The sequence below is a fragment of the Saimiri boliviensis genome, chromosome 21, assembly GCF_048565385.1.
Source record: "Saimiri boliviensis isolate mSaiBol1 chromosome 21, mSaiBol1.pri, whole genome shotgun sequence".
NCBI lineage: Eukaryota > Metazoa > Chordata > Mammalia > Primates > Cebidae > Saimiri > Saimiri boliviensis.
Window position 1 is genome coordinate 8,686,452 of NC_133469.1, and position 277,176 is coordinate 8,963,627.

Sequence of the window (277,176 nt, forward strand, 5' to 3'; positions counted from 1 at the left end):
CCACGAGGCGGAGGTTGCAGTGAGTCAAGATCATGCCACTGCACTCCAGCATGGGCAGCAAGAGCAAAACTCCATCTCAAAAAATATATATATTTTATTTACTTTTAACATTTTAGTAGCCAAGCCAACCTAAATGAAAGAGCATCTGTTGCTGCAGATCATCCCGTGTGCCCTCTCGCAGACATGACCACCTGGCACCCCAAGACTTCAGGCCTGGGACTGCAGCCCCTTTTTATGCTGAGGAGAGGCTGCAGGGCCTCCGCAGGGTTGTGCCCCAGCCAAGAGGGTTGCATCATACATTCCCCTGCATGGGAGGCAGGTGGGCTTGCTCTCCAGCAGACAGACAAACAGAAGTGGCCCCAGGGAACAGGTGAAGGTTCTGAAGCAAGAATTTATTCCAAGCACATACGTAGGCATGGACAGCTATCTCAGAGCCTACATCACTTGGCAAAGTCACACATTTCAAAGCAGATCACACAAGTCCTTCATGAACAGTCTCTCAACCCTAGTCCTTCTCTTACCACCTCTCTGGTCTGAGCTGGAGTAAGGGAGATGGTCTCCTAATTCCCACACAAAACAGAGGTACCTAAGGGCTGAGAGGAAATTACACAGCCTTATTTTTATTAGTATCTGTCAAGAAAAAAAAAAATCAAAATTCCCTCCTGTTCCAAGCCCACCTCCACCCCTGGGCCCTCAGGGACATGCATCTGTCCAGCGAGGGCCTGCTGCCAGAGCTGTTCTTGGAGCCTGGGCACCTGTGCACGGCCACCCCTCATGCCTGTGAGGCGCCACGGGCCCCTTCCTCCACCATGTGGGGATGAAAGGGCAGCTGGCATTTCTCCAACCTTCAGCTGTCAGCCTTGGGAACTTGGAAAAGATCAGCGATGTCCAGTAGGGCTTGGCGGATGTGGTTCCCAAAGCGCTGGGCATTCTGTGGGAGCCAAGAGCTCAGATGCACCTTCAGATATGCACCCACCCCTCTGTCCCCACAAGCAAGGACTCTTCCCCAGCCAAAGACACCTGTGTTCCTGGGCAGCCCCAGGTGGCACCCCTTCCTCAGGCCTGAGCTGGGACAGGAGACTCACCGTCTCTGAGCTTGAGAACTTGCTGGAGACATGGAAGAAGATCGTGTTCTCGCCTGCGATCATGTAGGAAACCCCATAGCCATCATCTGCTACCTAAGGGCAACAGGAAGTGTGAAGGAGAAGGCATAAACCAAACCCTGAAGATCTGAAAGCCAAGCTGATACTGTACTTGTTCTTCCCACAGGATATGCCGGAACAGGCCCCAGCCCTAAACACCGCATTTTTCCTGAGGACCACCCCCAGAAAATGGTGAAAACCAAAGAATGCTGCTCAGACCCCACCAAGGGATCTAGGGACCTCCCAGTTTCCCTCAGGGGGCTTATACTCTCCATCACTCCATTTCTCTCCAGAGTGTTTGTTTTCTAGCCTTCTGACAAACTAGCCCATGTGAAGGTTTCTGTTGGAGACAGCTGCACTCTCTTGGATAAGCAGACTTCAGATGCACCCAGGGCATTGCCTGGTGCCCTGGAAACCAGCCCCAGGCACGGTCATGCTCCAGCAAGAAGGTATTTGGGATGGGTGGGTCTCAGGTACCTGGCTGCCTGAGTCCATAGCTAACATTCTGCTGCTGTGCAGGTCTGGGGTTATGCTCTCCTCTAAGCAAGGTGCTCCTGCCTCTGGTCTGACTTCAGGGCCTGCAACTCTCCACTGAAACCCCCAGGGCCCTGGGGCTGCCCATCCACCCTCTTCAGGGGCACTCACAGGGCCAAAGCCACCTCCAGCACCCAGGTGGTTGGGGTGCTGTTCTGGATCGAACATGCGGATCTGTGACTGAGGGATCTGGCTGGTGGAGAGGCGCCAGGGTTCTGAGAGCACCTGCAACAGGGAGGCCGCAGCTGGTCAGAGGCTACATGCCCACAGCACCTGTCTGACCTGTGGTGTCTGTGACCAGCTCTGATCCAGGCACTGTTCTGCTGAGCTGCAAGAGTGGACATGAGTGCAGGAGCTCCCTGGCCACCGCCCCGTGGTCCCCTACACATCATGCCACATAACGCTCCTGTGACCTGCCCAGCCCTCCCTCTGCTCTGCCCCTCCCTATCCCCCTGAGCCTCACTAATCTCAGTAGTGCTGTCACCACCTGACAGATTATACATTTGTCTGTTCCCTGTCACAAGAACACCAACACCGTGAAGAGGCTGCTGCTCCTGCGCAGCCCCAGGACCGTAGGCCCAGGTTGGGTGTGGGCAGGAAAGCTAGCCCGGCCCTCCAGGGAGCTTCAGGGGAGCCAGACAGAAAACAGGCTGTGCCCCATCATGAGATGGCCCAGCCCCTGGGTATAGCAGGGCAGTAAGACAAAGGACACACCTGGCTAGGTGCAGTGGCTCATGCCTGTAATCCCAGCACTTTGGGAGGCCGAGGCAGGTGGATCACAAGGTCAGGAGTTTAAGACCAGCCTGACCGATATGGTGAAACCCCATTTCTTTTTTTTTTTTTTCTTTTGAGATGGAGTTTCGCTCTTGTTACCCAGGCTGGAGTGCAATGGTGTGATCTTGGCTCACCGCAACCTCCGCCTCCTGGGCTCAGGCAATTCTCCTGCCTCAGCCTCCTGAGTAGCTGGGATTACAGGCACGTGCCACCATGCCCAGCTAATTTTTTTGTATTTTTAGTAGAGATGGGGTTTCACTATGTTGACCAGGATGGTCTCGATCTCTTGACCTTGTGATCCACCCGCCTCGGCCTCCCAAAGAGCTGGGATTGAAACCCCATTTCTATAAAAATATAAAAATTAACTAGGTGTAGTCATGGGTGCCTGTAGTCTCAGCTACTCAGGAAGTTGAGGCAAGAGAATAACTTGAACCTGGGACATGGAGGTTGCAGTGAGCTGAGATCGCGCCATTGCACTCCAGCCTGGGTGACAGAGCAAGACTCTGCCTCAAAAAAAAAAAAAAAAAAAAAAGGACGTGCCCGTCAACAATGCTAACCTCAGCTAGGAAAGGAGAGCTGACTCCCAGGTACTTGGAGACCAAGTAAAGGCAGAAGAGGTGCCTGTCGATCCCTGCCCCTGTCATGGCCAGGCGGTACATATTCTGGTGCTTCTTAGAAGCTTTCTGGAAGAGATCGCGCAGGTCTGCTTTCTGCGGGGCAGAAGTAAAGGAGTGAAGAGTAGCTTTGATACACCAGGCAGATTGGAGGTAGAAGGGGCAACTCACCAGATAACTATGACCCCCATGTAGGGCAGAGGAGACTCACCATGTGGGACCCCTCCATCATGGCCTGCACAAAGGCTGTGGACTCGCTGGTACAGGAACGCACAGTCTCAGTCCGTCCCTCCCGGAACATTCTGGTCATTGAGGCCTCATAGGTCAGGCAGAACTTACCCCTGTCCTGGGGTATACAGAGGGGTGAATCTGGCAGGTGGACCCTGGTACCACCCTGCCCTCTCAGCAGCCCGAGGCGGGACTCCTACCCGGAAGTGAGCCAGCTGCAGTGCAATCTGCACAAAGGCGTCCGGGCTGGTCCGGCACCTCTTGATGAGGCCTTTGCCAAAGGGCAGAAACTGGAAGCAGTACAACTCCACATCATCTGCCAGTGCCTTGGCCACCTGGTACGAACTCTCGATGACTGCCTGGCACTGCCAAGACATGGGAAGGGTCAGCTGCAGGCAGGACTCTCCAAGCAGGACTCTAGGTCACATCCAGGAGGCACAAAGTTTAGCTGGTGGAGGAAGGGCACAGCCGGCCAAGACACGGGAAGGGTCAGCTGAGGGCAGGGCTCTCCAAGCAGGACTCTAGGTCACATCCAGGAGACATGAAGTTTAGCTGGTGGAGGAGAGGCACAGCTGGCCCCTACATCTTCAGGAGGAGGGTACACAATGGACAACCTGAGGGAGAATCAGCTGACAGAGGCTGGGCTGAGCTTTGTGGAGAAGAGGGAAATGCTGAAAGGAGCTTCAGGAGCCTGTGAGTGCCTCCTCCATGTCATGGCTTTCTCTAAACACAGATGGCCCCAGGGGCAGTGTGTGGTCTCTGTCCTCCTTGAAGCTGGTTTGGACCCCACAGGTATCCTGAGTCCTCCTGTGCCTTCCTCAGAGGGCTAGGCCAGGCAGTGGGGCCAGGAGTGGGGGAGGAGAAGGGGGACTCAGGCCTTGTTGGGGTTGTAGCTGCCTGCTGCTTTGTAGTCTCACACTTGCTCTGGGTGCTTCCTACCCACCTGTTTTGGAATGTCCCACTGCAGTCGCATAGGAGGTGCCAGAGCAGGGTTTGGTTTGCCCAGGCAATGCCCAGTCTCTGTGTAGCCCAGGTGGAAGCTGTCTGTGCCCAGGACAAACTACAGGGAGAAGATGAGAGTGAGAGGCCAGCCTCATCCCCTATGGCCTGCCCTGTAGGTTCCCTCTGCAAGGCTATTACCTCCCAGAGGTGTCCAATGATGGGAGCATCTGCCCATGCATGTTCTGCATTGAGACCCAACTGGCCATTCTTGAAGGAAATGAGAGTGAAGGATTTGTCAAACCACCTGCAGGAAGAGTAGACACATGAAGAACCAAAGCTTGGAATGTCCACAGGAGCCTGACCTGCAACCCTAACGTTTAACCCTAACTTAGATGTTACCTCTAACCCTAACCCTAATACTAACACAACCCTAATTTCTAGCCCTATTCATTTTTTTTTTTTTTTTTTTTTTTTTTTTTTTTTTTTTTAGATGGAGTTGTGCTCTGTCACTCAGGCCAGAGAGCAGTGGTGCGATCTTGGCTCCCTGCAACCTTCCGGGTTCAAGGGATTCTCCTGCCTCAGCCTCCTGACTAGCTGGGATTACAAGTGCCTGCCACCACACCCAGCTTCTAACCCTATTCTCTAACCCAAACCCTAACCTTTAATCTTAAGTGCTAATTCTACCTAACCACTAATCATAATCTTAACTCCTTTTTTTTAAGAGGGGGTCTTGCTATGTTGCCCAAGCTGGTCTTGAGTTCCTGGGCTCAAGTGATCCACCCGCCTTGGCCTCCCAAAGTGCTAGGATCACAGGTGTGTGCCACTGCACCCAGTCCATTACCCTAACTTCTTTTATCTTTAATCCTCTAACTGTAACCCTAATCTTTAACCCTAAGCTGTAACCTGTGGGGCTGGGGGTGTCCAACCTGTTGTAGCAGTTGCCATGTAGCAGGGCCTTGCCATAGAGGCTGAGGCTGGCCTCGTCTTCGGGGTCGTACCAGTAGGACTCCTCATCCAGGGCCACAAAGAAAGCAGCACGCTCAATGGCCTCCAAGGCAGCCTTGTTCTTTCCAGAGCTAAAGAAGGCCTGGCGTGCCTGTGCCCACTCCACCCTGTGGCATGGGGCACAGTAAGCAGTGGGCACATGGACTTGGGATGGAAGGTGCATCTGAGGGCCTGGCTGGGTCTGGAGATGGGAGGGTACCAGGCTGGACCTGCAGGTGGGCAGCAGTGCCAGGCTGGGCCTGGAGGTAGGGGGTGCCAGGCTGGGCTTGGAGGTGGGGATTCCAAGCTGGGCCCAGAGGTAGGGGGCACCAGGCTGGGCCCAGAGGTGGGGGTTCCAAGCTGGGCCGAGAGATGGGGGGGGGCGCCAGGCTGGGCCCAGAGGTGGAAGGTGCCAGGCTGGGCTTGGAGGTGGGGGTTCCAAGCTGGGCCCAGAGGTAGGGGGCACCAGGCTGGGCCCAGAGGTGGGGGTTCCAAGCTGGGCCAAGAGATGGGGGGCGCCAGGCTGGGCCCAGAGGTTGGGGGTGCCAGGCTAGGCCCAGAGGTGGGAGGTGCCAGGCTGGGCCCAGAGGTGGGGGGTGCCAGGCTAGGCTTGAAAGTAGGGGGTGCCAGGCTGGGCCCAGAAGTGGGGGATGCCCAACTTGCACACTTCAGGCTATCTTAGAGGGTGTCCCTTGCCTTGCACACTCCCACCTAACTGCCACCCTTCAGAGGCAGGTTACGCTGGCTGTCATGCTGTGATTACCACCAATGCCCCTCCCTGGTTGTACCTCTAGCCCCCAGTTCCAGGGTGGCAGGAAGGGCCACACTCCTCTCCGCATGGAGACCTGAACCTCAGGGTGAAGACAGTCCCTCCCCACAGGCCGATACCTTCCTCCTGCAGTGAGGGCTGCCAGCTTCTCCTCCCCAGGCTGAGGCGGGGAGGGGTCATCCAGGATTCTCTGGAACTGCATCTCCAGATCCCGAGGCTGGAGCAGACGGGAGCCCTCATAAAGCCACAGCTTGAAGAAGCGTCCCTTGTGGTAGACAGCCACATGCCGGCTGTCTGAGAGGTGTTGTAGCGTATCTGTGATAGAGGCCAGGGGCAAGCTGAGGTGGGCCATGGGAAGCAGCTCATGGCCCCAGCTACATCCTGAGAAAGGTCTACCTCCCATGCGCTAGGTGGCCCCTGCAGACTCTGCTTTGCTCAGCCTCTGCCTGGGCCTTTCTGCCCCCGGATGGGATCTGTGTGTCCTAAACCAGGATCCGTGCTGGGTGCTTCTGCTGCCTCTCATAACGCCAACAACAATCCTATAAAGTATTTCATAGAAGAGCAATCCGAAGCACTAGAAGGTTATGCACATGGCCTGAGGATACAGTGTCGGAAGCAGGGAAGGCTACTGCCTCTGCCAGACCCCTGGGTGTGCCCCTCCTCTCCTCCTCTGCCAGCTCCATGGCAGCCCCAGGCCTGTCCTAAGCTTTGTGTTGCAGCAGGACCCCCTTCCACATACACACAGTGAACCCCGGATTGTGGAGGGGGGGGCTCTGCTTTGGGCCCTGTGAGGTCCCAGCACCAGCAGCATGCCTGCAAATAATAGATGTCTAATCTAGTATCTGTCACAAATAGACTACTGTTCACAGTTTGAGGACCCTGAGACACTGGGGATGCTTGGTGATGAGCAAGTAGGAGGGCACCGAGCCAGATGGGCCATAGGTAGGAGGAAGCGGGCTCCATTACCTGTCTCCTTGCCCGGGATCCGAGTGGTGTTGAACATCCTCTCCATCTGGTAGGAGCACATGGGCACGATGCCCAGTGCCATCACCTAGGGGAAGGCCCAGCATGGCTCAGACTCAGGTCTCCTCTCCCATCCCACCTTCAACCCTGATGCACTCACAGGCTTGATTTCTTCACGGTCAAGTTTACGGCGATACATGATCATGGCATGGATGATGTTTCCCAGACGGGCCGCCTGCACGTCTGTATTCCTGATGAGCACAAGGTCCTACAGAGAAAGCAGAGCCCATAGGGTGGGTGTCACCTGGATCTTGCTGACCCAAGACCAATCTATCTGGGGGCCTGAGGTGTTCTGTCTCCCTCTTCCAGTATATCCTGCACATGCTGTCAGGGTGAACCTCCAGAAACGCACAACTGATCACAGCAACCCTCTGCTCCAGCTTCAGCCTGAGCTGCTTTTTTTATTCTTTATTTTTTAGAGTCAGGGTCTTGCTCTGTCACCCAGGCTGGAGTGCAACGGGGCAAGCATGTCTCATTGCAGCCTCAAATTCCTGGCCCTAAGTAATCCTCCTGCCTCAGCCTCCTGAGTTGCAGGGATGAGAGGCATGCACCACCACGCCTGGCTCTGAGCTGCCCTTTTATATCCTATTTTATGTGCTTGTGTTCTACTTATTTTGCTTTGATAAAGGGGTTCTACTGCTAAAAAGCAGTTTGAAACCTCCAGTATGGACAAGTTATGTGTAAGTTCCAGGAAGGATAGTTTATGGAGAAGAATTCCAGTAGACTCTCCTGAGTTAAGTGTGCTTTGGACAGTGGGAAAGGGGAGAAGAGGAGTGTCATGCAGCCCAGGTGGCTGCAAGACCCAGAGACTCGGAAGCGCCAGTTACATGGGGCAGAGGCAGACCGTGACCTCCTGAGCTCTAAGAGAAGGAGCCTGGCCTTCATTCTGCTGTCTGGCTCTGCAGAGGGACATAAAGCAAGACATGTTCTAGAAAATTCCCTGGTTATGGTATCAGGACAGCTAGGAATCCATGGCCAGGAGGCCAGTGAGGAAACCAGGGAAAGAGGTGACAGAGCCTGAGCTGGGCAGGGGCACTGACCCTGGGACTCTAAGAGAGGCAGTGACAGGCTGGGGGGTCTCCACTCTCCTTATTCTCAGGATCCCCGTCACCCCTAAGCTGCTTCTGGACTCTTCTAGGATCTCCTCTCCCTCTTCCCTTTCCCTCAGGCCTCACTCCTTAACCCCCACTTCCCCACGGAAACTGCTACCAGAGCTCTGGGCTGTCCTCCAGGTCCTTTGCCTTGGAGTGGGGACAGAGCTGAGGGGGCCCAGGGGCTCCAGTTCATACCATGACATAATAGTTGCTGTTCACCATGAGAGGGCTCCTGCCTCGAAGGTAAATGTACTCTTCCCACCAGTCACTCACCTGTGGGCAGGTGGAAGGTTAGAGCCGGGGCAGGGGCAGCCAGGACACATGGCAGGGACAACGAACCCAGGGGCACAAACTTACATAGTTAGTTGCCCACCATGACTTGAGCACCAGATATTTCTGCAGCCTGGGGGCAGTCTTCTCCTTGAATTCTTTAGCCAGCATCTCCATTCGGTAATATTCCTCATCATCCAACAAGGGCCGCACAGACTCTAGGTACTGTCCAGCCAGTTATCATTACCATGGGGCCAGCTGGCGAGGACTGCCTCTATCTTAATCTTCTTTCCACCTCTCCCTCCTCATCCAGCCCCATTATTCTCAAGCCCTTAAGGCCATTCTTTGCAAAGAACCTTATATTTGGAAACATCCCCTGAATCCAGCCTCCCCTGCCCACTGGGATGCCCAAGCAAGGTGCTCACCCGCTGAATTGTGGCTGACACCCTGGGCACAGGAAGCTTGGGCAGAGATGTCTGGAAGCTGTAGAGCATGGGGCGCCGGCTGGATAGAAGGCGGATACATATCTAGGGGTACAGGGCAGAGCGCTGGGGTGGGAGCCCGCGGAAAGAATGGAAACCAGCGAGCAATCCCCTGAGAACTTCAGAACCATCCCAGCCCCTCCAGGACAAACCCCACACCAGGCACCAGTGCCCTGTCTGCCTGTCCCCTCTAGCTCAGAACCCCGAAGGAGCCCGAAGAGTCTCAACCCAGGTGCCTGAACCCCTGCACTGGCGGCTGCTCACAGCCCAGATCCTGGTCAAGTGGCTGGTCTTGCCATGCATCTCAAACATCCACCCATGGTAGGAAAGCAGCAGCTTCAGAGTTTGGCGGAAGAAGAAGATGCCTGTTGCCCAGACGCCCGTGGAGAAGATGGCCATGCTGAGAAGTGCCTGGGTCTGCGGGGTCTGGTAGGGCCCACACCTATTGGAGAAGGGGCAAGGGCTGCAGAGGGTCCTCTTGAGGCCAGCCTCAGGTGGCTGTGAACTGTCTCAGGGAGACACCAAGACAAAGAACCTCCCTGGGCACACTTAAGTCTGACTGCACCAAAAAAGAGCTGATATAGGATTAAGACAATGGTTGTCATAAGGGAGGGCTTCCCTGTGACAGCCAATGGCTACTGTCCATATCTGCCCAGCTCAGGAACCTTAGCCTTGGGAGCTGGGTGCAGCCCTCCCTGGTGACACCTGAGCCCTTCCACCTTCACTCCTTACCCCCGAGGGAGGCATCTCTGGATGCAACCGACCAGCCCCAAGGAGATGTCCACGTTGCAGTAGGAGGAACCCACTGTTGCCATGACGATGACCAGCCAGCTGGTGGGGCTGCCAGGGTATACGCCCCTGAGGATGCCATTCTGTGGGCAGAAACAGGCACCCTTATGCAGCTGGAGGGCGTGAGGTTGGCCTGCCTGTGAAGTCTTGGGAATGGGCTCCTGGTCTTGGCCTGGAAGGCTTTCTTTCCTGCTGCCCCGCTGTGCTCTTTCCTCCTCCACACCCACGCCTGTAGCTCCCTGTGTCCCACCACATCTTGTGCACCTCTCTGGTGCCTGTACTTCCAGAACCTGTACCCGGCAGGACTGCCAGCCAAGGAGGCAGTGAGGGACCCAACAGAGAGGTTGACAGAGGACACCTGGGCTCTGCCTCCGCTCTGAGAGCTCCCTTCCGCACCTGCTGAGAGGAAGCGGCTGGGAGAAGCACCTGTGCGCACCTTGATGCGGATCAGGCGTTTCTTCCAGGAGTTGATCCCAGACAAGTAGATGTGTTTCAGGGCCTCCCGACTGAGCCGGAAGTCGACCCCTTCTGGGGTCACCGTGAACTGGAAGGCCACGGCCTGGTGCGCTTCCGCCATCCTGGGGGTTGGTCGGCACCTGGGACGGGAGCAGGTGGGTGCTCGGGCGCGCTCAGGCCGGCCCCGCCCCCAGCCGCGCCGAGGCCCCCCCACTCCAGCCAGTCCGCGATACCCCTCACCCCCCACCCTGCGACTAGCGGCTGTCCCCGGCCCGCGCCCCCGCGCCAGGCCAACCGCCGCCAAATCCTCGCGCCAGCCTTCCGGTGGGCACAGCCACTGTGGTGCAGGGCTTTGGACCTCGAAAGCTCCAGGAACCCCAAGGACGGTGAAGGGCAGGCTGGAGTAGGGGGCGTCAGCGAGGGCGCGGGCAGCGGAGAAGAAGCGCCCCTGGAAGCGGAGTCGGCCTGGACAGATGCAGGGTTCCAGCGTCCCCCTTTCCCCGCCCCGACCGCGTGGACCCAGCGCCGTCCTCGCCCCTGTGCCCCCTACTCACGGCTCGGGTTCACTCCTGTCCGTGCGTGGGGCTAGCCACTCTGGCCCGTGTCCCCACGTCCTTCAGACCTAGCCACCCCCGCCCCGCCCTCACCAGGAACCTGACACCTACCCCCAAATCGGGGTCGGGGTCAAACGCGGGACGGGAACCAGAACCCACCCACCTTCCGCGGTGGGAATTGCAGGGCGGGGCGGTGTTTCTGCGCGGTGAGGGTTGCTCAAAGGTCTGGGAGCCTGGAGGGCCCCAGAGAGTCTCGTGAGGATGGTGGCATTAGAGCTATAAATAGCCAAATGTAGGGAAAAGGTCACCAATGTGTCAGCTGCTGCCTGTTTTCAAATCGCTGGTGCTCCGGGCAGCCCCCACCTCAGGGTTGTCTTCACCCCCATCACTCTCCGGTCCTCCTCCCCAAGCCCGAGTATTTACTATTCTAAGCTGGAGCCAGAAGAGTGGGGAGCGATGGGGGACTCCAATCGGCCCCATGAACCCTCAACCACTTTCAAGCCCAGAATGCTGAAGACTGCAGCAGTCACTCTGTCCCTTTGTGTGTACTGCTTGGTTTGGTACTTTCTGCTGCTGCTCAGCAGTGCCAGGACAGGGTGTTAAGGAAGAAGCTTGTTTATTGTGTTACATACACAGGTCGGGGCTCTGGCCTGCCAGCCATGGGAACCTACTCAAACTCAAGAGGTGGGTTTCCTGAACCTCAGCTTCACTTGGGGGCTCAGCCCAGTCCCCAGGGCGTTCTGCTTGTTGCTCCTCCCTCCAAGGTCCTGCCCTGGAGGCTCCAGGAGTGGGAGGGTGGAGAGTCAGGATGAGGAGTGGACATTGGTCAGCTGCCTCTTCTGCTGGAAGTAGAACTGGAACCGAGACTGGGCATAGTCCTAGGGTGGTGAGAAGGTGTGGGACCAGCATTTATTTATTTTGAGACGGAGTCCTGCTCTGTTGCTCAGGTGGGAGTGCAATGGCATGATCTCAGCTCATCACAACCTCTGCCTCCTGGGTTCAAGCAATTATCTTGCCTTAGCCTCCCAAGTAGCTGGGATTACAGGCGACCGCTACCATGTCTGGCTAATTTTTTTGTATTATGAGTAGAGACAGGGTTTTGCCATGTTGGCCAGGCTGATCTCGAATTCCTGATGTCACGTGATCTGCTCGCCTTGGCCTCCCAAAGTGCTCGGATTACAGGCATGAGCCACCGCGCTCAGCCAGGACCAGCATTCTACACCCAACTCCGACCACCTGTAGCCACCCAGAACTTCCCAGGTCTCCTGGATGAGTGTGGCTGCTGCTGTTCCCCAGCCACTGAGCTAGCATTGCCATCCCCAGGGTCACTTACCAGGTAACCAAATTCTATGGTGGACATGGATGCTTGGAGGATGGACCACAGACCCCAGAAGAAATGGGACGCCAGAGCATACCTTCAGGGAGGGCAGGAAAATGACGCATTCAAGAGCACGTCTGGCACTGCTTGGATCCCCTCGCCCAGGCTGGCCAATCCCTAAAGTTTTAACTTCTCCCCCACTGTCCTAACCCCACTCTGCACAGGCACCTTACCTGCAGCTTGATAAATCTGCCTCTTCCCCAGTCCCCCGTTCCTCTGCTCTGCCCTACCCCACCCCATCCTTCCTTCCTCACCGATTGACTTCTACCAGCAAATCTTCTTCCAGTTTTCTCTGTTCCTCTTGGGAGAGGGTCTCACCTTTCTTTGCTTCTGCCAGGTAATGGCGAATAAAATGCAGCTACAATCAACAGCCAAGAGTCAGGAACTGTGGAGTATTTCCCAGGTAACATCCCTTCCGGCCATTTCTTCCAAGACTCTACCGCCCTCCTTCCTGCTCCCCATTCTCTGGCCCACATACCTGCTGTCCTTGAGTGGGGTAGTCTGTGGGCCTTGCTTTGTAGAAAGGCCATTCCTCATGAGTATAATCATAAACCCACTCACAAAAATGGTTCCCAATGTCAAAGCCCCTGGGAGAATAATGTGGACAGTCAGTTCCCAAATGCCCTGGGCAGCTGGCCTGTTTTCAAGCACCCTATGGGAAGAGATCTATAGGAAGCCATCCTTCCACCCTCACCTATAGTTGTAACTGCTGTACTCGAAGTCCACCAGCATGAGGCTGTCGGCATTTTCTGGCTCTGAGAGCAGCAAGATGTTCCCTGGGGGAATGGGGTGAGGTTCTGTTCACTCCAGAGCCCTCTGGCTCCTCCATGTTGGGTTGAAAGACTCAGAGGCCTTCTCCTACCTTCCTGGATGTCATTGTGGCAGAAGACGACTGGCGATGGGGTAGACTCTAGAAACTTCCTGCAGGGGTATGGGAGCATGGGTCCTGAAGAGGAGTGACTAGAGAAGGATCAGAGCCACACTAACAGTCCAGGCCCTGACCCCAGCCCTCAGCAAATACTGGAAGGGCAGACACTATTACCATTACGTGCATGGCACCACCTCCCTAGCCTTGTCCTGCCTGCTCACCTGAGGTTGCCCATCTCATCCTTCAGGCTGTACATCTCCAGCAGGTTCATCTCAGGGAGGCCAGTTGGGGGCAGGTCCTGGATCTGTTTTAGGTACCTGAAGCCCAAAGAATAGGACACACTAGCTCTGCTATTCTTTCCCACCCCTATCTACCCCTCAGGCCAGACTACTGTGCCCCTTTTCCTATCACTGTGTGACTTGTCTGGCGATCATTTCTTTTTTTTTTTTTTTTTTTTTTGGAGATAGAGTCTTGCTCTGTCACCCAGGCTGGAATGCAGTGGCGCGATATCAGCTTACTGCAACCTCCTCCTCCTAGGTTCAAGCAATTCCCCTGCCTCAGCCTCCTGAGTAGTTGGGACTGCAGGGCCACGCAGCCATGCCTGGTTAATTTTTTCTATTTTAGTAGAGACGGTTTCACTGTGTTGCTGAAGCTGGTCTGTAACTCCTGGGCTCAGGCAATCCACTGTCCTCAGCCTCCCAAAGTCCTGGGATTACAGGCATGAGACACTGTATGTGGCCTCTGGCAAGCATTTCAAGGCGTGTTCTGTGAGAGCCCATGCTAGACACTGGGACATTGAATCCGCTCAAGTGGAGGGCTGGATAGAGCCATGGACACATCCAGTCACAGGCCAGTGTGGTAACCACTAGCACGGAGGTTCAGTGCAGGTGTACAGGAGCCCCCTTGGGGCTCCTGACTCACCGCTCCATGGTCCCAAACAGCCAGTGGGGCTCCTTGGTGAAAGGCATCTCCATGCCATGGAACCGTGCCATCTTCGTGGCAATGGCTGCTGACAACACTGGCTCTCGAAGCTCTTGAGTTTTCAATGGCCGGCTCTGCACCCAGGAACCTATCAGGGTGGTGATGGGGCTGGGGCAGGAGGGGGAAGGGATGGGGCACTGTGGGGAGGTCAGGGTTTTGGGGGAAATTCCCTACTTGGGGGGAGGGATGTGAAGGCAGATATTGAGGTCTGGGGTAGGGTTAGGGGGTGGAGGTGCCTTGGGGAGGAGAGGGTAGGTCGGGCTCGTACTGGGATGTACTGTTCCAGCCGGCCCTCTGGAAAGACTCCGTACAGCTGGGGCCCCAGCGACCGCTCTGCAAGGATGGCGAACATCACACTTTCCAGCACCAGGGAGTCCACGCCCTGAAAAAAGATGGATAGCAAAGGGGCCGAGGCAAAGTGGCACAGGGACACACATGAGGGGCTTGCCTTCCTCCCACCAGAGCTGGGACTTCTGGTCCAATAGCCTGGAGGCTCTGGAGCACAGGCTTTAGTCCTAGTCTATTTTTATTTAGATGGGGGTCTCACTACGTTGTCAAGCTGCTCTCCAACCTGTGCGCAAGAGATCTTCCCGCCTCAGCCTCCCAAAGCGCTGAGACTACAGGCCCAGGCTTCAGTATAATGTTCAGTGCAATGAGGTGAGAGGCCGTGAGTCTCGGGGTCCTCAAACGCGCAATGGGGACACCACTACCCGCACCTTGTAAGCGACAGGCCCTAAAGCCACTGGCGCTGGGCGCTCACTCCCTCACCTGCAGGATGGCTCCGTAGAGCCGCAGCAGCACCTCCCGGGGCTCCTCGCCAACGCTGGGCAGGTGGTCAGGGAGCGAGCAGCGGAAGAGCAGGTTGCTGAGGCCTCCGCTGCAGACCCACAGCAGGAGCGCTCAGCGCGCGGGCGGCCCCACCTGCCGCGGCCCCGGCCCCCTCCCGGCCAGGCCGGCCCCGGCCCCACCCTAGGCCCGGACGCAAGAGGACGGCGAAAACATGGAGCGTCCTGAGGGCCCCGCGGCTGACCCCTGACCCCGATCCGCGCACCGGAGAGGCTGACCCCTGACCTCCCACCTCACGGGGTAAACCCTCAGCTCCTCGGGCTGCACTCGGCGCCAGGCCCCGCCCAAGTACTCCCGGCACCACTGGTAGGCTCGGTGCTCGGCGTCACGCGACAGCGACGAGGCGCGACGCCGTTTTGGTGTAGTGTCCTGGCACTTAGACTGCTGCAAGCCGTCTTTGGCCAGGCAGCCGCCAACAGCCCCGCCTCCGACCACAGCTGTCCCGTCGGCCGCCATGGCGCGGGCTCCACCGGGCCCAACGCCCAGCTTCGCTCCGCTCAGCTCCCTTCGGACGGGCTCGTCTCCTTCCGGCCGCGCTCGACTCCTCTTCCGGCCGGCCTGCGCTTCTCCAATCATACTCGGGTCTCTCCGGCTCTATTCGGCTCTTCGCTGTAGCGTTCGGCTCTCTCCGTGACCCTGGTCCGGGGGCTCTTTCCGAAGGCCGAATTCCGCACATCGCCACTGTACCGCGCCCCTATGGGCAAGGACCAATGGCCTTTCTCTGGGCGGGGCCGCCTTTTGGACGGCCTGAGCCAATCCGGGGCGCCAGGGGCCCATCAGGTGGCGGAGCGGCGCATGCGTGTGCAAGCCGCGGGCCGGGTACGGCGGCGACAGTAAGAGCTGCGCTTTGGCTCCCTGGGTGGCGGAGGGGCGGCGGCTCCGGCGCAAGGGCTCCCTGGCTGGGCCCACTCTCCCCGCCCCCGGGGCGCTCCGACGAGGAACAGCAGCCCAGCGCGGGTCCGTCCTGAGCGTGGGTAAGGCCTAGAGGAGGCGCGCGCTAGATGGGGCCGCACACCGCAGGCAGAGTGCGGGCTGCGGGCACCCAGTGGGTTCGCAGTAAACATTTGCTGAAGTAATGAGACCCTTGGGACAGTTCCGATGACTCCAGGTGCATAAATCCGCAGTCACACGCGGATCCCCTGGCCGGTGGAGCCACCTCTGAATGAGGAGGCTTTTGCTGCCCTGCTTGAGACGCGCGTCTCCATTCATGCCCCGCTCCACCTACCCTCCGTCTCCCCTCCAGGCCTGTAACCAATTACAGACTCAAACCCAAGAGCAGAAGGTGAAGACGCGTAGCTTGCAGCAGCCCCCTCGGCCTGCGCACCTCACATTGAGGGCGTCCCGATTTAAATGCGTGCCTCCTGCGTTTCTCCTTCTGCACCAGGCTGGAGCGGCGACCAGGAACGCTGGATCCACAGGGATCTCTGGCAATGGCATGGGGATCTGGTCGAACCATGGTGTTCTTTGGGGCATCTGACTATTGTTTGATAACCAGAAAGAAATAAAAAGTTGGTGATCACACGGTTAATGTCACTTGCTGCAGTGGAAAATCATCATTCTGTTTAAATCTGAGTCAGTTTTGAGACCTAGAGCCCCTTAATTGACAAGGAGGCTTGATTCCTCTCAGGATCTTACAATACCAGCATCTAAGTATATACCAAAAAATACGCCTCCAATCCTTCCCTAAAGGGAACTAGAGCCACTTTAAAAAGTAACACGGTCAGGCGCCATGGCTCACGCCTGTAATTCCAGAGTTTTGGGAGGCCAAAGCAGGTGAATCACTTGAGGTCAGAAATTTGAGACCAGCTTGGCCAACATGGCAAAATCCGTCTCCATTAAAAATACAAAATTAGCCAGGCGTGGTAGTGCACGCCTGTAATCCCAGCTACTGTGGAGGCTGAAGTGTGATAATTGCTTGAACCCGGGAGGCAAAGGTTGCAGCAAGCCACTGCGCTCCAGCCTGGGTGACAAGAGTGAGACTCTGTCTCAAAAAAAAAAAAAAAAAAAAAAAAGTAACTGATTCTTTCTGGGGCAGTGGGTAACACTTGTAATCCCTGTACTTTGGGAAGCTGAGATAGGAGGATTGTTTGAGCCCAGGAGTTTGAGATCAGCCTGGGCAACACAGCAAGAACCAGTCTTTACAAAAAATTAAGAGATTAGCTGGGCGTGGGGGCAGGTGCCTGTGGTTCCAGCTACTCTGGATGCTTAGATGGGAGGATCACTTAAGCCTGGGAGTTCGAGGCTGCAGTGAGTTGTGTTCACACCACTGCACTCCAGCCTGGGCAACACAGCTGGACCCTGTCTGAACAATAACAAAACACAAAAAAACTTTACTCTGGAAAAGGGACCATTTAGATCTCTTAAGGCCTGTTAGATACAGGGTTTGAGCTGACACTTACCAGGGCACCTGAGCATCATGGTCCTCTCATTAGGGTGCAGGCTTATGGAAATCAAGTGATAAGCAGCATCCTGACCCAAGTGCTGTGATTATTTCTCTGGTCTCAATGCATACTTGGGATGTTTGTACCTAGCAGAGGGCAGAGCTTATACATTGATTCCAGGCCTTTAGTACCATATGGTAAGGAAGATCAAAGTAGAAGTCTTTGAAACACCTCATCCTACTCAAACCTTTCCAAGATAGTAAGTCAAACAATACTGCATTCCAGGTGTAATTGCAGAAGTATTTTGTCCTCAAAGACTTATAAAGTGGTGGTCACCATTTCATCCCTTCAGTTAACCTGAATGGCTCCTGCTAAATCTAGGTGGATACAGGTAAATTAGGTCCTGCACAAACATAGCCAAGTAATATCGCTGATCACACAGCTGTGCGAGATGTGGTATCTTTATTGGAACTGTTTAACGCACCTCTTGCACTCAATAATGCAATTACTGACATGGTGAACATTCTTTTCAATTCCCAGTGGTGAAGAGGATTAAAAGTAGTTCACATTTATATGGGAAGAACAGCTAAACAAATTGTCTTGCTTCTTGCTGTTTTAACTCTCCTGTTCTGTGTCACAATAGTCCTTAGGTACCTTATCATGTAGATATTCCGTGTAACACTAATGACATCATACTAATTGGACCTGGTGAAGAAGGAAATGACAAGTGCTCTGGCCTTGTCAAACAGTGCATGTCAGAGGATGAGCAAGAAGCCCTCAGAAGTTCTGGAGCCTGCCATATCAGTGACATTTTCAGGGTGCAGCGTTTGAGGGCAAGCCAGGGACAAGTTATTCCTTGTCCTCAGCCCCTGGAGGGTTTCCTATTATGGTCCTTTAGGGTCACCCTGATACATCTTTCATCCTTGTAAGGAAGAAAGAGGCACAGCATTGATGCACCTCTGAATTTTGGAGTCAGCATGCACCACACTAAGGGATACCACTCTCATCCCTTTATTGGGTAATGGGAAAACTACCAGTTTTGAGTGGGGCCCAGAGAAAAAGAGGGTTCTGCCAAAGATTTGGATTGGGAGATGGGCTTCCCTGCTACTTAGATCCAGTGGGTTGTGGGGTCGTTTATTTGTGGTAGAAAGGACCCTATATGGCATCTCTGGGAAATTCCAATGGGAGAATTTCAGTGCACCCTCCTTGAGTTCCTGGGCAAGACCATGCCTTCTGCAGCAGAGAACTCACCAAGTGAAAACAGTATCAGGCACACTACCAGACCCAAGTACAGTAGAGACCGAGCACCTGACTGGGGGCATTGATGACCATGCAACAGAATCTGCCCAAGCCAGATATTCAGACCTACCAAGTCAGTAGGTCAGAGGCTCAGTAGCAATTCATTATACAGTGAAAAAGGTAGCCTTGGCCTTGGACCCAAGTGTGTCTAGTGGGTAACAGTCATTTACAGGAAGAGGTGGCAGTGGCCCCACATCTGCTTTGCACTGATATTTGTCTCTTAGTAGACAACAAAACAATTCTATTCTGGTTTATATATAGGTCAGTTTGATGTTTTGATATGAACTGAAAATGGACCACAGCTACACTACAGTCCCATTACGGTGACCCTAAAGGACGATAATAGGAAATCCTTCATGGGGCTGAGCTTCCAGTAGTACATATGAATATCCACTTTGTATGCAGGGAGTGGAGAGAGTAGTAGCCTAAGGGAGGGATGCATATGAACTTCTGGGTTGTGACGTCCTGCTGGCTGTTCAGGGACCTGAAAAGAGCAAGAGGGGAAGATTGGAGACACAGAGGTCTGGGGAAGATAGACCTACAGGAGTGGCCACAGAACATGTACATATTTATGCCTCATGTTAATACTCACTGCAGAGGAGCCACTGAACAGCAGGATGGATGGCGATGGATGTCGGGCAGCTGTGCCCTTGGCTACCCCTGTGCAGGCCCAGTGGAAGCATCATGCAGAAGGAGCGCAGGTTATTGTCACCAGCCCCTGCTGAGATTCCATCCCTAGAGCACACCAACTCATTACTTAGTGGCAAATTGGTTACAGCCATTCATCCTTGCTGGAGTTGATGCCTCTCTGGATATGGGTTTGTCTTCTGTATTCACTGTGTCCCAGGCCAGCATCACTATCCAAGAGCTTCAGGCATGCTCCATGTACCAACATGGGGTCATGGATAACATTGCCTCAGGCCAGGAAAGCCGTTTTATAATGAAAGAGGCATGGTAGTGTGTGGATTGCCATGGGATCTGCTGCTTCTCCAATATCCGAATATCCTGCATTATGTAAAAGCAGTTGGAGATTGGAAAGATGGAATGACTTCCTAAGGGCTTAGCTGAGGTCCTGGACAGTATCCTGAGGAGTTGGGATATATACACTGAATCAAAGCCTAATATATGGTGCTCTGCCCCCAGGAGAAACATTGTGTGGATCCAAGAACAAAGACACGGGTCCAAGAACCCAAGGGTAGGGGTTAGCCACTTCTCACCATCATTCCCGGTGACCCACATGTAGAATTTGTACATTCTGTCTCCACAGCCTTAGGGTCTGCTGGATTAGAGCCTTTTTTCCAGGTAGGGAATGCTTCCACGAGGGCACTCCTACTGGTTGCAGGAAGGATACCTCCACTGATCCTGAATCTGCACAACCACCAGGTTACTGTCAGCTCCTCATGCTGGTGGACCAGCAGGCCCTAAAGGAGGGGATACTTGATCCTGATAAATAGTGAGGATGTAGTGGGGCAAGCAGGAATTGGTCTGGTACTTAGAGGATTCATCTGGGTCTGTCTTGGTGCTTCCATGCCAAGTAATGACAATGAAAAGGTCTTTTCAGTAGCCATAGCCTCAAAGGGCTCAGACCGCTCAGGGTGGAAGTCTGGGCAGTGTCCCCAGGCAAGCCATTCAGGCAAGCTGGAATGCTGGAATGCTGGTAAGGGTGAGGCCAAGGAGGAGGTGGGTGCTGAAGATGTGTTACTTGGGAGAAGCTGTAGCAGTAGGGATTGTATTTGTTCTGCTAAGCCTCTTGTATGAAGGCATTTATAGGAGTTGTAACTAGTCTTTACCTTGAAGAATTGTGACAGAGTAGACTCAGTGTGGTAGCCGAGTAGACCTGAGGGGTGCAGGAGTTGATGTCTTGACTGATGCCCTCAGCCCACCTTTAACTGCAGTGGCACAGAAGTGCATCTCTGTGTCTCTATGTTTTTGCGCTACCTGCCCCAGGCCTTCTCTGACACCACAGACCCCTGAGCCGGTGGTGAGATTGTGCCACTGCACTTCAGCCTGGGCAACAGAGCTAAACTCCGTCTCAAGAAAAAAAAAATGCAGGGTTGGGGGAAATACATGCAGGAATGGACTATGAGGATATAAAGCCAAGAATGAATTGTAGGTTAGTACAAATTTATCAACATGTGTGCTCTTCAAAGAGAATCTGGACTCCATGTTTTGGCTGAAGCCTGGGGAGTAGCTATGACTGTGCCTGGTTGGCCCAGTGGTTATGAAAGAAGCCTGGGCTCGGGGGTCTACACTGATGGGAAGATGAGAATGTAGAGTGGACTTTAATGTGTGTGCCCTGACCCGGCTGCCACTCTCCTCTCCCTATCCCTTTATTAGATCATTATGTAATTTTAAAAAATAGGTTATATTATGAATTTATTTTCAAGATTATTAATAAAGAGGTACAATCAACAAAATGAAAAGGCAGCCCATGGAATGGGAGAAAGTATTTGCAAGTCATGTATCTGATAAGGAGTTAATATCCAAAATGTATAAGGAATACAAAACTCAATAGCAAAAAACAAAATAACCCAATTTAAAAATGTGCAAAGGACCTGAATAGACATTTCTCCAAAGAAGACATATAAATGGCCAACAAATGTTTGAAAGGGCACTCAATGTCACTAATCACGGAAATGCTGACATCACAATGAGATATCCCCACAATGTGCTACACCTTGCACCTGTTAGGTTGGCTAGTATAAAAAAGGCAAAAGATAAATGTTAGCGAGCACGTGGAGAAAAAGAACCCCTGTACACTGTTGTTGAGAAGGTAGATTGGTACAGCCATTATGGAATACAGTATGGGGGCTCCTAAAAAATTTAAAAATTAAAACAGAATACCATGCAATCCAGCAATTCCAATTCTGGATGTATATCCAGAGAAGTGAGTCAGCATCTTGAAGGATAGCTGCACCACTATGTTCATTTCATAGTGACAATATTCTTCACAATAGCCAAGATAGGAAACACCCTCGGTGTGCATCGGCGGTGAATGGATAAAGAAAATGTGTGTGTGTGTGTGTGTGTGTGTGCGTGCGTGTGTGTGTGCGTGCATACATCCAATGAAATATTCAGCCATAATAAGATGGAAATTATTTTATCTTATTTTAGATATGGAGTCTTGCTTTGCCGCCCAGACGGGAGTGCAGTTGCACGATCTCAGCTCAGTGCACCCTCCACCTCCCAAGTTCAAGTGCTTCTCCTGCTTCAGCCTGCCATGTAGCTGAGATTACAGGCATGCACCACCATGCCTGGCTAATTTTTGTGGTTTTTAGTAGAGACAGGGTTTCACCATGTTGGCCGAGCTGGTCTCGAACCCCTGACCTCAAGTGATCTGCCCGCCTTGGCCTCCCAAAGTGCAGGGATTACAGGTGTGAGCCATCACTTTTTTTTTTTTTTTTTTTGAGACACAGTCTCGCTCTGTCACCTAGGCTGGAGTGCAGTGGTGGCTCACTGCAACCTCGACCTCCCAGGTTCAAGCAATTCTCCTGCCTCAGCCTCTTGAGTAGGTGGATAACAGGCACGTGTCACCATGCTTGCCGAATTTTTATATTTTTGATAGAGACAGAGTTTCACCGTGTTGACCAGACTGGTCTCAAACTCCTGACCTCAAGTGATCCCCCTGCCTTAGCCTCCCAAAGTGCTGGAATTACAGGCGTGAGCCATTTCGCCGAGCCTGATCACCACTATTACAGTTTGGTACTACTTCCTTAAGTTGTGCTAAAGAGCCAGCAGTTTTACCAGCCATTGTAGCTCACTGCAACCTTGACCTCCTGGGCTCAAGCGATCCTTCAGCCTCCCAAGTAGCTGGGACTACAGGTGTGTGCCACCACTTGGCTAATTTGTGTGTGTGTGTGTGTGTGTGTGTGTGTGTGTGTAGATGGGGTCTCACTGTGTTGTCCTGGCTGGTCTTGAACTCCTAAAGTGCTGGAATTATAGGCATGAGCCACCACACCCAGTTCATTTATTTTTCTTTCTTTCCAGTCTATTACTTTTAGCCTATCTTGGTGTTTATATTTAACGTTCATTTCTTGAGGTAGCTTATAGTTTGTGTCTCACTTTTTAAATATATTTGATAATCTCTGCCTTTCTGAGTTTAGATCATTTCTATTTAATGTAATCGTTGGTATTATTGGGTTTAAATATACCATCTTGCTATTTCTTTTATTTGTCCTGTTTTACCTTTGTTCCATTTTCATTTCTTTTCTGCTTTCTGATGGATTGATCAAGTATGTTTTAGTATTCTGTTTTATCACCACTCATAGCTTATTAACTCTGTTTTTTTTGTAATTTTAAAAATGTTTTCTCTAGGATTTATATATGCATTTTAACTTGTCATAGTCTACCCTCACATAATGTTGTGGCATCTCACATCCAATGTAAAAGCCTCCTCACAGTAGGATGTTTTCATTTCTCCCTCCCACCCTCCGTATTGTTGTTGTTAAGTTTCACATATGCATGTGTTTTAGGGCTTGGAATGGTGGCTTATGCCTGTAATCCCAGCACTTCGGGAGGCCAAGTCTGGAAAATTCTTGAGCCCAGGAATTCGAGACCAATCTAGGCAACTTAGTGAGACCCTGTCTCTACAAAAAATTCAAAAATTAGCCAGAAATGGTGGTGTGCACCTGTAGTCCCAGCTACTTGGAAAGTGGGAGAATCACTTGAACACGGGAGGTTGAAGCTGCAGTGAGCCATGATCATGCCACTGCACTCCAGCCTGAGCAACACAGCGAGACCCTGTCTCTAAAGAAAAGAAGGAAAATATGTGCAAAACCTAAGAAACTATACAGAAGAGTCAAGCAGTTTAAAAAGAACCAAATGGAAGTTCTAAAAGGAAAGTTTTAATTTAGTTGAAATTTTAGTTGAATTTTAATTTCAACCAAATTAAAAACTTAGTATGCAGCTTTAACAGAAGATTATAAATAACTGAAGAGAGACTTCATGAGCTAAAAGATAATTATGAATAAAGTATACAGAATGCTGCCTGGAAAGACACAGATATGGAAAACCTGGAAGAAGGGTTAAGAGACACAAAGGCTAGAATAGGAAAAATCCAACATGAGTCTAATTAGAGTTTCTGAAGGGGAAGAGATGGAATGGAGCAGAGGAAATATTTGAAGAGTTGATGGCTATGGAATCTCTAAACTAATGAAAATCATATAATTGAGCAATTCATATAATTGTGAACCTCAGGCAGAAAAAAATACAAAATAAACCCACACCTAGATATACCACATTGAAATTTTAGAACACCAAAGACAAAGAAGTCCTAAATGCAGTTGGAGATGCGTGAAAAACGACTTTCAAGAGAATGACTGAGAGATGTCTTAGCAACAAGGAAAGCCAGACGAGGACAGTGGGGTGAGACCTTTGAGGTGATAATGAAAACAAGTGACCTTACCCAGAATTCTATATCCTGTAAAAATATTTTTTGGGAACCAGGACAAAATGAAGACATTTTCGGACAAACTGAGTTTACTACCAAAGATTCTCATTAAAGAAGCATTTAAAGGCTGGGCACTGTGGCTCATTCCTGTAATCCCAGCACTTTGGGAGGCTAAGGTGGGTAGATCACCTGAGGTCAGGACTTTGAGACCAGCCTGGCCAACATGGTGAAACCCCGTCTCTACTAAAAACAAAAATATTAGCCAGGTGTGGTGGTGCATGCCTGTAATCCCAGCTACTCAGGTGGCTGAGGCAGGAGAATCACTTGAACCGAGGAGGCGGAGCTTGCAGCCATTGCACTCCAGCGAGGGCAACAAGAGCGAAACTCCATCTCGAAAAGAAAAAAGAAAGAAAGAAAGAAACATTTAAAAGGTGTACCTCAGGCAAAAAGAAGTGGTAGTATCACAGGATGATCTGACATGGAAAAAGGAATGAAGAATGTAGAAAGAGGTAACATTTGGGTAAATATAAGTAAACATTGATGGTTTAAAGCAACAATAACAATTCCAATGGGTCTTGAAGAGAAAAATAATAGCCAGGCACAGTGGCTTACACCGTTAATCTCAGTGCTTTGGGAGGATGAAGCAGGAGGATTGCTTGAGCCTGGGAGGTCGAGGCTGCAGTGAGCCAAGATTATGCCACTGCACTCCATCCTTGATGACAAAAGCATCCTGATGTCTCAAAAACAAAAAAAGGAAAAATAAAGAATATTAAAATACATAATAATAAAATATAAGTTGAGACTGGAGTAAACAGTTAAATTCTGCTAGGGTCCTTGTGCTGTTCAGGAAAATGGTAAAATATTGATTAACTTCAGGCTTTGATAATTTAAGTGTGAGTGTTAAAATTAACAGGATGCCTTAGATTCTGTCAGAAGAATTAGCTGAGACAAGGATTCATATGCAAGTAGTTTGTTTGTTTGAAGATACAGGAAATACAGGTGGGTGCGTGAGAAAGTCAGGCAGGGAGAGAAGAAGTGCCATCCTCCCAGCTGCCTGGTCTCTCTATCCTGTGGCCTATGTAGCAAGATTGTACTTAGAACTTAGGTATTAGATCCAGAGGATAAAGACAGTTTTTGAGGCTGTACATGGTGGCTCATGCCTGTAATCCCAGCACATTGGGAGGCTGAGGCAGGTGAATCACTTGAGCCCAGGAGTTGGAGACCAGTCTGGACAACATGGTGAAACCTTGTCTCTACAAAAAAATACAAAAACTAGCCAGGCATGATGGCGAGTATCTGTAGTCCCAGCTACTCGGGAGGCTGAGGTAGAGGATGGCTTGAGCCCGGGAGGTGGAAGTTGCAGTGAGCCGAGATCACATCTCTGCACTCCAGTCTGGGTGACAGAGTGAGACCCTGTCTCAAAAAATAAAAAAATAATAAAAAAATTTGTTAATCAAATAAGGTAATTATGCTGGGAGTTCCAGGATGACAAGTTTGTGGGTATAAGAGGCCTGGTAAATCTCTGTTCAGAGTCTCCAACAACCTATCAGGAACTCTCTCTGTCAGGCAGAGCTGCGTCACCACCAACTTTAGTGCATCTCTGGGAGGAATTGGGGAAATCTGAGAAGCTGTGCTCACCAAACATTCTCTAACTTGATAGTTCCTGGAACACTTTCCTGGGAGTGTTCCCTTTGCACTCGGCACAGTAAATGGAAAGCTCTCCAAAATGTGTAGTCAGAGAGAGATTTGTCCAGGCAGTGCTGTCCTCCTTGGGGCTTTAACACTGCTGCAGTGCAGACTTTCATGAAAGTGTATAACCCTGTTCTTTATTCAGCTATTATAAGTGTCTTTGAGCATGTATGCTCTATGAAGGAGTCTAGTAAGACATTCAGGTTTCAGAGATTTAAAACATTTCCTGGTCAGGCATGGTGGCTTATGCCTGTAATCCCAGCACTCTGGGAGACAGAGGCAGGTGGATCACTTGAGTTCAGGAGTTCGAAACCAGCCTGGCCAACATGGTGAAACCCCATCTCTACTAAAACACAAAACTTAGCCTGGTGTGGTGGTGCACACCTGTAGTCTCAGCTATTTGGGAGGCTGAAGGGAGAGAATGGAAGCCTGGGAGGTGGAGATTGCAGTGAACTATGATTGCACCATTGCATTCCAGCCTGGGCAACAGAGTGAAACCCTGTCTCAAAAACAAACAAACAAACAAAAACATCCCAAATTCCTGATAGTAGCAATCTCTTAAAAAACTTCAACTCATGCTGGGCACGGTGGCTCATGGCTGTAATCCCAGCACTTTGGGAGGCCCAGGCGGGCAGATCACAAGGTCAAGAGATGGAGACCATCCTGGCCAACATGGTGAAATCCTGTCTCTACTAAAAATACAAAAATTAGCTGGGCGTGGTGGCATAGCTACCTGGGAGGCTGAGGCAGGAGAATTGCTTGAACCCAGGAGGTGGAGGTTGCCGAGTAAGCCGAGATCATGCCACTGAACTCCAGCCTGGGCAAGAGTGAGACTTGGTCTCAAACAAAACAAAAAAAACTTCAAATCTGACGCATGTTATAATCATCATCTGCACTGGTAGAAATCTGCTTTCTGAAAGGTATAATTATGTGTGAGATTTCTTTCTTAAACTAGAAGAAGGATTTTTAAAATTGTCACTTCCTTTAAGGCATAACAATGTTGTAAATGCCATGATTTTGGATGTCCTATACCATCAGGTGAGACTTACTATTTTCTTTAACATGGGTTATGCTTGTTTGCTGATGGAAATGATCTAGAAGAGAAGGACAAGTTGACAATTGAGAGGGTTAATGTCAGACAAACTGGAGTGGATGATGAGAAAAGTGTGAGGTTCAGTGAACTGGAGATTTGTAGTGGTTTCATGACACAGCTCCCAAGTTCTTTGAGAATCTTCCCATGGAGGGGTAGGGTCTGTGACCCCCCCTCTTGAGTCTGGGTAGGCTTGCAACTGCTTTGACCAATAGGCACGGCAGGAGTGATGCCATAGGACTTCCAAAGTTAGACCAGAAAAGGCCATGCCCTCCAAGGACCCTCACTGATGGGAACCAGCCATCATGTAAGAAACTCTACCCTTGGCTGGGCACCGTGGCTTATGCCTATAGTCCTAGCACTTTGGGAGGCCAAGGTGGGCGGATCACCTGAGATCAGGAGTTCAAGACCAGCCTGGCCCACATGGCAAAAACCCATTTCTACTAAAAATACAAAAAAATTAGCTGGGTGTTTTGGTGGGCACCTGTAGTCCCAGCTACTCCAGAGGCTGAAGTAGGAGAATCATTTGAACCCGGGAGGCAGAGGTTGCAGTGAGCCGAGATCACGCCACTGCACATTCCAGCCTGGGTGACAGAGTGAGATTCTGTCTCAAAGAAGAAGAAGAAGAAACTCTACTCTGAGACCACCATGCTGGAGGGCCCAGTGGCTGTGCTGGTGACAGCCACGGCAGAACTCCCAGCTCACACTCGGCATCCTCTGTCAACTTTTGAAATGAACCATCTCAGACCTCGAGCCCAGCTCGCTTCCAGCTTCCACCAAACCTCAAAAGAGGCCCAGGCAAGAACTTCCCATTGGAGTTCTTCCTGAATTTCCGCCCTCGAAACAAACAATTGTAAATAACAACTTAATTGTTTTAATTCACAAAATTTGAGTATAATTTGTTAAACAGTAATAGTCATTGAAGCACTTTTCTTGTGGAGTTAAAAAAGAAAAAAAAAGGAACAGGTGCAGTGGCTCATGCCTGTAATCCTGGCACTTTGGGAGGCTGAGGTGAGTGGATCGCTTGAGCTCAGGGTTTTTTTTTTGTTTTTGTTTTTTGTGCTTTTTTTGAGACGGAGTTTCGCTCTTGTTACCCAGGCTGGAGTGCAATGGCGTGATCTTGGCTCACCACAACCTCCGCCTCCTGGGTTCAGGCAATTCTCCTGCCTCAGCCTCCTGAGTAGCTGGGATTGCAGGCACGCACCACCATGCCCAGCTAATGTTTTTGGATTTTTTAGTAGAGACGGGGTTTCACCATGTTGACCAGGATGGTCTCGATCTCTTGACCTCGTGATCCACCCGCCTCGGCCTCCCAAAGTGCTGGGATTACAGGCTTGAGCCACTGTGCCCGGTGAGCTCAGGAGTTTGAGACTAGCCTTAGCAACATGACAAAACACTGTCTCTACAAAAATTGCAAAAATTATGGTACATACCTATAGTCCTAACTACTCTGGGGACTGAGGTGGGAGGATTGCTTGAACCCAGGAGGCAGGGGTTGCAGTGAGCTGAGATTGCACCACTACACTTCAGCCTGGGTGACAGAGCGAGACCCTGTCTCAAAAAATAATAATTTTTTTTAATGTGGGTATTGTAGTAATGCAGCAAGAGACCAAGAAAAGTAGGAGGTCGTGGTCAGAGACCTGTATGCATAGAATGAAGATTCAGGAAATGGTGACATTAGGACTTTCCCATGATTAAGGTAGGACTCTTAATTTTCATCTTTATTCAATATTTCTGTTTGCAGTTTTAACCGTTGGCATATTTATTTTGTATTTGTGATTTCTGTGCAATATAAGTTCAATAAAAGACTGATAGTTTTCATTTGTTTTCTAATCTCTAAGAAAGTTGTCAGAAAATGTTCTCTGACTTTTTAGAATTGCTGTGGTCAGGATTGTTGAAACTGTTGCTATTCCAACTCTCCCTTATTAGTCCAGTCAATTTTGTGCTTTGTACTGTCTATGCCATTCATGTACCATAGAGGGAAAAAAGGGTTAAAATAATCAGGTCACAACATCTTGATTTGTCATTGAAGGGGAAGGAGTCTGGAAGGGCGCTGACAATGGATGGTGGTCAGGAAGCAAAACCCAGGGCCCCTGGCCCCCAGGCAGGAGGGAGAGAAACGTCAAGGAGGGATTGATCAGCTCCCATGGACCTCTGTTTGTCCGTCCATACAATCATGCTCTGAGGAGCACACGAGGAAGATGTAAATTTGATAAAATGTGCAGGATGTAAGGAGCATAACCCCCCTCAGGAAAGAGATGCTGCCTTTTCACCGATGTATCCCTGAGTTGCACAGACCAGTCCTGAAGGACTGGAGGCCATGGCCCCGGTGTGAGGAGCAGGGGAAAGGTGAGCCTCAAATGATCACGAACAAACACCAGGGCCTGTGCCTGGGGCTTACACATGGCATGTGGTCCTCACAGCACCATTGCTCAGAGGAAGAACCCAAGATCTGGAGGGATTGAGTAACTTGCCCATGTTCAAAAAGTTGGTGGCAAAATGAAGATTGGCACCACTCTGTCAGGCTTTAAGGCCGACCATCTTCCATCTGTGCTCTGGGGGCAAGACAGAAGGTCCACAGATAAAATTGGGGACAGGATCCCCATCTCATGGTGTTTATGCTAATGGGATCTGGGAGTGGCCATCTGATTAGAGGGAGGAAAGGAATGGGAGAGGCTTGAGGAAGGGGTTAGGATCTAAGACGAAATTTGAGACTATAAGGCTTCAGGTCGCATGCTGTGTCTCACACCTGTAATCTCAGCACTCTGGGAGGCCATCACTTGGGCCCAGGAGTTTAAGACAAGCCTGAGTAACATAGTGAGACCCTATTTTTTTTTAAATTAAAAACAGCCAGGTGTGGTAGTGTGCACCTGTGGTCCTAGCTACTCAGGAGGCTGAAGTAGGGGGATTCCTTGAGCCCAGGAGTTTGAGGCTACAGTGAGCTAGGGACAACACCACTGCACTCCAGCCTGGGTGCAGAGTGAGACCCTGTCTCAAAAAGATAAAAGAAAAAAAAGATTTTTAAGATTGCTGCAATTCCAGATGAAGGTAGATCCTGGAGGCTGTTTGTGGGAGAAGTCACTACAGTTGAGCATCAAAGACTGTTGACAGATCAAAAGTCAAGGAACTGACTGACCAGAATATTGGATGGGTCATTTATGTGGATGTCCAGATTAACCCATTTGATGACAAGACTCAGGATGAAAACGAAGTCCAGAAAGTTGGGGTCAAACTCTTTGTGAATTCTGGGAAGAGAGTTGGAGTTTTATGGGAAAGGCAGGGGATGAGGAATAGGCCCAGACTCCTTGAACCTCAGAAATGGGGAATGTTCTTAGTGCTTCTAAAATGGAAAAGACAGTGTTATGGCAAAAACCTGATGCCCCAGACTGGGTGAGAGCATAAGTTCTCTCATTCATTCATTTACATGTTTGCTAAGCACTTACTGTGTGCCAGGCACTCTCTTCTCTCCAGTCACCCCAAGTCAAGGAGGCAAGCATAAACTAGTAAATGCTTTTCGTTTCTTTTTTTTTTTTTTTTGAGATGGGGTCTCATTCTGTCTCCCAGGCTGGAGTGCAGTGGTGTGATCTCAGCTCACTGCAACCTTAGCCTCCTGGGCTCAGTTAATTTTTTGTATTTTTGGTAGAGACATGTTTCCCAGGTTGGTCTCTAAACTCTTGAGCTCAAGGGACCCACCCACCTTGGCCTCCCAAAGTGCTGGGATTACAGGTGTGAGCCACTGTGCCCAGCTAAGTAAATGCCATTCTTAGAAAAATACTGTAATTGGGGCTGGGTGCGGTGGCTCAAGCCTGTAATCCCAGCACTTTGGGAGGCCAAGGCGGGTGGATCATGAGGTCAAGAGATCGAGACCATCCTGGTCAACATGGTGAAACCCCGTCTCTACTAAAAATACAAAAAAGTAGCTGGGCATGGTGGCGTGTGCCTGTAATCCCAGCTACTCAGGAGGCTGAGGCAGGAGAATTGCCTGAACCCAGGAGGCGGAGGTTGCGGTGAGCCGAGATCGCGCCATTGCACTCCAGCCTGGGTAACAAGAGCGAAACTCCGGCTCAAAAAAAAAAAAAGAAAGAAAGAAAGAAAAATACTGTAATTGGCATAAAATATAAAATATAATTGTGATGGGGTACCAAAGAGTGCATGCTCAGTCAGGCCCTGGCCATAGGTCTTTTTCTGAGCTGGAATGGCGATACCCCTTCTCAACTTGCATGAACTCCGTCCACCATGTAGTTTCTGGTGTTTGTCACTCAAGTTCATCCTTTCCTAGGAAATAATTTTCCAGGCCAGGCGCGGTGGCTCACGCCTGTCATCCCAGCATTTTGGGAGGCCAAGGTGTGTGGATCACGTGAGATCGGGAGTTCGAAACCATTGGCCAACATGGTGAAACACCGTCTTTACTAAAATACAAAAATTAGCCGGGTGTGGTAGTGGTTGCCTGTAATCCCAGCTACTGGGGAGGCTGAGGCAGGAGAAACGCTTGAACCTGGAAGGTGGAAGTTATAGTGAGTGGAGATAATGCCACTGCACTCCAGCCTGGGCGACAGACTCTGTCTCAAAAAAAAAAAAAAAAAAAAAAAGTGAAGAAATAATTTTCCACAGAACTAAGACATGAAGAAATCTTACAGCACATAACTTTTATCAAGGGAGAAAGGAATTGCACTCTTGTTGAAACTCCAGCCTCCTTCTTTAGCCAATATTTAGCCAGATGCTGGGGTTCACACCTGTAACCCCAGCACTTTGGAAGGCTAAGGCCAGAGGATCGTTCAGCCCAGGAGCTCGAGACCAACCTGGGCAACACAGAGAGACCAGGTCTCTATTTTAGAAAGGAAAAAAAAAAAAAAAAAAAAAAAAAACAGTGTTCTGCAGCCTCCCTAGTTCTGAGCCCTCAACCCTGATCTCCCGCCTCCTCCCACAGCCAACCGCTCGAGCTCAACTTCAGCCACGGCCCTCCCCACAGGGCTCCATCTCCAGCCAGAGCGGGTCAGCTCCCTACACAGGCCCAGCAAGACCGTACCCAAGAAAAAGTGCTTCCGATGGGCGGACGTGGCCTCGGGGTGATACCTTCTCCCAGTGCGGGTCGGTGCCTCCGGCTGCGCCGTCTCTACTGAGCGCTCCGAGTCCAGCTTGAGCCCCGCCGGCTTCAGCACCGTCAGCTCGACTCCGAATCGGCAGCCCCGTCAGCACCCCGCGGGGACAGCTCCGGTCAGCACCCGGCGGCGGACAGCTCCTCCCGCCTCCCGCCCCGCTCCGGCCGCGCCGAGTGAGGGTTCCTGGGGGTCCTGGGGCCGCCGCGGCCCCTCCCCGGAGGAAACAGCCCGCGGCGAACCGAGGCCTGCGGACCCCGGCGCTGCCTCCCCCGTCTCCGCCCCGCCCGCCAGCCCCTCCCCGGGAAGAACCCTCGTCGCACGCCCGGTCGGTCCTCACCAGCGCCCGGCCGCGCAGCCGCCGCCTCTCCGCCAACCAGCGCCCCCGGCCGCGTCCCTCCCCCGCCGCCCCCGCCGCCCTCCTCGCGCCGCCGCGGAGTCCGGGCGAGGTGCGCGGGGCGGGCGCCGCAGGGCGTGTCACGAGGTGAGCGGGGCGGGCCGAGCGCGGGCGCGGGGCGCGGCGAGGCTCCCGCACCCCCCGCCGCAGTCGCGGGCCTCTCCCGGAGAAGATGGCGGATCGCGCGGAGATGTTTTCCCTCTCCACCTTTCACTCGCTGTCGCCGCCGGGCTGCAGGTATCTCCTCGGCGCCCGGGCCTGCGGGCCCCCGCCCCCGCGCTCCCCGAGCCCGGCCCGGACCCCCGAACCCACCGCCCCAGCCCCCGCGCCGGCGCGCCCCGGCCCCCTGCGGTCCTTGAGCCTCGGCTCGGGCGCCCCACCCCCACCCGCGACCGCTCCCTCCATCTTCAGCGCGCGTCTCCGGCCTCAGTGACACCCCCGGCCCCGCCGGGATTCGGAGCCGCGCCTGGCCGGGGCGCTGACCTGTCAAGGGTGGAGGCCCCGGGCTGACCCTCTGCAGGGGAGGTTGCGGGCGGGACACGGGCACACCCTCCCGGTCCGGCGTGTCCCGGTGGCCTTGGCCTCCTTCAGGGGACGCCAGGACCTGGCCGGCCAGGCCGGGCCGGACCGGGCCGGGAGAGAGTGGCGCCCTGCGGGAAGGGACTGGGGTGGGGAGGATGCTATGTCTCTGGGTTTAGGCCCCACTCTGCTGGAGAGGAGGAGACAAACAGGCCAGACTCTCCTCCCAGAGCAGGCGCGACCCCTCCCCGTCTGCGGCCGCCGCAGTTTCAGCTCCCCCCTCCCCTGTTCTGCAAGACCCTGACCCCAGGGGCCAGGAGCTAGAGCGGAGGGAGGAGAGGCTGCTGGCTCTCCCGGAGGGGTGGCAGGGGTGGGGGCAGGGCTAGCTCCTCCAGGCAGGCCTGGCTCCGATGGGGGAGGGAAGCCACAGGAGAGCAGAGCTTAGGGGTCAAGATGATGGCAGACTGTGTTCCGGGAGTTGGGGGCTGTGGAGACCACTGGGCCCAGGAGCTGAGGCCTCCCTCTGCCCCATCCTCAGGACCAGTTACCAGGCAGGGCCCAGGGCTGGTGGTACTCTGACCCTGGTCTCCTTTCTAGGCCTCCCCAGGACATAAGCCTGGAAGAATTTGACGACGAAGATCTGTCTGAGATCACTGATGACTGTGGCCTGGGCCTCAGCTACGACTCAGACCACTGTGAGAAGGTGGGGGAATAGTTACGGGCACAGATCCAGCTCAAGGGAGGGCTTCATCAGGCTCTTCTTAGTTTTCACTTGGGGTTTTAGGGTGGGTGTGAGCTCAGCCTGGAACCAGGGAATCCTCTGATGGCTCCTCCCCATGTAACCCTTGGATTTCCTTGGTATCAACCTTTCTTATTCCAACACACTGCAGGCCTCCACGAAGGCCCTTCCCCAGCATTCTCCCCGACCCCATCAGTGGCCAGCCTGGGGCAGGGAGGTGCTCCTTTGCTTTGGGTGCCCTCTGTCTTCAGATCCCTCCCAGAAAGATCTAACCTCTGCCAGCTGCCATCACAACCTTGTACCCTCTGCAGCCCTGTCCCCCCTTCTGCGGCTTCCATCTGTCTGTCTCATGTCTCCCCCTGCTGAAATCTTTTCTCCCTCATCTGCTGCTGCTTCTTCTCCTTGTCTCTTCACATTTCTGTTTTCATTTATTCAAGAACGTTTCTGAGCAACTGCCATGTGGCAAGTGCTGGGGGCTTCCAGGTGCTGGGAGTAGAACAAGACAGCTGCCCTCCAAAGCTGTAACTTAGTAGGGGAGAAAGACTTGTAAGGGACAATGGCTGCCCATGTGTCAAGGGTGGCATTCCAACAGGGACATAAGTTCCATGAGGGGGAAGGGAACCCAATCCAGACTGAGGGAATCAGGGAGAATTTCCAGAGGAAATGTCAACCATGCCCTGAGGTTAGCAGAGCCAGGCAGATGGGGTAGGTAGGAGAGAAGGAAGGAGAAGAACTGCCAGCGTGGGGATTCACTGTGCCAGAGGCCCTAGGGTTGGTGCAAAGTTGTAAATCCTCGGAGTGCAGGCTGTCTCTCCATGTATGCATGTGTTTGATATTTACTGAGCATCCACTGAGCCCCAGGTCTTATTCTCGGGGGTGGGTGCACCAGAGCACATGGACATGACCCTGCCCTGGTGGGGCTGGCAACAGACCAAAAACCATACCCAGTAACTTTCAGTTGTGTTAAAATGCTGTGAAGGGAACACAGTGCTGGTGTTAAATGTGATGGGGTTTTGCAGTGAGATGAGTCTAAAAGGTGGGCTGGGGCTGCTCTAAGAATCCCTGTCATTCAGCTGCAGAGTTTGGGCCCTTCCCGAGAACTGGAGTGTTCCCAAGGCATCTTAAGCAGATTTTGAAAACATCGCTCTGAAGACGGAGGGGTGGAGTGAGCTGGAAGGGGCTCTCCTTTGACTGACTTTGACTCTGCTTTCCCTTCTGCTAGCACCTGGGCCTCTGGGCCGCTGCTGCCCTCTGGCCCAGTCCTGCTATCTCCCTCTGTCCTACAGGACAGCCTCTCCCTGGGGCGCTCGGAGCAGCTGCACCCCATCTGCTCCTTCCAGGATGACTTCCAGGAGTTTGAGATGATCGATGACAATGAAGAGGAGGACGACGAGGACGACGAAGAGGAGGAGGAGGATGAGGAGGGAGATGGGGAGGGCCAGGAGGTTGGAGACCCTGGCTCAGTGGCACCTGCCCCGGGGCCCCTTATCCCCTCCCCTTCCCTGGAGGAGCCCCAGAAGCACAGGCCCACCACGCTCCATCTGACCACACTGGGAGCCCAGGTGAGTGCCCTGACCAACAGCTCCCTGGAGCTCAGCCTGGGTTCAGAGCCCCTGGGACTCTTCAGCCAGCCCTGCTCACCCCTGGGACCTGGAGGCCCTTCTCAGGACCGTCGCCATATCCCTCCACCCCAGGACTCCCTGAACAACAATGGAGGCTTTGACCTGGTGCCTCCTGCCTCCTGGCAGGAGACAGTGCTGTGTTCACCCGCCCAGGAGGCCCTCAGAGGTGAGGGGTGGTGGGCCCGCTGGGCACCGGGAAGCGCGGAAGGAGGGGAGGGAGGATGGGCTGGCTGCTGGAAGAGGCCTGATCTTGGTGAGAGGGTGACCCCACCTCCCCGCCCAGCAGAGCTCCCGGGCCCCCTCCCTCCCACCGACGCAGGGCCTGGCGGGGCGCAGTCACCGGTGCGCCCGGGTTGCGACTGCGAAGGGAACCAGCCTGCGGAGCCCCCGGCGCCAGGGGGGACTTCGCCCTCCTCAGATCCCGGCATCGAGGCTGACCTGAGAAGCCGCTCGAGCGGGGGCCACGGGGGACGTCGCAGCAGCCAGGAGCTGTCCTCGCCGGGCTCCGACTCGGAGGACGCGGGCGGCGCGCGCCTGGGGCGCATGATCTCCTCCATCTCGGAGACCGAGCTGGAGCTGAGCAGCGACGGCGGGAGTAGCAGCAGTGGCCGCTCCTCGCACCTCACCAACTCCATCGAGGAGGCCTCGTCGCCTGCCTCGGAGCCCGAGCCGGAGCCGGAGCCCCTGCGCGAACCCCCGCGCCGCCCCGCCTTCCTGCCCGTGGGCCCCGATGACACCAACAGCGAGTACGAGTCGGGGTCGGAGTCGGAGCCGGACCTCAGCGAGGACGCGGACTCGCCCTGGCTGCTCAGCAACCTGGTGAGCCGCATGATCTCCGAGGGCTCCTCGCCCATTCGCTGCCCCAGCCAGTGCCTGTCTCCTGCGCAGCGCCCGACTGGGGAGCCCATGTCGCCGGCCGGCGGGGCCGCCCAGGACTCCCAGGACCCCGAGGCGGCCGCGGGGCCTGGCGGTGTGGAGCTGGTGGACATGGAGACGCTGTGTGCGCCGCCGCCGCCCGCACCCGCCGCGCCTCGGCCCGGCCCGGCGCAGCCTGGGCCCTGCCTGTTCCTCAGCAACCCCACGCGCGACACCATCACGCCGCTGTGGGCCGCGCCCGGCCGCGCCGCCCGCCCCGGCCGAGCCTGCTCCGCCGCCTGCTCCGAGGAGGAGGACGAAGAGGACGACGAAGATGAGGAGGAGACCGAGGACAGTGTGGGCCCCCCTGGGGGCAGGGGTACAGGCCCCTCGGCGCCGCGGGACGCCTCACTGGTGTACGATGCCGTCAAGTACACGCTGGTGGTGGATGAGCACACTCAGCTGGAGCTGGTGAGCCTGCGGCGCTGCGCCGGCCTGGGCCACGACAGCGAGGAGGACAGCGGCGGGGAGGCCAGTGAGGAGGAGGCAGGCGCTACACTGCTAGGTGGCGGTCAGGTCCCGGGGGACTCCTCGCCCGACAGCCCTGACCTCACTTTCTCCAAGAAGTTCCTCAATGTCTTCGTCAACAGCACGTCTAGGTCCTCCAGTGAGTGAGAGGCGGGTAAAAGGGGGGTGGCCCGAAGAACGTCTGCACTCCCTGGCCCTAGTCCCACAGGTGCCTCACAGTTCCCAGGGCCACCTGAGGGTCTGGCCGTGGTCAAGACCGGGCCACCTGAGGGTCTGGCCGTGGTCAGGGCTGGGCACACTCTCCCACCCAGAACATGGCAAGAGGTGGCCTGCTCTGCCTCAGTCCCTTCCCCCACCCAGGACACCCACAGCAGACTGCAGAGGGGAGGGGATTTGGCCTCTGCCCAAGGCCGGGCCTTTAAGCACCTTCCTTTTCCCGCCTCGCCTTGCTCTCTCTGTCTCCGTGTCATCACCCCCCCCCCCCGCCTTTCCTGCCGCATCTCTCAGGCACCGAGTCCTTTGGCCTTTTTTCCTGTCTGGTCAACGGCGAGGAGCGAGAGCAGACGCACCGGGCTGTGTTCAGGTACAGCCTCCCACCTTGCCGGTGGCGGCCCCGGCCTCAGTCCATGCCATCACAGGACACCAGCGGACATGACCCTCAGCCCTGCCCACCTCCCCAGTGACCTGTCTCCCAATGGCAGGTTCATCCCACGGCATCCAGACGAGTTGGAGCTGGATGTGGATGACCCTGTGTTGGTGGAGGCGGAGGAGGATGACTTCTGGTTCCGAGGCTTCAACATGCGCACAGGGGAGCGAGGGGTGTTCCCCGCCTTCTATGCCCATGCGGTGCCTGGCCCTGCCAAGGACCTGCTGGGTGAGGCCCCAACCCTGAGAGATGACTTGTCACCCTAGATGCTCTGCCCCTGCCTGACCTGGGCCCTCTGTGCCCCGCAGGGAGCAAGCGGAGCCCCTGCTGGGTGGAGCGCTTCGATGTGCAGTTCCTGGGCTCTGTGGAGGTGCCCTGTCACCAGGGAAATGGCATCCTGTGTGCAGCCATGCAGAAGGTCAGTGTGGAGGCCAGGCAAGTGCAGGCTGAGGGTCCACATGGTGGCCACACCAGCACCACAGGCTGGCACAGGGCCTCGACTTCCTACGGGGAGGGCAGCTTGCGGTGGGTGCTCCAGGCTCTGGTTCAGAGGCCTGAGCAGGTGAGTCCAGGACAGAGCTCAGCATTTCTCCCTCATCACCTCTGGGTCTCTGGGCTACGGACCTTCCAGGCACTGCTGTCAGCCCTTCCTCTTCCTGTCTGAAATGAGACCAGCTCTCACAGCCTCTTCCCTGAGAGTCATCTACTCAGTGGACATTTAGTGAGCACCTGCCCATCCACCAGTCCTGAGACTGAGGCTGGGGGGTGCAGGGAGCAGAGCAGACCAGCCCTGCATCTGAGAGCTCCAACTCGATCATGGGGCCAGGCAGTGAAGAGGCCAGGGTGGGTGGGGTCTGTGTTCCCGGCTCCTGAGCCAAGCGCAGCAGTCTGCCTAGAGGAGCAGAAGGAAGATGAAGCAAGCTGACTGCAGAGAGGCGACTGCTCCTCCTGAGCCTGAGGAGTGGCCAAAGCCACCCCCTTATGTCTTCCAGAATTGCATCTCAGGAGTCCTCAACATAAGTGTCCGTAAACATAAGCTAAAAGGAGCAGAGGCCTAGTCCCACCAAGGGGAAAGAAAGTGGCCCTTGTGGGCTCCTCAAGATCCTCTTCTCCCCCAACTTCTTCCTTAGATTGCCACTGCCCGGAAACTGACCGTCCACTTGCGCCCTCCTGCCTCCTGTGACCTTGAGATCTCTCTTCGGGGAGTCAAGCTGAGTCTGAGTGGAGGAGGCCCCGAGGTGGGGGTGTGGGGGACTGGGGTCGGGCTGGGGGGTAGGATAAGGCTGAGGAGTCTGACAGGGCCAGGCTGGCAGGGGCATCCAGCAGGTGGGAGGCAGGAGTGGCCCCAGGCCCCTTCTGACATGGGGGCTTCTGCCCTCCTCTGCTTTAGTTCCAGCGCTGCAGCCATTTCTTCCAGATGAAGAACATCTCATTCTGCGGCTGCCACCCCCGCAACAGCTGGTGAGAGCCTAACCATCCCCCAGAGTCCCCACAAACCCTGAGGGCTGCCCATACCCAACCCCAAGAACTCCACCTGCACCCACTTGGCTCTGTGAGCTGAGCCTGCAGTGAGGTCCACTCTGAGCTGGACTCGGGAGGCATAGGTCAGACGGGCTTGCATCTGGTCTGGGTGGAGAGAGACACACGGGCAAAGGACATGAGAAGCCTCTTTGGGTGTGGAGGATGCCTGAGTGGGCCCTGGGGAGCAGACCCCCAGAGATGGCCAAGTCCTCCTGGGGCTCAGGATGGCCAGCCTGGAAAAGCAGCAGGCGACAGGGATGGGGAAGTGACTCTTCCTGGTGGGGTCCAGCTGAGCCAAGGGTTGTGGGATGCAGTGGTGGGGCGATACGGGCTCTGAGGCCTGAGTAAGGGGAGTCGCTACAAGTGTCGGTGGAGACCTGGACCCTTTTGATTATGCCAAAGAGTTGTACTTACCCTGCTGGTGATGAGGCCATAGAACGCCCCAATGGAAGGAGGTGATGCAGTCAGTTTGACACTCTGGCTCTGGCCACTGTGCCACCTGATTTGATACAGGTGCTGCTGGTAGGGAACCTAGTGGCTGCTGAGGTTATACAGATTCTACATGTCCTGAGACCAAATGTGCAGATGCAAGAGGCACTGAAGGGGTGGCACAGGCAGGACCTAGGTTGACCGGCTGTAGAGGCCGACCTGGAAGAGACCAGGGTGACGTCTCCCTGGGGATGGCTGGACTGCAGTCCACACACCAAGAGGGGTTGCAGATCAAACACAGACACAGTGACACTGAGCCGCCGTTGGTCCCATGGGTCTGGAGTTCAGAAGGGACACATGGAGGGGAGATAGCAGGTTGGAGCAGGTAGATCACTGAGACATGAGGGGGATGGTCAGGCAGGGTGAGGGGACAAGAGGAGGGGAGGAGGGGGTGCCAGCACAGGAGCAGTGGGCCACGACGGGCTGCCGGCTTTCCTCCAGGCACAGGCCCCTGCCCTCTGTATCCCAGCACCTTAGAGGAAGGAGATCGGGGCGGGGGGAACCAGAGAGACGGAGCCAGTCAGAGGCTGGACAGGACTTGGTGGGAGTTGGAGGAAGCAGGCTCAAAGGCAGGCAGAATGCGGTGCTGCAGGACTGAGGCGGGGCACAGACATCAGGGCATCTTGGAGGCCGCATGGACTCTTGGTCAAGAGTGAGGGCACTGCCTGCTGGGATATGCAGAGGGCGGAGATGGTCTGATGGGCTCCATGTGGAGACCCTACTCAGTGGGGTGGAGAAGTGGGACACAGTGTGGGGGCTCAGGTCAGACAGCAGGGCCAGCTCTGGGGCCACTGGGACAGTGGGCACTGCCAAGAGAGGAAGAACAACCTGAATTTCTCTTCAGAAGGAAACTGTGGGTGAAGCTGAGGCCTCAGGCTGGACACGGACCCAGCTAGAATTCCCTGAGAGGAAGGTGGTCAGTGGAGTTTGGGGTTTGGGGTCGAGATGTGGAGTGGGATTGCGGTGAGACAGAGGAGCGGCTGCCCTGGCCCAGACCTTTAATATTGGTCACCCTAGGCCCTCTCCCCCACCCACCAGTCCCTCACCACGAGGAGGCACGGAGGAAACTGTGTGACGTGAATGGTTAACTCGTTTTGTCGTGGTGGTGGTGGCAGGTCAGGAGCGTGTGGGGTGTGCTGTGTTGAGATCAGGCAGGTGTTGGGACGTGTGATATTGGGATCACAGACTATAGCCTTTACTCCCAGGGCTGTCCAGCCTGGCTGTGTCCTGGGTGAGCACCCAACTCTCTCTGCCTAGCTCTCCATCAGGGCCCCACCTCAGAGGGCTGCTGTAAGGCTTCTGTGAGTTCATTGAAAGGACTGAGGGTGGTGCCTGAGTTAACACAGAAAGCCAGGTCTGCTGGTCAGCGCTTACTGCCTTGATGACTTGAACGCAGCATTTGAGCCGGTTCCTGTGCTCTGTCTGTGGGTGGCTTGCACACACTGTCCTGGCAACCAGACCATCATGTGGCTTCCCATCTGGCAGAACTTCAAAGCCCTGAAGCCATGGGGGAATGGACGGTCGCCCAATTTCACGGGTAGGGGTGATGGGGGTGTGTCCTGCTGCAGAACTCTGACCGCCTCCCCCTCTGGACCATGATTTTGTTAATGTCTGGGATGAGAAGACAGCATACGTGGAGGAGCTAGGCAGTGACTCCATGAGTAAGGCCAAGCGAGGAGGTACTTTCCAGTGGAAGTGAGGGAGAGACCGCAAGAGGGTTTTACAGACCAGGGGTAACTTTCAGCCCTGCCTCAGAACTGGGCAAGGGACTGTGAGTCTGCAGGACCCACAGGAGGAGGCCTGAGTTGGCAGGAGACATGGTCCAACAGCCGGGCGAGCCTTACTCTGTGGTCCTGGGGCAGGCCCTGAACAGGGCCACGGAGGGCCACAGCGCCAGCTCAGGGAAGGGAGATGTGTCCACAGAGTGGGCTGGACACCCTGGTCATCACAGAATCAACTCAGCACATGAACTCTTTGTAGGTGCCCAGCCCTGTGCTTGGGCTAAAACCAAAAAAAGATGACTTCAAATCTTGAAACTGTGCGACCCCCACACTCCTGTTGTCCCCTGCCCTCTCCCTAAGCCCTTTGTTCCTGCCTCTTCTGTCTGCATCATTTGTGGGGTGGCCAAGGCTGGGTCAGGACTCTGACGTGCCCTCCACACTGACTTGCCCGCAGCTATTTCGGCTTCATCACCAAACACCCGCTGCTGAGCCGCTTCGCCTGCCACGTCTTTGTCTCCCAGGAATCCATGAGGCCGGTGGCACAGAGCGTGGGGTGAGGGGGGCCCCAGGGTGTGGGTGGGGACGCAGAACAGGTGCAGGGGTGAGAATGGGGGATGTGGAGGGAAGCAGGCGGGGGCCGGCCTTGTAGGGGAGGTCTGGGGAAGAACTGGATGTGCTGTGTAGAGAGGGCAGTGGTGGGTGATGATTTGGGAGGGTTTCTGGGTGTGAGGTGAGGACAGGCGCCAGTTCCTGGGTGTGGGGTGAGGACATTCTGGCAGGGGTAGAATTGCTGGGCCAGGAGAGCTGAGGGTCAGACAAGAGAATGATGTGGCCATGCCCAGGTTGGGGGTTGTGGATGGCAGTGAGGGAGGAAGGAGGGAGAGCTCAGAGGCGTTGCAGAAGGTGGTGTCCCCGAGTGGCTGGTGGAGGACTGTCTTCCCCCAGCCGCGCCTTCCTGGAGTACTACCAGGAGCACCTGGCATATGCCTGCCCCACGGAGGACATCTACCTGGAGTAGCCCTCCCACTGCTCTCCGTCTCCTGCCCATCTGCTCCAGGCGCAGCTGGGGCTGAGGATGTCTCAAGAGGCCACCATGGCTTTGGCAAGGACTAGATTGGGGGGACGTGGGACCTTATGCTTTTGGGAGTCTGCGGGCTGGGAACTCTTGTCCTTGGTCCCCAGGGCACAGCTGTGGGGGCTGTGGGAAAGTGGAGCCCCTGTTCCCCCCGCTTTTCCTCAGATCTGTTCTTTCTCTGTGTCGTCCTCCTCCATCCCTCCCCAGCCTCCCTTTTCCCTCTCCTGGGTGTCTCTGCCCCTTTCTGTGCCTGCAAACCTTCCCCTCTATTCTTCACTTTGGGGTCAGAACTTCAGCGGTGTGGAGGAGGCGCAGCTCTAGGTGACGGGTAATGCCGGCTTCCAAGTGATGCCCTCTTGCCACCCCCCTGCGATTTATAAGGGAATTTTAATTTTTATAGTGATCTCAAGGGATCATCCCATCCTCAACCACAGGGACAAGACGGGCCCCCTCATGCCACCACCACCCCACACAGAGCTCAGGGGGAAGCAGGGAGGGGTTCCCAAAATAGTCCTGTGGAGGTTAGGAGTGGTTCTTGATGCTCACCTGAAGTCCCCAGATGCTGCTAGGAGGAGGGTGCCCCTCCTGGGCCCCCCATACTCCTCCGCTTGCCGCTGCTAGTGTACCCCTGCAGTCCAGCGTGCATCTGCCCCACGCACGCCCCACGCTGTGTACCTGGGCCCTGCCCATGGCCTCAATAAATTCTCTGCTTGGTGTGACACTGGCTCTTTCTAGGGGGTGCTGAGACATGGGGCCAGGCGCCCAGGGGCTGCCCATGGTGGTGGGACAGAGAGATTCCAGTGATGAGGTGGGGGGATCAGAGGAATCTCACCCTTTTAGTGCTTCCGGAAATTGTGCAGAAGGTCCCTGCAGTGCTGCTCTGGGGCCTCATTTGAGGTGCCATATCTAGAAGCACCCATGGGAATTCTCCCCAAATACTCTTGGCCACAGAGGAAGCTGAGGCTGCACAATGGTTATCCTTTCCACATGCACGGACTGGGGGCTAGCATGGCTCAGGTCAGTGTGTAGTGGAGGCATGAACTCCTTGAAAAACAATCTGGCTGGGCACGGTGGTTCATGCCTGTAACCCCAGCACTTTGGGAGGCTGAGGTGGGTGGATCACCTGAAGTCAGGAGTTTGAGACCAGCTTGTCCAACATGGTGAAACCCCCTCTTTACAAAAAAATACAAAAATTAGCCAGGTGTCGTGATGCACACCTGTCATCTCAGCTACTCAGGAGGCTTAGGCACAAGAATCCCTTGAACCTGGGAGGTGGAAGTTGCAGTGAGCTGAGATCGTGCCACTGTACTCCAGCTTGGGTGACAGAGGGAGACTCCATTTCAGAAAAAAGAAAAAGAAAAACAATCTACTTGGATCTTAAATTTGGTATTTAAAAAATTCTCCAGAGAAAGCCGGAAGAAAATAGGTGACTTTTCCACTATGCCCTTAGATGGCTGTAGATGCCCTCCTAGGCCCTCCTGGGTAAGCCCACCTCCCAGGCAGGGATCAACATGGCCTGGGTCCCTCTGTCTGAGCCCAGAATTTGTGCAGCACCAGCAAGACAACAGGTGAAGGCTCCTTAGTGAGCTAAGGGAAGTTTACACAAACTTACTAGATAAATATTAAAAAGCATGATCCGTAAAACACACATCCCTACAGAGCCAACAAACAGAAAAATAGCTGCAGTGTGAGGAAATGCATCATGATCCAGAGACTTAGCATCCGTGCAGCGCACAGACCTGAGACTCCAGAGAGATCCATGATGTGACCAGTGGCAGAGCAGAAACACAGAACGTGTATGAGAAAACCTTCCTATTAATTAAGATAAAGCTGTAAAGAGGCAGCTGGCCCCACTGGGTGTGTACGTTTGAAACTTGTGCCCCCTGTGCTAGGGGATTCAGGCCATGGCTCTGAGTTCCTTGTAGCTGCAGCCTGGAAACCGTTGCCACCCACCCACCTCCCTCTGCTCTTCCACTCAGGTGAGAATTCTCCAAGCCCTGCCCTCCGGCGCCACCGTCCCCGCCCCTGCCCAGCCTGGCCCCACCCCACAACATGTCTCCAGGTCCCGTGGTTAACCTTTTCCTCCAGCCGGCCCTTCGGACGGCTGTTGACTTACTCATGAGTCCTTTACCTCTCTGTCTGCCGCCTCTGCAGTTCTCCAGTCTCAGGGTCTCCTCTGAGCTTGGCCGCCCTCCAGGCCCCATCCCGGGCTTGGTCGTTCCTGGGGTCTCCCTCACTGGCTTCATCCCTCCCACAGATTCGAGGGTGTCTGTGCTCAGGGCCCTGGCAGCTGCCCCCTGTGCAGACCACTGGCGAGTCCCAGCTGATCTCCAGGGGCACTTCCTCAGCTGGTCACTGGGGTGTTGCTCTGCAGAATGAGCTGTGAGGGCTGCTGTGGCTGCCCACAGGGCGCCACTCACAGTCACTTCGGACTCACAGGAGCCCTCGCCCACCCCTGCATTCATGTATACTCTGTTTTATATTTTCTCCCAGTCAACTGAGCTGCAGGCCCTGGTCACTCCCAACTCTTCCCTCCTGTCACCCTTACCCTCACCCGTCACCTTGACATCTGTCCCTGGCTCCATTTCCCCCTCCTCTGCCTGGACCACATCACCCTGAGTTTCCTCCTGGATCTTTGTGCACAAACAGCCTGCTCTGGCCGCTGCCTCACTGCACCTGCAAATCCACTTGCACCCACACCCAGGCCAGGATTTTTAAACAGAGCCGGAGCAGATCCCCCTCTCTGGTCAGCTCCGAAGCAGGTCTCTGTTGAACCACAGCATGACCTGCCCCAACCCCTGCATCTACTTCCGCTCTGTGAGCCTCTGGGTTCCTGGGTGCACCTGCTGCCCTTTCCTAGGGGTGACCTCCTGTCCTTCTGGGCTCTCCCGGGCTCTGGCCTCGGGCTTTCTGAGGACTCACTCCTGGCTCCTTCCCTGGTAGCAGCTGCTGACAGCCCAGAGAGCAGCGGCGTGGCTGTTAACCTTAGGTCTTCCCAGGACCTGGCAGAACACCTGGTTCACCAGCAGGAGGCACTGCGTGACGCCTCCCGCTTCCACCAATCTAGGCCGAGGATGGCATCCTAAATAAAATGCGTTCTGCAGAAAAGTGTTTATTGCACTCTTGTTTGAAATAACATAAGCATAAAGATAATCTGAATATTAACCAATAGGATTAACTGATTAAGGCATATTTACCTATTGAAATATTGGCCAGATGTAAAAAGGAGTGTGCTTGCTGTTGGGGTGTGATGGCTCAAGCCTGTAATCACGGCACTTTGGGAGGCCAAGGCAGGCGGATCACGAGGCCAAGAGATCGAGACCATCCTGGCCTACGTGGTGAAACCCGGTGTCTACTAAAATACAAAAAATTAGCCAGGGGTGGTGGCAGGCACCTGTAGTCCCATCTACCTGGGAGGCTGAGGCAGGAGAATTGCTTGAAACCGGGAGGCAGAGGTTGCAGTGAGCTGAGATGGTGCCACTGCACTCCAGCCTGGTGACAGAAGGAGACTCTGTCTCAAAAAAAAAAAAAGTTTGCTTGCCAACATTTGTAATTATACTGAAAATATCTGTTATGCTATTAAGCAAAAATAAATTGCCAGGCACAGCAGCTCATGCTACTATGTAATCTCAGCACTTTAGTAGGCCGAGGCTGGCAGATCCTTTGAGTTCAGGAGTTCAAGAGCAGCCTGAGGAACACAGTGAAACTCCCATCTCTAAAAAAAAAATTATGTAGGTTTGGTGGCACACATCTGTAATCCCAGCTACTTGGGAGGCTGAGGTAGGAGTATAGCTTGAGTTCAGGAGGTTGACAGTGCAGTGAGCTGTGATCATGCCACTGCACTCCAGCTGGGAAGAGCAAGACCCCGTCTCAACAACAAAAAAAGGCAGAAGAAATCTATTGTTTACTGTAACCACCCTCATCACTTACCTGAGTTAGATCTCCTGGAGAACTTGCTGCAGTTTCTCCAACAGCACTTGCTGCGCCACCTTGTACTTTTACCTTAAGGAGATAGCTTCTTTCTTTAAACTGAATGAACCAACCTCTGCTACTTCCAGCTTTTCTTCTGCAGCTTCCTCACCTCTCTCAGCTTTCACAGAATCAAAGAGAATTAGGGCCTTGCTCTGGATTAGACTTTGGCTTAAGGAAATGTTTTGGCTGATTTGATCTTCTCTGCAGACCACCTAAACTTTCTCCATATCAGCAAATAGGCTGCTTTGCTTTCTGAACTCCCGTGTGCACTGCAGTAGCATTTACTTTCTTTCAACAACTTTTCCTTTGCATTCAAAACATGGCTAACTGGCTCAGGAGGCCTCACTTTCTATCTTAGCTTTCAAAATGCCTAAGCATCACCATCTCTAGTTTTTGATCTGAAATGAAAAATGTGTACCTCTTCCTTTCACTTGAACACTTAGAGACCATTGTAGGGTTATTAACTGACCTAATTTTAATGTTGTTGTGTCTCAGAGAATAGAGAGGCCTAATCAGAGAGAGAGAGAGATGGAGAAACGTGGGTCAGTGGAGCAGCTAGAACGCATGCAACACTGATTAAGTTTGTCATCTCACGCAGGCGCAGTCTGTGGCATCTCAAAACAATGATAGTAGTAGCTTCAAAGATCAGTGATCCAGCAAAGGACTGGACTTGCCAGCTCACACCAGGAGGTGTTTAGGGCCTTGTCTAGTCAGGGATGGCAAAGGAAAGGCAGGAAGTCACATTTTTCAGATGTGACTCTTCCCTCAGCAGGGAACAGACCCCAGAAGGTGGTGGGAGGGTAGGCACAGGTGGATCCCCAGGAAGTGGTCTCCAGTCCTCCACCCAACACTCTGCAGGTTACACTGAACCCAGCTGTGTCAGCACCCATGTCCTGGACTTGGCTCCATGATGACAGCAGGGACATGTCCAATTCCTCACATCCAATATACATTTGCTAGGATCAGGAGGGTGGGGTGTCAGTATTTAATTTCATTCTGTACCAATTAGCATTCTGGGGTCGCAATCAACCTATAGAAACTGACTTTGGGTAACTTAACCAAAGGGAAACTTATTGGGAGGATGTTGAAGACTCCCGGAGTTGAAAAGATGGCAGAACAAGGGGCACTAAATAGTGCCCAGCCCAATTCTGCTGTAGACATGTGAACTGACTGCCATCCCCCACCCTTGGTGGGGTTCTCACCATCTCAAGACCCACCTCCTGGAGTGGGGCAGACAGCTTGATTGACATTCCTGTGGGCACTACCTAGCAGAGGCCAGGAATCCCCACCTCCCTGAGGTGGGCAGGCTCTGGACGCCCAATGGCTAATGTGACCACTCGTTCTGTATTGTTACAGTATCTGCAAAACGACTGGGAAGTGCTTTCATTCTTGCTGTGGAATCCTGTATCCAGCCATACTCTCCTCCTTCCAGGGCTTGGGAGAGGGTTGGCTTCTATCACCCTTGGGGGTCTCTTTCCCTTGGATCCCTTTCTCCTGAACTTCCTGAAGAGGGTCCCAGCTCTCCCTCCTCCAGGGGCTGCCAAGGCAATGCTGTTTGTGTGCCACGTAACAGTGCCCACTGGACGTGGCTCGTGGCTGTGGGGCTGCATGGCTGCATCCACAAGGAAGGCTCTCTTTCTTCACACAAAGGAGCCAAGGAGGCTGGAGGGGGCATAAATAAATGCACTCCCCCCTTCATTACTACTGAACCCCTGCACCAGGCTCAGGGTTGCAAAGGGGAGAGGACACATCAGACACCTAAGAGGCAGTGTCCAAGGTGCAGCAGGAGGTGAGGTTAGAGTTGAATCAACACCTGGGGCCAAAATACATTATTTGCATGAATGTGGCATTTATCCGCCCTTCCATCCCCAAACTGATAGCATTGGCTACCTGGGACTGAGATGAGCGGACATTGCTTGAGTTTCTCCAATGAGTATGCATTACTTTCATAATTAAAAATATTCAGAGGGAAATTTAAACATTCTTCTGTTGAAACGTTCCCTGGACTCCCCCTTCTGGTCACTTGGGGGACAGGTGAGCACACGGGCAAGGAGGGGCCACAGGGAGGAGAAAGGGGAGGGGAGAAGGGTTTCCCTGCAGGAGCCGCTCCTCATCCTGTCATTCACACAGTCACTTGGGCTCCGGATATCTCCTCTTCCTTCCTAACGCACCTGAGGGGAAGCCACAGAATCAACTTGTTTGTTTGCTCTGCCCATTCCAAAACACACTTAGCCCCTTTGAGAGGACACTGGGCTCCCTGAGGAAGCTGCTCTGTGGGAATGGATGACTGCCAGCCTGGTGAATGGATTATCTTAGGCTCACAGGAAAGGGGCTGTTTTGTAAATCAACAGTAGCAGTGAAGTAAGGAAAGTGCAGGGACATTGTGGCAGGCTTTTGGGGCCACAGTAACAGTGTGTATGTCAGCACAAATATGCATGCATATGCAAGCTTGTGTGCATGTGCCTGTGCATGTGTGTATGCATAGCTTGTGTGCATGTGTGAGTGCCTGTGCGTGTATGTGTGTGAGTATGCATATTTCTGTTTGCATACACGTGTGCATACACATAAGTGTACATGCCTGTGTGAGGAGGGTGCATCCAGCTAAAACAGCTAAATGATTTAAAAAAACAAGCATTTCTGCACACAAACAAATCAGAGCAAAACCAAAAGAGGAACAGGGGAGTGGAAAAATCGGCTTCTCTTTCCAATGTTGGGTGCAGAGTGCATTTGAACACCCCTCCTCAGAGCTCGGGCAATGGGAGGCATCTCTGACTGGTTCATTTATCTTTCCACCCCCACCTCTAGGTTATGCGCTTATAAGACCAGGTACCCTTCCTTTGTAGCATTTATCATGGTTAGATTGTTATTGAAATAGAAAATACATAGGCCAAACGCAGTGTCTCACACCTATAATCCCAGCACTTTGGGAGGCCAAGGTGGGTGAATCACGAGGTCAGGAGTTTGAGACCAGCCTGGCCAACGTGATGAAACCCCGTCTCTATTAAAAATACAAAAAATTAGCCAGGCATGGTGGTGAGTGCCTGTAATCCCAGAACTCGGAGGCTGAGGCAGGAGAGTTGCTTGAACCCAGGAAGTGAAGGTTGCAGTGAGCTGAGATTGCGTCACTGCATCCAGCCTGGGTGACGGAGTGAGACTCCATCTCTGTCTCAAAAAAAAAAAGAAAGAAAGAAAGAAAGAAAATACACAATGACATCATAAAGTATGCACATTTTACGTGTGTGGCTTGATTGCTTGATTCGTATGCATGCATCATGTAATGCCCTCTCAAGATCTGGAATATTTATAGTACCCTCAGGTTTTCTGGTGTCCCTGGTCAGGCAATTCACACACCCTATCCTACCAGAGGTAGTGACTTCTATCACACTGAAATCTCAGGTGCATCTGACATCCTGGGATTAAGGTCATCTCCTTTGCTAGACTGTAAGCACGGCGAGTGCAGGGTGGGTATCCTTGGAGAACGCCATGACCCAGCATTGCATGGTGCTGGTGCATAAACACTGATTGGATTAACCCAGTTATGCACAATGCACACTACCCAAGTGAGAGGAAGTGGAGTAGCAGAGCTGGAGGAGGTCTCTGACAACTGTGTTTGGGTGTTAGTATTCATTTAGTTCTTGCTAGGGAGTTTGGTCTTTCCATGTGATAATGGGATCATACACCCAGTTCAGTTCCTCTCTGCCCTCACTGTGAATCACAGTGGCTTCTGGGGTCAATGCCACCACTCGGACCACAAGTGCATGAGGACCCTCCTTGTGCCAGCATCAGGGACTGCTGGGCACCCCAAGGAAACCACCACTCTATGGGTGTGACTCCAAGACAGCAGATTTGGGGTGTGGTCAATGCAGCCCCCAAAACAGATGAAAAGTGATGGAACAGTTGCACGAAGGGTCCCCAGCACAGTCTGACACCACAGGCTCACACAGGTACATGAGACCGCCACACAAACCATTCACAGGCCACATTCCAGCAAGGCTTTTGGTTGGAAAAAAAAGAACCCTCACTATCAGTGGCTTCAACAGGCAGGGTTTATTTTCTTGCACTTGGAGCTCTCCAGGTAGGCAGCTGGAGACGTTGGTTTAGTAGCTGCCCAGTGTCCAGTCAGGGCCTGTGGCTGCTTCGGCAAGGTCCTCACCCCCAGGGCTGCCCCAGTCTTTCACTACCAGGACTCCTGGTCGCAGGCTACTCCTGAACCAATCACTGGATTGACTGGGTCAGGCTGGTCACTGCCCTCCTGGGACATAAAGAGGCTACAACTTCAAGATCAAGGGGCCTTTGCCCAGCACTGAAAAATGTGGGCACCCATAGGGAAGGAGGTGACCGTTTAGTAGGCAACAAATGGCGTTTGCCATGGGGCGGTGTCTGGACACTGGATGGTGCTCCTCTCAGTTGGCCAACACTGAGGGAGCACCTGCTGTGTGACTGGCCATCTGGGCATGCACATAGGCCTGGCGTCAGTGTGCTATGCCATGCAGACACAGGCAGGTACTCAGATGGTCCCTCCCTGCAGAGAAGGCCAACAATGGAGGCAGAGCATTGCTGTTGGAGGGAACAGCCAGGCCAGCCCACTAAGACTGGGGTCGGGGGGGACAGGGGCAGGGGTGGAGGCCTCAAGGGCAAACTGGATCACTGTAAGGAGTTTGGATTTTGAGTATGAGAAGCCTGTGGAATTTTCAGCAGGAATAGATGCTCAAACCCAACCTCATGTTTTATTTATTTATTTACAGGCAGGGTCTCACTCTGTCTCCAAGGCTGGAGTACAATGATACGATTTATAGCTCACTATAGCCTCGACCTACTGGGCTGAAGTGATCCTCCCCTCTCAGCCTCCCAAATTTCCAGGACAACTGCCACCACGCCTGGCTAATTAAACAGATATTGTTGGCTGGGTATGGTGGCTCACGCCTGTAATCCCAGCACTTTGGGAAGCTGAGGTAGATGGATCTCCTGAGGTCAGGAGTTCAAGACCAGCCTGGCCAACATGGTAAAATCCTGTATCTACTAAATAAAAAAAAATTAGCTGGGTGTGGTGGCATGCACCTGTAGTCCCAGCTACTCAGGAGAATGAGGCAAGACAATTGCTGGAATCCAGGAGGCAGAGGTTGCAGTGAGCCAACAGCACGACATTGTACTCCAGCTTGGGCAATAGAGTGAGACTCTGTCTCAAAAAACAAAAAATTATTTTAGAGCTGGGGTCTCACTATGTTGCCCAGGCTGGTCTGAATTCTTGGTTTCAGGCAATCCTTTCACCTCAGCCCCACAAAGGACTGGGATTACAGGAGTGAGCCACCATGTCCAGCCTAACAGATGGTGTTTTTTTTTTTTTTTTTTTTGAGACGGAGTTTCGCTCTTGTTACCCAGGCTGGAGTGCAATGGCGCGATCCCGGCTCACCGCAACCTCCGCCTCCTGGGTTCAAGCAATTCTCCTGCCTCAGCCTCCTGAGTAGCTGGGATTACAGGCACGTGCCACCACGCCCAGCTAATTTTTTTGTATTTTTAGTAGAGACGGGGTTTCACCATGTTGACCAGGATGGTCTCGATCTCTTGACCTCGTGATCCACCCGCCTCAGCCTCCCAAAGTGCTGGGATTACAGGCTTGAGCCACCGCGCCCGGCCTTTTTTTTTTTTTTTTGAGACAGAGTTTCACTCTTGTTGTCCAGGCTTGAGTGCAATGGCACGAACTTGGCTCACCACAACCTCTGCCTCCTGGGTTCAAGCGATTCTTTGCCTTAGTCTCCTGAATAGCTGGGATTACAGGCATGCACCACCATACCCAGCTAATTTTGTATTTTTAGTAGAGACAGGGTTTCTCTGTGTTGGTCAGGCTGGTCTTAAACTCCTGACCTCAGGTGATCCGCCTGCCTCAGCCTCCCAGAGTGCTAGGATTACAAGCATGAGCCACCACATCTGGCCAACAGATGTTTTTAAGAGATCACTTTATCTGCTGGGTGGAGAATCATTCCTTGTGGGTCAAAAGGTGAAGGCAGGAGACAGAGGTGAGCACAGGTGAAATGCAGAGCCCTAGGACGGTGGGGGGCTAAGCAGGGCTGTCTCAGGGGCTGCTGCTCTGCCTTCCTAGGGACTCTGGGCCCCTTATCCCCACCTGGAGTGTGCAACTCATCACCTGGCTTCAGACAGGTTTCTGGTAAGAACCAAGGAGGTCTAGTGTGTGCGCCTCTAAGAACGCTTCTTCTTGGGGAAAATCCTGTCTCTCTCTCAGGCACTTTGCATCTTCTGAGTCTTTTGGCCACTGCACCCTCACACCCTCCCCACCCTATTCCTGGCACTTACAGGCACGTGGCGCTGCTCCCGTGAACAGATGTACCCATGTTTTCATGGCTGATGTGTGCATGTGTACAATGACCCATGCAGATCGCCAAAGTGCCAGGGCAGCTTCTAGAGCCATGACACCAGGGTTCAAATCCCAGCCCAACTTCTTTCTCGCTGAGCGATCTAGCTGGACTTGGATAAGTCTTGAACCTCTCTGGACCTCAGTTTCCTCATTTGTGCCACAGGGGAACAGCACCGATATCACAGCATTACCACAGGATTAGATGAACTGTCACACCTGCAAGTCTCAATTGCTGTTATTACATTATCAGGTACAAACACCTCCAGACACCTGCACCTCCCCCACAGGCTCACAGTCATGAGCCATCACATGGGCGAATGCAATGTATCCGGCCTCTAGTCCAGGCAGCCAGGGGGGCTGTGCCTCCACTGATAGGTTGGCCAACAGTGGGATGGGGACCAGGGGCCCTCAGCGATGGGGATCTGGGCAGTGGCAGCAGGCTGGGTGGGGAGTACAGCTGGGCTGGCAGCAGATTTGCAGGTTGGGGTCCTCACCCCGGGCCACCTGGCTGGGGCCGAAGGTCACAGAAGCATCTAACTGGGCCTTGAGCAGCTGAAGCTGCTTCATGGCCTGCAGCACCTCTGGGGTGGCCTTGGCCACACCCCCCAGCAGGTTGTAGTTTTCACCAGGGTCCTCAGACAAGTCGTAGAGCAGCGGGGGCTCATGAGCTGTCAGAGAGCTGGAGGCATGGCAGGCAGGGTCTGGAGTGGTCTCACTGTGAGCAGAGCCTGGGGAGGGGGCCAATTCTGAGCACAGGCAAGAGCGAGAGAAGGGGCCAGGGATCTGGGGCTCCTTAGAGGGGTCTGCAGGTCAGGGGAAGGGATCCATGGGGAGGGATTTACCCTGGGTGAAGAAATGAGCTTTGTATTTTCCATTCCGCACGGCAAAAACCCCATGGACCTCATCTGGGTAGGACGGGTAGAAGAAGAGAGACTGCCGAGGGCTCTGGGGACAGAGTCAGGGGTCATGCGGTGGGACAGGCCCCGAGCATCACACATACCCGGAGCTGCAAGACCTGGTGTGAGGCCCTGGATGTGGACCACTTCTCACCCACCCAAGAACCTGAAACGTGCCACCACTTGGATGCCACTTAATGCAGGAGGTACTGAGGCACGGACTCTCAGGCACTGCCCACACTCACCCCAGGACAGGGGCCGAGGAGCTGGGATCAGGGGTCACTGGTCTTACCTTGCCTGTGCCCAGCAGCAGGTCGCTGAGGTCAAAGCCATCCAAGGTGACATTGGGCAGTGGGGCCCCAGCCAGGGCTGCCAGGGTAGGCAGCAGGTCCAGGGAGCTGGACAGCTCGTGGGTCACGCCTGGGGGCAGGAGGCTGTTGGGTCACTCAGTTCACCATCAAGGTTAGGATGGTAGGGCCATGGTTCCCAAGGAGAAGGCCTGTGGACTGACCAGGAGTGATGTGACCTGGCCAGAAGGCCAAGGCAGGCTCTCGGACACCCCCCTCGTAGGTCGTCCCCTTTCCGCACCTCAGGAGGCCAGAGCAGCCGCCTCGGGACATTCGCATCGTCTCAGGTCTGGACACAGGAGGAGATCATGAGCCATGGAGCCACAGCCTCTGAGCCACCGAAGGTGACTAGTGGCCCCACATCTCTAAGTCACAAAACTTGCCCGGAAGTGCCCAGCATGAACCTGGGGCCTCCCAGGCCTACCAAAACCAGTTCTCTGTGCACTTGTGTCTCCTGACGCACTGTCGGTCCCAGCAATGTGGCCAGTATCTCCCGACACCACCTTACCCACTATGTTCTCGAACTGCAAGGCACCCGGGGTCCTGGCCTGTGACAGGTGGGAGCACTCCACCACCCTGCTGGCATACCCGTTGTCTGCCGTGAAGATGACCAGCGTCTCTTCAAGCAGTCCCAGGTCCCCTATGGCTGTCATCAGGGCCCCCACAGCTGCATCCAGCTCCATCAGTGAGTCCCCAAATGGCCCTCGGCCTGAACGCTCTGCAAAGCTCTGCCCACTGAACTGAGGGTAGTGGGTATGCTGGGGGCAAAGACTGGAGTTAGCACTGGGTAGGGGTCATGGGCAGCCGGGGCATGGGGCCAAGATCACTTACGTGAGAGGCGTAGTACAGGAAGAAGGGGCGATCCTGGCGCTGGGCGTCAGCCATGAGGTCATGGGCGAATGCAATGTATCGGGCCTCTAGTCCAGGCAGCCAGGGGGGCTGTGCCTCTACTGACAGGTTGGCCAACAGTGGGATGGGGACCAGGCCCTGGTCACAGCCGCCATCACAGGGTGTATCCGGAGGGAAGCAGGTCAGGTTCTGGCAGGGGCCCTAAGGGGGGGGGGGCACCTCCAGTGAGGACTAGGCTGGCAGATGCGGCGGAGGGAGCATGAAGGGCTGGGGACTTTGGGAGGTGGGTGGGTAGCTGAGGGTCCTGGGGATTCCTACCTGGTCGTGGGAGTATGGAATGCCTAGAAATCGATGGAAGCCCTGATGCGGGGGCAGGAAAGCCCCCTCAGGCCCCACCCCAAGGTGCCACTTGCCAGCCATTCCTGTGAGGTAGCCTTGGGCAGCCAGGACCTCGGCCAGGGTCACCTCCTCCAGGGGCAGACCCCCCCGGGAGCTGGGAACCAGGACTCCAGGGTACATGCCCATCCGAACCGGAAGCCGGCCGGTCAGGAGGGCGGCCCTGCAGGACAAGTTAGACAGAAATGTGGCCTTCCCCAGAGAGACGAGAGAGGGGGAAAGGGGGAGAGGGGGAGAGGGGGAGAGGGGGAGAGGGAGAGGGAGAGAGAGAGAGAGAGAGAGAGAGAGAGAGAGAGAGAGAGAAACGTTTTTCCCTCCCTCCTGCAATCCATTGCACATCTGGGAGGAACGGGATGGAGGGGCGGGGAAGGGGCACAGCCCCCTCCTTACCGAGAGGGTGTGCACAGAGATACAGGCACGTAGAAGTCCGTGAACCGCAGCCCCCCTGCTGCCAGCTGGTCCAGGTTGGGGGTGGTAGAGCTGGGGTGCCCATAGCAGCCCAAATCCCCATAGCCGAGGTCGTCAGCAAAGATCAGCACGATGTTGGGCGGGCGGGCGGCGGCTAGGCCAGCAGCCAGGGCCAGGAGGAGGGTCCGCGGTGCCCCCATGAACATGGGACCGAAGGGTCTGTCCCAAGAGAGGGAGGGCCCCTTGGCTCCAGCAGGCTCTTTCTGAGACCCCAGATCCAGGCACTGCCCTCCCCTGGGGCCTCAGACCCCAGTACTCCCCGACCCTGATGGCCGCTTCCTCAAGTTCCGGAGGACCGGGGCCGGACAGTGCCAGGGGACCGTGGGCTGGGACGTAACTCCCCAAGACCGTCCTCCGGGACCGGGACACCTCCAGATTCTCGAGAGGAGATTCGATCGTCTTCTGCCAGTGGTCCGGGCTGAGGGTCGGGGCATGAGTCACCTGACGCCGAGCAGCTGAGTCCGGGCCGGGTCCAGCGCAGCTCCGAGCCCGGGGGCCGGGTCCAGCGCAGCTCCGAGCCCGGGGGCCGGGTCCAGCGCAGCTCCGAGCCCGGGGGCCGGGTCCAGCGCAGCTCCGAGCCCGGGGGCCGGGTCCGGGACTGCGGCGCTTCCGCCTCGGCCCCGCCACGTGACCCGCGGTTCTCGCGAGGCGGGGCCGGGGGCGGCCCGGGGCGAGGGGCGTGGCCGCGCGTGCGCGCTCGAGTCCGCGGTCTACGCCTGAGGCGGTCTTGCAGCGTGCTTGAGCGGGTTCCGGGCGCTTCTGCGCCGTCGGCTCCGGCCGAGGCGTCGGGCTGCGCTGGGCTCGGCGCTGCGCAGTGTCCGGCGGCCTCTCGGTCCGGATCTTCTCCAGAGGAGGAGCAGCGCACCCCAGACCTGCGGTCCTGGGAGACTCGGGGGCCCCCCTTTGAGAGACCTGAGCGTGGACAGAAATGGCCACCCGGTGAATGAGCAAAGCGCAAGGAAAACCGTGCGGGTCCCCCGACTAGCAAAAGCTTTGACGTCCTTTCTCCTGCATAGGTGTGTCTGTGTGCATGTGAGCTGCGGTGTGGGTGCGGGGGCTTGTGTGCGTGTGTGTGTGGCGTTTGAGGGGTGTGTGGCGTTTGAGGGGGTCGTGTGGCGGTTTGAGGGGTGTGTGTGGCGTTTGAGGGCCGTGTGTGGCGTTTGAAGGGGGTGTGGCGTTTGAGGGGCGTGTGTGGCGTTTGAGGGGCGCGTGTGGCGTTTAGGGGCGTGTGTGGCGTTTGAGGGGGGTGTGGCGTTTGAGGGGGGTGTGTGGCGTTTGAGGGGTGTATATGTGGCGTTTGAGGGGGGTGTGGCGTTTGAGGGGCGGGTGTGGCGTTTGAGAGGCGTGTTTGGCGTTTGAGGGGTGTGGTGTTTGAGGGGTGTGGTGTTTGAGGTGTGTGTGGCGTTTGAGAGGTGTGTGGTGTTTGAGGGGTGTGTGGCGTTTGAGGGGTGTGGTGTTTGAGGGGTGTGTGGCGTTTGAGGGGTGTGGTGTTTGAGGGGTGTGTGGCGTTTGAGGGGTGTGGTGTTTGAGGGGTGTGGTGTTTGAGGGGTGTGGTGTTTGAGGGGTGTGGTGTTTGAGGGGTGTGGTGTTTGAGGTGTGTGTGGTGTTTGAGAGGTGTGTGGCGTTTGAGGGGTGTGTGGCGTTTGAGGGGTGTGTGGCGTTTGAGGGGTGTGGTGTTTGAGGTGTGTGTGGCGTTTGAGGGGTGTGGTGTTTGAGGTGTGTGTGGCGTTTGAGAGGCGTGTGTGGTGTTTGAGGGGTGTGGTGTTTGAGGGGTGTGTGGTGTTTGAGGTGTGTGTGGCGTTTGAGAGGCGTGTGTGGCGTTTGAGGGGTGTGGTGTTTGAGGGGTGTGTGGTGTTTGAGGGGTATATAATATTTGAGGTTTGTGTGTGTGAGGTGTGTGTGGGGGGTGTATGTGGTGTTTGAGAGGTATATTTGGGTGCTATTTGAGGGGGGTGTCTGTGTAGTGTTAGGTGTGGCATGCGTGTGTTTGTAGTGGTTGTGTGTGTGTGTGTGTGTCTGGTGTTTAAGGTAGGGTGTGTCTGTGGTGTGTGTGTGTGTGGTGTGTGTTTATGGTGGTTGAGGCATGCTGTGGTGGGGAATGTGTGTCTGGGGTCCAGTCTGGCCTGTCTCAGGGTTACGCTGCTGGGAAAAAACTCATCTGAAGGCAACATGATTGTGCCCTGGCTCCCTCATTGGACAGCCTTGGACTTAACCTTTTTGATCTTGAAGGAAACCAAAATATATCACTTTAAAATATATCTTCTTGACATGGCTGAAGACAGTTACTCAGAAGGACTGGAAATAGAATAACTAAAACGCTGTCTTTTGTCGGGGAGATTTGCATCTGTGGCGAGAAATCTATATTGATGTGGCCAGGCCTTGCCTGATGTAGGAAGAGTAACAGAGTCTAACACCTTTAAAGGCCTGAAGGGAACATTCACCATCTATTCTCTCCGAGGGCTGCTACCTGTGGGGTTTCATCTATAGAACAAGACCACCTTTGCTAGCCAGGCCTCCTCTCCTCTCCCTCCTGTAACCAGTCTTGCTGCTGTAACCTGATTTTCCACCATAACCTGTTTATGGCCATGCTTTGAGCCCCCGTTCTTTCTGAAATCTCAAGATGGTATATAAGCTTCTGAATCTCATTGGGAGGTTGGGGTCATCACTCTGGTTCTCACTGTGTGTGTGAATAAATCTGTATACCTTTTGTCTTATTAATCTGGCTTTTTTCAGTTGATTTTCTATGAACTCTCCAAGTGCAGACGGTTTTCTCTAGGCTCCTACAGTTTTGAAGTAGTCAGTAGGATAACTAAAGTCACTCTACTGGGAGCCTCTGTCAAGGGAACCCAGGATCCGACAAGCTGACAGAAGGGTAAGAAAGTTTTAGCAGCTAGGCTCCTGGCCTCTCTGTGGAATCTTGTCAAACCAATGGTAAAAATCACTGTTTATCTTGTTTTCCTTTTCTAAGTCTTTTTTTTTTTTTTTTTTTTAAGATGGAGTTTTACTCTTGTTGCCCAGACTGGAGTGTAATGGCGTGATCTTGGCTCACTGCAACCTCCTCCTCCCAGGTTCAAGCAATTCTGCCTCAGCCTCCCAAGTAGCTTGGATTAAAGGCAGGTACCACCATGCCTGGCTCATTTTTTAGTATTTTTAGTAGAGACAGGGTTTCTGCATGTTGGTCAGGCTGGTCTCAAACTCCAGACCTCAGGTGACCCGCCCACCTTGGCCTCCTGAAGTGCTGGGATTACAGGCACGAGCCACCGTGCCCAGCTCCTCTTCAAAGTCTTAATGAGAGAAATGTATTCATATTGTTTGATCGCTTTTTCCACAGAAATAGTTATCCTTCATCCTTGTCTTTCTGTGTTATTCTCTCATAAAGAGGGATGTCTTAGGGTAGAATACAGACCTAAAACCCCTCAAGCCCAGGGTTCGAGCTGGCCCTGCAAAACTGCAGGCTAGTCAGTTTTGCAGCTCTGATCAGATGCATCTAGTTAGACATACTTTGCTGTGGGTCCCTGAAATAAAAACTGGTTGAGATTCTCCCTCCTTGAAAGCTTGAGTTGTGACCAAGTGGGAGTGATGCAGGGCAGGCAAACCCCAAAGTGGAGCTTAGCCAGGGAGGGTTCTTGGCTTCGCCCAGGAAAGAATTCAAAGACAAGCCGGAGGTAGAAGAAAACAGCTTTATTGAACAGGTGGCATTACAGCTCTGTGATTGCTCCTGCAGAGCAGGGCTACTCCGTAGGCGGAGAGTAACAGCTTAGGGCAGTTTTGCAGTCACATTTATACCCACTTTTGATTGCATGAAGATTAAAGGGTGGTTTATGCAGAAATTTCTAGAGAAGGAGTAGTAATCATGGGGTCATTGCCATGGAAAGGGGTGGTAACTCCTGGGTGTTACCATGGCAATGGTAAGCTGACATGGCACAGTGGCGGGCATATCTGATTGAAACCTGCTTTTGCCCCAACCCTGTTTTAGTCCTCAACCTGGTCAACTGTCCAAGCTCCACCGCTGGAGTCGAGTCCTGCCACCTACCTCAGGAACACTCTCTTGGTCTCTGCTATTCAGAGGTAGTGATTGGCAGGTCACATCCTGTGGTCACTCTGAAAATGGTTGGGAACCCAAGACAGGTAAGATTTTAAGCAGCACAGTTTTTGTTTGGAATGTGTTAAGCTCTCAGTTTGTCTTAAGAAGTCCCTGCCAGGTGAGCTGCCAGAGCCCTTGCATTAGGAAGTGGTCAACTTTTGGGTTGGTAAAAAGTTTACTGTCAGGCCGGGCGCGGTGGCTCAAGCCTGTAATCCCAGCACTTTGGGAGGCCGAGGCGGGTGGATCAGGAGGTCAAAAGATCGAGACCATCCTGGTCAACATGGTGAAACCCTGTCTCTACTAAAAATACAAAAAAGTAGCTGGGCATGGTGATGCGTGCCTGTAATCTCAGCTACTCAGGAGGCTGAGGCAGGAGAATTGCCTGAACCCAGGAGGCGGAGGTTGCGGTGAGCCAAGATCACGCTATTGCACTCCAGCCTGGGTAACAAAAGTGAAACTCCATCTCAAAAAAAAAATTTACTGACAACAGTATAGGTTTGAAAAAGGAAAGTTTGGCTGGGCATCGTGGCTCTTGCGAGTAATCCCCAGCACTTTGGGAGGCCAAGGTGGGTGGATCACCTGAGGTCAGGAGTTTGAGACCAGCCTGGCCAACATGGAGAAACCCTATCTCTACTGAAATATAAAAATTAGACAGGTGTGGTGGCACTTGCCTGTGGTCCCAGCTACTCAGGAGGCTGAGGCAGGAGAATCGCTTGAACTTGGGAGGTGGAGGGTGCAGTGAACTGAGACAGAGCAAGACTCTGTCTCGAAAAAAGAAAAAAAAAAAAAAAGAAGTTTGCTAGGCACAGTGGCTCACACCTGTAATCCCAGCAGTTTGGGAGTCTGAGGCGGGTGGATCACCTGAGGTCAGGAGTTCAAGACCAGCTTGGCCAACATGATGAAACCCCATCTCTACTAAAAATACAAAAAAAAAAAAAAAAAAAATTAGCTGGGCATGGTGGCGGGAGACTATAATCCTAGCTACTTGGGAGGCTGAGGCAGGAGAATCGTTTGAACCTGGGAAGCAAAGGTTGCAGTGAGCTGAGATTGTGCCATTGCACTCCAGCCTGGGCAACAAGAGTGAAACTCCATTTGCGGGGGTGGGATGGGGGTTGGGGGGTGGGAGATGGACAACAAAAGTTTGTAAGTTCATTAGCAAGAACGCTATAGAAGAGTGCAGTGGGGTGCCTCATTGAGAGGACTGAGCGTGCTGGGTGGATTTTTACTTAGGGATATTTGTAGACCTTAAAGTGGGGGCATAACAGTAATTTGGACCATATTAGCCATGTAGATAAACGATTACATTTGTAGTAATTTTGTTGCCTTAATGTCAGCAAGAGTTGCACAATGAGTTTCTGCACGGCATTCCAGAGATGTATAGAAATTCTAGTTACAAATTTTTTTGGGGAAAAGAAATCTGGAACCAGATGCTTGCTTTAGATAACAGGGAAGTCTAGACACCTCTGATTTTCCCCAGATAAGGAGTTTTGCCTCTGATGCCTGTTTAATGGCTGCCAGGTGGTCTTTGCTCCCTCCTAAATTTCTCAGATAAGGAGTTTTTGTCTCTGGGGCCTGTTAAATGGTCACCAGGTGATTTTCACTCTCCTCAGTCCCATCGATAAAGGGCTATTGTTGTCTCAATCCTTGTTTCGTGGTCAGTCCTCAGAAAGTCCAGTGCCAGCAGGGACTACCCTGTGTCACAGGTTAATGAGTCTGTGACTGGCAGCCCCGTACAAATCTGTGGGTTACTGGAGGCACTGTATATATAAACACCATCCTTAACTGTCTGGCAGCAAGTCTTTTGCTATCTTTGCGTATTCCTGGAAGTGAATTAATTTTGGGGGCATCATTGGATCTTCCTCTTTTGTGTCCTCTCTAAATCTGGGAAATTGCCTTTTGAGCTTTCCATGAAGAAGCTTACTGGATTGAGTTGCTACCAGAATAAATACATCATTGGAAATTCTGATTGTCAATAGCCAAAAGATGAATCCTTTAAATTAGATCCCTAAATTTAAAAATATATATATATTTTAGAGGTCTCTTATTTTAAACAAATGCCTTATTTGTATTTGTGGGAAAGTTGAAGGAAAGACATAATAATGTTGTGGCTAGCCTTAAAAACCCTCTTCACAAAATTAAAAAGCAAAAATCTGACTTATAACAAGTTAAAATCCTTTGTATGCTCAAACCGCTTGCTTTGGATCCTTGCAGGATTCACAATGAAGACTGCTCCATCTTGGAAACTACTTAAAATTCTGTAGTTTCACTACCATGGCCTGAGTTCAATTCTCAATAGAGGAACCAGTCCCTTTTGGTTTGATATTTGTGTGACTTTTGACTTTCCCCCCCCGCCCCCCCAAGATGGAGTCTTGTTCTGTCACCAGGCCGGAGTGCAGTGGCATGATCTTGGCTCACTGCAACCTCTGTCTCCTGGATTTAAGCAGTTGTCCTGCCTCAGCCTCCAGAGTAGCTGGGATTACAGGCATGCGCAACTATGCCCAGCTAATTTTTTTTTTTCTTGTATTTTTAGTAGAGACGGAGTTTCACCATGTTGACCAGGCTGGTCTCGAACTCCTGACCTCATGATCTGCTTGCCTTCACCTCCCAAAGTGCTGGGATTACAGGTGTGAGCCACCGCACCCAGCCGACTTTTGACTTTCTGGGGTACTCATTTGTTATTAATCCTTCCCCCTTCCATGGACAGCTTTGGTTTCTTTTAACTGTCTTTGCGGTGGTTCTGGGTGTTGTAAGGACTGCTGTGTGCCTCTTTGAAGATGCCTATGTGTCCTTGTTAAGTCTGTAATTTTGGTTAAGGCTTATTGGTTTTGGTGAGTCAATTGGGAAAGTACCTTTGGTTAAAAAAAAAAAAGCTCAAAGCCATGGATATCAGCTGTTTGTCTCAGCTAAAATATGATCATAAGATATTTGAAAGGAATTTTTTTTTTTTTGAGATGGAGTTTTGCTCTTGTTGTTCGGGCTGGAGTGCAATGGCGTGATCTTGGCTCACCACGACCTCTACCTTCTGGGTTCAAGCGATGCTCCTTCCTCAGCCTCCTGAGTAGCTGGGATTACAGGCATGCACATTAGTTTTATTTGGTATGTAAACATTATACAGAAAGCATGGTCAAATAAGAAATAATGTTTAATTTTCCAGGTTGGAGTACAATGGTGTCATATCTGCTTACTGCAACCTCTGCCTCCTGGGTTCAAGTGATTCTCCTGCCTCAGCCTCCTAAGTAGCTGGGATTACAGGTATGTGCCACCATGCCTGGCTTATTTTTTGCATTTTTAGTAGAGACGATGTTTCTCCATGTTGGTCAGGCTGGCCTCGAGCTCCTGACCTCAGGTGCTCTGCCTGCCTCGGCCTCCTGAAATGCTGGGATGACAGGCGTGAACCAACGCACCTGGCAACTTTCTTTGAGTTCTATTTGAATAAAGGTGTTATTAATGTGTTCCAAAATGTTATGAAATTCCTAAAATTCTGCTATATCTTGCTATGTTATAAGTCATAAGTATTATGTTAAATTGTTGTATGTCACACAAAAAAACAAATTTCCTTGTCAGTTGCATCTTTAACTATCATTATTCCAAGTCATCTGTCACCCACAGTCAAATATTGTTTTATTTTGATTCTTTTTAAAAAGCAGCTTGTAATTAGCTACAGTTCAAGACTTGCTTCTCCCTCAAGGAAAGTCATGTAAAGTACCCTGACAAGTACTTTTGAATACAGGTTTCTGGTAACTTTGGAGATCATACCATTGGACTAAGTAAAAAAAACTTTCCAGGACTCTAATAAAAACACACACAGCCGGGCGCGGTGGCTCAAGCCTGTAATCCCAGCACTTTGGGAGGCCGAGGCGGGTGGATCACGAGGTCGAGAGATCGAGACCATCCTGGTCAACATGGTGAAACCCCATCTCTACTAAAAATACAAAAAATTAGCTGGGCATGGTGGCTCGTGCCTGTAATCCCAGCTACTCAGGAGGCTGAGGCAGGAGAATTGCCTGAACCCAGGAGGCGGAGGTTGCGGTGAGCCGAGATCGTGCCATTACACACTCCAGCCTGGGTAACAAGAGTGAAACTCCGTCTCAAAAAAAAAAAAAAAAAAACAAACACACAAACACTGATGGATTCATGAAGATTGACAACCTAGCATCAAGCAGAACAAGAGTTAATCACATGGACTGAACTGACACAGCACTAAAATTATTATAATTATTATTTGAGATGGAATCTCACTCTGTTGCCCAGGCTGGAGTGCAGGGGTGCTATCTTGGCTTACTGCAACCTCCGCCTCCTGGATTCAAGCAGTTTTCCTGCCTCAGCCTCCTGAGTAGCTGGGATTACAGGCACGCGCCACCATGCCCAGCTAATTTTTGTATTTTTAGTAGAGACGGGGTTCCACCATGTTGACCAGGATGGTCTCGATCTCTTGAGCTCGTGATCCACCCGCCTCGGCCTCCCAAAGTGCTGGGATTACAGGCTTGAGCCACCGCGCCCAGCCTGAGATTCCTTTTTTTTTTTTTGAGACGGAGTTTCGCTCTTGTTACCCAGGCTGGAGTGCAATGGCATGGTCTCGGCTCACCGCAACCTCTGCCTCCTGGGTTCAAGCAATTCTCCTGCCTCAGCCTCCTGAGTAGCTGGGATTACAGGCACGTGCCACCATGCCCAGCTAATTTTTTTGTATCTTTAGTAGAGACGGGGTTTCACCATGTTGACCAGGATGGTCTCGATCTCTTGACCTCGTGATCCACCCGCCTCAGCCTCCCAAAGTGCTGGGATTACAGGCTTGAGCCACCGCGCCCAGCAAGATTCCTTTTTTTAAAAAATTTATTATACTTTAAGTTCTGGGATACATGTGCAGATCATGCAGGTTTGCTACATAGGTATACATGTGCCATGGTGGTGGTTTGCTGCATCCATTTCCCTGTCATCTACATTAGGTATTTCTCCTAATGCTATCCTTCCCCAGTCCCCCCACCCTCTGCTATTCCTCCCCTAGCACCCCACTGCTCAGGCCCTGGTGTGTGATGTTCCCCTCCCTGTGTCCATGTGTTCTCATTGTTCAACACCAACTTGTGAGTGAGAACATGTGGTGTTTGGTTTTTCTATTCTTGTAGCAGTTTGCTGAGAATGATGGTGGTTTCCAGTTTCATCCATGTCCCTGAAAAGGAAATGAACTCATCCTTTTTATGGGTGCATAGTATTCCATGGTGTATATGTGCCACATTTCATTTTCTTTATCCAGTCTATCATTGATGGGCATTTGGGTTGGTTCCAAGTCTTTGCTATTGTGAACAGTGCCACAATAAACTGAGATTCCTTATGAAAAAGTTCTGGCAAAGCCAACTTTAAAAGATCCTGTATGGCCAGTCACTATTCTTACTGTACTTTATGCAAATAATCAGGCCAATTATAATAATAAGACTAAAACTTATTTTGCAAATCTGTTGGTCTTACTATGATTTATCTTGTAGAAAAGGGGGACTGGAGGGAGAAAAATTTGTGTTTTAGAAGAAAATTCTAGTACACCTGTTATTGGATTCTGGACTGACTGTTGTTTTTGAGTTGTTATCATTTGCCTATAGTTTGGACTGAATCTGCATTCTTTCCTAGCTCCAAGTCTCTAAACTAATACTTTCAAATTTTTCTCCCATTTTTCTGATTTAAAATCATCGGAAATTAAAACAGCTTTTCTTGAAGCCCTGCAACTGAAGCTAGAGGACTTAAAACCTTAAGGAGAAATCATCACAGGAACTTATATATAAACAGCCTTTGTTCCTTTTGATATATGGACTACTTAGAAAGTTCACTTGAACACCCCATTAGAACTATGATCCAGGAAAATCTGTCAAATTGCCATTGCAATCTGAAGATGCTCCAGATGCTTCGGATTGAGGCAAGCTGGAAAAGCTAGTCTATGGATGATTCCATATATTCACCTTTTTTTTTCCTTCTGTTTCCATAGAGTTGTCTCTTGTTAAAGATCTGTTTGTGTGAATTATATACAAAGTTCCAGCCCGTCTGCAGTGCCACAGTTTGGAATGGGACACAGCTGTTTAGCTGTTTAACGGAGCTGATCTAGTCTCAGGACCAAGAGACTCATTCAAGAAAATACAGCATGTTACATCTTTTTTTTTTTTTTTTTTTTTTTTGAGACGGAGTTTCGCTCTTGTTACCCAGGCTGGAGTGCAATGGCGCGATCTCGGCTCACCGCAACCTCCGCCTCCTGGGCTCAGGCAATTCTTCTGCCTCAGCCTCCTGAGTAGCTGGGATTACAGGCACGTGCCACCATGCCCAGCTAATTTTTTTGTATTTTTAGTAGAGGCGGGGTTTCACCATGTTGACCAGGATGGTCTCGATCTCTCGACCTTGTGATCCACCCGCCTTGGCCTCCCAAAGTGCTGGGATTACAGGCTTGAGCCACCGCGCCCGGCCACATCTTTTTTTTTTTTAGAGACAAGGTCTCACTAAGTTACCCAGGAAGTGGTATGATCACAGCTCTCTGCAGCCTTGACTTCCCGGGCCCAGGTCATCCTTCTGCATCAGCCTCCCAGGTAGGTAGGACCACAGGCACATACTACCATGCCTGGTTAATTTTTTTATTTTTTGTAGCAATAGGGTCTCCTTGCATTGACCAGGCTGGTCTGAACACCTGGGCTCAAGTGATCCTCCTGCTTCAGCCTCCCAAAGTGCTGAGATTACAGCTATAAGCCACGGTGCCCTGCTGGGATGACATTTAAATTTGTCCTTTTCTGCTTATCCCGATTTGTTTTTCGCCACCTTTGCCTATCTGTCATCTAACAATCTCTAACTCAAATTTCTTCAAAGCTATCAACTTTCCTTTTCCTATGGGAAACTTTCTGAAAGGAAAGTCTCAAAGTGGGGACTGAAGAAAACCAAAATATTTCACCCCAAAATGTATTTCCATGACCTGGCTCCATAGCCCACACCTATAATCCCAGCACTCTGGGAGGCCGTAGTGGGCAGATACCCGAGGTCAGGAGTTCAAGACCATCCTGGTCAACATGATGAGACCCCGTCTCTCCCCAAAATACAAAAATTAGCCAGGCATTATGGTGCACACTTGTAATCCCAGCTACACAGGAGGCTGAGGCAGGAGAATCGCTTGAACCCAGGAGACAGAGGTTGCAGTGAGCTGAGATTGCACCAGTGCAGTCCAGCCTGGGCAACAAAGTAAGACCCTGCCTCAAAACAAACCAAAAAGTATTTCCTTGACATGGCTGAAGACAGTTACTCAGAAGGACTGGAAATGGAATAGCTAAAAAGCTGTCTTTTGTCGGGGAGATTTGCATCTGTGGAGAGAATCTACACTGATGAGGCTAGGCCTTCTCTGAGGCCTTCCCTTGCCTGATGTAGAAGAGTAACAGAGTCTGACACCTTTAAAGGCCTGAAGGGAACATTCGCCATCTATTCTCTCTGAGGGCTGCTACCTGTGAGGTTTCATCTATAGAACAAGGCCACCTTTGCTAGCCAGGCCTCCTCTCCTCTCCCTCCCTTAACCGGTCTTGCTACTGTAACCTGATTTTCCACCATAACCTGTTTATGGCCATGCTTTGAGCCCCCGTTCTTTCTGAAATCTCAAGATGGTATATAAGCTTCTGAATCCCATTGGGAGGTTGGGGTCATCACTCTGGTTCTCATTGTGTGTGAATAAATCTGTATACCTTTTGTCTTATTAATCTGGCTTTTTTCAGTTGATTTTCTGTAAATCTTTATAGAGCAGAGGGGAAGTTTTCTTTCGGCCTCTACAGTCTCCAGTTTGTCAAATGGAAATGCCAAACGCACATCTGAATGTTGACCAAAAAGAAATTTTGCTGAGGCAAAATTAACATAAGTAGAGAATTTATTTGGGCCAAGCTTGAGGATTGCAACCTGGGAGCAGAGATTCAAGTTGCCCTGAATATACATCCTGATTGGCAACAGTTACAGTTTTTCAAAGGAAAAGAGGTGGCTAGGTGCTGTGGTTCACGCCTGTAATCCCAGCACTTTGGGAGGCCGAGGCAGCCAGATCACTTGAGGTCAGGAGTTCAAGACCAGCCTGGCCAACATGGCAAACCCTGTCTCTGCTAAGAATACAAAAATTAGCCAGGCCTGGTGGCTTGTATCTGTAATCTCAGCTACTTGGGAGGCTGAGGCAGAAGGATTGCTTGAACCTGGGAGGTGGAGGTTGCTGTGAGCCGAGATTGTGCCATTGCACTCCAGCCTGGACGACAGAGTGAGAGACTCTGTCTCAAAAACAAAAACAGGCTGGGCACAATGGCTCACAGCTGTAATCTCAGCACTTTGGAAGGCCGAGGCGGGTGGATAACGAGGCCAAGAGATTGAGACAATCCTGTCCAACATGGTGAAATCCCGTCTTTACTAAAAAATACAAAAAATTAGCTGGGCATGGTAGCGCATGCTTGTAGTCCCAGCTACTCGGGAGGCTGAGGCAAGAGAATTGTTTGAACCTAGGAGGTGGAGGTGGCAGTGAGCGGAGACCGCGCCACTGTACTCGAGCCAGGCACCTGGCAACAGAGTGAGACTCTTGTCTCAAACAAAAAACAAAAACGGATAACATTGGCTATACATTGTTCTTTTATTTTTTGAGACAGAGTCTCATTTTGTTGCCCAGGCTGGAGTGTTCACTGTACCCTCCACCTCAAGCAATTCTTGTGCCTCAGCCTCCTCAGTAGCTGGGATTACAGGCATGAGCTACTGCACTCGGCCTATATTGTTCTTTGTGTCACAAATTCCAAGAACATGGAGATAATGGGTGATGCAGCTGGTCTGGAACAAAGTGTCCTCAAACAATTGTCCCCAGCCGTGTTTGCAGAAGTACGGGATGATGACTGAGGCCCCACACTCATCTCTTTCAGCTGCACATCCCGAATAGTTCAGATTCTGCTCTAAGCTACCTCTTTTTTCATCAGTGTGAAAGCGAGCTCCAGTGGGGGCTTCAGTGTGTATTTTATTGTGTGTGGCTGTGGGCCCCGAAATTAGTGTAGTAACTGGGCCCTGCCAGGGCATCCCCTCTCCATAGTTCCTGCCCCGCACAGTTGTTCCCAGGACATCTCCCTCAGGGTGGTTCTCCCTAGTGTTACAGAAAAGGGGTCCCAATCCAGACCCCAAGAAAGGGTTCTTGGATCTTGTGGCACAGGAATGAATTCAGGTCAAGTCTGCAGTGCAAAGTGAAAGCAAGTTTATTAAGAAAGTAAAGTGGGTCAGGTGCCGTGGCTCACGCCTATAATCCCAGCACTTTGGGAAGTTGAGGCGGGCGGATCACCTGAGGTTGGCAGTTTGAGACCAGCTTAACATGGAAAAACCCCATCTCTACTAAAATTACAAAATTAGTTGGGCGTGGTGGCACATGCCTATAATCCCAGCTACTGTGGAGACTGAGGCAGGAGAATCACTTGAACCCGGGAGGTGGAGGTTGTAGTGAGCAGAGATCATGCCATTGCACTCCAGCTTGGGCAACAAAAGCAAAACTCCATCTCAGCAAAAAAAGGAAAGTAAAATGGTGAAAGGACAGCTGCTGATAAACAGGGTAGGACATTCCCAAAAGTAAGAGGAGGAACGGGACCACTCTAGGTACGATGCTTGTAAATGTGGGGAGATGTGCTCTGCTACAAGGGTTTGTGATAAAGGATAACTTTCGTTAATTACTATATTTTGCAAGAATCGATGTTATATCCTTAAAGCAAAATTAGGAATGCCTTTGTTCTGAAGTCTGGGTCCTTTTAGGAAACATGATTAATTTGTTCTCTTAGCCATAAATATCTAGAGGCTAGGAATGCCAGACTTTCTGAGAATGCCACCGAGCAAGTCTCAGCCTCATTTTCTTAGCCCGCACTCAAAATGTCGCTATGGTTGGAACACCTCTGACCCTAGGGTGGTTACCAGGACATCTCCCTCAGAGTGGCTCCTCCTAGGGTGGTTCCCCAGGGCAGCTCCTTAACCTTGGGTTTCCCCACAAGCTCAGGTTGCCCGTCGGGGACATGTGACCTCAGGAGGAGCAGGACCTGGTCTCCTGATGGGTAGCACTTTCCTGGTCACTGATCCTGGAGCCAGTGGGAAAGTGGACAGGGCTCTGGAAGGGCCTCTGGGGACCGGGGTGAGGTTTCAGGACTCGACTTCCACGGAGGCCCAGCTGTGTGTGGCATTTATCTGAGGAAACATGAAAGCTCCAAGACAGGAGGCCATGTGGGAGCAAAGTTTGAAGGGCAGGGACTCCCAGAGATGGGGTGGGAAGAGGATGGGCCTGAGGCTGCCGCTGACCTCGTGAGGAGCAGGAGGGGCCAGTCTCTGCCATTGAGACCTGGATGTCACATTCCAGTGTGGTTTCTGCGCCTGTGCATGGCGGGGCTGGGGGGGCGGGGGTGTGCTGCTGGCGCTTCCATCTGGAGCCAGAATAGAAAGCCGCTTGGTGGCCCAGAAATCTTTGAACCTGTAATTGGAGCTATCACAGCTGGTTGGCGCTGTGAATTGGAGTTTAAAAGGAAACAATCAAAAGCACTTTCTTCTCTTTCAACTGCAAGCCGGGAACTACCCCAGGACGTGCCTGTTCTTCCAGAGAAGAGCCTGCTTAGGGTTGTAGTGTGATGCAAATGGTGGCACCTTCCCCCTGGTTCTGGAGGCCGCTCAGTTGTGTGCCCACGTGACAGCTGCCTCAGCACAACCCTGACCTCCCGGCCTGGAGGATGGGAGGTGTGTGCTGCCAGCTATGTTTGTTCAAAGCCAAGCTCTGCAGGCCATCCTGCCTTTTGGAGATGTGAGCTCTTTTTCTGCATCGACAGAGCCCCAATTGGAGGCAGCCTGCTGGGGTTCGGGAAGTGGCTCTGGAAGCCTGGGGCATTGCTAATTTGGGACTAACGCCCACAGTCAGGAGAGGGCCTTGAAATGAGGGGCATGGGTCTTGTCTTTCTGCACTTTGGACAAGGGATGGAAGAAGCCTCTGCATGGTGAACGTAGGGAGTCAAGCTGCTTCAGCAGGAACTCGTGGCCTGAGTGGAGGAATTCTGCAGCAGTTCATGAGAGCTGCTGACAAGGGGATCCACCTTGGGCCCCCTGTGTAGCCTTCACCTTCCTCACCCCTGTGGGCCTGCTCCATCCTCATCCCTTCAATAACCACCCTGAGGCCCTGTGGTTGGTCCCAGCTGGGCAGATACATGACCTGGCCAAGGGGGTGGCAGGTACCACCTGGGAGGTTCTTGTGGAACCTACTGGAAGGGAGAGGAAGCAGGAGGTTCCCAGAAAGGGGGGCACAGTCTTGAGCATCTGAGAGAGGCATCCACTGCCCACAAGAACTCTGGCAGGTGTGAGGTGGCTGCTGTGTGGCACCAAAAGCTCCTCTGCTTGAGCAGACTGCAGCTCCTAAACCTCCGAAGCCCATCTGTGCACTTCCTGGTAAAATCCAGTTTTAGCAAGGACCTGCCACCCTCAATACCTGATCACCCTTTACGTAACCACCCAGTGGGTTCCCTTTGCCCGCTGCCTGCACAGAGCCGATTTATCAAGACAGGGGAATTGCGATTGAGAAAGAGTAATCACACAGAGCTGGCTGTATGGAAGACCAGAGTTTTATTACTCAAATCAGTCTCCCTGAGCATTCCGGGAGCTGAGTTTTTAAGGATAACGTGGTGAGTAGGGGAAGCCAGTCAATTGAGAGTGCTGATTGGTTGGGTCGGAGATGAAATCTGGGAAGCTGAACTGTCCTCTTGTGCTGAGTCAGTTCCTGGGTGGGGGCCATAAGATCAGATGAGCCAGGTTATGGATCTGGGTGGTGCCGGGTGATCCATCAAGTGCAGGGTCTGCAAAATGTCTCAAGCACTGTTCTTAGAGCAGTTTAGGGAGGGCCAGAATCTTGTAGCCTCCAGCTGCATGACTCTTACACCATAATTTCTAATCTTGTGGCTAATTTGTTAGTCTTGTAAAGGCAGACAAGTCTCCTAAATTCCTCCCAAAATTAGTTCAGCATATGCCCAGGAAGGAACAAGGACAGCTTAAAGGTTAGAAGCAAGATGGAGTTGGTTAGGTTAGATCTCCTTCACTGCCTCAGTCATAATTTTGCAAAGGTGGTTTCCATCTTACCTGGTCAGGTTCCTAACCCTCCACAACCTGCCAGGTGGTGTTGGTCACCCTGTCCTGTCCTAAGAAGAATCCTATTAGGTGGGTTTAACTAGAATCCTCTTCACACCTGATGTTTTCCCTTAGTACAGTCATATCCCCTGCCCCCACCTTGGCTATAAACTCTTGCTTACTCAGGTTGTATCTGAGGTTGAGTCCAATCTCTCTCCCCACTGCCAAGTCCCCTTCCAGTGGTCTCTATACCTATGGCAATGATCCTGAATGAAGTGTGCCTGACTGTGCTGTAACGTGTCATTGGGTCAGTTTTCTCTCTGATGTACTGTCCTTTAGCCCTCTGCCCCGGCTCGCTGAGGCCTCCTCCAGCTTCTGGCCACTGAGCTTGCTGTCACCCCAACCCGGAATCCTGCTCCCTTGACTCCTTCAGGCCACCACTGAAGGAGCCTGGCCCCCAAGCTCTGCTTCCATTCTTGTGCCCAGGCATGACCTTGTGAAAGGAAAATAAATCTCAGGGCTTCAAAATCATTAAGCTAAAGGGAAAAGTCAAGCTGGGAACTGCCGCAGGGCAAACCTGCCTCCCATTCTATTCAAAGTCACCCCTCTGCTCACTGAGATAGATGCATAGCTGATTTCCTTCTTTGGAGAGGCTAATCAGAAACTCAAAATAATGCAACCATGTGTCTCTTATCTATCTATGATCTGGAAGTCCCCTCCCTGCTTCGAGTTGTCTTGCCTTTTTGGACAGAACCAATGTTCATCTTACATATGTTGATTGATTTCTCCTGTCTCCCTACAAGGTATAAAACGAAATTGTGCTCTGACCACCTTGGGCACATGTCGTGAGGACCTCTGAGGCTGTGTCACAGGTACGTGTCCTCACCCTTGGCAAAATAAACTTTCTTTTTTTCTTTTCTTTTCTTTTTTTTTTTTGAGACAGTTTCGCTCGTTACCCAGGCTGGAGTGCAATGGCGCGCCTCCTGGCTTCAGGCAATTCTCCTGCCTCAGCCTCCTGAGTAGCTGGGATTACAGGCACGTGCCACCATGTCCAGCTAATTTTTTGTATTTTTAGTAGAGACGGGGTTTCACCATGTTGACCAGGATGGTCTCGATCTCTTGAGCTCGTGATCCACCCGCTTCGGCCTCCCAAAGTGCTGGGATTACAGGCTTGAGCCACCGCGCCCGGCCTAAACTTTCTAAATTAACTGCGACCGGTCTCAGATATTCGGGGTTCACATTTTGGTAACCACAGAGGGATTCTGAGTGGAGATTCCCCTAATCTTTGATAAATCTATCAGTGCTTGGTATCAGCATGCGCTAACTTTATGGCTTAAACCAACAGGACAATTTGCTGAGGTCTGGGAGCACCCCCTCCAGAGAATCCCTGATCTTAAAAAACTTGGTTAAGATCTAAAGTTTATATGCTGTACAACTCCCTCCCCTCCCCAACCCCGCTTTTTTTGGAGTTTTTCTTGCTTCCAACAGAAAGGCAAGATTCCCTGCTTCCATGATGATGAAAGGCAGCGACTCCTTTAGGGAGTTTGAGCTTGCTGCCAGCAGGGAAGATGATTTCGAGGTTTTTCCTGTTTCTACGATGGTAGAGAGCCATCTTCAGCCTGAAACCCATCCCTAGATAAGTAGCCGAATTGGGGTTTTGTCTTGGCTAATGTTTAACCATTAGCTGGTCTTAATTTCTCTTTACTATTAGACCCCTCAGTGATCATATTGTTGGGGTTTTTATTATTGTTGTTTGTTCTGGTCTTTCTCCCATCAGATTTGACCAACCCAACCTGACTTAGTCAAATCTGAGTGAGAGTTCCAAATTATGGATAACAGAGCCTGTCTAATTTGGGTAAAATTCCTTGCAGCTGCAAAAGAGGAGAAACCCAAAAAAAACCACAACAAAGACAACAAAACAAACAAAAAAAAACCACAAAACACCATGCCCTTGGTTTCTGTGTTTGCTTCCTGCTTTAAAGAAACAAATGTTCTTTCGTTTACTTTTCTTTCACTCTATACCTACTTACCCACTTTGCCATCTGCAGTACCAAAGATAGATTCTCTAGATGAGAAAGAGTCTAATGATGTGAACCCCTGTAAAGAATTCAGAACAAAGGCACCACTTACCTCTTTTGGGGTGTTCTGTTGTCTTTGTGGAGTTTCAAGAGTCATAGGCAGGCAGATTCTTCTTAGGTCTAAAGCTCTGTTTTCCTGTATTGCATGACCTGACCTTTTTGGCTTTGGAGGTACCAGAGATGACCTTGTACTGTGAGAGGATTTGACCTTGGCATGTGTAATTGTGGACAACAGCTACAAAGTTAGGAGTGGCTGAGCACAGTTTACAGGAAGTAGTCATGGCTGGTTTTTTTTCCTCCTAGGAAGCTGTTGTTTAATGATCTTAATTCTAGCTTGGAGATGTATCCTAAAGGGCCTTCTCTATTGCTTTTTCTCCCAAAATTCATCTTGATTTTGCTTGTCTATGTGCGTTTGAGTATGAAACTGAACTGTTGTTCTCATAGGTAGATGAGAGACTAAGTTTTCTCAACTTGGAAGAGAAAGGGCATTTTGTTCCTCCCAGCTGAAAGGTGCCCCTGGGTGACTGGGGGCCGCATGGGAGTGTCTGGGAGGTTGACCCCCATGATGTGCATTGTTCTACAGGGAAATCACCAACAAAAATTAATTTAAAAAAAGGCTCGCCGTGCGGTGAGCTCAAGCCTGTAATCCCAGGACTTTGGGAGGCCGAGGCGGGTGGATCACGAGGTCAAGAGATCAAGACCAACCTGGTCAACATGGTGAAACCCCGTCTCTACTAAAAATACAAAAAATTAGCTGGGCATGGTGGCACGTGCCTGTAATCCCAGCTACTCAGGAGGCTGAGGCAGGAGAATTGCCTGAACCCAGGAGGCGGAGGTTGCGGTGAGCTGAGATCGCACCATTGCACTCCAGCCTGGGTAACAAGAGCGAAACTCCGTCTCAAAAAAAAAAAAAGGCTCATCCAGGAAACACACTGTGTTTTGTGCCCTCTCAGAGGACATAGACCTCTGAAGAGAGAAACTGAGACACAAAAGAGGGTGGAGACAACTCAATGGTGACACACTGTGGAGTCCTGCCTGCAAGCAGCACACATTGATTTACCACACAAAAACCCTAGGCCATAGCTCAGTTCCTCCCTTTAAGAAAAAAAGTCGAGGCTGGGTACAGTGGCTGATGCCTGTAATCTCAGCAGTTTGGGAGGCTGAGGTGGGTGGAACACTTGAGGTCAGGAGTTTGAGGCCAGCTTGGACAACATGTGAACCCTATCTGTACAAAAACAAAACAAAACAAAAGCAAACAAAAAATGCAAACAAAAATCAGTTGGGTATGGTGATACATGCCTGTGGTCTCTGCTGCTTAGGAGGTTGAGGCAGAAGAATCACTTGAACCCGGGAGGCAGAGGTCACATTGAGCTGAGATTGTGCTCCTGCCCTCCAGTCTGGGTCACAGAGTGAGACTATGTCTCAAAAAAAAAAAAAAAAAAAGGTGGAAAACAATCTAAGAATGAGGAGAGAACAAGGAGAGCACTCCCCCTTTTGGCACTATTTGCCGGAGTTTATGTAAAATGGAAGAAATAATGTCTTTGTGCACATTTACATTAAGGGAAAAGAGCTCTAAGGCTGACCTGCAAACTGTTGAGTTCCTAGGTCCTCTCTTTCTCTACTTTCTTTCCTGCCTGCTTTAAAGCTGCTGTTACGTATTTATTTATGTTTGGAGACAGAGTCTCACTCTGCCACACAGGCTGAAGTGTAGGGTGCAATCTCACCTCACTACAACCTGTGTCTCCCGGGTTCAAGTGATTCTCCTGCCTCAGCCTCCCAAGTAGCTGGGATTACAGGCACTCGCCACCACACCTGTCCTGGGAGATGTCCTGCAGGACACCCCTCACCAAGACGTTAAGGGGCTTACTGTGAGGTGGGGAGGGAAGTGACAACACCCTTGGAAACTCAGAAGGCCACTGGGCATGAAGGGGACAAAGCTGCCAAGAAACCGAGTGAGGAGATCCTGGGGTGGCACAGGCCACATGGCCGGCCAAGCAGGCGAGGTGACTGTGCTGGGCAAGCAGAGTGGTGTGGCCTCACAGACCTTGGACTCCTTTGACAAGGAGTTTCCCTCCAGGACAAAAGCAGAGGGCAGCACAAGGGTGAAGGTGCGGCAGTGGTGGAAAAACCCTGGGTCTCAGGCCTGGGCTTGGTCACAGTCCAGGGGGGTTGAAGTTCCTCTTGCAATTCCTGGATATGAGTCATTCCCAGACCCTCTGCTAGAGGGACACATCTGACGGAAACACCCAAGGCTGCGGATGGCTTCCCCCAGTCTCCCCTGAAGGGAGGCAAAGCCCTCGGCAGGATGGCTGTGCACTGGAGGAAGGGATTGCTGGGCACTGGCTCTGAGGTGATGCCACTTCCCAGACACTGTGATGTCTCCACAGTCCCCTGATCAGAGGAGGGCTTTGGAAGTTAGGTGAGACATGCTTCTGGGTCACAGTCCATCTCACAATGGACACAGTGAGTGTGTGTGAATCTATCTTGTGTTAATTTTCCCAGCTGTCTTTTTTTCTTTTCTTTCTGAGTCAGTCTCACTCTGTCACCCAGGCTGGAATGCAGTGACACAGACTTGGCTCACCACAGCCTCCTGGGTAGCTGGGACTGTTGGCACGTACCACACCTAGCTAATTTTTCAATTTTTTGTAGAGCCTGTGTTGCTCAGGCTTGTCTCATACTCCTGAGCTTAAGCAATCTGCTCTCCTCAGCCTCCCAAGGTGCTGGGATTATAGGTGTGAGCCACTGTGCCCAGCCATCTCCCTAGTTCTCAAGTATATGATCTAAGTTCTGAGCAGCTGGCCAGCGTGCACAAGGTCATGATGACTCGGGGAAGGGCTCTTGAGGTGGGAAGCCCAAGGCAGGCTCCTGGAGCTCCCCTGCTTTATCAGTTGAGGCATCACCAACTGCTCTGCCACATAAAACTCCAAATCGCAGTGGCTTAATATAAAGATGTTTCTTTTTTTGAGACAGGGTCTCATTCTATCACCCAGGCTGGAGTGCAGTGGCATGATCACAGTTCACTGTAGCCTCTACCTCCTGGGCTTAAGCATTCCTCCCACCTCAGCCCCCCAAGTACCTGGGACTACAGGCACTCACCACTATGCCTAGCTAATTTGTGTATTTCTTGTAAAGATGGGGGTCTCTTTGTTGCCCAGGCTGGTCTTGAACTCCTGGCCTCAAGCAATCCTCCTACCTTGCTTGGCCTTCGAGTGCTGGGATCACAGGCTTGAACCACCACGCCCTAGTGGAACCACTGCTACTTTTGATGTGGATTTAAGGGCATCATGGAAGTCCATAACCAGCCAGCAGGAGGGTGAAGAGAAAGCATGCAGGTTTGTACAGGGTGTTTTTATGCACCAGGCTTAGGAGTGGCACACATCACTTCTACCCAAATCAATTCCAGAACTCAGTGACATGACCTAGATGCAAAAGGGACTGGAAAATATAGGCCTTGGCTGAGAAATGTGTTCTATCTTGAGCCAGTAGTTAGGACATCAGCTTTCTGACTCCTCAGTTTTGTCAACTACGGCAGAGAAAGCCACTCTCCAGGGGCACCTGTCGTATGGTGGTTATTTCAGGGAGATGTTTTTCTAGAAGCTTATACTAGACACTTCCCTTTGAGTCCTCCTAATGATCCTGTAGGCACCAATTCCCTGTATTAAATCCCTTTCTGCTCAAAGTGGCCATATGTGGGTCTGAAATCTATACCTGAACAGTCAGACATTGAAGAACTGCAAGGCCATGGTGTGAGAGGTCACTTGGAGGGATGTGGATAATGTCAGAACTCGGGGTGAGCAACCTGTGACCCAGGTGCCAAAATCCTCAGTGAATGATAGGATGTGCTTGACCAAGTGGGATCTATTGGCAGGCCTCACCTCAGGGTGTATGCATGCAAGATAAACATTTTAAAACGCAGAATGTCTTTCTGTTCATTTCTGCATTCGTTGATTATCCAGCATGCAATCATTTAGCATTTATGTGTCCTCAGTGTTGTGGCTGAATAAGAAAAGCAGATTCCCAACAATATAATCTAAAACCTGTCTATTGCACTGGATGCTGATTAAGATGTAGTAAGCCGCCTTTTTTTTTTTTTTTTTTTGAGACGGAGTCTCCCATTGTCATCTGGACTAGAGTGTGGAGGCACAATCTCAGCTCACTACAACCTCCGCCTCCTGAGTTCAAGCGATTCTCCTGCCTCAGCCTCCCAAGTAGCTGGGATCACAGGTCCCCACCACCATGCCTGGCTAATTTTTTTGTATTTTTAGTAGAGACAGTGTTTCACTATGTTGGCCAGGCTGATCTCAAATTTTTGACCTCATGATCCACCCACCTCAGCCTCCCAAAGTGCTAGGATTACAGCCATGAGCCACCGTGCCTGTTCATAAGCATTCTTCCATATACATCTCTGAGTTTGAAAATAAAATAAAGGCTATCCTGAGAGACATAAAATGAAGAAACCAACAGGGTAAATCAGTATGAAATCTGGGGCTTTCTCAATACCAGGAACTGAAAGCCTTGGGTTTTAAGGCTGCATAGGAGGCAAAGGACAGAGACTTGGGCCCATGTAATATAAGAAGATGCTCACATAAAATCAGGACTTTTGAAGACCCACAGTCTCAGTAAGAGGCTAGAAAGACGAGGAAAAAAATCTGCTTTCCAGGAAAGAGAAATGAATTTTTTTTTTCTTTTTTTTTTTTGAGACAGAGTTTCGCTCTTGTTACCCAGGCTGGAGTGCAATGGCGCGATCCCGGCTCACCGCAACCTCCGCCTCCTGGGTTCAGGCAATTCTCCTGCCTCAGCCTCCTGAGTAGCTGGGATTACAGGCACGTGCCACCATGCCCAGCTAATTTTTTGTATTTTTAGTAGAGACGGGGTTTCACCATGTTGACCAGGTTGGTCTCGATCTCTCGACCTTGTGATCCACCCGCCTCGGCCTTCCAAAGTGCTGGGATTACAGGCTTGAGCCACCGCGCCCGGCCTTTTTTTTTTTTTTTTTTTTTTAAAGACAGAGTCTCCCTCTATTGCCCAGGCTGAAGTGCAGTGGTAGGATCTTGGTTCACTGCAAACTCTGCCTCCCAGGTTGAAGTGATTCTTGTGCCTCAGCCTCCTGAGTAGCTGGGACTAAGGCATGCATCACACAGCCTGGCTAATATTTGTATTTTTAGGAGAGAGAGGGTTTCAGCATGTTGGCCAGGCTAGTCTTGAACTCTTGGCCTCAAGCAATCTGCCTGCCTTGGCCTCCCAAAGTGCTGAGATTACAGGTGTGAAACACCATGCCTAGCTGAGAAATGAAATAACCTTACCACTAGATAGAAATCAGTGACAATTTATATGTATAAATTTGCCTCCAAATGGGCATGGGGTTTAAATACAAAATATCTTGGTGGTTTGGAACTGAGTTGAAGTGGTTGCAGGTTGGCTGGACTAAAGCACTTGGCAGGAAGAAATGTTACATCACCTCTGAAGGAGAGTACTTTCAACTTAACTCCTCCAGGTTCCTACAGATTAAGATTGGTCAAACATGACATCACACTCTAAAAATCACAAAACATGTAAGAATGCTTAAAGTGTTTACAGAGGTAAATGATGCAAATGAAAACATTAACAAGAATTGAGGAAACTATCAGAAAGAACAGGAAATAAAGAACCTGGTAGATTTGAAAAGGAACAATATATATCTTTTAAAATGAGAAAAATAATTGAAATTAATTTTTTCCTTTTCCTCTTCTGAAAACATTTTTTCACCAATCTCATGTTTGAATGAGAACTATAATTCTGAGTTAATGGTTATTTATTTACTTATTTAGAGATGGAATCTTGGTCTGTCACGAGGCTGGAGTGCAGTGATGCGATCTTGGCTCATTGCAAACTCTGCCTCTTGGGTTCAAGCAATTCCCTTTCCTCAGCCTTCCAAGTAGCTGGGACTACAGGTATGCTCCATCATGCCTGGCTAATGTTTTGTATTTTACTAGAGACGGGTTTCACCATGTTGGCCATGATGGTCTTTTTTTTTTTTTTTTTTTTTGAGACGGAGTTTCGCTCTTGTTACCCAGGCTGGAGTGCAATGGCACGATATCTGCTCACTGCAACCTCCGCCTCCTAGGTTCAGGCAATTCTCCTGTCTCAGCCTCCTGAGTAGCTGGGATTACAGGCACTCACCACCATGCCCAGCTAATTTTTTGTATTTTTAGTAGAGACGGGGTTTCACCTTGTTGACCAAGATGGTCTCGATCTCTTGACCTTGTGATCCACCCGCCTTGGCCTCCCAAAGTGCTGGGATTACAGGCTTGAGCCACCACGCCCGGCCCCTAATCTTTTTTAAATTTCACACTTTAACATTTCATTAAGTATATTCACAATGTTGCAAAATCATTGTCACCATGTACAGAAATTTTTCATCATCCCAAACAGGAACTCTGTGCCCATTAAATAAGAACTACCGGCCGGGCACGGTGGCTCAAGCCTCTAATCCCAGCACTTTGGGAGGCCGAGGCGGGTGGATCACAAGGTCGAGAGATCGAGACCATCCTGGTCAACATGGTGAAACCCCGTCTCTACTAAAAATATAAAAAAATTAGCTGGGCATGGTGGCTCGTGCCTGTAATCCCAGCTACTCAGGAGGCTGAGGCAGGAGAATTGCCTGAACCCAGGAGGCGGAGGTTGCGGTGAGCCAAGATCGTGCCATTGCACTCCAGCCTGGGTAACAAGAGCGAAACTCCGTCTCAAAAAAAAAAAAAGCCGGGCGCGGTGGCTCAAGCCTGTAATCCCAGCACTTTGGGAGGCTGAGGCGGGTGGATCACGAGGTCAAGAGATCGAGACCATCCTGGTCAACATGGTGAAACCCCGTCTCTACTAAAAATACAAAAAATTAGCTGGGTGCGGTGGCGCGTGCCTGTAATCCCAGCTATTCAGGAGGCTGAGGCAGGAGAATTGCCTGAACCCAGGAGGCGGAGGTTGCGGTGAGCCGAGATCGCGCCATTGCACTCCAGCCTGGGTGAAAAGAGCGAAACTCCGTCTCAAAAAAAAAAAAAAAAAAAAAACCTACCTATGGTCTCCTACACTATCTTCTGCTAACCTCTGTTCTGCTTGTCTCCATGAATTTGCCTGTTCTTATACCTCATATAAGTGGGATCATATAATATTTGTCTTTTTGCGTCTGGCTTATTTTACTTCACATAAGGTTTTCAAGGTTCACCCATAAGGTCTAGCATTTTAAATAAAAGATACTGAGGAGTTCAGTATTCAAAAAGAAAAATTTCAGATCTCATGAAAAACATAAATCCTCAGATCCAGGAATTACGTCAAATCCCAAACAGTAAGTAAAACCAAAATGACATCTAGGCAGATCATGTTGAAACTGAATAATATTAAAGACAACAGGGTCTTAAAAGTAGCCAGAAAGACCAAATTACCCACAGAAAGAATGACAAGTTGATTAACAGCATTTGTTCTGATGGCAACAGTAGCATCCAGATGGCAACAGAATAGTAAATGTAAAACATGGAGTGTAAATCACTGTTATCTAGAACTGTATTCCCAGTGCAGCAGGTTGCTAGTCGCCTATTTTAATAACCATTCTGTCTTCTTCCTTATTAATATGGCCCTGGTAGCTGCCACCACATCTGGCAAATTTTTGTAATTTTATAGACATGGGAGTCCCACTTTGTTGCCCAGGTTCGTTTTAAACTCCTGAGCTCAAGAGATCCGCTCACCTTGGCTTCCCAAAGTGCTGGGATTACAGGTATGAACCACGTTGGCCAGCCAGTTCCACATTTCAATGTCAAAATAATATTTTAAATTTAACACTCTAAGAATATAGCAAAGACCAGCCATCCCTTCCAATGCTGTTTTGCTGCTACATATGGAGAACACACTCTAAGAGTACACTCCAAAATTTGAACTAGCTTTTGATGATGAAAAAATTTAGTGTTTACCATGTACTAGGCATGTGCTAAGCATTTTACACACACTTACCTCATCTAGCCCACACAATGGCCCAGGAGGCTCAGAACTGACCTGTGAGTCTCTGAAGGCAGCTACCTTGCATCCCAACCAGGCCTTCCATCTGGCCAGAATGATCGAGGAAATGAAACACTTTGTACTATTGTCCCCAGCTTAGCTGAGCATACTTGGAGATAGAGGAAGGCTAGGAAGCTTTCCAGGTCACCTGGGTATCTGGTGGCTGAGCTGGGCATTTGCTCCAAGTCCAGGTCTTGAACTTCTCTGGGAAATTTTTTGTTCCTTGAAACCAAACTGCAAGTAAAGTGAAAGTGCTATCAGATTTTAGGGACTAGAATTAGAAACTCAAACCCCTTCAGAACCTTCCCTGTCTCCCAAGTCTGTTTTTCTTTAAATGTGGCTTTCTTCTCAAGGCTGGCAGCTTGGTCGCCAGTAGCTCCTGAGTTCACATCTCTCCTCTACATCTGAAGAGTGGAACAAGTCTCCTCATTTTAAGAGACGTACAATCCCAGAGCAGGACTCACTGGCTCCGCTCAGGCAACATGCCCACCGGCTTCTCTGCTGACCAGCCACAGTGACCACAGACAAGTTAAGTTACCTGTTTGTTAGATGACAACAGTAACAGTGGCTCACCCAGCGACTTTGTGATGATTCAATGAACTAATATGTGTAATACACTTAGAATGGCATGTATGTGCTCAAAAACCTTAGTGAACAATCCATTTTCATAATTCTGACTGCACATTTTTTATTTAAACAGTTTTCATAAGTCTTTGTGGTAGTATCCAAGCAAAAAAGGTTTTTCTGTGAAACTGTCATTATTGCCAGCTTTGGAGTTTATATTACCCTTTGTGGTCCTGGCCACAAAGGCAAGACATTGACAAAAAGAAATGGGCTAGCAGTACTCCTCTGAAGGGACACATCTAGGTTATTTAGGGTTCTCACATAAATCCAGGCCCAACATGAGCTCATAACCCCTGGTCATAAAATTCTCACAGAAACAATTCACCAAGAGTCAGAATTAGTTGATGTCACAAAAAGCAGAATTAGACCATCAAACAGTTCACATAATGAAACTATTGACTAGACATTTTAAAAGAAATGTTTTTGAAATAATTAAAAACAAAGAAGAGGCTGGATGCAGTGGCTCATGCCTGTAATCCCAGCACTTTGGGAGGCTGAGGCAGGTGGACTGCTTGAGTGTAAGGAGTTTGAGACCAGCCTGGGCAACATGGGGAAACCCTGTCTTTATAAAAAAATTTTAAAAATTAGCTGGGTGTAGTGCGTACCTGTAATCCCAGCTACTTGGGAGGCTGACGCAGAAGAATCACTTAAACCCAGCAGGCAGAGGCTGTAGTGAGCCAAGATCACGACATTGCACTCTAGCCTGGGCAACAGAGTGAGACCCTATCTCAAGAATGAAGAATGAATGAATGAATGAATGAATAAAGTGTAAAGGATGCACTCTTAGGGAAAAGAAAATTAGAAGGAAAAGAAAACTAGAAGGAAAGAATGAGAGGCAAGAAGGCTGGGCACGGTGGCTCACGCATTTTGGGAGGCTGAGGCAGATTACTTGAGGTCAGGAGTCGAGAGCAGCCTGAACAAGTAGTGAAACCCTTTCTCTATTGAAAATCCAAAAATTAGCCGGGCACGGTGGCTCAAGCCTGTAATCCCAGCACTTTGGGAGGCTGAGGTGGGTGGATCACGAGGTTGAGAGATCGAGACCATCCTGGTCAACATGGTGAAACCCCGTCTCTACTAAAAATACAAAAAATTAGCTGGGCATGGTGGCGCGTGCCTGTAATCCCAGCTACTCAGGAGGCTGAGGCAGGAGAATTGCTTGAACCCAGGAGGCGGAGGTTGCGGTAAGCCGAGATCGCGCCATTGCACTCCAGCCTGGGTAACAAGAGCGAAACTCCGTCTCAGAAAAAAAAAAAAAAAAGAAAATCCAAAAATTAGCAGGGTGTGGTGGTGATGCCTGTAATCCCAGGTACTTGAGAGGCTGAGGCAAAATTGCTTGCACCCAAGAGTCAGAGGTTTCAGTGAGCTGAGATTGCACCACTGCACTTCAGCCTGGGCAACAAGAGTGAAACTCCCTAACAAGCAAACTGGTTAACATGTGACTAAGTCTAAACAAGCATTTATTTTTCTGTAGTGATAGTAATAACAGACATGACTAATTTGGAGATAAAAACAACAGGGACAAAACCCAGGATGAGAGAAGCAATTGGAGGTTAAGTATTCTAAATTCTTTTTGTTACACAGAAGGAATATAGAGACACTAATTAACTTTAGACCTTGTTAATTATGCATGTGGAAAGTTTATAAAAATGACAGAAAAAGAATGCATAAATTCCAAACCAATGGGAGTTGGAGGAAAGGGGAATAAAGAAAACTTGATAAATCCAATAGAGGCAGAAAGAAAAAAGAAGCATAGAGGAAAAAGTACAAACCAACAGCACAAAATAAGATGGCAAAAATCAGTTAAAGCATATCATTAATCACAACATACATACTATTATTATTATTATTATTATTATTTTTATTTTTTGAGACAGAGATTCACTCGTTACCCCGGCTGGAGTGCAATGGCGCGATCTCGGTTCGCCGCAACCTCTGCCTCCTGGGTTCAGGCAATTCTCCTTCCTCAGCCTCCAGAGTAGCTGGGATTACAGGCACGCGCCACCATGCCCAGCTGATTTTTTGTATTTTTAGTAGAGACGGGGTTTCACCATGTTGAGGATGGTCTTGATCTCTCGACCTTGTGATCCACCCGCCTCGGCCTCCCAAAGTGCTAGGATTACAGGCGTGAGCCACCGCGCCTGGCCACATACTATTAAAGATTGAAAATTGTCAGACCAGTTCTAAAAAAAAATCTAGCTGTATATGCTATTTGCCAGACGCACACTGAAGAATATAAAACAGAAAGGATAAAAGGAAAATGATGGAAAGAGATATATGAGGCCATGAAGAAGTGTGTTGTAGCTATCTTCACTGTTGGAAAAAATAAAATCAAGACAAAAAGCTTAACTACAGAGTGGTCTTATATAATGATAAAAGGATGAATTTATCAGGAAGCTGTAATAATTCTAAGCTTGTTAACATTTAATGACAAAGATAAAGTCTATAAAGCCAAAACTGGCAAAATTTAGAGACTGACAAAGCCACAGCCACAGCAGAGATTTGAACACATCTCTCGGTCATTAATAAATCGAGCAGACAACATATTAGAAAGTACAGCATATGTGAGTAAAATAAACAAGCTTGATCTAATGGAGATTATATATGAATAAATGAATATATGAATATGTATCATGGATATGAATTATTGATTCGTATATATGAATCAATATATATGAAATAGATGATAGCAACATTTATAAGAATAGATATACCTGTATCCAACAATTCCTACTGAATAAATAGGAAATGTTTACAAAAATGGACCATGTAGAAGGATAGAAAGAATTCACAGAACCCCAAAATACCAGTATTATGGATATACCTTCTCTGACCATAATGTAAAAAATACCAATAACCAAGGGCTAGTCTTTCCCCAACAACAAAAAAATGCATTTGAAAGTATATATATATTTTTTTAATTTTTATTTTATTTACTTATTTTTGAGAAGGAGTTTTGCTCTTATTGCCCAGGCTGGAGTACAATGGTGCGTTCTCAGCTCACTACAACCTCCGCCTCCCAGGTTAAAGCAATTCTCCTGCCTCAGCCTCCAGAGTAGCTGGGATTACAGGCATGCACCACCACACCTGGCTAATTTTTGTATTTTTAGTAGAGATGGGGTTTCACCATGTTGGCCAGAATGATCTCGAACTCCTGACCTCAGGTGATCCATCCACCTCAGCCTCCCAAAGTGCTGGGACTACAACTGTGAGCCACCACGCCTGGCACATTTAAAAATATAAATAAGCATACTTTTCAGCAATTCCCAAGCCAAAATATATAATTGATACTAGAAAACCAGAACAAAATGGCTAGGTGCAGTGGCTCATGCCTGTAGTCCCAGCACTTCGGGAGGCTGAGGCAGGTGGACTACCTGAGGTCAAGAGTTCAGGACCAGCCTGGCCAACATGGTGGAACCCCGGGCATCTTAGCGGGTGCCTATAATCTGAGCTACTCAGGAGGCTGTGACAGAATTGCTTGAAACAGGGAGGTGGAGGTTGCAGTGAGCCAAGATTGACCCACTGCACTCCAGCCTGGTGACAGATCAAGACTCTGTCTCAAAACAAGAAACCAGAAAAAGAAAAAGAATCCTAAGGAAATAAACATAAGAACAGAATACAATAGAAAACAGAGATGATCAAAAAATGAAAAGCTGATTCTTTATACATTTGTATTCCTAGAAAAATAAATAAGAATCAGGATAAAATGGAGCCTAAATACAACTATAGATAAATGTTCAATAACGAGAAGCAATAAAAACTCTACTCCCACTGGCCAGGCGCGGTGGCTCAAGCCTGTAATCCCAGCACCTTGGGAGGCCGAGGCGGGTGGATCACAAGGTCGAGAGATCGAGACCATCCTGGTCAACATGGTGAAACCCCATCTCTACTAAAAATACAAAAAACTAGCTGGGCATGGTGGCGCGTGCCTGTAATCCCAGCTACGCAGGAGGCTGAGGCAGGAGAATTGCCTGAGCCCAGGAGGCGGAGGTTGCGGTGAGCCGAGATCGCGCCACTGCACTCCAGCCTGGGTAACAAGAGTGAAAACTCAAAAAAAAAAAACAAAAAACAAACTCTACTCCCTGAAAACACACCGGATCCAGACAGTTTTATTATCAACGGATCATCCAAGGATGCCTGCCTTCCACAAGCTGGTCTGGAGTCTGGGACAGGAACTGCTCTGGGGAGGGGAAGTTGGGCTTGCATATGGAGGCTGGAGCACTGACCCAGTACACAGCAGGAGCACTGCCATGCATCAGGGCTGTGCCAGGGGCTTGGACACATCAGTGAACCAAACTGGCCAACGTCTCTCTCCACTGGGTGCCTACATTTTGGCAGGGAAAGAAAGACACTAAACCACAAATAAGTGAGAGTATGCCAGAAGGCCACAGAAGGAAGGCAGGGGACCAGAGGGAGGGAATGGAGCAGTGTGGAGCTGGGCAGGTCCACCTGAGAAAGGAAGGTGGAGGGGATGGCCTGAGAGCGGAGGGTCCTCTCCCCAACTAGGGTGTGGCAGCCAAGGGAGATGACGTTCCCCGGGAAGTCAAGTGCGACAGGACAGAAGGGTTAGCAGCACAGGGTCCTCATGTTGCTTTTGGGAATCTTATCCAGGGACATGGTCCTCACAGGGACCGAGGGCTGAGTGAGAGGGAGGGTAAGGAGTGGGTGAGAGGGGCGGGGGAGCGATGGTGGGAGGTCTGGATGGGACAGCTCTGAGTGCAGCTGAAGTGAGGCCAACAGCTCTGATAAGAGAGAAGCCAGTGGCTGGCAAACCCAGGCCCACCCGAGGTCCTGAAGGTGGGTGGGGGCATGAGCCCCCTTGCTGCAGAGTGTATTAGGACAGGAGGGCTTGGGCAGGGAGGGCCCTTGCAGTGGCCTCAGCCTGGGGGTAGCAGCAGGGCAGTGGGCTGTGGTCCATCCAGGGGTTGGTTTGCCCCCCACCCCTGTGTCCAGCACTATTCTGGGTGCTTTGCCCACATGAGCTCTCCCAGGCCTTGTGAGGCCTATTTGTGTCTAAATGTGTGTGGGGGCAGGTGGGGAAGAAGTGGGGATGGTGAGAAGGACGGATCTTTCCAGATCCTTTGGCCCTGTTGGAAGGAAGGGAAAGCTAGGGGCTGTGGTGTCCTGTAAAACCCCACCTTCCAGGTCAGAGAGAGGAGAGAAGAGGGGATAGGGCTGGGCCCAGGGTGGCCCTGCCTAGCAGGTGGGGTCTGGTGGGCCTGAGGGAGGGTGCTCAGGAAGCGTGGGAAGGCCCTGGGGATTATTCTCAACAAAATAAGGGGCAAAGACACCCCGTGTCCCTTGGCTTCCTCTCCAGGAACCCACCCAGAGGACGTCATGTGTGTAAGTGCTTGTGGGTATTGTTATTTTTGCTGTTTGCCGGGGTGGCGGTGGAGCTGGGGAGTGACTCAGGCTTGGACTCTGTTCACGATGTGAGCATCACGCGTGCCAGGCACTGTGCAGAACCCAGGCTCAGGGCAGCACTGGGCAGGCGCCCTAGGGTTGCCCTGGGCAGTGGGTCTTCAACCCAGTTGAGTCTGGGGACCATCAATCTGTTGGTTGCTTGTTGGCGAAGATGTGAGATTTTTCTCTTGCAAGGCTCAGTGGCCACAGCCCGTGCTGGCATGGGGTGGCTGGATTCACCTGGGCTGGCGGGTTGGCAGGAGGAGGCTGGCGGGCCCCAGAGGTCCAGCCTGGGGGTAGGGGAAGTGCCACCCAGGGGCTCTGGGTCCATCCAGCCAAGGACAGGCTTGTAGGGAGAGCCCAAAGGAGAGGGAGGAGGCACAAGGCTGTGGAAGACCTGGCCGTGGAGACAGGTGTGGCCCCATCCACCATGTTGCCCTGGCCAGAGTGGTGGTTGTGGTGGGAAGAATGGCAGGGAGGGTTAGGGTTAGGGCTGAAAGAGGGGTTGGGAGGGAGCTGGGGGCCTGGGTGACTAGGGAGGGGAGAGAGAGCGGCAGGAAGACAGTGGAGACACGAGGTGGGCCGGGAAGCACTAGCTTCCTCTCTCCAGGGCTGGGGCACAGGAAATCCAGCCCTGGTGCCTTCCAAGGTGCTTCCTGCAGATAAGGGAGCTTCGAGGGCCCCTTCCTGCTCCCTGCTCCCGGGACCCCCACCCCTCCCATCCTGCCCCCTCCCCTGGGAGACCCTCAGCTGCACCACTCAGGCCAGGCCAATGGCCTTGGGAGGGGCCTGGGAGGTCTGTGATGCTGGGACCACAGTTCCTGGGCAGGCAGTAACCGTCCAGGCGAGGGAAGAACGCGGGATGTAACCCACACAGTGCACTGGAGGCTCCACTCTGCCGGGTCAGTGGCGTCCTGGGGAGGCGGGAGGAGCAAGTCAGGCTGGTCCTAGGGAAGAGAGGCCCTACTTTGGGGTTGACCAGAAGCTGTTCTGAGAGCAGAGGGTTCATCAGAAACTCTGTATGGGGTCAGGGGTGCTCTGGGGTGGGCAGATGGTGGTCGAGGTGGATCTGTGGGGGAGTGTCAAGCCTTGTTCTGTGTGGGTCTGGGTATTTAGGATGGTCCAGGCTGTGAAGGGGAGGCGACGGAGGTTTTTCTGCGTGTATAGGGGCCGCAGCAGTTCAAGGTTATTCCTGGGAGGCTCAGGCAAAATCCGTTTTGTGGGTGATCTGGGGCTGCTCTTGGAGAGGCTGGGAATTAGGGGCTGCTTTTCTCTTTAGGTAGAGGGGTTCCTTAGGCTGGGCTCTTTGGTGAACATTCTCAAGCTCTGCCCTAAGGGGGCCAGCGGCTCTTCTCCTGGGATCTGGGGCTGCTGGGGGTGGGGGACGCCAGGCAAAGTGGGTTGGGAGAGTTCTGTGGGAGTCGGAGCTATTTCGATTTAGGGGCTGCTCTTGGGGGAACAGGGGCTCGCAGAGCTGGACAGTTCGGAGAGGCCGCTCAGGGCTGGGGGGCCTGGTGCGCCCCGATGGGGCGGCGGTGCCTGAGCTAGTTTCTTTACTGAGCTCCCCCCTCCTCCGCCCACTCATCACCCCCTCCCGCGTTGCCACGACAACGCGTAAAACTAAAATTCACTTCCCAGTCGCAGGTGGAGACTAGTAGCGCCCCCTCCCCTAGGCCCTTCCCCGTAGGTCGCGCCCCCATCCCGCCGTCGCTAAGGTGACGGGGAGGGGGCGACAAGCGAAGGGTCCAGGCTGGCCAGGGGGCCTTGGGGGGAAGTCAGAAGCAAACTCCCCAAACTCGGCTGGGGTGGAGGAGCCGCCAGGGCGTGGTCAAAAGGGTTAATTCGGAGGGCCTCTCGCTGCGGCGGTGGGAACGGCCCCGGACTCTCTCGTCCTGGAGGTCCCCAGCCTCCGACCCCCAGGCCTGGGGCAGGGGTGGTCCCCGCCATCTCCTCCGGGCCCGGAGCTGGGGGGTCGGTGGACTGAGGGGAGAAACCGCCGCCTCCGGAAATTAATTGTTTTTCTTTCCCCTTCTCCCCCTACCTCGGTCTTCCTGCCCCAACGCGGCCCCCACCCCAGCTCTGGGACCCCTTCCTCCGCCGCACCCTGCCTGGGGGTCCGGGGATGCCCGCCCGCTGCGGAAGGGCAGCGCGGCCCTCGCTGCTCAGCCACTCCCCCCACGCCGAGGCCTAGGACTCCCCCCGCCCCCCGGCACAGCCCCCCAGCCCCCCGCCCCGGGGCCTGGCCCCCGCCCTCCTCACGAGCCTCCCACCCCCGTCCGGGACCCCGCCAGCCGCCCCCCCACACTGGCCCCGAGCCCTCCCGGCCCCCGCCTCCGGCGCAGCCCCCTCGCCACCCCCGCTTCCCTCCCGTCTCAGGCCCCCTCCCCCCGCCGCCCCCGCCCCCGGGGAAGGCAGGCGCCGAGCTGAGCCGGGGCCGATGCAGCTGAGCCGCGCCGCCGCCGCCGCCGCCGCCGCCCCAGCGGAGCCCCCGGAGCCGCTGTCCCCCGCGCCGGCCCCGGCCCCGGCCCCCCCCGGCCCCCTCCCGCGCAGCGCGGCCGACGGGGCTCCGGCGGGGGGGAGGGGGGGGCCGGGGCGCCGCGCGGAGTCCCCGGGCGCTCCGTTCCCCGGCGCGAGAGGCCCCGGCCCGGGCCCCGGCGCGGGGATGGACGGCCCCGGGGCCAGCGCCGTGGTCGTGCGCGTCGGCATCCCGGACCTGCAGCAGACGGTGAGCCCCACCGCCCCGGGCCCGGCCGCGCCCCTGCGCTCCCCGCCCGGGATCCCCCCGCCCCCGTCCCGCCGGGCGCCTCTCGGCGCCTGGGACCCCCGGCCCACGGCTACTCACCCCTCCCCCGCCGCCTCCGCCGAGACCCTCCCCATCGCCAGGGCGGGGCCCGAGGAAGCCCGGCCCCCGGGGCGGGGCCTGGACCGCAGTTCGCGGAGGCGCGGGGTCCTGGGCGCCGGCTCCAGAACCCCGGACTCCTTCGGCGTGGGGGGGCCCGGGGCTCGGCACCCCGCGTGGAGCGGGCGGGGTGGGTGGCGCTGCCCGAGTCTGAGCTTACGAGCCCGCCCCGCTGCAGAAGTGCCTGCGCCTGGACCCGACCGCGCCCGTGTGGGCCGCCAAGCAGCGCGTGCTCTGCGCCCTCAACCACAGCCTCCAGGACGCGCTCAACTATGGGCTTTTCCAGCCGCCCTCCCGGGGCCGCGCGGGCAAGTTTCTGGACGAGGAGCGGCTCCTGCAGGACTACCCGCCTAACCTGGACACGCCCCTGCCCTACCTGGAGGTGAGCGGCGGCGCGAGGCGAGCGGAGCAGCGCGCAGAGTAGACCTCCAAGCTCCGTGGCATGACCAGGGAAGGGCATGGCGGTGGGCACAGGTGGGAGGGGCGAGGGTGGAGGCAGTGTGTGTGTGTGTGTGTGTGTGTGTGCAGTCAGGATGTACAGTGTGAGCGGTGTGCAGTGAGCGGGCACAGTGTGTGCAGTATGTACAGTGTGAGTGGGCAGTGTGTGCAGAAAGGATGTACAGTGAGCGCACGTGCAGTGTGTGCAGCGAGTGGCATGCAGTGAGCATGTGTAGTGAGCTGTCAATGCAGTGGGTGCACAACGCATGCAGTGAGCATGTACAGTGAATTCAGTGAGTGTACAGGGTGTGTGGTAAGTGGCATGCAATGGTACAGAGTGCAGTAAGTGGCGCATGGTGTGTACAGGGTGTGCGGTGAGTGGCATGCAGTGTGTGCAGTGTGTACAGGGTGTGTGGTGAGTGGCGCATAGTGTGTGCAGTGAATGTGTACAGGGTGTGCGGTGAGTGGCGCATGATGTGTGCAGTGAGTGTGTACAGGGTGTGCGGTGAGTGGCATGCAGTGAGTGTTTACAGGGTGTGCAGTGAGTGTGTACAGGGTGTGTGGTGAGTGGTGCATGGTGTGTGCAGTGAGTGTGTAGAGGGTGTGTGGTGAGTGGCATGCAGTGTGTGCAGTGTGTACAGGGTGTGCAGTGAGTGTGTACAGGGTGTGTGGTGAGTGGCACGCAGTGTGTGCAGTGTGTATAGCATATGCTCTGGCATGCAGTGTGCTGTGAGTGTGTACAGGGTGTGCGGTGAGTGGCGCATGGTGTGTGCAGTGAGTGTGTACAGGGTGTGAGTGGCACGCAGTGTGTGCAGTAAGTGTATAGGGTGTGCTCTGAGTGGTATGCAGTGTGCTGTGAGTGTGTACAGGGTGTGCGGTGAGTGGCGCATGGTGTGTGCAGTGAGTGTGTACAGGGTGTGTGGTGAGTGGCATGCAGTGTGTGCAGTGAGTGTGTACAGGGTGTGCAGTGAGTGGTGCATGCTGTGTGCAATGAGTGTGTACAGGGGGTGCGGTGAGTGGCACACAGTCTGCAGTGAGTGTATACAGTGTGTGGTGAGTGGCATGCAGTGTGTGCAGTGAGTGTGTACACTGCATGCAGTGAGCCATATATACAGCATTCAAGTTTGGGGCGGTGAGTATTGTGTGAGCAGCATTGTAATTGTGGCAAGCAGCATGTGCAGCACACAGTGAGAAGCGTGCACAGTGTGTATAGTGTGTGCAGTGTGCCACATATACAGTCAGATTGTGTATGTGTGCAGTTTGAACAGTGTGTGCATTGAGCAGCATATGTGGCTTCAGTGCATTGTTCTCCAGGGAGGAGTGTGAGCAGGAATGAGTGCCTGAGAGGGGTGTGGTGTGAGCAGGGTTGTCTGTGTGCATGTTTGTTCCTTTCTCCAAGCTGTGAAGTCTTGTGAAGGCCAACCTGTCTCCTCCTTTGCTCACCCATGCATGGTGTGAAGATGTATTGAGTGCCCCACCAGGCATGGGGACACAGACTGGTTCGGTCCTGTGGAAGGTCTTGGAGTTTGGCAGGGTGGAGGGGGTCACCCAACTGCAATGAGCATTGAATAAAGATTTTGGGTCCGGGCGCAGTGGCTCAAGCCTGTAATCCCAGCACTTTGGGAGGCCGAGGCGGGTGGATCACAGGGTCAAGAGATCGAGACCATCCTGGTCAACATGGTGAAACCCCGTCTCTACTAAAAATACAAAAAAGTAGCTGGGCATGGTGGCACATGCCTGTAATCCGAGCTACTCAGGAGGCTGAGGCAGGAGAATTGCCTGAACCCAGGAGGCGGAGGTTGCGGTGAGCCGAGATCGTGCCACTGCACTCCAGCCTGGGTAACAAGAGCGAAACTCAGTCTCAAAAAAAAAATAAATAAATAAAGATTTTGGGAGCTGAGCTCAAAATTGGGCCGGTCTTCATGACGGCATGGGAAAGTGGGGTCAGTTCTACCTGGAAAGTGGAGGGGGCTGTCTAGGAAGGTAAGCCTGGAGTGAGGCCTTCAGATAGGTGTGGAATTTTAGAGAATCCTGGGGATGGAAAGGAGACAGGACGCTGCAGGCTGCAGGCAGCTTGCATGTGCCTTCTACCACGCTGCATGATACCTGGGTGTGGTGGGTGCACGGCAGCTGTTACCTCTGTCCACCGTGGTAGTATGTGTGTCTGGGTTTGTGTGGCACTGGGTTGTGCTGCACTGATGGTATGTACAGAAGGGCAGTGAGGGGTGCATGTGGCCAGCATGAGTGGGACAGGGTTTGCGCCTGGACTCCCTTGCTTAGCTGGGATGGGGGTGTTTTCTCTACCTTTTGTTTATCTGAGCAGTTTCGATACAAGCGGCGAGTTTATGCCCAGAACCTCATCGATGATAAGCAGTTTGCAAAGCTTCACACAAAGGTAAAGGGTCATGGCGAGGGGGGTGCTCCTGAGGTTCTCTCCTGCCTCCCTGTGGCTGCTGCCCCCTACTCCAGCTTGGGGCTGACCACAGTTTCCCCAGCTTCAGCTCAGTCTATTTACCCTACCGTCAGGGCCCCAGAGACAGCGCTGGGAGTGGCTGGAGGGCTGGGCACAGATTCCAGGTACCATGGCTGGGAGAAGAGGTGGTCCAGTGGTGTGTTCCAGTTAGATCCGACTCTTACTGACCCCCTGGCTTAGCGGCTAGAGTGTCCTGTGAGAAGCTGGGTGGGAGAGAGAATGGACAAGCATCTGACGTGATGGCTGTCGGGACAAGGCACCCAGCACTGAGTGGTCAGCCAGTGCTGGGCGTTTGCAATGAGAACTCTTGTTAATCCTCTTCTGGAAGGACTGGCAGAACCTAATCTGGCACATGGGGACACAGAGTGCCAGATAAGCTAAGTCACTTGTTCACGACTTTGTAGACAGTGAAGCTGGGGCTGAACCCAGGTCTGTCTGATCCAGACCCAGTCCCCAAGCATACCTGTGAGATGTCTTTACTGCTGGGTACCACCTCCAGCTGGACCTGACCCCAAATGCTGTTGGGGGGCACCTTTCTACCACCTCTGAATGTTGGAGGGGCGGTGTGGGTGCCACAGCCCCTCCCCATGGGCTCCCACCCCAAGCTCATGGGCCAGTGGGCACTTGCTTAGGGGATACTTTATGGACGAGCTCTGGAGCTTAGGAGAGGGATCAGAACACCGTCACCCCTGTGCCCTGATGGTCCCGTCAGTGACCTTGGAGCCTCAGGCTTCTGTGCCAGACTTTTCTGCTGTCCCTGGGCAGGTGGTGGTCAATGCCTTGGCACTGTGGCTGGGCAGAGGCCACTGTGGAAAATTCCCCCTCTTCCTCTGCTGGCCCTCACTCGACCCTGTCTGCCTGGGTCCCTCCCCCATGACCACGTCTCCCTCCAGATCTCTCCACAGTGACCAACAAGACATGAATAACTCACTCTTCAGTGGGTCTCGTTTGCTTTCGGGATGAGCTTAAACTTCTCACACAGCCCCATGTTCCTGGCCTCCCTGGGTTCCATCCGGCCTTTCCCTCTCTCCTTGTAGTGAGCACTTCCTTCTCTTTCACTGCCTGGCCTACCTGAGGAGGTCACCTCCCAGGGCAGGGGTCCCTGTGGTGCCCTCCCCTATTTCTGATGTACATGGAGGGTTTATGGAAGGGCCTGGGTCTTTGACCAGGGGACCTGCCTTTTGTGTATGGTGTCTGTAGTGCCACCTGGGCAACTGTGGTCTTGTGGGGTGAGTGGATAAACTGGGTGAGTGAGTACAAGGCCATCAAAGTCATGTCACAGGAGGGGTCTCTGGGGTGGGGGTGTGCCATGGGGTGAGCTGGAGAGGAAGATGGGCTGGAGAAGGAGTAGGTCGTCTCAGGGTGCTGAGGATTCAGGGCTGCTGTGGGGCTGGTTCCTGCCTGGGTAGACTTCGGGCTCTTCCAGGCCAGGCAGGTTGGGGCAGCAGGGCCAGAGACACAGAGGCAGGGCAGTGACTGAGCCTGGTGTGAGGGACTTGCCTGGGGCACAACCAGGGTGACCTGGCCTTGGTGAGGGGCTACTTGGGTGCAGGCTGGTGGTCGTGGCTGGTTTGGCTCTCAGGATGCAAGGAAGGACTTTGAGCCGTGCATGGGTCCAGCCAAGTAGGAATTGGGGCCGTGGTGGGAGCGCAGGGCTGTGGGTGACAATGGTGATGTCAGGTGACAGGTCAGACTGGTAGGGATGTGGTGGGGGATGCCCGAAGGTGGCCCGAGGCTTGCAGGAGGAAGGCAGGCGATGGTCAGATGACAGAGGCCTCAGTGCCAGGCTGACTGGTGGCTGGTGTTCCAGGCGAACCTGAAGAAGTTCATGGACTATGTCCAGCTGCATAGCACGGACAAGGTGGCCCGCCTGCTGGACAAGGGGCTGGACCCCAACTTCCATGACCCTGACACAGGAGGTGAGGAGCAGAGTAGGGAGGGGCATGGCCTCTGAGTGGCTGGGAGCCTGACCCTCATCTGTCTCTGAATCCAGAGTGCCCCCTGAGCCTTGCAGCCCAGCTGGACAATGCCACGGACCTGCTGAAGGTGCTGAAGAACGGCGGTGCCCACCTGGACTTTCGCACTCGCGACGGGCTCACTGCTGTGCACTGTGCCACACGCCAGCGGAATGCGGCGGCATTGACGGTCAGTGAGGGTAGGCCCTGGCCTGAAGGGGCTGTCTCCTGGTGGTGGGGCTGGGGGCTGCTGTGCCTGGTGTGGATACTGAGGCTGCTCACCCTCAGACCCTGCTGGACCTGGGGGCTTCACCTGACTACAAGGACAGCCGCGGCTTGACACCCCTCTACCACAGCGCCCTGGGGGGTGGGGATGCCCTCTGCTGTGAGCTGCTTCTCCACGACCATGCTCAGCTGGGGATCACCGACGAGAATGGCTGGCAGGAGATCCACCAGGTGTGCAGGGAGCTGAGGTGGGGTCCCGACCTCTGTGTGTTGGGTGGGGGGTCCTGGGTTCTGTCTGTAGGGGTGGGGGCCCTAGCCTGTGGGTAACACCCCCCCAGGGGCACCAAGGAAACTATGCAGACCCCAGGCACAATTAGTGCCTGAAGTATAACTCACTGCTTACTTATGTCTAGCTTATAATCATACTTAGTCCTATATAGTTTTTCTGTATAATCTTATAACTTACTGCTTACTATTCTAGCTTATATATATCTAGCATACTTAGTTCTGTATGATATTTCTATATTACATAGGTGCTGTAGTCAGAGCTGTACTGACACATTTAGTGCTGATTTATAGAATCCTTCTATATAACCATATAGTAGTTTATAGTAGGATGAATGCCTAGAGCAGTCACAGAACAAAACAGCCAGACCAGGACGAGAACCAAAGACCCAGGCGGTGGCATCCCTGCCTGAAAGGGCATACGCCGTATGGCAGGCTTGGAGCAAGAGCCGCTCCTCCTGAGAAAGGAGCTTTAGTACCTTGCATCCAGTTCCTCTGGAAAGTAGGCCTCAGGCCTGAGATCCTGGAAGTAACCGCGGGAGAAGAACCCCTCTGGTGTGGCCAGTCACGGCAGCTGTACACCGTCAGTCTTGCCTCCCTTCTGTGCTAGCTCAAATCATCCTCCCATAAATATCTTAAGAGAAGAGCACACGTCTGTCAGCCCCCACTACATTGGCTTACAGTATCCTTCTATTAGAAATCCTTTGAAGTCTCCAGCCCCCAGATAAGAAGTGTTGCTCACGACACCTGTTGCACACAGCCCACCTCTTTGCCTCAGTGACCTAATGGGGGTGGATCCCTTTTCTGTACACGGACCTCTACTACTGTGCACGGCATGGCCCCCTACTGCACATGGCCCACCTCTCTGCCCAGGTGACATAATGGGGTGGCCCCCTCGCTTGTGTCTCATGTGATTATGTATGCCCAATTACTAAGCCTATAGATGATGACCTCACTTACGACCCTGCCGCCTGCCTGTACCTAATAAATACAGATGATTCTGGGCATTTGGGGCTCTCGCTGGTCTCTACTCAGAGGTGGCACGGCCCCCTAAGTCCAGCTGCTCTTCACCAGTTCTTCAGTGTCCTGTCTCTTTACTTCTCGGATCCTGCACCTCAGCACAGCATAAAGGACACCCCACGACCCTATGGGGCCAACAGTCTTACACTAGCCTCTGCCCAGGGACCCTGCAGCACCTTTCTCCTCCCCTAGGCCTGCCGCTTCGGGCACGTGCAGCACCTGGAGCACCTGCTGTTCTACGGGGCAGACATGGGGGCCCAGAACGCCTCAGGGAACACAGCCCTGCACATCTGTGCCCTCTACAACCAGGTGTGACTGCGTATGCTGCACATGTGTGCACCGGGGAGTGTAGATGTACTTGCCTGTGCTGGGGGGCGTATGTGTGTGTGCACACAGGTGATCTTGTACGGTGGTGGTGTTTGTGCTTGCCTGTGTGCCCTGTGTATACATGTGCTCCGGGTTCTGCAGAGTTGTGGTCACAGCACAGCCTCATAGGCCTACGTATGCACCTTTGTTCTCTGAACACGTGCTTCACCCATGTGCACATGTGTTCTGAATAGCCAGGTATGAATTGGATACATCTAGGCCCTCTGGGCCAGGTGATCCCTGGACATGTATACCTACCTGCTTGTCCCTGTGCCACTCAGGTATACATTGAGCATATAGGTGTGAGTCTGTGTGCGTGTGGGCCTGCGCCCTACATGCACCATGTGTGTGTTCCTGTGTGCACATGTGCTATTGTGCTCGGATGGTCTCTCCAGCCACCCAGCTGTGACCCCCTCTTGCCCCCATCAGGAGAGCTGTGCTCGTGTCCTGCTTTTCCGTGGAGCCAACAGGGATGTGCGCAACTACAACAGCCAGACGGCCTTCCAGGTACAGTGGGGGCTTACAGGAGCTCAAGGCTGCCCCCGAGATGTCTGTCTCTGGGGCGTGTGACTTGCCTTCTCTGAACCTTGCCCTAAGGTAGCACCCCCCCCAGGACTGCTGCAGGAGGAGGTGGGGGGGCAAGCCCAGCATGTGAGGAGGTGCTTGGTGCCGATGTTCCCTTCATCGCCCTGCCAGGGAGAGAGGAGGGTCGGAAGGGCTCTGGGGGCAGAGGGGTGGGGAGGATGAGAAGACTGGGATGGTCTGAAGACTCAGCCACCGAGAGACCAGTAGGGGTGCAGAAGCTGACGTGGAGAGGGGGTGTGGTCCCAGCTGCTGATGTAATTCAGGGGAGGTTTCCGAGCCCTTTCTCTGGCCAGGTCGGTTGGAACGGATGACCAGGTGGATGTGGTCTCAGTGACTTGGAGTTTGTTGGGAAGTCAGGGGAATATCGTGGGGGTTTGTCACCCAGGAAAGGAGCCAGAACTCTATTTTGAATAGGAGGGAGGTGCAGGAAGAGTAGTCAGGCTGCCGAGGTGTGTGGTCTTGGACAGCGAAGGCAGCAGTGGGCTGCCAGATGGGTTTGGGCACATCTGGAAGCAGATACTCCAGGGCCTGTTGGAAGACTGGAGGCAGGGTCATGGGAAGCAGGGATGAGCTTAGCCGCTTGGGCAGTGGTGGGGGCCTTGGCTGAGACTGGAAATGTGACGAACACGGCTGCATGTTGGGACAGACCAGTGTGACCATTTGCTTGGGACTGCTGGTTTTAGCTCCGAATTCCTCCTGTCTGTTAGCCCCTCGGTCCCAGGCAGATGGCGGATCACTCTAGTTATGGGGCATGCCTGTGGCATTCCAGTTACAGGAGTGTGTGTCAATAGAGGAGGAATGGGCTGGGGTCTCTGGGGCCCCCAACCAAGGAAGACTCCACACAGGAGCTCGAGAAGGAGCAGCTGCGGCTGGCTGGGGAGGCAAGGCTGGTACTGCCCAGCCCCCTCCCTGCCCCTCTACACCTTGACTCCCACTTTCCCTCAGGTGGCCATCATCGCAGGGAACTTTGAGCTTGCAGAGGTCATCAAGACGCACAAAGACTCGGATGTTGGTGAGTTCTGCCCACCTGGGTGTCCCTGTTGAATGATGTAGATTCATGTGGTTTTCTGGGGCCCAGCAGATGTGGGGGTCAGTGGTGATGTTAACAAAGGGGCCCCATGCCCCACATCTACTCTGTGTAGTCAGTGATCTCTGGGTGGTCACTGCAAGCATGAGGAACAGGCCAAGGGAAGGGCCTGTGTTGAGTGGACATTGGTTTTGGTCTGGGAGGGGAGCATGGTGAGGTTTGGGCTGTGGGCTGGGGCTAGCATTAGGCTTAGGGGGCAGCATAGGTTGGGAGTGGGGTTGAAGTTAGGGTCAGAGTCCCTGTTTCTCCTTAAATCCTAGGAAGGGCCAGCAGGAGACATGAGGCTGGTGGGTTTGACTTCACCCTGGAGCAGGAGTGAGTCTAGGTGGTCCATAGCAAGCTGTCAACATGCAAAGATCACAAACGACACGTAAAGAAAACAAAACAGTGATGGGAAAGCAGAATGGGGCTGGGAATAGGGCCATAGCCATCCTCAGGGTAATAGCTCTGGGCCCCCTGCTGCCTGCATGTAGAGGAAAGCCTTGTGTGTGTGCAACTCACGGTCCTGGAAGGAAAACCAGGAGACACACATGTGGCCTCAGCTGGGACACCTGAGCCTCTGGGAGGTCTGTAGTGGGTGTGGTGCTGGGCTGGGACCATCCTGTTGTGGCTGCCGGAGAGGGTAGGCTCCCCTCTGGGAGCATTGCTGCTGGCCAGAGGCTCCTTCCAGCCACGTGGTTGCACAGGAGCTCCCCTGCTGATCCCTCCATGTCCTGGGTGGGCCGGGCTTTTCTGCCTGTGCCCCTCTGGAACATGGACTCCCGGGATCCCCTTCCTGCCACGTGTGTTTACTTGCAGGTGTCCTCAACTTTTGTTTTTGTTTTAATTTGAAGTGACAGTGAGGCAGCAAATGTTTGGGACAGTTGTAAGGGTTGGAATCTCGCTTGGTTCTAATGTGAGGTTATGGTCAGGGCTGGAGTTGAATTTTGGACTGAGGTTAAGATTAAGATCAGGTTCATGCTTAAGGGCCCTTCTGCAGAGTTCCCCCCGAACATCCCCCTGTAAGGCTTGGTTTTGAGCCCTTCCACCCCAAGCAGTGTCAGGGCCACCTTAACAGTTGAACACCTGTTCAACTGTCTGCCAGCACCTGAGGCTGTGGCAGACCCTCAGTGCCACAGCTACTCTCATGGCCACTGTAGGGAAGTGTGTGTTGAGTAAGTAACTGGGCCAGTGGGATGGGTAGGGTCAGAGTCCAGGGTCAGGTCAGGGGAGAACTGTGGTAAGGTTTGGGGTTTGCATAAGGAGCAAGGGATAAGTTACTGCTGATTTGAGCTGGGGAATGTTTTGGAGGTGGCCCTTAGCCTTGGAGGAGCTTGGTTTGTGCATGTGTGAGGCCTTCTTTTCTGCCTGTAGTTGGCTAACCATGAGAAAGCTGTCTAGGACCTCTGCACCTCAGCTTCTCTTGAGTGAAACATGGTCTCTCTTTTTTTTTTTTTTTTTTTTTTTTGAGACGGAGTTTCGCTCTTGTTACCCAGGCTGGAGTGCAATGGCGCGATCTCGGCTCACCGCAACCTCCGCCTCCCGGGTTCAGGCAATTGTCCTGCCTCAGCCTCCTGAGTAGCTGGGATTACAGGCATGTGCCACCATGCCCAGCTAATTTTTTGTATTTTTAGTAGAGACGGGGTTTCACCATGTTGACCAGGATGGTCTCGATCTCTCGACCTTGTGATCCACCCGTCTCGGCCTCCCAAAGTGCTGGAATTACAGGCTTGAGCCACCGCGCCCGGCCTGAAACATGGTCTCTTATGGTCATTTGCATCCCCTTCTCCCTGTGGCCTCCTGTGGCATTTGATTCTGGGTGGGGCTGGACTCTGGCTGGTGGCCTTGGTTTAGTGGCTTGGAGGGAGAGTGGGAAGACCCCATCTGCCCCTCCTCTGTGTGCTGTGGACAGATACCCCAGGGCTCTTGGGGTCACCATGGTTGTGACTTCCTGGCCATCCAACCCAGGTGTGCTTGCTTGGTTGGGGTTAGATACACCGTCCCTGAGTGGTAAGGAACGGGCACCTGTGTCACTTTGTCCTGATGTGGTCATTGGCTCCAGGGGCCAACAAGACTCTTACCTGCTCAGCTGTCGCACACAGACACAAGAGGGGCAACATGTTTGTCGGGATTTCATACAAGCCCCTTATCTCAATTTGCCCTCTCAACAACTCCCCAAGGAGTGATTATTAGACTGTTTTACAGAGAAGGAAACTGAGGCAAAGGGGGGTTAATTCAGACCTGATTGATTCACAGTCTGCCCTTGTCACTGTCATGCCATCTGTACACGTTTGCTCCAAGGATGTGACAGTCATGGCTTGCCACATCCTACCCCCACTGGGGTCCCAGAGTGGGGCCTGTACACAGAAGAGGAGCTGGAAGGAAGTACTACCTTTTCTTGTGGGAAGGTCCCACCCAGTAGGATCTGGTAGACTGGGGCCTGTGTCCACCCTTCGTGGGACAGGATACCTTACCACCTCTTGACAGCCCTGCTTGCCCCCTCCAGACAGGCAGGCCGTGGGTGGGGTCCCTGGCTTGGGGGTGGAATTGGTATCCCACAGTGCTTTTGATGAGTCCCTTGGGGAAATGCTTCTCCAGGGTGGTATCATGCCTGTGAAAACACAGCTGTGCCTGGGGGTGTGTGCATTAGAGAGGGTAAGAGACAATGTGGACCTGAAGAGTGGCCCAATGTGACAAGAGGCAAGGAAGCAGAGATAATTCCCAGGCCAGAATGATTCAGTAGCATTTTGTATATTCACAGTGTTTTGCAGCCAAGTGTGTTGAATTCCAAAACATTTTCATCACCACAGAAGACGACCCTGGACACATTAAGCAATAATTCTGCATTAATTACCCTCTCCCTCCAACCCTGTCAGCCGTTAACACACTTTCTGTCTCTGTGGATTATGGATTTACCTATTCTTGATATTTCACATAAATGGAATCATATAATATGTGACACTCAGTGTCTGGCTTCTTTTGCTCAACCTGTTTTTGAGCTTCCTCCGCCTTGTAGGATATATCACTACTTCATTCCTTCTTATGGCGGAATACTATTTCATTGTTGGGATAAATGACATTTTGTTCATGCATTCATCTGTCAGTGGAAAGGTGGGTTGTTTCTACCTTTTACCATTTTGAACATTGCTGCTCTGAAAATGTGTGTACATGTATTTGTTTGAATACCTATTTTCAATATTTTAGGTATATACCTAGGAATGGAATTTTGGAGTCATATGATAATTCTGTGTTTAACTTTTTGAGGAATCGCCAAACTGTTTTCCACCATTTTGCATTCTCACCAGTGATTTATGAGGCTTCCAATTTCTTCACATCTTCACCAACAGTTGTTACTATTCTTTTTTTTTTTTTTTTTTGACTGTAGCCATTCTAGTAAGTGTGAAATAGTATTTCATTGTGGTTTTGACTTGTATTCCCCTAGTGACTAATGATGTTGTGCCTTGTTTCATGTGCTTACTGGCCATTTGTGTATCTTCTTTGGAGAAAAGTCAAGTCCTTTGTCCATTTTAAAATTAGGTGGTTTATTTTTGTTGTTGTTGAGTTGTAAGGGTTCTTTATACATTCTGAGAACTAAACTTGTATGAAATACGTGATTTTAAAATATTTTTTCTGTAGCATAGGAGATGCTTGTTCCTTTTTTTTTTTTTTTTGAGGCAGAGTCTTACCCTGTGACCCAGACTGGTGTGCAGTGACACAATCTCAGCTCCATCTCGGCTCCCTGCAGCCTCCACCTCCTGGGTTCTACCAGTTCTCTTGCCTCAGCCTCCCGAGTAGCTGTGACTACAGGCATGTGGAACCACACCCAGCTAATTTTTTGTATTTTTAGTAGAGACGGGGTTTCACCATGTTAACCAGGATGGTCTCAATCTCCTGACCTCCTGATCTGTCCACCTCGGCCTCCCAAAGTACTGGGATTACAGGCGTGAGCTACCACGCCCAGCCTCTTGTCACTTTTTGATGATGCCCTTTAATGTACAAGAATTTTTAATTTTGATAAATTCAATGTATCTATTTTTTTTCTTTTGTTGTTCATGCTTTTGGTGTCATAGCTAAGAGTCTGTTGGCCAAATCTAAGGTCACGAGGGTCTACCCTCTTTGTTTGCTTCTAAAAATATTATGGTTTTCACTCTTATATTTAGGTCACTGATCCATTTTAAGTTAACTTTTGTTAATGGTGTGAGGTAGGGTGCCATCTTCATTCTTTTGCATATGAATATCCAATTGTAGAGCACCATTTATTGAAGACACTATTCTTTTCCCATTGAATGGTCTTGGCACCCTTATTGAAAATCAGTTGATCCTAGATATGTGGGTTTATTTTGACTCTCAATTCTTTTTTTTTTTTTTTTTTTGAGATGGAGTCTTGCTGTGCCACCCAGGCTGGAGTGCAGTTGTGCGATCTTGGCTCACTACACCCTCTGTCTCGTGGGTTCAAGCGATTCTCCTGGCTCAGCTTCCCGAGTAGTTGGGATTGCAGGCGCATGCCATCACATGCGGCTAATTTTTATATTTTTAGTAGAGATGGGATTTCACCTTGTTGGCCAGGATGGTCTTGACCTTGTGATTCACCCACCTCGGCCTCCCAAAGTGCCAGGATTACAGGCATGAGTTACCGCACCAGCCTGGACTCTCAATTCTATCCCAGTGGTTTACATGTCTGTTCTTACGCCAATTCCACATGGTGTTTGTTTGTTTGTTTTTTTTTTTTTGAGACGGAGTTTCACTCTTGTTGCCCAGGCTGGAGTGCAATGGCGCGATCTCGGCTCACCGCAACCTCCGCCTCCCGGGTTCAGGCAATTCTCCTGCCTCAGCCTCCCGAGTAGCTGGGATGACAGGCACACGCCACCATGCCCAGCTAATTTTCAGTATTTTTAGTAGAGACGGGGTTTCACCATGTTGACCAGGATGGTCTCGATCTCTTGACCTCATGATCCACCCGCCTCAGCCTCCCAAAGTGCTGGGATTACAGGCTTGAGCCACCGCGCCCGGCGTTTTTTGTTTTTTGTTTTTTGTTTTTTGTTTTTCCAGATGGAGTTTCGCTCTTGTTACCCAGGCTGGAGTGCAATGGCATGGTCTCGGCTCACCGCAACCTCTGCCTCCTGGGTTCAGGCAAGTCTCCTGCCTCAGCCTCCTGAGTAGCTGGGATGACAGGCATGTGCCACCATGCCGAGCTAATTTTTTGTATTTTTAGTAGAGACGGGGTTTCACCATGTTGACCAGGATGGTCTCGATCTCTTGACCTCGTGATCCGCCCACCTCGGCCTCCCAAAGTGCTGGGATTACAGGCTTGAGCCACCTCGCCCGGCCACCACATGGTTTTGATTATTGAAGCTTTGTAGTAACTTTCTTTTTTTTTTTTTGAGACGGAGTTTCGCTCTTGTTACCCAGGCTGGAGTGCAATGGCACGATCTTGGCTCACCGCAACCTCCACCTCCTGGGTTCAGGCAATTCTCCTGCCTCAGCCTCCTGAGTAGCTGGGATTACAGGCATGCGCCACCATGTCTAGCTAATTTTTTGTATTTTTTTAGTAGAGACGGGGTTTCACCATGTTGACCAGGTTGGTCTCGATCTCTTGACCTCGTGATCCACCCGCCTCGGCCTCCAAAAGTGCTGGGATTACAGGCGTGAGCCACCGCGCCCGGCCCGAAGCTTTGTAGTAACTTTCTATTTTTTTTTTTGGAGATGGAGTTTTACTCTTGTCACACAGGGTGGAGTGCAATGGTGCCATCTTGGCTCACTGCAACCTCCACCTCCCAGGTTAAAGCGATTTTCCTGCCTCAGTCTTCTGAGTTGCTGGGATTACAGGTCTGCACCACCACGCGCAGCTAATTCTTGTATTATTAGTAGAGATGGGGTTTACCATGTTGGCCAGGCTGGTCTCAATCTCCTGACCTCAGGTAATCCACCCACCTCAGTCTCCCAAAGAGTCTGCGCCCGATGTTTTAGTAACTTGAATTCAGGAGGTTTGAGTGCTTCAACTTTGTTCTTTTTTGTTATTGTTTTGGCTAATCAGGGCCCCTTGCAATTCCATATAGATTTGAATATTGTTTTTCTATTTATGAAAAAAGGGACATTGGAATTTTACATTGTCAGTCACTCTGGGTGACATTAAATTTTTTTTTTTTTTTTTTTGAGACGGAGTTTCGCTCTTGTTACCCAGGCTCGAGTGCAATGGCGCAATCTTGGCTCACCACAACCTCCGCCTCCTGGGTTCAGGCAATTCTCCTGCCTCAGCCTCTTGAGTAGCTGGGATTACAGGCATGCGCCACCATGCCCAGCTAATTTTTTGTATTTTTAGTAGAGACAGGGTTTCACCATGTTGACCAGGATGGTCTCGATCTCTTGACCTCGTGATCCACCTGCCTCAGCCTCCCAAAGTGCTGGGATTACAGGTGTGAGCCGCCGTGCCCAGCGACATTAACATTTTAACACTATTGTCTTCCAATTAATGAACATGGGATGTCCTTTTTTTAATTTAGGTCATCTCTAAGCAGTGTTTTGCCATTTTCAGTATACAGATCTTTTTATTTCCTTAAATTTATTCTTGAGTATTTTCTTCTTTTGGATGCTATTATAAATGAAATTATTTTCTTAATTTCTTTTTTGGATTGTTCATTGCTCGTGTATAAAAACAAGTGATTTTTGTGTGCTGAGCTTGTGCCCTACAGCTTTGCCGAATTTGTTTATTAGCGCTAGTAGCTCTTTTGGTGTATTCTTTGGGATTTTCTATATATAGGATCATGCCATCTGCAAATAGAGATAGTTTTACTTCTTCCTTCCCAGTTTGGGTGCCTTTTTTAAATTTTATTTTTGTCGGTCTAGAACTTCCAGTACAACGTTGAATATCAGTAGTGAAAGCAGGCATCTTTGCTTTGTTCGTGATCTTAAGGGGAAAGCATTCCATCTTTTACCATTGCATGTGATGTTATCTATGCGTGTTTTTTTTTTTGTTTGTGTGTGTTTTTTTAAAACATGGAATGCTTCATGAATTTGCATTTCATCCTTGCGCATTTCATCCTTGCGCAGGGGCCATGCTGAACTTCTCTGTATCATTCCAAGTTTAGTGTATATGCTGCTGAAGCAAGCAGTATGGATTTTTAATAACTGTCCTTTGTCATGTTGAGGAAGTTACCAGTCTCTATTACTAGTTTTCTGAGTGTTTTTATAATGAAAGCATGTTGGATTATGGCAAATGCTTTTTCTGCATCAATTGAAATGATCGTTCTTTTTTTTTCCCTTTGTTCTATTAATGTGATGTATTATATTGATTACATTGGTTTGTAGATTTCTTTTCTTGTAATGCGCTTATCTGGATTTGGTATCAAGATAATATTGGCCTCATGAAATGAGCGAGTGTTCCTTCTTCTATTTTTTGGAAGAGTTTGAGAAGAATTTGTGTCAATGCTTTGAATTTCTGGTAGAGTGCACTAGTGATGCCATCTGGTGGTGGACTTTTCTTCGTTGGGAGGTTTGTGGTTACTGATTCAATCTCTGCTTATTATAGGTCTGTTTAAATTTTCTCTTTCTTCCTGAGTCAGTTTTGGTAATTTGTGTTTTTCTAGAAATTTGTCCACCTCGTCTGGCTTTCTAATTGTTGGCATATAATTGTTCATAGTTTATCTCATATTCCTTTTTAACTTCTGTAACACCGGTAGTAAGACCCCAGATTTCATTTGTGATTTTAGTTATTTCTGTCCATCTTTTTTTTTTTTTTTTTTTTTTTTTTGAGACGGAGTTTTGCTCTTGTTACCCAGGCGGGAGTGCAATGGCGCGATCTCGGCTCACTGCAACCTCCGCCTCCTGGGTTCAAGCAATTCTTCTGCCTCAGCCTCCCGAGTAGCTGGGACTACAGGTTTGCGCCACCACGCCCAGCTAATTTTTGTATTTTTAGTAGAGACGGGGTTTCACCATGTTGACCAGGATGGTCTCGATCTCTTGACCTCGTGATCCACCCGTCTCGGCCTCCCAAAGTGCTGGGATTACAGGAGTGAGCCACCGCGCCCGGCCTCCATCTTCTTTCCTTACTAGTCAGTCTAACTAAAGGTTGGTCAATTATGTTCGTATTGTCCAAGAGACAACCTTTTTTTTTTTTTTTTTTTTAATTCTCCACTGTTTTTCTATTTTGTTTATCTCTGCTTTAATGTTAACTGTCTGTCTCCTTCCTTCTGCTAGCTTTCCTTTGTTTTGCTAGTCTGGTTTGTTCTTTCTGTAGTTACTCCCTCCTTCTCTCCCTCCCTCCTTCCCTCCTTTCCTCCCTCCCTTCCTTCCCACTTCTTTCTCTAGTTTCTCTTCTTTTCTTTTCTTTTCCTTTTTTTTTTTTTTTTTTGGAGACGGAGTTTCACTCTTGTTGCCCAGGCTGGAGTGGGATGGTGCGACCTTGGCTCACCGCAGCCTTCACCTTCTGGGTTAAAGTGATTCTCCTGCCTCAGCTTCCTGAGTAGCTGGGATTACAGGCATGTGTGAGCACACCCGGCTAATTTTGTTTTTAGTAGAGATGAGGTTTCTCCATGTTGGTCAGGCTGGTCTCAAACTCCTGACCTCAGGTGATCTGCCCGCCTTGGCCTCCCAAAGTAATGGGATTACAGGCGTGAGCCACTGCAACTGGCCTCTTCTTTGCTTTCATTTGTTCATTCATACAGACAAGATCTCACTATGTTGCCCAGACTGGTCTTGAACTCCTGGGCTAAGTGATCCTTTTGCCTTGGCCTCCCAAAGTGCTGGGATTACAGGCATGAGGCACTGATCCTGGCCGTCTCTTGTTTATTAAGATGTATAATTAGGTTATTGATTTGAGATTGTTCTCCTTTTTTTTTTTTTTTTTTTTGAGACGGAGTTTCGCTCTTGTTACCCAGGCTGGAGTGCAATGGCGCGGTCTTGGCTCACCGCAACCTCCCTCTCCTGGGTTCAAGCAGTTCTCCTGCCTCAGCCTCCCGAGTAGCTGGGACTACAGGTGTGCACCACCATGCCCAGCTAATTTTTGTATTTTTAGTAGAGATGGGGTTTCACCATGTTGACCAGGATGGTCTCGATCTCTTGACCTCGTGATCCACCCGTCTCGGTGTCCCAAAGTACTGGGATTACAGGCGTGAGCCACCGCGCCCAGCCGAGACTGTTCTTTTTAAAAGTAAGTGTTAACAGCTATGCATTTCCCTTACCTTTGCTCCATATGTTATATTTTTGTTCTCATTTGTCTTAAAGCATTTTCTAATTTTCCTTATGATTTCTTTTCTTTTCTTCTTCTTTTTTTAAGAGATAGGCTGTCATTCTGTGGCCCAGGCTGAGTGCCCTGGCTTGTTCATAGCTCACTGTAGCCTCAGCCTCCTGGTTTCTAGTCATCCTCTGACCTCAGTTTCCTGAGTAACAGAAACTACAGGGTACACCACCATACCTGGCTATTTTTTTCTTTTTTTTTTTTTTTTTTTTTTTTTTTTTTTTTTTTTTTTTTTTTGAGACGGAGTTCCGCTCTTGTTACCCAGGCTGGAGTGCAATGGCGCAATCTCGGCTCACCGCAACCTCCGCCTCCTGGGTTCAGGCAATTCTCCTGCCTCAGCCTCCTGAGTAGCTGGGATTACAGGCACGCGTCACCATGCCCAGCTAATTTTTTGTATTTTTAGTAGAGACGGGGTTTCACCATGTTGACCAGGATGGTCTCGATCTCTCGACCTCGTGATCCACCCGCCTCGGCCTCCCAAAGTGCTGGGATTACAGGCTTGAGCCACCGCGCCCGGCCTCTTTTTTTTTTTTTTATAGAGATGGGGCTCTCACTATGTTGTCCAGGCAGGTCTCAAACTCCTGGCTTCAAGTGATCCTCCTGCCTTGACCTCTTAAAGTACTGGGATTACAGGCTTGAGCCACCATGCCTAGCCTGATTTCTTATTTGACACATTGGTTGTTTAGGAGTATGGTGTTTAACGTCCACATATTTGTGAATTTTCCAGTTTTCTTTCACGTCTCGATTTCTAGCTTCGTTTTATTGTGATTGAAAAAGATATTTTGTATGATTTCAGTATTTTAAAACTTTACTGAGACTTGTTTTGTGGCCATACAGTCTGTCCTAGAGAATGTTCCATGTGTACTTGAGAAGAATTCGTGACTATATTCTGCTCTTGTTGGGTGGCATGTTGTTGTGCATGTATCATTAGGTCTAATGGTTTCAGTCTTCTGTGTCCTAATTGATCTCCAGATGTTCTACCCATTATTGAAAGTAAGGTATTAAAGGCTTTTACTGGTATGTGGAACTGTCTATTTCTCTCTTAAATGGTGTTGTTTGTATCATATTTTGATGTTCTGTTGTTCGGTGTGTCCATGTTAATAATTGTTAATCAGCATATAATGTCCTTCTCTGTCTCTTGTTATAGTTTTTATCTTAAAGTCTATTTTGTATGACATTAATATAGCCACCCAGCTATCTTTTGGTTACTGTTTATGTGAGGTCTGTCTCTCTCTTTTTTTTTTTCTTTTTGAGATGGAGTCTTGCTCTGTTGCCCAGGCTGGAGTGCAATGGCACGGTCTTGACTCACTACAGCCTCCGCCTCCTGGGTTCAAGCAATTCTCCTGCCTCAGCCTCCTGAGTAGCTGAGATTACAGGTGCCTGCCACCATGCCCAGCTAATTTTTGTATTTTTAGCAGAGACGGGGTTTCACCATGCTTGCCAGGCTTGTCTCAAACTCCTGACCTCGTGATCTACTCGCCTTGGCCTCCCAAAGTGCTGGGATTACAGTTGTGAGCCACTGCCCCCGGCTGAGATCGCTTTTTTTATCCTTTCACTTTCAACCTGTTTGTGTCTTTGAATTTAAAGTGATTATTTTTTAAGTAGCATGTAGTTGGGCCATATTTTTTAATCACCATCTGCTTTTTTTTTTTTTTTTTTTTGAGACGGAGTTTCGCTCTTGTTACCCAGGCTGGAGTGCAATGGCGCGATCTCGGCTCACCGCAACCTTCGCCTCCTGGGTTCAGGCAATTCTCCTGCCTCAGCCTCCTGAGTAGCTGGGATTACAGGCACGCACCACCATGCCCAGCTATTTTTTTTGTATTTTTAGTAGAGATGGGGTTTCACCATGTTGACCAAGATGGTCTCGATCTCTTGACCTTGTGATCCACCCGCCTCGGCCTCCCAAAGTGCTGGGATTACAGGCTTGAGCCACTGCGCCCGGCCACCATCTGCTTTTTAAGTAAAATTCTATTGGAACACAAACTCACCTATTTGCTTATATGTTGTTTGTGGTGGTTTTCATGCCGTGGTGGCAGAGTTGAGTCATTACAACACAGACTATATAGCTTGCAAAGCTTTATGTCGTTACTGCCCAATTCTTTACAGAAAAGGTTTGCTGATCCCTGGTCTAAAATGTCTTTTATAGTTTCCCTGGTTATAGTTAACTGCAAATGGTCCTGTTCAGCGGTAGTCTGGTGATAATTGTCACATGTAGCCTGTTTCGTCTCTCCTGAAGCTTGTAAAATGCATTTCTTAGAGCATATCTCAGCATCCTCAAGGCCTCATTTGGCTGAGAGGAGAAGCAGGCTTCTACCTCCGAAGCTAGAGTGAGAGGCAGTTTGACTGGGATGTGGCCCCTCAGTGGTAGCTTCATTCGTAGTGTGGCCAATTCTTTTGGTTTCCCTGGAACCAAGGCAGTTCCTGGAATATAGGATTTAGTTTTAAAATTTGGAAAGGCTGGGCAAACTGGACAAGTTGGTCACCCAATTGCCTGTTCAGAGTCTTAACCATGCCTCCTTACCCCAGTACCATTCAGGGAAACTCCCAGCTATGCGAAGCGGCGGCGACTGGCTGGCCCCAGTGGCTTGGCATCCCCTCGGCCTCTGCAGCGCTCAGCCAGCGATATCAACCTGAAGGGGGAGGCGCAGCCAGCAGCTTCTCCTGGACCCTCGCTGAGAAGCCTCCCCCACCAGCTGCTGCTCCAGCGGCTGCAAGAGGAGAAAGATCGTGACCGGGATGCTGACCAGGAGAGCAACATCGGTGGCCCCTTAGCAGGCAGGGGCAGCCAGAGCAAGATCAGGTAGGAGGGAGCTGGGAGGCCCTGGAGGGGTGGGTAGGGTGGGGTCCTGGGACCCGAGCCAGGAGGAGCCAGAGCCAGGAGGCAGAGAGAGGCCTGGTGGTGCCTGGCACCTGTGTAGCAATGGGCTAGGCCTTCCTGGTTGGGTAAGGGAAGAAGGTATCTCTGTAGGCAGGGATAGGCAGATTTCTGCTCGGAGCTGGGCTTGCTGTGAGGACAGTGGGCAGTTGAGGGAGTGTGTTAGGTGTGGAGAGGGTATGTTCCCATGTGTGATTTAGAAAACACACTGCAGTATCAAGCATGGTTTGGAAGAGTCAGGGCTGGTGGCCTGTGATAAGGGGGTCAGGGATGGAGCTGCCATTCCAGGATAGCTCAAAACCTACAGGTAAGCCCCAGTCCTGCCCCCAGGGTGTATTCTTGGTTTTCCGCATCCCCAGCCCTGCTGCACCCACAGGACTCTGAGTCTTCTATTCTTTACATCCACCCTAAGTCCTGGGACCCTGAGAAGCCAGGGACGTTTGAGGTATCCTCAGAACTTAGAGTAGGAGGCCTGGCCTGGAGCCCACTGACCTCTATGGGCTGTGCACTGGGTGCTGAGGTGGGCACTGGCTCTCAGCCACTTTGTGCCTGGGCTTCTCATCAGTAAGTGGGACCAATCCTACCCAAGTCACTGTCTTTGGGAAGCCTTCCAGAATGCCCTGGGCAGGTGAGGCATCACCTGGCAGAGTCTAGCAGCTGCTGGTTGAAGCATTTGCCCTACCTGTGCCTCGAGGGCAGACACTGTCTTCTCTTGTTGCCTTTGGTTTCCTCAGAGCCAGGCACTGAGGAGGGTGTTTAGCAGACATTGTCGAATGAAAGGGTGACATAAACAGTACGTTGTCAGGATGGCTACTGGCCTTCATAATCCCGTCACTCTGTGCCTGCTGTTGGGCTGAGTGGCATTTGTATACTAGTTCCTTTAACCTTGATAACGTACATGTTCATGCTCTATTAATACCATGTTACAGATGAGCGTCCTGGTACTCAGGCGGGGTCCATAATGGGTCCAGGGTCACAGAGCTAGGGATCTGCTTAACTGGGCCCCAGGTAGATCCAGTCCCCAACTTTCTAAGCCTGAGTGCAGGGCTCAGGTGCAGCAGGCCCTGTTGAAGGCGCCCCTCCCTGTGCCGCTGCCTCCTCTCAGTGATGTCTGTGTCTGTCTCTGCCTGGAGCTACTGGACTCCCAAGGCTGGCTGTCCTGCCCTAAATCTCAGTTCTCCCCTGAAACTTTTGCATAGTCCTGTGGATTTTCTAAGGGTTGGATGGCCCAGTGGCTAAAGTAACACGTGCTGGATGTTTCCATCGTGCAGAAAGGCTGCCCCCAAGCTGGAGGTGCGCATCGCCACAGGCTCCTCTCTGCATTCATTTTTCGTGTGTGTTCATTCATGCTTTCAGCAGACACAAAACTAAGACCTGCTGAGTGAGGGGCTCCAGCTCACCTGCTTTGCAGAGATGGCAGAATTCTGTTTTTTTCTTCTTTGCAAACATTTATTAGGTGGCTGGTGCATCAGAGGTGCTGGGGGTCCTAACTGGGTCTCAGGAGGTTGACAGCTGAGGCCCCAGGCTGAGCAGCAGTTAGACGGGTAGCAATCCCCGTATTGGGCTGCCCGAGTGAGTGGATGAGGGTCTGCAGCTCTCGGGAGGGACTGAGGAAGGTCAGTGGCTGAGGAGGGAGAGGCTGTGGAGGAGGTCACCTCTGGGGGCGGCGAGGTCGGGCCCCGAGCCACGCGGGTGTCTGTCGGCGGCGACTCCGCAGCGCCCTCTGTCGGCCGAGCGGAGCCGTGCCCGACCCCCTGCAGCCGCCCCAGCAGCGCACGGGGCCCGACGGGGCGAGTTTGGGCTGAGAGTTAGACACTTCACAGCTGGCCCAGGGGTCGGGCTCAGCGTAGTGCAGGTGTTGGCAGCAGCGTGATGGACAGTCCACAGGAGGGGAAGGAAGGTGCCCCTGTGTGACCGGAGTCGCAAATTCCCCAGTCCCAGGGAGCCTGGCTCTTGGAGGAGCTTGTGGCTCTGGCTTGCCTTGGTGGTACTAGGGAGCCAGTGCAGCCTTCGGAGCAGAGCCACAGTGGAGGAGCGAGCGTCCAGGCTCTGCCCCAGTTGGGGAGTAGTCTGGAGTACTAGGGAGCCAGTGCAGCCTTTGGAGAAGAGTCCAGGCTCTGCCCCAGCTGGGGAACAGTCTGGGGAAGGGGCCTCACGCAGTGGGCGGGGGCAGAGGCCGGTATCCAGGACGAGGGGACACAGGCCTGGAGGGGGACTGGGCGCCCAGCGATGGCAGCGATCTGGGCCCTGGACGGGGGGGGGCGCCCCCTCCCCTTCTTCGCGGGTGCCTAAGCCCCCGCCCCATCCCCGCTCACCCCAGGCTGCCCCGTACCGCATCCGCATCCCGTCGGAACTCCCCCTCCCGGGGGTCGGCGGCGCGGGGAGGGCGCGAGGGCCGCCGCCGCCGCCCGCAGGGGGAGGAGCCCGGCCACGGAGGAGGCGGGGCGCGGGGCGGCCGCGGCATGGAGCGAGCCTGGCGCGCCCAGGAGCGCAGCCCCGCGGCCCCGGAGCCCTGAGCGGGCGCGGCTTGTGCGCTGGCGGGAGCGGGCCGGGCGCGGCGGCGCGGCCCATGGAGCGGCCCCGGGCCGGGCCCCCGGCGGGCAGGCGGGCGGCGGGCGGTGGGTGGCGGGCGCTGCGGCGGCGGCTGCGGTGAGGCCGGAGGCGGCGGGGCCGGGCCGTGCGCCATGGAGGCCCCGGGCGCCGGCTTCGCGTGCCCGCTGCCCCCCGGCATCGCGTCCGTCACCTACGTGTTCGTCTACAGCCCGAGCGGGCCTGGCGGCCCCGGCCCTGTGCCCGGCCCCGGCCCCGCGCCCCCCGCGCCCCCCGCGCCGCCGCCCCGGGGCCCGAAGCGGAAACTTTACAGCGCCGTCCCCGGCCGCAAGTTCATCGCTGTGAAGGCGCACAGCCCGCAGGGCGAAGGCGAGATCCCGCTGCACCGCGGCGAGGCCGTGAAGGGTGAGGGGCGCGGGGGGCGGGCCCGGCGCGGGTAGGGGGCGGCGCCGCGCCGCGCGGGCCGGCGGGGCAGGGGATGCCTCTGGGGTCTGCGCCGCTGCCGCCGCCGCCGCCGCCGCCGCCGCCGGGGCCCGTGTGGGGTCCCTGGCGTCACGGTGAAGGGCTCTGCCCGGGAAGATTCCTGCCGTGCAGGTCCCCGGCTGCTCTGTTGTTCCGGGCTCCCTGTGTCACCACAGAGGCAGGCGCCTCTCTCGCCATGGGCATTTCTGTGTCCCCGGGGGTCTCTGCCTGCAGGACTTTGTCCCACCACACAGCTTGGCCGGGTTCCCTGGCACTTCTGCAGCTTCTTCACTGGAGGCCCCCGTGATGTGGGGGACCCTTGCCGTCGTGGGGTGTCTGTGACCGTCATGTGGGTGTCTGTGTTATGCAGGCATCTGTCACTGGGGCTTCCTGTGTTCCGGGGCATCGCGTGCCATGACAAACCCCTCTCCTTATGGGAATCTCGAGTGCCATGACAGACCCCTCTCCTTATGGGGGTGTCGGCGTCATCACTGGGGTCGTAGCCTCAGGGCTGGCTGAGGTGGAAACAGCCCAGCTGGTGCATCACGTGGCCTCACCCACTGGCCACAGCACGATGACCCCGAGCTCTTGGCAGTGACCCCTGGGTGGGTGGTAGAGCCAGGATGGGGGTTGGTTCAAGGGGCTGGGGAAGCATGGCCAGCTGGCGGGCAGTGGTAGGAGCGTGGCCCTTGCCCTGCCTGTGCCCCTCCATGAGCGTGTTCATCTGTGTGTCCCCCACATGCCCACCGTGTACCCAGCCCATCTGTTCCTTTTTCTCTTCTGTGTGGATCCCAAAATCTTCCCAGGGAAAAAGCCGGGAGAAAGTGGGAAGGGAAGGAGGGAAAGGGCAGGGGGTGGGTGGGCAGAACCTGTGCCTGAGGAGGGGTGGGCGCCCAGCTCTGCTCCCCACTGACGGCCTGTCTGGCTTCTTCCTCCAGTGCTCAGCATTGGGGAGGGCGGTTTCTGGGAGGGAACCGTGAAAGGCCGCACGGGCTGGTTCCCGGCCGACTGCGTGGAGGAGGTGCAGATGAGGCAGCATGACACACGGCCTGGTGAGTGACCCCATGGCCCCTGAGCCGCTCCCAAGGGGATGACCTCTTCTGGTTTCCTTTTGGTCTCTCTTGGTGCTAAATCTACATGGATATTCACAGAGAAAAGACTAGAGGTAAACTCAAAAGAACACTCAAAGTAGACACAAACTTGGGTACATGACACAGACATGCGTGCACACACTCTGCGTAAACCTGGGAATGTGTGTGACCTGACCCTTCATGTGCCGTGGAGAGACAGGGGTCTTGCACTGGCAGGCGCACATGCGTGATGATGCCTCTGTCTGTGGGATCCCACACTGACTCCCAGTGACTGCCACGCCCTGCCAGTGCCATCCCTACAGAAACACCAGGTGTGTGGAATGCATGATTCCTGCGTAGCTGGCAGACATGTAAGGAGGTCAGTGTGAGAAAAAAGGCGTTTTTCCAAAGTGGACAGATTGTCCAAGTGGGCAGAGCAGGGAGGCCCAGAGCAGCCAAGAGGAAATGAGGCCAGTTGGGCCTGCAGGTGCCCTGGTGGGTGCCCTGGGGCAGAGATGGTCTGAGGGCAGCAGGTGAGGGAGGGGCTGGTCCTCAGCCTGTAGAGAGGATGTGAAGGTAAAGGCTGCAGTTTCTGGGGTTGGTGAGTGGCCTCTGTCCAGCCCTGCTGGCCACCTGGGCTTCCTGGAAGGATCCCTCTGGGTGCTGGAGTCCAAGGGGTACTGCTGGTAGAAGGCAGCATCTGATCCTTTGGTGGCCCCCAGGCTGGAGCTGGATGCATGTCTTGGGGTGCCCTTGCGAGGAACCCTCACGGGTCCCAGGAGGCTCCCAGATTGATGCATGTTGCTTCTGGCCTGGAGAGCTGGTGGGCCAAGCAAACCTCTCCTGAGTGATGGTCACTGGGAGTCATTGGTGGTGTGTCTGGATCAAGGATTCATGCATCCTCCCTCTGCACGTGAGAGGCCCAGCCCCAGGGTTACTCTGTCCCCATCGCTAGGATGAGTTTCCCAGCGACTCCACCCCTGTATGGCCTGGACCCCTGCCCTGTGCTGAGCTTAGCAGAGGCCCAGGGACGCAGGAGCTTGGCCACTGACCCTTTCCTGGGCAGGTGCCCTTTCCTCCTCCTTTGGCCTTGTCTTGCCTTCTTCTGACGACTCTCCTGGTGGGTTAGCGTGTGCAAGGGACCTGACCCCGTATTCTCAGCCCGTGGAGGGTGGATAGGGCAGGGTCCAGATGGGAAATGATTTCAGAGATTTGGGCCCTGGTTCAGACAGTGTGGGAGAGGGGAGGTGAAGGAGAGGTGGTGCGGGGGATCCACACCTGTGGTGGGAGCGGGTCTGGAGCTCCCCCGAATGGTGCTGGTGAGGAAGGTTCTGGTTTGAGGACCTTGTGGAGTGAGGAGCATCTGGACCTAAGTCTGAAGCTGAAGGGCCGGGAGGGAGGTTTAGGCTGGAGTCAGACTGGAGAGTATTTTTCAGGTGTTTATCATGTGCTGGGAGCCAGGATCACAGAGGTACAGCTGGAAGCCTTGTGGGAGCAGTGGCTGTGATGGGGGTCATGTGCGTGTGGGAGCTCCCTGGGTTGGCCTGAAGGAGTCAGAGGGCCTCAAAGCAGAAGCGTTGTCTGCGCTGAGTCCTCTCAGTGGTCAGTGGGTGGGCTGAGGGGATAGCCACGTGTGCAGGGTCCGTATGGCGCTCTGCAGCTGCGTGTGTCGGCATAGCCTGCTCTGACTGAGCACCTGGCACAGTTTTAGCACTTCCACACTTACAAGTCGTTGACTCATCCCAGCAGTCCTGAAAGGTGGGGCCACTTGTTATTATTCCATTTCTTGGGGGTCACATGGCCCTGTGGGGTGAGGTCTTGTTTGTGACATAGGCAACAAGTTCCGTGTGAATGAAGCACCTGCTGGGATGAGGGGCGAGGCTGGTGTGGGGACCATGAGGTGGTCAGGTGGCCGTGGGGTCACGGGACAGTGTGTCATCATGGTGGAGGGAGCCCAGCAGCAGCTGTCTGACTGTGCAGGCCGTGCAGGATCAAAGCCCAGGCTGGGCAGAGCAGGGAGGTGGAGAGGAGGAGTGGGCTGCTGTGGGGTCACAGAGCAGCCAGTGTGGGGTTAGGATCTGGGCTCCAGGCAGCAGCCATGGTGTGTGTGAGCCGGGGAGTGAGTGGGGAGGTCCATGAGTAGATGGGAGTATTTAGTGAGTGGGCAGAGGGAGAGGGACCTGTGGGGGCTGCCTATGAGGGGCAGGCAGTGGGAGCAGTGACAGCCCCCTCTGACCTCGGCTGCAGGCCCAGCTGGCCACTCTGCACAGAGCCCCTGCTCTGGGGCCCCGGGGCCGAGTTCTGCCAGAGGCGAGTGTACAGCTCAGGAACAGGGACCTTCCAACACGCCCATGTCCCCCCTTCCCCAAAAAATCTATTTCTGGGATTGGAGTAGGGACAGAAAAGGACTGAAGGGTCAGGGAGGGGCACAGGCCTATGCAGACAGGGTCTGGTGCCCAAGGTCCATGCCTGTTGGGGGATCAGGAGTTGCGTCCTGGTCACTTTGCGAGCAGAGAGCACCCTCCCACGGCACCTCCTGGCAGGCAGAGGGTGGAGCTGAGAGAGAGGGAATGGTGAGGTGAGGTCAGGTGTGTTCTGGGGGCCCAGCATGACCAGGGCCCTGTGCTGTCCTTCCCATTCCTCCTTCCCTTCATAGTAAGGTCAGCTCTAGGGCGGGTAGTAGGGGAGGGTTGGGTTGGGCATTTTATCTTCAGCTGTGTCTTTTATGTGTCTTATTAACAAAATTGGAAAAATGAATTTGTGTTATGTAATGCCTACAATTTGTTTGGTTGAAAAAATCTGAAAACAGGAGGCTAGTGAAGTGCAGGTCTCAGGGTTCTTCAGCAGGGAGCCACCACGAACACATCTGTGGCAGGTCGACGTGGAGAAGGGTGTGATGGAGGAAAGGAGGGGTCCGACGCCCCGCCTGAGCGGTGATGAGGCTTGGCCTGAGCTGGCCTCAGGTTTGGTGGGATGAGGGGTGCAGATGTGGCTAGGGAATGCCAGGATGATAAAATAATAGATGATCAGAACCAAAGGGATTCTCCGAGTTGGAGTTTTCTATTCTACATGGGGAGGCTTATAGGTAGGTGACTGTTGACTGACTGACAGTCATACAAGTTAGTAGCTGGGACCTGGAATCCAGCCCAGTACTTTTTTGATATCTGTGTCTTCCGATAGGAAATAGGTGCTCTTTTTCTCTTTCCATCTGGCCACTGCTCCATCGATGTTTCTAGCCGTCTATCCTTTGACTCACCCACCCATCCCACCATCATTTCTCACCCATTGACTCACCAGCCCACCCAGTGCACCCCCCCTTCCCTTCCTCCATCCATTCATCCATCCACTTCTCCGCCTGTCTACCCACCCAGTCGAACCCACCCATGCATCTGTCTGCTCTTTGACCTGTCCACCCATCATCTTCTCCTTCCCTTCCTCCATCTACCCATCCAGTGCCTTTTGATCCACCCTTCTGTCCGTCTATCTTAGATGCACCTGTCCACACATTACTCTCCTAGTGAGCATGCAGAACACCTGCGACATGCTAGGTGCTGGGCATCAGGATCACAGAGATAAAGAACATGTGGTCCTTACCCTCAGGGAGCTCACAGTTAGTTTGGGAAACAGGTCATTGCAACCTGCAGGTTCTCTTTCAGATCTCATTTCCTGCCACTCTCTCTAGCTCGCTCTGCTCCAGCTGCACAGGCTCTGAACTACCTCAGATACTGCAGGCTGATGGCTGCCGTGGGCTTCCCCCGACCACCCCCACTCTTGGGAAGGCCTTTGCCCACATGTCCGCAGGATGCTCCCCATCCTTGGCCTCTGCTCAGCCCCACCATGGGGGTGAGGCCTTTAGGTGTCTCTCCGCACTCCCTGGTCTGCTCGCTGATCTCTTCAGCATTTACCAGCACTCACATGCCACGACGTCTTTATCCTGTGTTTATCCTGTCTCCCTGAACAGATTATAAACCCCACAAGTGCAGACTTTATTCTCTTCTCTGCTGTATTTGCAGAGCTGGTGCACAGTAGGAGCTCAATAAATACTTGCTGAAGGAAAACATGGCTCTTGAGGAACGCTACCGAGAGAGGAGACAAGGAAGGTGCTGAGGGATGGAGGCGAGGCAGTGGCGGTGCTGCCGTGGGGCCTCTGTGGTCCCGGAGCATGAAGCTGTGGGGCTGGGAAGTTGGCAGGTGGGGCTCGCAGGCAGCTGGAGGAGCCCGTGGGAGCAGAGAGGTCATGGCTGGAGATGCGGCTCGAACCTTCAGGTCAGCGAGGGTGGAGTGATGGCTGGCTTGGTGCTGGCCTTGTGGGACTTTGAGACCAACAGGACAGTGGGGACTAAGCTCCGCAGGATGCACTGAGGTCAGGGCAGAAGACCCAGCCCCCACACCTGGCTCCCCTGCCCCACTCAGAGGCAGTCTGAAGCAGGGACCCCATGAGGTTGACATCAAGGAGCTGTTACGAAGAAGTTGGTGAAGACACAATGCTGCTTCCATGGCAGCGTATGTAGGCACATAGAACGGCATTTGTACATGAGTGTGGGTGACACGGACACAGTTGTGGACATGCACGTGCATGAACACACCTCACATGTGCATGTCACACAGACACTCATGAGTACGGCACTTTCACATACACAGACACGTGCATGGGCACAGCATCTACATGTGACCATAGGTCACACACACACCCACACACACACACACACACACACACACACAGAGGTGCACACCCCCCTCTGTCGCAGCCTTGGGGCTTGCTGACACTCTGGATGGCTCTGGCCTTGTCTGGACTCCCTGTGTTCAGCTGCTACTTAGAAAAGAGATGAGTTGCTTCCCCCTCTTGGACCCTGACCCACAGAGGTCAGAACTCCCTGCATCATCCCCTCAGCCTTCTTGCCTCAGGACCTCTGGACCCAAGATTCCAGGATTTGGGGCCCCTTACTTCCATCCGGACACAACCAGGCCAGTGGGGGGTGTGTGGACAGAGACTGGTGACCAGCATGGGTGAGGGAAGTTTAGGCAGGCCAGCTGGAGGCCACGACTATCCATCAGCTCCTGATACTCCCTCAGAAACCCGCGAGGACCGGACGAAGCGGCTCTTTCGGCACTACACAGTGGGCTCCTACGACAGCCTCACCTCACACAGGTACACGCAGGGACGCTGGCAGGGGCATGCAGACGGGACATGAAGTGTACAGGGAGGCCGGGGGTGAAGAGGTCAGAGGAGGCAAGGGAAGGTGCCCTGCCGACCTCTCTTCTGTGTGGCCCGTCTGTCCCAGGGTGACTGTAGGGTGGACTGTGTCTGGACGGCCAGCCCTGTGGCAGGGCTTACCTCACTCCTCCCTGCTTTCTTCCATCAGCGATTATGTCATTGATGACAAAGTGGCTGTCCTGCAGAAACGGGACCACGAGGGCTTTGGTTTTGTGCTCCGGGGAGCCAAAGGTAACAGGCAGGCAGGGGCTGCATGCTGCTCTGGGATGTCTTCAGCGTCTTGCCTCTGCCCCCCCTCCCACCGTCCCCTACACGCCCACCCTGCCTCGCTCTGTGCCTCCCTGTGTTTGGCCTTCGATGCTCCTCTGCTGCTGTCACGACTGTTGTTTGCAATGTCCCGGCCGAGGCGGCAGTTCCTTTCCTTTGCCGTCTTCCACTTTCTTTGCTGTGGAGTCTAACGGGGTGGGGCCTTTCTGGTGTGGGTGAAGGGGGTTTTGCAGAGGGTCACCTCCAGGATCCCTGGGCCGGCTCATCCCTGCGCTGTACACCCCCCTCCCCATGGCCCTCCACCAGCCCCGGGTCACTGCCCCCCACAGTCATCCCTTTCCTGTGCGGAGCCACCCAGAGGTTGCTGTGTGGCAGTCGCCCCCACCTGAACCTCGCTGGTGAAGTGCCTTCCTAATTGCCCCCCGCAGCAGAGACCCCCATCGAGGAGTTCACGCCCACACCAGCCTTCCCCGCGCTGCAGTATCTTGAGTCGGTGGACGTGGAGGGTGTGGCCTGGAGGGCCGGGCTGCGCACGGGAGACTTCCTCATTGAGGTGAGGCCGTCCTGGCCGGCCCTGCCCAGGGGGTGCTGACCCCTGATCCCTGTGGTGGACGCAGCTGCCTGTCTGTCCCAGGTCAACGGGGTGAACGTGGTGAAGGTTGGACACAAGCAGGTGGTGGCTCTGATCCGCCAGGGTGGCAACCGCCTCGTCATGAAGGTTGTGTCTGTGACAAGAAAGCCGGAAGAGGATGGGGCTCGGCGCAGAGGTGAGGGGTCACGCTTCAGGCCTCTGTGCCCAGACTTTCCCCTGACCTTAGACCTTTGACCTCAAGCCCACATTCCTCTTGCCATCCCTGACCCCAACTGCTGACATCAGATTCCTGAACCTCCATGAACCACCCACACGCGTGGGTTGGGGCCCCTCCCAAACACTGGTGTTAGACTGCCAGTCCCGTTCCCTGGCCTGAGGCCTTCGACCCCTGACCCCCGACCCCAGGCTGCCCCTCCTCAGATCCCCGCCCCCTCCTTCCCGGCGTTCTCCCAGCCCCTGGCGTGGCAGAGCCCTCCTTCCCTACACCGCCAGCAGCTGCCTGGAGGCCGGGGTTGCCATAGCAACTGTGAGGTTGACGCTGCCGCGCTGCTTATTGTCGGAGGGAAGGGGGAGGCGGCACCTGAGGGAAGAGGAAAAGCGTCTTCTCCCCGCGACGCCGCGGCACAGCCTGGGCCTGGGAGGCTTTGCCGGCCAGGCCCAGCCCAGGCCTGTGGCTTGGCTGACCACACCCTGGCCCCACTAAGGGCAGTGGCCACCCGGGCCTGGGGGGAGCCCTGGAGCAGCAGGAGCCCCACCCGAAAGGAGACCCCTCCCAGCCCCCACCCCATGGCTCTGGTGCCCCCTCACTTAGCCCTCGGAGCCTGCAGGGTGGGTGCTAAGGCCAGAGCCAGCTGGCACCGTGACCCCCACCAGCACCCTTGATTGCGTCCCAAGGCGCTGGCTCTGGGGGTTTCCAGGGCCCCTGAGGCCCTGACCTCCTGGGCCCCCCCCAACCCCCTGAGCTCCTTACGCCATGAAGAAGTTTGCGTCCAGCCGTAGCCTGAACAAGATCCTGGCACAGTGCGACTCATCCTCGCGGGAGTACGAGGAGATCCAGGCAGTGGAGCGCAAGTGGCACCTGCACCTGGCCACACCGCGCCGCCTGCTGCTGGACAGGAGGTCCAAGGCCTCCCTCTTCTTTGCAGCCCCACCGCCCCCCAAGAGGGCCCCTAGCACCACATTGACCCTGCGCTCCAAGTCCATGACAGCTGAGCTCGAGGAACTCGGTAAGTGGCAGGGGTGGAAGTGGACTCAGGTGGATGGGCCGGGAGGAGACACAGGTAGTATGGGAGGCCAGCGGGTGGAGCCAGAGGGGAGGAAGAACAGGTGGCTGTAGAAGCAGGTCAGAGGTCAGTGGGTGGGTGCTGGCGCCATGGGGACATTTGGCGCTTGTGGGGTGAGGAGGGGCATGGGATGTGGAAGGGGTGAGATGTGAGGGGCTGGGGATGGAGAGTGGGGTGTCCAGAACAGATGATGGGGAGCAGGGCCTGGCCCACCAGTATGTTTGCACGAGTGTGCATGTGTGTGCGTGTGCTGCCTCTGGTTCAAGTGAGGAAACAGCAGTAGTGAGGTGACCAGGGTCCGCTTCTGGCTCTGCCAGGCGCTTGCTGTGTCCGCTTTGTGCTTATTTTATCCACTTGGTGTCTGTGCACTCATTGGCCAGGTGGTCCTGCTGGTCCCACAGGCCCCAGGAACGCTGCTGGTGGGATGATGGGGCAGGGCCTAGATGGAGGCAGGAGGGTGCAGGAGTGTGCTGGGCTTCGATGGGGCACATCCTGGGCACAGCCCTGCTTGGCCATCAGCAGTCTCTTCATGGGCATGTCTTACATATGTGTCCGTTAACAATCTTATTGTGGGCATGTCCAGATATACTTGATCATGTCCTGACGTGACATTTGGTAGTGTCTTCATGGGCATGTCCCAGTACGTGACGATTACCCTTATTGTGGGTTTATGCTGTCATCATGGACATGTCCCACTGTACGTGACAGTTGACAGGGTCTTTCTTTCTGTGATATCTGGCTCTGGTCACAGAAGGAATCCCAACTCTGGTACTAAACTGAATTCTTAAGTCCTGGCCACAGGAAGGTATCTGATTGTGTTTCTAGGCTGAGCCCCATCCCTGGGTTCAGCCTTGGTTCTATCCCAGCCATAGACGGAACCCTTTCCCTGGCCCCCAGAATTATCCCTGACCTTACTCGTGGACCAAGCCCTGACCCTGTCCTGGCCACAGGCTGAGCCGCCCCATGCCACGCAGGTGTTCTTTCTTTCTTTATTTTTTAAATTTTCCTGCCAAATTCTTCAATATTGAAGCTGGTGCTCTTACATGCAGTTTAGTTCAATGTGGAAAATGGCTACCAACATACATTGGGCTGACGTGGTCAGAATTTTCTTCACCATAGCTATTCCAAATAAAATAAAACCAAAGTTTGGGAGGCCGAGGCGGGTGGATCACGAGGTCGAGAGATCGAGACCAACCTGGTCAACATGGTGAAACCCCGTCTCTACTAAAAATACAAAAAATTAGCTGGGCATGGTGGCGCGTGCCTGTAATCCCAGCTACTCAGGAGGCTGAGGCAGGAGAATTGCCTGAACCCAGGAGGCGGAGGTTGCGGTGGGCCGAGATCGCGCCATTGCACTCCAGCCTGGGCAACAAGAGCGAAACTCCGTCTTAAAAAAAAAAAAAAAAAACAAAGAAAAAATCCCATATAGATAATTCAAAATGAAGAGGGAAGAAACCAAAGCCAGGGGCTTCCATAGCTCATTATATAGAACCTAAGGGCAAGGGGTTGGTGTCCTGAGACCCCCACAAGCTAGGAGACATGGCTGGACCTGTGGGAAGTGGTAAGGTTAAAACCAAGCCCAACAGCTGAAATTAGCATACAAAGATCTAGAAATCAGAGAAGAATATGAAAAACAATAAAATAAATTGTCACAAAGATTAAAAGAACAGAACTCCTAATGAAAGAATAGGACAGAACAAACAAGCCAAAAAAAAGAATAAGCACATTTTACAAGGATTCTTAAAGAACTGTTATTGAAACAAAAAGTATAATCACTGAGATAAAAAAGAAAGCCATGGCTGGGATAAATAGTACACGAGACCCAGGTGAAGAAAGAAAGAGGGAGTTAGAAGATTAATCTGAGGTTACCCACAATATAGCATAGAAATTTAAGGAGATACAAAGTCTCAAAGAGCAGTTAAGAGAAACTTACAGAAAAAACCCGCATAGATAATTCAGTGGGACTATTGGGATAGTCCCAGCATCTACCTAATACAAGTCGTGGTAGCAAAAGTCCCGGAAGCAAAGAATGAAAAGAATAGAGAAGGGGCAATAGTTGAAGATTAGATGGCTTACGCATTTCCCAAAGTTGAACAAAGACATGACACTTCAGTTTAAAGAAATATAAGTCTCTTATAGCAAGGAAATAAAAACAAATCTGTGTCCAGATTGTTCACAGTAAAACTGCAGAACACAGTCAACAAGCAGAAATCTTTAAAACAATGAGAGAGGCTGGGCGCGGTGGCTCATGCCTGTAATCCCAGAACTTTGGAAGGCCAAGACAGGTGCATCACTTGAGTCCAGGAGTTTGAGACCAGCCTGGGCATCATGGAGAAACTCTTTCTCTACAAAAAATACAAAAATTGGACCGGGCGCGGTGGCTCAAGCCTGTAATCCCAGCACTTTGGGAGGCCGAGGCGGGTGGATCACGAGGTCGAGAGATCGAGACCATCCTGGTCAACATGGTGAAACCCTGTCTCTACTAAAAATACAAAAATTAGCTGGGCATGGTGGCGCGTGCCTGTAATCTCAGCTACTCGGGAGCCTGAGGCAGGATAATTGCTTGAACCCAGGAGGCGGAGGTTGCGGTGAGCCAATATCGTGCCATTGCACTCCAGCCTGAGAAACAAGAGCGAAACTCCGTCTCAAAAAAAAAAAAAAAAAATACAAAAATACAAAAATTATCCCAGCATGGTGGTGTGTGCCTGTGGTCTCAGCTACTTGGGAGGTTGAGGTGGGAGGTGGAGGTTGCAGTGAGCCGAGATTGTGCTACTGCACTCCAGCTGGGCGACAGAGTGAGACCCTGTCTCAAAACAAAGCAAAAGACGGTAAGAGAGAGACTGGCCGCTAGATGTCTTCCTTGGAGCAGTGGTTCAACTGACAACAGACTTCTCATCAGCAATAGCAGATGACAGTGGAGGATGGAAGAAGAGCCTGAAATTGAGTCCAAATTGTTTTCCACTAGAACTAGAATGCTATACCCCCCTAATCCTCCTCATTCAGGAGTCAGGCAGAGAGGCTAGCAGACTTCTGGCCCTCGGGTCATAAGGGTCCAAGATCAGCCAAGGGAGTGGGCCCGTCAGTTGAAGATCCAAACTGATCAATAAGCCAGCACCAGTAGGCAGCTGGGTCCCTGGATTCTCCTGCCAGAGGCTGTCACATGGCCATGGTCAGCTGAATGTTCAGAAGGGACTCTTCTTTTCAGTACCATGATGCTTTTGGACAGCCTGAGATCTGTAATCCCAGGACCCAGGCACTCTGCCCTGTGAAAATGAAAGCACTGCCCTTTGCTCTCTGGGCTTTTCTACTTGAAGAATCCAGTGAATGGAAGAAGCTCCTTTCCCCATCTCCCCTGGGCTGGGTGTTCCCTCTTCTGCAGCAAGCTTCAGGACAGGTTTCTGGAGTCACTCTATGGACCCTGGACTCCCAGAGCAGTTGCTCACAGCTTCAGGCCTTCATAATTTTCCAGGTTTTTTTCCTGAGCAGAGTCTGGGGATGAAGGGACAGCTTAGAACCGAGCCTCTACCCACACTTCTGGAGCCTGAGAAGCCACCCTGTCCCTAGAAGACAGCTGTCCTGGGAAGCCAGGCTGGCTTCCTTCTGGAAGTCCCCTGTAGAAATGTCTGATTTGAGGAAGCCATGCCAGCATCAGAGTTTCCCCAGGTACCTAAGGGACCATCCCACCATCCAGTGTTTTTGCTTTCAGAAGATAAAAATGAGGCCTGTTGGTCTTTACTGGCATGAGCACATGAGAACTGCCTCACACTGTCAAAAGCTATTAGAGCCCTGTAGGATCCATAGTCTATCAAGAAGGTACCTGAACACCTAGAAAGAAAAGAAAGTGAAGTGTCAGAGAAAGCAGGTGCAAGGTGGCGGCTCCTGTCCGGGTGGCTCTTTGCTGCTCAGAGGATGTGGGAGAGGCAGGGCCCTGTCTGAGGAAGGGAAGAGAAGGGGTATTCTCTGGGGGAATGGGGTGAGCAAAGGCTAGCGCCTGGAAAATGTAGAGATGGGAGTGAGAGGAAGGGGCAGGTAGGGACCCTCCTGAGATAAGTGGAGAGAGAAAGAGGGCAAGAGCACCCCTCCTCCCCTCCGCAATGGGGGCTCCTCGTGGTTGCCACGTGCAGTCTGCTCATCTTGAACCAGGGATGTGCTGGGGCCACAGGGCAATGGAGACCCAGGCCAGGGAAGGCCCAGGGGCATCCAAGCCTTTCCTGTGTATTCATGTTCCCGGGAGAAATCTGGATTTCCCTGTAATTTCTGGGCCCCTTTTTCTTTTGTGATGAGAACATCAGGGTAGGGGCCACATCCGGCATCTGTGTGAGTGGCCTTGTCCTGGAAAAGGTTTCTATGCCAAACACACTTGACCTGCCTTTTGTTTTAAGACCACCTTTGCACAGAATACACAGGTGACCACCTTGGTTTTCAGCGACAGCTGAACTTGGTTTTTTGGGGGTGGGGTTGCCTTTTAAACGGACGTTTGACCGAGCCGAGCATGACTGAGTTGTGCATGTCTGTGCATGTGTGCATGGTGAGTGAGCCTGCACTGGACACACGTGCATGCGTGCGTGCACACAAGGCCCCGCTTGTGGTGGTTTCCTCCTTGGGTTTCAAGGCATGTACCAACCGACTCCGCATTTGGGCAGGTTTGCTATTCGTGGTCTGATAAAGAGGTGTAGGTTGGGGGAAGATCTGGGAGGTCGTGGTTGTTGGGGAAGGTGGTGGTGACAGGGATGGGGTGGGGAAAGGAAATGGGTGTGGAGAATAGGGCCCAGTGCCAAGCCTGCCTCTTACTCCCTTTACTCTTTTTCTTGATTCCAAGCCTCCATTCGGAGAAGAAAAGGGGGTGAGTCATCTGCTTGTGTCCCCAGGGCCTTGGCTTTGCCTGACCCCTGTCTTGGGGAGTGCTGGTGTATGAGGAAGTTCCAGTGCAAGTCAGGGTGGCCTGGAAGCCTGGGCTGCACCTTCCTGTTGGCTTTCTCCCTGGGGATCTGGTAGGGGCTGAGAGAAGGACCTGGTAGGATGGATGGGGAGTTCCCAGGGGTGTGACCCTCTGGGACCGTGATGGCCTTGGGGGCTCAGGTGAGCCAGGGGCCTGGGAGCTATGCAGATGGCCTAGTGGAGGCAACCCGCAGGGAGGAGCTGGAGAGCCCCCGTGGGTGGAGGCCACTGCATGTGCCATGGCCGGAAAGCAGGAGGGAAAGGGCTCCGAGGGCTCTTGGGAGCAGGGAGACTGGGCTGTGTCAGCGTGCTCAGCCCAGCCTACATTGCTGCTTTCTGCTGGTCCTCTCAGGGCCTGTGCTTAGGCTGTGGGACCCACTCCCGTGCTGGTTGGTTGTAGGGCCAAGCCCAGAGCTGATGGTCCCTTCAGAGCAGGGGTCTGAGTCCCACAGCACTGGGGAGGGAGCTTGGAGCTCCCCTGCCCAACAGCCCCCCAGGCTGTTGACTTGAGCCTCCCGAACCCCCGTTCAGGCCTCCCTCTACCCTTTGGGCCTCCTCCCTGTGTGTCCTGTATGTTCAGCCTGGCTGCAGGGGAGTGAGCATTCAGGGACCTGGGCCTGGGTACTGAGGTCCAGTGTCTGGTGAGGTCCTGGGACCTGGCTTCTGGTGGCCTCTTGTGCCTCTTGGGTGGATGGGAATCAGGGCCCAGACAAGCTTGAGGTGGCTTGCTCGACCCAGGCCTGTGTATTCGCTCCATGTCTGTGTGCCTGATGCCTATCCCTCCCTCTCTTTGCACCCGCTGGGTTTTTCCTGGGTGAGGACACATCTGCCAGGCCGTTGGCCCAGCCCTCTTGAGGTCCCTTTGCTGCCTCTCACCCCAGTCCAGGCGAAGGGCTTCCCCAGCGTCTGCTTTGGTCTTACAAACAGGTGATAAGGTCGCTTCCAGTGACCTTTCCTGCATGCCTTTGGGGCAGACACACAGACTGTTTCTGCAATATTCTGGTGCTGTCCTCCAGCTCATTACTGGGGCTCCCAGAGTGCTGTGCTGCAGCCCATGTGCTGCCTCCAGTCGTGGAAGAAGTGATGGTTGATTGGTCCCCCCTTAGGCTGGGACCCTGTTGACCAGACAGCTGCCAACTCAGCTGTACCCTGCTGTGCACCCAGAGGGCCCTGGGAGTGAGTGGGTCCACTTGGCTCCTAACGGGCTTCATTTCCCTTAAGTATCTGAAATAATTTATTTAAGAATATATTCTCTAATACTGGTGGTGGGGGTGGGATTTATGTCAACCTCATCAGTTTGTAATTTGCAAAATTCTTGATTAATCCTTTCCCTTTTGAAAACACTTCTCACCTGGCTCCAGCACCATCGCCCGATGACCAGAAACAGCTGCCTCACTAAACATTATGTACGTCCCACTGTGGGTCTCTGGAATGGGTCTTCTGGACCTAGAGACACAGCTTCTCCTAGCCCGTGGCTCAGGTGCCACCGTGTCTCACGTGATGCTGTCCCGTGTGTGCCACCTGGAGTTTTCTCTCCATTCATGTCTTTACTTCTGCAGTTTCTGAGGAGTGTGGTGCTTAAGTCTGATCTCTTACTTCCTAGGTTAGTGATCTGGGGCAGTTTCTCTCTCTGAGCTTCAGTTTGCTCCTGGGTAGGATGAGGGTGGTGATAAAATCCTTGTGCAGTTGTGGGATGAGAGGAGAGGGTTCACATAAAGTCCTGTGTACTCTAAAAATCAAGAACTTTAAAAATGGTGGCGATGGCGACTTCAAGTTCCAAAAAGAAATCATTCACTTCATGACAAAAGCAAATGATAAATCCCCTCAAACCAGCAACCCCTGCTTTGTACCTGGGCGCTGTCACCTTGTGGCTCTGGGGGCTGTGCGCAGGCCCAGATTTCTGCAGTTGGAGCCTGTTTCGCTCATAAACTTTTGTATTGTTCAGGGCACAGGCTGGGCGCTGATGGAGCACAGAGAACAGTATTTGCTCTCTTCTGCAGACCCACAAGCTGTCTGGGGAGATGAGCCACACAGACATGAATTGTACTGAATATGTGCTCAGTGCCAGCACAGTTGTAAGCTTTTCTTATGTGCTAATTCTCACTAGAGACATGTGAAGCTAGTGCCGTTTTTATGCCTGTTTTATCAGATGAGGATATAGAGGTCACAGAGAGGTTAAGTCAGAACAGAGTCAGTGTACAGGGTGGGTCTGGTCTTGGCTGGGTACCGGACAGTCTTGGGGAGTTATTTACTTCCTTCCAGCAATTCTAAGCAGATTGCAGAGGTAGAATCAGCAGGTGCTGTGAACAGCCGCAGATTGGAGTTGGAAGGAGTAGGAGTTGTCCAGGCTGACCATTGAAATTCTCCAACAAGGGGCCAAGGCAAGAGTGAAAGGTGCCGAGACACTGTCAGACAGGGGTCTCTCCAGGGTTGGCAGAGGCCCGAAGAGTGGAGGAGGGCCAGGGCTTGGGTGGAGCCTGAGTGACAGGTGGGGTGTAGTGGGGCTGCTGAACGAGAGGGTGAGTGCAGCAGCCAGGTGGACAAGGTGGACAGGTGGACTGCTGCATGCCCCATGTGCGGGTCCTAAGTGGACCCACCGGGGGTAAGAGCTACCAACATCCTGGGGAAGCCGTCCAGCCAGAGCTCTGATGGTCCTTAGATACACGTATTAGTTTAACAGAGTTTCCAAAGTCACTTTGATAATCTAAAATGCCACTTTTCAACACGTTGATTGTACCTTAATAAAAACAACAACACTGAGAAAGTGTTTCTTTTATAATGAATTTGAAAGGAATGCTGCTGAGGCACCTTTCTCACGGTGTGGGTTGTTCAGACATCAGCCCAGTGGGGTCTTCCTAACCCTCCTTTGCGTCTCTGCCTCCCCACTGCTTTCTTAGGGAGTGGTAGAAGCCCTGCCGGTGGAGGAGGGGCCTTTCCAGCACTGTCCCCCACCTTCCTCCTCGTTTCTTGATACCTCCTACCCTGAGTGGGCCGCTTTTCTTCAGGGTGAAAGAAAAGGATTCTTTGGCCTGTTCTGCAATGAACCATTTTTTAGGTCCCTAGCCTGGGGCAGCAAGCTCCATTTTCTGAAGGTGCCCACCATCCAGCTGTTGATTCACTCATTCATTCAGTCTCGACTGAGCACCATCCACACATCTCTCGTGGAAACCTGCTTGTACCTCAGGGTCTGTCCTAGTGTGAACAGCTTCCCTTCTGGTGCGGTTCAGATTGCCAAGAGTGGCCCACAGGTGCTGAGGACAGTGACACAGGATGAAGGGAAAGAGAGGGAAATCCAGGGAGACTCTCAACAGTTTGTCTGTCTCCTGCCCTGGTCTCCCTCATGGTCAGAGTGGCCTTTCCTTGAGTGGGGTCCACAGGGTCACCTGGAGTCTCCTTGAGGATAGAGAGGCTGCCTGGGATGGGGTCTGAGTCCTGGGGTGAGGGCCCTGTCTTGGGGGTCCAGGGTAGGAGCTTCAGGAGGGAGGGGAGCAGCATCCTGTGTCAGCATCATGGATGGCCGGGCCTGGGGAGGAGGTGGCCCAGGCAGCTGAGACGGAGCCTCCTTGCTGTGCAGAGAAGCTGGACGAGATGCTGGCAGCCGCCACAGAGCCAACGCTGAGGCCAGACATCGCAGACGCGGACTCCAGAGCCGCCACAGTCAAACAGCGGCCCACCAGCCGGAGGATCACGCCTGCCGAGATCAGCGTAAGGACCACGGGTGGCTGGGAGCATTGGGATGGGCAGGCCTGGGGGTCAGACTGTCCTGGGCCCTCTTAACTGAAGTGAGAGCCCATCATGTGGCCCCCTCTCCAGAGGGGTGTGTGTACCCCATGGCCTCTCTCGGAGACACTTGGGGCTGTATCTACCCCCTAAATTGCCACAGCTCAGCACCTGCTGGGCTTGCTCTTATGGCTTTCAGTGCCTCTGGCTTCAGGCAGTCCCTGTGTCACGCCTGAGACCACCAAGATACCCCAGGCCCGCCGAGAACACCACAAAGCATGTCTTTATTCCCTGCCACTTCCCGACCTGGCACCTTCCAGGCTCCTCTCCCACCCTTACCCAGGCTCTGCCAGGGTCTGCACCCACCCTGCCCAACACTGTGTACACTGTGCCACCGTCTGTACTGTCCACACCTCCCAGGCTTCAATGGGCTGCTCCTTGAGGGCTTAGCCTGGACATGATGGCTGGGAACAGGCACCCACAGCACCAGCGCCACTGGAGTGAGTGCATGGGGTGTCTCACCTCTGGCTTAGGAGGAGGACTGGGGGCCCCCAGTGCCCTGGAACCTCCATATTCCCCCTCCCTGACCCCCACAGTCATTGTTTGAACGCCAGGGCCTCCCAGGCCCAGAGAAGCTGCCGGGCTCCTTGCGGAAGGGGATTCCACGGACCAAGTCTGTAGGTATGGCTGGGCTGTGGGGCTGCATGGGGCTGGGAGGAATGGGGCTGGGGCCTGGCGAGGTGGATTTGGGTTTGAAGGACCCTGCCTCTCCCTGCTGGTAACTGGGGTTTCCAGTTTCCCTCGGAGTTCTGCCTCTTCCTGGCCCTAGCCAAAGGATCTCTTATGCTGGTGATCATGTGGAAATTAGTCCTTCCCCAACCCAGAGAGCCCCTCCCCCAGCCGCCACTCCCTGTCCAGTGGGCACCCCCTGTTGCCTCTCATCCCTCTTGTGGGCAGCCTCACCCCTGTCTCCAGCTCAGCTGCCTCCATCCTGATTGCTCCCCTGTAGCCCAAGTGCATGTGAAGTTTCTGATCCTAAAACTCCCCTTCCCTGAACTTGCCTCTCCCCTGCCCCTCCATGTATTGCTCTCTCTTTCCCATTCACAGCCAGTTTTCCCCCAAAAGTCACCTCTACTTGCCGTCTCTCTCCCGCCCCCAACCTGCTTCTCAGCCTGCGGCAGACTCGCTCTCTCCATGCCCAAATTGAAACTGCTCCCACCAGGGTCACTGGTCGCCTCCAGGGCCTTTCTACCCGTGGACGCATGGCCAGCACTCCTCCTGCTGGCCTCAGCTGGCATTTGGTTTCTTTGCTCCTTCTTCCATGAAACGCTCCTCTCCAGAGTTTTAGGACCACACTTGGGTGGTTTTCCCGTCTTTTCTCAGGTGGCACCTGTTTCCACCCTGCCGCCCAGCCTCCCAGATATGGGACCTTTTCAAGGCTGTGTCTTCAGCTTCCTTCCCCTCTGTGCCTCATCATGTCCCAGCCACCGCCACACCCCACGCTCACTGTCTCCTTTCCTGACCCAGATGGGAACATGTCATTAGCTTGGCCACCATGCACCCCTCCAGGCATTCACTCCCTCGTCACCTGCACACCTGTGATCCATCCTTCCGCAGACCTGCCCACTTGCCCGTCCCTTGTCCACACAAACCCCAGGACACCCACCACCTGTTACACATCGGAGTAAACCTCTCAGCACTTAACTACGGGCTGGGCACTGAGCATTTAATACTTAGAATAACCATATTGAGATGAGACCACTAGCACCTCCATTTTACAGATGAGGAAACTGAAACAGGAGGGTAAACGACCTGCCCAAGATCACACAGCTGCCCTGCCTGTCATGTTCTGTGCACACTGCAGCCAACCAGCTGCCCAAACTGATTCCTCACCTGCCCCAGGACCCTGCCAATTGGTATTCACGTGAGGCCGATCCCCAGCCAAGTCTGGGGCATGATTGGGGAACGTGGCGTGTGCAGAGAGCTCAGTGGGCACATGGTGGGTACCAGGGCACATGGACCAATGGAGCCGACTGGGGAGCTCCAAGCACACCTGGCTGTGTGTGTCGGGGCAGGGGTACTTTTGAATTAAGATGTGCAAGATAAGTGGGAGTTTCTGGGGGATAATAGGGTGAACTGATGGAGCAGTGTGTAAAAGGCACATGGGTGTGTGACCTGGTCCCTCAGAGACTGCCAAGAGTTATTTCTGTAGATGGGATTGTGGGGAAGAAGGCTGGTGAGACTGCAGCTACTCTGGAGCTAAGAAGCACACTCCCCTGCTCTCTCTGGCTAAGCCCCGAGTGTCTTCTGTGGTTTCTTACCCTCTGACTCGTCAGGGTGGGTGGCCCTACAGCTCTGCCCTGCACAGACCTCATCACAGACCTCATCACCTTGCAGCTGGACCATGGCTTTGTTCTCATGACTGACTGCCCTGGCTCTGCCCTTGTCTGCTCCTCTGGCCAAATGAAGCTTTCTGCAAAGCAGCTATCACCCCGTATCTGTCCAGCTTGACCCTTTGAGTGCTCTTCATTGCGTCAGGGCCCTGGAGATCAGCCCCAGTGCTCTCCTGCTTCATTTGTGGACATTTGTCTCTGTCTCCCTTGACCTGGGTTTTCTGGCTCCTGCTGTTCCTAGGTCTGATCCTGCCCATCTAGGTCCATGCACCTGCCCTGCAGGCCTTGAGCCCCTCTCCTGGGACTGCCAGTTCTGCACTGGTTCCCCCTGTACCCTCTTGTGCTTGGTTGAATTGGGGGACAGGTGCTCCTTTTTGGTTCCCCTTGGCCTGCTGGGCCTCAGCTGCCAACATGCACATTGGCTGGGTTGTCAGACTCCCCAAGCCCCTGCCCTCTGCCTCCTTCCCTGGGTCTGTTGCCCTAGGCATATGATGCACCCCTTGAAACATCAGGATCTTGATCCATGAACATGGAGACCACCCATTACCCACCTCCAAGGACCACTCTGAGGCTCGCCCAGTAGGTGGCACTCACTGGCTGGGGACTGTGTGGCATACTGGGAGTGCTCAGCCACTGGGAGTGCTCAGCCACCGCCAGTGTTAGTAGATGTAGATGCTGCATCTTGAGGTTGGCACACAGTGGGTGCTCAAGAAATGCTCTCTGCTATTATTTAGGCAAAGAGGGTCTGCCTTTGCCCCCAAGGGGTCCCACCCCTTTCCAGCTGGTATCAGAACAGATTCCCCATTCCATGCTGAGGAAGGTGACTTTTCTTTACCCTAAGTCAGAACTTGGCATGTTATTAGCATTAAATTTCCCCTTTTTCCATCTTCGCACGTCACTCCCGCCTTCTACATCCTCAAGGTGCGCTAGTTCTGTGTTGCTCCATCTAACACACAGGCTTGTGGGTGTTCACTGCGTGTTCATACCCATTGCAGGGAATGCAGCAGGAGACCCGGACAAACTGGGCACAATGTCTGTGTCCAGCGGTTGGGGGTGGGGAGAAGGCAGACCTAAAAATTAGGATGATGATAACCTCGGCCACCTTCCCGGGATACTGCTGCAGTTCAGCCCTGTCCTGTAAAGGTTAAATCGCCCCTCAGTAGTTGCAGCTGTCCTTCTGAGATGAGGAAACTGAAGTTCTAGAGGTTAAGGAATGTCAGTACCTGGCAGAGCTAAAATTCAAGCTTAGATCTATATACAAAAGCCCACTGTTGCTACCTAGGCTACAAAGAGGTATACCCAGCAAGATGCAGTTGGCATTGGAGGCCTCATGAGCACTGCAGTGGATGGAGGAGGATTCCATCAGGAACAGGCAGTCTACATTGCAGTGAATTCATAAAAATGTTGACCAATCTCAGAGCAAGGCTGGGAACGACACCACCAGACCTGGGTGTGTCGATGTGGGACCATCGGTCTACTCCCTGTGGGTTGGGCCATCTAGCACCTGCAGCCTCACTGAACACGCCTGCAGCACATGTGTCCACATCATTATGTCCAGAGGGATGCTCAGGAGGTTGTGTCTGGACAGCAGGATCATGAGGGCCCTGAGCACTCCAGCCCTTGCACAGCATCCTAGCAGTGACGTCCAAGCAAGGCATGCAGAGGGAGGTTCATTTTAAGCCTGTTTTGATCATGAAAGAACTGAAAGCTCAAAGGGGCTTAGGGCCTGGTCAGGGGTCATGCAGCCAGTGGGGGTTAAAATGAAACGTGCTGGGTGCTGAGCCTACAGTTCCATTTTAATTCATCCATCCATTCTTCCCTCCACCCACTCACCCAACCTTGCTGATTTTCAGCCATGTGGGTCTCTGGGAGGAGCCTGTCAAGGCTTCTTCCACAGGGCACCTCCTTACTTGGGTATCCTCTTTCTCTGCCAGATGCATGGCTTCCGTAGCCACAGACCTGCTGCCCCTCATCCTGCCAGGGTGTCTTTCCTGCTCATTTCCGACCATCTTCCTCTCACCTCTGGTTGCCTCCAGGGCTGGCACCTCTGCAACGGCCTTGTTTAGTCTTGGGTGGGGAGCCCTGTACTGGCCCCTGTAAGCCCCTCGGCAGTTCTGTCCCCATGCCTTGCGGGGCTGTCCCTGCCTTCCTGGGATGTCTTCTCAGGGCCTATTTGATGCCCCTGGGTTTGGGCAGGTCTTGGCCCCAAGCCAGCTGGTCAGAGTTTGTGTTCTTCCTCGGGGGCCCCCTGCGGGGGCTCTCCTCCCTCCTGTCCTCTTCACAAGACCCCTCCCCGTGCAGTCCTGGGCCTGGGGCACAGAGCTTGGGCATCCAGGGACAAGCCCAGACTGGGGTCTTGCTTGAGCCCATACTCTGGGCTCCCTGTTTCTCTCCTGCCCTCCATTCTCTGCCCACCCTTGGCCCCCAATCCCATCTTCGCGAGCATTCTGGCGCCTCGCCGGGTTCTGCCGCGGGCGTCCGTTGTGTCCGGGACAGTGGCTGCCCTGGGGTGGAGTCCTCTGTGGGAGGGGGTGCCGGCGTCCCCAGGAGCCGTTCCGAAAGTAGCACCCCCCGCCCCAGCACCCCGGCTGGTCTCACCGGCCCTTCCGTCCGCAGGGGAGGACGAGAAGCTGGCGTCCTTGCTGGAAGGGCGCTTCCCGCGGAGCACGTCGATGCAAGACCCGGTGCTGCGCGAGAGTCGCGGCATCCCGCCCCCGCCGCAGACCGCGCCGCCGCCCCCGCCCGCGCCCTACTACTTCGACTCGGGCCCCCCCCCGGCCTTCTCGCCGCCGCCCCCGCCGGGCCGCGCCTACGACACGGTGCGCTCCAGCTTCAAGCCCGGCCTGGAGGCGCGCCTGGGCGCAGGGGCTGCCGGCCTGTACGAGCCGGGCGCGGCCCTCGGCCCGCTGCCATATCCCGAGCGGCAGAAGCGCGCGCGCTCCATGATCATTCTGCAGGACTCCGCGCCCGAGGCGAGCGACGTCCCCCGGCCCCCGCCCGCAGGCACCCCGCCCGAGCGCCCCAAGCGCCGGCCGCGGCCGCCCGGCCCCGACAGCCCCTACGCCAACCTGGGCGCCTTCAGCGCCAGCCTCTTCGCGCCGTCCAAGCCGCAGCGCCGCAAGAGCCCGCTGGTGAAGCAGCTGCAGGTGGAGGATGCGCAGGAGCGCGCGGCCCTGGCCGTGGGCAGCCCCGGGCCCGGCGGCGGCAGCTTCGCCCGCGAGCCCTCCCCTACCCACCGCGGTCCCCGACCTGGCGGCCTCGACTACGGCGCGGGCGACGGCCCGGGGCTCGCGTTCGGCGGCCCGGGCCCGGCCAAGGACCGGCGGCTGGAGGAGCGGCGCCGCTCCACTGTGTTCCTGTCCGTGGGCGCCATCGAGGGCAGCGCCGCCAGCGCGGACCTGCCGTCCCTGCAGCCCTCCCGCTCCATCGACGAGCGTCTCCTGGGCACCGGCCCCACCGCTGGCCGCGACTTGCTGCTGCCCTCCCCGGTGTCTGCTTTGAAGCCATTGGTCAGCGGCCCGACCCTCGGGCCCTCGGGCTCCACCTTCATCCACCCGCTCACCGGCAAACCCCTGGACCCCAGCTCACCCCTGGCCCTTGCCCTGGCTGCCCGAGAGCGGGCTCTGGCCTCCCAGGCGCCCTCCCGGTCCCCCACGCCCGTGCACAGCCCCGACGCCGACCGCCCTGGACCCCTGTTTGTGGATGTGCAGGCCCGGGATCCAGAGCGAGGGTCCCTGGCGTCGCCAGCCTTCTCCCCGCGAAGCCCGGCCTGGATTCCTGTGCCTGCTCGCAGGGAGGCAGAGAAGTCCCCCAGGGAGGAGCGGAAGTCACCCGAGGACAAGAAGTCCATGATCCTCAGCGTTCTGGACACATCCCTGCAGCGGCCAGCCGGCCTCATCGTTGTGCATGCCACCAGCAACGGGCAGGAGCCCAGCAGGCTGGGGGCCGAAGAGGAGCGCCCGGGCACCCCGGAGTTGGCCCCGGCCCCCATGCAGTCAGCGGCTGTGGCTGAGCCCCTGCCCAGCCCCCGGGCCCAGCCCCCTGGCGGCACCCCAGCAGACACTGGGCCAGGTCAGGGCAGCTCAGAGGAAGAGCCAGAGCTGGTGTTCGCTGTGAACCTGCCACCCGCCCAGCTGTCGTCTAGCGATGAGGAGACCAGGGAGGAGCTGGCCCGGATTGGGCTGGTGCCACCCCCCGAAGAGTTTGCCAACGGGGTCCTGCTGGCCACTCCACTCGCTGGCCCGGGCCCCTCGCCCACCACGGTGCCCAGCCCGGCCTCAGGGAAGCCCAGCAGTGAGCCACCCCCTGCCCCCGAGTCTGCAGCCGACTCCGGGGTGGAGGAGGCTGACACACGCAGCTCCAGCGACCCCCACCTGGAGACCACAAGCACCATCTCCACGGTGTCCAGCATGTCCACCTTGAGCTCAGAGAGCGGGGAACTCACCGACACCCACACCTCCTTCGCTGACGGACACACTTTTCTACTCGAGAAGCCACCAGTGCCTCCCAAGCCCAAGCTCAAGTCCCCGCTGGGGAAGGGGCCGGTGACCTTCAGGGACCCGCTGCTGAAGCAGTCCTCGGACAGCGAGCTCATGGCCCAGCAGCACCATGCCGCCTCTGCCGGGCTGGCCTCTGCCGCCGGGCCTGCCCGCCCTCGCTACCTCTTCCAGAGAAGGTCCAAGCTATGGGGGGACCCCGTGGAGAGCCGGGGGCCCCCTGGGCCTGAAGACGACAAACCAACTGTGATCAGTGAGCTCAGCTCCCGCCTGCAGCAGCTGAACAAAGACACGCGTTCCCTGGGGGAGGAACCAGTTGGTGGCCTGGGCGGCCTCCTGGACCCTGCCAAGAAGTCGCCCATCGCAGCAGCTCGGTGAGCAGGGCGGTGTTGGGAGGGATCTATGCCTTGTTTGTTGCCCCCTAACCCATCCTTCCTCTTGTCCGTTTTCTGGCTCTCCTGTTCTTCCTTGTTCTGTTCTGTTCCTTCTGTGGCAACCCCCAACCCAACCCACCCCTGCCATCCACCTCTGAATCCGGTCTTGCTTGGCCTGCCTGAGAGAGGTTTTTCTGGGTGTCTGACACATCAGGGCTGCTTCTCACTATGTCCCTGTAGGTGCCAGAAGTGGGAGCTGGGCTCCTGTCAGAGACCCAGGTTGGGGATGAGTGCCCCCATGGCCCTCCTGGACGCTCTTGGCCCCAGGGACTCCTGTGGGTTCTCTCTCTCACTCCTGCTGCAGGCTGCTTTTGCCATTAAGGGCTGTTTTGTGGTTTACTTTGGAGGTGGACCTCCCTCCCACCTTCTCGTTGGCCATGTGGCTGCCCCGTGTGGCTGATCACCCTCTGCCCTGGGGCCGCCTCCTGCCTTGCTTCCTTTGGAGGCTGGGAGCACACTGACTCCTTTTCTTTTGGGGATCTGCCACTAACTTCCTGTTTCCCATCCCAGAAACATTTGTCTCTTAGCACCACCTTAGAGTCCCTTAAACATGGATTCCCATGTGTCATTTCTAAAGTGTAGTAGGAAGATAGATGGAAGTCATGCTGTCTCCCTGCACACCATCTGCTCTCTTGCCTTCTACCTCCACTTCCCTGTCTGTCCTGCCCTTACCCAGGAGGATCTGAGCAGGTGCCTGGCTTGTTGCCGAGGCTGTCGCAGCTGCCAGAGCCCCGACTGATCCCATAGGTCTTTACTTGAGGGCATCACTCCCAAGGCTCCCTCCAGAGAGGAGCCCTTCAGGCCTGTGGGCTGCATGGATGCTGGTGTCAGAGCTGGTCATCCCCCACCAGACCCCTTGTCTGCCTTTTTCAAGCTGCTTTTACATTCTGTGCCCCTAGGTCTCCCCTCCCCTCTTTGGGTCTGGGGAGAGTATGTGGGTGCCATTCTTGCTGCCCGGAAGAGCAACCTTGTGGGCCCTTTACTGTCAGCCTTGGAGGGCAGAGTTCACAGCGTAGCAATGTGTTTAGAACTTAGGGACTCTGCAGGTCTTACTCACAAGGGCCTGGCCATTCTACCTTCTTTAGTTCAGGATTCAAAAGATAAGTGGGAGGTTGGGAAGCTCATGAGGGCCTCTCCTATGGTCCAGGGATGCTGCCTCCAGCTCCTGTCATCCTGGGGGATTGCTCTGGTGTCCTTTCCCCTTTTGGCCTCTTCCAACTCCCAGCCAAACTGGAAAGCCCTCTTCCCAGCAGCACAGTGTTGAAGGTGCCTGTAGAATGGGTGGAGACAGTAAGCATCCAACTGGAGTGAGCAGCCTGGTCCTAGGCCTCTGTGCAGGAGCAGACCCCTGCGGCTGGGTCTCCTGACGCACTCCTGACCAGCTGCCACCTTCCTTCTCTGCTTCTCCTGCCTCCACTCCTCTTTGCCTCTTGATCTTGATGAAAATCAAAGCCATTTAAAAAGTGCATAGCACAGTGCCTGGCCTGTTTCAGGCCCTCAATAAACGTTTGTTAAATGGACCAAAGAACAAAGCAAAATGCAAATGCTGTCTTTTGTGATTTGAGATCTAGGGAGGTGGCTTAGGACAAACCCACAGAAGGACGGACTCAGCGTCCAGACTCATCAGCTGTCTATCCCCCATGGTTGGGCTCAGGTGAGCCTAGGTCTCATCATCGACCCTGTTCTCTCCCAAGAGGCAGCTGCAGCAGTTGCAGGGCAGGATCAGGAGATTCCTCAGCTAGAACCTTCTGACACGTTCCCTTCTCTGAGTTAATCCTCCCACTGTGGTTTTTAGTGATCTGTCTTGATCAGGGTAAGGTTTTCTCATCCCTGGACTCTGGCTTTCACCAGGACGCTGTTTTTCTTTCTCAGATGTGGGATGGAGAAGAACAAGACCAGCAACCCTGACCCTTACGTGGTATCTGTTCTTTTACTCAGTAGTTCCTGCAAAATTCTGGCGTCTGATTGGATTCATGTGGGTCCTCTGCTTCTCCCTGACTGATCACTGGGGCCTGGGGACATAGGATTGTCATCGGCCAGGATTGAGTCCTGTGTTCTCCCAGGAGCCAGGGGGATGGGTCCACCCACCTAGCAAGCAGGTGCTGAGTGAGGGAAGGCGGCTGTCCAGATGGAGGTCCGGTGCTGTCCCTGGAGTAACCAGATGCTGGCCAGCCTTAAACAACTGATGTTGTTTCCCTGACACGGCCCTCACCAGCTTCAGCAACTCCCTTCCTTGCCAGTCACTGGCTTGGAGCCATCAGAAGGCCCTGATGTCAGCACTCAGCAGGTCACAGCTTAGTGCTGTTGTCTTGGGTCAGCCACTGAAGCTCTGTGAACGTCCATCCCTCCCCTGTGAAGTGTGTTTACAATGAGCCAACTGCACAGGCTGTCGTGAGGCTGCATGTGGCATCACCTGTGAAGCACCCAGCAGGCCCAGGCCTGGGGTCTGTGGACCCTCACTGGTATGAGCTGGCATTGTCCCTGCCGTCCCCGACACCTGGACACTCAGACACCTAGGCTCAGTCTGGGAAAATAGACCTGTTAGATGCAGCACTGGAGACAGTCCTGCCATATCAGTTCATCTTCACACCATTCTGTGAGCTGGACCATAACAGAATCCCCATGTTCCAGATAGTGAAGCTGAGGTGCCAGAGAGTTTCCCAGCAGACAGAACATGGTGGTCTGCCTGACTGTGAGCCCTGCTCTCTGACTGCCGTAATCTATTATCAAACCTCTTCTGATGATGTGCAGTGGGTTTTTGCCCAATAATCCCCCTCCACAGAAGTGGCAGGTGTGTGTATTACACAGCACAGACTCACCCCCCTTGTTTACTGGTTATGTGTGTCATAAGTAGCACCCAGTGCCACCCGAGTGGCCCACCTGCGTTGAGCCACCCCCTGACTTGCTTTTCCTTCTCGGTTTGCCTGTGTTACCTCCGTTCTGGCTCATTCTTGCTTCCACCTTCTTGTCCTCAGGCCTGGGCCAAACGACAGCCGTCTGAAAGGGCCCATCCTGGGCCCTTTACTTCTGGTGCTTCTGGCTGCAGGCAATGGGGTGGAGCACAGGACACTTGGTGATGTCTGAGCCCAACCCTGTTTCAGATCTGGTCCTTTGTGTGCCCACTGTGGCCGTTGTCGGCTCTTGTCCTGCAGCCTGTAGTGGCCGGAGTCTGATACTCACTCCTCACTTAGGGATAAAACTGCTGGTGGAACTGTCTTATAGGGAAATGTCTGAAGTGTGGGAAGTTCTGACGTCCAGGTATGGCTGCTTCCTTCGCAGGACCAGTCCTGGCAGAGGTGCTGGGTCACCCTCAGGGCCATACCCTGAGCCGTGTCTCCAGTCCCTCGTGTTCCTGCAGTGCTTGTCTCCTGGGCCCATCCTCCATCTCCCTGGCTGACACCACAAGGAAGGAAATGCCCCTTCCCACCCCCTCCTCCTCAGATGGCTCATTCCTGGTATTCTTTAGCCACAAGCTGTTCTGTGGCCTGAGAATTTGCTGGGCAAGTTAGTCCTGTATGTCATGGAACTAAAGCTCAGTAACCTGTGGAAAAATGATCAGCTCCGGGGCCACCTTTGATTTTCAGGGGAAGCTGGAGGATGTGGCACTTTCATGCTGCCTCTGGAAGGTCCAGGACCTTTGGCCCTCTGCATCCTTGACTCCAGACTGTCTGCCTGCTCTGTGTTCCCAGCTCCGAGTCTAGCCCTGCTGGACAGACCATTCATCTGCCCAGAGCCCCTCCTCTGTCTCTGGGCCCCACTGACTCTGAGGCTGCATTTGGGCATGATTTCAAACCTGACTCTGAGCCCCAAAATTGGCCATGGGTGCCCCAACTGTCTGAGGCTCACACTTGTCTCTGAGACCCTGGCTCCACATCTGGCTCTAAACTCAATTTTCTTTCCAGGCCCCATGCTTGGATCTGAATCCCATACGGGGTCTGAGGTCCGTAGCAATGCTCACTCCTGCTTTGGCTCTTAGCTTTACATCTGACTCTCCCATCTGGTTTTGTAGGTAAAGTTCATGGCAAAATAGCTTTGGAAACACAAGTTAAAGAGGTTCTTTGCTGCAGTACTTTGGTAAGCTCTGGTGCCTTTGATAAGCTGTGTGGAGGAGGGCACTGTGTGCCTTGGTCTCCAGACCTATTAGTCAGTTACTAGATCCCACAGGGAACCCATGTTCCTCAAAATGGTCAGGAAACCTTGCCCTGGTGGCTTGCTACAGACCCTGCCTGCTAATACATCTGTCAGTGATCTGGACAAAGCACTGTGTGCTTAGCTGATCACACACACCAGCAGGGCCTGCTCTTCTGAAACCCAGACTGAATGTGTCATGTACCTGCCAGTGGGGGCCCTTGCCGGCTACATGTGTTTGGGGCAGGTGTGCTCCCGGGATCCCTGAACCCTGTTTGGGGAGTAGGAAGGAGGTCCAGAGGAGGGGTCATAGGACACTGGGGCCATCAGGGCTGGCGCTAGGAATAGGCGGGGTATTGGGAGCAAGATGTGTTACCACAGAGGACGCACTGGAAGCTTCAGGGCCCATGTCTGGTTTTGTGCTCTTCTGAGAATTAGTTCCCTTAATGAAGCCCCCAGTTTGCAAAAGTCCACAGGCCTAGACTTGGCCCATGTGAGTGTAGTGGCAGAAGGCCTGAGGCAGTAGCCAGGGCCGGAGTGTGGACATTTTCCTTCCTGTTGGTCCCAGTAGGTTGAGTTGGGCATGCCTGGCAGGGACATGTCTTGCTGCTTTTGCGTGATGTTTTGTCAGTGCATCTTGTATGCCTGGCTTTGTGCTGGGTACCAGGAGTCAAGGAGAACTGTTAAGAAGTGGAGTTGGCCGGGCGCAGTGGCTCAAGCCTGTAATCCCAGCACTTTGGGAGGCTGAGGCGGGTGGATCACAAGGTCAAGAGATCGAGACCATCCTGGTCAACATGGTGAAACCCTGTCTCTACTAAAGATACAAAAAATTAGCTGGGCATGGTGGCATGTGCCTGTAATCCCAGCTACTCAGGAGGCTGAGGCAGGAGAATTGCTTGAACCCAGGAGGCGGAGGTTGCGGTGAGCCGAGATCGCACCATTGTACTCCAGCCTGGGTAACAAGAGCGAAAGTCCGTCCCCCTCAAAAAAATAAAAAAATAAAAAATAAAGAAGTGGAGTTAAGGGCCTGAGACCATGAACGGTCTGCATCCAGAAATCACTAGCGGTAAAGAGGAGGCCTGTGTTGGTGTTAGGAGTTGGTCATTGGCTGTAGTTTAAAAAGACAGAGGAGCTTATGGTGGCTCCCAGGCTCTGTGTGTGGCAAGGACAGTGTGCTGTTCACTGAGTTGGGGATGGAGGGACTCGTATGGATATCCCAATAGAGGTACTGAACTCATCAGAGACTGACTGAGTCTCACATGTAGCATTCCTGGGTGCACTGGCCATAGCAAAGGGTGTGAGAAAGTTTCTCCCTAGGAGAAACTGCCAACTAAGAAGAGGGGAGCTCTGAAAATCCCATCTAGTAAGGAAAAGGTCAAGGAAAGGTTGCTCAAAGGGAAACGGATGAACAGGTCAGCAGTGGGGTCTTGCTGACGGCCTGGGTAACTGCAGGGAGAGGGTTACCCCAGAGGATGCACCAGACGTTTCAGAGCCCATGTCTGCTTTTGGAGTGGTCTGGAGTGGGAAGAGTGTGGCAAGGCCAGATCTGTCTCACTGGCCGAGAGTCACTGGGAAACAGTGAGACAGTGCAGGATTCAAATACAGGTGGAAAGACATGGGGGTCATGGGGGCCTCAGCATGATCTGGACTCAGCCTCTTCAGGGCGGCTGCTGGAGGTGTTCATGGGTGATGGTGCCTGGTGAGGTATCGTGTTAGAGGGTGGGTGGCCTAGAAGCTCTGGGAGGCTGGCAGGTGCTGGGATGTGGCTGTTTGGTGGCCGGAACCTGGGCAGGGAGGTGGCCAGACAGCTGAGAGTGACAGTGGGTATGCAGAGATGCCATGCAGATATGGAAGTCAGACATGACACTGCTTGGGTTTTGTCCTGGGGATGGGGTGGGCAGTACCCTGTTCCCCAAGAGAAAGAGGGGAAGCAGACACCTGGGCTGTGGGTGACCCCAGGCCCCTCCCTCCTGTGCCCTGGGGCCTTTGGAGGGCACAGCCTTCCTTGGGTGTTTCTTCTTGGCCTGACATCTCTAGCATGCTTTGGGGAGTGGAAGCAATGTGGCTTGGCTCTCCCCAACTCACAGCCTGGTGGAGCCTGGCCCCGTGTCTCTTGCCTTCGGGCCCCTGGCTCCGTGACTGCCTCTGAAGCCAGCCTGCCCTCAGCCCAGGTCTTCAGCTCAGTCCCTGCCAGTACTACCCAGACAGGCACAACCCTGCTCTGCCCAGCTCGGACCTCCTGGAGCCCAGACCCTGCTCTGAGCCCCAGCTGAGCCTCCTGGCTGCGCTGCCTGCGCCTTCACTGCTGTGGTCCTGCAACTCATCAGTGTGCTTCAGTCACACCTGAGACTCCAGGTACACCTGATACCGCAACTCCATTGAAAGCTACGTCTTGGGGCAGGGCCAGGGCCAGGGCCAGGGCCAGGACCGGGGCAGGTGTCCATCCTGTGATGCAGGTTCCCAAGCCAGGGTCACTTGTCAGGGCTGGGGGTGGAGGCCAGGTGCATATTCCCAGTCCTGCTCCTCTCTGGGCATCCACAGTCAGGTCCCTCAAGAGTAAACCCCCTCCAGCAGTCACAACCACCTGGGCACCCACCCCCAGGGGACCCCCCGACCCAACACCACCTGGCACCTCCCCTCCAGAATCCCCCCCAACCCTGGCTGCCACCCCACCTTAGCCCACTGCACAGGTGGATCCATGGAGGCCAGGTCCGGTGGGAGCAAAGACAGCTTATTCTGGTGGTTGGTGCCTGTGCTGAGGCCCACCTCAAGTGTTTTTGAAGCCCCTTTCTGTTGGGGGGCACAGTGTGGCCTCTTCAGGAAGTTCTGCTCTGGATCTGAGCAGCTGGGAGAAGGCAGTAGGGACAGAGGCTGAGAAAAGGACAGAAATGAAGTCCAGTGGGGGAGAGAGAGCTCAGATCCCCACAGAGGGCTGACCTCCCACAGGTGGGAGGCGAAAGACAAAACCTGCTTTAAGGGGAGCCCCACGCCTGTGTGGGACAGGCACTGGTGATGCTGGATGGTGAGGACAGCCCAGAGGTGGGGGGTGGGGGAACTCAGCCTGGGCAGGGGCAGGGAGAGGGGGTGGGATGGCTGCTGGAGAGGGGATGGCCAGAGAGGATGTCAGGGGCTCAGCACCCCCAGGCACCAGGCACCTGCCGGGCACTGAAGCCACGCCTGTGGTTCACCTGCACTTGGAGACCCTCGCACAGGCGCTGATCCTCCGCCAGCACCTCCAGCTTTGTCCCTCCCACAGCAGCTGGGCCCTCTGCACCTGAGTTCCTCCCTCCACACCTGGCTGCCCATTGTGTGGTTGCAGCTGTGGGCCGCGTGGGCCTGGCTGGCTAACTCTCTCTCTCATTGCTCTCTCCTGCCCATCTGCATGTGGCTGCTCTGTCGAGCTGCGCCGTGGTCCCGAGCGCCGGCTGTGTAAGTGAGCATGCCCATCCCATGCCTCTTGCCAACCCCATGCTGTGCCTGTCTGTCTGGGTCTCTGCTCTGCGTGGCTGTGAGGGGCTCTGGTGCCACTGACAGCCCCTTGAGGCTTCCCCTGACACAGTGGGGACAGGGATGGGAACAGGCAGACATGGGAGTGGGTTTTCTCTGGAGTTGTCACCCCGGGTAGGCCTCCCACCACAGCAGAGCTGAGGAGGGACTAGAGCTCTAGGGTCCTGTCAGGTGAGGCTGGGAAGAGAGCTGCCATCGGTTCTCGCGCGGCGTGTTGCGTGTCTGCGTGTGTGTGCTGCCACTGCAGCCTGTCTAGCATGTGTGGGCACCCTTGCTGCTGCTGTGTGCCGTCTGTGCAGGAAGCTGCCTCTATGTTGTGGGTGCGCACGGCCTCACACCTGCCCTGCATGTGCTGCTGCTCCATATGGGCATGAGCCCTGCCTGGTGTCTGTCTCCTGTGTCACGGACCTGTTCAACTTTGTGCTGCTGCTGCCAGCCTTTCTCACGACTCAGCTGTTCCTGGATCTAGCCCAGGGTCCCCTGGGTCTCCTCATGAGAGCAGAGCTGTGGGGCGGGGTGAAGGGTACTGCCCAAGTCTTGCTGTCCAGGGCATCCGTGGATCCCGCCGTGCCCAGAGCGTATCTCGGAGGCTGGCAGGAGGGAGAAGCCAGCCCTTTGCCATGAGAGGCTGTCTTTTCTTTGGTGGGCTGCACTTGGAGCCTGGATGGAGTGGAGGAGGCCACCAGTCATTCCTCATATTCCAGCCAGCCACTAGCTCTGGTCCCAGGGGCCAAACAAAAGGGCTAGGGTAACCACAGGATTCCCACCCTTATTTCTTCCTCTGGCCGGGCTACTCCCGCCAGCCCTAGCCCCTTTCCTCCTGGACCCTGCCCGCTCCCCTCCGCCCATCCCCCCTTGGCTGTGCGCCCCTCACCTGGCGTGACCCCTCTCCCTCCGCAGGCTCTTCAGCAGCCTCGGTGAGCTGAGCTCCATTTCAGCGCAGCGCAGCCCCGGGGGCCCGGGCGGCGGGGCCTCCTACTCGGTGAGGCCCAGCGGCCGCTACCCCGTGGCGCGACGCGCCCCGAGCCCTGTGAAGCCCGCGTCGCTGGAGCGGGTGGAGGGGCTGGGGGCGGGCGCGGGGGGCGCAGGGCGGCCCTTCGGCCTCACGCCCCCCACCATCCTCAAGTCGTCCAGCCTCTCCATCCCGCACGAGCCCAAGGAGGTGCGCTTCGTGGTGCGCAGCGTGAGCGCACGCAGCCGCTCTCCCTCGCCGTCGCCGCTGCCCTCGCCCGCGTCCGGCCCCGGCCCCGGCGCCCCCGGCCCGCGCCGGCCCTTCCAGCAGAAGCCGCTGCAGCTCTGGAGCAAGTTCGACGTGGGCGACTGGCTGGAGAGCATCCACCTGGGCGAGCACCGCGACCGCTTCGAGGACCATGAGATCGAAGGCGCGCACCTCCCCGCGCTCACCAAGGACGACTTCGTGGAGCTGGGCGTCACGCGCGTGGGCCACCGCATGAACATCGAGCGCGCGCTCAGGCAGCTGGACGGCAGCTGACGCCCCACCCCTGCTCCCGCCCCGGCCGCGCCCTGCCGGCAGGGCCCTCCACCCCTACCCCGGGCCGCGGGCTCGGCCTGCCCCTTCCGACGGCGCCCGGGCCAGGAATGTTGCATGAATCGTCCTGTTTGCTGTTGCTCGGAGACTCGCCCTGTACATTGCTTAGTGCCCTCACCGGCCGCCCAGCCCACCCAGCACACAGTCAGGAAGGGCGTGGACCAGGGAGGCTGGGGCGGGAGGGGCCGGAGGTGGGGTGCTCGAGCCTGACCACCTCCTTCACAGCTCCTGGTGGCCATTCTCCCAGAGGGGGAACCTAGTCCAGCATGCGAGGTCAGGACCCGCCTTGGTGACTCGGGGGGAGGGGGGAGACATTGGGATTCTCGATGGGGGCCGAGGAGCCCCCCTGTTTTGCATATTTTAATCCACTTTATATTTGGAACGAGAAAAGGAACAAATATCTCTGTCCGTAATAGTTCCCTCCCCCTCCCTTCTACTTCCACTGGTCCCACTGCAGCCGCCCAGTCTTCCATCTCCGGCCCTCACTGCCACTGCCACCCCACACGGGGCAGGGGACGCTCCAGCTGGTCTGGGGTTGGCCAGGGCCCTAGTGGCCCGCCCTGGGGCCCCAGCTCGGCCCCTCCCCTCGCTGAGCTCTAGTGTGCCCCACCGACCCTTCAGGTGCTGCTCGTGGGGGGAGGGGCGGCAGGCCGCGGGTCCTGCTGTGTACCCGCGGGACCAGCCGGCCGATGTCGGCGGGGGGGTGGGGGGGTGAGGGCAGGGCCCTGCCGCTCCACCGCAGCCATCTTCCTCACAGGGTCTCTCCCCAAGGATGGGGCCAGCCTGGTCCCCATGCTCTTGGGCAACTACAGCAGAGAAGCCTCCCTGCCTTGGACCCCAAAGTCTCCTGTCCTGCTCTGTGTGTGTGGGTGAAACTGGGTGCGTCTGAGCATGTGGGAGCCATGTGTGTGCCTGATTCCCGAGTGGCCCCGGGGCCGCTCTGGACTAGTGTGGGGCTGTGGAGGCGTGCGCAGGGTGCATGCATGGGGTGTGCCTGTGAAAGCACCCTGTCTCCTCTTCCAAAGAAAGTCAGAGGCCATCCTGCACCTGGGGTCCTCCTGTTTGCCCAGCCTGTCCTTTCAGAGCACCCAGCCTGAGCGGGGTTCCCTGGTGAATCCCTGCTGCTTGGGAGGCCCCAAGGGCCCCTTGGAGGCAGCGCCCCCACCTTGGGCTTCTGAGGGGATCATTGGGGGACCCCTAGAGTCAGGCCACCACAGGCCCTGGGGAGAGTCAAAGACCCCCCCCCCCGAGGGTACCCAGCCCCCCACACTGTGACTCCTCACACTCAGCAATGACCTGTGGGGTGGGGGCCCTGGGACGTTTTTAAACCTAGGGTATGGAGTCTGGACTAAGCTCCATCCACGTCACTCACAAGTTTCTGTTTATATTTCTAGCTTTTTTTAATAAAATATAAAAAAAAGAAAACAGAAGTTTTCACAACCCAGGGGTCTGGCACGCCGGTCTGTGCCTGCCCGCCCCACCCTGGCCCACCGGCCCCACTCCCCGGGAGCAGAGTCACACCCACTCACCCTTCCGCCAACAGTCCAGGTCACACAGCAGCAGTCAGTGTAACAGACTGCCACATACACACTCGGTCTCACACTCACCTGTGGGTTTTGGTTCCGTTCAATTTGGGTTTTTAACTTTACAGGGTCAGTTCCGCTTCACCCTCCTTTTGTATGGAGTTCCATCCAGGGGGTTTCACCCCCTGCTCCAGTCCTGAGGCCTCCTGACCCTGACGTTGTGATACACCCCACAGAGATCTATGTTTCTTATATTATTATTATTGATAATTATTATAATATTATTATGTAATAAATTTATAAGAAATGAAACCATGTTTCAGTCGCCTGCTTGAGGGGATATTTGTCTTTGTCCCTCATACAGGCCACATAAACCTCCCCAGCTTCGACCACACGCCCGGGTGACTCCTGGATCCCCATCTTTGACCTCTGTGCCTAGGCACCTGGCGTCTTCCAGCATCTTCTCCGAGTCTGCTGGTACTCGGCCTGTGCCTTCTCCACCGAAGGCTTTTTCTCTGTTCACCAGCTCACTAACACCTCCTAGGCTGGAGGCCACGTGTCCTCTGTGACCCCTGCCGTATTTTAAACCTAGGGTTTGAGACCTGCTCCCTCCAGTGTCCAGTTGTGTTTAAATTATGCTGCTTTGATCTTGGAACCCCCTCACATCACTCCCAACTGTCCTACCCATGGCTGCTGACCAAATTCAGGCCTCGCTCCTTCCCTGCTGATTCATTGGTTTTCTGTTTCCATTTCTGCCTTCTGCTCACAAACAGCCTGTCTGTAAATGCAGCTGATGAATGGACCCTGTGGGCCAGTCCAGCCCAGCCAGTGCTGCCATGGCCCTGCCAGCATCCCCTGCTCCCTCCCCACCACACATGCTGCTTGCCAGTCTCACCCCACCTCTTGTAGTCTCTGAGCCACCATGACACGTTAGGGTTCTGTCTCACACGCCCTCCTCCTTCTGCCTCGATCACCCATTCTTCGCCTGCATCAAGCATACATAGCTTGGAGGGAGTTAGATGTTAGGCTCTGCATCCGCACAGCCCTGGTACTATCTCAAATTAGAGCACCCACCTTGGGTTGGGTGGCACCTGGTGGGGGTGGCCAGCCTACAGGAGGGTCAGAGGCCCCTCGCTGAGTCGAAGGAGGCGATGAGCTACATCTTGAAGGGAGAACAGTAAGGTGAGTGGGCAAAAGCGATCAAAGGGAGCCCTGAGAAAGTAGAGAGCACAGGACCCAGGGCTGGGAGAGGGCCAGGGGCTGCAGAGGTGTGACATCCCCAAGTGGGGAGAGTTGCTTTCAGGCGGGGTCGTGGTGTCAGAAGCTGGACACACCAGGTTGAGGTCTATGCATATGACAGAACGACCACTGCACACCTTAACTCTGAGGTTAACCCTAACCAGGGGTGGGGCCGGTGGCACTGTGGAGAAGCGGCACTAGCCCCAGACTCTTGAGTCCCTGTGGAGATCCAGGGCTCCATGTGAAGCCTGGGGAGCCCCACCCTCCCACTGCCACACACTCAGGACAAGACAGATTCGGGTCCCCCCACTGCCCCCACACTCAGACCTTTGCAGGGCCCCTTGCTTGACCTCCCGTGCAGCCCTTTCCTTACGATGGCCTGTTTCTAATCTGAAAATGAAATGAAACTTAGCAAATGTTGAACATTTGAAATTGTGTGGCCTCTGCTCTTCTGCATCCCCACCAGCCACCCTCAAGACCTGTGGACAACTTTGGGGCAGGGCCTGGACACGGGGGCTGCTTTTGTTTTGTTCTGAGACAAGATCTCACCCTGTTGTCCAGGCTGCAGTGCACTGGCAAGATAATGGCTCACTGTAGCCTTAACCTCCTGGAATCGAGCAATCCTCCTGCCTCAGCCTCCCAAGTAGCTGGGACCACAGATGTGGGCCACAACACCTGGCTAAGTTTTTAAATATTTTTGTAGAGACAGGGGCCTCACTTTGCCCCCCAGGCTGATCTAGAACTCCTGGCTTCAATCGATCCACCCTCCTCAGCCTTCCAAAGTGCTGGGATTACAGGTGTGAGCCACTGTGCCCAGCCTGAGGCTGCTTTTTAAGCTGTCATCATCCACAGCTTCAAAGGGCCTTCGTCCTTCTCCAAGGCACCATCCAGATCCTCACTTGCTCGCTAAAACCACTCCTGAGGCACCTGCTTCCCCTGGGTGAAGACTCCCCAAACCTACCCCTTTTCCGCCCTCAAGACTTCACTCCTTCAACCATTCTTACTCCCTCTGGGATCTTCTTGACTTCCTGGCTGGCTGGCTGGATGTGAGGATGGGCCTGGACATTGGGAATGAATGGACAAGATTTCTGCTCCTCATAGAGGGTGGTGGGGACAGGGTGGCAGAGTAAGGGATTGGGGGCTGAAGGGCATTGGAAATCAGGGTGAGAAAAACTGGGGTGGAGGTTGGATTGCCCAGGTAAATAAGGAATGGGGACAGAATTGCACACAGTTGGTGAAGGCAGTGGGCCCACTTCTTGAATTATTTTTGTCATTTCTTGAACTATACTTCCGAAACATTTTTCTGGTTTTTTTTTTTGTTGTTGTTGTTTTTTGTTTTTTGTTTTTTTTAATCAGGCACAACTTGATGCTTAGTTAAAATAAGTGAGGCCTCCTAACACTCAGTAGTGGAACTGAAACCTGTTAACACACAAGTCGGTGAAATAGGACCTCCTGACCTTGAGCTAGAGGAGGTGAGACTACATGACACAAAGGTCGAAAAAGAGAGACCTCGCACATTTGATAGAGGAAGAGAACCCTCCTGGCACTCAGACTGAGGAACACATCCTGTGACACTGAGGTGTGGGAGGTAAGAGCTCTTGATGCTCAGAGGACATACTCGAGTCCCTGAAACTGACATAGGGGAAAGAACTCCTTACACGCAGGTAGATGAGATCTCCTGACATGCAGGTAACAAAGATAAAAACCTCATGGGGGCCGGGCGCGGTGGCTCAAGCCTGTAATCCCAGCACTTTGGGAGGCCGAGGCGGGTGGATCACGAGGTCGAGAGATCGAGACCATCCTGGTCAACATGGTGAAACCCCGTCTCTACTAAAAATACAAAAAATTAGCTGGGCATGGTGGCGCGTGCCTGTAATCCCAGCTACTCAGGAGGCTGAGGCAGGAGAATTGCCTGAACCCAGGAGGCGGAGGTTGCGGTGGGCCGAGATCGCACCATTGCACTCCAGCCTGGGTAACAAGAGCAAAACTCCGTCTCAAAAAAAAAAAAAAAAAAACAACCTCATGGCACTGAGATACCTGATATTATTGAGACCTGCTTACATTCATTAAAAGGAAATAAAACCTCTTACTTAACAGGTAGGAAAATAATACATCTCAGTACTCAGGAAAGAAAGTGAAATCCTCCTGCCACTCAGATAGGGGAATAAGGCATTGTTACTCCCAGGTAAAGAAAAATGAGATGTCCTGGCCTAGCAATAGGAAAGACCTTCCGAGCTGCAAAGAAAGCAGATATTGGGACACCTCTGTTGAGAACATGTGCTCCTGACAACCAGGCATGTGAGTAGAGACCTCTGGACATTCCTACAGGGAAAGCAGGATGTCCTTGTCATCAGGCAAAAGACATGGGTGGGGAAGATAAGGCTTTGTGACATTCAAATAGGGGAGATAAGATATGCCTATTGACATGGTTTGGCTCTGTGTCCGACTCAAATCTCATCTTGTAGCTCCCATAATTCCCATGTATTGTGGGAGTGATCTGGTGGGGGATAATTGAATCGTGGAGATGAGTCTTTTCCATGCTATTCTTGTGATAATGAATGTCTCACAAGATACGATGGTTTTAAAAATGGGAGTTTCCCTGCACAAGCTCTCTTTCTTTGCCTGCTGCCATCCATGTAAGACATGACTTGCTTCTCCTCCTCTTCCTCCATGATTGTGAGGCCTCTCCAGCCATGTGGAACTGTAAGTCCATTAAACCTCTTTTTCTTCTCAGTCTGGGTATGTCTTTATCAGGAGTGTGAAAAGGGACTACTGCCCTTATACTCCAGTGAGGGAGACAAGACCACATAGCCACCTAGAGAGAAGAGTTGGAACCTCTAGACCTACATCCAAAGAGATGAAGTCTGACAGTCAGGTAGTGACAAGATCTTCTGACACTCAGATGGAGGAGATAAAGTATCATGACTCATACAGGGCATATAGGAGATAGGAGGTTTCATGAGTCTCAGGTAAGGGAGATGAGACCTCCAGAGAACCAGGAAGGGGTGACAATACCTCCAGACCTCAGGAGGTTGACATGAGAACTTTGGATACCCAGAATAGAGGAGATCTCATGATACTCTGGCAGAGGAGATGAAAGCTCCATGCCACTTAGACAGGGATATGAGACTATATTCAAGTAGAGGGTAGGGCGTACCCTGGCATTCGGGTGGGGGCAGTGAGAACTCCCAGTACTCCAGTATGGCAGTAGAAACTTCAGAATATTCATATAGGTAAAAGACAACCCGTTGACATTCAGGTAGAAGATGTGAGACCTCCTGATTTTCAGGTAGAGAAGATGCGACAAGGTGACACTTGGGTGGTGCAGATGAGAATTCTTAACCTGTAGGTGGGAGCAATTAGGACCTCTGGTGGTGCAGGGGGAAAAAAAGAGCTGTCACTTTCAAGGAAGGAGATTATTGCTCACTGATACTAGGTAAGATATATGAGACCTAAAGGACATTCATTTGAGGATACGTATGATATTGGTTAGAGAAAATAGAGAAATCAAGATCATCGGACAATCGGAAAACTCAATACTCGGGAAGAGGAGATGAGAGGTCCTGACACTCAGATTGGAGACATGGACCTTCTGACACCCACTTAGATGATGGGCAACCTACTGACCCTCAGGCAGTTGAGACCTTACACTCAGGTAGAAGAAGTAAGGCTGCCCTAGTGCAGGTAGCAATGTGACCTCCTGACATTTGCAGATGTGAAATGTTTTAACATTCAGCCGTTTGCAATGAGCATTTGTCACACTCTGGTAGGTGAGATGCTAGTTCCTGACAATCAGATAGGAAAAAAATGATGCTTCACGATCATCAGGTAGCTGTCATGAAAACTCTTGACATTCAAGTATAAGAGAAGACACCTTGCTCCACCTTGATCACAGAAAGGAGATCTGGAGACACTCAGATAGGAAACAGAAGACCTTACGATATTCAGCAATGGACAGGAAGGTGGGCTTTGCAGTTGTAAATTAGGGAAATTCAAAATGGCTCTTGGAAAAGTGTGCTGATAGCATGCACTTGCAATAGGAAAAGACAGTTTTCACCAACAACAATTAAGGACCAATGAATCTGCTGAGCCTGACTCCTCTGAACCACAAACATGTGGCACCATCTCATCACCGAAGGGCTGAGCCCCTCCTCCATCTGAGTCTGCAGTGGTTACAGCGTGTGTGAGAGACAGACCCCGAATATGCACAAAGCCAGAGCCTTGGATGACATGGGGATCTCACAAGAGTAACTGCGAATGGAGATCCTGGTCTTGGGACAGAGGGAGTGGGGCTGCACAGGAGTTCCCCATCATCCTGGCGGTGCGGGAACCTGTGCAGGAAGTCAGGAAGTCTCTTCAGCACAAACCAGTTAAGGCAAAGGGCTCTTACCTGGCCTGACTGCTGGGGGTGGGGGGTGGGGTGGGAGGTCACCCTGCTGATTGGCCATGCAGCCATGGAGCTTTGTGAGGTCACTGGACTTGCAGGTCGGGCAGGGCCAGGAGTATGTTCGAGATGCTGCCAACTGCCATTCTGCTGGTCTTGGCAGTGTCTGTGGTCGCTAAAGATAACGCCACGTGTGAGTAAGTGTCGGGGCACTTTGGTAGGGGAAGGATCTTCTGAGGAGTAGGTCTCACCCTGACTCCCTCTGTCTGGGGCTAGTGAAAGGGAGGCTTGGCTTGGGCCTTAGCAGTTCTCAGGGCTCACAGCTCTAGCCTGGACCATCTGCTCCCAGAATCATCAGCCTGGAGCCCCCAGACCCCTAGCTTTCATGGTTTCCTCCAAAGATGGACCTCTCAACACCTCAGGCTCTTTGTGCCTCTCCCACACCCCCAGGGATTGACCCCACTGCCTTGAAGACATGCAACCCTGATTTTAGGAGCCCTTGTCCTCCCACAGACAGCTGAGACGTCCTAACATGTGGTTGCCCCCAGGATATCATCTCTTCACACCTCTTGTATCCCTACCCCAAGTAGACCGTCTCACTCCAAGGAACCCCTACACAACGCCAACACCTCCCAAGCTATGTGTAGCTCTCACCTGTGACACAGTTCCTAGAGCCTCCACCTCTAGGCTCACACTGATCTCAGTGTACCCCCACACCTGTGGGCCACAGTATCTGCCCCGGGCTACCATCCGTTCTCCCATCGCTGTCAACCCAGTCCTGCAGCCTCAGGACCCCCTTCATCACTGGACTCTTCCCTGAGTCTCCCACCCAAGATCGGTTATAAAGACCTTAGGCCATTATACCCCTCTGTCCCTGCCTCCACACCCATACCTCTACCCTCCTGTTCTGCCCAGGGATGGGCCATCACTCAGGGCCCTGTATACAGCCTGTCCTGGCTTCCTGTGGCCTCCTCTTTCTCCATCTGTGACTGCACCCACAAGACATGAGAAATCATGGCCTCCAGAACCATTTCCTAGAGCCCGCGGCTTCCTGCAGAGCCCGCGGCTTCCTGCAGAGCCCCGGCTGCCGCCACTTTCCCAGAACCTGGAAGCTCTTCCCCACTTCTCCCAACCCCATGTCCCTGCCTCCGCTCAGCTGTGGAGTTACAAGGACGTGCTGTGCTCATGCCTGGTTTGAACTGTGCCTGGTCTCTCCCCAGGGGCCCCTGTGGGTTACGGTTCAGGCAGAACCCACACGGTGGTGTCCGCATCGTCGGCGGGCAGGCCGCGCAGCACGGGGCCTGGCCCTGGATGGTCAGCCTCCAGCTCTTCACGTACAACAGCTACAGGTACCACACGTGTGGTGGCACCTTGCTGAATTCACAGTGGGTGCTCACTGCTGCTCACTGCTTCAATGGCAAAACGTACGTGTCGGGATGTACAGAGGGAGGTCTTCAGAACGGCTCGTTAAGAGAGGGGCGTCCCCCCTGGGACTCTGGGTCAGGTGGCTGTGAGACTCTGGGGGCTGGTCCAGACCTTTGCTAAGGGAAGGCCCCGAGGGTCACTGTCACCAGGCTTTTGTCCAGCCGGTTGTGACCTGGCTTACCTTTGTGCCCACAGTAAAGTGTATGACTGGAGACTGGCTTTCGGAGCAAACGAAATTACATATGGGAACAATAAGCCAGTAAAGCCGCCTCTGCAAGAGAGATATGTGGAGAAAATCATCATTCATGAAAAATACAGCCCTATGACAGAGGGAAATGACATTGCTCTCTTGAAGATCACCCCTCCCGTTTCGTGCGGGCGCTTCATTGGGCCGGGCTGCCTGCCCCACTTTAAGGCAGGCCTCCCCAGAGGCCCCCAGATCTGCTGGGTGGCTGGCTGGGGATACATAGAAGAGAAAGGTGAGTATGGGAGAGCCTCCAGGAGGGAACGCTGACGGCCATTCTCCTGGTGGTCTTTGAGGTGCAGTGGTCACGTGTTGACACCCAGCCAAGTGACTTTCATTCTCCTCACAGTACTACAAGTAGAGCCTTCACTGTGGCCTTCGAGGTCACATGGTGGGTGACTTGTCTGGCTCTCTGTGGGAGGGCTGATGGCAGGTGCAGGCAGAACTGCAGCCTTGTTTAGAATGGGGTTGAGGCTGTGTCTGTATTTGGCACCGGGACCCAAGCTGCTGGATCCTGGAAACAGGGAGCAATCCTGAAACTGCCTTTGGAGAAGAGCTCCAGATAAGGTTACGTGACCGTATGACAGTGCCTCCCACCCTCTGGGCCTCAGTTCCCTCATGTGTAAATGGAAAGGATGGATCAGATGGTCTCAGGCTGACCATTTCCCAACACCTGCAAATCCAGGGCCCAGCCTTCCTGCTTCCAGGCTGTCTTTATCACCGTCAGCAGCAGCCTCTGGGCCCCTGCTCCCATCCTCGGGCAGTCATAGCACCAAATCCACCCTCTCCATCTGAGTTACTTGACGTTTCCTCTGTAGACTGGAAAGGGGACAGGTGGTGGGTGTGGCTTTCTGTGGGTCATAGGCATTCCGTTTTTTTTTGTTGTTGTTGTTGTTTTTTTTGAGACGGAGTTTCGCTCTTGTTACCCAGGCTGGAGTGCAATGGCGCCATCTCGGCCCACCGCAACCTCCGCCTCCTGGGTTCAGGCAATTCTCCTGCCTCAGCCTCCTGAGTAGCTGGGATTACAGGCACGTGCCACCATGCCCAGCTAATTTTTTGTATTTTTAGTAGAGACGGGGTTTCACCATGTTGACCAGGATGGTCTCGATCTCTTGACCTCGTGATCCGCCCGCCTCGGCCTCCCAAAGTGCTGGGATTACAGGCTTGAGCCACCGCGCCCGGCCTGGGTCATAGGCATTCTGAATTTCAGGCTCCCTGGAGTGTCCAGCAGGCCCCTCTCTGTCCTTAACGAAGCTGTCTCTCTCTTCACTGGCTCCCAGAAGATCTCTTGCCCATCCAACACTCCCTAACACACTTGACTCCAGATGAGTTCTAGGTGAGCAGGAGGAATTTCTTCCCTAGCAGACCAGGATCACGGAAGGCCCAGGTGTGACCTAGAATAAATTGTCATTACCCAGAGGTGTCTGGGTCAGAGGAATCTCAGATACCTCTCCCCACATACTTTGACACACTAGAGATACTGTTTGTCCTAGAAGCAACAGGCTGCCCCATTAAATGGCAGGAATGAGCAGCAAGGTTTTTGCCAGCAGGACAAGACCCAGCAGGACTTGATCTCTGCATGTGACCTATACTTCCAGCTTTCCATAGGTCAGAGTAGAGATGTAAAGATGTGACTGAAATTAAGTTACCTCTCAATTTCTTCTTTTTCTTGATAATGAATAGATTAGGCTTCTAAATTCAAGGCAATTCAGTCATTTGGGTTTAAAATGCCGCCTTTTTGGGGTAAGAAAAAACATCAATCATTTCAGGATTCTTCTTTTAACTCTTATTTCCTTCTCACAGGGAGTGGTCTAAGTTTCTGACAGGTTTGCCACCCCTCCTGTCCCTCAGGGAAGGGAGTCTCGTCCCAGCTGTCCTTGTTCTCACTGGCTTCAGTTGCTACGTGGCCATCCCCTTCTGGCCTGGTGACAGCCTCTATTCCAGCTGCTGATACCCATGGCTCTGCCTTGGCCTCTGTCCAGTCCCCTAGCCTGCCATGCTCTGTCCCTTGTCTGATCATGTCCACAGCTCTTGGGGTTTCCTGTGGTACTGGGAGGCTGATCTCAGGGTCCCCACTGCCAACCTCTGCTGTCCTTCTCTATTGCTCAGAAGCATTGCAGTCTCCTAGCTAGACTTTGGATGTCACGCAAAACCTTTTTTTATTCTGGAATTCCTATAAATTGAATGGGATAGTTCTGTTTCTGTTTTTTGTTTTGTTTTGCAAACACATCCTGTACCGATAAGTCCAAGTCTTTTTTTTTTTTTTTTTTTGAGACGGAGTTTCGCTCTTGTTACCCAGGCTGGAGTGCAATGGCGCGATCTCGGCTCACCACAACCTCCGCACTTTGGGAGGCCGAGACGGGCGGATCACAAGGTCAAGAGATCGAGACCATCCTGGTCAACATGGTGAAACCCCGTCTCTACTAAAAATACAAAAAATTAGCTGGGCATGGTGGTGTGTGCCTGTAATCCCAGCTACTCAGGAGGCTGAGGCAGGAGAATTGCCTGAACCCAGGAGGCGGAGGTTGCGGTGAGCCGAGATGGCGCCATTGCACTCCAGCCTGGGTAACAAGATCGAAACTCCGTCTCAAAAAAAAAAAAAAAAGAAAGAAAAAGAAAACATGCAGCTCAGCGAACACTCATTCAGCAGCTGTTGACCAGGCACCTGTCAAGTGCCTAGCCCTGTGCATGTCACTCATGTGTTTCCCGTCTCCCGTCTTGGCCTGTGCAGCTATGTTGTGGGTCTGCCCCTGCCTCAGTCTGCTCCCATATACTCTGCAGCTGACATCCAGACTCACCCCCTGGGTTACGGGTGCTGCTGTGGTGAGGGCTGCTGCTGTTGGGGACCCTTGTGTCTGTGGGACCCTTTGAAGAGGAGCAATGCTGGCTGTGTGCGCCATAGCATTGAGTCTTTCCTAATATAAAGGTCATGGTAGAGTCCAGGGCTGTCAAACAAAGTTCTGCGTCAGGGTTGTTTCAACCGCCCCTGCCTTTACCAGGCCTGCCCGTGTGTGGAGGCACTGCCCAGGGCTTCTCCTGCAAGCTCCTCAGAATAGATCTGCAGCATATGGGGAGGGGCTCATCAGCCCAGCTTCAGCGGGTCGTGTCCACAGCTGAGCTGAGGAGTCCTGATGAGGGACAAGAAGCAGGGAGGGCGGCTTACAGCCAGACTATAGGAGTGGACTGTGTGTCTCAGACTGGAGTCTGGAGAAGAGCTGCTGAGCATCCAGCTTCCAGCTCCCTCACATTCCTATCGTGACCTGGGTAGGCAGTGCTCCAGCCTTCTCGTCCAAAACGGGGATAATGGGACCATTTGACTCAGTGAGTGCTTAGTGCACACTAGGTGTTATTGGTAATACTGCAACTAACCTCCATAATCCATCATTAACATGCATACCCACCATCCACCTGCCCATCCTCCATCCACCTGTCCATGGGCCGCCACCCTTCCTTCCTCTCCTCTCTCCTCTGGCCTTGATTTGGATATCATCTCCCCACCTCCACCCATCGCCTCTTGTCCGCTCTTTCTGGTGTAACTCTCTTTCCTTTGGGAGTGCATAAGGAGAGGTCGGGGCATTGACTGGATGGGTCTGAGGTTTAACTGGAGCTTCACAGAGGATGGGGTTCAGTTGTGTGAGGAGGCAGGACTTTCCTTTGTGTCTCTCATGGTCACTGACCACTGAGTGGTCCGACTGTAGCCCCCAGGCCATCACCTATGCTGATGGAGGCGCGTGTGGATCTCATCGACCTGGACTTGTGTAACTCAACCCAGTGGTACAATGGGCGCATTCAGCCAACCAACGTCTGCGCCGGCTACCCTGCAGGCAAGATCGACACCTGCCAGGTAACCTTCCTTCTGGCTCCCAGGCCCCTGAGTCTCTCCAGGACTCTCCAGGCCCCTGAGAACACTCCCTTTTGGATCTCCAAGCTCCACTATCTCTACTCCTCTGCCCAGGGTCCTACTCTAGTGACTGTTTCCCTGTCCCTCTTCCAGCACCTACAGTCACAGTGGGGATGAGAGGTGACAGTCACCAGCTGCCCCTGCCATGTGCCCCTAGGGACACATGGTCTTGCTCATCTCATTGCCAGGAAACCCCTGACAATCCACACCCTCCTCACTACCCAAATGAAGCCCTTGACACCACCTCAAAGCACAACCACTTGTGTTTATGGCAGCAGGAAACCATGTGGCTGTGGAAATTGTCCTCCCAGAGCCTTCTGACCCCTCTGGGCAGGGAAAGAGTGGCTCAAGCAGATAGTAAACTCTGTGTCCTTCTGGGCAGGGGGACAGCGGCGGGCCTCTCATGTGCAAAGACAGCGAGGAAAGCGCCTATGTGGTCGTGGGAATCACAAGCTGGGGGGTAGGCTGTGCCCGTGCTAAGCGCCCCGGAATCTACACAGCCACCTGGCCCTATCTGAACTGGATTGCCTCCAAGATTGGTTCTAATGCCCTGCATATGATTCAACCGCCCACCCCTCCACGCCCTGCCACTCGACCGCCCCCACTTCGACCCCCCTCCTCCCACCCTGTCTCTACTCACCCTCCTTGGTATTTCCAACAGCCCCCTCGACCACTTCCATCCCGACCACCTGCAGCCCAGTCCCGGCCCCCTCTTCAGCAACTGCCCTCACCCCCACCTCCACCTCCACTCTCATTTGCCACAAAACTTCCCCAAGGACTTTCTTTTGCAAATCGCCTACAGCAGCTCATAGAGGCCTTGAAGGGGAAGACCTATTCTGACGCAAAGAACTATTACGACATAGAGACCACAGAGCTCCCAGAGCTGACCCTTCCCTCCTGATCTGACCCCGTGTCAACAGACCCAGTGAGTCCTTCACTCCTGAGAAAAGGAAAGATGAAATAAATAAACATACACACACACACACACACACAATGTATGTACACATGCATATACACAAAGAGATATTTTCTGGACTTCTTCCTATCTCCCCTCCCAACTCAACCCAAATTTCCCCTATAAAAGCTACCCTCCCTCCTTCACCCTACAATAAGGTGGACTTGCTTGTACATTAGTGTCAATTGTGTTTTTTTAAAAAATCTTGATTTTCAATGCTGGAATAAGGTGACCTGGGGCTGTAGGCCAGGGATGGTCTTTATTTCTTACTTAGGGAAAACTACAAACAGTGAAAATAAAAGAGCCATCTCTGCATGTGCAAGTCAGAGGGGGTGGGTCCCCAAAACAGCAGCTGTGAGTGAGCTGACTGGGAAAGAAGGGGTGTGGGTCCAAGTCTATCAGGAGGCTGTGTTCTCCTGGTGGTGTCGACACCCACAGAAAAGACTCTGCATGAAGTTTGAATTTCCCCAGAACACAAAGGCTAAGGAGGCCACTGGCAACCAAAACCACAAGTGCCTACCACCAAACATAATTTTGCTTGTGTGCTGTTCATTACTTGCCTGTAGGTAAGTCTTATTAGTTCCTGGATTTGAGAACATTTTAAAAATGTATTCTTTGCTAGAGCTTTCCAGGAATTGCAATGGGGAATACCTTCCAGATGCCTGTGAGTGAGCTGTGAATGGCTTCCTTAGGATTTGGGGTTATTTATTATAAGATCTTCCATTGCAAGGAACAGAAATCAGTTAGAGACATTTAAATGATAAGGATGCAAAGATGTCACACAGAACCAATAAGAAAGGCCAGAAGCCGGGCGCGGTGGCTCAAGCCTGTAATCCCAGCACTTTGGGAGGCCGAGGCAGGTGGATCACGAGGTCGAGAGATCAAGACCATCCTGGTCAACATGGTGAAACCCCGTCTCTACTAAAAATACAAAAAATTAGCTGGGCATGGTGGTGTGTGCCTGTAATCCCAGCTACTCAGGAGGCTGAGGCAGGAGAATTGCCTGAACCCAGGAGGCGGAGGTTGCGGTGAGCCGAGATCGCGCCATTGCACTCCAGCCTGGGTAACAAGAGCGAAACTCCATCTCAAAAAAAAAAAAAAAAAGAAAGAAAAAGAAAAAAAGAAAGGCCAGAAGCAGACACCAAGAATGGTGAGAAACCCAGGCAAGGCATGACCTGGTCTGCAGTGCTCATGGAGTACCCGCCCCACCCTGCCCCATGCTGGGGGCAACTGTCACCTGGAACTGTTCACATCTATTTGCAAAATCCTGGGAAAGAAATCCTCCAGCCTGACCAACATGGTGAAAACCCGTATCTACTAAAAATACAGAAAAATTAGGCGGGTGTGGTGGTGGGCGCCTGTAATCCCAGCTACTGCGGAGGCTGAGGCAGGAGAATCGCTTGAACCTGGGAGGTAGAGGCTGCAGTGACCGAGATCATGCCACTGCACGCCAGCCTGGGCGACAGAGCAACACTACACCTCCAAAAAAAAAAAAAAAAAAAAAAAAGGAAATCTTGATAGGTTCAGGCCAACTACCCACTCTCATCAGAGAGTAAAACTTGACTGCTGATTTAACCCCTTGTGACACTGAAGATGGCAGGTGTCAGCAAGAGAGAAAACCCTGGCTCCTGGCTGAGCAGTTGTTGCAACAAGCTTTCCCTCACATGTGCGTCCACCTAGCTGCTTGTGAGTCAAGCACAAGGTGTTTCTATGCCCTGGGTAGCAAGACAGATGGCAGAGATGGCACCGCAACCTCTGCCTCCCGGGTTCAAGCGATTCCCCTGCCTCGGCCTCGGGAGTTGCTGGGACTAAGGCGCGCGCCACCACGCCAGGCTAAGAAGCGCCACTTTCGCACTAAGCCGCATGCGCACTCCTGGCGGCACTCCCGTCAGGCGCCGCGCTGGGCAGCTCGCGCCCCGGCGGGGGTCCTTCAGGCCTTCGACCGGACAGCCCTGCGGGGTCCCTTCGCGGTTGCGTAGCAGCTGCGAGGATGCTGGTCGAGCCGGAAGTCGAGGGTGCAGCCGCCGCTAGCGGGGCCGGCGGGCGTGGTTCGAGACCGCGCAGAATCCAGGTGGGCTGCGGGGCCTGAGGGGCCGCTGGCCGCGGGTGAGCCGACCTGCAGCGTCCTTGGTCTCTCCAGCCCTTACCTAGGATCGCACGTGAGGGCAAATCCGCCCCAGTGGCGGGTTCAGCACGCGGGAACAGCCGCTGCGAGGCCGCCCTTGGGATCTGGGAGGGAGGGCGTCCCGGTCGGGGGAAATACAGAACGGTGGCTTCGCGAGGCTGTTGTGGGTGGTGGGATGAGCAGCCTGGCGATGCCTGGACATGGTTGGTGCCCAAAAATATTTATCGAAAAATTGCTTGCCCACTTAGATCTCGAGGACAGGGACAACCAAGTCTTCGCCTGTAAGCAGTGGTTCACGCCTGTAGTCCCCGGGGTATTGAGGAGGGAGGATCGCTTCAGCAGTTGGGGGCTGCAGTGGGCCGTGATCTGCGCTCCAGCCTGGGCGACAGAGTGAGACCGTGTCTCTAAACAAAAGAAAGAAAGTCTCCAAGCATGGAGCCACGCAGCTGCATTTGGCTTTATGTTGCTCTCTCTACCGGGTACAGGTGGAAGGGGACTGACCCTCACCATGCTTACCAAGTATCTGCCACTTCGCAGGAACTGTGTCCCTGGCTAAATAAGCCGAAGTTCCTGACTATGCAGAAGCAGTAGCTGTGTGGTGGCACAGTCAGTAAAACTTGGAGGCCCTTTTGGTATTTTCTTTTCTTTTTTTTTTTTTTTTTTTTTGAGACAGAGATTCGCTCTTGTTACCCAGGCTGGAGTGCAATGGCTCGATCTCGGCTCACTGCAACCTCCGCCTCCTGGGTTCAGGCAATTCTCCTGCCTCAGCCTCCCGAGTAGCTGGGATTACAAGCACGCGCCACCACGCCCAGCTAATTTTTATATTTTTAGTAGAGACGGGGTTTCACCATGTTGACCATGATGTTCTCTATCTTTTGACCTCGTGATCCACCCGCCTCCGCCTCCCCAAGTGCTGGGATTACAGACGTGAGCCACCGCGCCCGGCCCCTCTTGGTATTTTCTATTGCTGACCCGTGTGCATACTTCTGTTGTAGCTCTTACCACAGTAGATTCTGCTATCTGAACCCTTTGCAACGTCTGCTCATGGTGAATGCTCAGTAAGGTTCACTTCTTGCTGCTATCTCGTCATCATATCATTTCTGTGTGCTCAGCTAGCTAAGAGTCTGGACTGTGGTTACATTCTCAGGAATGTTTGCAAGGTCATATTTAGGTGTGAAGAGAGTAGAAACAGAGCTAGAGATAATGTTGCACACAGCTGTTGGCACTGGATGCCTGGTAAATGTCTTGTGCAAATGGGTAATGTGAGGAGCAGCATTTGGAGTGTGCAGGACTTAAGTATTTGTGTATAACCTATTATTGGCCGGGCGCGGTGGCTCAAGCCTGTAATCCCAGCACTTTGGGAGGCTGAGGCGGGCGGATCATGAGGTCAAGAGATCGAGACCATCCTGGTCAACATGGTGAAACCCCGTCTCTACTAAAATTACAAAAAATTAGCTGGGCATCGTGGCGCATGCCTGTAATCCCAGCTACTCAGGAGGCTGAGGCAGGAGAATTGCCTGAACCCAGGAGGCGGAGGTTGCGGTGAGCCGAGATCGCGCCATTGCACTCCAGCCTGGGTAACAAGAGCGAAACCCCGTCTCAAAAAAAACAAAAACAAAAACAAAAGGCCGGGCGCGGTGGCTCAAGCCTGTAATCCCAGCACTTTGGGAGGCCGAGGCGGGTGGATCACGAGGTCAAGAGATCAAGACCATCCTGGTCAACATGGTGAAACCCCGTCTCTACTAAAAATACAAAAAATTAGCTGGGCATGGTGGTGCGTGCCTGTAATCCCAGCTACTCAGGAGGCTGAGGCAGGAGAATTGCCTGAACCCAGGAGGCGGAGGTTGCGGTGAGCCGAGATCGTGCCATTGCACTCCAGCCTGGGTAACAAGAGCGAAACTCCGTCTCAAAAACAAACAAACAAACAAACAAACAAACAAAACGTATTATTGATGCCTGTGTGTCATACTCTGCCACTCCCAGTCTAGTAGGCAACTGCATAACATATCTGAGTCCAGCGCTGAGGGAAGCAGTCTGGGTGGAGGTACAGCGGGGCATGATCAGCATTTAGGAGGTACTTTAAACTAGTAAAAGTTGAAACAGCCCTAAAGAAGGGGGTCAGGGGGATTGCCCGTGTTGAGGGAGGGAGAGGCAAGTACAGATTATAGTAGGATGGAAAATGGAGGAGAGGTAAGAGGCATGAAGAGGGCAAAGGATCACAAGTGTAGGGCAGGCATCTTTGGCTGTATAGTTAGTGTCATTCAGTCATGAGAGCTCAGGCTTTTTGGCAGACAGTGTCTTATGTCAACTATATGACATGGACACTGTTTCTTGTCCCTGTTTTACAATTAAGGAAATTTTGTATGTTGAACTTGTGAATACAGGTCAGGCATGGTGACTCATCCCCATAATCCCATTACTTTGGGAGGCTGAGGTGAGATCACTTGAAGTCAGGAGTTCAAGGCAAGCCTGGCCAATATAGTAAAACCCTGTCTTTACTAAAAATATAAAAATTATTTGGGTGTAATGGCAGGCACCTGTAATCCCAGCTACTAGGGAAGCTGAGGCAGGAGAATCGCTTGAACCTGGGATGCAGAGGTTGCAGTGAGGCGAGATCGAGCCACTGCACTCCAGTCTGGGGGACAGAGCAAGATCCCATTTCAAAAAAAAAAAAACGAAAAAGAAGAAGAACTTGTAAATACAGAATATTGTCTCTCCAGGTGGGAGTGGGAGGTATGATCTTAAGCATACCTGCAGTAGGAAAATATTGCAAGGAAAACCACCCTAAGAGAATCTTGTGTGCACAGCATGTGGCAGGCAAGTTGGTGGTGAATGGAGAAGGTTATGAGTTCTTGGGCCCCTCTCTCATTGGCTCATTGTCTCTCCTGTCCCGGAAGAGGAATAAATACATTTGGTTGAGGGGACTTATCTCTAACAACAGCTTCTTGTTGATCTTCCCAGATAAGACCCCCCCCCTGCCCCCTGGCACCCTGGACCGGACACCTCTCTACAGCTAGGAGCCAATGGCAGAAGACAAAACCAAACCCAGTGAGCTGGACCAAGAGAAATATGATGCTGATGACAACGTGAAGATCATCTGCCTGGGAGACAGTGCAGTGGGCAAATCCAAGTATGTTGGGAGATTAGGGAAGAAATACCAGGCCTAGAGAGGGTCTGGGTCATTAAAATAGTCTTCCACCAGCCTGGCCAACATGGCAAAAACCCATCTACTAAAAATACAAAAATTAGCTGGGCATGGTGGCGCACGCCTGTAGTCCTAGATATGTGGGAGACTGAGGCAGGAGGATCGCTTGAACCTAGGAGGCAGAGGTTGCACCGAGCCAAGATCACACCACTGCATTCCAGCCTAGGAGACAGAGTGAGATTCTGTCTCCAAAAAAAAAGAGTCCTCCGGAGGCAGAGGAGCATGGCTTCTCAGGGCCGGTGAAGGAGCAGTCTCGGTGTTCATAGGAGAACGAGGGGAATCACTTGCACAGTTGTGTGTGTTGCAGGGACAGGGGCAGGTCATAGGGACTGGGGAATTTGAGTGCTCCTCTATGACCTGGGGAATTTGAGTGCTCCCTCTGAGCCCTGTGAGAAGGTGTGGAGCAGTTGAGGACATTGTTTGTGGTGTGCGGGCTGAGGGACTGCAAGGGCAGGGAGTGGGAATGGAAAGAGAAAAGTGACTGCAACCGTGACAGATTGGCAAATGTGGTAAAGATGCTTTCTTGGAGGGACTCTCTGAGATGGAGAAAACTGGGTAGAACTGACGATTTGCTATAATTATTGTAAAGATTGGTGTATTCTTTTAATAAGACAGTTGGGGTTGAGGTTAGGGTTGTTAGGGTTAGGGTTGTTAGGGTTAGGATGGGGTTAGGGTTAGACATTTAGGGTTAGGGTTGGGGTTAGGGTTAGGATTAGAGGGTTAGGGTTAGCAGTTAGGGTTAGGGGTTAGGGGTTAGGGTAGGGGTTCAGGTTAGGGTTGGGGTTACAGATGTGAGCCATGTGCCGGCCAGGAAATGGCTTTTGAACAGAAGGAACCACCTTCCTGGTCTGTGTTTCCCTGTGCATAACACAAGGGTAATTGTTTGTGCAACATTGTGCTGAGATGGAAATAACAGATTTGAGAGCTTCACATGGGTGGTCTGTGTACTCTTAGTAACATGAGCTGTTTTGTTATGACCGGCTGTTGTGCTTATTCCTAGGATCCAGACTTGACCTGGAAACTGTGTGGCTGTGTTGTAAAAGGGGAAAGGGAAGCCATAGGTGGCTTCCAGGTTATCAGCTTTAGGGTGATAAAGTTTGGGATAGTGGGCCATGCATGGTGGCTCACGCCTGTAATCCCAGCACTTTGGGAGGCTGAGGCCGGTGGATCACCTGAGGTCAGGAGTTCAAGACCAGCCTGACCAACATGGTAAAACCCCGTTTCTATTAATAATGCAAAAATTAGCTCGGTGTGGTGGCACATGCCTCTAATCCCAGCTACTCAGGAGGCTGAGGCACAAGGTCACTTGAACCTGGGAGGCAGAGGTTGTGGTAAGCCGAGATTGCGCCATTGCACTCAGCCTGGGCAACAAGAATGAAACTGTCTCAAAAAAAGAAAGAAAAAAAGTTTGGAGCCGGACGTGGTGGCTCAAGCCTGTAATCCCAGCACTTTGGGAGGCCGAGGCGGGTAGATCACGAGGTCGAAAGATCAAGACCATCCTGGTCAACATGGTGAAACCTCGTCTTTACTAAAAATACAAAAAACTAGCTGGGTGTGGTGGCGCGTGCCTGTAATCCCAGCTACTCAGGAGGCTGAGGCAGGAGAATTGCCTGAACCCAGGAGGCGGAGGTTGCGGTGAGCCGAGATCGCGCCATTGCACTCCAGCCTGGGTAACAAGAGCGAAACTCTGTCTCAAAAAAGAAAAGTTTGGGGCAATGGGGAGATGGATACGCCATCTGACCACCTTGCCTGTTCTGCCTACAGACTCATGGAGCGATTTCTCATGGATGGATTGTATCCTTCAAGGTTTGAAATACCCCTTGTTCCTGCCGGTCTTCCCATGCTCATGTATCTGTGCCCCACTGCCCACCCCTTTGTATTAGCAGCCCAGGAAGGAGGATTGGGTAAGTGAATGCACAGGCTTTGTTCTGCACTGGTTTCTTGTTGATTGACCCACATGGCATTGCAAATCACTGCTGTATATTTTGAAGGTTACTCATATTTGGATTTGTCTTAGATTAAGAGGGCAGTAGAATGGCCAACAGCACATAGTCTGCATCGAATCCCACATCCTCCTCCTTAGTAGCTCCTGACACTGGGCAAGTCATTTAGCCTCTCTAACCTCAAAGCTTGGGCCACCTGCTATTGAACAAATCTCTGATATGAATGACCTTTGCAAAATAGGAGCTGCCAGCCCCACCTTCCTCCCATGAATTGTTATATTGCATAGGTTTAGAGTGAGTTCCTCCCTCCAACTGGGAGATTTTTAAACAGCTTTCCAAGTGGATGCACTTGTGAGAAGAGCCCCTGGAGCCTGCTGCTCCCTGTCTTAACTCCAAAGCTCAGTTGTCTTAAGATCTGAGTATGTCTTACTCCACGTTGTACCAAGTGCTTCTGCACACCCAGCCCACCTGTGTCACTTGGCTCCGCTGGTTACACTGTCCAGCATCTTGTGGCCATGGAAGGTGTTATTCCCAGAGTTTAACCCATGTTCTCAAGGTTTAACACATAGGCAGACTCCAAATTGATAGACAGCTTGTGACCTGTATGGCTTGTGGGAGTTTTTTTCCTGGAATGGTCGTGTTGCTACCAGAGTTAGGGTTTCCTTTCTAGCCTGCAAAAGCTCCATCCATGATGGAGTCGCGACATCCACATTTGTATTTTCCAACTGCATGATGCCATTGATGACACTTGTTTGTAAAATCCTGTTCTGCATTTTACCTCAGACTTCAATGACCAGGACACACTCCCATCCCCTCCCAACCCTCACCCTTCCATGGAGCTTGTACCAGTGATACGTTGCAGCTGATCCTCTGCAACATTCCTTTGATTTAAAATCTCAATAACTCCAAAGAGAAGAGGAGGGAGAGGGTCCATTTCATCAAACCAAACACTCCTACTCCCCATTCCTTCCTTACCCTCTCCTTTTATTGGTTTTTGCTCCTTAACCTGAGTGCAGTCAGCCACAGCAGCTGTCCACGTATGCCCTGACCATGTACAAGCACACAGCCACGGTAGATGGCAAGACCATCCTTGTGGGTAAGCAGCACAGGGCCAAGCCATGCTGACCCTCAGGAAAGAGGAAATGGGAGAGGAGGGGAGGTGAGGGAAGGTTGATAAAGACAGAGTCCAGAGGAAGAAAGTGAGACCCCAGGCAGGGACAAAAGGCTATGGAGGGTGAAAGGAGACACACAGGGGCCAAGTCCCAGCCCTCTGACCTGGTGTCCAGACCAGCACCAGTGTGTGGGACAGGGTTCAGGAGTAGCAGTCAGGAGGCATACTGTACCTGCCGGAGGGAAAGAGAACATAAGAGGCCTTCAGTAAGGCAGTAGTTTTCCTAGCTTCAGGGGTTCCTTTTTTTTTTTTTTTTGAGACGGAGTTTCACTCTTGTACCCAGGCTGGAGTGCAATGGCGTGATCTCGGCTCACCACAACCTCCGCCTCCTGGGTTCAGGCAATTCTCCTGCCTCAGCCTCCTGAGTAGCTGGGATTACAGGCACGCGCCACCACACCCAGCTAATTTTTTGTATTTTTAGTAGAGACGGGGTTTCACCATGTTGACCAGGATGGTCTCGATCTCTTGACCTCGTGATCCACCCGCCTCGGCCTCCCAAAGTGCTGGGATTACAGGCTTGAGCCACCGCGCCCGGCCTAGGGGTTCCTTTGTAAGCCAGTTTAAACAAACAAAAAATATTGTCAGAACATTATCTCTCACTTAGGGCTTTGACCTGCCATTGGGTCACAACCTTCTCCTTGGCCAGGCCACATAGCCTGCCTGACTGTCTACCATCTGTGGTCAGTGCATGTGAGAAGTTGGACTAATTTAGAACTTAGAAGACCCTGCATATCTCGTGGGAAACGGGGAACCCATCTTCTTCCTTGGGCTCCCAGTTTGTGTTGTCATTGCTCCTGACCCCGACTCACTGTCTTCCCACACACACAGGTGAACACACACCTCTCCCAGCACATTCAGGTGCACTATGTCTTGAAGACACACATGTAGAGCTATGTAGTTTCTATTCCTCCCTGTGTTCCTGTGTGCACTCACACACACACATGCTGTGGTTTGTGTCACATGTGTGATGTATTTGGCACAGTGACTTGCACAGAAATGCACTGGGCATGTGGGTCTCTCTGACTTCTAGCCTCCAACAGGCAGTCAGAGCTGTGTTCACATTGCAGACTTTTGGGACACGGCAGGCCAGGAGCGGTTCCAGAGCATGCATGCCTCCTACTACCACAAGGCCCACGCCTGCATCATGGTATGAAACCTGGGGAAGGTGGACAAAGGCACTGGGCAAGTCTGGCCTGAGGGATGAGGGGCCTAGAACCCCTGGACCCTCTAACCCAAGTCTCAGTGCTGTGGGAGAGGGGCTCAGGGCCACCTGGGGATGCTTCAAACCATATCTGCTCCCCAGAGCTTCTTAGTGAGAAGGGGCCAGGTGAGCTCTCTGCAGGTGGGGATGGGTGAAGAAGAGGTGGAACAGCAAGCTCAGGGCTTCAACATCAGGTGTAGCATCCAGAGGCAAAGGCGTGCCTAAGAGAGGGTCAGAGTCTCTCTCTGACAGACCCACCCTGTCAGACAAGCTCCTGAGGCCTCCCTCCACTGTTGCCTGCTGCTCTTCCCTAGGGGCAGATGCTGGCACCAAGTAGGTGCTATGGGTACCAGAGAACCTTCCCTCGCAGGCCGGCCCCTTGCCTCCCTCCCAGCCTCTCATTTTGTTGTCCAGGATGCAGTCTCAGGGTTCCTACCCCAGTGGCCAGGGAGCGGTAAGTGTCTGAAGCATCGCGTTGGAAGGGCTAAGAAAGGAAAAACAAGTTCTGTAAACCTGTGTCCCATAGAAGTTCCTACCGTGAATTTCCTGGCTTGGTTCTCAGGCCACCACTTTCAGATGCTGAAAAGAGCATGTTTTTCTTTTGGGCCACTTAAAAAACATTTTCATGGCTGGGCACAGTGGCTCACACCTATAATCCCAGCACTTTGGGAGGCCAAGGCGAGTGGATCACCTGGGGTCAGGAGTTTGAGACCAGCCTGGCCAACATGGTAAAACCTGGTCTCTACTAAAAATACAAAAAATTAGCAGGGCATAGTGGTAGATGCCTGTAATCCCAGCTACTTAGAAAACTGAGGCAGGAGAATTACTTGAACCCAGGAGGTGGAGGTTGCAGTCAGCTGAGATCACACCATTGTACTCCAGCCTGAGCAACAAGAGCAAAACTCAGTCTCCACACTTGATCTTAGCCAAATGGCCAAGAAGCAATGTGAAACTCTCTCAAAAAAACAAAAAAAAAAAAAAAAAAAAAAACCCAAAAAACCCCATGCATTTTCATGAATATCAGCCATCTGTAATGCAGGAAGCAATAGACCAGTCTTCTGAATTATTAATCCTGGCAATTGTCACCAAGTGAAAACCTCAGTCACTAAAACTTAGAATAGCATTCAAGGTCTTCCTTTAACACAAAACCCCAAAACTTGGTGGTACAAAACAACCGTTTTCTGATGTATCAGGAATCCATAAATGTCTGAAGTCTCAGCTGAGAAAACTCCAGGCCTGGGTTCCAGTCTGAAACTGCCTGGGGCATCTCCCCACACACGCTGGCACTTGGCTGGACCACCAGCAGGTTCTGCTCCATGTGTCTCTTTATGCACTTTGTCAGTTGGGCTGATTTTGGGCCTGCTCACAGAATGGCAGCCAAGATCCCAAGAACAAGCATTTAAAGAGAATGCGGTGGGACTTGTATTTCTTTTTATGGCCTAGCCCTGCAAGTTACATGGCATCCCTCTGGCCATAATCACCTCTCAGTGGGGAATCAGAGTCACATGATGAAAAGAGCACATGGGATGGACAAGTTGCCAGCATTGTTGGTGTATATTAATACAGTCTGCCATGGCACTCCATAGCATTTAGACAGCCATCCTTCTAGCCCTACCTCCCACTTAGTGATTGTCTACAAGTATGCACAGCCTTACCTTGGCACTGAGAGGGATGCATGACTGAACAGGTGTCATCTCATCTGTAAGAAGCAATAGCAGAGGGGACCCAGAAGGAGCTGCCGTGTTCTGCTCACTGTCACCTGCTCCTCTGCACACCTTCCTTCACGCTCTTCCCTCAGCCTCTCCTCAGCTCACACCCCTTTATTTGAAACGCCGCTCGTTTTTTAGGCCCTGCTTAAATGCTGCCACCTCCATGCAGCTTCCTCTGATGTTTTTCATTAGAATTACTCTTTCCTGTGTGCTCCTGCACCACTGATCACTTCCACAACTTGGATTCTGTCTGTGATGTGCATGTGCAAAATGCCGGGAGTGCCAAGGTGGAAAGACATGAGGGCTGCCCCCAGGAACTTACTGACTGGAGGGCACAGTATAGATGCCAGTGGTGAGGACAGTGAGGATTCTTCCCTTCTGGCCTTTTGCAAATGGTAAAGGAAGCAGCTCATTTCCTGATTCCCCCCACTGTTCCTTAAGAACAAAATCCCTTGGAAGTTTCCAGGTTTTAACTCTGATAACTGTAAAGGTACTAAATGAAAGAGGATGACAGGGTGAGGCAATGGGAGCAGTGTAGTGCAGAAGTCTGACCCTCAAGAGCAGAGGAGCTTGGTTCTAGGCAGTTTGGTTTCAGGTCTGCTCTGGCATTTGGTATTTTGAGCTCACCTCTCTTTCTCTCAGAGTGACTGCCTTCTACATCTGATGCCTCTTCATGGGCTTCCCCCATACCCTCTTCTGAAGGCCTGGGGTGTCTCTCCTGCCACCATCCCTGTGTCTGCAGGTGCCCGCCACCAGCCCCAGTCTGCTGCTTGGGGCCTGGCAGGTAGAAAGCACTCACCTTCTGACCATACGGGGACCTGAGGGGCTGAGGGTCAGAGATGGAGCCCAGGGCTCTACCCTCCACCTTGAAACCTTGAGATGGGGATACTCCTCATTCTAGCCAGCTCCTCCTCAGCTCTCAAAACAAAGAAAGGATGCTCAGGAAACCAGACCTGAACAAAAGGCATCTGAGCCTGGTGTGAAGTAGATTCCAGAAGTTTCATTACAGACATCCTTTATAAGGAGTCTTCATTGGGAATTCAAGACAATCTGGTGATTCATTGAATTCAGATAGACTTCCTATTGCCTTTTTAGGTGTGACAGCTGCTGACCCTCCACACAGGGCGAGCCTCTAGCCTTGAGCTTGAACCATGTTGCCTGCACAAATACCTACGTGATTTAGAAGTGAGATCAGCTGTGCCAGCAGCTACAGGGTGGTGGTGGTTGTAACTTTAATCTACTGACTGTTGTACTAGGGCAGTTTGGGTGTGACACTTTTGAGGAACTCCTGTGAAGGGTACAAGGGGTCACTGTAGCAGCATCTCAGAAGTTGTCTTGAAGAGTTCTGCCCCTAGAGCTGGTTTGTAGTGCTCATCTTTCTTGCTGTTATTTCTTTTTTTTTTTTTTTTTTTTTGAGATGGAGTTTCGCTCTTGTTACCCAGGCTGGAGTGCAATGGCGCGATCTCGGCTCACCGCAACCTCCGCCTCCTGGGTTCAGGCAATTCTCCTGCCTCAGCCTCCTGAGTAGCTGGGATTACAGGCATGCGCCACCATGCCCAACTAATTTTTTGTATTTTTAGTAGAGACGGGGTTTCACCATGTTGACCAGGTTGGTCTCGATCTCTCGACCTCGTGATCCACCCACCTCGGCCTCCCAAAGTGCTGGGATTACAGGCTTGAGCCACCGCGCCCGGCCCTGTTATTTCTAAATAGGTAAAAACAGGCTGGACACGGTGGCTTACACCTTTAATCTCAGGACTTTGGGAGACCGAGGAGTGCAGATCACCTGAGGTCAGGAGTTCAAGACCAGCCTGGCCAACGTGGTGAAACCCTGTCTCCACTAAAAATACAAAAATTAGCCGGGCATGGTGGTGCACACCTATAATCCCAGCTACTTGGGAGGCTGAGACAGAAGATTCACTTGAACCCAGGAGGCAGAGTTTGCAGTGACAGTGAGCCGAGATCATGCCACTGCACTCCAGCCTGAGCAACAGAGCAAGACTATGTCTCAAAAAAAATTAAAAACAAAAATAAAATAGGTAAAAACAATAAATTATAAAAAGATTTTAAAAAGTATGAGCTACAAATAATAAAAAATAAAAATTACTTTTAAAAAGTTTTAAGAGGCCAGGCAAAGTGGTTTATTCCTGTAATCCCAGAAATTTGGGAGGCCAAGGCAGGAGGATTACTTAAGCCCAGGAGTTCAAGACCAGTCCGGACAATAGAATGAGACGTCATTTCTACAAAAAAAATAAACAAAATTAGCCAGGCATGGTGGGATGCACCTGTAGTCCCAGCTACTCAGAAGGTTGTGGTAGGGGAGGATCACCTGAGCCCAGGAGGTCGAGGTGGCAGTAAGCCAAGATTGTGCCACTGCACTCCAGCCTGGGTGACAGTAAGATCGTATCTCAAAAAGACAAAAATAAAAACAGAACAAAAAAGTAAAGAGAAGCTTAAAAGTAAATTGGCCAGGCGCAGTAGCTCATGCCTGCAATCCCAGTACTTTGGGAGGCCTAGGTGGGCCGATCACTTGAGGTCAGGAGTTTGAGACTAGCGTGGCCAACATGGCAAAACCCTGTCTCTTCTAAAAATATAAATATTAGCTGTGCGTGGTGGCACATGCCTATAAATCCCAGCTACTCAGAAGGCTGAGACATGAGAATTGCTTGAACCCGGGAGGCAAAGGTTGCAGTGAGCAGAGATCATGCTACTGCAATCCAGTCTGAGTAATAGAGTGAAATTCCATCTTAAAGTAAATCAAGGCTGGACGTGGTGGCTCGTGCCTGTAATCCCAGAACTTTTGCAGGCTAAAGTGAGAGGATCCCTTTAGGCCAAGAGTTTGAGATGAGCCTGTGCAACATAGGAAGAGCCTGTCTCTACCAAAAAAAAAAAAAAAAAAAATTTATTTTATTTATTTATTTTTTTTGAGACAAAGTCTCACTCTGTTGCCCAGGCTGGAGTGCAATGACATGATCTCGCCTCCCGGGTTCAAGTGATTCTCCTGCCTCAGCCTTCCAAGGAGGTGAGATTACAGGCACATGCCACAACACCTGCCTTTTTTTTTTTTTTTGAGAAAATTTTTAAAAAATTAGTGGGTGCGTGCTACCTGGGAGGCTGAAGTAGGAGGATCCCTTGAGCCAAAGAATTTGAGGTTGCAGTGACCTGTGACTGAGATACTGCACTTTAGCCCAGGCAACAGAGTGAAACCCTGCCTCTAACAAAGAAATAAATAAGGCCGGGCGCGGTGGCTCAAGCCTGTAATCCCAGCACTTTGGGAGGCCGAGGCGGGTGGATCACAAGGTCAAGAGATCGAGACCATCCTGGTCAACATGGTGAAACCCCGTCTCTACTAAAAATACAAAACATTAGCTGGGCATGGTGGCGTGTGCCTGTAATCCCAGCTACTCAGGAGGCTGAGGCAGGAGAATTGCCTGAACCCAGGAGGCGGAGGTTGCGGTGAGCCGAGATCGCGCCATTGCATTCCAGCCTGGGTAACAAGAGTGAAACTCTGTCTCAAAAAAAAGAAAGAAATAGATAGATGTAATCAATAGTAACTAAAGTAAAACTCTAGAAACATTTACAGTTATTACAAAGGAACTTTAAAACAGTTTAAACAATAAATATAAAAGTAGACTAAAAAAAGTTTTTACAAATTCTAACAGACTGTATCAATTGGTAAATTGATTCAATTTATGATTGTTAAAATTGGTGAATAAGATTAGATGAAAAAGGAGTCAGTCTTTTATTTATATATTTTTTCTTTTTTTGAGATGGTTTTCGCTCTTGTTGCCCAGGCTGGAGTACAATGGCGCGATCTGTGCTCAGTGCAACCTCCACCTCCCAAGTTCAACCTCCACCTCCCAAGTTCAAGTGATTCTCCTGCCTCAGCCTCCCAAGTAGCTAGGATTACAGGCACCCACCACCACGGCTGGCTAATTTTTAATATTTTTAGTAGAGACAGTTTCACCATATTGGCAAGGCTGGTCTCGAACTCCTGACCTCAGGTGATCAACCAGCCTCAGCCTCCCAAAGTGCTGGTATTACAGGCGTGAGCCACCGCGCCAGGCCAAGAATAAGATTTTTAAAAACAATGTTTGCATCTGGAGGCTCCGGGGGCTTCCCTGAGAAAGGGCAGCCTCTGTGGTCAGAGAGTGTGCAATTCAGAGCATTCTGACGACCACAGCATGTGCTCATGCGTGCCTGCTTGGGTGTGTGAGTCTTCTGGAGATGGGGTGCAGAAACATTGACATACCTGAGCTATCTTTCTTCCTCTGCTCTTTGCAGGTGTTTGATGTACAGAGGAAAGTCACCTATAAGAACCTGAGCACCTGGTATACAGAGCTTCGGGAGTTCAGGCCAGAGATCCCATGTATCGTGGTGGCCAACAAAATTGATGGTGGGGACATCCCTGCACCTAGGTGTCAGCAATTCATGGGGGCCCGCCACCATACATGTCCTCCTCCATTCCTGGGGCAGGCAGCCTTCAGTGATTTGTTCTCCCTCCCATGATAAGGTACAACCCTTAGTTGCTTGCGTTCTTCCCACCTTATGAAGAAGCCAGCTGAGCCAACCTGCCCTCTTTCCAAGACACAGATCCCTGTTAACTGAACCCTTTTTGGACCTGTTTCCCAATCCATCCTGCCTATCACACTTTCTAGAATGAAGGCCTCCGGTGGCCCACCCTCCAAACCCTCTTCCCTTCCCTTGATGGACAGACCAATGTCATGCCTTCTCTCTGCAGCAGACATAAACGTGACCCAAAAAAGCTTCAATTTTGCCAAGAAGTTCTCCCTGCCCCTGTATTTTGTCTCAGCTGCTGATGGTACCAATGTTGTGAAGGTATGGTCAATTGCAAGATCAGGGCACTAGGTGGTAAAGGGAAGCTGTGAAGAGAAGGGCTTGCTGCAGGCATGATGGAGAGAATGGGGACAGTGCATGGCTGTGTGCAGCAAGGAGGGGAGAAGCTGATGGACCAGGACTTGATGGGGCAGAAGTCCATTGAGCATGCATAGGCCAGGGTGATGGGGAGGGGCAAATCAAGGGGTAAGGTTGCTGATTTTAGACATGGAGTATTGTGTAGTCTCACAGTGGTGCCAATGGGGTGGACTGGGCAGAGTCCAAGACACTCCCATCCACCATGTCTACCTCACCCCCAGCTCTTCAATGATGCAATTCGATTAGCTGTGTCTTACAAACAGAACTCTCAGGACTTCATGGATGAGATCTTTCAGGAGCTCGAGGTAGGTCAGGTCCACACTTCAGGTGGGATAGAAGAAACGTCTTCTCTTCGGGGGTAGGTACTACAACCCAATATAGTGGTTCTCGCCTAACTTTGCCCCACTAAATGTATCAGAGCTGCCGTTGAGCAAAAGCAGGGCCAGGCCTCACCTGCGACCTTGTTCACAGAACTTCAAGTTGGAGCAGAAAGAGGAGGATGCGCCAGAACAGGAGCAAAGCAGCGGCATCGAGACCCCATCAGAGGAGGCGGCCTCTCCCCACAGCTGAGGGGCTAGGGCTAGGGGTGGGTGGAGCCCTTTCAACATAGCATTTCCTTCAGCAACTCTCCAGCTCTGAATGAAGAAACTCTCTAGGCCATCCCCTCTCCTGCCTCCTGCAACCCCATCCCATTAGCCTCCCACATTCAAGGCCCTTGATACAGGGATGAGGTCAGTACCAGCAAACTCTGGACTGGTGGAAGAAGTCCACACCAGATCTTGAAGCAGAATTAGGGATCAATATCATTAACACCTTTCTCACCTACCTCCCCGCAAGGCTAGACAGTGAAGACAATCAGAAAACATGATTGTATGTCTCTTTAGTAAAGCAAATTTAGGTGGGTTTTGTTTTTGTTTTTTCTTTCCAAAGCTGACCTCAGGGACAATTCCTTGTGCTTCTGCCAAGGTAATGATTGTCCCTTATCCCCAGCCCCCAGCTGAATCTGTGAGGCCCCACGCTTTCCCTGTGTGGTCTCCCACCCTTTTTCCTTCTCAGTTTCCCAATCATCTGTTTTTAAATAAAATATTTTTGAGCAGACAGCTATTCATTCCAGAGTTTTGTGTACCTACTCTGTTTCAGGAGCTCTTCTAGGTAAAGCTGAGATCACAGGAACAGGTTTTCCATTAGAGTTAAGTAAAAGCAGGTGACAAGCTCAACTCTGGTTAGGAATACTCAAGCGTTATTGTTGGTGAAATCCAGAGTCATTGTAGCCACACTGCAAGGTACATCCATTTGGACTACAAGAAGAGATTAAAATTCCTATTTCAGCATAAAGAGACTATCCTTTTTTTTTTTTTTTTTTTTTTTTTTTTTTTTTTTTTTTCCCCTAGTAATAGTTTGGACCTTGTGCCTCCTGTGGGAGGCGCAGGACTGCAAGAGAAGAGCTAGTAGATGCGCCTCTTCACCCCTCTCTGGTACTTGTGGCTTGCTAGTATGTTTTTATGGTAATCTCAGGCATCATTTGCATTGTGTTTGTTAATAGGATTTTGTTTTTATTGTTTCCTTTTTTACAATAAAGGCTGAATTGCATAAACATTGAATAAATGTGTGTGTTTTGTGGCTCTGAAATATGTACCAGGCAAAAAGACAGAAGAACCTGCAAATCATCAGCCTTCCCGGTGAGGGGTGGCTGCATTGACCTATTGCAGGGTAACCCATGTTAACTCTCAGTTCACTAGAGTAGAGGCCATTTCAGTGGAACTTAGTGTTTTCAAAAGAATAGGTAGTAATTTGGGAGCTCAAAAACAAGCACATTTCCCCTTTAAATCAGCAGTACTTAGATGTTCAACATAAGATGTTTGACCTGATCAGGGGTTTCCAGGAATGTATAGCCTGATGAGGTGATGTTTATAAAAATTTAGTTACTATAAATGACTAGTAAGTATTAAAAAAAAAAAAAACACAGCTGCCTTGCTGGATAGAATTTACATACCATAAAGTTCACCTTCACATTGGTTTAATGGAACTATTTTATATCAGGTTCTTTAGAAGCTGACCCTGAGAAGGCCACTGTTCAAATGACTTAGGGGCATTCTCAGAAGAGTGAGGGTGGCAGAGGGAAGAAGCTCAGCAAGGTTGTGGTCTCAGCTGGAAGCCGGCTTTACCATCGCACTCCCTGTCCCAGGGAAGCTCTGGAGGGCAAATTGCCCCCACGGAGTTAGTCCTACCTCAAGACCAGAGGCCTTCTGTGCCCTTCAGCCCAGGGTGTGAGGTGGAAGGGGGCCTTCTGTTTCAGTAAGGTCAATTGTCGGGGGGAAAGGGCAACTGTGCGCTTCGTTTGTCAACACTCAAAGCCAGTGGAGGAGGAGTTCATTCCTTTCTGTTGCCGAATGGTATCCCATTGCGTGGTTGTACTTGAAGTTGATTATGCTAGTTTTTGTTTGAAAATAATTTTTCAAAGCAGCTGTCTGAACATATACAATTTAGGGGTGCATTTGTTGGATTGCAGGTAAGATTTATTTATCTTTGGGAAAAACTGTCAAACTATCTCCCAAAGTGGCTGCATTCTACCAGTCACCAATGACAGTACCTCTTGTTCTTCAACCTCCAATTGTTATTGGTGAACTATTTTTAGAGACCTGCAGTTCTACTAGATGTGCAGTGATATCTCAGTCTTTCGTTTTTTTCTTTTCTTTTCTTTTCTTTTTTTTTTTTTGAGACGGAGTCTCACTTTCTTACCAGGCTGGGGTGCAGTGGCACCATCTTGGCTCACTGCAACCTCTGCCTCCTGGGTTCAATCGATTTTCCTATCTCAGCCTCCCGAGTAGCTGGGACTACAGGCATGTGTCAGCATGCCCAGCTAATTTTTGTATTTTTAGTAGACAAAGTTTCACCATCTTGGCTAGGATGTTTTCAATCTCTTGATCTCGTGATCCACCAGCCTCAGCCTCCCAAAGAACTGGGATTACAGGCATGAGTCAACGTGCCCAGCCATCTCGGTGTTATATTAATTTGCAGTCTCGTAATGTGACATGATGTTGAGCATCCTTTTGTGTGATTATTTGTCATCTGTATATTTTTGGTTTTTTTTTTTTTTTGAGACAGCGTCTCGCTCTGTCATTCAGGCTGGAGTGCGATGGCTTGATCTTGGCTCACTGCAACTTCTGCCTTCCATGTTCAAGCAATTCTTTTGCCTCAGCCTCCCAAGTAGCTGGGGTTACAGGCACCCACCACCATGCCTGGCTAATATTTTGCATTTTTAGTACAGAGGGGGTTTCACCATGTTGGCCAGGCTGATCTCGAACTTCTGACCTTAGGTGATCCACCCGCCTTAGCCTCCCAGAGTGCTGGGATTACAGGCATGCGCCACCATGCCCAGCATGCTATCTATAGTATGTTTTCTTTGGCTGAGTGTTCAGATATTTACCCAGTTTTAATTGAGGTTTTAGTTTTAGGTGTTTTGTTTTGTTTTTTTGGAGACAGAGTCTTGCTCTGTCACCCAGGCGGGAGTGCAGTGGGACAATTTTGGCTCATTACAATCTCTGTCTCCTTGGTTCAAGCAATTCTCCCACCTTAGCCTCCCGAGTAGCTGGGATTACAGTTGTGTGCCACCACGCGTGGCAATTTTTTGTATTTTAGTAGAGACAGGGTTTCACCATGTTGCCCAGGCTGGTTTTTAACTCATGACCTTGTGATGATCTACCCGCCTCGGCCTCCTAAAGTACTGGGACTATAGGTGTGAGCCACTGTGCCTGGCCAGTTTAAAATTCTAACTGTTCCTTTGAAGATTTATTTGTGTATTTTTAATACAGTTTTAAAAATCACATATGTATTTTGTAAATATCTTCTCACAATCTGTCTTGTCTTTTTTGTTCTCTGAATAGGATTTTTCACAGAAAATTGATTTTTATAAAGTCTGTGTTATGAATATTTTCATGAATTGTCGTTTGATGTTTTGTGTTAAAACTCAACACCAAGCCCAATGTCACATAGATTTTCTTTCGGATTTCTTACAGTTTTGCATTTTCAATTACAGTCTCTGGACTATTTTGAATAGGTTTTTATCTTTTAATTTGTGTGTACCTTTCATTGTATATGGCTTCCAATAATCCTTCCATTACCGTTTTTGGGAGGGTTATGGTTATAGTGGGCTTCATTTCAGTTTGAATTTCCAAAATTATGACACTGAATAAACTGAATATTGAATTTTATAGGTATTTCAGGACAACTAGGAGGGGGTGCACGTCCGCGGAGAAACAGTTGAGTAACAGCATTTGTGCTGAGCCCTGGCGCCACCATAGGGCCCACGTACCCACTCCTGAGCAACTTCCCTCTGAGGTGCCAGAAGCAGCAAGGAGCTTTATCTTCCTCAGGGCAGCAGGGAGGTCGTGTCAACTTGGTGTTGTTCATTGGTGAGTAAAAAACTTCCTGTCCACAGCCCTGAGTGCAAAGGAGAGAGTTTTAGAGAGTACTCAGCAGAGGAAGGAATTCAGCTAGAAAAATGAAACCATCAAATCCCACTGTTTTGACTACACTCTGATATTGTCAATGTCCAAGACACACTGGCTGTGGATATATATATTCTTTTTTTTTTTTTTGAGACGGAGTTTCACTCTTGTTACCCAGGCTGGAGTGCAATGGCACGATCTCGGCTCACTGCAACCTCCACCTCCTGGGTTCAGGCAATTCTCCTGCCTCAGCCTCCCAAGTAGCTGGAATTACAGGCACGCACCACCATGCCCAGCTAATTTTTGTATTTTTAGTGGAGACGGGGTTTCACCAGGTTGACCAGGATGGTCTCGATCTCTTGACCTCGTGATCCACCCACCTCGGCCTCCCAAAGTGCTGGGATTACAGGCTTGAGCCACCGCGCCCGGCCGTGGATATATATATTCTAACAGTGGTCTCTAATATAGTAATCACACCATGCCCTAACACCAATCGTGCGTCGCGCAGCGTCCCACCGGTCTGCGGAGTCACAGTCTCCTCAGTATCCATCTGTGGGGAACTGTGAGTGCGGAGCTGCGTTCTCCACGGCACAGACCTAGCGGGCATAGCCTAGCTACAACTCTAGGCCACGTCCACAGTGAGTAAAATCCTTCCTGTTTGCAGCCCTGAATGCTTAGGGTCAGAGACTAGTAAGATCTTGGTATGGAAAACTGGACACCAAAAGCTCCTCTGAATCCTGCGCACCTAGGTTCTCCCCACCCACGGCCAGGCGGCTGCAGTGCGAGGTGCAGAACTCGCACTGCGGCCTCAGAACACAAATAGAGCGTTCCTAAAGCAGGCAAAGATAGCCGAAATACGAATACAACACCCACAGTGCTCACGTAGAAAACACCTGTAATTCTAATGCAAGACCTCACTCCAAATACTTTCCTGTAAAATCCGCAGTGGTCATGCGGCCTTGCCAATCCAGCAGTTTTAATCATCAACACTGACATAGTGCAAATGTAGAAACTAACGTATGGTTGGCGTTTAGGGTGAGGATTAGGGCTAGCCATTAGGGTTAGGGGTTAGAATATAGGAGTTAGAAGAATTTTAGGCAAATTTGAACAAAGGAATGATTCATGAATCATGCCTGAAGCACCAGAACGGGAAACAGGGCTTGGGACTTCGAGCTCTTAGCGGTGACAGCTAAGTGAGGTTCCTCATTGGCTCCAGCTAGGCGATCCCTGGTTGTGGGGTTGGTTCCCTCAGCAACCCTAGTCATACAGCCAACTGGCGGCTGGGCTTTTTGACATCGATTGGGTAGTTTGTCAATGTTTTTAAGTCAGTTTACATGCCTGAAGTTCGGTTTCCGTTTGCTTAGGCAAGACCTCAGGCTAACGGCTTCTTTTTTGCTTTAAGATATCAAAACCATAATTCATTTTCATTTTACTTTCCTGGCATTAATAGAAGTAAGTTTACATTTTTGTTGTCATTCAGAAAGTCGGCTTAATTGGCAACATATTTGTGATGGTGCATAAAATAATGTTTGTTAATTATTAGCATCTTAGATTAGATGAAGTATGTTAACTCTATTAAGCTTTGTTGTTAAACCATAACAGGAGTTGAGTTTTTTTCTTCTTCTGGGCTTTAACCATTTAAAATACACTCAAGCATCTCCTAACGATGTGGATACTTTCTGAGAAATTTGTCCATAGTGATTTCATCTTTGTGCGAACACCATAGAGTGTCTTTATAAAACCTAGATGATGTAGCCCACTCACATGTAAGTTATACGGTGTAGCTTATTGCTCCCAGGCTACATACCTGTATAGCACATCTCTCTACTGAATGCTGTAGTCAACTGTCACACCATGTTGATTGTGAATTGTGATCCCAAAATATCTGAGTCATGTCTCAGTCAATTAGAAAACTTATTTCACCAAGGTTAAGGACATGCCCATGCCACAGCCTCAGGAGGTCCTGACAATATGGGCCCAAGGTAGTTAGGGTAGAGCTTGCTTTTATATATTTTAGAGAGACATGAGACACCAATCAATGTGTGTAAGATGTAAAGTTGTTTGGTTCAGTGAGGTGGAACAACTAGAAGTAGAAAGGTGGGGTGGGGGGTGGTTCTAGGTCAGAAGTAGATAAAACAAAAGGTTGCATTCTTTTGAATCTTTTGATCAGCTTTCCACTGAATACAATTTAGTCTGGTTCAGTGAATTTACATTTTTACATATACAATTGGGCAGAGGAATGGTGTGATCTTGGGCCACCACACCTGCCTCCTCCCTGGTTCAAGGAATTTCTTGCTGCATCCTCCCAGTAGCTGGGATTACAGGCATGCACCACCAAGCCTGGGTAATTTTTGTATTTTTAGTAGAGATGGGGTTTCTCTGTGTTTGTCAGGCGGGTCTCGAGCTCCCAACCTCAGGTGATCTGCCTGCTTTGGCCTCTCAAAGTGTTGAGATTACAGGCATGAGCCACCATGCCTGGTCAGAAAGCTTATTTTGATTCTGATATTGTCAACTGTATTTCAGGTATAACTTATTTTCCTTGGAGGGTTAAATACTGCTTTGGTATTGTATTACACAAATAAAACACAGATCCCTTTTTGTCATATTCATTGCTAGTGAGATTGACACCTATATTTAGAAACATTCCAGAGTCTGGGCTTCCAGTAATTCTTAGGGATCCTCTAAAAGGTAAATTACTTTTTCTCACAAGATGCGGTGACATCTAAAGTCACATTGATTGTCCTGCCACTTTTGTTTCTCTAGTTTCATCGATTTCTTCAAAGCACCTTTGGGGGAATAACTTTGACTATCCCTTTAGACTTTTCAGTATTAGAAAGCATTGTCATGAAACATTGAATAATTGTGGTCACAAATTCCCTTTACAGTTTTCCTTTGAATATTTTTTCCAATGGCAAATATTTGCTTTTGTTGTGTTGTAGCTAAAAGGAATGCTGGCAAACAAAACAAAGACAAGCATTCATTATAATAAATGATTCAGTCACAATCAATTGCTATTTTAATTTTTTTTTAAAAAGTTATACTTTTGGCTGGGCGCGGTAGCTCAAGCCTGTAATCCCAGCACTTTGGGAGGCCGAGGCGGGTGGATCACGAGGTCAAGAGATCGAGACCATCCTGGTCAACATGGTGAAACCCCGTCTCTACTAAAAATACTAAAAATTACCTGGGCATGGTGGCACGTGCCTGTAATCCCAGCTACTCAGGAGGCTGAGGCAGGAGAATTGCCTGAACCGGGGAGGCGGAGGTTGCAGTGAGCCAAGATCGCGCCATTGCACTCCAGCCTGGGTAACAAGAGCGAAAACTCCGTCTCAGGAAAAAAAAAAAAAAAAAAAAAAAAGTTATACTTTTGAAAAACGTCCTGCTGTATATTGAAATAGTCTCCAAAATCTGAATTCTTTCCTTGGTTCTAAGGTGGCCAGATTTTCTAGAGAGTGAACCACACCATAAGAAAAAAGATATGAGGCTGGGCACGGTGGCTCACACCTATAATCCCAGCACTTTGGGAGGCCGAGGCGGGTGGATCGCGAGGTCGAGAGATCGAGACTATCTGGTCAACATGGTGAAACCCCGTCTCTACTAAAAATACAAAAATTAGCTGGGCGTGGTGGCGCATGCCTGTAGTCCCAGCCACTCAGGAGACTAAGGCAGGAGAATTGCCTGAACCCAGGAGGTGGAGGTTGCGGTGAGCCGAGATTGCGCCATTGCACTCCAGCCTGGGTAACAAGAGCGAAACTCCATCTAAAAAAAAGAAAAAAAAGAAACAGAAAAAAGATATGATAAATATGTTTACATGGATGTGTTGTTTTAACATAAATCTTGTAAAATAGGCATTTCATTGAAATTATATATGTTTCCATAAATTGCTTTGCAGCATCATGAATGCCCTTGTTTTGAAAAGTAGGAGTAGTTAGTGTCAATTACTATTTATTATTAGTACAAATAAGTAAGCAGATATTTGAAAAAATTTACAATTTTTAAATAAAGGTTTTATTTTAAATTAGTTTTAGATTCACACTGAAATTGGGAGGAAAATGCAGATTTCCTGTGTAGATCCAAACTAGTTTCCCCTCGTATTAACATATCAACATGTATCAGATATGTTATTAACATTTTTTTTTTTTTGAGATGGAGTCTTGCTCTGTAACCCAGGTTGGAGTGCAATGGCACGATACTGGCTCATTGCACCCTCTACCTCCCCTGTTTAAGCGATTCTTCTGCTTCAGCCTCCCAAGTAGCTGGGATTACAGGTGCCCACCAGCACGCTTGGCTAATTTTTTGTATTTTTAGTAGAGACGGGGTTTTGCCATGTTGGCCAGGCTGGTCTGGGACTCCTGACCTCAGATTATTTACCTGTCTAAGCCTTCCAAAGTTGTGGGATGACAGGCATCAGCCGCCATGCCCAGCCTACTATCAGTATATTTGCTTTGGTTAGGTATCTGTTCAGATATTTACCCAGTTTTAAAATCACGTATGTATTTTGTAAATATCTTCTCACATCTCTCTTGTCTTTTTGTTCTCTGAATACAGTTTTGCACAGTAGAATACTTAGTTTTATAAAGTCTGTGTGATCAATATTTTCATGAATTGGCATTTGATGTTTTGTGTTACAACTCAACACCAAACTCAACGTCATATAGATTTTCTTTTACATTTTTTGTAGTTTTGCATTTAAAATTATAGTCTCTGGACTATTTTGAGTAGGTTTTTGTTTTTCTTAATTTGTGTATGTATTCATTTTCTTCTACATGGCTTCCAAAGTCTTCCATCACCGTCTTTGGGAAGGAATGGCTACAGTGGGCTTCATTTTGGTTTGAATTTCTAAAATTATTACATTGAGTAAATTCAATATTGAATTTTATAGGTATTTCAGGACAGCCAGGCGGGGGTGCACGTCCACCTAGAAACTGAGCAAGAGTGTCTGTGCTGAGCTCTGGCGTCACCATAGGGTGCACAAACCCACCCCTGACCAACTTCCCTCTGAGGTGCCAGAAGCAGCAAGGAGCTTTATCTTCCTCAGGGCAGCATGAAGGTCGTGTCAACTTGGTGTTGTTCATTGGTGAGTAACAAACTTCCTGTCCAAAGCCCTGAGTGCAGAGGAGAGAGTCTTTAGGGAGTACTCAGCAGAGGAAGGAATTCAGCTAGAAAAATGAAACCCTCAAATCCACTGTTTTGACTACACTCTGATAATGTCAATGTCCAAGACACAGTGGCTGCTAATAAATATTCTCACAGTGGTCTCTAATATAGTAATCACACCGTGCCCTAACACCAATATAATATTCACACCATGCCCTAACACTAATATCCACATGCCGTAACACTAATATATCCACACAGTAGCTTCTAATACTAGTAAATACAATAGTGTCTACTAAGTGGACTCTGTTGACATGGAGACTTTTATAAGGATTTCACAGCTTTGGTTGAACTTATAGCCTCTATAATGGATTTTGATGAGGTCTTTGCTTTCCTGGCATGGTATTGATATGGTTGTTTTAAAAAGTAGTTTACTGGCCGGGCGCGGTGGCTCAAGCCTGTGATCCCAGCACTTTGGAAGGCTGAGATGGGTGGATCACGAGGTCAGGAGATCGAGACCATCCTGGTCAACCTGGTGAAACCTCGTCTCTACTTAAAATACAAAAAATTAACTGGGCATGGTGGCGCGTGCCTGTAGTCCCAGCTACTCAGGAGGCTGAGGCAGAAGAATTGCCTGAGCCCAGGAGGCGGAGGTTGCGGTGAGCCGAGATCGCACCATTGCACTCCAGCCTGGGTAACAAGAGCGAAACTCCGCCTCAAAAAAAAAAAAAAAAGTAGTTTACTTTCCAATAATGTCATAATTCTTGGAATCTTCCAATAGCAGTACAAAGTATAACCTGTTTCTTCTCTTCGATTTTTAGCAGTTGTTGCTGTACCAGATTTACAATGTCCCAGAAAATACTTCAGTATATTTTACCCAAAGTACATTCTCCCAGGTAACCACCACATAACCCCTAGATCAGGAAATCAGCACGGTTCCTACATGGTAATTCAGTCTACAAACTCATTTCACTTTTACCTTCTGCACCACCTGGGAGTGTGATGTGTTTTTCATTGTTCTGATCCAGTTTTCTTTTCCTGGCACTGTTCCCCAGACTTTCCTGCATATTTGTCACCTTGACACATTTAAAGAGCATACAGGTTTTTGTTGGAACACCTGTCTTCAGTTCTTTGGGGTATATGCCTAAGAATGGAATCATTGAGTCATATGGCAGATCTATTTGTAACTGTTTGAAGAAACACCAAATGATTTTACACATAGGCTGGACCATTTAATACTGTCTGAAGCAATGTTTAAAAGTTCAAGTTTCTGCATATCTTTATCAACTCTTTTTTGTTTTTGTTTTTTAGTATAACTATTCTAGTGTGAAATTATTTGAATTTTTTTTGAGACGGAGTCTTGCTCTGTCACCCAGGATGGAGTGCAGTAGCACCATCTGGGCTCACTGCAAAGTTTACCTCCCAGGTTGAAGTGATCTTCCTACCTCAGCCAGCTGAGGAGCTGGGATTACAGGCACATGCCACCATGTCCAGCTAATTTTTATATTTTCCGTAGAGACAGGTGTTCTTCCTGTTGGTCAGGCTGATCTCAAACTGCTAACATCACGTAATATGCTCACCTCAGCCTTCCAAATTGTTGGGATTACAGGCCTGAGCCACTGCACCCTGCCACTCCCAGGCATTTTGGTTTTCTTTCTTTTCTTTTTTTTTTTCAGATGGAATCTTGCAGTTTCAGCCAGGGTGGAGTGCAGTGGCTTGATATCGGTTTACTGCAGCCTCCACCTCCTGGGTTCAAGCAATTTTCCTGCCTCAGCCTCCCAAGTAGCTAGGATTCCAAGGCCATGCTAGCAGGCCCGGGTAATTTTCGTATTTTTAGTAGAGACGGGGTATTGCCATATTGGCCAAGCTGGTCTTGAAATCCTAATGTCAAGTGATCAGTGTGCCTCGGCTTCCCAAAGTGCTGGGATTACAGGCGTGAACCACCATGTCCGCCCCTTCTTTCTTGAGAAAGGGCCCTGTGCTGTCACCCAAGCTGGAGTGCAGGGTTGTGATCTTGGCTTACCATGACCTCCATATTGTAGGCTCAAGCACTCCTCCAGTTTCGGCCTCCGAAGTTGCTGTGACTACAGATGTGTGCCACCATGAACTGGCTAATTTTTTATTTCTAGTAGAGAGGGGGTTTTGCCATGCCATCCTTGCTGGTCTTGCACTCCTGGAGTCACATGATCCACCTGCTTCAGCTTCCCCACGTGCTGGGATTACAGGCATCAACTGATGCGCCCAGCCAATTTTTAACTTTCTGAGGAATTACAAAACTATGTTAAAAACAGGTTGCACCATTTCCATTCCCCGAACAGTATTTAAGGGTTGCGATTTCTCTTTCACCTTGCCAACACTTGTTAATTTACATTTCTAGTATTAGCGGCTTTCTAGTGTGAGTGAGGGAGTATGTCGTGGTTTCAGTTTAGGTGGCCATAATGATAAAGATAGTAGTCATGTTTTTGTGTGCTTGTTTTCTATTTGCATGTATTGTTGGCAAAGTGTGTGTATGTCATTGTATATGTGATTGTGTATGACATTGAGTACGACACTGAGTATGTCATTCACTTTAGATGGCCATGATGATAATGATATTATTCATCTTTTATGTGCCTGTTTTCCATTTGACTGTCTTATTGGTGAAGTGTATGTTCAACTGTTTCTCCATTTTGTAATTTGGTTGTTTTTGTTGTTGAGTTATACAAATTATACATTGTGGTTAACAAACTGTTAGATATGTAATGCATAAATATTTTCTTCCTTTCTGTGGGTTGAGTTTTCACTTTTTTTTCTTTTTGAGACAGACCCTTGCTCTGTTTCCCTGGCTACAGTGCAGTGATGTGATCTCGACTCACAATGCTTTAACCTAATAGCAATGCCTAATTTTGTTGTACGTAATAATCTGTGGGCTTGAGGAGGAGGCAGCATTGGGAAAGAAGGAGGGAGAATGGACGTGTGAATTAGGGAAAGGTATCTTCTTCCTTTGGAGCGTGGATGGGTTCAAAGCCCACCTCATACTACTAAGTATTTGGCTGGACACTACCGGTTGTGTGTGAAGAATGTGTGTGTGTGTGTGTGTGTGTGTGTGTGTGTGTGTGTGTGTGTGTCTGTTTCTGTCTCCAGGCCTGAGCAGTAAATCTTTCTTCCTGTGGTAGCATGTTACTCAGAACCTTGGATAAACCCCAGCCCTCCTAAAAACACAATACATGTATGTTTTAAGAAATGTATCTTGATGGTTAGTGGGAGGGTGGTGATTGAAACCAGCTCATTTTCCATTTACCACTGAGGCCAGCTCACCTTTGCTGACTAGGGTTCTTGACTCTTACTTTGTAGCAGGAACTTCTAAGTTAATCAAGTCTTTTTAAGAGTTTCGGGTGGAAAGGCAAGATCTCTCAGGTTATACCCAATGTTAAAATTTGAACCAGGCAAATTCTCATTAGAGACAAGGGGCCAAAGACTGAGCCGCTGGGATCTAATGTCTTTTAATGTTGACTTCAATCCAGTAAAGCTCTCGTTAAGCCATTTTAGTGTAGAATTGGGCCTGGGGGAGGCAGTACACCCTCTGGAATTAGAGGTTTGAAGATTTGTATTTGATGTCCAGCCCTCTGCCAGTCAGTCAGCCACTCACTTTCAAGTGACAAGCCTTAGGCAAGTCACTTTCTGTCTCTGTTTCTCAATTTCTGCACAGGGATTTATATGCGCCTTAAGGCCCACTGGGAAACGGTCCCTTTTCCAGCTCAGTGCCTGGTTTGTTGAGTATACTTGTCAATCTGGACTTTAATACACCTATGGTTTTGGATTAACTCAATTTCCTCTGCTAGAAATTAACACAGAAAATTGACAGTTGGTTGACAAGATGAGAATCAGTTCTAAAGAATTCAAATAGAACTGAATCCTTTATTACTAAAAGAATGCTCAACTCAAGGGGACACAGATCGCTCACTTTGACTTCATTAGCTGTGGCACTTAGAGAAAACTTTTTGAAAATACACAGCTAAAACTGTCCGTGCTTTAAGTGCTAGACAAGTTTTTCAGAATACACAGCTAAAACGGTCCTCACTTTAAGTTCTTTGTCACTTAAAGAAGTTTTAAGTCTTCTCCCCAGGATGGAGGAGAGAGACACAAAACTTCAACACAATAACCAGGGCTTCAGGTGACTAAGTTCCATCCAGGTACCCTTGGATAAGAACCCTTGAAAAGCACCTACTAAGATGAAAATTAGCCTGGACAACATAGTAAGTTCACAAAAAAGAAAAGAAAAACAATGGATGGGCATGGTGGCACAGGCCTTAGCCCCAGCTACTTGGGAGGCTGAGGCAAGAGTATCGCTTGGGCCAAGGGGTTCAAGGCTGCGGTGATTTAGGACCATGCCATTGCATAGAAGACCTTGTAAAAAAAAGAGGAAAGTCGGGGAGAGAGGAAAGGTGGGGGGAGAGAGAAAAATCGGGGGAAGTAAGGGAAAGGAAAGGAAAGAGGTAGGAAGAGGAAAAAAGAGGGAATAGAGGGAGGGAGAGACAGCAGATTCTCTGTTCCCCACAGAATAATTATAAGAGAGGAAACCTGGGAAAAACTCAAGAGCACTTCATTATGAAACTAGCTGAAAACATTCCATTCCATGGACTATCACCTGGTCATTCGCACTACACGAGAGACACCGATTTTTTTAGGTGGATATATTAACTCCACGTGCTGACTGTGTGCATAGATCATCTCGGAACGGAATCACCAAAGAAACCCTAACAGTGGTTGGCTTTCAGGAGGAGTTCAGGGAGCAGGTTTAAGGCCACACCAGCACCAACCAATAGAACTTTTTGCAATGAGGACCATGTTTCCAGGCCATCTGCAGCTGTGAAGCACCTGAAATGTGGCCCAGGCAGCCAAAGAACCAAATCCTTCATTTTCTTGAATGTTAATTTATTTAGATTTTTTTTTTTTCCCTTTTTTGAGATGGAGTCTAGCTCCATTGCCCAGGCTGGAGTGAAGTTGTGTGATCTTGGCCCGCTGCAACCTCTGTCCCCCGGGTTCAAGCAGTTCTCCTGCCTCAGCTTCCCAAATAGATGGGGTTACAGGGGCTCACCCTTACATCCGGCTACTTTTTGTGTTTTTAGTGGAGATGGGGTTTCACCATGTTGGTCAGGCTGCTCTCAAACTCCTGACTTCAGGAGAGCCACCTGACTCAGCCTCCCAAAGTGCTGGGATTACAGGCATGAGCCACCATACCCGGCCTCACTTAGATTTCAATAAACACATATGCCACTGGCTGCCATATGGGAGACTCAGTTCTTCTATACTCTCATAGTTTTTGAACTTTGAATCACTTAAATACATTGCCTATTTTTTTTAGTTGTAGAACTTAATAGAATAGTATTTAGATTGTATTAATCTAAATGAAATCTACCATAGAATTTACATTGTGCCAGCAAATGCTGATATATAAAAAGATTTCCAAGGGGTATGTGTGTGTGTGTGTTTATGTATTATGTGTACATGTGTGTGTGTGTGTATATATATATATATATATATATATATATGTATGTATATTTCTTTCTTTCTTTTTTTTTTTGAGTCAGAGTCTCGCTCTGCCACCAAGTCTGGAGTGCAGTAGTATGAACTTGGCTCACTGCAACCTCTGCCTCCAGGGTTCAAGTGCTTCTCCTGCCTCAGCTTCCCAAGTCACTGGGATTACAGGCACACACCACCACACCCAGTTCATTTTTTGTATTTTTAGTAAAGAAGACATTATACCATGTTGGCCAGGCTGTTCTTGAACTCCTGACCTCAAGTGATCCACTTGCCTCGGCCTCCCAAATGCTAAGGATTACAGGCATTAGCCAGCATGCCCAGCTGCAAAGGTGTATTTTTTGAGTAAAAAGAACAAGGTACAAACAAAAAATAGGGAACAGCTGGGGGTGGTGGCTCATTCCTGTAATCCTAGCACTTTGGGAGGCTGAGTTGGGAAGATTGCTGGAGCCCAGAAGGTCGAGGCTGCAGTGAGCCATGTTTGTACCACTGCCCTCCAGCCTGAGTAATGGAGCAAGACCCTGCCTCAAGAAAAATTAAAATTAAAAAACCAAAACCTGAGCATAACAATTGGGTTTTCATGCTATTTTATAATATGTGCCTTCCTCAAAACTTGTTACGGTATCATCACATCACCCATCTGATGCAAAAAAGAAAAAATAAAACCCAGAAACTCAAACTAAAAATATTTGCAAATCTAAAGCATTAGGCATTGTCCTGTGTCTCCCCAAAAGACGCTGAAGCCGTGTGCCTCAGGGTCTGTGGATGCGACCTTATATGGAAATAGGCTCTTCACATGTCATCAGGCTAAGCTGAGGTAATGAGGGTGAATCCTAATCCCATGTGCCTGGTGTCCTTATAAAAAGGGATGTGTGGACAAAGACACCTACCAAGGGAAGACAACGTCAGGACAGAGACAGAAGACCACCTACAAGCCCAGGAACGCTGGAGATTCTGAGAATCCAGGAGCGAGACCTGGGACAGACCCTCCCTCACAGCCTTCACAGGAAAAACAAACAAACCATCCAAAACCCCTTGATTTCAGACTCCTGGCCTCCAGAACTGTGAGAAATCTCTGTGGTTGAAGCCACACAGTTTAGGGTACTTTGTTAAGGCAGCGCTGGGAAATGAATGCAGATTTCTTGGGGCACGAATCAACACTCCTGAAGGAAATGTGGGACGTGGCATGCTTGAACTTACAATTCATACCTTTCTCTACTCTGAATTCTATTTTTTTTTTTTTTTTTTTTTTTGAGACGGAGTTTTGCTCTTGTTACCCAGGCTGGAGTGCAATGGCGCGATCTCGGCTCACCACAACCTCCGCCTCCTGGGTTCAGGCAATTCTCCTGCCTCAGCCTCCTGAGTAGCTGGGATTACAGGCACGCGCCACCACGCCCAGCTAATTTTTTGTATTTTTAGTAGAGACGGGGTTTCACCATGTTGACCAGGATGGTCTCGATCTCTTGACCTCGTGATCCACCCGCCTCGGCCTCCCAAAGTGCTGGGATTACAGGCTTGAGCCACCATGCCCGGCCTACTCTGAATTCTTTTTTTGAGAGACAGGGTCTCACTCTGTCACCCAGGCTGGAGTGCAGTGGCACAAGCATGGCCGACTGCAGCCTCCACCTCCTGGACTCCAGCAATCCTCTTTCCTCAGCCTCCTGAGTAGCTGAGACTACAGGCACATGCCACTATGCCTAATTTTTAAAAAACGTTTTGTAGAGATGGGGTCTTGCTATGTTGCCCAGGTTTACCTGGAACTCCTAGCCTCAAGTGATCTTTCCACCTTGGCCTCCCGAAGTTCTGAGATTACAGGTATAAGCCATCGAAACTGGCTTGCCTTTTTTTTTTTTTTTCAAAGACAGAATCTTGCTCTGTCTCCCAGGCTGGAGTGCAGGGATATGATCTCAGCTCAATGCGACCTCCACCTCCTGGGTTCAAGCAATTCTTTTGCCTCAGCCTCCCGAGTAGCTCAGCTTATAGGCTCCTACCACCACACCCAGCTAATTTTTATATTTTTATTAGACACAGGGTTTCACCACTGGGCCAGGCTGGTCTCCAACTGCTGACTTCAGGTGTTCTGCCCACTTCAGCCTCCCAAAATGCTACGATTGTGGCTCACTGCAACCTCTGCTCCTGGGTTCAAGCAATTCTCCTGCCTCAGCCTCCCAAGTAGTTTGGATTACAGGTTCCTGCCACCATGTCCAGCCAGTTTTTGTACCTTTAGTAGAGATGGTGTTTCGCCATGTTGGCCAGGCTGCTCTTGAACTCCCAACCTCAGGTGATCCACCTGCCTCAGCCTCCCAAAGTGCTAGGATAACAGGCGTGAGCCACTGTGCCCGGCCTACTTCTATTATTATTACACTGCAATATATAATGAAATATTTACACAACTCACCTTAATGTAGAATCAGTGGGAGCCCTGAGCTTGTTTTCCTGAAACTAGATGGTCCCTTCTAGGGGTGACGGGAGACAGGGACAGAACAACAGGCATTGGATTCTCATGAGCGTGCAGTCCAGCTCCCTCGCATATGCTGTTTACAGTAGGGTTTGCTCTCCTATGAGACTCTGACAACGCCACCGATCTGATAGGAGGTGGAGCACAGGTGGTGATGCCAGCAATAAGGAGTGGCTGTGAACACAGATGAAGCCTCCCTCGCCCGCCTGCTGCCTGCCCAGTTCCTAACAGGTGAGCCAGGCACAGTGGCTCACGCCTGTAATCCCAGCACTTTGGGAGACTGAGGTGGATGGATCAGCTAAGGTCAGGAGTTCGAGACCAGCCTGACTTCAGACAACCTGTCTCTACTAGAAATACAAAAATTAGCCTGGCATGGTGGATCATACCTGTAATCCCAGCTACTTGGGAGTCTGAGGCAGGAAAGTCGCTTGAATCCGGGAGACGGAGGTTGCAGTGACCCAAGATCATGCCATTGCATTCCAGCCTGGGCAACAAGAGCAAAACTTCGTGTCAAAAAAAAAAAAAAAAAAAAAAAAAAAAAAAAAAAAAAAGAGGCCGAGCGCAATGGCTCACACTTATAATCCCAGCACTTTGGGAGGATGAGTTGGGTGAATCACCTGAGGTAAAGAGTTTGGGACCAGCCTGGCCAACATGGTGAAACCCTGTCTCTACTAAAAATACAAAAATTAGCCAGGTGTGGTGGTGCGTGCCTGCAATCCCAGCTACTCAGTAGGCTGAGGCAGGAGAATTGCTTCAATCTTGGAGGTGGAGGTTATATTTGCCTGAGATCGAACCGCTGCACAGAGTGAGACTCTGTCTCAATGAAAACAAAAACAAAAACAAAAACAGGCTGCAGACCGCTACTGATCCGTGGCCAGGAGGGTTGGGACCCCAGCTGTAGACAGTATGTAGTGATTAAATCTGGGTAACTGAGACAGTCATCACCTCTAATATTTATCTTTTGTTTTGGGAACACGAAAATCCTTCTCTTTTAGCTATCTTGAAATATTCAAATAAATTCTCATTCACTGTAATTTTCCTTGTGCACGATTGATTACGGCAACTTATTCCTTCTATCTAGGCCTTCTTGTCTTTCATTCATTCTTTTTTATTATTATTATTATTTTTATTTATTTCTGAGACAGTCTTTCTCTTTCTGCCAGGCTAGAGTGCAGTGGCATGATCTTGACTCACTGCAACATCCGCCTCCTGGGTGCAGGCAACTCTCCTCCCTCAGCCTCCCAAGTAGCTGGGATTACAGGTGTGCACCACCATTCCTAGCTAACTTTTGTATTTTTAGTAGAGATGGGGTTTCACCATGTTGTCCAGGCAGGTCTCAAACTCCTGACCTCAAGCAATCCACCCACCTCAGCCTCCCAAAGTGCTGGGATTACAGGCATGAGCCACAGCACCCGGCCATTCATTCATTCTTACATTCATTCATTCTATGAATAACTACTGACTGGCTATCACACATCCGGCAGGGTTCCAGGCTCTGGGGAAACAGCAATGAGCAAAACAAAGTTGCTGCTCTCTTAATGGATCCATCATTCTAATGAGGGGGAAAGAGACAGGCGATCCATAAACAAACCATTAACTCAGACAGCACATCAGGTGGAGGGCGCTATGAAGAATAAATACTAAAGTGGGTATGGCCAGGTGCGGTGGCTCACACCTATAATCCCAGCACTTTGGGAGGCTGAAGTGGATGGATCCCTTGTGGTTAGGAGTTCAAGACCAGCCTGGCCAACATGATGAAATACCATCTCTACTAAAAGTACAAAAAAAAAAAAAAAAAAAGCCAGGCGTGGTGGCACCTGCCTGTAATCCTAGCTACTCAGGAGGCTGAGGTGGGAGGATTGCTTGAACTTGGGAGGTGGAGGTTGCAGTAAGCTGACATTGCATCACTGCACTCCAGCCTGGGGAACAGAGCAAGACTCTGTTGTCTTCAAAAATAAAAAAGTAAAGAGAAATTCAGGTGCAGGTGTAGAGCGCATTAGCACGAGCAGGGGTGCTGTGGTGGTGGAGAAGGTGGTCAGGAAAGGCCTCTCTGTGAAGGTGATAGACATGAGGGCTAAGCCTGGGGACTCCTGCGGAGAGCAGCCTGGGAGGGCTCTAGGTGTTGGTGCCATTTGTGGTCCTTTTGTTTTATTTTGTTTTTGAGACAGTCCTGCTCTGTCACCCAGGCTGGAGTGAAGTGGCACAATCTCAGCTCACTGTGATCTCCACCACCCAGGTTCAAGCCACCTCAGCCTCCCAAAGAGTTGGGATGACAGGCGTGAGTCACTGCACCTGGCCTATGCATCAACATGTTTAAATTCTTCTGAAAGCTGTGCTTTAGAAAGAGTGTTCTGACAGCCATCGGAAATAAATGACAGAATGGCAGGTCAAGGATCATGTCAGTGACAGGGTGGCTGTGGACATCTGCTGGCCAGCAGCAGGGAAGCCACTCAGACCCCGGATTCTACCTCTGCAGCCCACCTGCACCTGAACCCTCATCCCCACATGTAGAAGCCTGGAACTCTCAGAACAGCAGACCTCATCAGCCGCTGCCACCTTCACCAGAATGATGTGATTAATTCGTTCACATAGAAGACAGCAGGAACCCTGAGAGAACAGGATCCAGAATGTGTGGGTTTTGATGGACAGGGTGGTAGGATCTGGGAGCCTCCACCTACCTCACCCCCTGACCCCCACACTCCTTCCCCAGTCCTGCTCGGCATAGAGACTAGAGTGACATCACCAGAAATGTAGATGCTTGGAAGGACACCAGCGACACGGAGACAGGAGGCCGGAGGTCCCCAAGGCGCCCAGCTCCTGGCCTCGGATGCCCAGGACTCTGTCCAGAAAGGCTCCCTCCCAGCCATGGAACATGATGGTCCTTGAGTTCCTGAGGATGGAGCTGGTGAGCCAGGCCCAAGAGTCCTTCTGCCTCATTTGCTCTCCTGGGATTGGAAGGAAGAGAGAGATGAGGACACGGCTGGTCCAGAATTCTCCCCTACACCCTGACAGTCACCCTGCAGCAAAACCCACTGATCTCACCAAGTGTGTCCCAAAGCTGTCTGCCTCTCCACATCTTTGACCCTCAGTCCTGATCCATCCACCGTCCTCCTGTGCCTGGATTCCTGCAGGAGCTGACCCGGGACCACTGCCCTGGAGAGGCAGCTTCTGATGCCCAGAGAACAGAGGCTGCCCTTGAGCCCACCTGTGGATGGTACCATCAGGAAGGCTACCTGGAGGTGAGTAATGCCTGAGCTACATCTTTTTTTTTTCTTTCACATTTTTGGTGGAGTTAGGGGGGGGTCTCACTATGTTGCCCAGGTTGGCCTCCAGCTCTTGAACTCAAGTGATCCTCTGCCCCCGGCTTTCTAAAGTGCTGGGATTACAGCCTGAGCTAAACATTAAATGACCAGGAGGTGGGTGCTGGGAAGGCAGAGGATAGGGGGATAGAGCCAGGAAGAGAGAGGGGAGGCTTTGAGACAGGGGGCAGCAAAAACCCAGGCACAGGGAGCAGCATGACTCGGAGGACACTCAGTGTGGCCAGAGGAGTGCGTGGGCAGGGTCTCCTGTGCTTCACCGAGGGAGGGGCATCATCAGAAGGCAGCTGCCTGGAGAAGGTTTTTTATTTTTTGAGATGGAGTCTTACCCTGTTACCGAGCTGGAGTGCAGTGGCACGATCTCGGCCCACTGTAACCTTTGCCTCCCGTGTTCAAGTGATTCTCCTGCCTGAGATTCTAGAGTAACTAGGATTATAGGTGCCTGCCACCATGCTCAGCTAATCTTTGTATTTCTTAATAGAGATGGTATTTTGCCATTTTGGCCAGGCTGTTTTGGAACTCCTGACCTCAGGTGATCCACCTGCCTCGACCTCCCAAAGTGCTGGGATTACAGGTGTGAGCCACCATGCCTGAGGGAGGCCACACAGGAGGCTGGAGAAACAGTCCAAGTGACAGATGGATATTGGGACAGTTGGGACTAGAGAGGAAATAAGTTCCTTCCCTCCCTCCCCCTTTCCTCCCTCCCTCTCTCCCGCCTTTCTTAATTTTTTTTTTTTTTTTTTTGACACGGAGTTTTGCCCTTGTTACCCAGGCTGGAGTGCAGTGGCGCGATTTCGGCTCACCGCAACCTCCGCCTCCCGGGTTCAGGCAATTCTCCTGCCTCAGCCTCCTGAGTAGCTGGGATTACAGGCACGTGCCACCACGCCCAGCTAATTTTTTGTATTTTTAGTAGGGACGGGGTTTCACCATGTTGACCAGGATGGTCTCGATCTCTCGACCTCGTGATCCACCCGCCTCGGCCTCCCAAAGTGCTGGGATTACAGGCTTGAGCCACCGCGCCCGGCCTCTCCTGCCTTTCTTTCCTTTCTTCCGCTCTCCTGCCCTTTTGTTCTTCCCTCTCCTCTTTCTCCTCCCTCCTCCCTTTCTTCCTTCCCTCCCTCATTCCTTCTCTTCCTCTTTCAACTCTTTCCTTCCCTCCATCTGTCCTCCCCTTTCCTATCTTTCCTTCCCTCCCTCCTTTTCACTTCTCCCCTCCCTCCTTCCTTCCGTAGTTCTCACACACGGATCCAGCACCTTCTGCATGCTAACTAGTTACTGAGTCTGCCACAGGGAGTGGCCCATGCTGCTGCAGAGCTCCCAGTCTAGGGAAAGCAAGGCCATCAGCCCCTGCCAGGCGCTTCCTGCAGGGCCCTTTAGGGAGTGGGAAGTGCTGGGAAAAGCAAAACCGAACGCAGGACAGGCCAAGGAAGGGAGCTGCAGGGAGGAGAGGGAGGGGCGGGCTGTGTCCTTGCTGGAGGTGGTGAGGGAAGCGGCCCTGACTGCAGGGGGTGCTGGAGGGGACAAGGGTCTTCTGGAGTGAGGGTGGTCCAGGGCGGAGGAAACAGCTGAAGCAGATGCCTGGAGAGATATGTGAACATCAGGCAGGTGTGAGGATGGGGAAGGGGGGTAGGTGGGAAAGGGAGGGAGATGGGTGGAAGGTGAGGCTGGAGGCAGTGGGGCAGCTCAGGGCGGGCCTGGTGGCTCAGACCAAAGAAAATGGGGCCGATGTGGGTCTGAGCAGAGGAGGGTGCAATGGATTCAGCTCACACAGGTCTTCTGTGGCTGGAAGTGGAGAGAGGCTGGGGCAGAAGTAGGGAGTGAGCCAGGGCCTTGCTGCTGGAGGCATTTTCAAGGTGATGTCAAGCAAATCTGCTGACTGATGGAGTGCAGGACAAAAAGGCATTGATCTGACCCAGGGCCTGGGGCCTGAACACTGGAGAGAGGAGCCACCATCCACCGCGATGGTGAAGGAGCAGGGCAGGTCTACACAATGGGCAACTCACAGAGACAAGAACAAAGCCAGACCTGCCGGCTCCCACTCAGCTCTCCCCTCCCCATTGCCCACACCAGGGCCTTTGTCTTCCTCCCTACTGCCTGCCTGGTCCTTCCCTTTCCCAAAAGCTGAACCTGACGGTGATTCCTCTTCTTAATGATGAAGAAATTCAGAGGGAGGAGGCTCAGGAAGACAGCGATGGTGGAGGGACCCAGAAGCTGGGGACAGAGGGCACAGAATGTCAGGAGATCCCGAGGAGGCCAGCTGCCAGAGGCATATGAGCCACAGCAACTCCATCTTGAATAGGAGCTGGGTAAAAGGAGGCTGAGCCCTACTGGGCTGCATTTCCAGGTGGTAAAGGCATTCTAAGTCACAGGGTGAGACAGGAGGTCAGCACAGGATACAGGTCACAGAGACCTCGCAGTAAAACAAGCTGCAATAAAGAAGCCAGTCCAAAACCCACCACCAAGACGGCCAGGAGAGTGACCTCTGGTCATCCTACATTGCCACCAGCGCCATGACAATTTACAAATGCCATGGCAACATCAGAAAGTTGCCCTATATAATCTAAAAAAGGGGAGTCATGAATAATCTACCCCTCGTTCAGCATGTCATGGAGAAATAACCCTAAAGATGGGCACCAGCGCCCTCTGGGCTGCTCTGTGGAGTAACCATTCTATCTTTACTTTCCTAAAAAACTTGCTTTTTCAAGAAAGAATAAACTTGCTCTGTGGCTCACACCTGTAATCCCAGCACTTTGGGAGGCTGAGGCAGGCGGATCACCTGAGGTCGAGAGTTTGAGCTCAGCCTGGCCAACATGATGAAACTCCATCTCTATTAGAAATATAAAAATTAGCCAGGTATGGTGGCAAGCACCTGTGATCCCAGCTACTCAGGAGGCTGAGGCAGGAAAATCACTTGAACCCAGGAGGCATAGGTTGTAGTGAGCCAAGATCACACCACTACCCTCTATCTAGGCTGGGCAACAGAGTGAGAGTCCATCTCAAAAATAAAAATAAAATAAAAAAATTTAAAAAACCCAACCAACCAACCAAAAAAAATGTGCTTTCACTTTATGGACTCACACCGAATTGTTCCTTGCACGAGATCCAAGAACCCTCCCTTGGGGTCTGGATCGGGTCCCCTTTCCTGTAACACAGCTGCAGATCCTGAAGAGGGTCGGACTTGGATCCTAAGATGGGGAGTCGGGGAATGTGATAAGGGCAGCCACCAGGTCCCAGGGATCTGGGCTCATGGGGGTCTGCTGGTTCAGGAGGCGCCTGGTGAAGATGGGTTCCTTCAATGTCAGGGAAGGGAATGGCCCACTTACACGGTGGGGAGAGAGTCATATTTAAGACAGAACATGCACACACACGAGTAGGACTAGGGGGTGTTCCTGGCCACAACAGTGAAGTTGAGACCACTGGAATCAGGACGGGGTTCAAATCCTGACTCTGACGATTGTGAGGGTGGCCTTGGGGCAAGTGACCTCCCTAACGTGCAATTCCCTTGTCTGCAAAATGGGAACAGAGTAGTCCTCATTTTGCATGTTTGCTTATTACATTTAAGTGTTTTCCTAATCTTCATTTCACCCTCATGAGGGTTGTCAGACTTAGCAAATCATCATACAGATGCACAGTTACCTTTGAAGACAGAGTGAATAAGGTTTTAGTTTAAGCCTCGTGCATTATTTGGGACATACACTGAGAGTCCGAAACTCACACTTCACTGGATGTCCTGTGTTTTCTCTGGGAACCCTACTCCCCACCAACGCGGTGCTTTTGGGATAGTTATATTCCCTCTCTCAGCTTTGGTTTCTATTTCTGGAAAATGTGGAAATTGGGGGTAGAATAAATGATTTTTAAGTTGCTGTGACTTTCTGAGAGTCCTTCACAGGTTACTTGAACCCATTCTCTCACCAAGCCCCACCCCAACTCCAGTCTGCATGCCTCTTTCCCGTCTCAGTCCTTAGGAATACTTTTTTTTTTTTTTTTTTTTTTTGAGATGGCGTCTCGCTCTGTTACCCAGGCCGGAGTGCAGTGTCAAAATCTTGGCTCACTGCAACCTCTGCTTCGCAGCCAATTCTCCTGTCTCAGCCTCCCTAGTAGCTGGGATTACAGACGTGCGTCACTATGCCTGGCTAATTTTTGTATTTTTAGTACAGACAGGGTTTCACCATGTTGCCAGACTGGTCTCGAACTTCCGGCCTCAAGTGATCTATCCACCTCAGCCTCCCTAAGTGCTGGACTTACAGGTTTGACCCACCCCACCCCGCTCAAAGAAAAGAGTTTTCTAATCTTGGGTCAGTTTGTTTCATTTATGCAGCAATGGCGCCACCTGGTGGCTGCATGGAGAAGTGCCCTGAGGGTAAACCGCCCACAGCAGGGGTTGGAAAAACACTCCAGGGAATCTGACAGAAGATGAGCATCTCTCTCTGGCGGAAAAATGGTTCATTAAACTGTAGCAACCCCAGTATCCACCCCTCCTTCACCAGGATCTCATGGTGATGTTAGGAGCTGTCTACCAAAAGGCAGGAAAAGTGCACAGGGAAAGTGACAGAATGCATTATGTGCGAATATCTTGGTCTTCTCTGAATTTTTTTTTTTTTTTTTTTTGAGGTGAAGTCTTGCTCTGTCCCTCAGGCTGGAGGGCAATGGTGTGATCCCGTGTAACTGCAACTTACGCATCCCGGGTTCAAGCGATTCTCCTGCCTCAGCCTTCTTAGTAGCTAGGATTACAGGCACCTGCCACACCAGGCCTGGCTAATTTTTTGTATTTTCGGTACAGATGAGGTTTTGCCATGTTGGTCAGGCTGGTCTCGAACTCCTGACCTCATGTGATCCACCTGCCTCAGCCTCCTAAAGTGCTGAAATTACAGGCATGAGCCACCGCGCACGGCCTAGTCTGATTTTTAGCAATGATGGTGTCAAATGTTCTTCCTCTCTCCTCTCTTTCTTTCTAATGATAATATGTATGCACTGAACATCAAGCACTCTCTGAGTGCCTTCGGTCGTTCTTGCTAAGCACCTATTGTTTGCAAGGTCCTGCAATACAAGATGAAGTCATTAGAAAACTACTGGCCCCTAGTCGTGGCAAAAACAATCATATGCATGCGCATTTCATTTTTTTTCAAGTATTCAGTTATAATCAAAATGCCACTAACATTTTTCACAAGGCCAGGCACAGTGGCTCACACCTGTAAACTCAGCACTTTGGGAGGCCTAGATCGGTGGGTTGTTTGAGGTCAGGAGTTGGAGACCAGTCTGGCCAACGTGGTGAAATCCGGTGTCTATTAAAATTCAAAAATGAGCCAGACCCAGTGGCACATGCCTGTAATCCCAGCTCCTCAGGAGGCTGAGGCTGGAGAACTGTTTGAACCCAGGAGGTGGAGGTTGCAATGAACTGAGATTGCACCACTGCACTCCAGCCTGGGTGAGGTAGCAAGACTCTGTCTCAATAAAACAAAACATTTTTTACAATTTTTAGAAAGAGGGTCTTGCTCTGTCTCACAGCTGGAATTCAGTGGCATGATCACAGCTCACTGTAACCTTGAACTGCTGGCCTCAAGCAATTCTCCTGCCTCAGCCTCCCAAGTAGTTAGTACTATAGGTGTGCACTACCAACATGCCCAGTTAATTAAAAAATTTTTGTGTGTGTGTACAGATAGGATCTCTCTGGTTGGTATGTTACCCAGGCTAGCCTTGATCTCCTGGCCTCAAGTGATCCTCCCACCTCAGCCTCCATATGCCATTATATCTTAAATGTACCTAGCCAGGGCTCATGCCTGTGATCTCAGCACTTTGGGAAGCCAAGATAGGTGGATCACTTGAGGCCAGGAGCTTGAGAGCACCTGGCCAATATAGTGAAACCGCATCTCTACTAAAACTACAAAAAATTAGCTGGGTGTGGTAGTGCCTGTAATCCCAGCTACTAGGGAGGCTGAGGCACAAGAATTGCTTGAACCTGGGAGGCAGAGGTTGCAGTGAGCTGAGATCATGCCACTCCACCCGCCTGGCCAACAGAGACTCTGTCTCAAACAAACAAACATCTAGCCAGGGCTCTGAAAACCATGGCATACAGTATCTACATAGGAGAAAGAGATCCCACCACCTGTTTTTATATCGCCCATGAGCTACACAGTAATGTCTATTGGTTTTATATTTTTAAATACTTGACAAAAATCAGGCTGGGCACAGTGGCTCACACCTGCAATCCCAGCACTTTGGGAGGCTGAGGTGGGCGGATCACCTGAGGTCAAGAGTTGGAGACCAGCCTGGCTAACATGGCAAAACCCTATCTCTACTAAAATACAAAAATTAGCCAGGCCTGGTGGCACGCACATGTAATCCCAGGCTATAGTGTAGTGGCACGATCTAGGCTCACTGCAATCTCTGCCTCCTGTATTCAAGCAATTCTCCTGTCTCAGCCTCCCGAGTAGCTGGGAATACAGGTGTGCACCACCATGCACACCTAATTTTTTTGTATTTTTAGTAGAGATGGAGTTTTACCATGTTGGCGAGGATGGTCTCAATCTCCTGACCTCGTGATCCGCCCACCTCAGTCTCCCAAAGTGCTGGGATTACAGGCATGAGCCCCAAGCCTTTTTTCTTTTTTTTGAGACAGGGTCTCACTCTGTGCCGGTGCAGGCTGTGCTGAGTTCTGACTGTATTACTGCACCCAGGCTGGAGTGCAGAGGTGACATCATGGCTCACTGCAGCCTCCACCTTCCCCGGATTCAAACAATCCTTCCCCCAGCTCCCAGCCTCCCGAGTAGCTGGCTACAAGAATTTGCCACCATGTCTGGCTTTTTGGTGTTTTTTGTAGAGACTGGGTTCCCCTATGTTACGCATGCTGGTCTCAAACTCCTGGCTTCAAGCAGTCCTCCTGCCTTAGCCTCCCAAAGTCCGGATATTACAGCTGTGATCTACTGCGCTCAGCCTGTTTCATCCTTGCAATGGAATTTTTTTTTTTTTTAGACGGAGTTTCTCTCTTGTTACCCAGGCTGGAGTACAATGGCGCCATCTCGGCTCACCGCAACCTCCGCCTCCTGGGTTCAGGCAATTCTCCTACCTCAGCCTCCTGAGTAGCTGGGTATAGAGGCGTGCACCACCACACCCAGCTAATTTTTGTATTTTTAGTAGAGACGGGGTTTCACCATGTTGACCAGGATGGTCTTGATCTCTTGACCTTGTGATCCACCTGCCTCGGCCTCCCGAAGTGCTGGGATTATAGGCATGAGCCACCGTGCCTGGATGGAATTTTTTTTTTTTTTTGAAGACAGGGTCTCACTCTGTCATGCAGGCTCACTGCATCCAGGTGCGATTGTGGCTCACTGCAGCCTCCACCTCTCAGGCTCAAGCAGTCCTCCTGCTTCAGCCTCTCAGTAGCTGGGACCACAGGTGCACCACCATGCAAGACTAACTGATTTTTTGTAGAGATGGGCTTTCACCCTGTTGCCCTGGCTCAAACAGCTGGGCTCAAGTGATCCTCCAGCCTCAGCCTCCCAAAGTGCTGAGATTACATATGAGAGCTGCCAAACCCAACCTGTTTTATTGCTTATAGTAGTCACCTGTATTAGAAGACATTCCATTGTGTTCAAGCCCCTGGCTGACCAAAAACTCAACGGCCATCCCTCTGAGCCTGTTATAAAGAAGAAGCAGGAAGAACGGTGGCGAGGGGCAAGGGTGCCAGACAGGCCGATCCTCTATCATGCCCACAGAGAAACCCTTTTTTCTCCAGGGCCTGGGCAGCAGCCAGGTTCCATGAGTTAAATGCAGATCTAAACCATGCCAAGCTGGGATTGCGGTACACACTTTCCTCTTCTGAAGAGTAGCTAGGGATTCCAACTTGGTGAGAGGGAGACTATGGCAGAGCCAGACTAGACAAGGACTAATCGCCTGAAAAAGACTGCACTCAAAGGACTTGGTGAGTGCTGGGTGCCGTGGCTGAAACCTGTAATCCCAGCATTTTGGGAGGCTGAGTTGGGTGGATCACTTGAGGCCAGGAGTTTGAGTCCAGCCTGGGCAACATAACAAAACCCTGTCTATACTAAAAATACAAAAATTAGACAGGCATGCTATGCTCCTGTAATCCCAGCTACTTGGGAGGCTGAGGCAGGAGAATCATTTTAACTGGGGAGGCAGAGGTCGAAGTGAGCTGAGATCATGCCACTGCATTCCAGTCTGGGAGACAGAGTGAACCTGTGTCTCAAAAAAAGCAAAAGCAAAAGCAAAAGAAAATGGCCTTGGCAGAGTGGCTGGCCTGACAATGCCTTCCGGGTTTCTCCCGGGTAGGGCTCTGTCATGAGGAGGTGCTTTGATCTCCCTGTTCATGGTCCACATCCAAGAAATTTCTTTTTCTGGGGGTTGGGTGGGGGACAGAACTGAAAACCTTCTTTAGGTGATTTTTTGTTGTTGTTGTTGTTTGTTTTTTGTTTTTTGAGATGAAATCTCATTGTGTCACCTAGGCTGGAGTGCAGTGGCTCAATCTCAGCTCACTGCAACCTCCTCCCTTCCGGTTTCAAGCGATTCCCATGTCTCTGCCTCCTAAGTAGCTGAGATTACATGCATGTGCTACTGCACTGGCTAATTTTTGTATTTTTTATAGAGATGGGTTTTCAAACTCCTGACCTCACGTGATCTGCCTATTTCGGCCTCCCAAAGTGCTGGAATTATAGGCATGAGCCACCATACCCGGCCCCTTCAGGTGGGTTTTTAGGCTTCACTACAATACTAATTTTCTGTTGCTGCTGCAACAAATTACCGCACACTTAGTGGCTTGAAACAAAACAGATGTATGCCCTTATAGTTCTGAAGGCCAGAATTCTAAAGTCAGTCTTACTGACTCAACGGGGAGCAGGGTCAGTGCCTTTGGAGGCTATGCAGGAGAATCCCTTTCCTGGCCCAGAGATGGCCTGCAGTCCTCAGTTTGTGCTGCCCTTCTTGAATGACTTAAGTTTCCTGCTTCCATTACTACACCTCCCACCACTCTCCATCACCTGCTCTGCTTTTATAAGAATCCGGGTGAGTACACCAACCCAGCTGGGACAGGCTGGGATAATCTTCCCAGCCAAAGATTCTTAAGTTCATTATATCTGCAAAACCCCTTTTGCCATACCAGGTCATGTTCACTGGTTCTTGCGATTAGGATATGGGTACCTTGGGGGTTACTATCAGCCTACTACAGCTAGGCTGCAAAACTACTACACCCTTTTGGTGTTTTAATGATTGAGAGAAAAAGGGTTGGGATTTTTTTGGGGGTGGGTTCCTCTTAAACGTGTATCTTTAAACTCTGGGGTCCATCTTAACCTTGTTTCTTTTCTTTTCTTTTTTTTTTTTTTTTTTTTAACTTTTTTGTTACGGAGGCTTGCTCTGTTTCCCAGGCTGGCAGCGGCAAGGTCTCGGCTCACTGCAATGTCTGCCACCGGGGATCAGGCAATTCTCCTGCCTCAGCCTCCCGAGTAGCTGGGACTACAGGTGCCTGCCACCACACCTGACTAAATTTTGTATTCTCAGTAGAGAAAGAAGTGGGCGGGGGAGGGGGGTTTCCACTCTGTTTCCCTGAGCACAAAGCGATCTGGCTGCCTCTGCTCCCAAAGTGCTGGGATTACAGTCCTGCACCACTGCACCTGGCTACTGTAAAGTCTTATTTCCACACAGCTGAGACATGTTTTTGGAAGTTTGCTAAAGGGCCCCTGGAGACCTCCTGATGGTGGTTTTCCTGTTGTTGTGTTTAATTTGATTGATCTTTTCTGCTTTCCAGAAATTAAAAGGCTAACATGAGGTAGTAAACGTTAAAACTTCTTTTCATTTATTTATTTATTTTTTGAGATGGAGTCTCACTTTGTTATCCAGGCTGGAGGGCAGTGCATGACCTAGGCTTACTGCAACTTTCGCCTCCGGGGTTCAAGTGATTCTCTCGCCTCAGCATCCCAAGTAGTTGGAATTACAGAAGCACACCACTACACCTGGCTGTTTTATATTTTTGGTGGAGAGAAGGCAGGCATCCTCAAACTTTTTACACAGGGGGCCAGTTCACTGTCCTCAGACCGTTGGAGGGCCACCACATACTGTGCTCCTCTCACTGACCAGCAATGAAAGAGGTGCCCCTTCCTGAAGTGCGGTGGGGGAGGGGGTGCGGATAAATGGCCTCAGGGGGCCGCATGCGGCCCTCGGGCCGTAGTCTGGGGACGCCTGAGATAAGATTTCAGTGTGAGCCGGGCGCGGTGGCTCAAGCCTGTAATCCCAGCACTTTGGGAGGCCGAGGCGGGTGGATCACGAGGTTGAGAGATCGAGACCATCCTGGTCAACATGGTGAAACCCCGTCTCTGCTAAAAATACAAAAAAAATCAGCTGGGCGTGGTGGCACGTGCCTGTAATCCCAGCTACTCAGGAGGCTGAGGCAGGAGAATTGCCTGAGCCCAGGAGGCGGAGGTTGCGGTAAGCCGAGATCATGCCATTGCACTCCAGCCTGGGTAACAAGAGTGAAACTCCGTCTCAAAAAAAAAAAAAAAAAAAGAAAAGATTTCAGTGTGTTGGCCAGACTGGTCTTGAACTCCTGACCTCAAGTGATCCACTCGCCTCAATCTCCCAGAGTACCAGGATTACAGGTGTACACCACTGCACCTGCCCTAAAACTTCTCTTGTATTCTCCCATTAAACTAGTTCTAAGAACCACCAAAACAGAATTTTTTTTTTTGAAAGCAGTAAAATGATATGGACTGTTAGAATGTAAAATACAGGAAATAAGTCACTATATTTTAGTGCTGCTCTGACATAGGAATGTATTATTGAGAATCAACTTTTGCTCAGTTTTCAGAGAATGAAATAATTCTATCACTGATCTATGAAAAGAAGTTGAAGAACTGTTTGAAAGAAAATGTAGTATGTCTAAATTGGAAAAGTCCAGTAATACTTTGTTCGTGAGCATTTACACAATGCAGTTACTGTTCACCATGGGAGTACTGTGGACAAGCCCAGGGCCGCTGGTCAATTGTGCCATTATTTATTTATTTATTTATTTATTTATTTATTTTTTCTGAGACGGAGTTTCGCTCTTGTTACCCAGGCTGAGTTAATGTTAGATTTCAAATTCTTCTTTACCCTTACACTGTTCTGCCCTGAAGCTACCTTTATATCATAATGAAAGAAGTTAGCAATTTGTTATTATCATCTATCTGTTGGCATATATCAAATGTTCACCTAAATATAGCAACAACCAGTAGAAACATTATGTATTTTGCTGTTTCTATTTGGATGACTATTTACTTTGCAACATTACTAGCAAGCTATAAAATTGTATAGTATGCAGAATTTTAACTGAATTGCTTTAAGTGAACATTTAAACATGATAAACCATATTGAAGTTATTTATGTTAATATACTTGAACATTTTGTCTTCAATATGAATAATATAACCCACCTCTCAATGAAAATGAAAACCTAGAATTAGAGTAAATTTGCTAATGAATTCGGTAACTTTTCCACAATATTTTTAGTTATGTGCTTAAGGTTCTCTTAGTGTTTCTTGCACTTTATAATAGCTTAAGCCTCTTTCCCTGGTTTTTGCAGGTTCTTTGTTGGTTGGTTGGTTTGTTTGTTTTGAGACAGAGTTCAGCTCTGTCACCAGGCTGGAGTGCAGTGGCTCACTGCAACCTCCACCTCCCAGGATCAAGTGACTCTCCTGCCTCAGGTTCCTGAGTAGCTGGGACCACAGGTGTGTGCCACCACATCCAGGTAATTTTTGGAATTTTAGCAAAGACAAGGTTTCACCATGTCAGCCAGGATGGTCCTGATTTCTTGATCTTGATTTCTTGCTTTGGCCTCCAAAAGTGCTGGGATTACAGGCATGAGCTACCACTCTTGGCCTTTGTTGGTTCATTTTAAAGGAAAAAAAAAAAAAAAAGTCCTAACATGTGCTACCAGGAAGCGTGGACATTGAGGATTTATTTACATATTTATTGCAAAGACCTGGATCTTAGGAATTGAATTGAATATTTTTTTTTAAACAAATTATTTTCTTACTCTTATCTAAAAGCATAGGCTTTGGGGACACAGTGGGGCCACATCTCTTATTCTGTCTGAGCTTCAGTGTTACCCTCTTCTGTGGTTATGAGAACTGAAGACCTGTCTCAAAGATCTGATAAGACAGTAAAGTGCATCACATAATGCCTGGCATATAAATACATAATAAATGCTTCCTCCTCGGGTCTTTATTTATTTGTTTGTTTGTTTGTTTGTTTCAGACAGAATTTTGCTCTGTCACCCAAAGTTGAGTGCAGGGGCATGAACTCGGCTCACTGCAACTTCGGCCTCCTAGGTTCAAGCAATTCTGCTGCCTCAGCCTCCCAAGAAGCTGGGATTATAGGCACGCACTACCACACGCAGCTAATTTTTGTGTTTTTAGTAGAGACAGGGTTTCACTATGTTGGCCAGGCTGGTCTTGAACTCCTGACCTCAAGTGATTTACCTGCCTCGGTCTGCCAAAGTGCTGAGATTACAGGCATGAGCCACCATACTTGGCATATGTTTTTATTATGTTATGAAATTAGTACTATTCTGAGTAAAAATAACTAGCTATTACTGTTTTATAAATTGACTAAGACAGTCTTATAAATGTCAGTGCTTTTTATAAGGTGAAACAGATTATGCTGTGGGGCTTTTGTTTTGATGGTGATTTATTAGGTTGTTTTGTTTAAAGACAATAATGTTCAGTTGCTGTGAAATTATAAAAATGATATTCACATTTTATAATTTTAAAGCAGTCTTAAAGGTGATTGCCTTAAGGAAAGATACTTTTGTTTTGATATATAAATGTGATATTCAAGTTTAGTGTACAGCAGAGGACATTAAACCTAAGTCACCACTAATGCGCACCTGAAACTTTAGTGCAAATACCGATGTGTAGCAAATAGACTTTAACATGTAATGATTGCCAAAAAATGGAGCTGTTCTGATGGGAGACCACTGGTTATGTTTGATTTTAATACTCCCCATGCTTTTGGCTTTTATTTTTCTTTGTTACCTAGGCTGGAGTACAATGGCGCGATCTTGGCTCACCACAACCTCTGCCTCCTGGGTTCAAGCAATTCTCCTGCCTCAGCCTCCCGAGTAGCTGGGACTACAGGCATGCACCACCATGCCCAGCTAATTTTTTGTATTTTTAGTAGAGACGGGGTTTCACCATGTTGACCAGATGGTCTCGATCTCTTGACCTCGCGATCCACCCGCCTAGGCTTCCCAAAGTGCTGGGATTATAGGTGTGTGCAACCACGCCCAGCCCTTGTCCCTGTGTTGTTGTATGACCTTGAGCAACTCAACTCTGGGTCTTCTGGGCCTCAGTTACCACATCCATAAAATGGGATTCATAACCCCCACCCTGTTCACCCACTTGGTTGTTCCAAGGGCCACATGGGAGGCCAAATGGAAGCAAAAGGCATTGTAAAGTCCAGTGAGGGGAACTGTGATGGGCTGGCAACCTGGTTTCAGGCTGCAGGGCCTGAGGCCACAGGCTTGAGTCAGGGCTGGGGGCAGGGGGTCCTGGTGAGGGTTTGCTAGGATCGGCCTCTCCTTTTTTCTTTCTTTTTTTTTTTTCCTTTTTTTCTTTTTTTTTTTTTTTTTTTTTTTTTTTTTTTTTTGAGACGGAGTTTCGCTCTTGTTACCCAGGCTGGAGTGCAATGGCGCGATCTCGGCTCACCGCAACCTCCGCCTCCTGGGCTCAGGCAATTCTCCTGCCTCAGCCTCCTAAGTAGCTGGGATTACAGGCACACGCCACCATGCCCAGCTAATTTTTTGCACCTTTAGTAGAGACGGGGTTTCACCATGTTGACCAGGATAGTCTCGATCTCTCGACCTCGTGATCCACCCGCCTCGGCCTCCCAAAGTGCTGGGATTACAGGCTTGAGCCACCGCGCCCGGCTTTTCTTTTCTTTTTTTTTTAAAGACGGGGCTGGTCTTGAACTCCCAACCTCAGGTGATCCGCCCGCCTTGGCCTCCAAAGCGCTTGGATTACAGGTGTGAGCCACCATGCCCGGCCTTGCCTCTCCTTTTTTTCAGTGTCTGGGGAATTCACAGCCTAGGGTTGCTCAGTCAGCAGGTTGGTGGTGACACAGCCACACGTCAGCTCACCTGGTCTTTCACCCCACAGCCTGGGACTACAGCCAGGGCTTCATGAACGAGGAGATGATCCGGGACCACCGTCTGCCCCTGGAGGAGGAGCCGCTGGTGCTGATGTGTGGCCCCACAGCCATGATCCAGTACTCCTGCCTGCCCGACCTGGACCGTGTGGGCCACCCCAAGGAGCACTGCTTCGCCTTCTGAGGGCCGGGCACAGTCACACGGCCTCCTGCCCCGTGCCCCACGCCCCGTCCACGCTCACCCTGTCACCTCCCCACATCGCACACTGAGGCTCCGGGTTCAGCCTGGCCTGCCCGTGCCCTGGTGCATCACCTGGCTCAGCAGGCCTCCTGGGGCCCCTTTGGGAGCAGGGGTCTGTCCCAGGTGGGCCACGGCTGAGCCTTCAGGGTGGGTCCTGCCGGGCACTTACTGGTTCTTACCAGAGACACCCCGCCCCATCCCTGTCCTCATGACCCCTCATCCACCCCACATACACTACAAGGCCAAGGGCTGCCAGCAGCCTCCTCAGCCCACCCTTCCCGGCCGTGGTCCACAGTCAGGATGTCGGCAGACATGGATGGGTAGTCCACAGCTGCAGGTGCCAGGGCCCCCCCCCGCCAGCCTCACCTGCCGCCACCACTCCCGCCTCAGGGCTGGGCCCAGGCTTCAGCACCTGACACTGCGTGAGACAGTGACACCAGAAAGCCCCCTTGGGGGTGCTGCTCCCCACCCCGGGCTCTGGCCAGCGGGGAGCTTGGCTCTCCTCTGGCTAGAGTGGGAAGAGGGTGCTGGCCACGGAACCTCGCCATTTCCTTCCAACCCATCCAAACATGGAGGCAGCCTTGGGAGCCCCAAGCTGTGGGCTGGGCAGCCCACTGCACCTGGTTGTTTTGGGGTCCTGGGCTGGGGCCACCATCCCCGGCAGCAGGACTCCCATAACCACATGTGTTTATTCCTGTGTCCTACACCGTCCCCTCCTGCCCTCACCCCCAGCACAGGGGGATTCTGAGCAGTGCCTCGTGTCTGAGGGACGTATTGGTGACCTCGACGTTGCCTTTAGACTACACTTTGTGTTAGCCTCTTGCATATCGGCTTTTCCAGAGTCATTTATGAGCAGAAAAAAAAAAAAAAAAAGAAGTAAACTTTGCTAATATTAACCCTTCTGTAGCTCCTCAAGGGTCTGTGACCTGCATCACAAGGGGTGGGGGGACAGGAAAGGGCTGGGAAGACCCAGCATTTCTTTTTTCTTTTTCTTTTGTTTTTCTTTTTGAGACAGAGTCTCCCTCTGTCACCCAGGCTGGAGTGCAGTGGTTTGATCTCAGCTCACTGCAAACTCTGCCTCCCAGGTTCAAGTGATTCTCCCACCTCAGCCTCCTGAGTAGCTGGGATTATGGGCACGCACCACCACAGCCAGCTAAATTTTTGTTTTTTAAGAGACAGTCTTGCTCTGTCGTCCAGGCTGGAGTGCAGTGGCATGATCTCAGCTCACTGCAGCCTCCACCTCCCAGGTTCAAGCGATTCTCCTGCCTCAGTCTCCCGAGTAGCTGGGATTACAGGTGCATGCCACCATACCCAGCTAATTTTTGTTGTTGTTGTTTTTTGGTTCTTTTTTTAGTAGAGATGGGATTTCACCATGTTGTTCAGGTTGGTCTCGAACTCCTGACCTTGTGATTTGCCCACCTTGGCTTACTAAAGTGTGAGCCACCGTGCCTGGCCAACTTTCTTGTTTTTTTTTTTTTTTTTTTGAGACGGAGTTTCGCTCTTGTGCTCTTGTTACCCAGGCTGGAGTGCAGTGGCGAGATCTCGGCTCCCCGCAACCTCTGCCTCCTGGGTTCAGGCAATTCTCCTGCCTCAGCCTCCTGAGTAGCTGGGATTACAGGCACGTGCCACCATGCCCAGCTAATTTTTTGTATTTTTAGTAGAGACGGGGTTTCACCAGGTTGACCAGGATGATCTCGATCTCTCGACCTCGTGATCCACCCGCCTCGGCCTCCCAAAGTGCTGGGATTACAGGCTTGAGCCACCGCGCCCGGCCAACTTTCTTGTATTTTTAGTAGAGACAGGGTTTTGCCATGTTAGCCAGGCTGGTCTCAAACTTCTGACCTCAAGTGATCCACCTACCTTGGCCTCCCAAAGTGCTGGGATTACAGGTGTGAGCCACTGTGCCCAGCTTGACATTTATTTTTGATGTATGTTTGTGGTAGAAAATTTGGAAAGTACAGGGAAGTATGCACAAGAAAAAAAATTCCCAACACCCAGAGGCAAACCAGCTGAAATCAGGTAGCTCCAATCCACCGCAAGGCTGCTGCCTCCCATCAGTGTCAGATGAGCTTTGAGGCTAAGGGAAGTCAGGATGCCATCTGCACGTGGTAAATTACAGAGGTGATGAGGCAGCAGGGCCGGGCGCGGTGGCACATGCCTGTAATCCCAGCACTTTGGGAAGCTGAAGTGGGTGGATCACCTGAGGTCCGGAGTTTGAGACCACCCTGACGAACATGGAGAAACCCTATCTCTACTAGAAATACAAAATTAGACAGACATGGTAGCACATGCCTGTAATCCCAGTTATGCAGGAGGCAGGAGAATGGCTTGAACCCAAGAGGTGGAGGTTGTGGTGAGCCGAGATAGCGCCAATGCACTCCAGCCTGGGCAACAAAAGCGAAACTCCGACTCTAAAAAAGTGGGTGGGGGGAGCAGGAAAGCCCCAGAGAGTTGGATTTGTGCTGGGACGAGAAGAGAGGGAGCTGGCCTTGCCGGGGTAGGTGGGTGTTCAATTGGTGGAAATGGCAGGTCAAAGGCCCTGCTGTGGGAACCAGCTTTCAGAATAAACTTTCAGAAACGAAAAGACGGTGGCTGGAGAGGGCAGTGGAAATGAGGCCGGAGAGGGAGGCGGGGCTAGGCTGGTGCTCCAGAGACTTACAGCCTTCTGTCTGAGAGAGTCAGGTTTTTTTTTTTCCAATGGCTGCATTTTTATTTTTTAATATTGCAAAACGTTCTAATCACAACAAATGAGAGTCAGTTTTAATTGGCAAAACAGGTTATCACAAACACACGCTGGGTCACGAATTGCTGTTGTGTGAAGCTTGAGAAACGTGTTTCATGTTTGAGAAGCATAGAGAAGTGGTTAATTCAGACAACTGGGGAAGGCTGCACACATGCAAATTGCCAGCTTAAAAAATGCAGAGCTCACCTACCAACCACACACGCACAGTACCACGCTCCACAGTCTAACTTTTCGGAGTAATGGGGTCGGGCAGATCGCAACTCCCAGGCATCCCGCAAAGTAGGCGGGTCACCTTAGGGGCGACCTTTACCCGCTCAAAAATTCGTCTCACATTAGCAGTGAGGATTCGGGCGTCACCCCGAATCGTTATTTTCCTTACTCATAAGTTTAAGGCATAGAGAAGCGTGGCGCTCATTTCCAAAGTAATAAACTGTATTCTCATTAGGCTTACGATGAGTATCGTAGTTGACTGTTGAGCGCATGATTCGGTTCCTTTGACGTTTATCTTACTTGTTAGTGAATTTATTTTGTCGCTTTTCATTTAATTATTTTCGTCGAGGAGAATAAGTAATTCATAATGTGCCGATTCTCCGTATGCAGATAAGCAGCCAGCACCGCGAAGGCTCACGGGGGGCGTCCCCGCCCCTTCCGGTTCTTGCCTGCTTTGAGCTGGCTGTCGCGAGAGTTGGTCGGCGGACGCCGGAAGTAGTTCGTCGCTCCGTAGCGGCCGAAGGGGCGGGTTTGCGGGCTGGGGGCGTCTCCGCTGCTTTCTGCTCGCTTGGCGGCGCAAGATGGCGGACATCTCCCTGGACGAACTCATCAGGAAGCGCGGGGCGGCGGCGAAAGGACGGTGAGAGGCTTTTTCTCCCTTTGGGGTTTAGGGTCCGCGACCTAGTGGAGCTCGAGGCGGGGGAGGGAGCGGCCCGGACGCGACGCGGAGGACCGGGTGCGCCCGCCCCCAATCGCAGCCGCGCTCCTCATTGGCCCGGCCGCCGCCGTCGCCACCGCGGCCCCGACCGCCCGCCCGCCTGCCCACCCACTGGCCGAGGCACAGTCCCTCCGGCGGGCTTGGTAGGCCGACCAGGCCGTGGCGGGGTCGGATGCCAGGCTCGTGGGGCTGAGGGGCTGCCCCCTGGGGCTCTCGCGTTTCGGGGACCGGGGGTCTAGGCGGCGCAGCCTCTTCGTTTGTCTGGACTGGCATTTGGTCCCCGCTCAATGATCTCGGCGCTGCCTGGTCTCCACCCATCTTAGAGTTGAGACAACCGAAGTTTAGCTGCAGGGAAGTGAGTTGCTCCGACGGCCGCAGCTGAGGCGCGAACCCGAATCTTGCGCGGGTTTCCTGACTCCACGCGGCCTCTGTTAACACTCGCCACCTTTTGTGCCTCGTTTTAAGTTTTCTAAGCCCGTTCGTATACACGATGGATCATTTAATCTTTTACTGTCGTGTTGCCTGCTAGCTATTCACTTTACCCCCTTTTATTGATGGGAAACTTGAGGCTGGAAGAGGTAGCGCGACTTGCTCGAAGCCACGGAGAACTGAGCGGCGGGGCTGAGTGCTTTTTAATTGCTGGCTGAGTTGGCCTCGTTCGAGGGCTTGAAAAACAGGTGGGCAGGGCTGGAGATTGGCCATTTCCTTAGGGAAGAGAAAGTGCTAGAGCTACATGAGTAGCCACGTAGGTGATTTGCGTTCATGTCTCCCAAACTTCCTCGAGACCCTTAAATGTTATTAGTCTTGCCTTTGTTTGCTGAGTTCACCTGTTTGAAGAAGTGAGAACTTGCCCAGTAGTTTCCCAACAGGCATTGCATAAGTTTAAATGTCTTTGTAGACGGCCAGGCTGTCAGTATGTGAGATACTGTTTTCTCAGACATTCGTTCTCTTAGCAGATGTTTATTTTTATTTTATTTTGTTTTTTTGAGACAGAGTCTTGCTCTGTCGCCCAGGCTGGAGTGCAGTGGTGCGATCTTGGCTCACTGCAACCTCTGCCTCCCGGGTTCCAGTGATTCTCCTGCCTCAGCCTCCCGAGTAGCTGGGACTGCGGGTGTGCGCCATCACCCCCAACTAATTTTTGTATTTTTAGTAGAGACGGGTTTCACTATGATGGTTAGGCTGGTCTCGAAATCCTGACCTCAGGTGATCCACCCACGGCCTCTCAAAGTCCTGGAATTATAGGCGTAGCCACTGCGCCTGGCCATTCAATAGATGTTTATTAATACCACCCGTATGCCTGTGGTTAGACTTTTCTCTTGATAACTGAAATGTATCTTTCACCTCCTTCCCCACCCTGGACACTCCTGTCAACTACAACTGCTGCCACCACCTCATAATTCGCAGCCAGCACTTACCTGGCTTCTGGTTCATAATTGGCACGCATTAGTATTGTTTCCTCAACTACTGACTGACAGCCTCCCAGCTCTCCATCTAGTGACTGATGTGAAATTGTCGCTGCTTCCTCTGGCCACTTCTTTATTTTTTTTTAAATTTTTATTTATTTATTTATTTATTTGAGACGGAGTTTCACTCTTGTTACCCAGGCTGGAGTGCAATGGCGTGATCTCGGCTCACTGCAACCTCCGCCTCCTGGGTTCAGGCAATTCTCCTGCCTCAACCTCTTGAGTAGCTGGGATTACAGGCATGCGCCACCATGCCCAGCTAATGTTTTGTATTTTTAGTAGAGACGGGGTTTCACCATGTTGACCAGGATGGTCTCTATCTCTTGACCTCGTGATCCACCCGCCTCGGCCTCCCAAAGTGCTGGGATTACAGGCTTGAGCCACCGCACCCTGCCCTCTGGCCACTTCTAAATTCATCCAGGTGGCCAGGGGTGGTGGCTCACGCCTGTAATCCCAGCACTTTGGAGGCCAAGGCGGACAGATCACCTGAGGTCGGGAGTTCAAGACCAGCCTGACCAACATGGTGAAACCCTGTCTTAAAAAAAAAAAAAAGGCCGGGTGCGGTGGCTCAAGCCTGTAATCCCAGCACTTTGGGAGGCCGAGGCGGGTGGATCACGAGGTCAAGAGATCGAGACCATCCTGGTCAACATGGTGAAACCCCGTCTCTACTAAAAATACAAGAAAGTAGCTGGGCATGGTGGCTTGTGCCTGTAATCCCAGCTACTCAGGAGGCTGAGGCAGGAGAATTGCCTGAACCCAGAAGGCGGAGGTTGCGGTGAGCCGAGATTGGGCCATTGCACTCCAGTCTGGGTAACAAGAGTGAAACTCCGTCTCAAAAAAAAAATAAAAATAAAGAAAAAAGAAATAAAAAGTCCGGGCGCGGTGGCTCAAGCCTGTAATCCCAGCACTTTGGGAGGCCGAGGCGGGTGGATCATGAGGTCAAGAGATCGAGACCATCCTGGTCAACGTGGTGAAACCCCTTCCCTACTAAAAATACAAAAAATTAGCTGGGCGCGGTGGCGCGTGCCTGTAATCCCAGCTACTCAGGAGGCTGAGGCAGGAGAATTGCCTGAACCCAGGAGGCGGAGGTTGCGGTGAGCCGAGATCGTGCCATTGCACTCCAGCCTGGGTAACAAGAGCGAAACTCCGTCTCAAAAAAAAAAAAAAGAAAAAGAAAAAAGAAATAAAATAGATTTGTTAAGTTCCTTTGGAAACAATGGAATGAGCCACACCAGGTTCTTCCCTCTCTCAGGTCGCACTCCCCAGTTTCTGACTGGAGGCGAACTGTACTGTAGCCTGTTTGACCTGTATGTTTTTGGCTTTAGTGTGTGCAGAGTTTTGTGTTGGGCAGTAGGTGGGGCTGCAGGAATGGAGTGGGGTAGATCCACAGGAACAGGGGCCTTGCAGCGGGATCCACCTGGCACGTGCCACTCACTGTTGGGTTTACCTGGTCAGGGGACTTTAGGCAATTTCCTCACTTGTAATGGTGGTTCCTGGTTGGGGGGATTAAATATGAGAAGGTTTTTTTTGTTGTTGTTTTTTGTTTTGAGACGGAGTCTCACTGTGTTGCCCAGGCTGGAGTGTAGTGGTGTGATCTCGGCTCGCTGCAACTTCCGTGTCCCAGGTTCAAGAGATTTTCTTGCCTCAGCCTTCCGAGTAGCTGGGATCACAGACACTGGCCACCATGCCCAGCTATTTTTTGTATTTTTAGTAGAGAGCTGGTTTCACTGTGCTGGCCAGGCTGGTCTCGAACTCCTGACCTCAAGTGATCTGCCTGCCGCGGCCTCCCAAAGTGCTAGGGTTACAGGCAGGAGCCACCATGCCGGCCAGAAGATATGTTTAAAGTTTGTGCTATGTAGCAAGTGTTCAGCAAAGGTTGGTAATAATCTTGGACTTTCCCTTAAAGGAATAGAAGCACAAAATCCCCTTAGAGCACAACAGGAAACCACTGGGGCTTCAGAGTCAGACTGCCAAGGCCCCAAACCCTGCTTCTCCCACTTTCCATGTGACCTTCTGCAAGTTACTTCACCATTCCTTGCCTCTTTCCTTATCTATAAAACATAGGTAATACTTGCTTTATTAGGTTATTGTCAGGACTAAGTGAATTCATATACCTAAAGTGCACGGAAAAATTCCTGACAAGGGCACTAAGTGCTGAATAAATGTTAGCTTTAGCTATTGTCATTATTGAAGGCTTTTTAAAATCGAGGAGTAACATGATCCAGGTTTTAGCATGAGAGTATTGCTTTGCCATTGCGTGGGGATCGGATTGGGGCAGAGTGCGGGCAGAGAGACCAGCGTGGAAGGCCTGGAGTGCATGCTGTGTTCTAGAAACTCCTTTTTTTTTTTTTCCCAGACGGAGTTTCGCTCTTGTTACCCAGGCTGGAGTGCAATGGCGCGATCTCGGCTCACCGCAACCTCCGCCTCCTGGGTTCAAGCAATTCTCCTGCCTCAGCCTCCCGAGTAGCTGGGACTACAGGCGTGCGCCACCACGCCCAGCTGATTTTTGTATTTTTAGTAGAGACGGTGTTTCGCCATGTTGACCAGGATGGTCTCGATCTCTTGACCTCATGATCCACCTGCCTTGTCCTTCCAAAGTGTTGGGATTACAGGCGTGAACCACCACGCCCAGCCAGTTTATTTCTTTATTGTGTTTTTGAGGTGGGGTTTCACTCCATTTTCCAGTCTGATGTACAATGACGCCATCTCCACTTGCTGCAACCTCGGCCTCCCGGTTCAAATAATTCTCCTGCCTCAGCCTCCCAAGTAGCTGGAACTGTAGGCATGCACCACTATGCCTAGCTAATTTTTGTGTTTTTAGTAGAGACAGGGTTTCACCATGTCAGTCATGCTGGTCTGCCTCACCTCAAATGATCTGCCTCAGCCTCCCAAAGTGCTGGGATTACCGGTGTGAGGCATGGCGCCTGTCCATATATTCTATTTTATATACTGCCTAGAAGAAATCTGCATACTTGTAACTTTGGTTTTAATGTTGCATGGATATTCCAGGAATAATTTTGTTGTTAATTTGGGAAGAACCTTGACTATCTAAGAATGCCTTTTTCCTCTTAGTAGAAATAGCCGAAGATCCAGCTTGTGGAAATAACACAAGATCCAGCTTGTGTAAATAACCTCTTTCTGCACCACTGTGATCGATGTTTACTGTGATCACAAGGATCACATTTGTAGAATGTGCTTGTTCCCAAAGCAGTCATTCTGTTTTGTGTTCCTCACACTTTGTGAGTCAAGAAAAGGGTCTTGCCGGGTGCGGTGGCTCAAGCCTGTAATCCCAGCACTTTGGGAGGCCGAGGCGAGTGGATCACGAGGTCAAGAGATCGAGACCGTCCTGGTCAACATGGTGAAACCCCGTCTCTACTAAAAATACAAAAAATTAGCTGGGCATGGTGGCACGTGCCTGTAATCCCAGCTACTCAGGAGGCTGAGGCAGGAGAATTGCCTGAACCCAGGAGGTGGAGGTTGCGGTGAGCTGAGATCGCGCCATTGCACCACTCAGCCTGGGTAACAAGAGCGAAACTCCGTCTCAAAAAAAAAAAAAAAAAAAAAGAAAAGAAAAGAAAAGGGTCTTAGCTGGATGCAGTGGTTGCTCATGCCTGTAACTCCAGCTGTTTGGGAGGCTAAGGCAGGAGGATTGCCTGAGCCCAGGAGTTTAAGACTGCAGTGAGCCGTGCTTGCACCACTGCACTCCAGCCTGGTTGATAGAGCAAGACCTCATCTCTTTAAAAAAGAAAGAGCTGGGCGTGGTGGCTCACACCTGTAATCCTAGCACTTTGGGAGGCTGAGGTGGGTGGATCACTTGAGGTCAGGAGTTCAAGACCAGCCTGGCCATCATAGTGAAACCCCATCTTTAAAAAAAAAGAAAAAAATTTTAAATAAAAAAGAAAGAAAAGACGGTGGCTCATGCCTGTAATTCCAGCACTTTGAGAGGCCGAGGCGGATGGATCATGAGGTCAGGAGTTCAAGACCACCCTGGCCAAGATGGTAAAACCCCATTTCTACTAAAAGTACAAAAATTAGCTGGGTGAGGTGGCAGGCACCTGTAATCCCAGATACTCAGGAGGCTGAGGCAGGAGAATTGCTTGAACCCGGAAGGTGGAGGTTGTAGTGAGCCAAAATCCTGCCACTGTACTCTAGTCTGGGTGGCAAAGCAAGACTCCGTCTCAGGAAAAAAAAAAAAAAAAAAAAAAAAAAAGAGGAAAAAGAAACAAGAGTCATTACCATGACTATTACCTAGGCTTCCAGTTAATTATTAAAAGATTCCTTGATTAATGGAAATGATAGAACCAGAAGGGGGTGGTTTTGAGTGATACCTACCTCCACGATGAGATAGACGCTACTCTCCTCACCACTGCACATCTCCAGTGACTTCAGTTGTGAAAGATCCATTGAGTCTCCTCAGGATAGCATTAGGCACCAGTTGCAGTGCTGGCCTGACCCTCGTGTTGATTTTTCCCTTTATTTATTTGAGACAGGGTCTTGCTCTGTTGTCCAGACTGGAGTGCAGTGGCAAGATCATGGCTCACTGCAACCTCTGCCTCCTGGGCTCAAGCAGTCTTCCTGCCTCAGGCTGCCAAGTAGCTGGAACCACAGGCAGGTGCCACCATGCCTGGCTAATTAGTTTTGTATTTTCTGTAGAGACGGGTCTGGCCATGTTGCCCAGACCGGTCTCAAACTCTGGAACTCAAGCAATTCTCCTGCCTCCGCCTCACAAAGTGCTGGGGTTACAGGCATGAGCCACTGTGCCCAGCAGTTTCTTACTTTAGATATGAGGGCATCCCCAGTTAAGTCAGTTGACATGTCCTCTCTTGTTAGTTTGGTGAGTTTAACTCTCAGCAGATAGCTTTCTGTCTGCTGCCTCCAAGCAGTTCAGTGTGGCAGCCTTGAGTGTGCTGGAGGCTGGAGTGGAGCAGCTCTGGGCCAGTCACCTGATCTGGGGAGTCCCTGGAGCTTGAAGTGGGAGGTTGTAGGAGAAGCGGGGATTGTAAACTCAGTTCAGCCCAGGACTCTGATCCTGGTACTGATTGCTGGTTTCCTTGTTGAAATAAAATAAAGGAAATGTAGACCTGAACACAAAAAGGAGGAAATGAGTTGTTACATAATTCCAGGCAAAGAATTATGTTTTAAAATGAAACATCTGCACAAGACTCTTTGGTAAGGGGATAGTATTTTAATGTCTTGTTTTTCTTTGTGTCTTAAATCACCAAATTCAGAATTGACCCTTAGCGATGGTTAGTCGTAAGCTGTTTTCTCTCTATAAAAATAACTTCAACGCACACTCTCCCTAACTGAGAAGATATTAAACCCATGGGTTAAAATCTTAATAAAATCTGTAGTAACCCAGGGCCCCACTTCTTGGGCCTGGATGCTTTGGACTGGACATCTGTTCAGAGCTGGCTGCAGCCCTGCCCTCCACAGACAGAGCCAGGAGGTTGAGATATTCCTAGCCCAGACAGACTCTCCCCGCTCATCACATGAATGCCAGGTTCCAGCTGGGGCTAAGGGGGAGAGAATTTGGGGTCCAGGTGGCGTTTGCCTTCTCACTTGCCAGTGGCACTCTTTGCAAGACCTCCAGAAATACCTGGCGAAGGCTGGGAAGCAATTCCAGAGCTGTAGTTTGGGCAATGGAGGTGGGGCAATTAAGAAACTTGCTCAGTCTTTCTCCTTCCTCCTCCCAAACGTTTACTGAGTATTAAAGTGCAGGATGTGTTTTGGGAATGTCAGTAGTCTCTACAGTGGGGAGTGAGGCTGCAGCCATAAGTTGGGGCCAGACCTGAGGCTCCCCCCAGGGGTTGAGCTTTGTTAAGGAGCCCTCAGCAGTTCTAAGAGCGGGAGGGTATCATAATTGAGTCTATGTTTTAGAGACCTACCCCTAGCAGGAGTGTTTATTTGAAAAATTTCCGATGACTAATGCCTGCCTGAAACCAGTACTGCTGCCTGCTGGGATGAATAGCTGTCTTTTCAAGCAGAAGAGCAGCTGTGATTATAAAAAGCCTGAACGCTGAAGCCCCCTAAAGCTGTTCATGAAAGAAGTTGAAAGCACTATATAGGAACCAGGGAACTGAGTGTATCAGATAGGGGAAATAGCTTACTCCCTCCCACTGTGAGGAGCTCCTACTACATCCTCAGCTACTGTTACGTCCCGCCCCCAAATGTGCCTTTTAGGCTGTTCCAATAGATGAAAATGCCGGCGCAAGGCATCTTGGTGGTCTCTTCTGCCAGGCAGTCGCTGTGGCATGTGAACTGTCCATGTGCTGCCCACACATTCACCTTGGTGCTCTAGAGATTGCTCTGTATCCCTGGGCATGACTGGAGTCCTAAGATTCTTTTCAGCCTAGGGAGAGTGTTCACCCTTCCTTTTTATATATATATAAAAGGTTTACTTGCCATCCTTGCCTTATTTTTTAATGTGAGGACTATGGGTGATGGAGGCACTAGAGAAAGTAGGGCCAAAGGAAACGGGTCTTCAGGGGGTCTTCAATTTTTTTTTTTTTTTTTTTTCAGACAGAGTTTCAAAATTGAAGGGGTCTTTAATTTTTTTTTTTTTTTTTTTGAGACAGTTTCACCCTTTTGCAGGCGCAAGCCTGCAGTGCAGTGACATGATCTTGGCTCACTGTAACCTCTGCCTCCCAGGTTCAAGCAATTCTCCTGCCTCAGCCTCCCGAGTAGCTGAGACTACAGGCACATGCCACAATGCCCAGCTAATTTTTGAATTTTTGTATTTTTAGTAGAGACGGGGTTTCACTATGTTGATCAGGATGGTCTCGATCTCTTGACCTTGTGATCCACCCCCCTTGGCCTCCCAAAGTGCTGAGATTACCTGCATGAGCCATTGTGTCCAGCCTTGTCTTTTTTTTTTTTTTTTTGAGACGGAGTTTCGCTCTTGTTACCCACGCTGGAGTGCAATGGTGCGATCTCAGCTCACCGCAACCTCCGCCTCCTGGGCTCAGGCAATTTTTTTTTTTTTTTTTTTTTTTTGAGACAGTCTCACTCTTTTGCCCAGGCTGGAGTACAGTGGCACAGTCTCGGCTCACTGCAACCTCTGCTTCCTGGATTCAAGCGATTCTCCTGCCTCAGCCTCCTGAGTAGCTGGGATTACGGATGCCCGCCACCACATGTGGCTGGTTTTGTATTTTTAGTAGAGACGGAGGTTCGCCATGTTGGCCGGGATGGTCTTGAACTCCTGACCTCAGATGATCCACTTGCCTCGGCCAAATCCCAAAGTGCTGGGATTACAGGCCTGAGCCACAGCACCCGGCAGCCTTGTCTCTTTAAAAAAAAAAAAAAAAAAAAAAAAAAAAAAGTGCCAAAATTTGTCAGCCTGAATGAGCAACACTCAAAAATTTTCATTCATCATGTTCTTTATTTTTATTTTTTTGAAACAGTCTTGCCCTTTCTCCCAGGCTAGAGTGCAGTGGTGTGATTCTGGCTTACTGCAACCTCCATCTCCTGGGTTCAAGTGATTCCCCTGCCTCAGCCTTCCAAGTAGCTGGGATTATAGGCGCATGCCACCACATCTGGCTAATTTTTATATTTTTATAGAGACAAGTTTTGCCATGTTAGGCTGGTTTTGAACTCCTGACCTCATGTGATTCACCTGCCTTGGCCTCCCAGAGTGCTGGGATTACAGGAGTGAGCCACCGTGCCTGGCCTAGCTGCAGGTTTCTGAGGTCACCCCAACGCACATAGCCCCTGTTGTCCATGGCTTTGCAGGCCATGGAACATGAAGCCTAGGGTAGCCCAGTCCTAGGGAGGGTGAATGCCATCTGCCACATTTACAAGTCTTTTTTTCTCTCTAATCGTGTGTGCCAGCCCCCTGAAGACCCCTTTCCTTTGGCCCTACTTTCTCTAGTGCCTCCATCTCCCACAGTCCTCACATTAAAAAATAAGGCAGGGATGGCAAGTAAACCTTAAGCCTTATCTAATTAATTGTATAAATGACCCTTCCACTCAGAACCCACTGGAAAGTATTTAAATCTTAGTTTGCCACTTTCAAAGAGAAAAATGATAGCATGCATCACTGCCTGGTTTTTTGTTGTTGTTGTTGTTGTTTTGTTTGTTTCGTTTTGTTTTGTTTTTTTTGAGATGGAGTTGTGCTGTTGTTACCCAGGCTGGAGTGCAATGGCGCGATCTCGGCTCACTTCAACCTCTTCCTCCTGGGTTCAAGCAATTCTCCTGCCTCAGCCTCCTGAGTAGCCGGGACTACAGGCATGTGCCACCATGCCCAGCTAATTTTTGTATTTTTAGTAGAGATGGGGTTTCACCATGTTGACCAGGATGGTCTTGATCTCTTGACCTGGTTATCCACCTGCCTCGGCCTCCCAAAGTGCTGGGATTATAGGCGTGAGCCACCGCGCCCGGCCCACTGCCTGTTTTAATCTGTTTAGGCTGCTGTAAGAAAATACCATAAGCTGGGTAGCTTATAAAAAATAGAAACTTCCTTCTCACAGAGAGTTCTGGAAGTCCACGATCAGGGTGCTGGCAGATTCCATGTTTGATGAGGGCCTGCCTGCTTTCTGGTTCTGGATGGTCTTTCTGCTGTGTCCTCACATGGTGGAAGGGGCCAGGGAACTTTCTGGGCCTTCTTCCTTATAAAGGGCACTGAAGCCATTCATGAAGTCTCTGCCTTCATGACTTCATCACTTCCCGAAGGCCCCCACCTCCTACTACCATCACATTGCAGATTAGGTTTCAACAGAGGAATTTTGGGGGGGGACACAGATTCAGTCTGTATTACTGTGTTAGGTCTGTCTCTGGTATATTGGAGGCAGCAGGTGTTTTTTCATTATTTGAGGGATAACAAAATGAAGGTCCGGGTTTGCTTTTATTGGCACCAGGTAGACTCACTTTTGGCTGCACTTCTGCTATTTATTAGCAGAGGAGCTGACAGCCAGTCTCACTCTAGCCACTTGAAGAATGCAGCAGTGGGAGAGTACCAGTGACTTTCCCAGTACGAGAGATGCCTCCGGGGAGGTCCAGGCAGTGGAGTGGGAGGCAACGTAGGAACTCATTTATGCAACAGAGTTTACCCTCTAACATGAGGTCAACATGGCTCTTCTCCAGAATTACCCACAGAGTTAAAAATGCAAATGCCCAGGCTTCCCACCAGATTTTGGATTTAGTATCTAGGGTGGGATCTGGACAGCTGTGTATTTAAGAAGCTCCACAGGAGTTTCTGACACTCAGCTAGGGCTGGATGCCGCTTAGGAGGTACTGGGCCCTGAAAAAGGACTGAGCCCCCATTCTTCTCTTCCAGCGCCATGCAGGGTGGGGAGAGAAAAAAGGAAACAAGCAGGTGTAATAAGAGGCACAGAGGAGAGTTGGCCTGGAGGAATCAGGGAGGGTTCCCAGAGAGGACACCTTGACATAGGAGTCCCCCCATCTGCCACAGGAGTAGCTGTTAACGGCAGCTACAGTAGAGAGGCCTGGAGGTGGGAGGAGACAGAAGCAGCCCAGAGATCTCGGAGAATCTCCAGTGCTGCACTCAGGAGGGCCTTCTGTTCACTTTCAAGCCACTGTGGACCAACAGTGGAACCCAAGAAAGAGACTGGGCCTGTTTAATGGAGTTTCATTCGTTTTCAGTTAAAAAAACATATTTTATTTTCAATCCCGGGCGTACATGTGCGTGTTTGTTCCATGGATTATATTTCGTACTGGGGAGGATTAGGCTTCTGGTGTACCCATTACCCAAACAGTGAATGAACCGTGTGCCCGGTCATTTCCAATTTCAGTACTTTTTGTATTTGATGTTTTTGCTATTGCAGAGCAGCTTTATCTTTCTTTCCTGCAAGTCTTTATGTTGTTGTTTTCCTCTAGCTCTATGCCAGACCCACATGTTTTCTCTCTTGGCCCTAGCCCTGTAGATGGTGTCTGCCTTCCTTAGAGATAATCTTTGTTAAACATGAGCCTCTCCAAGCCTGCTTCTCCCACTGTAAAGTGGGCATAGTCAGTACTTCTCAGAGTGCATGGGGCTGAGTGAGAACATGGATGGGGAAGGGCCTTGGAAACTAAAGTTGCTCTTCAGATGGGTGGGATTATATTCGGGGGATGTTTATTTTATTTGACTGGCATTGTTGGGAGGTTGTTGTTCATGTTGGTGTCTCAAGATACGTGGTCTAGGGAGCAAAACAGTCTTACCTAGTGATAAAACTTGCCGGTCTCTCTCTCTCTTAATTTTGCTTAAATTGCAAAATTAAAAGCCATCATGAAACCAGGAAAGGAGTCTTCATGTAGGCATCATTGTTTACTCAGGTACAGGCAGGGAGTTGCTTTCTGATTCTCCAGGACCTCCTCTGTCCCCAGTGTTAGCACAGTTCTACTTTCATAGACTGCTGTTATATCCAGATCCATTTAATATTGACTGTGATTTATATTTGCAGGCTTAATGCCAGACCGGGAGTTGGAGGTGTCCGATCTCGAGTTGGGATTCAGCAAGGCCTTCTCAGCCAGTCAGCACGCACGGCCACCTTCCAGCAAAGATTTGATGCCCGGCAGAAGATTGGCCTCTCAGATGCCCGGCTCAAACTGGGAGTCAAGGATGCTCGGGAGAAGCTTTTGCAGAAAGATGCCCGGTTTCGGATCAAAGGGAAAGTACAGGATGCCAGAGAAATGTTGAACTCTCGCAAGCAGCAGACCACGGTGCCCCAGAAACCCCGCCAGGTTGCTGATGCCCGGGAGAAGATCAGCTTGAAGAGGAGTTCCCCTGCTGCCTTCGTGAACCCACCCATTGGGACAGTGACTCCTGCCCTGAAGCTCACCAAAACCATCCAGGTATGTTGTGGCTTTTATTATGAATTCCTAGAAAGCTAGTAACAAAGGTAGATTTAGAGGCAAGGCCTGGGCGTGATTGGGCAAAAATACAGTCCCCTCAAGTGTTGGTATAGCACTTTGCTCCTCTACAGAGGCTTTAAGTACATTATAGCCAGGTAACCATATGGGGAAGGAAAGGTATTATCTCAGTACTATAGAAAAGAAAGGGGAGGGCCATAGAAATTTAGTGACTTTCCCAGGTGAGATATTGGTGGAAGAAAGAGAGGGAAAGGACAAAATATTTCTTGATTGTACAGTCCTCACTCCACCCCTCGAATTGTGACCCTCGTTTTAAAAAAGAAGAACCTGAGTCTCAGAGATGTGAAATACGTGCCCCCAGCGTCATATACCAGGCAGTGGCAGGGCCAGGGTAGGAGCCAAGTGGGATTTGGCCCCTAGTCCAGGGCCCTGGCCACCCTCCATAGCTGCCACCACAGAGGGAAAAGAAACAATGTCATTGAATCTTCATAGCAGCTTTGGTAATAGGAATAGCAGTGGCCGCAGCAAACATTGATTGAGCCAAGTTCGTTAAGTCCTACATGTGCATTAGCGGTGTGGTCGCTCGGATGATGATTCTTCTTTACTTCCTACTATGAGGGATAACGCATCTGTAGTGCCTTTTACCAAAGACCAGAGCTGCATGCCCACCATGTGTCAAGTTCAGTAACTACCTCCTTATAGAGAATGCACGTGGACCCTGTGGGATGAATTCTGACCACTGAGTGTTTCCAGGTTCCACAGCAGAAAGCCATGGCACCACTTCATCCCCATCCTGCCGGAATGAGAATCAACGTTGTCAATAACCACCAGGCCAAACAGGTAGAGTGAGAGAGTGTGTGTACGTACATAAAGAACATGTATGTGTGCATGTGTTTTGATGAGGCCTGCTTGGCAGGATCGACTGAGGCTTGCTCCAAGGTTCACAGTTTGTAATATTGGAGGCAGGCTGAACTTTTTGTGGTTTGAGTTTAAAGAAGAAAGTTTTTAATAGAAGAAGGGAGGCATAGAGGGCAGCGGCACTAATAAAGTTTTGTTTTTGTTTTTTCCATAAACGTTCTAATGGGCCAGGCGCACTGGCTCATACCTGTAATCCCAGCACTTTGGGAGGTCGAGGTGGGTGGATCAACTGAGGTCAGGAGTTCAGGACCAACCTGGTGGCCAACATGGTGAAACCCTACCTCTACTAAAAATACAAAAATTAGCTGATCGTGGTGGCAGGCGCCTGTAATCCCAGCTACTTGGGAGGCTGAGGCAGGAGAATTGCTTAATCCCAGGAGGTGGAGGTTGCAGTGAGCCGAGATTATGTCACTGCACTCTAGCATGGGCAACAGAGCAAGACAAAAAGAAAAAAAAGTTCTATGTGCTTAGTACAGAAAACTTGCCAAAAAGTCCCTCAAGTTCCTATTTTCCAAAGCCGATCACTGTTGAAATTTTGCCGTATTTCCTTACACGTCATTATTTATTTATTTTAATTATTTCTGAGACAGGGTCTCTTTTTTTTTTTTTTTTTTTTTAAAAGACGGGGTTTCACCATGTTGGTCAGGCTGGTCTTGAACTCCCAACCTCAGGTGATCTGCCCGCCTTGGCCTCCAAAGTGCTTGAATTACAGGTGTGAGCCACCAGGCCCGGTGAGACAGGGTCTCAGAGTGACCCTCTACGGTCATTCTGTCCTCCAGGCTGCAGTGCAGTGGTGCAGTCATGGCTTACTGCAGCCTTGACTTCCTGTGCTCAGATGATCCTCCCACCTTACTGAGTAGCTGGGGTCACAGGTGCACACCACCACATCTGGCTAACTTTTATAGAGATGGAGTCTTACCGTGTTGGCCAGTCTGGTTTCGAACTCCTGAGCTCAATTGATCCTCCCGCCTGGGCCTGCCAAAGTGCTGGGGTTACAGGCACAGGCGTGAACCACCATGCCTAACATTATTTTACTTAATGCAGATTTGTGGTTGTGGTTATATTCTTATCCAATTTTGTATAATTCTTTTTTACTTTGTAACTCAAAAATTTTTCTGTGACATTTCACATTTACTGTAAACGTTTTTAGTAACTGCGGAATCCACTGAGTTGGCATTCCAGTTTTATTGAAACCATTTTCCTGTCATTTTCACTGCTAAAAATCCTTCTGCTAGCCGGGTGTGGTGGCTCAGGCCTGTAATCCCAGCACTTTGGGAGGCTGATGCGGGAGGATCTCCTGAGGTCAGGAGTTTGAGACCAGCCTGATCAAAATGGAGAAACCGTGCCTCTACTAAAAATATAAAATTAGCCGGGCGTGGTGGCACATGCCTGTAATCCCAGCTACTCGGGAGTCTGAGGCAGGAGAATTGCTTGAACCTGGGGGGCAGAGGTGGGTGAGCCAAGATCGTGTCATTGCACTCCAGCCTGGGCAACAAGAGCGAAACTCCATCTCAAAAAAAAAAAGAAATCCTTCAGCTATTAACATCTTTGTAGATAAAGCTTTTTCTAGGGTTTGGGTTTATTTCTGTAGGCCATATTAGCAAGGATGGACTTTCCAAGCCAAAGGATAAGAATAAACATTTTAGGGACTCTGGATTGATACTAAGCCCACTGGGAAAAAGGGACTTCTGGTGTGCCTGTAAGTTGTAGGACTTTGACTGCAACTTGTGGGCAGGGAGTCAGCCTGTCAGGACTTGGGCCCCAGTCTCTCCAGGCACCATCACCCCTGTGCCCACTTCTCCTTTGGTCCCTTTCTCCAGCAGGCATCTCCTTGCCATGCCTGTTCTAGATGTCTTTTGAGGGCCCACATGCATATTTACTTATATTTCTTTATATTCTCAGAATTTATATGACCTGGATGAAGAAGATGATGGTATAGCTTCCATTCCTACTAAACAGATGAAGTTGGCAGCCTCAGGTGGCTTTCTCCACCACACGGTATGGCATTTCACCTTTTTCTTACGGTGTATTTGATCAGGCAGGTGGGAGAGGTTGTGGCAAAGAGAGCCTTTCAGTGCAGAAATATTTCTTTGTTTGGGCTGTAAATTTTCAGTGCTGGATCTAGTCTGACCCCTTAGTTTTGTAAATGCTGAGACTGGGTTGCCTACCGAAGACAAGTAGAGTACAGGGCCGCAGCTCCCAGTTGGTGTGTTTGAGACAGTATAGGGAAATGTGAGTAACCCCACAGTGGGGGTCTGTTCTTTCCTTGGTGACTGGCCATTCTGCATGCTGGGTGACTCTCTGTGGTCAGCAGGTCTGGCGCTGCTCTTGGAGTCTGGATTCCCTTAGTTGGCGTTAGCAGGAATACATGTCACGTGATCTGTGGGCTCTACCAGGTGCAGCCTGCATGCAGGAAAAGCTTGTTAGACTAGAGTGCTGGCCAGACATCCAGAGAAGGAAAGAAAACAGCATTTGGGAGCATCGGGGAGGTCCATGCTGCTCTGCCCCACGGTACAGCCAAGTGTCAGGCAGGGAGGCCAGTGTGCTGCCAGGTAGGTCCTTGTGGCAGGCACCTCTTTAATTTTTCCTTCAGAAGCTCAAAAACTCAGTTTTGGTTCCTGTTCTGAGTATGTGAACCAGTCTCCTGGTTACTAATTAAGAGAAATGTGAAGCTGGCAGGGTGCAGTGGTTCACATCTGTAATCCCAGCACTTTGGGAGGCCTAGGTGGGCAGATTACCTGAGGTCAGGAGTTTGAGACCAGCTTGGCCAACTGGTGAAATCCCATCTCTACTAAAAATAACAAAAAATTAGCCAGGTGTGGTGGCGGTTGCCTGTAATCCCAGCTGCTTGGGAAGCTGACGCAGGAGAATCTCTTAAATCCGGAGGTAGAGGTTGCAGTGAGCCAAGATTGTGCCGCTGCACTCCAGTCTGGGTGACAGGGCGAGACTCTGTCTTTAAAAAAAAAAAAAAAAAAGAGATACACTGTGAAGCTGAATTATGCCACTTGTTTCTTTACAAAGGGACCAGGCCTTTCCAATAATTAGACTGCTCAAGTCTGCTACCAAAGGAACTGTCAGCTTGCTCAGTGAGTCTCTATCCCTATTTGATACCCTAATTAAATAAATGCCATATTTATACTAACGCATATTGTACCTAGTGAGATGGGTACTGTTGATTACCCTCTATGGATGAGGAAGCAGGCATGGAGAGGTGAAATCAGCCTGCTCGATATCACTCAGCTGAGGAAAAGCCATGGATCTGAAATGGAGCCTTAGCAGTCTGGGTGTTGGGGCCCCGTGTGTAATCACTGTGCTGTCCTGGCTCTGGAGACTCAGAAAGCTGTGAGGAATGTGGAATCTAGCATGGGGATCACTCAGACTTGGAGAAGCGTGGTGAATTGCCCCTGCCCATGCTCTGATCTGCCTCTCCTGCTGCATTCCTCCCATCTCCCTGGATCAGTGCCTATAAACACTGCCCTAAATCAGCAGGGCCCCCTGTCACTTCTGCTTTATGCACTGTATTCCTCAGACACATGAATACAGGGGAGTTTGTTTCCAAAGGACCACATCTAGATGGGAGGGTCTGTTTTTGGTTATCTGCACTGCTGACTGCCAGCATGTCCCTGACAGTCTGGGAGCTGATGAGGCCAAGGCTGTGTGTGGCACCACTGGATGGTCAGAAGAGGAACCAAAAAGCTGAGTTCTGGTCCCTCTTAAGAGTGGTCATCAGCACATTGTGATAGAACCAGGTATCTAGGAATGAACTTAGCTCAAGATTCTGGCATTTCAATTTTTTTTTTTTTTTAAGCAAAAGCAGGTTTATTAAGAAAACAAAAAATAAAAGAATGGCTGCTCCATAGGCAGAGCGGGTCTTTTACATTTTTTGTAGAGATGAGGTCTCACTGTGTTGCCCAGGTCTGTCTTGAACTCCTGGGCTTGGCAGTCCTCTCATCTCAGCCTTCCAGAGTGCTGGGATGACAGGTGTGATCACTGTGCCTGGCCGAGCTTTTCGCCTTCTGACCAGCCTCAGATTGTGGGATTTTTAGAAAGTCTTAAGTGGTATGGATGAGCCTGTGACTCCTAGGTAAGTTTCCAGGCCACTGCTGTCTAGACGCTTCCTGCCAGGAGGGTTCAGCTCTGTGGAGAGTGGCTTTTGTGAGTGTGTGCTCAGGCTGTGTGCTTTTCTCTTCTCCTGTCCCTTCCCTCTGATGGCTGGGAGGCATCAAAGGTTCATGCTCTCAGCAAGCCGTCAACTCCTTGGGGCTTCTTCAGAACATTCCAGGTCTGGCTTCTCAGATTTCTTTCTGTCTCTGTTTAGGCTGGGCTAAGCAGTTCCAAGCTTTCCATGTCCAAGGCCCTCCCTCTTACCAAAGTGGTTCAGAATGACACATACACAGCTCCTGCTCTCCCCTCCTCTATTCGAACAAAAGCCTTGACCAACATGTCCCGGACATTGGTGAACAAGGAAGAACCCCCCAAGGAGCTGCCACCTGCTGAGGTGAGATGACGGTGGTGACCACAGCAGTTAGGGGTCAGGAGGGCTGTATGTTCTGTGTATGTCATTGCATCCCCATAACGCCTTTGTGAGGTGAGCATTGCCACCCCCATTCTATTGATGAGGAAACCAAGACCTAGGACTCTTGCCCTCAAAGCTTGCAGGCTGGTGGAGATAGCAGATCTGCTGAGAGATTGTGGTATCTGATGATATGATAGAGGCTCTCCCAGAAGAAAGCGTTTAGGAGTGCTGAGGACAGAGCATCTCATTCCGGTTGAGAAGTTTGGGGAAAAGGGCTCTTTTAGCTGAGTGGGTCTGGAAGCATGAGCCATTAGGTAGATCCTTCCAGACAGAGGCTCAGGGCCTGAGAGGCTTGCATATTTGGGAGATGGGAGAGGGTCCATGCTTTTAGCGTAGAGTGGTGGGGCCATAGTGGGTGGGGCCGAAGTTCAGGGGGCCCCGTTGTGGTAACTCCATGGAGCTTTCCTCTGGGCCTTCCTGGTCACATGCCTGGAGGAATTTCTGTTGCGGGAGTGCTCATCAGCTATCCAGCTTCTGGTAACGCTCTTGTCTCTGTGGCAGCCTGTCCTCAGCCCATTGGAAGGCACCAAGATGACTGTGAATAATCTGCACCCTCGAGTCACTGAGGAGGACATTGTTGTAAGTACTGTGACCTACCAGAAATTTAAATCTCAGTTTACCTCTGTGGCAAAGGTCTTTTAAGACCTCCCCCTCCTCAGGTTCGAAGACTGCTGGGACTCACGAAACTCAGCACATAGTCACACTCAGGGCTGGACTAACAGCAGCAAAAGGATGCAGAGCAAATGACTCATGGGGTGAAGTCTGGGGAAACCAGGCGGAAGCCTCCAGAGGCCCCTCCCAGTAGAGTTGCACAGGATGCTGGGTCCAGCTAGCAGCGTTGTGACAACACATGGGACACCAGGGAAGCTCATTAGGGTGCCCAGGGGTTTTATTGGGGACTGGTCACTTCGGCATTCTCTGTGTAGCATGTACCAAAATTCCAGACACCCAGGAGGAAAGCAGGTGTTGGAGCAGAAACCATGTTGTTTGCACAGTTCAGGCACCATGAACTGGGGGATGGCAGGAGCCCTCCTGAGATCTGAGTCTCCAGATGCCAGCCAAGGGCCACCCCTGGAATCAGGCCTTTCAAACAACAGCAGTCAGGCCAGCTGCTTCACTGTTCTCCATGGCTTCTAAACCAAGGCCAAGTGCCTGGCCTGAGTCTTAGAAGTTAGGGGATATCTGTGCTGTAATGGGTCCTAAATGGGATCCTTTCGTCCCATACTGGCAGTATCCAGTAGTTGTATTTTCTTGTGAGTCTTTGGAACTTTCTGCGTCCTTTGGAGATTTTACGTAATGATTCCAAAGTGAAAGAAGGGAGATGGATTGGTGGTCTCTGCCTTCCTGGTCCATCCTGTCCCACTGCATGGCAGTCATGGGCAAAACCTGTCAAGTGCCTGTGAGTGGGGTTGTAGATGCAGCTAGGACTCCTTTTCAGCATCATTTTCACTCCGGCACCCAAAAGAGCCATTAGTTTAAAAATCCAGGCATCTTTTGACCTGTCAGATCATGAAATGAATGTAGTTGGAGAATCCAGCCTCTCCCTGGAGCTGAACCCCAGACTAACAACCCACACTGGTCACCACATTTGTTATTTATTTATTTATTTATTTTTTGAGACAGAGTCTTACTGGGTTGTCCAGGCTGAAGTGCAGGCTTACTGCAACCTCCACCTCCCATATTCAAGCAATTCTCCTGCCTCAGCCTCCCGAGTAGCTGAGATTACAGGCATGCACCACCAGGCCCAGCTAATTTTTGTATTTTTAGTAGAGACAGGGTTTCACTACGTTGGTCAGGCTGGTCTCGAACTCCTGAACTCATGATCCACCTGCCTCGGCCTCCCAAAGTGCCGGGATTGTCGGTGTGAGCCATCACACTCTGCTTTTTTTTTTTTTTTTTTTTTTTTTTTAAGATGGAGTCTTCCTGTATCACCCAGGATAGAGTATAATGGGACGATCTTGGCTCACTGCAACCTCTGCCTCTTGGATTCTAAGCAATTCTCCTTGCCTCAGCCTCCTGAGTAGCTGGGATTACAGGCGCCCACCACTACCACCTGGCTAATTTTTTTTTTTTTTTTTTGAGACGGAGTTTCGCTCTTGTTACCCCAGGCTGGAGTGCAATGGCGCGATCTCGGCTCACCGCAACCTCCGCCTCCTGGGTTCAGGCAATTCTCCTGCCTCAGCCTCCTGAGTAGCTGGGATTATAGGCATGCGCCACCATGCCCAGCTAATTTTTTGTATTTTTAGTAGAGATGGGGTTTCACCATGTTGACCGGGATGGTCTCGATCTCTTGACCTCGTGATCCACCCGCCTCGGCCTCCCAAAGTGCTGGGATTACAGTCTGAGTCACCGCGCCTGGCCTAATTTTTGTATTTTTAGTGGAGACAGGGTTTCACCATGTTGGCCAGATCTCAAACTCCTGGTCTTCTGGTCTCCTGGTCTCGAACTCCTGATCTCAAATGATCTGCCCACCTTGGCCTTCCAAAATGCTGGGATTACAGGTGGTTAAATCTTAATTGTGAAACACACGTGCTGTGAGATGGATGTTAGAACTAAGCAGAGTCATTGGCATGTCCTCTTGTGGCAGGGACAGTGCTGTGAATGGTGCACATGAGGATGGAAACTAGCCTATTTTGTGTAATACTTGACAAGTCATAAAGAATTAAAGCTGATTGCAGTGGCTCACGCCTGTAATCCTAGCACTTTGGGAGGTCAAGGTGGGTGGATCACCTGAGGTCAGGAGTTTAAGACCAGCCTGGTCAATATGGCAAAACCTTGTCTCTACTAAAAATACAAAAATTAGCCGAGCATGGTGGTGGGTAGCTGTAATCTCAGCTACTCGGGAGGCTGAGGAAGGAGAATCGCTTAGAACCCGAGAGGTGGAGGTTTCAATGAGCCGAGATTGTGCCATTGCACTCCAGCCTTGGAGACAGAGTAAGACTCGGTCTCAAAAAAAAATTAAAGCTGTTTATAAACATAGTAACAGCTGCCATTTATTGAGCACTTGCTATGTGCCAGGCACTTTAGGCAGACTGTCGGAAGATACATTATGGTGGAAAACTAAACATGATTGGCACTCAGAAGAAGTCACTTCTCTTCTACCCAAATAGGCAGTGTAGAGAGGATCAGGGTAATAACACTGGAATTACACCCAGTATTTATGGTTGGCCCTCCGTATCTGTGGCTTCTGCATCCCAGAACCACTGAAGGATAATACTCATTAACCAACCGCTGAATGAAAGTACTCAAAATTCAAAAAATAACAGAATAATGAGAAAGAAATTTTACAACTACAGTATAACAACTATTTACATAGCGTTTACATTGTGTTGGGTATTATGGTGGTCTAGAGACGATGTATACTGGACGAGGTGCACAGGTTATATGTAAATACTACAGCATTTTATAGCAGGGACTTGAGCATCCACAGATTTCAGTATCTGCGAGTGGTTCTGTAACCAGTCTCCCGCAGGTGCAGAGGGACATCTTGTTTTGATATTTATCATTAAAAACAAATCATGTTAAGGGCCTTTTCATAAACCTTCTCTTTGCCCTCACAGCAACCTGTGAAGGCAGTTGGAGGTGAAGAAGTGGCATGAGTGCTAGTCATCCTCTGTCTGTCTGCACATTCTGCTCCCTCTCTGGCCTTGTCTATAAAATGAGGTGGAGATTGGAGTCAGTGATGTGTGCAAAGCACTGCCTTAAACATTATCTCAGTTGAGCTTTCCAGTAACCCTGGGAAGTGAGCTAATCCTTTTTATTTTCAGAAGAGGAAACAGGCTCAGAGAAGTAAAGTAACATGCTAGACATTTCATAGCGGATAGGAAGCAGAGCCTGGGGATCACACTCAGGACTGTCCAACTTAGAGTGACCGGCTGTCCCAGTTTTGTTAGGGACTCTCCTGGTTTTAGCACTCAAAGTCCCATGTCCAGGGAAACCCTTCAGTCCAGCCAAACCAGGACTCTGGGTAGAACTACAGAATTTGTATTTCTAACAGATTCCCAGGTGACGTATTGCAGCTGTCTTTCTCTGTATACATTCATTCTCATGACAGGGCTCTCTGATTTTCATAACTGTTTTAGCCCTGTTGTTGAGGTGGGCACTGAAGATGGTGGTGGTGGCTTCCTGGGAGGTCCCAGGTGATACAGGGCTTGGGCTTGTAAGTCCAAGCCCATTTCTCACGGCTGACCTCATTCGGTGCTGTGTTGAGGCCTGTGGATGTCTCAGGAGCACCACCTACAGTGGAGCCTCCCTGCAGTCTCGGGCACAGGGGCATATTTAGCTGCAGTGGAGCCACCACACCCCAGGGCCTTCAGCATGTGTGGGTGGCAGGCCATCAGAAATTCTTCCCTAATCCCAACCCCTCTTATTCTGTGCAGGAGCTTTTCTGTGTGTGTGGAGCCCTGAAGCGAGCTCGGCTGGTCCATCCTGGGGTAGCAGAGGTGGTGTTTGTGAAAAAGGACGATGCCATCACTGCATATAAGAAGTATAACAACCGGTGTCTGGATGGTAAGTTCGGGAGAAAACAGCCTCTGACCCTCCCACTCCTCTTTACTTGCTGTCAGGTAGCAGGCCTTCCTGGGGAGGTCTCTCTGAGATGGGTGGAACCCATCCCTGGGGCCTCCTCTGCATCAGGAACTGCTGTGCAGTCCCTGAGTAGTGCTGAGCTGTGGGTTACACAGGGCCCTGGGTTTTCACCCAGCCCTTAAGCATTTGAGCCCAGGAAAAAGAAAAATATCATTTCTCCACGGATGGTTCTCTTAAAGGGTCTTGCCAGGGAAGTCAGGAGCCACAGCTTTTCCCTTCCAGATGTTGGTCTGCTCACTGCTAGGGCAGAGGTTCCTCAAAGGCCTGGAGTTTTGTCTGAATGTTGGCACCTGGGTGAGAGCTGCTTCTAGTGGGTAAACAACAGACCTTACTGACTTCAGGTTCTTATTTTTCATCTCTGGACATCCTGTAGAGAAGAATTCTGTCTGCCATGCTCCTTTTCCACTCATTTGTTCTTTCAGTATGTATTGAGTGCCTACTGTGGACCAAGGCCCTGTGCTAGAAGTGGAGAAGCAGAGACTAATAAAACAATACAACAGTAAAAAAAATTACAAATAAAAGACCTGGAGCCTTGGCTAAATCTTGGCACCTGGGTGAGCTCCCCTGGGTGAGTCAGTGGAGTTCTGATTTGATTTCCCCATGGCTAATGATGTGGAGCACCTTTTCATGTGCTTATTGGCCATTTGCATGTCATTAAAAATACTTAGTTTTTTAATTTTTGGTTTAGTTTTAAATTTTAAATTTCCGTTGTTTTTATTTTTTGTCATATGCTTGGATGTGGAAAGACACTTATTTTTCTTCTTCTTCTTTTGAGTCTCTCTTTTGCCCAGGCTGGAGTGCAGTGGCATGATCTCAGCTCACTGCAACCTCCACCTCCTGGGTTCAAGTGATTCTCCTGCCTCAGCCTCCTGAGTAGCTGGGACTACAGGCACGTGCCACTACATCCAGCTAATTTTTTGTATTTTTAATAGAGATGGGGTTTCACCATGTTGGCCATGCTGGTCTTGAACTCCTGACCTCAGGTGATCCAGCCACCTCAGCCTCCCAAAGTGCTAGGATTATAGGCATGAGCCACTGCACCTGGCTGTCTTCTTTGGAGAAGTACCTATTCAGAATCTTTGTCCACTTCTTAATTAGGTTCTTTTTTATTATTGAGTTGTAAAAGTACTTTACATATTTTTTAGTCTCTTATCAGAAAAGTGATTTACCACTATTTTCTCCCATTCTGTAGGTGTTTTGGATTCTCCTTTTTAATGTATTCATATGCTGTATAATGACTTTTTGGTCAACAACAGACCACATATATGACAGTGGGCCCATAACATAATACCATGTTTTTATGGTACTTTTTCTATGTTTAGATGTGCAAATACAGTTGCCTGCTATATTCAGTAGAGTAACATGCTGTACAGCCAGGTGTGGTGGCTCAAGCCTGTAACTCCAGCACACTGGGAGGCAGAGACAGGAGGACTGCTTGAGCCTGGAAGCTGGAGACCAGCCTGTGCAACGTGGCAAGACCCTGCCTCTACAAAAAATAAATTAGCTGGGCTTGGTGGCATGTGCCTGTAGTCCTAGCTGCTGGGGAGGCTGAGGATCACCTGAGCCTGGGAAGTTGAAGCTGTAGTGAGCTGTGATCCTGCCACTGCATCTGGAATGTATTCCCATGGTTAAATGATACATGACTGTATGTGCATTTATAGCTATATAATATTTTCTAAGCATTGTTTCAACTGCATTCCATGTTTTGGTACATCATGCCTTAATTTTCGTTCATCTTAAATTATTTTCTAATTTCCTTGTGATTTCTCCTTTGAATCATTGGTTATTTAGGATTGTTTTAATTTCCATACATTCATTCATTTCCCAGATTTTCTTCTGTTCTTTGAATGTTTAAGGAGAATATGTATTTTGTTGTTGTTAGGTGGAGTGTTCTATAGATGTCTATCATGTCTAGTTGCTTTATAGTGTTAAAGTGCTGTTTCATTGTTGATCTGCCTGGTTCTATCTAGTATTCAAAGTGAAATATTGAGGGGTTTTTTGTTTGTTTGTTTGTTTGTTTTTGAGCTGAAGTTTCCCTCTGTTGCCCAATTGCAGTTGCTTGGTCTCTGCTGAGTGCAAACTCTGCCTCCTGGGTTGAACCGATTCTCCTGTCTCAGCCTCCTGAGTAGCTGGGATTACAGGCGCCTGCCGCCACACCCAGCAAATTTTTGTATTTTTAGTAGAGACGGGGTTTCACCGTATTGGCCAGGCTGGTCTAGAGCTCCTGATCTCAAGTGATCCGCCCACCTAGGCCTCCCAATATGCTGGTATTACGGTGTGAGCCACCACACATGGTGAGATCTTTATTACTGTTTGTCTGTTTCTCTCACTTCTGTTTATTTTTATTTTATGTATTTGAGGCTCTGTTAGTTGCATAAATATTTATGATTGTTTTCTTCTTGGTGAATTGACCCTTTAAATTCCCTCTTTATTGCTCGTACAATTTTTTTGATTTGTTTTAAAGTCTTATTTCAGTTTATGTTAGTAATAGCTAATAAGTAAAACACCAGCTTCTTTAGGGTTGCTATTTGGGTGATACATCTTTTTTCACTCTTTTTTGAGATGGAGTCTCGTTCTGTTGCCCAGGCTGGTATGTAGTGGCGTGATCTCAGCTCACTGCAACCTCTGCCTCCTGGGTTCACGCGATTCTTGTGCCTCAGCCTCCTGAGTGACTGAGACTACAGGTGGGCATCACCACACCCAGGTAATTTTTAGTATTTTTAGTAGAGACAGGATTTCTGCCATGTTGGCCAGGCTGCTCTCAAACTCCTGGCCTCAAGTGATCTGGCCACCTCAGCCTCACAAAGTGCTGGGATTACAGGCAGGAGCTGCCGTGCCTGGTGCCTGGTGCCTGGTCCACTTTACTTTCAATCTTTTTCTCTTATGGAATGTAAAAATGTATCTCTTGTGGAGAGAGTGTATAGTTAGATCTTACTGGTTATTTTTATTTTAATCCAATCTGACAATCTCTGTCTTTAGATTGGATTATTTAATCCACTCATATTTAATGTTGATAATTAGGTTTATTTCTTCCATTTCACTTTCTGGGTCCTCTTTAGTGGCTTTTCTTTTGCATTACATGAATAATTTTTTCCTAACATTTTAATTCCCTTTAATGATAAAAGTAAGATATGGAAATATTACTTCTACATGGCCCTATTCCTTCTTCCTTTTTTTTGTGCTATTACTGTTACATATGTGACATCTTACATACAGTGGGAGTGTGGTCTTCCTAGCAGTTAATCCTTTGTAGACAGAGTAGAATCCTGTGTGTAATGCTTTTGATCATCTTCACTTAATTTGATAGCACAAACCTTTTTCCTTACTACTGGGATGGCTTCACATTGATCTCCTTTCTCCCTCACTTCACTCATCTCCTGTACAAAGCAAGGTTTGTTGCCATTTTGCGTCTTGGAGCCCCCATTGCTGAGGTTTCCTCATGCCCTGGGATTTTCTTAGTGTCTGGCTTGGCTGGAACCATGCAGCCCTGTCTCCATTCATTGAGCCAGAACCGCCAGTGGTGGGTGCTTTGACCATTGATGATGGAGGTACAGCCTTTGTTCTCTTGTGTGAGGAGCTGAGATCTCATAGCAGAGCCCTTTTCTCTCTCTGTTTTTTCAGGGCAGCCGATGAAGTGCAACCTTCACATGAATGGGAACGTTATCACCTCAGACCAGCCTATCCTGCTGTGAGTTCCAAAGGCGGGGTCCTGGGGAGAGGGAACTCCCTCCATCACTTTTTATTCTAATGGGTAAACTGCCTGCATCACAGCTCTCCCTCATCCCCACATTCCGTTTCCTCTGTTCTAATGGCAGCTGGTTGTTTCAAATCTTTAAACTTGACCGAAATGGTTTGCTTTGTCATTTCCCCAGCGGTTGACCCTACAGGGGCTAGCTTTATGATCTGGTTCTCAGCCTTCTGCTTTAGAAACATCTGAGCGGAGAATGGAGGGAGGCGGCTTGGGTCTCCCGCCTGTGTGCATTATCGGGGAACACAGACTCCACCTCATGATTGGCTCTGATGGAGACACCACCAGATGCCACCTCTCATTTTATTCCCCAATGGGTTTTTTTTTTCTTTTTTCTTTTTTTTTTTTTTAAGTTATTTTGAGAATCTCAATGTGTTGCCCAGGCTGGTCTCAAACTCCAAGCAACCCTCTCGCCTCAGCCGCCTGAGGAGCTGAGACTACACTGCCACGCCCAGCTGGATTTGGCTTTAAGTACAATGGGAAGCCATTGAAGGCTTTTGTTAAACACAGCTGAGTATACATGTCTGGCCGAGGACTGAGGGCTTTTTTGAAGCCTGAGATGCATAAAATGTGGAGACTGTGAGGACATCATGTTCTAGATAAGGAGGCAGATACCGGGGAAGAGCTTAGACTTGGCAAGGTGAGTGGAATAGGGTGGGCAGGCCTGAAATAGTTTGAGATTTACAAAGACTAGGATTTGAACCCTGGGTAATGAATTGTGCGATTTGGATGAGTTCCTTAAACTGTGTTCCAGGAATAAGTTGTATTCTAAAAATATTTCAACTTTGATAACCTAACAAGTTTGGGAACCACTGGGCTAAACAGTTAAATCTCTTTCACTTTTGGGCTTCTCAGGTTGTGAGATATCTTAATGATATGCTAATATATGTTACCATCCAGGAGGAACATGCAGTGTTTCCTAAACATAAAACCTCAATTAGCCAGGAGTGGTGGAATGCACCTATAGTCCCGGTTACTTGGGGGGCTGAGGTGGGAGGATCTCTTGAGCCTGGAAGATCAAGACTGTAGTGAGCCACAATCATGCCACTGCATGCAATTCAGCCTGGGTGACAGTGAGACTGTCTGTAAAAAACACTGACAAAACCCTAGAACATAGCACTGCCTGCGTCTCCATTTTCTCATCATTAAATAAGAAAAATGCACCCTGGGCCACATGGCAAGACCTGGTCTCTACAAATAATTTAAAAATATTTGCCAGACATGGTGGTGCACACCTATAGTCCTAGCTCCTCAGGAGGCTGAGGCAGGAGGACCGCTTGAGCCCAGGAGATCAAGGCTGCTCTGAGTCGTGATCGAGTTTGCTGTAAGATGGAATGAGATGAAGGGGTCTGGAAAGTGCTACACCCAGTGCCTCGCTCATGACAGATGCCCAGTAAGTGGTGGGTCCCCTCCCTATCTAAGGAAAAACTAACAAGAACTTTTGCCCCTTCTCTGCTCTCTACAGGCGGCTGAGTGACAGCCCCTCGGTGAAAAAGGAGAGTGAGCTGCCTCGCAGGGTGAACTCGGCCTCCTCCTCCAACCCCCCTGCCGAAGTGGACCCTGACACCATCCTGAAGGCGCTCTTCAAGTCCTCAGGGGCCTCTGTGACCACGCAGCCCACAGAATTCAAAATCAAGCTTTGAGCAGGGGAGTGAGGCAGCCAGAAGTGGGGGCAGAGGAGGGTGGCTCTGTTTCCCCAAGACAAAGCTTGTGACCAATGGGCCATCGGACTGGAGACCCCTGAGCATGGGCAGGGTCGCCGGGGGTAAAGAGCTTCCTCACTGGATGGGACCCGCATTTCTGTGTTGTGTTCTGCCCCGTGCTCTTCTCTGTTAACGTTTCCTGTAGTATGTTTCTTCTCCATCTCATCGCCAAGGTAGGCTTGTGTTTTCCAGAGCGTGCCTCTCCCAGCCCCAGCCCCAAGTGGATTTTTTATTTGGAAATGGTACACTAAATTCTCTGGGTGGCTTTCTTGTGGCCCCATAGGATGCAGGGCAGGGGCTGTCTGAAGGACCCTGGTTTTTCCAGGGGCCACGGGGCTGCCTTTCCTTTGTGTACGTTAAGCTTTTCAAATAACACGGGATGGAAAGCTCTGCCATCCTGACGGGAACCAGGTCGGCCTGAGAGCAGTGCCGCTCCTCTGCCTGGTCAGTGGAGATGCCTGGGTGGGGAGCAGTTCTCAAGCCTCTTGTCTTCTCCGTATTAGCTCCAGGCCTCACTAGTGGCAAGGGCAGGATGAAGCTGGACCGCTGGGAAGAGTCTGTCCAGGAGTGTGCTTGGCTTGGAGGCCCACACTGCCGCCACCCAGAGGTCGTTCTCCAGAGTTCACCTTGCCCTTGAGTTGTGCTGAATGCACCACCCCAGGTCTTTTTCCCTTCTGGGTGTCACTGCTGGGAGGGGGGTTATGTTGTGAGCCCTCCCGGTTCTCACCTAGCCTGGCACTCACCACACCCTGGTTTTGGTGCAGCTGCCAGCTCTCCTCTGGTTGGGCCTTTCAAAGGCTCCACCTCCCATTCTGCAACACGCGGGGGTTGGGGCTTATTTGAACGCAAGAGGTTGGTTTGCTCCTGGCTCTCCATTTCTAGCCTCAGTTGTCTACAGGACAGTGGTCAGGGATGCCCAGAGGCATATATCTAGCTGCCACCCAGCGTTCCCACTTTTGTGAGTGACCCATCCATCCATGACCAGAGGGATATTTTTCTGCCTTGGCAGAGGAGTTGTCAAGGGAACAAGGCAACTCTACTAGGCAAGCTGTTTCCCCAGCATAGGCGCCAGCAGTGGGCACAAAGCTATAGAGCCCAAGGGCCGTCCCTGAATTACCAGGCCAGTGTTGCCCCTGGTGTCACTGAGTGGTCTCCTGCTGGTTTCTTGGAACTGAAGGGAATCCAGGTTGGCAGAGCTGGAGCCAGTTGGGGAGCAGGATTCTCGGAGCTCTGCAGATTTTGTTGCAAGTACTGGGAAAGGTGCATGCTGGAGACAGAGTGCCCAAGACTTGCTTGAGGTAGCCCAGTGAAGAAAAACCCAGAAACTCATGTTTCCAGAGGTCAGTCTGTCAGGCAGGAAGGACCCAGGGTTTGAACCCAGCTTCAATCCTCAGGCTCTGAGGTTCCCCAGGCCAGGAAAGGCCAAGGAAGGGGCCTGGTGGTGCTCCACTTCCAGTTCTTTAAAGATGCTGCTTTTTATTCTCTTAATCCCTTCAAGTGGGTGCAGACTGACTTCTCGTTAACAGCTGGAAGACATTCCTCCTACACTTTACCCATTCTGGCCCAAGAGAGCACCCAGAAGGTGGTAGGACCTGGTTTTTTAGGTACTGGGAACGGGGTTCACTGCTTGGACTTTGCTTAGGGTTGGGATGGTAAATATCCTGCCACCAGGCTTTACCCTCCCCTCTAGTCCCAAAGCTGATTATTCTGGTTGTCACAGTTTCATTGAGCCCAGCTGCAGCCATCTGGAGCTGGTGCTGTAGGTGATCATCTGGTACATTGAGGAGACCTGTTTGCCCCTCCACTGTATAAGCTGTCACCTTGGGAGACAGGGAAGAGAAGGCGGTGGGCCAGTCCTGTGTCCTCCTCCACTTCCCATGCCCCTGCGTTACCTATCTGTGTTTCTTGTGCAAAAAGAGAGGAAGAGGCATTAAGGGATGAAGGGTGATTATGTATTACTTATCCATTTCTGAATAAACGTTTGTTATTCCTACCTCTGAGTTGTCCTTTTTCTTTCCTTTTTTGAGACGGAGTTTCACTCTGGTTGACCAGGCTGGAGTTCAATGGCGCGATCTCGGCTCACCGCAACCTCTGCCTCCGTGGTTCAAGTGATTCTGCCTCAGCCTCCCGAGTAGCTGGGATTACAGGCATGTGCCACCACACCTGCCTAATTTTTTATATTTTTAGTACAGATGGGGATTCTCTATGTGGGTTCAGGCTGGCTCCTAATCTCAGGTGATCTGCCTGCCTTGGCCTCCCAAAGTGCTGGGATTACAGGCATGAGCCACCACACCCGGCCTTTTTGTTTTACTTTTTTTGAGACAAGAGTCTCATCTGTTGCCCAAGTTGGAGTGTAGTGGCACAGTCTTGGCTCACTGCAACCTCCTCCTCCCAGACAATCCTCCCACCTCAGCCTCCTGATTAGCTGGGACTACAGGCAAGTGTCACTATACCTGGCTAATTTTTGTAGAGATGGGGTTTCACCATGTTGCCCAGAGTTGTCTTGAACTTCTGACCTCAGTGGTCTGCCTGCTTCAGCCTCCCTAAGTGTTGGAATTACAGGCGTGAGCCAGCATGCCCAGTCAAGGGTTTTGATCTTTAGGGATTTCAACATTTGGGTTGCAACTTATTATTTAAAAAACAGAGACAGGTTCGTGCTATGATGCCCAGGATGGTCTTGAACTCCTGGGCCCAAGTGATCCTCCTGCTTCAGCCTCTGAAAGTGTTGGGGTTACAGGTGTGAGCCACTGCTCTCCACCGGGGATGCAGATTATATGAAATTCCCCTCTTTAGAAGGTGGGGTCCTGAATCCAAGTGGGCTCTGTTACTAATGGCAGCTGCTGATGGAAAATCGCAACCCCTCACCCAGTTTCTAGGCCTAAGCCAGGCCTCAGACCCAGAGGCCACTGATTGAAAGGGAGGCTGGAGTGCAGTGGGGCAATCTTGGCTTACTGCAATCTCCACCTCCAGGGTTCAAGCGATTCTCTTGCCTTAACCTCCCCAGTAGCTGGAATCACAGGCGTGCGCTACCACGCTGGGCTAATTTTTAGAGACGGGGTTTCACCACGTTGGCCAGGCTGGTCTGGAACTCCTGACCTCGTGATCCGCCCCTCTTGGCCTCCCAAATTGCTGGGATTACAGACATGAGCCACCGCACCCCGCCCCTCTGAAAACTTGAATCTATCCATGGCCAGCCCGGGGTGTCTTGCTCCAGGCCTGACATCCCTAATGTTCAGTCTCATATCTAACCACCCACCTGACATCTCCCCCGGGTGGCCTAATGGGCAGCTCCATATGGCCCACAGAGAACTGATCTCGATTTCCCCAAGCTGGCCTCTCCTGTGGTCTCCTCGTCTCAAGTCAGTGGCAACGCCATCCTCTTAGTTGCTCTAGACTGAAAACCTAGCAGCCATCCTGGATTTCTCTCACAATGCCTATTTAGTGTGTGAATGCATGAGTGGAAAGTTGAGTTCGTACTCGTGACTTACTGGGGTCTACGCCGACATTCGCTTCCACTTTTGCGCGCGCTGATTTGACTAAACGGATGAAGATTGGGCCCTGGCGGCCGGGGCCGGGGAGGCGGGCCTGGAGCCAGGGGGCGGGGCAGGCGGCCTGGAAATGCGCTCGCGCAGTCGCAAAACCACAACTCCCGGCGGCCCCTGCGCTCCCGGGCGGCAAGATGGTGGCGCGCCGTAGGAAGCGCGCGGCGCGGGACTCTGAGGACCGAATCCCGAGCCCTCCCGGCTATGCAGGTAAGAGGTTCAGGGACGCGAGACTGGGGACGGTCAGGCATCGCCGGGAGGTGTTTGCGGGGTTGGCGGCGGCCGGGGGGTCCCCAGGAGCGGCCGTACGGTTGGGTGTGAGCCCCGGCGTCCCCTGGTCCCAGGCTTGGGCAGGTTGTCAGGCCCGCGCGGGGCCCCGAGGACCCACGCGGCGCCCTTCTGTATGTCCACTCTCCCGGAGCGAGCCCGTCTGGGTCCACGCTTCTCTTGGGTGAGCCCACTCCACTCCTGCCCACACTCACACCCAGGGCAAACCCGTCTCCGTCCACACCCGCTTGTCCAGGTGAGCCCATCCCCTTCTCGCCTCTACTCTTAGTTCAGCCCACATGAGCTCTCTTACCTGGGCTCTTGTAGGCCTTCCTACTTGCTTTGCCCTTCTTCTCCTCTTGCTCGTTTCTGTTCTCCACCCAGGTGCCGGAATATTTTTAAAGGGCATTTAAATTAGATCGTGCCTCACACCCCCACGATAGCCCCCACACCCACTGCATTTTCTCCAGTGGCTTTATAAGGTAGCTTCTAAAACAGGAACCAGACTTCTAAGTCTGCGTGGCCCACGTGGTCTGGCTGATGCTGACCTGAAGTTCTTTCTGTTCCTTTGAGACAACATGCTTTTTCCTTTTCTGGATTTTTGCACGTGCTGTGCCAGTTTGTTGCACAGTGGCTTTCTAGTCTGAGTTTTTTTTCTTTTTTTTTTTTTTTTGAGGAAGAGGGAGAGAGGATGGGGGTATTGCTTTATTGCTCGGGCTAGAATGCAATCTAAATATGGGTATGCCTATAATTATCCTTAATAATGGAGATATAAAAGAAAATGAGGGAAGAGAATAACAAGGAGCCAACCAACATTTCGTTTAAACTTCTAAGTTGATATGATGTGGTACTGATAAGAGTGTATATTTTGTATATTTAAAGTGGAGAGTTCTATAAATGTTGATTACATTTACTTGTTCCAGATCTGAGTTCAAGTCCTGGATATTGTTGTTAATTTTCTGTCTCATTGATCTGTCTAATATTAATGTTGAAGTCTCCCACTATTATTATGTGGGAGTCTAAGTCTCTTTATAAGTCTTGTATGTCTGGGTATTCCTGTATTGGGTGTGTATATATTTAGGATCTTTAGCTCTTCTTGTTGTTGCATTGATCCTTTTATCATTATATAATGTCCTTCTTTGCTTCTTTTGATCTTTGTTGCTTAATTGTAACTTCTGCTTTTTATTTATTTATTTTAGCTCTCTGTTTGGTCGGTAAATCCTTCTCCATCCCTTGTTTTGAGTCTTTGTGTATCCTTGAATGTGAGATGGGTCTGGATGCAGCATACTGATGGGTTTTAGTTTTTTATTCAAATTGCCTGTCTGTCTTTGGATTGGGGGATTTAGTCAATTTAAATTTAGAATTAATAATAATATATGTGAGTTTAATACTGCCATTTAATATTAGCTGGCTATTTTGCCCATTAGTTGATATAAATTCTTCATTATATTGATGATCTTTTTGGTATTTTTTTGGAAAGGCTGATACTGTTTGTTCCTTTCTATGTGTAGTGGTTCTTTCAGAAGCTCTTGTAAAGCAGGCCTGGTGGTGATGAAATCTCTGAGTGCTTGCTTATTCACAAAAAACTTTATTTTTCCTTCACTTGTGAAGCTTAGTTTGGCTGGATGTGAAATTCTGGGTTGAAAGTTCTTTTCTTTAAGGATGTTGAATATTGGCCCCCACTCTCTTCTGGCTTGTAGGGTTTCTGCTGAGAGATCTGCTGTAAGTCTGATAGGCTTCCCTTTGTGGGTAACCTGACCTTTCTCTCTGACTGCTCTTAGTATTTTCTCCTTCATTTCAACCCTGGTGAATCTGACGATTATGTGCCTTGGAGTTGCTCTTCTTGAGGAATATCTCTGTGGTGTTCTCTGTATTACCTGGAGTTGAATATTATCCTGCCTTACTAGGTTGGGAAAATTTTCCTGAAGAATGTCCTGAAGCGTATTTTCCAGCTTGGATTCATTCTCTTCGTCACATTCAGGTACACCTATCAAGCGTAGATTAGGCCTTTTCACATAGTCCCTTATTTCTTGGAGACTTTGCTCGTTTCTTTTTATCCTTTTTTCTCTAATCTTGTCGTCTTGTTTTATTTCATTGAGTTGGTCTTCGACCTCTGATATCCTTTCTTCTGCTTGATCAATTCGGCTGTTACAACTTGTGCATACTTCACGAAGTTCTCGTATTGTGTTTTTCAGCTCCATCAATTCACTTATATTCCTCTCTAAATTGTGTATTCTTGTTAACGTTTCGTCAAATCTTTTTTCAAAGTTCTTAGTTTCTTTCGATTGGTTTAAAACAAGTTCTTTTAATTCACAGAAGTTTCTTATTATCCACATTTTGAAGCCTGCTTCTGTAATTGGAACACACTCGTTCTCCATCAAGCCTTGTTCCGTTGCTGATGAGGAACTATGATCCCCTGCTGAGGGAGAGGCGTTCTGATCTTGGGTATTCTCAGCCTTTTTTGGCTGTTTTCTTCCCTTCGTTATAAATTTATCCATCTGTGGTCTTTGTATTTACTGTTTTTGTAATTGGGTTTCTGAGTGGACGTCCAACTTATTTATTGATTCTCAGCGCCGAAATCTGAGCAACCCACTGCACCGAGTAAATCAGCGGCGTTAAGATTGATGGTGCTTTTCTGACTCTGCACTGGGAACCGATGCTCCAAGGCGCCAGCAAAACTGCCTCGCGCTGGCGACCCGTGGGGCTCCTCCGCTGGGAATCTCCTGGTGCGTGAGCAACAAGAATTCATGTGACGGTGTGGCGTCCTCGTTCTTTGCGCTTTCACTGGGAGCTACAATCCCAAGCTGCTAGTGATCAGCCATCTTGGATCTCTCTCCCTCTCTAGTCTGAGTTTTAATGTTGCTTCCTCAAAGAGGCCATCCCTGATGGCCTATGGAAAGACGACCTCTGCCACCCTATCACCCTGTGTGTTTCTTTCATTACTGATACAAGCTTACTGTGTGCTTGCTTATTATTAGTCTTCTCCATTATTGCAACTGAGCTTCCTGGGTTCAGGGACGGAAGCTCTATCCCAAACGGTACTCTGATGGAGAAAAACAGCAGTTCCTAGCTTTATGAGGATTACAGTCATGGGTGTGCCAGCGAGTAACCAAATAATCCCATCAGTATAGCCTACAGACTCGTAGAGAAGCTGTGAAGGCACAGGCACACCTAGTAGGAGGGGCTGGGGGAGATGCTGAGGCTCCCTTGAGAAGAGAGGTTTGAGCTAAACCTGAAGGTTAGGGGGAGGGAAGAGGGTGTCGTGCCAGGTAGAGACACCAGCGTGTGTGAGGCCCTGGTATACTCAAGGGGAACAGGGAGAATCCCAGGTGGTGGGGGAAGATGGTATGAGAAGAGGCCACATTGGCAGGCAGGGTCTCATGGGGCTTCCAGCCATGTTTAGGATTTTGGTGTTCACTCCAAGAGCCACAGGGTTTGAGCTTCCCTCTCATTGTGCCGCCACCTGTAATCATTGCCCATTTATCTTCTCTTCCCCCCCCCCCCCACCAACGAGCTTGGGAGGCCCTCCTGGGCAGACTCTTAGAGCCTGCACAGGCTTTGCCAAAGGGTAAGGTAGGGGGTCGGTGAAGGAACAGATGGATCAGTGAGCAGATGGGACTAGACAGGGTTGTGGACAAAGGGAGTTGTGGGAATGTCTTGCTGGACTCAGCTATTGGGTGGTCTCATTCCAGCAATGAGAGTGTGTCTCAAAAAAAAAGTATAATCTTAAGTAGCCCAAAGCTTTTTTATATATAACCCAAAGTTGTTTGAATTACATTTTCTTCCAAATTATACGTCCATAATTTAAAAGTAGGAAAGTATAAGAAAATAAGGAAGTTGTGTGAATGTCTCACTGAGCTAATTCCTCCCTTCCAATTTTCTTTCCAGCTATTCCAATCAAGTTTTCCGAAAAGCAGCAGGCTTCTCACTACCTGTATGTGAGAGCACACAGCGTTCGAGAAGGCACCAGGTCCACCTGGCCTCAGAAGAGGACTCTTTTTGTCCTCAATGTGCCCCCATACTGTACAGAGGTGAGCTGGTGTCTGGGAGGGGACCTGTGGGCTCAAGGTGGGGGCTCCCATAGCCTCCACAAAGTCCTTAGTGGTGAGACAGACACAGCTAATGGGAGCTCCAGAGGAGAGTGTCAGGAGGGCCACCTTGATCTCAAGTCAGGAACCTGGCTTTTTAAAGATGTCTTTAAAATTAAAAGTATAATCCTGCCAGGCATGGCGGCTCATGCCTGTAATCCCAGCACTTTGGGAGGCTGAGCCAGGTGGATCACCTGAAGTCACGAGTTCAAGACCATCCTGGCCAATGTGGTGAAACCCTGTCTCTACTAAAAAATACAAAAAATTAGCCCAGCATGGTGGCATGCGCCAGTAGTCCTGGCTACTCTGAAGGCTGAGGCTTGAGATTCCCTTGAACCCCGGAGGCGGAGGTTGCAGTGAGCCAAGATTGCACCACTGCACTCCAGCCTGGGCGACAGAGTTAAGACTCCATCTCAAAAAAACAAAAATTGGCCCGGCGCAGTGGCTTAAACCTGTAATCCCAGCACTTTGGGAGGCCAAGGCAGGTGGATCACGAGGTTAGGAGTTCGAGACCAGCCTGGCCAATATGGTGAAACCTGTCTACTAAAAAAAAGGCAAAAATTATTTGGGCATGGTGGCATGCGCCTGTAATCCCAGCTACTCAGGAGGCTGAGGCAGGAAAATTTCTTGAACCTGGGAGGCAGAGGTTGTAGTGAGCCAATATCGTGCCACTGCACTCCAGCCTGGGCAATAGAGTGACACCGTCTTTTTAAAAAAAAAAAAAGGTATAATCTTAAGTAGCCCAAAGTTGTTTGAATTACATGATTTTTTTTCCAGGTTATACATGTCCATAATTTAAAAGTAGGAAAGTATAATAAAAAATGCCTCTAATTCTATCCAAACACAATTTTTTTTTTTCACAGAAACCAAGGGAATTGCTGGATTTTCTTTCCTTTATTTGAGACGGAGCCTCTGTTGCCCAGGCTGGAGTGTAGTGATCTCGGCTCACTGCAACCTCCACCTCCTGGGTTCAAGTGATTCTCCTGCCTCAGCCTCCCTCCCAGGCAGCTGGGACTACAGGCGCCCACCACCATGCCTGGTTAATTTTTGTATTTTTAGTAGAAACGAGGTTTCACCATGCTGGCCAGGTTGGTCTCAACTGACCTGAAGTAATCCACCCGCCTTAGCTTCCCAAAGTCCGAAGATGACGCCTAGCCAAGGGAATCGTTACATTGTAGATGACTTTTTTTTTTTTTCCTTCCCAAAAGAAACCCTAATTTGTAAAAGATTCCTCTCAACTTAGAGAAAAAAAACAGCATGGAGAACAAGGGGTGTTGGTTCTGACCCTAACTGAAGTGCAGCAGGTGTGCAGGGAAGGTCCCCAGCTGCAGGTTCCAGCTCGCTGCACCACAGAGACAGAACACTCCTGTGTAGTCAGCAGCCAGGTGGAGACACAGCAGTAGATCCCAGAAACTGCCTCCTGCCTCCGCCCCACAGATCACCACCATCCTGATTGTCACAGCATAGTCTGACTGCTCCTGGCTCAGGTGGTAAAACTTAGTTGTCTCGTAAAATCAGAATACCAGTGAGAATGTCCCCACCTGTCTTGCATGAGAGCACGGGAATGGCGGGGCGCAGTGCCTCATGTCTGTAATCCTAGCGCTTTGGGAGGCCGAGGTGGGTGGATCACCTGAGGTCATGAGTTCAAGACCAGCCTGGCCATCATGGTGAAACCCCATCTTATTAAAAAAAACAAAAGAAAAAAAAAGTGGGAATATCCAGGCTGGGTGGCTGACGCCTGTAATCCCAGCATTTGGGGAGGCCAAGGTGGGCAGATCCCCTGAGATCTGGAGTTCTAGACCAGCCTGGTCAATGGAAAACCCTGTCTCTACTAAAAATACAAAAATTAGGCTGGTGTGGTGGTGAGCACCTGTAATCCCAGCTACTTAGGAGGCTGAGGCAGGAGAATCACTTGAAACCCAGAGGCAGAGGTTACAGTGAGCTGAGATCACTCTACAGCACTGCAGCCTGAGCTACAGAGCAAGACTCCAACTCAAAAAAAGAGCAGGAGTATCAACCTCCATATTGTCCCTGGGGAATAGGTCAGAGGGCATAGTGCCCACAGGCTCCCGCTGTGGGCAGACGTGTCAGTGGCTCGGAGTCCTTCAGGGGTGCTGGAACCCTGGCAGCACCACCCAGGGTGGAGGGAGGCTTGGGGACGGCCCTGCGGATGCTCACACTCGGCTTCCCTCTCGCCCCGGCAGGAGTGCCTGTCCCGCCTCCTGTCCTCCTGTGGCCCTGTCCAGTCTGTGCAGTTGCAGGAGAATCCGGACCCGGCCGAGAGCCCGAAGGAGCCAGGGTCGAAGTTTTTTCATCCCCAGCCAGTTCCGGTGAGCCCCCAAGCACGAGTTCTCCCAGAGTGAGGTGGGTGAGGCATCGTCCCAGTGTGTGGGGGGAGCTGGCAGTGCATTCTCTGTGGTCCTGAGCCCATCCTCACTGTGTGGTCTCGGAGGCTGTCCGGGTGACAAAGCCTGCGATTCCATCCCAGATTTGTCACATCCTTGCATTTCCTGCCTTGCCTTTTCTTTCCCGGTTAAAGCTCAGGGACCATCTCTGATGGCTGCCTGCAGGGCCTCCGCCAGCTCCCCTCCTGCTTCCCCTACTGAGGGAGCGCCTTCCCTAGGTTCTGGGGCTGGGTCTCCAGGAACACTGTTGTTCACAGCTTTCCCAGTGGCCCTGGAGCCCACACCTCCCCCTTGCACAGTGGCATCTGGCATGGTGTGTGTGCCCACACCTGGCTTCCAAAAACCTGCCCTGGCCCAGGGCAACCCCTGCTTTTCACCGAATTCCTCCTGTAACTGGAAGAAAGGAAGCCTGCCTGTCCCTTCTTCCTGGGGAAGAGCTGGGAACAGATGTCACTTCCCACAGAAGCAGGATAACGGGAAGTGTGGCTGCCATGACCTGGATTATAAGATGGCCTCTGGTTCTCTCACAGCTCAGGATTAGCCTAGTACTGTCTCCCCTGGTGTAGCCACCAGCTAGGCTGAGGGCAGGCCTGGAGACCTTGTTCCAGACGTGGGTAGGAGCCCCCACCCTCTGACATGTCTCTGTCTCTCTAGGGGTTCCAGGTAGCCTACGTGGTGTTCCAGAAGCCACATGGGGTGTCAGCTGCCTTGGCCCTGAAGGGCCCCCTGCTGGTGTCCACAGAGAGCCACCCTGTGAAGAGTGGCATTCACAGTCAGTACTGGAGAAGGGGTCTGGTGCCTCCTTCTTGGGCTCTGGGTTGGTGGGACATTATGGGGACAGTTTTTGAATGTCACAAGCCACATCCATGCTCCCTGAGAGCAGTGTGTGGAGGGCTGGGCTGAGGGGCTATATCTGGGCCCCCAGAGAGTCGTTAGCCTGAGCCCCTGGCACTGAGTGGCTGGGCAGGCAGAGGCAAGGGCCCCACTTGCAGCCACTGGGATTTCCTTCGCACCTGTTCCCCGAGCCCTGTGTGAAAAGGTCCCGATGTGCCTAAGGAAGCCCGTCTCCCTGGCTCCCTTCTCAGAGTGGATCCGTGACTACGCAGACTCACTGCCCGACCCTGAGGCCCTGAGGGTGGAGGTGGACACCTTCATGGAGGCATATGACCAGAAGATCACTGAGGTAGGGGTTCTAAAGGGACGACTGGGCGCCGCAGCGCCCATGTGGCTGTGGGAAGGTGACGCTCCAGGAGGAGGACAGTGGTGGCCTGTCCCTGGCCACTCATCCCTGCTGGATCCGGGGCTGCCTGGCTGAGTGACATCTAACCTCCACATGGTCTGTAGTGGAGAAGGAGGCAGCTCCGGAACGTCTGTGCTCTCCCCGCCACCCTCAGCCCCAGCGCTGTGCTGGGAGTCGGTGAGCAGCCTTGCCCCTGTGGGAGTGCAGCACAGTTCTCACTTTGGGAGGAGGGCATGCTGCTGGAGGCTGCAGGAGGGCCCAGGAACCTGCCAGACAACAGGGTCACCTTCCCCACAGGAAGAAGCTAAGGCCAAGGAGGAAGAGGGGGTCCCTGACGAGGAAGGCTGGGTGAAGGTGACCCGCCGCGGCCGGAGACCTGTGCTACCCCGGACGGAAGCAGCCAGCCTTCGGGTGCTGGAGAGAGAGAGACAAAAGCGCGCCCGGAAGGAGCTGCTCAACTTCTACGCCTGGCAGCACCGCGAGAGCAAGATGGAACGTAAGCCATGCCTCCAGCCCATCCTCAGGCCCCATGGCTTTGGCCCCAGCTGTGGATGAGGCCTGTGGTCAGCACTTCCGAGGGAGGGTGTCCCTACTCACAGGGTCCCCTCCCGGATCTGTGGAAAGTGGCCCAGCCTGGTAGCACCCTGTGTTGGGGCTGGGTCACCCCATCACCCACCAGAGGCAGCTGCATTTGCTCAGTGGGTGGGGACCCTGAGTCCTCAGTGCCCACCTCTGGGCCCCTCTGCACTTAGTGCTGGCGTTTGTCAGTCTCTACCCAACAAGGAGTCCAAGTGCAGAAGGCACTTACAGACCTACTGTGGGTGCAGAGAGGGTGCTGCAGACTGTGTGTGGTATGTCAGGTGGCCCTCAGGGGACCCTCCCATGGTTGAGCACCTGCGGGCCAGTCCTGGTGCTGAGGCTGAGCCCTCTGCCCCACTGCCTACAGGACAGCTTCCCTGCGGGCACGGGGACGGGCCCTGCGGCATGCCCTGAGCCACCCGCACAGTCACTGGTGCTTTCCCTGCCTCACTGGCCCTCTTGGCTCCTGCCCGTGCTCACTGTAGACTCTCAGTTTCCCCCTCACCTGGGCCACTCAGTGACCAGAGTTGCCATCTGCGTGGAGTCCCTTTACCAATTCCCAGGGTTCCTCCAGGCTGAGTGGTCCCAACTCCTTTCGTCGCCTTGGGCAGGGGCAGGTACAGGTACCTTTGCTTGGTTGCTGGGGCTTCATCTCCAGGCTAGCCCACTTTGGCTTTGGACTCTGCAGCTGTGTTGTTTGCTTAAGGGATCCAGACCCTGCCTCCAAAGCAGAGCTGGGAAGGGGGATGGGTTGGTGGGGGGGGAAGATGTACCCTGACAATAATGGAGGAGGGGTGGAGCATGAGCAAGCTGGCTCCCCCTGGGGCGTGCCGACCCTGCCCTTTGCTTTTCACCCCCAGATCTAGCACAGCTGCGCAAGAAGTTCGAGGAGGACAAGCAGAGGATCGAGCTGCTTCGGGCCCAGCGCAAATTCCGACCTTACTGAGCTGGGAGAGCCACACCAAAAAGGAACTTGAGGCAAGGTGGGCCCCAGGTTGAGGGCCACAGTGTCCAACAGCCCCAGTCACAGGCCACACGGCTGGGAGTGAAGGACCGTGCCACCCCTCAGGTCTTGTGCTTCAGCAGTCCTGGGGCGTGCCCAGAGGAGGATTTGCCCCTTCTGCCTCCATACCCTCCTCTCAAGGACCCTTCTCCCCTTAACCTCAATGGAAATGCCCCTGCTGGCAGCGAAACAGCCTCAAAAGCAGTGAGAATACCAGCACATCTCGTATTTTTCATCCAGTTGGGCCACAAGGAAAGGCCTAGGTGGGCCTACCCTGCCCTTCCTCCCTGGAGATTGTCTCCCTCTTGAGGTCACAGATGTTCAAGGTGGAATCTTGCTCCCTTCCTCCTGAATCTACCATCCTAGGCTGGGCTTCCAGACCAGTGAGCCTTTCCCCACCATGCCTGGCCTGCTTGCAGGGCTCGGGAACTCAGTCTCAGTGCCGAGTCTGGGAGCATGAAGTCTTCATAGTTCCAGGCCCAGAGCTACAGCTGGTATGGAAGCCTGGGTTTGCTCTGTAGAAAGGAGCCGATGATACTGGCTACATGCTGGGGTTCGTTCATGTGGACATAGTGAGTGCCTGGGACTTCCACAAACTGGAACTGCTGGAGAGGGGAGGAGGCACATGGTGAGAGGTGCCCCGGGAGCTCCACAGGCTCTCGGGTACACTAGGCCCTCCCACAGCCTTCTGGCTCCCTGCGCCTCCCACGGTGAGTTTCCCCACACTCAGCTCCTTGGAGCCCCACCAGTCCACGACACCCCAGGGGTTGTCCAAGCCCTGGGGACTTGGAGGCCTCCCAGGGGTCTAGGACAGCTCACTTTTGAAATTGCATAACAGGGACAGGGAGAGGAAATGACCAGGGTTGCTGTGACTCTACCAGAGGAGGTCTGCTTGAGATAAGATAATGAGGTGGGGGTGTGAGCAGCCGGCAGCCTTGTCCCCGCCTTTAAGCACCCAGACTGCAAGGCCTTGCTTGCCTAGGCGCTGACCTGGCAGCTGGCCGGCCACAGGTGGATTTCCCTTTGTGACAGTGCCTAGAAAGAAACCTGCAGAGGCCCCAGGGTCAGGTGTTCATGGGTAGATGACCATGAAACACCAGGTACTCCCAAGAACCTAGGCAAAAGCCACCCCCACCTACAGGCAGCATGCCCACTGGTGTGATGGGTAAAGGGAGGCAGCAGTCAGGTCTGCTGTGGTTTGGGAGCCTATAAAATGTGAGATAGGCCGGGCATAGCGGCTCCCACTTGTAAACCCAGCACCTCAGGAGGCCAGGGTGGGCGGATCATGAGGTCGGGAGTTTATGGCCAACGTGCTAAAACCCCATCTCTACTAAAAAATACAGCGATTAGCCAGGCATGGTAGCATGTACCTGTAATCCCAGCTACCCAGGAGTCTGAGGCAGGAGAATTACTGGAACCTGGGAGGCAGAGGCTGCAGTGAGCCACGATCATGCCAGCGCACTCCAGCCTGGGCAACAGAACAAGACTCCATCTCAAAAACAACAACTTGGGGTCCGGGTACAGTGGCTCACATCTGTAATGCCAACACTTTGGGAAGCCAAGGCAGGTGGATCACGAAGTCAGAAGTTCAAGACCAGCCTGGCCACCATATTAAAATCCCATCTCTACTAAAAATACAAAAATTAACTGCCTGTGGTGGCAGGTGCCTGTAATCCTAGCTATTTGGGAGTCTGTGGCAAAAGAATCGCCTGCACTTGGGAGGTAGAGGTTACAGAGAGCTGAGATTGTGCCACTGCACTCCAGGCTGGTGACAGATCGATACTGCCTCCAAGAAACAAAGTCAGACTATTAGCTGGGATGATAGCATGCACCTGGTAGTCCCAGTTACTGAGGACGCTGAGGTGGGAGGATCATGAGCCCAGGAGTTTGAGGCTCCAGTGAGCTATGACTGAGCCGCCGCACTCCAGCCTAAGTAACAGAACAAGACCCTGTTTCTCAAAAAAATTAAAAATGTGAAACTGTCTCTAGCATTTGGGTCACCAAATTGTGTCTGGCCCGAGGAAGGAGAGGTGAGTATATAAGGACTATAAGAGATTTGTTTCTGTTAAGTGAAGGTGCTGTAAAAAGAATTTTTTTTAAAAAAAAGATTTGTTTCATGAATTCTGATTACATTTGTGCCCAGGCCTCTAGGGACTGACCACAGTGGAGAGTGATACCTGATAGCTCCTGGTGGTCACCTGTTAACGGGGCCTGGGGTCAGACCAGGGGTTTCCCAGTGCAAAAGAAGAGATGGGTGGGGTGGGACCAGAGTGGGTGACAGTGACAGACACCAGCTGCCTGAGCCCTGCGCCTTACCTCTTTGAGGGTGGATTTCAGCATGTCTATTATGAACAAGAAGGGCTCCTTGTCAGCGTCATTCTCCCTTCTCACATCGTAATATCCGTGGACTGCTCTGGAAAGTGAAGAGTTGGGGTTATTGGGGTTCATCTTAGAACTGCCTCCCAGCACTGTCCTCATCCTGCCCCGTGTTCAGGCCTCTGAGGAGAAACCAAAGCCTGGGCTGTCCCAGCTCCCACAGCTGGGTCCCCCGACCCTAGACTGGATTTGAGGCTCAGTTAATCTCAGCTCATACGCAGGTAGCACAAGCCATGCGAAAGCAAATGCTTCAGGTGCACCCCGCAGCAGTGCAGGGAGTTCAGGACCTGCCAGTCACAGCCCAGAATAGCAGAGCTGGGATCTCAACAGGCTCTGGAGTCCACACTTGGCTGAGGGAGAATTTACATGTCTTACAACCCTCCCATTCAGCGTTGTGAGACTATCATTACAATTACAGAACATTTTCATCACCCCCAAAGGAATCCCAAACCTCTGAGCTTTCTCACACACCCCACAGGCTTCCGGTCCTGAGCGACCACGAACTGGCTTTTCTCTGCAGTGTGCCCTGTTCGGACTTTAACATGAATGCAGTCCTACGACACGTAGACATTTATGTCTGACTTCCTAGTGTAGTTTCCAAGGTTCATCCCTGCTGGAGCTCACGTCAGTGCTTCATTTCTGCTTAAAAATTGTCTGTGGTGGGTCAGGCATGGTGGCTCATGCCTGTAATCCCAGCACTTCGGGAGGCTGAGGTGGTCTGGATATCAAGACCAGCCTGGCCAACATGGTAAAACCCATCTCTACTAAAAATACAAACAGCTGGGCGTGGTGGCAGGCACTGGTAGTCCCAGCTACTTGGGAGGTTGAGACAGGACAATCGCTTCAGTCTAAGAGGTGGAGGCTGCAATGAGCCGAGACCATGCCACCGCATTCCAGCCTGGGCAACACAGCAAGAGTCCATCTCAAAAAAAAAGTCTGTGGTGTGAATGGATCATGTTTTGCTTGCCTGTTTATCCACTGGTGGACATTTGTGTCCTCCACCTTTTTTCTTTTTTGGAGACAGGATCTTGGTCTGTCACCCAGGCTGGAATGCAGTGGTGCAATCACAGCTCACTACAACCTCCTGAGTAGTTGGGACCACAGGCATGTGCCACTGCTCCCAGATAATTTTTTTCTTTTGTATCTTTTGTAGAGACGGGGTTTCACTATGTTGCCCAGGCTGGTCTCAAAACTCCTGGGCTCAAGTGATCTGCCCACCTTAGTCTCCCAAAGTGCTGGAATTATAGGCACGCGCCACCACTGAGCACTTTTTCATCTCCACCATTAGTCTATTACAGAATGCTGCTACAAACATTAATGTTCAGGTTGTGTGGACATGTTTGCATTTCTCTTACAGATAGACCTAGAAGTGCTGGTGGCATGGTAACTCTGTTCGGTAGCTCGAGAAGCTGCCAGAACAGTTCATGGCTCCACAGCAGTTCGTGAAGTTTGACTGCTCCACATCCTTGCCACCTGTTACCTATTTGCCATCCCAATGGGATGAGGTGGTTTCTTGCTGTGGTTTGGATTTGTGTTATTTTATTCTTTGAGATGGAGTCTCATTCTGTCACTCAGGCTGGAGTGCAGTAATGAGATCTCAGCTCACTGCAACCTCTGCCCTGAGTTCAAGCAATTCTCCTGCCTCAGCCTCCTATGTCGCTGGAATTACAGGCACCCACTGCCACACCAGGCTCATTTTTGTATTTTTAGTAGAGATTGAGTTTCATCATGTTGGCCAGGCTGGTCTTGAACTCCTGACCTCACGTGAGCCACCACGCCTGGCCTGCATTTGTATTTCTTGAGGTCTGCCCATCTCTGGCTCCTGTGGTCTGGTTATAGAGGCTTACCTGGGCATGCCCCCAGCTGCCACCTGTGGAAAGGCTTGGCACAGCCCTGGCCCATCCTCTGCTGCCTGAGCCCTGCCCTCCTTTGACAAAACTTTGTAAGTCCATGACCCTGCTGCCAGGAGGGCTTCCCAAAAAAGATCTCCAGCCTCAGTGGTGTGGTCACCATGCAGAGAACTTGGAGCCACACGCCAGGGCTCCCTCCCGGAGATTCCTGGCACCCATGTCTTTTCTGGGGGTGACTGGAGGGCGCTTAGTCCAGACTTACTTAATGAGCAGGACGTGGGCCTGCAGCTTCCTGATGAAGTGCACAAACAACTCCTTGCTGATGAAGTCAAGGCTGAGCTCTGGCTGCAGAGACAAAAGCATGGTGAATTCTCATCACGGGGCACAGGCACCCTCATGGGCCCGAAGCCCGTCTCTGTTGGGGTGGCTAAGCCCTGGCGAGGCCACATTAGCCATCCACTGTGGGACCAAGCCCAGGACCCCAACACATCACCACCTTGTTGAAGGCTCTTTAGCCTCCCATGGCCAGAGACACCTGCCCTCTTCAAGTCTATTCTCTCCTCTTCCTGGGCTCACGGCTACCCAGCCTATTTCCCATACTCCTTCGCCACCAGGTATGGCTGTGTGATTAAAGGCAGAGAAGTGATTTAGGCCACTTCTGGGCCTGGATTTTAGGACTGAAGTGTAGCCCTTCCACACCCCTTTCCCATCCATAGGGTGCACCGCACGCTGTCCCCTGCCAGCCTGGGTGGTGCCCTTGACTGTGCTAAGCAGCGTGTGAGGCATTGCCAGGAGGAAGAAACCTGCTGGGACCCCAGTGCAGGGTCAGCACTCTATGATGGCCCCTGCCAGCCTCCTCCGTGGTCCTGCCCGCCCTGTCTCGTGTCTATTTCACATCTGTATGGCGGGGATGTGGCCAGATTTAGTGAGATGTGCTACAGGTGTGCCACAAAGCTGGATTTGGAAAACTTGGCACACAAAATAATGCAATCAAGTTTCAGGTTGATTACATCTGAAACAACATCTTAGATGTTAAATAAAAATATGAGAACAGTTAATTGGGCCTGTCTTCTTTTTCACTTTTTTTTTTTTCCTTTTTGTGGAGAACCAGGTCTCGCTGTATTGCCCAGGCAGGTCTACAACTCCTGGACTCAGGCTATCCTCCCGCCTCTGTCTCCCTAAGAGCTGGGATTACAGGCGTGGGCCACTGTGTGCAGCACTGTTTTAGTACAGCTGCTAGACCATGTCAAGTTCCGCCAGGCTCACGCTCTGCTTCCACTGGACTGTGCTGCTCTGATCTGGAGACTCTTAAGGGCAGGAGCCCTCAGCATTTTCTCTATCCCTAGGTCTCAGCAGCAGAGGAGAAGCTTCATGTGTGCTGAGTAGATTAATTCCAGGAATCCTCCTGTAAGGACTGGCTCCATAAAGTCACACCCAACACTCCCTTCCCACACCATCATGAACCTAAAATTCCTATGAACACACACCCGTGAAAACTCACTGCCCTTGTTCTACCCTGGCTGTCCTGGTTCTAACCCTGGCCCTCCAGCTGTTTTCTGCTTCTCAGACTAAAATGACCTCAGGTGCCTTCCCCGAAATGGGTTCCCGTACTGTCACCAAGATCCATGTGCTCTCTCATGTCAGCTGCCACATCTCACAGCAAGGTGTGACCAAGCCTTTCAGGACCGTACACACGGGAGGGGACTTCCTGGGCACAAGGTGAACAGGCAAACTCGATCTCATCCCTACTAAATTAAAAAATTAGGCTGGGCACAGTGGCTCATGCCTGTAATCCTAGCATTTTGGGAGGGCGAGGTGGGCAGATCACCTGAGGTCAGGAGTTCAAGACCAGCCTGGAAAATGTGGTGAAACCCTATCTCTGCTAAAAATACAAAAAATTGGCTAAGCGTGGTGGCACATGCCTGTAATCCCAGCTACTTGGGAGGCTGAGACAGAAGAATTGCTTGAACCCAGGAGGCAGAGGTTGAAGTGAGCTGAGACTGGGCTACTGCACTCAGCCTGGATGCCAGAGTAAGACTCAGTCTCAAAGAAAAAAAAAAAAACATAATAAATAAATAGAATCTGGGTGCTTTGCTTTGGCAGCATATATACTGGAACAGTACAGAGAAGGTAAGTGTGGCTCCTGCACAAGCATGATACAAACATTTCCTAAATGTTCCTTTACAAAAAGAAAAACATGGCTGAACATGGTGGCTCACGCCTATAATCCAAGCACTTTGGAGGCCAAGGCGGGTAGATCACCTGAAGTCGGGAGTTCAAGACCAGCCTGACCAACATGGTGAGAACCCCGTCTTTATAAAATAAATTAAAAAAAAAAAAAAAGACAAAAACTTTTGGATCACCTGAGGGCAGGAATTCAAGACCAGCCTGCCTAACATGGTGAAATCCTGTCTCTACTAAAAATACAAAAAACTAGCCAGGTGTGGTGGTACATGCCTGTAATCCCAGCTACTTGGCAGGCTAAGGCAGAATTGCTTGAATCTGGGAGGCAGAGGTTGCAGTGAGCCAAGATCATGCCATTGCACTCCAGCCTAGGCAACAGATCGAGATACCATCTCAAAAAAAAAAAAAAAAAAAAAAATTATAAAAAAGCCTCTGTGGGTAGGGAGGCCCACCCAACAACTGGTATTGGAATAACTAGCTGTTCATCTAGAAAAACAATTACAATGGCTGGGCACCTGTAATCCCAACACTTTGGGAAACTGAGGTGGGAGGATAGCTTGAGCCCAGGCATTCGAGACCCTCCTGGGCAATGTGGCAAGACCCTGTCTCTACAAAAGTAAAAGTCTTAGCTAGGTGTGGTAGCACACACCTGTAGTCCTAGCTACTTGGAAGGCTGAGGTGGGAAGATCACTTCAGCCCAGGAGTTTGAAGCTGTGTGAGCCATGACTATGCCATGGCACTCCAGCCTGGGTGACAGAGAGGGATCCTGTCTCTAAAATTAAAACAAACAGACTGCCGGGCACGGTGGCTCAAGCCTGTAATCCCAGCACTTTGGGAGGCCGAGGCGGGTGGATCACGAGGTCAAGAGATCGAGACCATCCTGGTCAACAAGGTGAAACCCCGTCTCTACTAAAAATACAAAAAATTAGCTGGGCATGGTGGTGCGTGCCTGTAATCCCAGCTACTTAGGAGGCTGAGGCAGGAGAATTGCCTGAACCCAGGAGGCGGAGGTTGCGGTGAGCCGAGATCGCGCCATTGCACTCCAGCCTGGGTAACAAGAGTGAAACTCCGTCTCAAAAAAAAAAAAAAAAAAAAAAAAACAGACTGGATGTAGTGGCTCACATCTGTAATCCCAGCACTTTGGGAGGCTGAGGCTGGCGGATCACCCGAGGTCAGGAATTCAAGACCAGCCTGGCCAACATGGTGAAACCCCATCTCTACTAAAAATACAACAATTAGGCAGATGTGGTTGTGGGTGCCTATAATCCCAGCTACTTGGGAGGCTGAGGCAGGAGAATCACTTGAACCTGGGAGGCGAAGGCTGCAGTGAGCCGAGATCGTGCCATTGCACTCCAGCCTGGTGACAACAGCAAGACTCCGTATCAAATAATAACAAAAATAGGCCGGGCGTGGTGGCTCAAGCCTGTAATCCCAGCACTTTGGGAGGCCGAGGCGGGTGGACCACGAGGTCGAGAGATCAAGACCATCCTGTTCAACATGGTGAAACCCCGTCTCTACTAAAAATACAAAAAATTAGCTGGGCATGGTGGCGCGTGCCTGTAATCCCAGCTACTGAGGAGGCTGAGGCAGGAGAATTGCCTGAACCCAGGAGGCGGAGGTTGCGGTGAGCCGAGATCACGCCATTGCACTCCAGCCTGGGTAACAAGAGCGAAACTCCGTCTCAAAAAAAAAATAGCAAAAATAATAAAATTAATGAAAGAAATAAGTTTTCAAACATGATAGAAAAAAGGGAACAAAGTAAATGAAACCCTACCTCACACCATGCTCAAAAACAAATTCCACACGGATCGATGACAAACACATTAACAGTCCTGGACCCCTGGCTGATGCCCTGGTCCAAGCCTCATCTCTAGGCCTGGGCCCGGGCAGCAGCTCTTAGCAGTCTCCCTGCAGTTAATAGCTTCCTCACCTCTAATGACAGTGTCTTACATGTGTACAGTGTTCCACCACTTTTGAACAATCACAAAATAGGATAGGCCATGAGCACCTGAAGTGACAGCACTGTGCAAGGCCACTCAACACACATGACCTCAGGTAGTCTCAACAACCACCTTTCAAAGTCAGGCCCAGGGCTTGGCTCCCCTAGCCAAGTTGCTCATGAACCCGCTGAACCAATGAAAGCACTTTCTTTTTGCACGTGAGATAACCAAGGCTCAGAGAGGGTAAGCACCTTGCCCAAGGTCACACAGCCCCTCAGTGGCAGAGATGGCCAAGTTTCCATTAATACAAGCACTCCAGTGACATACTTCCAGGCCTCCAGACGGGACATTGGTTTTTAAGAACTTTTCCCATCCTGCCCCTCCTTCTTTAATCTCACAGCCTCTATCAGGAATCCCCCTCTCAACAGGCACACCGCACTGACTCCGAGCTTTTACCTGGGCGGCAGCCAGTGCCTAGAATGCCTCCCTCCTCTACTCACCTCCATCAACTACATTTAATGCCACTGAAGTGCACACTTACAAATAGTTAAACTGACAATTATTATGTAATCTATGTAATTTTTTTTTTTTTTTTAGATGGAGGCTGATTCTGTCGCCCAGGCTGCAGTGCAGTAGTGTGATCTCAGCTCACTGCAACCTCCACCTCCCATTCAAGTGATTCTCCTGCTTCAGCCTCTGCCCAGAGTAGCTGGGATTACAGACATGTGCCACCACACCTGGCTAATATTGTGTGTGTGTGTGTGTGTGCGCGCGCACGTGTGTGCGTGTGTGTGTGTAGTAGAGATGGGGTTTCACCATGTTGGCCAGGTTAGTCTTAAACTCCTGACCTCAGGCGATCCACCCGCTTCAGCCTCCCAAAGTGCTGGGATTACAGGCATACGACACCTGGCCCAGCCTGTAATTTTAAAAAACAACAAAGATGCTAACAGGCAAACTATGGCTGGGGGGACCCAGAGGCAGCGGCACTCACCAAGGTGATCCTCCTGTCTCTGTTCAGCAGCAGACCTGGAGGCAGAAACACAAAGACAACGGTCTCAGTGCTGTCCATCAGGGTCAGGGGATGCTCGCGACTTTGCTGGGGACCCCCAGGCCTTTCCAGCCAGGGCCCATTTCTCCCACCTACCCCCAATGTCCTCAGCTGCACGGGACTCCCCATACTAGGGTCCAGCTGGAGCAGGGCTCAACCATGGCTACCTGGCCACCGACTCATCAGCCCACATGGGCCCTCACCGGCCACCCCGAAGGGCCAGTGCAGAATGAGGGCAGGAGCTTAGGGTTAACAGCGGTGTGGAGGGTGGTGCTCTCATCTCTGAGAAACCTGACACACTCATTCATTCCTTTAATCACTAGGAAGAAGCAAATAAGTAACAATCGTGTCATCACTTGTTGAGAAGACACTGAATGAAAAAAGAAACATGAGGCGGGGCACGGTGGCTCACGCCTGTAATCCCAGCACTTTGGGAGGCCGAGGCAGGTGGATCACAAGGTCAGGAGTTCAAGACCAGCCTGGGCAAGATGGTGAAACCCCGTCTCTACTAAAAACACAAAAATTAGCCAGGTGTGGTGTGGGTGCCTGTAATCCCAGCTACTTGGGAGGCCGAGGTAGGGAATTGCTTGAACCCAGGAGGTGGAGGTTGCAGTGAGCCGAAATTGCACCACTGCACTCCAGCCTGGGTGACAGGGTGAGACTCTGTCTCAAAAAAAATTTTTTTAAAGAAGAAAGAAATGAGCAGAGTTGGGAGGCCTGGGAGGTGCCCAGCTTCAGCATCGGGTGCAGATTATCCCAATGGTGGCCAACAACTCAGCCCCAACTGCAGACTGAACACCCAGCAGTTCCTTCCTGGGCAATGTCTCCTCAAGAACAGCCTGTATGGCAGCGTCTAGGAGGGGCAGAGGGTCCCCTGTGACCCTGTGGGTAATCACAAGCTGGAAGCTGCTGGCAGTTGGAAGGGATGGAGACATGAACTGAGGGGTGGCTGTACGGCACCCACCCGGCAGGACACACACAGGACTAGAGCCACACACAGGTGTCCGAAAGAATTAAGAAGCACGGCTGCTCCCTCCCCCATACAAATCTTTCTCAAAAACCTTCATGGCCAGGGCTCCCCACCACCCCTTCTTGTTTTTCTCCACAGTACCTTTTTTTTTTTTTTTTTTTGAGACAGTCTTGCTCTGTCGCCCAGGATGGAGTGCCGTCATGTGGTCTTGGCTCACTGCAACCTCCCATCTCCCAGGTTCAAGCGATTCTCCTGCCTCAGCCTCCCAAGTAGCTGGGATTATAGGTGTGCGCCACCACGCCCCAACTAATTTTGTATTTTTAGTAGAGACAGGGTTTTGCAATATTGGCCACACTGATCTCAAACTCCTGAGCTCAAATGATCTGCCCACCTTCCAAAGGGATTCCAGGTGTGAGCCATTGCGCCCAGCCTCCATCGCACTTTCTAAGGCACTCCATCCTTTGCTTACTGACTGCTTCTCTCTGCTGGAGTTCAGCTTCCACAAGGACAAAGAGTTTGGTGTGTCTTGTTCACAGCTGTGTCCTGAGGACCAAGAACTGCACCTGCCACATAGGAGGTGCTCACAAAGTGCTTGCTGATTGAAAAAACAGCAAATAAATAAAAGACTCTGGGTAGGGTCCAGGAGGGGCTGGAGAACGTTCAAAGGAATAGGTGCTGTGCCATTGTTTTAGCTGTGTGCTGGGTACATAGGTGTTACTGTTACTGTGACTAACATTAGTATTTTATTAAACATACATATATGGGCTGGGCACCATGATACACACCTGTAATCATAGCACTCGGGAGGCCGAGGTGGGCAGATCACCTGAAGCCAGGAGTTTGAGACCAGTCTGGCCAACATGGTGAAACCTCATCTCTACTAAAAGACCAAAAAAATTAGCCAGGTGTCATGGTAAGCACCTGTAGTCCCAGCCACTACGGAGGCTGAGGCATGAGAATTGCTTGAACCTGGGAGGTGGAGGTTGCAGTGAGCCGAGGTCGTGCCACTTCACTCCAGCCTGAGTAACAGAGAAAGACTGTCTTCAAAAAAAAAAAAAAAAAAAATCAATCAAACAAAAAAACACTTTAAAAAACCATACATATATATCAACAAGATTTTTGGTGGAGACCCTAAACCACCTGATTCTCAAGTTCACATGAAAAAATTAAACAAGCAAGAACAGCAGAAAAGTCAGGTGCCTGTATTTCCAGCACTTTGGGAGGCCAAGGTGGGAGGATCGCTTGAGACTAAGAGTTTGAGACCAGCCTGGGCAACAGAGCAAGACCCCATCTCTACACACACACAAAAAACGAAAAATTAGCTGAGCTTGGTGGTACACGCCTATAGTACCAGCTACTAGGAAGACTGAAGTTTAAGCCGGGAGGCAGAGGCTGCAGTGAGCTGAGATCATGCCACTACAATCCAGCCTGGGCAACAGGGCAAGACCGTCTCAAAAAGCAAACGGAAAAAAAAAAAGATGAGTAAAAAACTCCATAAAAGAGCCATAAAAGGAGACTGTTCCATCAGATAAGAAAATCCTAGAGATCCAAGATGGCTGATCACTAGCAGCTCGGAATTGTAGTTCCCAGTGAAAGCGCAAAGAATGAGAGGACGCCACACCTTCACATGAATTGTTGCTCATGCACCAGGAGATTCCCAGCGGAGGAGCCCCACGGGTCGCCAGTGCGACTCTTGTGACCGGCGAGGCGGTTTTGCCGGCGCCTTGGAGCGTCGGTTCTCGGTGCAGAGTCAGAAAAGCACCATCAATCTTAACGCCACTGATTGAGTCAGTGCAGTGGGTTGCTCAGATTTCGGCGCTGAGAATCAATAAGTCGGACGTCCACTCAGAAACCCAATTACAAAGACGGTAAATACAAAGACCACAGATGGATAAATTTATAACGAAGGGAAGAAAACAGCCAAAAAAGGCTGAGATTACCCAAGATCAGAACGCCTCTCCCTCAGCGGGGGATCACAGTTCCTCATCAGCAACGAAACAAGGCTTGATGGAGAACGAGTGTGTTCCAATTACAGAAGCAGGCTTCAAAATGTGGATAATAAGAAACTTCTGTGAATTAAAAGAACTTGTTTTAACCCAATCGAAAGAAACTAAGAACTTTGAAAAAAGATTTGACGAAATGTTAACAAGAATACACAATTTAGAGAGGAATATAAGTGAATTGATGGAGCTGAAAAACACAATACGAGAACTTCGTGAAGTATGCACAAGTTTTAACAGCCGAATTGATCAAGCAGAAGAAAGGATATCAGAGGTCGAAGACCAACTCAATGAAATAAAACAAGAAGACAAGATTAGAGAAAAAAGGATAAAAAGGAACGAGCAAAGTCTCCAAGAAATATGGGACTATGTGAAAAGGCCTAATCTACGCTTGATAGGTGTACCTGAATGTGACGAAGAGAATGAATCCAAGCTGGAAAATACGCTTCAGGACATTCTTCAGGAAAATTTTCCCAACCTAGTAAGGCAGGATAATATTCAACTCCAGGTAATACAGAGAACACCACAGAGATATTCCTCAAGAAGAGCAACTCCAAGGCACATAATCATCAGATTCACCCGGGTTGAAAGGAAGGAGAAAGTAAGAGCAGCCAGATAGAAAGGTCAGGTTACCCACAAAGGGAAGCCTATCAGACTTACAGCAGATCTCTCAGCAGAAACCCTACAAGCCAGAAGAGAGTGGGGACCAATATTCAACATCCTTAAAGAAAAGAACTTTCAACCCAGAATTTCACATCCAGCCAAACTAAGTTTCACGAGTGAAGGAAAAATAAAGTTTTTTGTGAATAAGCAAGCACTCAGAGATTTCATCACCACCAGGCCTGCTTTACAAGAGCTTCTGAAAGAACCCACTACACACAGAAAGGAACAAACAGTATCAGCCTTTCTAAAATAATACCAAAAAGAGCATCAATATAATGAAGAATTTACATCAACTAATGGGAAAAATAGCCAGCTAATATTAAAAGGCAGTATTAAACTCACATATATTATTATTAATTCTAAATTTATTTATTTATTTACTTATTTTTGAGACGGAGTTTCACTCTTGTTACCCAGGCTGGAGTGCAATGGTGCGATCTCGGCTCACCGCAACCTCCGCCTCCTGGGTTCAGGCAATTCTCCTGCCTCAGCCTCCTGAGTAGCTGGGATTATAGGCACGTGCCACCATGCCCAGCTAATTTTTTGTATTTTTAGTAGAGACGGGGTTTCACCATGTTGACCAGGTTGGTCTCGATCTCTCGACCTTGTGATCCACCCGCCTCGGCCTCCCAAAGTGCTGGGATTACAGGCTTGAGCCACCGCGCCTGGCCTAATTCTAAATTTAAATTGACTAAATCCCCCAATCCAAAGACAGACGGGCAATTTGAATAAAAAACTAAAACCTATCAGTATGCTGCATCCAGACCCATCTCACATTCAAGGATACACAAAGACTCAAAACAAGGGATGGAGAAGGATTTACCGACCAAACAGAGAGCTAAAATAAATAAATAAAAAGCAGAAGTTACAATTAAGCAACAAAGATCAAAAGAAGCAAAGAAGGACATTATATAATGATAAAAGGATCAATGCAACAACAAGAAGAGCTAAAGATCCTAAATATATACGCACCCAATACAGGAATACGTAGATCAGTACCACATCATATCAACTTAGAAGTTGAAACGAAATGTTGGTTGGCTCCTTGTTTGTTATTCTCTTCCCTCATTTTCTTTTATATCTCCATTATTAAGGACAATTACAGGCATACCCATATTTAGACTGCATTCTAGCCTGGGCAATAAAGCAATACCCCCATCCTCTCTCCCTCTTCCTCTTTCTCTTTCTTCCTCTTCTTTATTCTTTTTCTTATTAAAAAAAAAAAAAAATACAGATACCTAGTTTCTTTTGAAAAAAAACTGGAAGCTCTAGCTATATGTAGCCCTCATTTCCATATGTTAATGGTTTGCCATATATGTAGCCCTCAAAAAAAAAAAAAAAAAAGATAGTCAAATCCTTATCTGCTATAATAAGAAGCCAACAAATTTTATAGGATAATCTAGAAATGGTGCTATTAAAACATTTATAATCTATATGGAAGTAAATAGCAAAAGAAGCAGAAGGTGTTGTATCTGAGAAATAGGCATCTGAGGAAGGAAAGTATAGGGCCATTATTTTTTATTGTTTACCCTGTGGGAAAAAAAAAAGAAAATCCCGTCGGGCCTCAATTTTTGTTTTGAGTCGGAGTCTCACTCTGTCACCCAGGCTGGAGTGCAATGGTGTGAACTTGAGTCACTGCAACCTCTGCCTCCGCCTCCCAGGTCCAAGCAAGTCTCCTGCCTCAGCCTCCCGAGTAGCTGGGATTACAGGCACCCGCCACCATGCCCAGCTAATTTTTTGTACTTTTAATAGAGATAGGGTTTCACCATATTGACCAGGCTGGTCTTGAACTCCTGACATCAGGTGATCCACCGTCCTCAGCCTCCCAAAGTGCTGGGATTACAGACATGAGCCATCAAGCCCAGTTCTCAGGCCTCAATGTAAAACATGTGGTACAGTAAAGTCATAGAGACAGCAGAGACAGACCTAAGTACAGACGGGCATTCAGCGTCTGACCAAGGCAGCCCTTTACATCAACAGGGTAAAGACTTTTCTAAAAATGGCATTAGGCAGCTGAGGAGCCATCTGGAAAAAGATATAGTCAGTCAAACCTCACACTGTACACTAGATACGGATCCAATGTAAATATTTAAATGCAAATACTAGACCCAAAACAATATAAGAATCAAGCATGTGCTTTTAACTATAAGTAAATTCCAGAAGCCACACAGAAGACTTTTTTTTTTTTCTTTTGGAGACAGTTTCACTCTTGTTGCTCAGGCTGCAGTGCAGTGGCAGGATCTCAGCTCATTGCAACCTCTGCCTCCTGGGTTCGAGCGATTCTCCTGCCTCAGCTTTCTGAGTAGCTGGGATTACAGGCATCCACCACCATGCCCAGCTAATTTTTAAATATTTTTAGTACACCATGTTGGCCAGGCTGATCTTGAACTCCTAACCGCAGGTGACCCACCCACCTCGGCCTCCCAAAGTGCTGGGATTATAGGTGTGAGCCACTGTGCCTGGCCCAAAAGACCTATTATCAATTGCATTCAAACAAACTCAGGCCTGCAAGAAAAATAAAAAACAACCTAAGCAAAGTCAAAAGATAAATGACAAGCTGGGGAAGAGTATTTGCAATTCAATCTCTCCAACATGTGAAGAGTTCCCACAAATTGAGCAAGGCCAATAACCCAAGAGAAAGCCGGCCAAGAGGATAGGAAGGTAGGAGGCTCAGGAGCAGACACACACGAGGCTGATTCTTCCCATAAAACCACAACACAAATTGAAACCACACTGAGATACCATTTCTCACCCATCAAAGGGAAAAAAATCCAAAGGAGTGACAGCTGGGACACAGGCCTCTCAGCGGCTCAGGCAAGGCTGCCAAGTAACAGCCCTGGACACTGCCTGGCAAACACCTTCACGGCCCAAGGGCCTGGGCCCCTGCTGGGGACATGACATCTGAGCTGGTTTTCGTTCTCCTGCCTGCCCCTCATCTGTAGGTCCGGCACACTTCTGCAAAGCTGGGAACCATGTCTATGCAGTAGGCGTTGCTTGTAACAGCAAAGACTGCAAAAAGTGCCTCCCACAGCGAGCTGGTTAAGTCAGCTCAGACACCCACGGGGAACGTGCTGTAAACAAGATGTAGACGGCCAGGCGCGGTGGCTCAAGCCTGTAATCCCAGCACTTTGGGAGGCCAGGGTGGGCGGATCACAAGGTCAGGAGATAGAGACCATCCTGGCTAACAAGGTGAAACCCCGTCTCTACTGAAAATAAAAAAATTAGCTCGATGTGGTGGCATGTGCCTATAATCCCAGCTACTCGGGAGGCTAAAGCAGGAGAATCGCTTGAACCAGGGAGTTGGAGGTTCGCCAATGCACTCCAGCCAGGTGACACAGCAAGACTGTCTAAAAAAAAAAAAAAAGTAGGCTGTGTATGGTGGCTCACACCTGTAACCCCAGCACCTTGGGAGGCCAAGGTGGATGGATCACCTGAGGTCAGGAGTTTGAGACCAGCCTGGCCAACATGATGCAACCCCATTGCTACTAAAAAATACACAGAAAAATGAGCCAGGCGTGTGGCTGACTCCTGATCTCAAGTGCTGGGCAGGTGCCTGTAATCCCAGCTACTCAGGAGGGTGAGGCAGGAGAATCACCTGAACCTGTGAGGTGGAGGCTGTAGTGAGCCAAGCTCACACCACTGCACTCCAGCCTGGGCAACACAGTGAGACTCTGTCTCAGAAAAAAAAAAAAAACAAAAAAACAAACAAACAAAAAAAAAACAGGCCTTATGATGAGGAGTGAGTTTCTGCTGTGTAAAAGTGGGGAAAACGAGGATATAGCTTTGCATTCGTGTTTAAGAAAATTCTGGAAGGATGTAAAAATGCTTAAAAGGGGGGTTAATTTGGAGGTGAGGTGAGGAATAAAAGGGAACAGGAGGAAATCCAGTGAGAGGTGCACATTTTATCCCACTGTGATTTTTAAATCATGTGACCTGCCCAGAATAGCAATATCAAATTTAAAAACAGGCCGGGCACAGTGGCTCACACCTATAATCCTAGCACTTTGGGAAGCTGAGGAGGGTGGATCACGAGGTCGGGAGTTAGAGACCAGCCTGGCCAGCATGGTGAAACCCTGTCTCTACTAAAAATACAAAAAAATTTAACCAGGCATGGTGGTGTGCGCCTATAATCCCTGTTACTCGGGAGGCTGAGGTAGGGAGAATCGCTTGAACCTGGGAAGCAGAGGTTGCAGTGAGACAAGATCGAGCCACTGCACTCCAGCCGGGGTGACAGAATGACACTCTTTCTCAAAAAAAAAAAAATAAAAATAAAAAAATAAAAACAAAACTGAAAGGCCGGGCGCGGTGGCTCAAGCCTGTAATCCCAGCACTTTGGGAGGCCAAGGCGGGTGGATCACAAGGTCGAGAGGTCGAGACCATCCTGGTCAACATGGTGAAACCCCGTCTCTACTAAAAATACAAAACATTAGCTTGGCGTGGTGGTGCGTGCCTGTAATCCCAGCTACTCAGGAGGCTGAGGCAGGAGAATTGCCTGAACCCAGGAGGCGGAGGTTGCAGTGAGCCGAGATCGCGCCATTGCACTCCAGCCTGGGCAACAAGAGCGAAAATCCGTCTCAAAAAAAAAAAAAAAACTGAAAGAACAGCTAGGTTGGTGCCTCTGCCTGGCCCCTCTGCAAACTGTCAACCCCATGAGGACGTTCAGGGAGGAGGTGCAGGCCGGGAGGGAGGGAGGGAGGGAGGGAGGGAGGTGTTAGGCTTCCCTGCTGGAAAACCACTGTTGGAACGTAGATGTGGCTCTTGGAGAAACAAACTATGGAAACATTAAGAAAAACTATTTTCTGTAATTATTGTTTTCCCCTCTAATTAGGAATTTTAGAACTTTTGGATGATACAGTTAGACGTAAGTGTAGACAGAGGTTCTTAGGCATTTTCGACTCAAAATACTTAGGACCATGTAATTGGAAGAGTTCCTGGCTGCTGAACTCTTAGATCATCTCAGTCTAGTGAAACCAAGCAGAGGGCCCTGCCTTCCTCAGCTCTCCCCGCGATATCTCATACACAGATGACGGGCCCTCCTTGTGTGGGCAGGACAAGGGGTGACCCTTCTGCCCAGGTCCCCAGCAGGGCTAACTGCCCTCTACCCCTCCAGACCTGGAGTGGGTACCTAGAGGGTCTAGCCTCCTACACACTCAGGCTATCTGGGATAGCCTGTTGCTCCTAGGTTATGAACCTGAACGGCATGTTACTCTACTGAATACTGTAGGCAGCTGTAACACGATTTGTTTTAACCTTTCCTGTGGTGCTGATATAACACAATTTGTATATCTAAACATAGAAAAGGTACAGAAAAAATGTAAAAGATTTTTAAAAGGTCTACCTGTATAGGACAGCTCTATTATAATCCCTTTTTTTGAGACAGAGTTTTGCTCTAGTAGCCCAGGCTGGCGCAATGGCACCTTATTTAAGAGACAGGGTCTTACTCTGTAGCCCAGGCTGAAATACACTGGCATGATCATAGCTCACTGAAGCTGTGAATTCTTGTGCTCAAGGGATCCTCCCAGGTCAGCCTCCAGTAGCCAGGACTACAGGCATATGCCACTATACCATTTTTTTTTTTTTTAGATGGAGTTTTGCCTGTCACCCAGGCTGGAGTGCAGTGGAATGATCTTGGCTCACTGCAACCTCCATCTCCTGGATTCAAGTGATTCTCCTGTGTCAGCCTCTCAAGTAGCTGGGACTACAGGCTCACACCACCATGCCCAGCTTATTTTTGTATTTTTAGTAGAGATGGGGTTTCTCCATGTTGGTCAGTCTGGTCTCGAATTCCTGACCTGAGGTGATTCGCCTGCCTCAGCCTCCCAAAGTGCTGGGATTACAGGTGTGAGCCACTGCCCCCAGCCCTACAGACTTTTTTTTTTTCCTTTTTTATTTTTATTTATTTATTTTTTGAGACGGAGTTTCGCTCTTGTTACCCAGGCTGGAGTGCAATGGCGCGATCTCGGCTCACTGCAACCTCCGCCTCCTGGGTTCAGGCAAGTCTCCTGCCTCAGCCTCCTGAGTAGCTGGGATTACAGGCACGGGCCACCATGCCCAGCTAATTTTTTTGTATTTTTAGTAGAGACGGGGTTTCACCATGTTGACCAGGATGGTCTTGATCTCTCGATCTCGTGATCCACCCGCCTCAGCCTCCCAAAGTGCTGGGATTACAGGCTTGAGCCGCCACGTCCGGCCGGACTCTTTTTTAATGTGAGCACCTGGCTGGCAGGGAGGTCAGGATGGATGTTATCACCACCAGCCCTGGATGCGCACAGAAGGCACAAAGGAGGCCCTAGATCCTCTCTGGTCTCAGTTTCTTTATCTACAAACAGACTGAGCCCCAAATGCCTTCACTGCAGCCTTTGGGTGAGATGGGCCAACTCCTGGCCCTTCTGTGGGTGACAATGTCATCAGCTTTGAGCAGCCAGGGTCCTTGCTGCTGCCACCCACAGGCCTGAGGAGTCTTAGCACATCCAGCCTGGTGCCCTGGGCTTTCTAAGGACCCACAGGGCAGGCCCAGTGAACTCAGAAAACCTTTCACTCCCTTCCCTCCTGCTGCGTCCTCCCAAGGTCACAGACTCATGCCAGCAGAGGCCTGCCAGACTGAGCACAGTGCCCATCGCACAGGCAGTGGAGTCTCTGTGTGGTCAGCTGTTGCCCGCGGGGAATACAGAATGTATTGCCAGATCTGCCAGGTTTTTGGAAGAAACTGGAGGCTGGGCACAGTGGCTCACGCCCGTAATTCCAACACTTTGGAAGGCTGAGGTGGGTGGCAGGAGGTCGAGACCATCCTGGCTAACAGGTGAAACCCTGTCGTGGTGGCATGCACCTGCAGTCCCAGCAAGTCAGGACGATGAGGCAGGCAAATCGCTTGAACTCAGGAGCCTGAGGTTGCAGTGAGCCGAGATCGCACCACTATGCTCCTGCCTGGGCGAGAGTGAGACTGTCTCAAAAAAACAAAACAAAACAAAACAAAACTGGAAATCTGTATTTTTAC

The 277,176-nt window shown here is 51.3% G+C and overlaps 10 protein-coding genes, 1 long non-coding RNA gene, 1 other non-coding gene and 2 pseudogenes across 41 annotated transcripts in view; 8 read left to right on the forward strand and 6 right to left on the reverse strand.

Moving 5' to 3' along the window:
• Positions 1–371: 371 nt before the first annotated feature.
• On the reverse strand, positions 372–11,417 carry CPT1B (carnitine palmitoyltransferase 1B). 3 transcript variants are annotated; one of them, XM_003932790.4, is made up of 21 exons: positions 11,327–11,417; positions 10,819–10,931; positions 10,082–10,241; positions 9,589–9,728; positions 9,121–9,298; positions 8,800–8,901; positions 8,462–8,599; positions 8,300–8,377; positions 7,111–7,218; positions 6,954–7,038; positions 6,107–6,302; positions 5,161–5,346; positions 4,433–4,538; positions 4,236–4,352; positions 3,493–3,657; positions 3,276–3,410; positions 3,008–3,160; positions 1,788–1,901; positions 1,086–1,178; positions 846–931; positions 372–593 (listed from the first exon to the last, which is right to left on the reverse strand). In XM_003932790.4, the coding sequence occupies exons 3-20, from the start codon at positions 10,220–10,222 to the stop codon at positions 848–850; spliced, it is 2,319 nt and encodes a 772-aa protein (XP_003932839.2). In that variant the 5' UTR covers positions 10,223–10,241; positions 10,819–10,931; positions 11,327–11,417; the 3' UTR covers positions 372–593; positions 846–847. The 3 variants fall into 3 exon arrangements, with proteins under 3 accessions (XP_003932839.2, XP_003932840.2, XP_010341681.2); XM_003932791.4 differs by having other exon boundaries at positions 10,656–10,931; XM_010343379.3 differs by having other exon boundaries at positions 372–931; positions 10,767–10,931.
• Positions 11,255–15,430, reverse strand: CHKB (choline kinase beta). Of its 2 annotated transcripts, none has more exons than XM_010343376.3 (11): positions 14,961–15,430; positions 14,651–14,759; positions 14,151–14,264; positions 13,823–13,956; positions 13,123–13,218; positions 12,896–12,993; positions 12,728–12,809; positions 12,512–12,620; positions 12,288–12,391; positions 11,989–12,070; positions 11,255–11,533 (listed from the first exon to the last, which is right to left on the reverse strand). In XM_010343376.3, exons 1-11 carry the CDS (start codon positions 15,302–15,304, stop codon positions 11,459–11,461), a joined length of 1,347 nt encoding a protein of 448 aa, XP_010341678.1. In that variant the 5' UTR covers positions 15,305–15,430; the 3' UTR covers positions 11,255–11,458. The 2 variants fall into 2 exon arrangements, with proteins under 2 accessions (XP_010341678.1, XP_003932844.1); XM_003932795.4 differs by having other exon boundaries at positions 12,896–12,954; positions 14,961–15,429.
• A 131-nt stretch (positions 15,431–15,561) lies between these two features.
• On the forward strand, positions 15,562–42,503 carry MAPK8IP2 (mitogen-activated protein kinase 8 interacting protein 2). 4 transcript variants are annotated; one of them, XM_039463012.2, is made up of 13 exons: positions 15,562–15,702; positions 31,504–32,306; positions 33,186–33,291; positions 34,614–34,889; positions 35,022–35,115; positions 35,233–36,471; positions 36,840–36,915; positions 37,034–37,206; positions 37,287–37,396; positions 38,109–38,216; positions 38,369–38,439; positions 41,164–41,262; positions 41,655–42,503. In XM_039463012.2, exons 2-13 carry the CDS (start codon positions 32,242–32,244, stop codon positions 41,725–41,727), a joined length of 2,490 nt encoding a protein of 829 aa, XP_039318946.1. In that variant the 5' UTR covers positions 15,562–15,702; positions 31,504–32,241; the 3' UTR covers positions 41,728–42,503. The 4 variants fall into 4 exon arrangements, with proteins under 4 accessions (XP_039318946.1, XP_039318948.1, XP_039318949.1 ...); XM_039463014.2 differs by having other exon boundaries at positions 35,236–36,471; XM_039463015.2 differs by having other exon boundaries at positions 35,269–36,471.
• Positions 42,504–50,481: 7,978 nt separating this feature from the next.
• Positions 50,482–55,719, reverse strand: ARSA (arylsulfatase A). Its single transcript, XM_010343381.3, has 9 exons — positions 55,524–55,719; positions 55,005–55,241; positions 54,537–54,777; positions 54,201–54,419; positions 53,958–54,127; positions 53,534–53,658; positions 53,315–53,442; positions 52,969–53,071; positions 50,482–52,854 (listed from the first exon to the last, which is right to left on the reverse strand). The coding sequence occupies exons 2-9, from the start codon at positions 55,226–55,228 to the stop codon at positions 52,535–52,537; spliced, it is 1,530 nt and encodes a 509-aa protein (XP_010341683.1). The 5' UTR covers positions 55,229–55,241; positions 55,524–55,719; the 3' UTR covers positions 50,482–52,534.
• A 37-nt stretch (positions 55,720–55,756) lies between these two features.
• Positions 55,757–87,829, forward strand: LOC120361495 (uncharacterized). 6 transcript variants are annotated; one of them, XR_012515376.1, is made up of 7 exons: positions 55,757–56,098; positions 57,816–57,954; positions 58,076–58,195; positions 59,059–59,210; positions 62,321–62,418; positions 64,858–72,122; positions 81,701–87,829. It is a non-coding gene; the product is annotated as an uncharacterized LOC120361495 (long non-coding RNA). The 6 variants fall into 6 exon arrangements; XR_012515377.1 differs by lacking the exon at positions 81,701–87,829 and adding an exon at positions 76,484–77,010; XR_012515380.1 differs by lacking the exon at positions 81,701–87,829 and having other exon boundaries at positions 55,760–56,098; positions 58,076–58,199; positions 64,858–77,010.
• Positions 87,830–88,121: 292 nt separating this feature from the next.
• On the forward strand, positions 88,122–149,229 carry SHANK3 (SH3 and multiple ankyrin repeat domains 3). 5 transcript variants are annotated; one of them, XM_074390773.1, is made up of 23 exons: positions 88,122–88,273; positions 89,449–90,096; positions 90,449–90,652; positions 93,032–93,103; positions 94,992–95,100; positions 95,175–95,326; positions 95,425–95,592; positions 96,859–96,975; positions 97,462–97,539; positions 98,563–98,629; positions 110,442–110,715; positions 113,552–113,745; positions 114,741–114,854; positions 119,946–120,021; positions 120,236–120,318; positions 120,783–120,907; positions 120,989–121,121; positions 122,092–122,172; positions 127,049–127,072; positions 130,742–130,872; positions 131,484–131,568; positions 135,897–138,150; positions 146,746–149,229. In XM_074390773.1, exons 2-23 carry the CDS (start codon positions 89,809–89,811, stop codon positions 147,335–147,337), a joined length of 5,421 nt encoding a protein of 1,806 aa, XP_074246874.1. In that variant the 5' UTR covers positions 88,122–88,273; positions 89,449–89,808; the 3' UTR covers positions 147,338–149,229. The 5 variants fall into 5 exon arrangements, with proteins under 5 accessions (XP_074246874.1, XP_074246876.1, XP_074246877.1 ...); XM_074390775.1 differs by lacking the exon at positions 88,122–88,273 and having other exon boundaries at positions 89,781–90,096; positions 146,746–146,827; positions 146,972–148,824; XM_074390776.1 differs by lacking the exon at positions 88,122–88,273 and having other exon boundaries at positions 89,781–90,096; positions 146,972–147,100.
• Positions 105,689–105,788, reverse strand: LOC120361515 (U6 spliceosomal RNA; annotated as a pseudogene).
• Positions 149,230–154,660: 5,431 nt separating the features above from the next.
• ACR (acrosin) lies at positions 154,661–161,011 on the forward strand. The gene is made up of 5 exons (XM_003932798.4): positions 154,661–154,737; positions 155,761–155,964; positions 156,161–156,444; positions 159,908–160,053; positions 160,493–161,011. Exons 1-5 carry the CDS (start codon positions 154,661–154,663, stop codon positions 161,009–161,011), a joined length of 1,230 nt encoding a protein of 409 aa, XP_003932847.1.
• Positions 161,012–163,031: 2,020 nt separating this feature from the next.
• RABL2B (RAB, member of RAS oncogene family like 2B) lies at positions 163,032–178,454 on the forward strand. 8 transcript variants are annotated; one of them, XM_039463203.2, is made up of 10 exons: positions 163,033–163,171; positions 164,186–164,248; positions 166,152–166,320; positions 168,160–168,189; positions 169,355–169,434; positions 170,577–170,656; positions 176,704–176,815; positions 177,161–177,258; positions 177,576–177,659; positions 177,826–178,454. In XM_039463203.2, the coding sequence occupies exons 3-10, from the start codon at positions 166,214–166,216 to the stop codon at positions 177,922–177,924; spliced, it is 690 nt and encodes a 229-aa protein (XP_039319137.1). In that variant the 5' UTR covers positions 163,033–163,171; positions 164,186–164,248; positions 166,152–166,213; the 3' UTR covers positions 177,925–178,454. The 8 variants fall into 8 exon arrangements, with proteins under 8 accessions (XP_010341685.1, XP_039319137.1, XP_074247417.1 ...); XM_074391317.1 differs by having other exon boundaries at positions 163,034–163,136; XM_010343383.3 differs by lacking the exon at positions 164,186–164,248 and having other exon boundaries at positions 163,032–163,171; positions 177,164–177,258.
• Positions 178,455–192,964: 14,510 nt separating this feature from the next.
• On the forward strand, positions 192,965–193,062 carry LOC120361530 (small nucleolar RNA U13; annotated as a pseudogene).
• A 22,485-nt stretch (positions 193,063–215,547) lies between these two features.
• LOC120361502 (U12 minor spliceosomal RNA) lies at positions 215,548–215,697 on the reverse strand. The gene has a single exon (XR_005577688.1). It is a non-coding gene; the product is annotated as a U12 minor spliceosomal RNA (small nuclear RNA).
• Positions 215,698–216,009: 312 nt separating this feature from the next.
• POLDIP3 (DNA polymerase delta interacting protein 3) lies at positions 216,010–246,021 on the forward strand. The gene is made up of 9 exons (XM_003932800.3): positions 216,010–216,151; positions 228,087–228,477; positions 229,249–229,335; positions 231,316–231,411; positions 233,732–233,911; positions 234,491–234,568; positions 238,369–238,498; positions 242,198–242,264; positions 243,790–246,021. The coding sequence occupies exons 1-9, from the start codon at positions 216,093–216,095 to the stop codon at positions 243,965–243,967; spliced, it is 1,266 nt and encodes a 421-aa protein (XP_003932849.1). The 5' UTR covers positions 216,010–216,092; the 3' UTR covers positions 243,968–246,021.
• Positions 246,022–247,666: 1,645 nt separating this feature from the next.
• RRP7A (ribosomal RNA processing 7 homolog A) lies at positions 247,667–262,435 on the forward strand. 3 transcript variants are annotated; one of them, XM_074390985.1, is made up of 10 exons: positions 247,701–247,779; positions 249,744–249,817; positions 250,153–250,281; positions 250,408–250,562; positions 251,725–251,867; positions 254,129–254,254; positions 254,984–255,101; positions 255,415–255,512; positions 255,867–256,065; positions 257,009–262,435. In XM_074390985.1, the coding sequence occupies exons 4-10, from the start codon at positions 250,493–250,495 to the stop codon at positions 257,092–257,094; spliced, it is 840 nt and encodes a 279-aa protein (XP_074247086.1). In that variant the 5' UTR covers positions 247,701–247,779; positions 249,744–249,817; positions 250,153–250,281; positions 250,408–250,492; the 3' UTR covers positions 257,095–262,435. The 3 variants fall into 3 exon arrangements, with proteins under 3 accessions (XP_003932851.1, XP_074247086.1, XP_074247087.1); XM_074390986.1 differs by lacking the exons at positions 249,744–249,817; positions 250,153–250,281 and having other exon boundaries at positions 247,704–247,779; XM_003932802.4 differs by lacking the exons at positions 249,744–249,817; positions 250,153–250,281; positions 250,408–250,562 and having other exon boundaries at positions 247,667–247,779.
• The window catches only part of SERHL2 (serine hydrolase like 2), a 30,138-nt gene continuing 10,318 nt past the window's right edge, over positions 257,357–277,176 (reverse strand). For 3 of the 6 annotated variants that reach the window (XM_010343386.3, XM_010343384.3, XM_010343387.3), the window contains 4 exons: positions 266,493–266,527; positions 261,640–261,722; positions 259,468–259,564; positions 257,357–257,756 (listed from right to left, as the gene is read on the reverse strand). In XM_010343386.3, coding sequence (XP_010341688.1) covers positions 257,637–257,756; positions 259,468–259,564; positions 261,640–261,722; positions 266,493–266,527 — 335 coding nt within the window. In that variant the 3' untranslated portion in view covers positions 257,357–257,636. Of the gene's footprint in view, positions 257,757–259,467; positions 259,565–261,635; positions 261,723–266,492; positions 266,528–269,459; positions 269,589–269,923; positions 269,998–277,176 lie in introns of those variants that run through there. The other 3 variants (XM_010343385.3, XR_012515457.1, XM_074390984.1) reach the window with 3 other exon arrangements.

Coding starts and splice junctions, on each gene's coding strand:
- ACR (XM_003932798.4), top strand. CDS start 154,661: ATGTTCGAGATGCTGCCAACTGCCATTCTGCTGGTCTTGGCAGTGTCT. Junction 154,738..155,760: donor AAAGATAACGCCACGTGTGA/GTAAGTGTCGGG, acceptor GTCTCTCCCCAG/GGGCCCCTGTGGGTTACGGT. Junction 155,965..156,160: donor CACTGCTTCAATGGCAAAAC/GTACGTGTCGGG, acceptor TTGTGCCCACAG/TAAAGTGTATGACTGGAGAC.
- RRP7A (XM_003932802.4), top strand. CDS start 247,707: ATGGTGGCGCGCCGTAGGAAGCGCGCGGCGCGGGACTCTGAGGACCGA. Junction 255,513..255,866: donor ATGACCAGAAGATCACTGAG/GTAGGGGTTCTA, acceptor CCTTCCCCACAG/GAAGAAGCTAAGGCCAAGGA. Junction 256,066..257,008: donor CCGCGAGAGCAAGATGGAAC/GTAAGCCATGCC, acceptor TTTCACCCCCAG/ATCTAGCACAGCTGCGCAAG.
- CHKB (XM_010343376.3), bottom strand. CDS start 15,304: ATGATTGGAGAAGCGCAGGCCGGCCGGAAGAGGAGTCGAGCGCGGCCG. Junction 12,392..12,511: donor ACCCCACTCAAGGACAGCAG/GTATGTGGGCCA, acceptor TGTTGATTGTAG/CTGCATTTTATTCGCCATTA. Junction 12,071..12,287: donor TTGCTGGTAGAAGTCAATCG/GTGAGGAAGGAA, acceptor CCCTCCCTGAAG/GTATGCTCTGGCGTCCCATT.
- SHANK3 (XM_074390773.1), top strand. CDS start 89,809: ATGCAGCTGAGCCGCGCCGCCGCCGCCGCCGCCGCCGCCCCAGCGGAG. Junction 90,653..93,031: donor CGCCCCTGCCCTACCTGGAG/GTGAGCGGCGGC, acceptor TTATCTGAGCAG/TTTCGATACAAGCGGCGAGT. Junction 121,122..122,091: donor GGATGGGGCTCGGCGCAGAG/GTGAGGGGTCAC, acceptor TCTTCTTTGCAG/CCCCACCGCCCCCCAAGAGG.
- RABL2B (XM_074391316.1), top strand. CDS start 166,214: ATGGCAGAAGACAAAACCAAACCCAGTGAGCTGGACCAAGAGAAATAT. Junction 170,657..176,703: donor AGGCCCACGCCTGCATCATG/GTATGAAACCTG, acceptor TGCTCTTTGCAG/GTGTTTGATGTACAGAGGAA. Junction 177,259..177,575: donor ATGGTACCAATGTTGTGAAG/GTATGGTCAATT, acceptor CCTCACCCCCAG/CTCTTCAATGATGCAATTCG.
- CPT1B (XM_003932790.4), bottom strand. CDS start 10,222: ATGGCGGAAGCGCACCAGGCCGTGGCCTTCCAGTTCACGGTGACCCCA. Junction 9,729..10,081: donor AACGCCTGATCCGCATCAAG/GTGCGCACAGGT, acceptor TTCTGCCCACAG/AATGGCATCCTCAGGGGCGT. Junction 3,411..3,492: donor TGCAGCTGGCTCACTTCCGG/GTAGGAGTCCCG, acceptor TGTATACCCCAG/GACAGGGGTAAGTTCTGCCT.
- MAPK8IP2 (XM_039463012.2), top strand. CDS start 32,242: ATGGCGGATCGCGCGGAGATGTTTTCCCTCTCCACCTTTCACTCGCTG. Junction 34,890..35,021: donor TGACCACACTGGGAGCCCAG/GTGAGTGCCCTG, acceptor CCTCCACCCCAG/GACTCCCTGAACAACAATGG. Junction 35,116..35,232: donor CGCCCAGGAGGCCCTCAGAG/GTGAGGGGTGGT, acceptor CTCCCCGCCCAG/CAGAGCTCCCGGGCCCCCTC.
- POLDIP3 (XM_003932800.3), top strand. CDS start 216,093: ATGGCGGACATCTCCCTGGACGAACTCATCAGGAAGCGCGGGGCGGCG. Junction 234,569..238,368: donor TCACTGAGGAGGACATTGTT/GTAAGTACTGTG, acceptor TATTCTGTGCAG/GAGCTTTTCTGTGTGTGTGG. Junction 242,265..243,789: donor TCAGACCAGCCTATCCTGCT/GTGAGTTCCAAA, acceptor TGCTCTCTACAG/GCGGCTGAGTGACAGCCCCT.
- ARSA (XM_010343381.3), bottom strand. CDS start 55,228: ATGTTCATGGGGGCACCGCGGACCCTCCTCCTGGCCCTGGCTGCTGGC. Junction 54,128..54,200: donor TCCTGTACTACGCCTCTCAC/GTAAGTGATCTT, acceptor CTTTGCCCCCAG/CATACCCACTACCCTCAGTT. Junction 53,443..53,533: donor GCCAGGTCACATCACTCCTG/GTCAGTCCACAG, acceptor TCCTGCCCCCAG/GCGTGACCCACGAGCTGTCC.